Here is a 255,809-nt window from a genome sequence, read left to right as displayed (position 1 = left end):
AACACGGGTTCTACTAAAAATACAAAAAACTAGCCAGGCGAGGTGGCGGGCGCCTGTAGTCCCAGCTACTCGGGAGGCTGCGGCGGGAGAATGGCGTAAACCTGGGAGGCGGAGCTTGCAGTGAGCTGAGATCCGGCCACTGCACTCCAGCCTGGGTGGCAGAGCGAGACTCCGTCTCAAAAAAAAAAAAAGTAGGTTTTCTGAATAGGAAAGAGTGATTTCAGGTACACAGATCACTGGGGTCCCCCGGGTTTTAAGGAAGTCACAGTGCCACTTCAGAATCTGCTTAAAGTCACACAGCCTTTTCCCAGAAAAACACGCATGCCATTTTCTGTGCCTCTTGTGAGTTCACCACACTCCCAAATCTGAGGCCAAACTATGGACCTTCTAGGGGTTAGAGCCACTTCCCCTGTAGGGGTTTTCCTGATGAGTTTATTTATTTATTTATTTATTTAGAGTCTCGCTCTGTCACCCAGGCTGGAGTGCAGTGGTGCGATCTCAGCTTACTGCAACCTCTGCCTCCTGGGTTCAAGCAATTCTCGTGCCTCAGCCTCCCTAGCAGCTGGGATTATAGGCACCCACCATCACACCCGGGTAATTTTTTTTTTTTTTTTTAGTAGAGACAGGGTTTCACCATGTTGGCCAGACCGGTCTCGAACTCCTGGCCTCAAGTGATCCGTGTGCCTCAGCCTCCCAAACTGCGGGGATTACAGGTGTGAGCCACTGTGCCCGGCCTCGTGAGTTAAGTATTTATGACCAACTTCAGGGCACAAAGATTCTCTTGTAGACTCCGCAAAGGGAGCTGAATTCACGGATTCTGGTGGTTGCTCACGGACTTGCGGGGGTGCAGCCTCCAGGTGATCCTCTGCTGAAGCCCGGGCCAATGAGGATGCTGTTGGATGAGGTCACTCTCCTCCGAGTCATCACTGAAGGCCTCCCTGGCCACCTTCCCAGTTTAGGGAATAACCGTCTTTGCTGCCTTGAGGGTCTTGTAAGAATAGAGGTTTTGTTTGGTTGGTTTTTTTGGAGACAGGGTCTCATTTTATCACCCAGGCCGGAGTGCAGTGACCATCAGGGCTCAGTGCAGCCTTGACCTCCCCGAGCTCAAGTGATCCTCCCACCTCAGCCTCCTGAGTAGCTGGGACTATAGGTGCGCAACACCATGCCCAGCTAATTTTTGTGTTTTTTGCAGAGACGGGGTCTTGCCATGTTGGCCAGGCTGGTCTCAAACTCCTGGATTCAAGTGATCCGTCCTCCTCAGCCTCCCAAAGTGCTGGGATTACAGGCGTGAGCCACCGTGCCCGGCCAAAACGTGGGTCTTTCTACTGGAAGGGGCACCCAGGAACTTAGAGGATTTCTCAAACAACCAAGAAAGGCAGCCTCTAATTTTTGCAAGCAGCCCCAGAACTGATCATTTGCGGTTTCTCTTTCGTCTGAAATCTTGTTCACATGTTGCCTTTCCCCGCTGTGGGAATCTATTGCCGTGGCCACCTGGAATAGATCCCACGTACTCGGAAAGTGAAACTAACTGGAGAAGGCCAAGAGGAAGCAATCAAGAAAAAGTACACACTTGCACGCGATGGACGTGTACATTTAAAATCTTCCCAAGTGTCTATTTTTATACAAAGTTCCTTTGTACAAGTTGTTTTTTAAATAACATGACTCTAAAGAGTCGTTTAGAATATTAGAGTAATTTAAGCTTGGGGAATTCTCTTATCCCTGCTGGGCCTGAAAGTCTGAAGGAGATGTGAATTAAGTAATCCACGTGCCTGTTAGAATCTCATTCAACAGCAGGGATTCTTAATTGTTTTTTTGTTTTTTTTTTTTTTTCAGTGAGAGAGGTTTGGCTCACAAAGGCTTTGATAATTTGATGAAGGTTATGCTTCCTTTGTCCAGAAAAAATACACGTAAAAACAACTCTTGATTTTTTTTCTTTCTTTGTTTTGTTTTGTTTTGTGTTTGAGACAGAGTCTGGCTCTCTCGCCCAGGCTGGAGTGCAGTGGTGCGATCTCGGCTCACTGCAACCTCCGCCTCCCAGGTTCAAGTGATTCTCCTGCCTCAGTTTCCCTAGTAGCTGGGACTATACACTTGTGCCACCACTCCCGGCTAACTTTTATATTTTTAGTAGAGACGGGGTTTCACCATGTTAGCCAGGCTGGTCTCGAACCCCAGACCTCAGGGGATCCGCCTGCCTCAGCTTCCCAAAGTGCTGGGATTACAGGCATGAGCCACCATGCCCGGCCAAATCTTTTGGTTTTATATATAATTTCAGGAGTCCACGAATGCAAATAAAGTGCCCCTAATCCACAGCAACCAGAGAAAGGATGACTTTTCATTTCAACTCTCTGCAGATGAGGTTTCCTAGCATTCTGGACTCCCCGTTGGAAACCTGATTCGGCATGTTAATACTACTCATTGATACATGCATTTTTATTTTATTTATTTATTTTTTTGAGACAAAGCCTCACTCTGTTGCCTAGGCTGGAGTGCAGTGGCACGATCTCAGCTCACCGCAACCTGCACCTCCTGGGTTCAAACAATTCTCCTGCCTCAGCCTCCTGAGTAGCTGGGATTACAGGCATGTGCCACCACACCCAGATAAATTTTGTTTTTTTAATAGAGATGGGGTTTCACCATGTTGGCCAGGCTGGTCTCGAACTCCTGACTTCAGGTGATCCACCCGTCTCAGCCTCCCAGAGTGCTAGGATTACAGCCATGAGCCACTGTGCCCAGCCTTGATACATGCATTTTTAATCAAAATTATATTTTAGAATTTAATGTGTGAGTTATCTAAATATATTTGAAGAGCTGCTTAAAAAACATTTCAGTACACACAATGTTAGTTGAATTATTTCCAACAGATAAGTAACATCCAGCCAGTATTCGTTAAGTGCCTATTATGTGCCAAATAATGCCCTAAACTCCCTTTACTTAGGTTTTTTAATTTACCTAGGTTGTTAAATTTGCTGCAATACATGAGAGCATTTGAGAAACAGCTGTGATTAGAAGCTGTGCTTTTCCCGGTGGCGTTACCACTATGAATTCCACTAGTAAACTGAAGGGACTTTCCAGATACGAGGAATCGAGAGACGTTTTTTTTTTTTTTTTTTTTTTAAGATTAGAGTCTCTGTCATCCAAGCTGGAATGCAGTGGCTCAATCACAGCTCACGGAAGCCTCAACCTCCCCGGGCTCAAGCGATCCTCCTATCTCTGCATCCCAGGTAGCTGGGACTACAAGTGCACGCCACTATGCCCTGCTAGTTTTTGTATTTTTTGTGGAGATGGGTCACCATGTTGCTCAGGCTGGTCTCAAACTCCTGGGCTCAAGTGATCCACCCACCTCAGCCTCCCAAAGTGCTGGGACTACAGGCGTGAGCCACCATGCCTGGCCGACATTTGTAAATAGGGCTCTCAGTGTCAACCCTAATGCATGCGAGATGATTTTCTTGTCCATGGCTTTATGGAGAATTCAAACTCTGAATAAAAAGCAACCAAGGCCGGGCACGGTGGCTCCCGTCTGTAGTCCCAGCACTTTGGGAGGCCGAGGTGGGAGGATCACCTGAGGTCAGGAGCTCAAGACCAACCTGGCCAACATGGTGAAACCCTGTCTCTACTAAAAGTACAAAAATCAAATCAGCCAGGCGTGGTGATGCGCGCCTGTGGTCCCAGCTACTTGGGAGGCTAAGGCACGAGAATCACTTGAACCCAGGAGGCAGAGGTTGCAGTGAGCCAGGATTGCACCACTGCACTCTGGGCGACAGAGGGAGACTCTCAAAAAAAAAAAAAAAAAAGTAACCGACGAGAAAGATTCAGAGAAAACAACTGCACCACTTCTGTGTTTGTTCCTCCATGAAGGAGCTCATTCCAGCTGCTGCCCATAAGATGATCTTTTTTTTTTTTTTTTTTTTGAGACAGAGTCTCACTCTTGTTGCCCAGGCCAGAGTGCAATGGCGCAATCTCGGCTCACTGCATCCTCTGCCTCCCAGGTTCAAGCGATTCTCCGCCTCAGCCTCCCAAGTAACTGGGATTACAGGTGTGCACCACCACACCTGGCTAATTTTTTGTATTTTTAGTAGAGACGGGGTTTCACCATGGCCAGGCTGGTCTTGAACTGCTGATCTCAGGTGATCCGCCTGCCTCAGCCTACCAGAGTGCTGAGATTACAGGTGTGAGCCATTGTGCCCGGCCCATCCATTTTATTTTTATTTTTTTATTTTTTTTGAGACGGATTCTTGCTCTGTCACCCAGGCTGGAGTGCAGTGGCACGATCTCAGCTCACTGCAAGCTCTGCCTCCCGGGTTCACGTCGTTCTCCTGCCTCAGCCTCCCGAGTAGCTGGGACTACAGGTGCCCACCACCACGTTGGCTTTTTGTATTTTTAATAGAGATGGGGTTTAACCGTGTTAGCCAGGATGGTCTCGATCTCCTGACCTCGTGATCCACCCGGTCTCGGCCTCCCAAAGTGCTGGGATTACAGGCGTGAGCCACCACGGCCCATCCATTTTATTTTTAAAACTCCTCCCCCAGCAGTGTTTGGGGTCCCGGCAGGCAGAGCCAGGCAGAACAAACACTGGCTTGGGTTGGCTGGTGAGAGCCTTTCAGGGTACTGTACCCTCCCGCAGGGCCCCCGCTGCTCTTTGAGGGAAGAGCTGATGGTTGGGGACCCACTCATCTCTGCCAATCACCCCCAGCCCAGGCACAGTGGAGGCAGCGCTGGCTCGGCCTCCAGCAGCCTTCCCGAGAGCTGCTCTTTCTGTGTCCAGTCTCCCTCTGACCTTCTTTATTTTCTCATCAAACAAAATCCGTGCCCTCTAGGATGGGAGGGAGATGAACGGGACCAGAAAGTCTGGATTTGTGCATGTGATTCTGGGAGAACGCAAACAGGATCAAGAAGGATGTGAAAGGGTTCAGGGAGAGAGGAGCGAAATGCACCCCCGCCCCGCCCTGACACCCCGCTCTGCTCAGGACGCCCGGGGGCACAGACTTGCTTGTGCCAAGACACACCTGAACTGCTCCCCAGCCCTGCCCTCCCAGGCACTCCATCCCATAGTCTCCGTGGCTTTTTAGCCTTCTCTGTCTCCTCCAGAACTGGCCTGTGGGAACTCCCGGGTCTCAGCTCAGCCCAGCTCCAGCTTTGGTTCTGAGTCTCTAGGACACTTATTCCTCTCCAGGGACACACCTGCCTTCCTCAAGCCCCAGGATGCCAGGGTTCTCCACTCCACCTGTGGCCTCCACCCCCATTCGGCCATCGTCCTCCCTCCCTGACTCTAGGAATATAGATAAATGTTCAGCAACAAGATCATCAGGCACGGCTTTGACTTCAAGAGAATGACTTTTCCACCTGTAAATTCTGTTTTCACATTTGCAAATATGCCCCTGCCTAGAAGGTAGTCTCCTGTTATGCGATGCTTTTCTGCCAATGAGCTCAAAACCCCTGGAGCCTCGTCTGGCTTCACGATGCCCCACTGAAGTGCTGGCAGAAGCCTTTTCTGTTTAACAGGTTAGAAAGCTCAGGTTCTAACCTGAGCTTCATTGAGCGCAGTCTTTCTGCTGGTTGCAGAGCCAGAAACAGAGCACGCTGCTACATCCAAACAGTTTCTTTTCCTTCCTCCTTTTCTTTTTCTTTTTTCTTTTTCTTTTTTTTTTTTTTTTTTTTTTTTGAGACGGAGTCTCGCTCTGTCGCCCAGGCTGGAGTGCAGTGGCCGGATCTCAGCTCACTGCAAGCTCCGCCTCGCCATTCTCCTGCCTCAGCCTCCCGAGTAGCTGGGACTACAGGCGCCCGCCACCTCGCCCGGCTAGTTTTTTGTATTTTTAGTAGAGACAGGGTTTCACCATGTTAGCCAGGATGGTCTCGATCTCCTGACCTTGTGATCCACCCGTCTCGGCCTCCCAAAGTGCTGGGATTACAGGCTTGAGCCACCGCGCCCGGCCTACTTTTTTTTTTTTAATGAGAGACATCTGAGGCAATTTTCCAGATAATTTTGGATAAAAGCATGCCTTTTTCCTAAAATATTTCAAATGAGACAAAGTGATTTTATTGTATGAATCAGACAGTGACCCCAATTCTTCTGGGTCACTATTTACTTTTCTTACACAGCCAGCACCAGCGACCACTTTCTCTCCTTTTCAGCTCCTCATTTCCCAGTTTCCCGTCTCTTCATTCACCTGTCTGTTTTATTGGCAGAATGATGACAGCCTCAGACCTGCATGCTTTGAGAGAAAATCTAGCATGTTCTAATACGCTAACCTTGTGGCATGACATGTATGTGTGTCCCCTCGGCCTCTACCTTGGGATAGGTAACAAAACTCCAAAACTGTGTTCCCAACCAATGGCTCTGTCACTGCCTCACACACAGGACCTCCCCATCCGTGTCCACAGCAGTCGTCCCTGTGGATGGCTCCTGCCAAGAGCTCCCCTGTGTGGACGGCAGTGTTGCGTGTGTTCTGAGACGGCCTCTTCCTTTCCTTACTGCCACAGCCAGCAACCTCCCAGCATCAACCTGCGATGCTGGCCCTCAGCCTGCCCCCCAGCCTGCCCCCTTGGCTTCTTGGTGAACCTCGGGTTCCGTTTCTGACGCTTTTCCTGGTCTGGACCTTACACACTGGCCCAGAGGGAGACACTCCTAGCCATTCCCCGTAAGCTGCCACTAAGTCCCAGAGGTCCCTTCTGGTTTCAGCACCAGGCAGCTGCCCAAGCTGCGAGCTGGGAGTTCTGGGCCTGATCCCAGCTCAGAAAGAGGAACTTCATCCATTCACTCCTGGGCTGGCCCAGCAGCAGCATGCCAGGCTCCCAGGCCAGTGTGGGGCCCACAGAGCCCCACCCAATCCCACCAATGGGAATTAGGGGAGGGGAGGGGAGGGACAGAGCAGTGAACCAGACTGGGAATGCCCAGAAGAGTGGATGTGGAAGCATCGTTGTTCACCAGCACCCAGTGTCTGCAGAGCTCAGCTCCCAGCCTGCCCCGGCCAGCTCGGCAACCCCCATCCTGCAGCTCTGCATGTCAGAAGCCATTGGACGGGGTGTAGCAGTGGGGCTTCTGGGCACATCCTCCTCACCCTGCAGCATTAAACCAAAGTGCTGATAATAACACCCAGATGAGCGCCAAGTGGAAAAATCAGAACCTTAACATCCTCTGTGAAATCCTGAGTCAGTTTCACGCTTTATAGGCTTTTTAGGATTTAGCCATCCCTGAGATGATCCAGTTATTACAATCAAATTCCATTTTCTCAACCCATGCAGCAATCCTCACACCAAAAGCAATTCTGGGAGGCGTAAGAGCTGTGACACGGCTCTGACAGCAACCTCCCCATGTTGATGGTCACTTTGTCCCGATGGGTTGCCAGGACCTGAGGTTTTTGCTGTTCGTGGTGTTGGATGGCTGCAAAGGGGTGACAGCGGTTCAAGCAGGCTTCTGACTTGTCCGTCATATCCCAAAACTGGCACTTTTTCCACACACACTGGCTGAAGCTTCCTACCTGTGGGCATGGCACCTTGCTAGTCAAAAAATAAGGAAATCACAGATTTTAAAGTATCTGTCCATTCCAAAAGCATGGATAGTTTTTTCTTAATCGTCATGTATTCTAGAAATTGCTCGTTTTTTCTTTCTTTCCTCCCCTCCAACCTTCTTCTTACCCGCATTTTCCCATCTTTTATCCAGAAGACAAAAACCCTGTGGAGAGGGGAGACGTCAACTTTCCCTTCAGTTCACGGCAAGAGAGTTGCTGTTCAGGAGCTTAATTGTAAATTTGAAAAAATTAAAACTTGCTTATGCTCCGTCAGTAACCAAAACCAGGAAGGACTGTATCTGTGAAATACACATATATTTTTTGAGACGGAGTCTCTCTGTGTCGCCCAGGCTGGAATGCGGTGATGTGATCTTGGCTCACTGCACCTCTGCCTCCCAGGTTCAAGTGATTCTCCTGCCTCAGCCTCCCAAGTAGCTGGGACTATAGGCATGTGCCACCACGCCCAGCTAATTTTTGTATTTTTAGTAGAGATGGGGTTTCACCATGTTGGCCAGGCTGGCCTTGAACTCCTGACCTTGTGATCCGCCCGCCTCAGCCTCCCAAAGTGCTGGGATTACAGGCATGAGCTGCTGTGCCCCGCCTGGTTATTGCATTTTTTTTTTTTTTTTTTTTTTTTTTTTTTTATGAGGCAGAGTCTCGCTCTGTCGCCCAGGCTGGAGTGCAGTGGCGCGATCTCGACTCACTGCAAGCTCCGCTTCCCAGGTTCATGCCATTCTCCTGCCTCAGCCTCCTGAGTAGCTGAGACTACAGGCGCCCGCCACCTCGCCCGGCTAATTTTTTGTATTTTTTAGTAGAGATGGGGTTTCACCACATTAGCCAGGATGGTCTCGATCTCCTGGCCTCGTGGTTCACCCGTCTCGGCCTCCCAAAGTGCTGGGATTACAGACGTGAGCCATCGCACCCAGCCGAAGCATCCTTTTTAAGGAGACCCCTTTTTAAGAACCTGGGGCAGGTGCGGTGGTTCACGTCTATAATCCCAGTGCTTTAGGAGGCCAAAGTGGGAGGATCACTTCAGCCCAGGAGTTTGGGACCAACATTGGCAACAGGAGTTGGAGGCTGCAGTGAGCTATGATGGTGCCACTGCACTCCACCCTGGGCAACATAGTGAGACCCCATTTCTACAAATAATATAAAAGCAGCTGGGGGTGGTGGTGCTGGAATATATACCAGCTATTCAGAAGACTGAGGCAGGAGAATCGCTTGAGCCCAGGAGTTCAAGACTGCGGTGAACTGTGACTGTGCCGCTGCGCTCCGGCATGGGCAATAGAGTGAGACGCTATCTCTTAAAAAAAAAAAGAAGAAGAAACGTGTGAGATACAGCGCTGCAAATCTGGTTCCAACTTTCTCTGTGATTTTGCTGGAGTTTGTTCAACACTGAGCTCACAGGCAGGAGTGAACCAACACTTGTTTTCTTTGGACTACTTTGAGCAAAAATAGAAGAAAGGGGCTCATTTTTCTCCAGTGATTTTTTATTTTTCATCAATAGTGCAGATCCAATGTAAGTATTTATTCACTGGCCTGATTTCCCAATCTTTTAACTTAGAAGTGTGATTGCCAATTTCCTAGGTTTTTAAGAATACGCTGAAAACAAGCCGCCAAGCTTAGGCACCAGGAATCATAGAAAGTTTGTCCACGTGCTTGGATCAGATTTCCAGCACAAAGTGTGATGTGTACAACTCTTGACTCTGAGTTTGACTTTTGTTGGCTGTTGTTGGGTGAACAGGTGTGTGAAGCAGATTAGTAACAGAATACAAAGAGAAGTTGTACTTCCGCTGGGAGGAGAATGGGCATTTGGGTTTTTGTTGTTGCTGCTTTTTTAATTTCAGCTCAACTGTTTAGAAAGAAAATTCTTGCTCTCTTTACCACTTTGTGCTGCACAGGAAGGTGGGAAGAATGATTTTAGACGTGCATATTAACAAATGCTCTTATGGGCCGGGCGCAGTGGCTCACGCCTGTAATCCCAGCACTTTGGGAGGCTGAGGCTGGCGGATCACAAGGTCAGGAAATCGAGACCATCCTGGCTAACACAGTGAAACCCCGTCTCTTACTAAAAAAAAAAAAAATACAAAAATTAACCGGGCGTGTTGGCGGGTGCCTGTAGTCCCAGCTACTTGGGAGGCTGAGGCAGGAGAATGGCATGAACCTGGGAGGCGGAGCTTGCAGTGAGCCAAGATCAGGCCACTGCACTGCAACCTGGGCAACACAGTGACATTCCGTCTCAAAAAAAAAAAAAAATGTTCTTCTGGCTACATTTTTTGATCCATGCCAAAAAAAAAAAAAAAAAAAAAAAAAAAAAGCTGGTCTTTTCTTTTATCCAGTTATCAAGTTTGTGTAAAAATAAGAAAGTATATCCTTAAATAGAATTGTGCCCTGGAAGGGACCCAGATGGCTCTCCTGAGATTAAAATAGTCATCCCAGCCGGGCACAGTGGATTATGCCTGTAATCCCAGCACTTTGGGAGGCCAAGGCAGGAAGACTGCTTGAGGCCAGGAGTTTGAGACCAGTCTGGCCGTCTTTACTAAAAATAACAAAAATTAGCTGGGAGTGGTGGTGGGCGCCTATAATTCCAGTGACTCGGGAGACTGAGGCAGGACAATCACCTGAACCCAGGAGGTGGAGGTTGCAGTGACCCAAGATCGCACCACTGCACTCTAGCCTGGGCAACAAGAGTAAAACTGTCTCAAAAAAAAAAAAAAAAAAAAATAGTTAGGGACATCATTCTCAATTTTTTTGAAGGATACTAGTTTTACCAATTTTGATTTACCAATTTATGATTCTGAGACGTTTCTTCAATTAAATGAGTCACTTTTAGGCACTCATTCTAATTTCATGGCTCTCAGTTTACAGGAACGTAACATTTGATGCCAATGAAATTCATTAGAATTCTGCACGATCCTGTGAACTGCATGCCCATCTGTCTTGTATGTGTTTCCAGGGGTGGTTTACAACAGTCTTCGCCATGTACTGGATGGACGTGTACTTATGAACACTCACACCGTGAGACCCAAGACGGTCTGTCTTAAAACAAGGCCATATCTGATTTGGATTAAAATCCCCATGGAGAGCCTGATGTCACCCAGGAAAGTGCACGTCTACTTGCATGCTCTTGAGAAATGGTTGAGAAAACAGTCCTTCCAGCTCGGCAAATACCATTTTGTTTCTGTCTGCTCACCACCCTTGCATTTGCAATAAACCTGACAAAAACTTCGAGAGCGAAAATGAGAATGTTCATATTTGAAGGAGATGTTGGCAGACGGCCACAGTCTTCAAGTACGCAAGCTCATTCCGCTCTTGCTTTTCTGCCAGTAACTCCTTGGCCTCCGCACACGCTGCACAGGCAGGGCCTGAGGACGGATCATGAACGTGTCCGATGATCATGGACCCGCCGAAGACTCCCGATGGAGATGCGATGAGTCACAGCCAAGTGAACTTTCTCTGCTCCTGAACAAATTGCTTCTCCTCCTCGTCCCACTCCAGAGCTAGAGGTGGGGCAACCGCAGCATCCCGGGCGTGAACGCACCCAGCTTGATTATCTGGAGACCTCACGCCTGCCTGGCATAGGCCAACCCAGTAATGTTCATTTAAAGCTGGCTTTACTGGTCCTTCCTCCACAATGAGAGGTGACCCTTCACTTCACCGAGAAAGGAAGGAAGAAAGGTGGGTGCAGGAAGGAAGGAGAGAGGGGGGAAGGGAGATGGACTGAGCGGGGTGAGAAAGAACGAGAAAGAGGAAAGAGTCAAATGCGTTTACTGCTTTTAAAGTGGATTTGATGGCCGGTAGGATTACAGGCCGGGCGCGGTGGCGCACATCTGTAATCCCAGCACGTTGGGAAGCCAAGGGGGGTGGATTTGAGGTCAGGAGTTCAAGACCAGCCTGGCCAACATAGTGAAATCCCACCTCTACTGAAAAATACAAAAACTGGCGGGGCGTGGTGGCACACACCTGTAGTCCTAGATACTCAGGAGGCTGAGGCACGGGAATCGCTTGAACCCAGGAGGCAGAGGTTGCAGTGAGCTGAGATCATGCCACTGTACTCCAGCCTGGGCGACAGAGCAAGACTCTGTCTCCAAAAAAAGACAGTTGAGGTCACCTCAGGAGACCCAGGGATCAGCTCAGCAGGGGCAGGCCCCTCCCCACAACAACAGGTCCTAGAATGTTCCAGAAACATTTTAAAAATTGTGTTCTATGGTATTTGTCAACGAATTCAGCCTCCACTATCCCCACTCTTCTCCTGGTTGGCTGGACACAGCCAGACTCTCAGAAAGTGGGTGGGGGTGGGGAGAGTGGTCCCAGGAGTGGGGCCCAGGGTAGGAGGAAGGGACTGATGACCGAGGCTATAAATAGCCAGGCAGCTGCTCAGCAGCTGGTGCAGGGAATTGTCTGGACCAGGGGACGCATCGAGGAAGGGAACAATGAAACCGCACTGGTCACCAGTCAGAGAGCAGAGAAGGAGGGGGTGGGGCGAGGGGTGGAGTCGTTCTGGTCCTTCCTCCCCCTCAGGTGTGACTCTGCACTTTTGGAGGCGCAGAGGGGAACCCTGGACAGCTCTAGAGGCAGTGGAGGGAGCCTCGTGCTTCACCTCTTTGTGCCCAGAACCCACCCCTGGCTTAGGACTGGACGAAAGAAAGACAGCCTGTCACCTAAACTTTTGCATCGGAGGAGTCTGCCCGCTGGGGCGGCCATGTTGTTTGCACGTCAGTGTAGGCAATTTTTTAAAACCCTTTAACTTTTTGTTGGGGTGCAACTTCCATCAGTAAAGCGCACATAACTCAGTGAGTTTTCACACATTGATGCACCCATACAACTATCACTGCGAACAAGATATATGATATGTTTAGAAGCTCAGCAGACTCCCTCTGCCACCCAAGGATCACCTCTGTTTCCATCACTGTCATCCTAGATTGCATCTTCCTTTTGACTTCGGGGTTGAGTCATATCACAGAAATCATGCAGTAAGGACTGTTCTGTGTCTGGCTTCTTTCAATCATCAATCTGCCTAGGAGATTCCTCCCTGCCATGTGCAGCAGAATTTTGTTTCTTTTCATTGCAGCGTAATATTTCGTTGTGTGAAGAGGCCATGATTTCTCCGTTCCGCTGAGGATCACTTGAGCTGTTTCCATTTTGGGGCGTTATGAACAATGCCGCAGTGAGCATTCTTGTCAGTGCTGGCGTATCTCATGGTAGGTTTGGAAATAAATTCTGATGGGAATTAAAACTGGTGTAACCTCTATAAAGGGCAACTTAGCAAGAGCTGTCAAAATTTAAAAAACACGTGCCCTTCTGGGAATTAATTCTACAGATCTGCCCAAACATGCAAAATGTCTCATGCACCAGGTTCTTCTTTGCAGCATTTATTTGCAAAAGGTGAGGGTAGAGACAACCTAAATATCCATCAATAAATATTTATCCATCCATAGACTAGAATACCAGGCAGCCACCAGAAGGAACGAGAAAGCTCAGTACCAGCAGGACCTCCAAGTTAAGTAAAAAAGCAAGATGCTGAGCAGTACATATAGTTCTCTACCATGTAGATTAAAAAGGGATGGAATATATTTGCTTGTATTTGCATAAAATATCTATGAGTATACTCAAAAAATAGATAATATGATCTATGTATGCGGGACGGGGGGAAGGAAGATGTTTCCATGTATATTCCTTTGTAATCACTGAATTTTAAGCCATATGAATGCATTGTCTACTCAAAAACTCAATTTATTGTGAAAAGACTAAAAACCACTGAACAGTACACATTAAAATTCTATGGTATATGATTTAGATCTCAATGAAAAATGTATATTGAGGCTGGACGCGGTGGCTCATGCCTATAATCCCAGCACTTTGGGAGTCCGAGGCAGGTGGATCACTTGAAGTCAGGAGTTTGAGACAAGCCTGGCCAACATGGTGAAACCCTGTCTCTACTAAAATACATAAATGAGCTAGGCATGGTGGGGGGTGCGCTTGTATTCCCAGCTACTCAGGATGCCAAGGCAGGAGAATCACTTGACCCTGGGAGGAGGCAGAGGTTGCAGTGAACCCAGATCACACCACTGCACTCCAGCCTGGGCGACAGAGCAAGACTCTGTCTCAAAAAAAAAAAAATTACATTTAAAAAAGCTCAGGCTATAGGGTCCGGCATGGAGGGTCACACATGTAATTCCAACATTTTGGGAGGCTGATGCAGGAGAATCACTTAAGCCCAAGAGTTCAGGACCAGCTTGAGCAACAGTGAGATTCCGTCTGTACTAAAAAAAAAAAAAATTAGCCAGGCACGGTGTCACACATTTGTAGTCCCAACTGCTCAGGAGGCTGAGGCAGGAGGATCACTTGAGCCTGGGAGTTTGAGGCTGAAGTGAGCTATGATGGCGCCACGACGTTCCAGCCTGGGCGACAGAGTGAGAGCCTGTCTCTAAACAATATATTATAATAATAATAGTAATAAATAATTAAATACATAATAAGGCTTAGACTAAGAGGGAAGGCAGAGCACACTCAGGTGCATTCGGCCTTCTGGATGCTACCAGGGAATGCCAGACTTCAGGGAGAAACAAGAACCCACCTGTTGTCAGGGTGCCCAGCCCAACCTGTGGCCCTCCAGAAACTGTCATGGTCGTCATCCATTCATCCGTCTATTCATTCATCAGTTCACCCTTCAGAGAGCTGCAGAGGGCCTACGATCGCCAGGAATCTCTCCATGAGCAAACTGTGGGGCATTGGGAAGACAGTGGCCACAGTTAGAGGTGGGAGCTGCACAGACAGATGGAACCGCAGCGGCCGCAGGCCCTGGCGGATCTTTGGCCATCCGTGCTGGCTTGGAGGCCCTCCTGGGTTTCTTCACACGGACTTAGGGCTTTGGGGACCCTGACTGGGACAGCCTCAACCTGTGCTGAGCCTCTGAAGATTCCTGTAGGCGCTGCACCCCGAGTGGAGACTGCAGCTTGGCCTCCCTACGTCTGCACTGCCTCCCCTGCTGCAGGCGTGTCCCCGAGGGCCCGGGCCGTGCTCCTCCTACCGCAGCTCCTGGTCCTGGTGCCTCCTCCATCCAGAGACACAAGCGGCCTCCCGCGTCAGACCTCATCTCAAGCACCAGGCAATACTCATTAAATCAAAATGTGCTAGAAATGCAAGGAATAAATCTCTCACTATGATGCATTCCTGGGGTTCCAACAACCCCTCAGCAACGAGTGTATTAATTCTAATAAAATGTTTGAAAATTCAGTAAAATGCAAGGAATCTCATTTTACAAGAAGGCAAACAAAGGCTCAGGCATATGTAAGGCACACAGGGAGTGACCGCCAACCTGGGAATTAGACTAAGGTTTCTTTCCTCTCTGTGCCTTGGTAGAGAATCCACCTCAGCTCCAGAACTTGCAGCAGAAACAGGGTCCTCTTCCCACACCCCACTTCTCGGGAAGGGCTCAAGCCGCGTCTGCCTCTGGAAGCAGATATCCGTGACTATAATGGCTCCTTGGAAGGCAGCCAGGCATGAGCTTGTGGCTTACATTCCTTAATGCTCAAGCACATTCCTTCATGTTCAAGTATACGTGGTTGGCTCGAGCACAGAAGTACAGAGCTGAGCAAAATATTCAGCGCCTTTTTCAGAGAACGCTGGCTGGTGCTGGTGGATGTTCCTGCACCTTCCTCCACCATGAATATATATATATATATATATATATATATATATATATATATATATTTTTTTTTTTTTTTTTTTTTTTTGAGACGGAGTCTTGCTCTGTCGCCCAGGCTGGAGTGCAGTGGCACGATCTCGGCTCACTGCAAGCTCCGCCCCCCGGATTCACGCCATTCTCCTGCCTCAGCCTCCCGAGTAGCTGGGACTACAGGCGCCCGCCACCTTGCCTGGACTAATTTTTTTTGTATTTTTAGTAGAGACGGGGTTTCACCGTGTTACCCAGGATGGTCTCTATCTCTTGACCTCGTGATCCGCCTGTCTCGGCCTCCCAAAGTGCTGAGATTACAGGCATGAGCCACCATACCTGGCCCACTATGAATATTTTTTAAAATTAAGGGGAGGCCGGGTACAGTGGCTCATGCCTGTAATCCCAGCACTTTGGGAGGCTGAGATGGGAAGATTGCTTGAGTCCAGGAGTTTGAGACCAGCCTGGGCAACACAGTGAGACCCCATCTCTACAAAAACTAAAAAATTAGCCAGGCAGGGTGTCATGTGCCTATAGTCCTCGCTACTCAGGAGTCTGAGGTAGGAGGATCACTTGAGCCCAGGAAGTTGAGGCTTCCATGAACCATGTTTGTGATGCTGCACTCCAGCCTGGGTGACAAAGTGAAACCCTATCTCAAAAAGAAAAAAGAAGAAAAGAGGCCAGGCACAGTAGCCCACACCTGTAATCCCAGCACTTTTGGGAGGCTGAGTTGGGTGGATCACCTGAGGTCAGGAGTTCGAGACCAGCCTGGGCAACATGGTGAAACCCCATTTCTACTAAAAACACAAAAATTAGTTGGGCGTGGTGGCAGGTACCTGTAGTCTCAGCTACTCGGGAGGCTGAGGCAGGAGAATCGCTTGAACCCAGGATGGGGAGGTTGCAGTGAGCCAACATGGTGCCACTACACTCCAGCTTGGGGGACAGAGTAAGACTCTGTCTCAAAAAAAAAAAAAAAAAAAAAGTCCAGAAAAGGCAAATCTATAGAGACAGAAAGATCAATGGTTGCTGGGGCAAGGGAGGAGAACTGTCACAAGTTGAGAGTAAAATTTTTAGGATGTATAGGGATGTTCTAAAAATTGGATCATGTTGGTTACATGACTCTATTAAAAAGCATTGCTTATACATTGAGAGTGGGTGAATTTTACTATATGTAACTATATCTAAATAACACTGTAAAAATAAAAGAAAGTAACCTGCAAGGTAGTAAGGCCTAGATGAAACAGTTGGCAATAGGATAATCATTTTGTAAGTTGGGTAATGGGTAACAGGATTCATTATACTATTATTTTTGTTTACGCTTGAAAATTTTCATGGACGGGCGCGGTGGCTCACGCCTGTAATCCCAGCACTTTGGGAGGCCGAGGCGGGCGGATCACAAGGTCAGGAGATCGAGACCATGGTGAAACCCCGTCTCTACTAAAAATAGAAAAAAATTAGCCGGGCGCAGTGGCGGGCGCCTGTAGTCCCAGCTACTCAGGAGGCTGAGGCAGGAGAATGGCGTGAACCCGGGAGGCGGAGCTTGCAGTGAGCCGAGATTGCGCCACTGCACTCCAGCCTGGGCGACAGAGCAAGACTCCGTCTCAAAAAAAAAAAAAAAAAAGAAAATTTTCATTATACTAAGTTTAAAAAATTAATACTTGCTCCTCTGTGCTTCCAAACACCAAAATACATGCGATCCCATGAAATCACAAGCACACTGTATTGGCATCATTTACAAGCCTTACTTTCTACCGAGTTAGTTAGTGAGTTTCCTACAGGCCGGGATGCTTTCCCATTATTTGCTCCTTTTTTGTATTTCCAGGATCTGACTTTGAAGGCTGGCAAATAGATGTTAATTGAATAAGTTATTTAAGTAAAATGAGGAGAGAAAAAACGAGAAATATCTAGTAACATAGAAAAGATCATTTTCCAAAAGCCAACTTGAGTTTCTTGAAAGGAAATCTTTGCAATTCTCAGAGCTTCGAGAGACCATCTTATTTCCATGTATGTTTGGCTATTGCCTTTTTGTTTGTTTTTGGATTGTCCTGCTTTAGGGAGAGCTGCTGTCAGTAGAAGCATGAGAAATGGATTCCTTGTTCTATTTTTTAAAAAATTATTAAAGCACTCTAAATGAAGATAATGCTGAACAAAATTGGATTCTTCTTCTTTTTTTTTTTTTTGAGGTGGAGTTTTGCTCTTGTCCCCCAGACTGTGGGTGCAATGGTGTGATCTCAACTCACTGCAACCTCCGCCTCCCAGGTTCAAGCGATTCTCCTGCCTCAGCCTGCTGCATAGATAGGGTTACAGGTAGGCACCACCACGCCTAACTAATTTTTTTTTTTAGTAGAGATGGTGTTTCACCATGTTGGCCAGGCTGATCTCAAACTCCTGACATCAGGTGATCCATCCGCCTCAGCCTCCCAAAGTGTTGGGATTACAGGCATGAGCCACCGCACCCAGCCTGGATTCTTCTTGATTAATTTTTTTTTTTTTTTCTGAGACAGAGTTTCGCTCTGTTGCCCAGGCTGGAGTGCAGTGGCGCGATCTCGGCTCACTGCAACCTCCGCCTCCCGGGTTCAAGTGATTCTCCTGCCTCAGCCTCCTGAGTAGCTGGGACTTGAGGCACGTGCCACCACGCCTGGCTAATTTTTTTTTTTTTTTTTTTTTGAGGCGGAGTCTCGCTCTGTCGCCCAGGCTGGAGTTCAGTGGCGCGATCTCGGCTCACTGCAAGCTCCGCCTCCCGGGTTCCCGCCATTCTCCTGCCTCAGCCTCCCGAGTAGCTGGGACTACAGGCGCCGCCACCACGCCCGGCTAATTTTTTTGTATTTTTTAGTGGAGACGGGGTTTCATTGTGTTAGCCAGGATGGTCTCGATCTCCTGACCTCGTGATCCGCCCGTCTCGGCCTCCCAAAGTGCTGGGATTACAGGCTTGAGCCACAGCGCCCAGCCACGCCTGGCTAATTTTTGTATTTTTAGTAGAAATGGGGTTTCACTATGTTGCCCAGGCTGGTCTCGAACTGCCGACCTCAAGTGATCCACCTGCCGTGGCCTCCCAAAGTGCTGGGATTACAGATGTGAGCCATCACTCCTGGCCAACATTTTGTAATGTCTCAAAGTCCTTATTGGGAGTCTCCTTTCCCATCACATTGAGATAGGAAGCGGAACTTGATTCCTGGTGGAGACCAAATTGAGGACTAGCTAAAACAGGGCCTGGGCATAAGCAAATGTTCACAAGACCTGCCCACCAGTGCACTGGGTTGGTTTACCGTTGCCATGGCAACACCTGGGCGTTACCACCCCTTTCCATGGCAACAACCCAGCACCCAGAAGTTACCACCCTTTTCCTAGATTCTGCATAATCTGCCCCTTAATTTGCATGTAATTAAAAGCGGGTATAAATATGACAGCAGCACTGCCTCTGAGCTGCTACTCTGGGCACACCGCCTGTGGGGTAGCCCTGTGTGGCAGGGAGCAGTCCCTCTGCTGCTGCTGGACACTGCCGCTCCAATGTAAGTTGCTGTGTAACACCACTGGCTTGCCCTTGAATTCTTTCCTGGGTGAGGCCAAGAACCCTCCGGGGCTAAGCCCCAATTTGGGGGCTCACCTGCCCCGCATCAACATTAGCATAGAAAATACACTTATTTGAGTCTGTTCTGATAAATTTCCTGTTTTTTAAAATATGTGATTTTTTCTTGCCAATTGACAGGGAGGCACAGGAAAACTTTGAAGAATCTTCCAGATGTGACTAACAGATGCGCATGACCTGACAAGATAGATGTGCCACTTGGACCCTTTCAAGAGCAGACCAGAGGGAAGGGGGTGACGTGGATCAATTACAGATGTGGGTGGCTTTATTTTTTATTTTTTATTTTATTTTGAGGTGGAATCTCCCTCTGCCACCTAAGCTGGAGTGCAGTGGTACAATCTCAGCTCACTGGAACCTCCGCCTCCCGGGTGCAAGTGATTCTCCTGCCTCAGCCTCCCAAGTAGCTGGGACTATAGGCACATGCCACCACGCCTGGCTAATTTTGTATTTTTAGTAGGGACAGGGTTTCACTATGTTGGCCAGGCTGGTCTTGAACTCCTGACCTCAGGTGATCCGCCCACCTTGGACTCCCAAAGTGCTGGGATTACAGGTGTGAGCCACTGTGCCCAACCTGTGTGTTGCTTATTGACGGACACACCTGAGAAAGTCGACATAAGGCAATTCCGTCATTGTGTGAACATCACAGGTGCACCTACACAGACCTAGATGTCACAGCCTACCACACACCTAGGCCACATGGTGTAGCCTATTGCTCCTACACTACCAACCTGTACAGCTTGTTACCCAACTGAAGACTGTAGGCAACTGCAACAAAAGGGTAAGTGATTGTGTATCTAAACACTTCTTTTTTATTGTTATTATTGTACCTTAAGTTCTAGGGTACATGTGCACAACATGCAGGTTTGTTACATAGGTATACATGTGCCATGTTGGTTTGCTGCACCCATTAACTTGTCATTTACATTAGGTATTTCTCCTAATACTATCCCTCCCCCTGCTCCCCACCCCATGATAGGTCCCAGTGTGTGATGTTGCCCACCCTGTATCCAAGTGTTCTTATTGTTCAATTCCCACCTATGGGTGAGAACATGCGGTGTTTGGTTTTCTGTCCTTGTGATAGTTTGCTGAGAATGATGGTTTCCAGCTTCATCCATGTCCCTGCAAAGGACATGAACTCCTCCTTTTTCATGGCTGCATAGTATTCCATGGTGTATATGTGCCACATGTTCTTTTTCCAGTCTATCATTGATGGACATTTGGGTTCCAAGTTTTTGCTATTGTGAATAGTGCCGCAATAAACATACATGTGCATGTGTCTGTATAGTAGCATGATTTATAATATTTTGGGTATATACCCAGTAATAGGATCGCTGGGTCAAATGGTATTTCTCGTTCTAGATCCTTGAGGAATCGCCACACTGTCTTCCTCAATGGTTGAACTAGTTTACACTCCCACCAACAGTGTAAAAGCATTCCTGTTTCTCCACATCCTCTCCAGCATCTGTTGTTTCCTGACTTTTTAATGATCGCCATTCTAACTGGTGTGAGATGGTATCTCATTATGGTTTTGATTTGCATTTCTCTGATGACCAAACACTTCTAAACACAAAAAATGCACAGCACAAATACAGTATAAAAGATTAAAAATGGGCCACACGGTGGCTCATGCCTGTAATCCCAGCAACTTGGGAGGCCAAGGCAGGTGGATCACCTGAGGTCAGGAGTTCGAGACCAGCCTGGCCAACATAGTGAAACCCTGTCTCTACTGAAAATACAAAAATTAGCTGGGCATGGTGGTGGGCACCTGTAATCCCAGCTACTTCGGAGGCTGAGGCAGGAGAATCGCTTGAACCTGGGAGGCGGAGGTTGCCGTGAGCCGAGATTGCGCCACTGCACTCCAGCCTGGGCAACAGAGTGAGACTCCATCTCAGAAAAAAATAGATTAAAAATGACACACCTGTATAGGGCACTTACCATAAATGGAGCTTGCAGGACTGGAAGTTGCTCTGGGTGGTGAGTGGATGTGAAGGCCTGGGACATGACTTTGCACCACTGTGGACTCTCTAGATACTGCACACTGAGACCACATGCAATTTATTTAACATTTGGTTTTTTCTTCTTCAATAATAAATTAACCTTAGCTTACTAGAACTTTTTTACTTTATAAACTTTTTAATTTTTTTAACTTTTTTACTTTTTTGTAATAACACTTAGCTTAAAACACAAACACATCAAACATATTATACAAAAATTTATTTTATGTCTTTATTCTACTAGCTTTTTTTTTTTTTTTTTTTTTTAGATAGGGTCTCACTCTGTCACCCAGGCTGGTGTGCAGTGGCACAATCTTGGCTCTCTGCAGCCTTGACCTCCCAGGTTCAAGCGATCTTCCCATCTCAGGCTCTCAAATAGCTGGGACTACAGATGCACATCACCACCACCGGCTAATTTTTGTATTTTTTGTAGAGACAGGGTTTCGCCACCTTACCCAGGCTGGTCTCAAACTCCTGAGTTCAAGTAGTCCACCCAATTCTGCCCCCCAAAGTGCTGTGATTACAGGTATGAGCCACTGCGCCTGGCCCTATTAACTTTTTTCTTCTTCTGGACAGAGCCTCATTCTGTTGCCCAGGCTGGAGTGCAGTGGCATGATCTCGGCTTACTGCAACCTCCATCTCCTGAGTTCAAGCAATTAATTCTTCCTGCCTCAGCCTCCCATGTAGCTGGGATTACAGGTGCCCACTACCATGCCTGGCTAATTTTTGTATTTTTTTAATGGAGATGGGGTTTCACTGTGTTGGCCAGGCTGGTCTCTAACTCCTGACCTCAGGTGATCTGCCTGCCTCCCAAAGTGTTGGGATTACAGACGTGAGCTACTGTGCCCGGACAGCCTTTTCTATCAAATTTTTTTTAACTTTTTAAACTTTTTTATTAAAAACTAAGACACACATACACATTAGCCTAGGCCTACCCAGATTCAGGATCATGAATGTCACTGTCTTCCACCTCCACATCTTACCCACTGGAAGGTCTTCAGAGGCAATGTGTATGGAGACTGTCATCACCTATGATAATAATGTTTTCTTCTAGAATACCTCCTGAAAGGCCTGCCCGAGGCTGTTTTACAGGTAACTTTTAAAAAATATGAGTGCCCTCTAAGTAACAATAAGGGCCAGGCCCTGTGGCTCAGGCCTGTAATCCCAGCACTTTGGGAGGCCAAGGTCGGAGGATCGTTTGAGCTCAGGAGTTCAAGGCCAACCTGGGCAACTTAGTGAAACCTTGTCTCTACTAAAAATTTTTTTTAAATAGCCAGGAGTGGTGGTGCACACCTGTAGTCTCAGGTACTCGGGAGACTGAGACAGAAGGATTGTTTGAGCTCCAAAGGCCACGGCTACAGAGAGCTATGGTCGCACCACTGCACTCCAGCCTAGGCAACGGAGCGAGACTCTGTCTCTATAAAAACAAAACAAAATGAAATGAAAAAAGTATAGTGTAGTAAATACCTAAGCCAGTAACACAGTTATTATCATTACCGAGTATTATGTATGGTGCATAATTACATGTGCTAGACTTTTATATGACTGGCAGCACGGTAGGTTGGTTTACACCAGCATCACCACAAACTCGTGAGGAATGCGTTCCCCTATGAAGTCTCTAGGCCATAAGAATTTTAAGAATTTTTCAGCTCCATGAAAATCTTATGGGACCCAGGTGCTATACGCAGGCTGTTGACCCACACCTCTATGGGATGCACGACTATCCATCCCTCCCATGGGCTGGGCCAAGTGCTGGGCCTTGAAAAGGCATTGCATGGCACCGCCCAAGGATCCTATAACTGGGCCACGCAGGGGGTTGATGATCTGCCTGCGCCAGAGCAGGGAGACCCCGGCCGGCTTCAGGTCTCCCCAGGGAGAGCCTGGAGCGCTCTCGGGCGCCACCTAGCGCCAGCCGGAGCCGGAGCGCTCAGGCTTGAGACCCCAAACCCCAAAAGAGGCCCCGCGGCTTCAGGAGCCCCAGGCTCCGGGACCGAGCGAGCGTGGCCTGGGCATCCTGGGATTCAGAGCCAGCCTCTGGGCGCCCTCGGGACAGGCGTCCGCAGCCAGCGTCCCCCACGCGGCGTCCTGCCTGGGGTCCAGGCGCTCTCCCTGTTGGGTTTCTGGAGGCGCCGTGCCAGGGGTGGGACGGGCGCTGGCTCAGGAACGGGGATGGGGTCCTAGTCCCTCCTCAGTCCTCCTGGCACCCCTTTCTTCATGCAGGCGGAAGTGGCCCCAATGCCACTCAGGGGCTCTTCCAGCTCTGCAAACACGAGACCAATTGCACAGACCACCTCCAGCCCCTGACCCATCCTTGGAAGCCGCCCAGACTCCTGCAGTTTCTTAACTGTGCAGGTCACATTGGAGTCACTGTGAAACTTTTTAAAAAAGACAAGTATCTGGGTCCCACTTTAGACCAGTCGAATTGGCGGTGGGGGCGCTGGATGTCAGTATTCTTCCCGTTCACCAGGCGATCCCAATCCTCTGCTAAGCGTTGAAAACGCCGCCTTACGCTTAGCGCGCGTCCCCTTTGCACGCCCATGCACTCCTTTCCTGCAAAATCTCACCTTGCCCTGGAAAGCATCCGCTTGGGGTCTAGCTCTGGTGTGTCTGACCGAACCTCTCTCTCAGCCTGGATGGTGGAGGCAGTGGGGGAGTTGGAGAGGGGCTTCTTTTAACCAGAGGCCTGAGAAGCAGTACCCTCTTTGCTCTAACTCCTGGTTAGCGCAAAGCCAGGACTAGAATCTGGATCTTTGAACTTTTTGTACCGTGAATGTTTCCAGATTTAGCAAATAAAAATACAGGGTATACACGTAACTATGAGGGTCAGATCAACAATGAATAATTTTTTGGTATAAGTGTATCCCAAATATGCATGAGTTGGGATATATTACATTAAAAAAATAATTTGACATTTGAAATTATTTGAAATTCAAATTTAGGCCGGGCGCAGTGGCCCACGCCTGTAATCCCAGCACTTTGGGAGGCTGAGGCAGGAGGATCACCTGAGGTCAGGAGTTTGAGACCAGCCTGACCAACATAGTGAAACCCCGTCTCTACTGAAAATACATAAATTAACCAGTCATGGTGGCACATGCCTGTGATCCCAGCTGCTTGGGAGGCTGTGGCAGGAGAATCGCTTGAATCCGGGAGGTGGAGGTTGCTGTGAGCGGAGATCGTACCACTGCCCTCCAGTCTGGATGACAGAGTGAGAGTCTGCCTCAAAGAAAAAAAATAAAAATAAAATAGATAAATGTAATAGGGTATACTGTTTTTTCAGGCAAAATTACATCTATGTCTATCCATTTATACATATGTAAATAATATAGCTGGTTAAAAATTGCCCAGTGCCTTTTATCCAGGGCCAGCAGCTACCCTTCTCCCCAGGCTGGTGTCCACCCATGCCAAATACTGAGCACCCCTGGCTGGCCCTTCGAGAGTGCTTCCCTGCTAGCCTGAGACACCTCCACCCCAGCTCTGCCTGGAGAGCCTGGCTTGCTGCCCACTGACCGTAAGGAAGGTGGCTGGAGCCTGTGGTGTCTTATTGGACATGCCCTCGTAGCTGGGGAGCCCAGGGAAGCTGAGATGTCTACAGTAGTGTCCTTAACTAAAATGCTCAGCAAAATGGGCCAGCTACTGGCAACATAAAGACACAAGTTTAGAGTTTTATCCAATCCATATTCCTCTAGTTTCTTTCTTCTTTCTTTTTTCTTTCTTTGAAACAGAGTCTGGCTTTGTCACCCAGGTTAGAGCTCAATGACGTGATCTCAGCTCACTGCCACCTCTGCCTCCTGGGTTCAAGCCATCCACCCTGCTTCAGCCTCTCAAGCAGCTGGGACTAAGACTACAGATGTACACCACCACACCCAGCTGATTTTTGTATTTTTTGCCTCACCACATTGGCCAGGCTGGTCTCGAACTCCTGAACTCTAGAGGTCTGTCCACCTCGGCCAGTGAAAGTGCTGGGATTACAGGCGTGAGCCACCATGCCCGGACGTATTCCTGAACAGTTTCTTGAACTTCCCTGACAATAAGAATCCCTGAGATTGGAGCCAGTTGCATAAATTTTAGGGCCCAGTTCTAAACGAAAATGAAGGACCCCTTATTCAAAAAGTTGGATCAGGGCCGGGCGCGGTGGCTCAAGCCTGTAATCCCAGCACTTTGGGAGGCCGAGACGGGCGGATCACGAGGTCAGGAGATCGAGACCATCCTGGCTAATATGGTGAAACCCCATCTCTACTAAAAATACAAAAAACTAGCCGGGCGAGGTGGTGGGCGCCTGTAGTCCCAGCTACTCGGGAGGCTGAGGCAGGAGAATGGCGTAAACCCGGGAGGCGGAGCTTGCAGTGAGCTGAGATCCGGCCACTGCACTCCAGCCTGGGTGACAAAGCGAGACTCCGTCTCAAAAAAAAAAAAAAAAAAAAAAAAAAAAAAGTTGGATCAGGCTAGGTGCAATGGCTCAAACCTATAATCCCAGCACTTTGGGAGGATGAGGCAGGAGGATTGCTTGAGCCCAGGAGTTCGAGACCAGCCTGGGCAACATAGGGAGACCCCTGTCTCTACAAAAAAGAATTTAAATTAGCCAGGCATAGTGATGTGTGCCTGTAGTCCCAGCTACTTAGAAGGCTGAGGTGGGAGGATCACTTGAGCCCGGGCAGTTGAGGCTGCAGTGAGCTGTGATCATGCCACCTCACTCTAGCCTGGGCAACAGAGGGAGATGCCATCTTAAAAAAAAATTGTTTTTTTTAAGTTAGAACAAAGTGCTATGAAAGATGTTAACGTGTAAACTTTCTTCCTTTCTTCCATGGTCTCTCTCCCTTGACTCGTCACAGTGTTATTTTTTTATTTCTGTTTAATGTCATCCTACGTAAAGAAAAATAAAATTGTAAATTATCAGCATGAACTTTACTGTTCATCCATATATTGTGCAATGCCAGTTTTAAGTGCAAATATGAGAGCATTTAACTTGCGTGCACAATCACAGAAATTACACCATTTGTATTGTGCTTTTGTCCTTGGGCGCGCTGAAAGAGACCAATGCAGGCCTGACTCTGAGAGGATGGAAGGAGGAAAAGGGGGTCCCCAGGCATGGAGCTCAGGCAGGGCGCGTGGGGACCCTCTGCGGAGGTCGAGCCAGGCATCTCTTCTCCCATATGCTCACTGCCCCACTGCATTGCAGACAGGGACCCCCAGGGATTTTGAACATCTGTGCCAAGAGGCGCGGGGCTCACCAACCCCACCAAGACAGATATGCCCGGCGCTGTCAGCCCGGGGCAGGAATGGCCACAACCCCACAATGTTGCAGGCAGCACACCCGACTCCAGTCCTTCCCACACTTGTGCCCAGGCCCTCTGGGGACAAAGGATAAACGGCAGAGCATGGCAGTGCACGAGGCAGGGGCAGGTAGGGGAACCAAGCCTGGGGCATCCAGGTGTGGGGGGACTCCAGGGAGAGCCTTCCCAGGGAGGCAGAGGGTGGGTTGGGGGTGAGATCACAGGTGCGTAGAGCCCGAGCCCCTGGCGCACATCACACTGTCCATCACTTACAAAACACACATTCGAAGATTATCTTATTAAGAATTTCAGCCCAGCGTGGTGGCTTACACCTGTAATCCAGCACTTTGGGAGGCCAAGCGGGGCGGATCGCTTGAGGTCAGGAGTTTGAGGCCAGCCTGGCCAACATGGTGAAACCCCATCTCTACTAAAAATACAAAAATTAGCTCGCCATGGTGGCACGTGCCTGTAGTCCCAGCTACTCGGGAGGCTGAGGCACGAGACTCACCTGAACCTGGGAAGCACAAGTTACAGTGAACCAAGATTGCGCCACTGTACTTCAGCCTGGGCAACAGAGTGAGACTGTCTCAAAAAAAAAAAAAAAATGAATTTCAGGCTGTTGACTGCTGAGGTTTGAAGCAAGCATGGCCCCTCGAGGGTGAGCTGTCAGTGGCTGCTCAGGTCTGGGAAGCTGGGCCCGCCTGGGACCCTTGCTGGTTCCTGGGTCCTGCCTCAGACCCAGGAAATAGAATCTCCGAGACGCCCTGGAATCCTAGAGTTAAAGAATGCACCAGGCGGTTATTATCAGGGAGTTGGGAGCCAATGCCCCAGGTTTCCAGATCTGGGGATCATTAGATTCCTGTGCCCCCTCCCCTGCTGACTCACATTGAAAATCCCTAAATTCTGCTCTCCTCTTCCCTCCCCACCACTGCATGGAATTCTGCTAGATTTTTAGAGCCGCTCTGCCTGGATCCCGTAAGTGCCACCCCTACTATCCACTAGCTGCGTGATTATAAACAAGCTGTGTAAACTCTCTGTGCCTCACTTTTCTTATCTGTGAATGGGGGGAGGATAATTGAACCTTCCTCCTGGAGTTGTAAGGATTCAGTGAGTCGCTGTAGACAAAGTGTTCAGAATGATGTCGGCTACATTGTAAGTCCAAAGTAATAGCTGTAGCTGTTTTTATGACCACGGGTTCTCAGCGCAGGGCTGCGTATGACAATAACTGTTGTTTGCTTTCTTTGTTTGTTTTTAGTTTGTTTTTAAATACCAGTGCCAGGCCGGGCGCGGTGGCTCACGCCTGTAATCCCAGCACTTCGGGAGGCCGAGGCAGGCGGATCACAAGGTCAGGAGATCGAGACCACGGTGAAACCCCGTCTCTACTAAAAATACAAAAAATGAGCCGGGCGCGGTGGCGGGCGCCTGTAGTCCCAGCTACTCAGGAGGCTGAGGCAGGAGAATGGCATGAACCCGGGAGGCGGAGCTTGCAGTGAGCCGAGATCGCGCCACTGCACTCCAGCCTGGGCAACAGAGCGAGACTCCGTCTCAAAAATAAATAAATAAATAAATAAATAAATAAATAAATAAATAAATACCAGTGCCTGGGTCTCACTGGAGAACAATGACATGCGAATCGCACAGTGATTCTGATGCATGAGGACTGAGGCACGCTGATACTGAATTGGGATTCGCTTTGTTCATTCCCGTGTGTGTCATGGAGTTCCTTCCTTATATGAGGATATACAGATCCACACTATCATTTTTAAAAACTTTTTATTTTTGAGGCCTGACCTGGTGTCTTATGCCTGTAATCCCAGCTGTTTGGGAGGCCGAGGTGGGCGGATCACCTGAGCTCAAGAGTTCAAGACCAGCCTGGCCAACATAGTAAAACCCCGTCTCTACTAAAAATACAAAAATTAGCTGTGTGTGGTGGTGGGTGCCTGTAATCCCAGCTACTAAGGAGGCTGAGGCAGGAGAATCGCTTGAACCAAGGAGACGGAGGTTGCGGTGAGCCAAGATGGTATCACTGCATTCCAGCCTGGGTGACAGAGTGAGACTCTGTCTCAAAAAAAAAGAAAAAATAATAACTTTTTATTTTTGAGGTAGTTACCCTATCATTTTAACTGCTTTATGTATTCCATGGCACAGACACATCACAATCTAGTTAATCCCATGTATTTTTGGTGTTTTGTTTTTGCTTTTTGAGATAGGATCTGGCTTCGTCGCCCAGGCTGGAGTGCAGTGGCACAATCACGGCTCACTGTAGCCTCAACATCCTGGGCTCAAGCAATCTTCCCACCTCAGCCTCCCAAGTAGCTGAAGTGTATGCCACTATGCCCAGATGATTTTTTAATTTTTGTAGAGACAGGTGTTTCATTGTGTTGCCCAGGCTGCTCTCAAACTGGCAGACTCAAGCAATCTGCCTGCCTTGGCCTCCCAAAGTGCTGGGATTATAGGTGTGAGCCACCATGGCAGGCCTAATCCCATGTTATTGCTATTGGCCTAATCCCATGTTATTGCTATTGTTCCACTGTGCTCATCCCAAAACTCTGTGAGATAAAACTATATCCCCCTTTATGCCCGGGGATCGCCCCAGTCAAGTTCAGAGATGTTAAACACCTTATCCAAGGTCACACAGTTAGAAAATAGCAAAACAGATAATGGATCCAGTCTTTTTTTTTTTTTTTTTTTTGAGGCAAGGTGTCACTCTGTCACCCAGGCTGGAGTGCAGTAGCGCGGTCATGGCTCACTGTAGACTCAAACCTCCCAGGCTCATGGCATCCTCCCACCTCAGCTTCCTGAGTAACTGGTACCACAGCTGTGTGCCACCAAGCCCAGCTAATTTTTACATGTTTTGTAGAGACGAGGTCTCCCTAAATTACCCAGGCTGGTCTCAAACTCCTGGACTCAAGCAATCCTCCTGCCTTGGCCTCCCAAAATGCTGGGATTACAGACGTGAGCCACAGCACCCAGCCTGAACTTTTTGATTGCTTATGTTTTTGGGGATTAGTTTGCCAAGTTGTATTTTTTCAAAAGAACTGTTGGGATGTTCACTGGGGTTACACTGGATCCGTAGATCAGTGTGAAAATTGATGTACTTTCATTATTGAATCTTCTTATCAATGAATGTTTTATTGTATCTCTCCATGTTTTGAGGACTTTTAAAAATTTCTTGTAATAACTTAATTTTTTGTTTCCTATTTACAGGTCTTTGCATATCTTTTGCTCGTTTTAGTCCTAGGCAATGACATATTTTAAAGGTATTGGAAATCAAATCTCTTTTAAATGTATTTTTCTGTTTACTTTCTAAATGCTCTTGATTTCTGTATATTGACTCTATATCCATTAACCTTGCTAACATCTTTTAACTTTAATGTTTATCAGTAGATTCTTTTGGATTTTCTTCAAATAGAATTGTTATATAAGAATAATGGCTCTTGGCCGGGCTCAGTGGCTCACGCCTATAATCCCAGCACTTTGGGAGACCAAGGGAGGTGGATCACCTGAGGTCAGGAGTTCAAGACCATCCAGCCTGATCAACATGGTGAAATCCCTTCTCTACTAAAAATACAAAAACGGGCATGGTGGCGCATGCCTGTAACCCCAGCTACTTTGGAGGCTGAGGCAGGAGAAAGGCTTGAACCTAGGAGGTGGAGGTTGCAGTGAGCCGAGATTGCGCCATTGCACTCCAGCCTGGGTAACAAAAGCAAAACTCCGTCTTAAAAAATGAATAATAAAATAAAATAAATAATGATTGTTTTAGGTGGGTTTTTCCCCACTTCCTAACCCTTTATACTTTTTTTTTTTTTTTAAAGAGACAGGGTCTTCTTTTGTCACCCAGGCTGGAGAGCAGTGGTACAATCATAGCTTACTGTAACCTTGAATTCCTGGGCTCAAACGATCCTCCTGCCTCACCCTCCTGAGTAGCTGGGACTACAGGCATGCATCACCATGCCCAGCTAATTTTTTGTAGACACAGGGTCTCACTATATTGCCCAGGCTGTTTTCAAACTCCTGGCCTCAAGCTGTCCTCACGCTGTGGCCCTCTCAAAACACTTCGCTTCAGTTTGGCTTCTCGAAGTACAGGCAGGAGCCACCACACCGGCTGAATTTCCTCCTTCAGTCTATTACCATGGTGGGGTCTATCCACTGATTTCCTAATGTTACACCAAAGCTGCATTCCTGGAATAAATCCAATATGGTCGTTATGTATAATCCTTTTATATGTTGCTTGATCTGACTTGCGAATATTTTGTCTAGGATATTTGCAGTTATATTACGAGTGAAATCATCTGTATCTTTCTTTCTTTTCTTTCTTCTTTCTTTCTTCTTTCTTCTTTCTTCCTTCTTCTTTCTCTCTCTCTCTCTCTCTCTCTTTCAACTGTTCTTGTTGGGTGTTAGTATAAAGGTTATGCTAGTCTCCCAAAATTAGTTCGTGTCTGCTCTCTGGAAAAATATGTTATAACTTAGCTTTATTTCTTTCTTCAATGTTTAGTCTTATTCCCTAATGAAGGAATTTTGTCCCCGAGTTTTTACCATAGCATGTTTTTAAATTGCAGTGTAGTTTATTTGATAGTTACAGGACTAAGATTTTCTTTTTTTTTTTTTTCTTTTGAGACGAAGTCTCAGTCTTGTCCCCCAGGCTGGAATGCAATGGTGCGATCTCAGCTCACTGCACCCTCCTCTTCCCAGGTTCAAGCAATTCTCCTGCCTCAGCCTCCTGAGTAGCTGGGATTCCAGGCGCCCGCCACCATGCCCGGCTAATTTTTGTATTTTTAGTAGAGATGGGGTTTCACCATGTTGACCAGGCTGGTCTCGAACTCCTGACCTCAGGTGATCCTCCCGCCTCAGCTCCCAAAGTGCTGGGATTACAGGCGTGAGCCACCATGCCCAGCCTTTTCTTTTTCTATTTTCTTTTTCTTTTCACAGATGCCTTTGGTGAAAACTGTCAATTCATTTCCTTTTAATCATTCTCATAAGGTGTTAGTCAATTTTATTAGTGGTTTCAATTTTGGCTTTGTTGATTCTCTCTGTTGTGTGTTTGTTTTTATACTTATTATAGATTTAAATCATTTCCTCCTGTCTACTTTTGTTGGGTTTCTTGGGTTGTCCTTTTCCTGACATCTTAAAATTAATAGACTTAGCTCATTCTATTTTAAGCCTTTCTTCTTCCCTAAAATACGCAATTAAGGCTATAAATTTCCCTCCAAGCACTGCATTAGCTTTACTCCATAAGGTTTGTTGTATTTTGTCTTTCATTACATATAGTATAGTTCAAAGTAATTTCAAATTTCCATTTTTATTTCTTCTGAAACCCATGCGTTATTTGGAAGTATATTTTAGAAGCATGCTACTCGAAAGTATCGTTTTCAAAGATACAGGGACTTTTTATTATTTTTGTTATCGATTCTTAAACTATTTGCAATATGTTAAGATAACATTATCTGCTTTATTTTAATCCTTTGAAATGTGTTGAAACTTGCATTTTGGCCCAGCAGATCATCATATTTTAAAATGGATGATATCTTCTTGAAAATAACATATTGTTCACTTGTTGGATGCACAGTTCTCCATATGTTCATACAACAAGATTGTTCATTATGTTGTTTCAAATCTTCTACAGTGTTATTGATTTCTTGTCTGCCTGTTCCATTGATTACTGAAAAAGCTGTGTCAGACATCCCACTATGAATATGGACTTGTCTATTTCTCCATATAATTCTGTTCACATTTGCTCTATGTATCATGTAACTAGGTACATACAAATTTAGAATAATCATTTATTATTATAGAGTGACCCTCCTTACCCTCCTTAATTCTAGAGACTTTTTTTTTCTTTATCAAGCAAACATATGTTTGCTTGATATTGGGATTTACTACACTGGCTGACCTAATAGTATTTCAATTGTATATAATTTTTTATTATTTTCCTTTCAGTCTTGCTTTATCTCTCAGTATTACATGTGTCTCTTGTATTTAATATGTGTTGGATTTGGTGTCTATCCAGTATGATAATCTTTGTCTTTTAGCTGGAGCATTTAACCCACTTACCATTAATGTAATTATTGATATGCAGTTTGCCATGAATGGGCTTTCTATTCATCACTGATTCTCAATAAGTCCTTTTTTTTTTTTTTTGAGACGGAGTCTCACTCTGTCGCTCAGGCTGGAGTGCAGTGGTGCGATCTCAGCTCACTGCAACCTCTGCCTCCAGGTTCAAGCAGTTCTCCTGCCTCAGCCTCCTGAGTAGCTGAGATCACAGGCACCTGTCACCATGCCTGGCTAATTTTTGTATTTTTAGTAGAGACGGGGTTTCACCACATTGGCCAGGCTGGTCTCGAACTCCTGACCTCAAGTGATCTGCCTGCTTCAGCCTCCCAAAGTGCTGGGATTACAGGCATGAGCCACTGCTCCTGGCCTTCTCTGTTCTTTTATCTAATTTTGCCTTTGTTTAGTTTGGTTGAATTTTTACATTTTCATTTTGTTCCTGTGTTAGTTTGAGAGTTATTCAGTTTTTTTTTTTTTTTTTTTTTTTTTTTTACCATTTTTAGTAATTATTCTAAAAATTACAATAAGCGTTTGGGCATGGTGGTTCACACCTGTGATTCTAGCACTTTAGGAGGACAGATCACTTGAGGTCAGGAATTCAAGGCCAGCCTGGCCAACATGGTGAAACCCTGCCTCTACTAAAAATATGAAAATTACTCAGGCATGGTAGCACATGCTTATAATCCCAGCTACTTGGGAGGCTGAGGCGGGAGGATCATTTGAACCCAGGAGGCAGAGTTTGAAGTGAGCTGAGATCGTGCCACTGCACTCCAGCCTGAGCACCAGAGTGAGACATTTTTATCCCTTTTCATTCCTTCCTCTATCCCCAACCTCCCCTCTGGGACAATTTTTGCTTCTGCCTGAAGAACACCCTAGACTTCTCTTTACTGAAGAACTTTTCCACTGAGTAAAATTCTAGTTTGGCAAGTTTGCTTGTGTTCTTTAGTTTTCTTTCCAACAGATTGAAGATATTATTCTGCTACTTCTAGCTTCCATTGTTGCTGCTCAAAAGTCAGCAAAAGTTGTACTTTCTTTTTTTTTTTTTTTAGACAGAGTCTTGCTCTGTCCCCCAGGCTGGAGTGTGATGGCACAATCTCGGCTCATACCACCTCCCAGGTTCCTGTGATTCTCCTGCCTCAGCCTCCTGAGCGCTAGAATTACAGGCACGCGCCACCATGCCTGGCTAATTTTTTTTTTTTTTTTTTTTTTTGAGACGGAGTCTCACTTTGTGGCCCAGGCTGGAATGCAGTGGTGCGACCTCGGCTTACTGCAACCTCCGCCTCTCGGGTTCAACCAATTCTCCTACCTCAGCCTCCCAAATAGCTGGAATTACAGGTGCCCACCACACGCCTGGCTAATTTCTTTGTATTTTTAGTAGAGACAGGGTTTCACCATGTTGGCCAGGCTGGTCTCGAACTCCTGACCTCAGGTGATCCACCCTCCTCAGCCTCCCAAAGTGCTGGGATTACAAGAATGAGCCACCATGCCCGGCCTGCCCCTCCCTTCCTCCCTTCCTTTCTTCTTTCCTTCCTTCTTGTTGTTGTTTCAGGTTCACAGCAAACTGAGCAGAAAGCAGAGAGAATTCTCATACACCCATTTCCCCACATACGTACAACCTCCCAACGATCAATATCCCGCCCTGGAGTGGTATGTTTGTTACAGTCAATAAATCTACACTGGACAGCACTTTGGAAGGCCAAGGCAAGAGGATTGCTTGAACCCAGGAGTTCAAGACCAACCTGGGCAACAGAGCAAGACCTTGTCGGTAGGTAGGTAGGTAGACAGACAGATAGCATCAGTCTACACTGACACGCCATCATTACCTGAAGTCCACAGTTGACATCAGGGTTCGCTCTTGGTGTTGTACATCCTATGGGTTTGGACAAATACATAATGATGTGAATCCACCACTATAGTATCATACAGAATAGTTTCACTGCCCTAAAAAATCCTCTGTGCATCACCTATTCATCCCTCCCTCTTCCTTAACCCCTAAAAACTAGTGATCCTTTTACTGTCTCCATAGTTGTATAGCTTTGCCTTTTCCAGAATGTCACATAGTTGGAATCATATACTATGTGACCTTTTCAGGTTGGTGTCTTTCACTTAGTAACACGTATTTATAGTTCGTCAATGGCTGGGCACAGTAGCTCACCCCTGTAATCCCTGCACTTTGGGAGGCCGAGGCGGGCGGATCCTCTGAGGTCAGGAGTTCGAGACCAGCCCGATCAACATGGTGAAACCCCATCTCTACTAAAATACAAACATTAGCCAGGCATGGTGGCGCATACCTGTAATCCCAGCTACTCGGGAGGCTGAGGCAGGAGAATCACTTGAACTGGGGAAGCAGAGGTTGCAGTGAGCAGAGATTGTGCCACTGCACTCCAGCCTGAACAACAGAGCAAGACTCCGTCTCCATAAATTAATAAATAAATAAATAAAAAATAATGGCTGGGTGTAGTGGCTCACATCTGTAATCTTAGCACTTTAGGAGGCTGAGGCTGGAAGGTTGCCTAAACCCAGGTTCAAGACCAGCCTGGGCAACATGGTAAGACCCCATCTCTGTTTTAATAAAGTTAAAATTTTTATTAAAAAAAGTTCCTCCATGTCTTTTCATGACTTGATAACTTTTTAGCACTGAATAATATTCCATTGAATTTCTTTTTAGCACTGAATAATATTCCATTGAATTTCTTTTTAGTACTGAATAATATTCCGTTGTCTGGATGTGCCAAGGTTTAGTTATCCCTTCACCTACTGAAGGACATCTTGGGTGTGTCCAAGTTTTAACAATTATGAATAACGCCGCTGTAAACATCTATGTGCAGATACTTGTGTTGAACTAAGTTTTCAACTCATCTGGGTAAATGCCAAGGCATGTGATTGCTGGATCATATGGTATGTTCAGCTTTGTAAGAACCTGTGACACTGTCTACCAAAGAGACTGTACCATGTTGCATTTCCACTGGCAATGAATGAACATTCCTGTTGCTCTGCATCCTCACCAGCATTTGGTGTTGTCAGTGTTCTAGATTTGGGCCATTCTAATAGGTGTGTAGTGGTATCTCATTGTTGTTTTATATTTTATTTTATTTTTGAGACATAGTCTCATTCTGTTGCCCAGGCTGGAGTGCAGTGGCACGATCTCTGCTCACTGCAACCTCTGCCTTCTGGGTTCAAGCGATTCTCCTGCCTCAGCCTCGGGAGTAGCTGGGACTACAGGCGCCCGCCACCATGCCTGGCTAATTTTTTGTATTTTTAGTAGAGACGGGGTTTTCACCGTGTTAGCCAGGATGGTCTCGCTCTCCTGACCTCGTGATCCTCCCGCCTCGACCTCCCAAAGTGCTGGGATTACAGGTGTGAGCCACCGCGCCCAGCTTATTATTGTTTTAATTTGTATTTCCCTAATGACATATGATATGGAGCATCTTTTCATATGCTTATTTGCCATCTGTATCTCTTCTTTGGTGAGGCGTCTGTTTAGATCTTTTGCCCATTTTTTCAATCCATCTGTTCATGTTCTTATTGTTGAGTTTTAAGAATTCTTTGTATATCTTAGATAACTGTCCTTTATCAGATATGTCTTTTGCAAATATTTTCTCCAAGTCTGTAGCTTGTCTTTTCATTCTCTTGAAAGCATCTTTCACAGAGCAGACGTTTTTAATTTTAATGAAATCCAGCTTATCAGTTATTTCTTTCATGGATTGTATCTTCTTTGTTGTTTGCTAAAAGTCACTTCCATGCCCAAGGTCATCTGGATTTTCTCCTATGTCATATTCTAGGAGTTTTATAGTGTTGCATTAACTCAAAATGGTCTGTGATCCATTTTGCGTTCATTTTTGTGAAGGGTGTAACAGCGTCTGTTGATATGGTCGTGTGATTTTTCTTCCTTAGCCTGTCGATGTGATGGATTACATGAATTGATTTCCAAATGTTGAACCAGGCTTGCATACGTAGGATAAATCCCACTTAGTAGTGGTGTAGACTTCTATTTATACATCGTTGGATTCTACTTGCTAATATTTTGTTAGGAATTTTTGCATCTATGTTCATAAGATATATTGGTCTGTAGTTTTTGTTTTCTTTTCTTTCTTTCTTAAATTAAGACAGGGTCTCACTCTGTTGCCTAGGCTGGAGTGCAGTGTCACAATCAGGGCTCACCGCAGGCTCAACCTCCCAGGCTCAAACAATCCTCCTGCCTCAACCCCCCGAATAGCTGCGACTTTGGGTGTGCCCCACCACACTTGGCTAATTTTTTTTTTTTTTTTTTAACTGAGTCTCACTCTGTCACCCAGGAGGCTGGAGTGCAGTGGTGCGATCTTGGCTCAATGCAACTTCCACCTCCCGGGTTCAAGGGATTCTTGCGCCTCAGGCTCCTGAGTAGCTGGGATTACAGGCCTGGGCCACCATGACCAGCTAATTTTTGTATTTTTTGTACAGACGGAATTTCACCATGTTGGCCAGGCTGGTTTTGAACTCCTGACCTCAGGTGATCTGCCCGCCTCAGCCTCCCAAAATGCTGGGATTGCAGGCGTGAGCCACCACGCCCAACCTTTTTTTTTTTTAAATTTTAGTAGAGACAAGCTCTCACTATGTTGCCCAGGCTGGTTTTAAACTCCCTGAGCTCAAGCAGTCCTCTGCCTCAGCCTCCCAAACTGCTGGGATTATAGGCAAGAGCCATTGCACCCCGCCTTGTAGTTTTTCTTTCTGGAAATGTCTGGTTAAGGTGATGCTAGTCTCATAGAATGAGTTAGGAAAGGTGATGCTAGCCTTTATAGAATGAGTTAGGAAGTATACCCTCAGTTTCTCTCTCTGGAAAGAGATTGTAGAGAATTTGGTATAATCTCTCCCTCAAGTATTTGGTAGAAGTCACCAGTGAGCCCATCTGGGCCTGGTACTTTCTGTTTTGGAAGGTTATTAATTACTGATTCAATTTCTTCTCTATTGCGGTTTCTTTTTAAGCTGTCTCTTATATTACTGCAGATTGTTGAACCATCAATTATGTATTGATTGTTTTTAGTCTGAATATTCAGGGTGATATTTTCTTTCCTAGTCCTCACTTTTCATGGGTGCCTCAGAGTAGAATTTGTACCCTTATCTTATGCACTTATTATAACAAGATATTCTTTTATTGTTAGCCCTATCCAGTCCAGGTCAATCATTTCACAGATGGCTGGAGGGATTATAGGAAATCCTACCATACAGACTAAAAAGAGACCCCTTGACCCAAAATTCTTTTTCTTTAAACAGCTTATAATTCTTTAAATAGTTTTATAATTCTTTAAACAGATATAATTCACATACCACATGATTCACTAGTTTTTGGGGTTTTTTTTAGTTTTTATTTTTATAGAGACGGGGTCTCACCATGTTGCCCAGGCTGATCTCAAATTCCTGGGCTCAAATGATCCTCCCACCTTGACCTCCCAAAGTGCTAGAATTACAGGCATGAGCCACCATGCTTGGCCTGACTCACCCTTTTAAGTATACAATCCAATAACTTTTCATATATTCACAGAGTTGTACAACCATCACCATGATCCACTTGAGGACATTTTCATTATCCCAGAAAGAAACACCATTATCTCTTAACTATCACTTCCCTAATCCTACTAGGGAAGCCATTGCCGAATCCTAACTCCAGACAACCACTCGTCTACTTCCTGTCTTTTTTTTTTTTTCACAGACAGAGCCTCGCTCTGTCACCCAGACTGGTATGCAGTGGTACAATCTCAGCTCACTGCAATCTCTGCCTCCCGGGTTCAAGTGATTCTCCAGCCTCAGCCTCCCAAGTAGCTGGGATTACAGATGCCCACCACCACACCCAGCTAATTTTTGTATTTTTAGTAGAGGCTGGGTTTCACCATGTTGGCCAGGCTGGTCTTGAATTCCTGACCTCAGGTGATCCACCCGCCTCAGCCTCCCGAAGTGCTAAGATTACAGGCGTGAGCCACTGTTCTGGCTTCAGTCCTATTTATGGTTGAGTAGTATTCCACTGTATGAATAGACCACAATTCGTTTATCCGTTCGTCAGTTTGTGGATATCCGGGTTGTTTTCACTCGGGGCCGTTAAAGGCGATGCTGCTGTGAGCATGCCTGCACACGTTTTTGTGTGGATGGTGGCTTTCATTTCTCCTGGGTATATATACCTAGGAGTGGAATTGCTGGTAACCCTGTGTTTAAACTTTTGGGGAACGGCCATGCTATTTTGCACAATGGCTGCACTTTTTTACATTCCCATCAAAGGTGTGTAAAGGTTCCCATATCTTCATGTCCCTGCCATCACTTCTCATTCTCCATGGTTTTGACTGTGGCATCCTCGTGGACATAAGGTGGTGTCCCATTGTGGCTTTGTTTTTTGTTTGTTTGTTTGTTTGTTTGTTTTCAGACAGAGTCTTGCTCTTTCGCCCAGGCTGGAGTGCAGTGGTGTGATCTTGGCTCACTGCAACCTCTGCCTCCCAGGTTCAAGCAATTCTCCTACCTCAGCCTCCCTGGTAGCTGGGATTATAGGCGGGCACCACCATGCCTGGGTAAATTTTGTAATTTTAGTAGAGATGGGTTTTCACTATGTTGGCCAGGCTGGTCTCGACCTTCTGACTTTAGGGGTGATCCACCTGCCCTGGCTTCCCAAAGTGTTGGGATTACAGGCGTGAGCCCCTGAGCCCGGCCTCATTGTGGGTTTGACTTGCAGTTCCCTGCTGAGGAGTGGATCTTGACTGGGCTGGAACCACAGCTGCCTTTGTGTGGCCTTCTGCTGCTGTTACTTTCAGCTTCCCTGCCTCACCCTCAACCACAGACCGAGGGTGAACCCCTGAGTGCATTCTGCAGAGAGAAAGGCGCTTCTCAGCCTACAGCAGCAAGACTGGCACCTGCTTCCTCCCAGTTTTGCAGGAATTTCTCCCCATATCAGGTTTTCTTTAAGGGGCAGGTTTCCCAGATTGTTCTCTAACACTTAAAATCACTCACCTTATCTTTCGCCATTAAACAAGTACATCTTACCCAATTTCTATCCAGTTTTTTAAAAATCCCCCTTCCAGACAGGCAAGGGTCAGGATGAGCCAGGACCACCTAACCCCTCCACAGAGTTTCCCTGCCCAGCACAGCACCTCCCACCTCCCACCTCCCACCTCGGAACAGGTTTTCCTCGTTCTGCCAGCGGCTTCCTCCCTGCCCTTTCCAAGTTCTGGGCTCTGGTGGCTGCTCTGGGGCATTTATGCAGGAGGTCTGGCCAGCGAGTTGATTTCCTGCATGATGATTGGCAGCTCATGGACCCGGCAAGCCAAAGCTGCCTCTCTGCCCGGGACAGTGCGTGGCAGGGGCCCCACTGCAGCCAGGTAAGTGTTGGCCATTTGCCTGAAGTCAAAGGAGGTTAACACCAAGAAGGTGTGTGTGTTACTCCAAGCAGCTGCCTAGGCTGGGAGAATTGCTTTCAGCGGCGGGAGAGTTCTTTCTGGAAACTATCTGGCCAATACCTTCCCAGTTTAGGTGATTGAAGAATTGAATAAGAAAAGACCACTTCTCCTCTTCCTCCCCTACACCTCCTCCCGTGTCTCTAAGAAAAGGACGAAATAGCACAACCTTATTATTTAGTGTATTCTCTTTCATTAAACACCTTTTTTTCTTTTTTTTTTTTTTTTTTTTTTTTTTGCTCTTGTTGCCCAGGCTGGAGTGCAATGGTGCAGTCTCGGCTCACTGCAACCTCTGCCCCCTGGGTTCAAGCAATTCTCCTGCCTCAGCCTCCTGAGTTGCTGGGATTACAGGAGCCGGCCACCACGCCCAGCTAATTTTTGTTATTTTTAGTACAGACGGGGTTTCGCCTTGTTGGCCAGGCTGGTCGTGAACTCCTGACCTCAGGTGAGCCACCCGCCTTGGTTTCCCAAAGTGCTGGGATTACATACGTGAGCCACCATGCCCGGCCCATTGAATGCCTTTTAACACTTTGTTTGTTTTACCATCTTTCCAGCCACTCAGGAAAGATGAAATCTTTCTATAGGGGAAAAAATCCTGGTGGTACAATCAAACAGGATGGAGAGACAAAGTTTGGGTAAAGGCAACGCCAACCATGTTTCACAGATGTAGCTCTCACGTCTGTGCTGCAAGACAGGTGCTGGAAGGTGAGCCGTCGGAGGTCTTATCGGTGGGAGAAAAGGTCTCATCAGCTCACCAGGCGTGTCTTGGGCAACTTTCCCCTGCAACAGCCGGGACCTCCACACTGGGGCTTTGTGGCTTGGCCCCTCGTGTTCTCTGGCAGAATCTCCTGCCCGGCACAGCCAGCCCACCAACAGTGGGCTGTCTATGGGCAGGACCGACTATGGGTCTGGGACCCATACTATGGGAAGGGCCCCTGAGGTCCCAGCATCCACACAGAACCCGTTTTTCTAGACCACAAGAGTGGTAAACTCCCTACCGGGAGGCGTAGCCACAGAAGGATTCATGAGATGCACAAGAGGCCAGGAATTTGGGGTCCGTCCATTCGTGGGAACGTTCATTCGGCAACTGTTTAACGAGAAGGTGGTGAGAGAATAGTGAGAAAAATAGTTGTGGGGTCGGTTGCGTGGAAACCTCCTCACTGTGGGATTAGGAAATGGGACACACTCAGCACTTGGGGAGGCAGAGGCCGAGGCAGGCAGAGGCGGGCAGATCGCTTGAGCTCATGAGTTTGAGACCAAACTGGGCAACTTGGCGAAACCCCATCTCTACTAAAAATACAAAAATGAGCCGGGCGTGGTGGTGCACATCTGTAATCCCAGCTACTCGGGAGGCTGAGGCAGGAGAATCACTTGAACCCGGGAGGCAGAGGTTACAGTGAGCTGAGATCGCGTCACTGCACTCCAGCCTGGCAACAGAGCGTGACCCTCTCTCAGACAAAACAAAACAATACAATGAACTGGGCATGTGCTAGGAAGGCCAGACCCCAGAGTGGGGAGCAGGGTCCCTGGACCTGTCTAGGGCTCAGGGAAAGCTGCCTTGAGAAAGGGAACGAGGAAATGTCTTCAGAAGGAAGAGGGGGATGCTTTCAGGTCAGGCAGCTCCTGGGAAAACAGCCACTGTCGAAGCCCCGAGGGAGCACAGCGTCTTCGAGGAGTGGATCAGAGGCCAGCACGACTGGACATGGAGCAGGCAGGCAGAGGACGGCAGGGTCTTTGGCCAGTGGGGAGGTCAAGGCAGGGTCTGGGTGACTCCCAAGAGCCAGGCTGCCGTTCAGCCGGCGAGCCCCGGTTCAGCTAGTTTGGGTGTTGAAATCTGTGAATACTCCAATGTGGCTAGGCCTCATAGGCCTCCCTGCCATTCCAGCCCCCGCCCCAGGGACCCCTGGACTTCCCTGCAGCCAGACAGTAATAGGGCAGCCTTTGGGACCCAGCTCCACTGTGACGGTGGGGTCCCTGCTGGGTAGCTCTGCCCGTGCCTTCCCCTGCTCAGAGTCCCACTTGGCGTTCAGGTCCCACTAGCTCCCTTGGGTCAAAGGCTCCTCCAGGGTGTCCCCCTACAGGTATTTCTGGCTGTGCCTGTCCTATATGCCTTGGACTGACCCCAAATCCACAGCAGTCCTGGGGAAGAGGTTTGCATCCTACAGCCATGCAGCCACTGGATCCTTGCTCCACACAGAGGGAAGACTGGCCTGGCAGACCCCACATGAAAACCCACCCAAGGGAAAAAATCATGGTGTTCCAGTCCATGTGTGTTACCTGGAACTAAATCAAGGAAAGACGTAGCTCCCCTCAGAACACCAGCATTTGCAAACCCCTAAGAACTTTCCTGGACTAAAATGATCATGATGCAAGTAAGAAAGGTTGTAAGAACTGCACGCTGGAAGAAAGGCTGAAAGTGATTAACTTCCTTCATGGAAGGATTTTCCAGATGGTGCCTCTGGAACCTGGCGCACCTCCAAAGCTTTCAAAAGGGAATGTGATTGCTATTGAAAAGCTCTCCAGCCCACAAACATGTGTCAAGTGTCTGTGGTGTGTCTCACACATTTATTATCTCACAAGTCTCTGCTGTGTGTCCCTCCTAGCCCCTGGAGCAAGCACAGCAGAGGTCTGCTCTGAAGGAGTTTCCGTGCAAGGGCTGGCTTCAGACAATAATCATGCAGACAGGATATTTTAGCTGGTGCTAAAAATGATGAGATGATGTGGTCAAGAGGAGCTGGGGTGGGGCATGCTCTGAGAAGGTGACACTAAGTAAAGATGAGAACAACAGGAAAGAAGGCAGCCTTGTGAAGATCAGGTGGAAGAATAGTCTGCGTCAGAGAAACAAAGTGTGGTGATCTGGTGAGTTTGCAGGGCATGGAGAAGAACATCATGAATGGTCACATTATGGGGTCTGGGGTATATTATAGGAGTCTTGTAGCCATGGTCACGGGTTGGGATTTTTACTGTAATGATAAAGGGAAGCCATGGAAGGGGTTTAAGCAAGAAGTGATATGATCTAGGCAAAAAAAATTTTTTTTTAATGTTTAACAGCATGCAGACCGATTTCTTTGATCCTTTGTTTAGAAGCGAGCACGGGCCTCCCCCAATGTGACAGGGTCTCTGGTGGGCAAGGCCAGGGGAAAGGCAAGCCTTGGGAAAAGGAGGAGGAAGCCAGGAACCTGGCCGGAGGGCTGGCCCCTGTGTGGGCATAACCACAGTCCAAACCTTGCCACCATGAGGAAGGGGCTGCTGAGACCTCAGTGTGGAAAGGAGCTGATCAGACTGAGGGTCCATTGGGTATCTGGCCCCTTGTGTATGTTGGCCCAGTAAATCCTGACGCATACCTTGAGATAAGTCTATCAGTTATCTATTACTGTGTAACAATCTACCCCCCAAAACATATTAGCTTAAAACAACAAAAATTCATTATCTCACAGTTTCTGTAGTCAGGAATTCAGAAACATCATGGTCATTTTAATCAGGGTGGCTCTGGCTCAGGGTCTCTTGTGAGGTTGCAGTTGGGATGTCTGCTGGGGCTGCCGTCATCTGAAGGCTCAAATGGGGCTGGAGGAGCCACCTCCAAGATGGCGCCTTCATGTGGCTGCTGGCTGGAGGGTTCGGTCTTCACCAGTGGCCAACACAGTGCTGTTTTAATGACATAGCAGCTGGTTTTCCCCAGAGGAGGGATCTGAGTGCAAGGGAGGGAACAAGTAGGAACCCGCAGGCCTTTTATGACCAGTCCCCAAGGTCACACAGTGTCACCCCTGCCTTATTATTTAGAAGTGAGCCACTAATTCCATCCCACATTCAAGGGCAGGGGATGAGGCTCCACCTCTTAAAGGGAGGAATATCAAAGAGTTTGTTGTGGATATATTTTAAACCACAGCGGGCAGCAGCATTCGCATCCCAGTTTAAGAGTCTTTAATTAACTTGCCCCAGATCACACACAAGGAAGTGGTGAGAATGAGATTAGAATCCAGCTCCCAGCCAGGCATAGTGGTGCATGCCTGTCATCTCAGCACTTTGGGAGGCTGAGGCAGGAGGATCACTTGAGCCCAAGAGTTTGAAACCAGCCTGGGTAACATAGTTAGGCCTTGTCTCTACCAAAAATCAAAAAATGAGACAGGAAGATTGCTTGATACCAGGAGGTCAAGGCTGCGATGAGCCATGATTGTGCTATTGCACTCCTGCCTGACTGATGGGAGTAAGACTCTGTCTCAAAAAAAAAAAAAAAGAACCCAGCTCCCCAGAGCCCATGTCCTTCCTCTGGTACGTGCTGCCCTCATGGGAAGAAGCAGTCATAACCCAGCCAGCTCTCACCTTGACCTTGCTACAGCCCCTGAGAAGATGCCACTGAAGGCTGTGTCTATGTGTACACTCAGACAAATTGGCCGCTACGGCTTCACCAGGCTGCATCTTCTCTCTCTGGACTACTGGTGGCTACTATCATCACCAAAGCAGTGTCTGTGCCCTGTTTTGTAGGGTAAATCGCTCATCTTTACTTATGGCATGTATACATCCCCAGGTTCCTCCTGCTCTCTGGCTATGTACGCCACAGGGTTAGAAGAACCAGAGGGGCCTGCGGTGTTGGTATGTGATAGGCCGTATAACTATTCCAGGTCAGCTCACTGGGCCTGGCTCCTCCCTTCCATGGGTGAGTGATTTGCTGGAAGCTCCTCGTCCTCTGCACAAGCTTCTGGTGAGGCCCGACCCACTGGCCCAACATGCATTTCCAAAGCATCTGAGTCCATCCCAGGTCCCAGCCTGGGCCCGAAACTAGGGTTTCCCCCATCAGGAAACAGGGAGAGGGAGCCCAGGACGTTTGAGCCAGGGCCACCTGTCATGCTTAAGGCACAAACACGGATCCAGATGCCACCGAACGGTACATTGCCTGTGCCAGGCTGGCTCAAGGCCCAGAGGGGCCAACCGCCAGGTGGATCTCCATGTGCCCAGCAGAGAGGGGCTAGGGAAGGCAGAAGCCGAGGTCTCCTCTCTCCTCCTCTCCCTGCCCTGCATCCATCACCGGGAGGTGCTTCATGATGGAAGAGCCAGAGGGGCCTGCAGTGTTGGTATGTGATAGAACTTGTTTGATCACTCCCTGCTATGCAATTAAGGGCAGATTCCCCACGCTGTGGGGAGTGCGCCAGACCCGCCCTCTGTGCAGTGTGGGACTCGATGCTGTCACTGTGAGCTCAGATGAGCGTTGGTGTCCTGCTGTCCTTGAATGTTCCTGAGCTTAGGGTGATCCATTTGTAAAAGGGGAATAGGGGCATCTACTTCCCAGAGCAGTTGTGAGGAGTCAACAAGATCGTGCATAGAGAGCGCTTGACTCAGCCCTCCTGGCAGGGTAATCGCTCAGTGGGTGTCTGCTGTTGGAGGATGGTCCGACTATTGTCACCATTGTCATCATTAGAGGGGTGGCCACCGTTGTCACCATTCAGAGGGGTGGCTGCATTTTGCACATTCGTTGCCACGGTGTGGCCCTAGGACTGCTTCTACAGGGCTGGTCTTCTCGCCATCAGTCCAGGAGTGCTGTGACGCCATCAAGAACCACTGTTACTCTACATGGGCCTTCAATTTGCATCATACAAGTCAGACTCCCGAGAGGGGCTGGACTCCCAGGGAAGGGCTCTCAAGAGCGCAGGACAGGAAGCTTTGTGGGTTAGGAGCGAGCTGGGCCCATTCACATCAAATGCGTTTGTCCCAGAACTGTTTCTACCCTCCAAGGAGCATCTTGCAATTGAAGTAGGTAAAGTCCGCTGTTGCTGTTGCCCATGGGAGGTCATATATGTCCTGGTTTGCATAGGGGCTATTTTGGAGGGTTCAGAGTGGTTAAGAGGAACAGAAGCACCCATCGAAGGTCATGGCCAGACACCTGCAAGAACAGGTGGAGGAGGCAGAGAGAAGTGAAAGAGGGACAGAGGACTTAAAGGGAAGAAGAGGCCACCAGGTAGCAGGAGAGCACCAAGGAGGCGCGAGTCCTGGATCCTGCATCTGTCTCTGTGTCCTGGGGGAGTGCAACTCCCACTGCAGCTCACCCCAGCAAGACAGCTTGACAAAGCTCTGCTGTCTCCTGATCCTGGTGACAAACAACCCATCTACTTGTTTTAGGGGTGCCTAGGCCTGTTGTACAATGCAATGGGGTAAACCCTGCAGACATCAGCCTTCCTTATTCATCTGCTGTTTGGCACTAAGCATTCAGTATTTTTTTTGGCCAGGCACAGTGGGTCACGCTTGTCATCCCAGCACTTGGGAAAGAAGAGGTGGGAGGATTGCTTGAGGCTGGAAGTTCGAGACCAGCCTGGGCAACTTAGTGCCCAATCTCTACAAGAAAAAAATTAGAACCACCCCGGCATGGTGGTCCACATGTATAGTCACAGCTACTCAGGAATGAGGTGGGAGGATTGCTTGAGCCCAGGGGTTCAAGGCTGTAGTGAGCCATGGTCATGCCACTGCACCCCAGGCTGGATGGCCAAGAGAAACTCTGTCTCTAAAAAAAATCAAATAAATAAAAATCTTGGTCGGGCGTGGTGGCTCATGCCTGTAATCCCAGGAATTTGGGAGGCTAAGGTGGGTGGATCACCTGAGGTCAGGAGTTCGAGATCAGCCTGGCCAACATAGCAAAAGCCCGTCTCTACTAAAAATACAAAAATTAGCTCAGCATGGTGGCACGCACCTGTAAACCCAGCTACTCGGGAGGCTGAGGCAGGAGAATCGCTTGAACCCGGGAGGCAGAGTTTGCAGTGACCCGAGATCATGGCACTGCACTCCAGCCTGGGCGACAGAGTGAGACTCCATCTCAAAAAAAAAAAAAAAAATCTTACTGCTGCAATTGACTAGTCTTACTTTTTTTTTTTTTTTTTTAAATATTATCCCAGGCCAGGCACAGTGGCTCATGCCTATAATCCAAGCACTTCGGGAGAGGCTGAGGCAGGTGAATCACTTGAGGCCAGATGTTCAAGACCAGCCTGGCCAACATGGCAAAAAAAAAAAAAAAAAAAAAAAATATATATATATATATATAAATTATCTGGGTGTGGTGGTGCATGTCTGTAGTCCCAGCTACTCAGGAGGCTGAGGCACAAGAATCACCTAAGCCTGAAAGGTAGAGATTGCAGTGAGCCGAGATTGCGCCATTACACTCCAGCCTGAGTGACAGAACGAGACTCTGTCTCGAAAAAAAAAAAATTACCCCAAAAAGAGAACTGTTAGACAGTCCACGCATCTATGCATGGATCATGGATGCACAGAACCATGCATGCTGCAGTTTAAGGGATTGTAAGGATCATGAGTCACGTGGAGCAAACATGATTTCATCATCATTTAGAGCCCACAGTAGACAGGACGCTGCAGTTTCAGCTGGGGCTGGGCTTGGGCAAGTCACTAAACATCCATGTGCCTCAAAGTTAGTAGAAGCCGTACATTCACAGCAAATTGGTGACCAAGACACAGTTCGTGGATACCGGACGCCGATCCCCACCTGGGCCCTGCAGTCTACCCTATGGCCACCCAGCCCAGGACACTCAAAGGCAGCCTCATCCCTGCTCTCATGGCTTCTTCATGTACCACTGAGTGGCCCTAAGGGAGGGAAAGGATCCACACGCAGGGCTCCCACTATGCACTAGGCACTGAGCTCATTGCTTTCCACGATCTGGTAACCACCATTTGCTGGGCAGCGCCTATGCTCCTCAGATGCTCACAACATCTTAGCAAGAGGAAATCCAGGTTCTGAGAACCCAGCTTGCCCAGAGTTGCCTGCTAGTGGTGGCAAAGCCTGTAGATGAGCCACCCAGCCCCTCCTGAGTCGAAAGCCCAGTTTGCTGTGCTGCATCTTCTCTCCCCATCACCTCATCTGAGCCTCATGACAACTGGCAGTAGGTGACGAGATCAGCCTCGTTCTACAGGCAATGAGATGCAGGCTCCAGACTGGAACTCGGCCTCATTCCCCAGTTCTTCCAACGCCCTTCATGCCCGTGGACATCACAGAGGAGAGAGGGGGGCCTGGGGCAAAGAGAGAAAGTGCCACACAAATGGCATCACAGCCTCATCACTTCTAAGAACAAAGGTCTTCTGGGGAAGCACCATGAGGAGGCCCACATGGCCACGTGCTGAAACACGCCTGTCTCTCAGCAGCCACCCGCGTCCTCCTTGAAGGTGAATGTCTTTCTCAGTTGCTGCCTTTTGATTTGATTTGACTTCTTTTTTTTTTTTTTTTTTTTTTTTGAGACGGAGTCTTGCTCTGTCACCAGTGCGATCTTGGCTTACTGCAACCCCCGCCTCCCAGGCTCAAGCGATTCTCCTGCCTCAGCCTCCCAAGTAGCTGGAATTACAGGCACTCGCCACCATGCCCAGCTAAGTTTTGTATTTTTGGAGAGATGGGGTTTCACCATGTTGGCCAGGCTGGTCTTGAACTCCTGACCTCAGGTGATCTGCCCACCTCCGCCTCCCAAAGTGCTGGGATGATAGGCATGAGCCGCTGCACCCAGCCTGATTTGACTTTAGAGACAGGGTCTTGCTCTGTTGCCAAGGCTGGAGTGCAGTGATGCAATCACAGCTCACTGCAGCCTCGACCTCCTGAGCTCAAGTGATCCTCCAACTTCAGCCTCCCAAGTAGCTGAGACTACAAGTATGAGCCATCACACCCAGCTAATTTTTTTTTTTTTTCGAGACAGGGTCTTGCTCTGTCACCCAGGCTGGAGTGCAGTGGCACAATCTCAGCTCACTGCAACCTCTGCCTCCAGGCTCAAGTGATTCTTGTGCCTCAGCCTCCTGGATAGTTGGGACTACAGGCACATACCACCAGGCCCAGCTAATTTTTATATTTTTAGTAGAAATGGAGTTTCACCATGTCGGCTGCACTGGACTCAAACTCCTGGCCTCAAGTGATCCACCCACCTGGGCCTCCCAAAGTGCTGGAATTACAGGCTTAAGCCACTACATCCATCCAGTTAAATTTTTTTTTAATTAAAAAAACATTTTAAGAGATGGGTCTTGCTATGTTGCCCAGGCTAGTCTCAAACTCCTGGGCTCAAGCAATCCTCCTGCCTTGGCGTCTGAAACATTGGGATTACAGGCATGAACCACCATGCCTGGCCAGTCACTGCGTTTTGAGATTTCATGTCCAGTGGCCATTGTCCCTTGGTTGCCCTGGGAAACATCCTTTGGCTTCCTGGAAGGTACAGAGTCAAGAGGACACTGAGGGCACCTCCAGTCATGGCTGAGTTTTCCCTCTGATTCTGAGTACCCTGTGATCCCTAGAGCAGAGCGGAATGGACAGACTCCAAGTACAGGCCCAAATGGGGCCCCATTGTACAATATCAAAATATGGATGATAAGAACACCATGAGGCTCGTACAGTTCCCCACTTCATGGTTGAGTTTACCAGCAGAGGAGCCTGGTGTCACCAGGTGCAGTGTGACTATTATTTTTATGTGGCAACTTGCCTAGGCTGCAGGATGCCCAGAGAGCTAGTGAAGCTATTTCTGGGTGTGTCTGTGAAGGTGTTTCTGGAAGAGATTAGCATTTGTTTTTTTAAAATTTTGTTTTGTTTTCCATTTTTGAGAGAGAGTCTTTCTCTGTCACGCAGGCTGGAGTACAGTGGTGGGATCTCGGCTCAGTGCAGCCTCCACCTCCTGAGTTCAAGCAATTCTCATGCCTCACCTTCCCCCAGTAACTTGGATTACAGGCGTGCACCACCACACCCCGCTAGTTTTTGTATTTTTAGTAGAGATGGAGTTTCACCATGTTGGCCAGGCTGGTCTCGAACTCCTAGCCTCAAGTGATGTGCCCAACTCGGCCTCCGAAAGTGCTGGGATTACAGGTGTGACCCACTGAGTCCGGCAGAGCTTAGCATTTGAACTGGGGTAGAGTCAATATAGAAGATCACCCTCACCAATGCAGGTGGGCATGTACAATCCTGAATTGCACAAAAGGGTTGAGGAGGGGTGAATTCTCTCGGCTCGAACTGGGACGTCCTTCTTTTCCCGCTCTCTAACATTGGTGCTTCTGGTTCTCAGGCCTTTGGACTCAGACAAGGACTTAACTCATGGGACCCCCAATTCCCAGTCATTTGAGTTTGGGTTGGAACCACACCTCCAGCCTGCAGATGGAAGATCTTGGGACTTCTCTGCCTCCGTAACCACGTGAGCCAATTCCTCATACTCAACCTCTTTCTGTGTATCTATATACATCCCAATGGCTCTGTTTCTCTGGAGAACACTGACTCATACATGCCGTCTGCCAGTTGATATCTCGGGGCCCTAAATTCCTGGGAAGGTACCGTTGACTGGCTTGGCCCACACAGAAGCACTTAAAACTTCAACCTTGACCGCTTCCCTTTATCCTCGGTGGAAAGTTTCAAAAGACAGCCAGATATGGTAGCTCACAACTGTAATCCCAGTGCTTTGGGAGGTCAAGGCTGAAGGATCACTTGAACCCAGGAGTTTGAGACTAGCCTGGGCGACACAGTGAGATCCCATCTCTACACGTTTCTTGTTTGTTTGTTTGTTTGTTTTTAATTAGCCAGATGTGGTGGCGTATGCCTGTAGTCCCAGCCACTCAGGAGGCTAATGTGGGAGGATTGCTTGAGCCTAGGAGGTTGAAGCTTCAGTGAGTGGTGATTGAGCCACTGCAACCCAGCCTGAGCAAGAGAGTAAGATTCTGTCTTTAAAAAAGAAAAGTTTCAAAAGACATCCAACCAAGCCATCAGGCCTCCTTTCTCTCCTAACTTGGCCTGCTCACGTGCTCACCCTAGAGGGGCAGGGAGGAGGGGGAAACTCTCTTGGCTGCAGCACTGGGGGTGCTGACGTCGGGGTGGGGTCTGTGTCTCCCCTGCACACCACATGTTGCTCTCAGCACCATCAAGAGAGGACAGTTCACGGCGGTGGCAGGTAGGGCTATTCATGTTGCCACCCTTTCTGAGGAGCTCCTAGAGGCGCAGAGACAAATGCAACCAAGACCCTGCCCTTCCTGGAGCTCACTGGTTGCTCTTAGTGTTGCCATAGAAACAGAAGCCTGGATGGCGGCCGAGGACTCAGTTGTGGCCTCCCCTAAAAAATACGTCCACCTGGAACCTCCAGGGTGCGATCCTATTGGAGTAAGGATCTTGGCAGATGTGATTAAGCTGAGGCTCTCGAGATGAGATCATCCTGGATTACAGTGGGCCCTGTGACAAGTCCTTAGAAGAGAAGGGGAAACAGATACAGAGACTCCGAGGAGAAGGCCATGTGAAGATGGAGGCAGAGAATGGAGAGATGCAACCACAAGCCCAGGAAGGTCTGGAGCTGGGAGAGGCAGGACGGGTCCTCCCCTAGAGCCTCTGCAGGCAGTGTGGCCTGCTCACGCCTTGATTTTGGACTTCAGGCCTCCAGAACTGTGTAAGAATAAATTTCTGTGGTTTAAGGCACCCAGTTTGTGGTCATTTGTTTTGGCAGCCTCCAAAAAGAATATAAGGCGGCCAGGCTCAGTGGCTCATACCTGTAATCCCAGCAATTTGGGAGGCTGGGGTGGGTGGATCACCTGAGGTCAAGAGTTTGAGACCAGCCTGGCCAACATGGTGAAACCCTGTCTCTACTAAAAATACAAAAACTAGCCAGGTGGGCCGGGCGCGGTGGCTCAAGCCTGTAATCCCAGCACTTTGGGAGGCCGAGACGGGCGGATCACGAGGTCAGGAGATCGAGACCATCCTGGCTAACACGGTGAAACCCCATCTCTACTAAAAAATACAAAAAACTAGCCGGGCAAGGTGGCGGGCGCCTGTAGTCCCAGCTACTCGGGAGGCTGAGGCAGGAGAATGGTCTAAACCCGGGAGGCGGAGCTTGCAGTGAGCTGAGATCTGGCCACTGCACCCCAGCCTGGGCGACAGAGCAAGACTCTGTCTCAAAAAAAAAAAAAAAAAAAACTAGCCAGGTGTAGTGGCACACGCCTGTAATCTCGGCTACTCAGGAGGCTGAGGCAGGAGAATCACCTGAACCCGGGAGGCAGAGGTTACTGTGAACTGAGATTGTACCCCTGCACTGCAGCCTGGGCAACAGAGCGAGATTGTCTCAAAAATAAATAAATAAATAAATAAATAAAAGAAAAGAAACAAAGAATACAAGGGAGGCTACTGTCGAAGACGGGGCTCCCCAGGACGCATGCTCTGAGATGGAGAGGAGCGTGCAGAGATTTCTCAGGGGTGCTCTTGAGGTCAGCTCACATGGGGAAGTGTGGAAGCTGGGCGGGCCCGGGAGACGCTGGGCTGCATCACAGGCTGGAGCATGGCCTCAGCAACCTAACCTCTGCTTCAGACCAAGCTTCAGGGAATGGACTGAGATTCTCCCCCTGCCTCAGCCACCTCGAAGCAGACCCCAGAAAGGGGATGTGACCTTCAATAAGGCAACTCTCCTCAGTCACGGGCAATTCACAGGGCATTCCAGCAGTCAGAGGGAGCCCAAGTCATTCAGTCCAGAAGGGAGGGCGGAGGGTCATCATGCTGTCCCTACAGCCCCAATTACTTTTATGCCAACAGCAGGCAGAGGGATCCCCTGCTTCGGGGGAACAGGGCTGCCTGGCCCTGATCCAAGTGTCACCTGGAACTCAGCATCCACCATGTAGCTTGTTCCAGCCCAGCAGCCTGTGTGAAGCACCCCACCATTTGTGGGTATCCCTGTGAGGGGCTGGGGGAGGCCAGGCCTGAGTCACACTGGGTTATTACTGCAGGGACTTAAGTGGGGCCTCCACAGGCACGGTGGCATGTGCCTGTAGTCCCCACTACTCAGGAGGCTGGCATGGGAGGATTGCTTGAGCCCAGGAGGCAGAGGTTGCAGTGAGCCGTGATCATACCACTGCACTCCAGCCTGGGCAACAGAACCAGACCCAGTCTTAAAAAAAATAAAATAAAAAAAAAAGCCAGATGCAGTGGCTGACACCTGTAATCCCAGAACTTTGGGAGGCTGAAGAAGGAGGATCACCTGAGGTCAGGAGTTCCAGACCAGCCCGGTCAACATGGTGAAACACCATCTCTACTAAAAATGCAAAAATTGGCCGGGCGCGGTGGCTCAAGGCTGTAATCCCAGCACTTTGGGAGGCCGAGACGGGTGGATCACGAGGTCAGGAGATCGAGACCATCCTGGCTAACACGGTGAAACCCCGTCTCTACTAAAAAATACAAAAAAAAAAAAAACTAGCCGGGTGCGGTGGCGGGCACCTGTAGTCCCAGCTACTCGGGAGGCTGAGGCAGGAGAATGGCGTGAACCCGGGAGGCGGAGCTTGCAGTGAGCCGAGATCCGGCCACTGCACTCCAGCCTGGGCGGCAGAGCGAGACTCCATCTCAAAAAAAAAAAAAAAAAAAAAAAAAAGCAAAAATTAGCCAGGTATGGTGGTGCGCACCTGTAGTCCCAGCTCCTCAGGAGGCTGAGTCAGGATAATCACTTGAACCTAGGAGGCGGAGGTTGCAGTGAGCTGAGATCATGCAATTGCACTCCAGCTTGGGCTACAGAGTGAGACTCCATCTCAAAAAAAAAAAAAAAAAACCGGATGCAGTAGCTCATGCCTGTAATCCCAGCACTTTGGGAGGCCGAGGCGGGGAGATCATGAGGTCAGGAGATCGAGACCATCCTGGTAACACGGTGAAACTCCATTTCTATTAAAAAAAAAAAAATACAAAAACTTAGCTGGGAATGGTGGCTGGTGCCTGTAGTCCTAGCTACTCAGGAGGCAGGAGAATGGCATGAATCTAGGAGGCAGAGCTTGCAGTGAGCCGAGATTGCACCGCTGTACTCCAGCCTGGGCGACAGTGCGAGACTCTGTCTCAAAAAAAAAGGGGGGGGTCCTTTGCACAAGCTTGCCCCAGATGCCTGATTGCTGTGTTCCATGATGTTGCCCAGGACAGGTAGGGCAGACCTTGTTGCAGTCGTGTTTGCCAATATCTCAGTTCTTACCACTCAGTCTCCCTCCCGTGCTGTGGTTATCCACTCTCATCCTCCATAAGAGAAAGCACTCTGTGCCCTGGGCTTCTGTTGATGGCTCTGAGGGACCTGGGGACTCACGCAGTGGCCAAACAGAGTTCAGCTCCACCCCAGCCTCTTTACTCAGCCCTCTGCAGGCCCTGCCCACACCCCAGTCCCCTGTAGGTATCCAGGCAACTCCCTTGGCTCCTCCTTAAAACTGGTGACGCCTTTTAATCCTTAATTGAAAATGGTTCGTCTAGTCCCTGGATTGTTCTCACAATTTTTTTTTTTTTTTTTTATATGGAGTCTCGCCCTGTCCCCAGGTTGGAGTGCAGTGGCGCGATCTCAGCTCGCTGCAACATCCACCTCCCAGGTTCAAGCGATTCTCCTGCCACAGCCTCCCAAGTAGCTGGGACTACAGGTGTGCATCACCACGCCAGGCAAATTTTTGTGTTTTTAGTAGAGACAGGGTTTCACCATGTTGGCCAGTCTGGTCTCGAACTCCTGACCTCATGATTTTGCCTGCCTTGGCCTCCCAAAGTGCTGGGATGATAGGCGTGAGCCACTGCGCCCGGACTCTCATGATTTTTTTTAATGACTTTACTACTTTTTTTTATTGTGGTAAAATACGTATAACATAAAATTGATCATCTTAGTCATTTATATTATTTTTCCCTCCTTAAGCATTGTGGTTTTTTTTTTTTTTTTTTGAAATGGGGTCTTGCTCTGCTGCCCAGGCTGGAGTGTAAGTCACAATCACAGCTCACTGCAGTCTGAAACTCCTGGGCGCAAGCAGTCCTCTCGCCTCGGCCTCCTAACGTGCTGGGATTACAGGCAGGCACCCGGCTGAGTTTTTTTGTTTGTTTGTTTGTTTGTTTGTTTTTTGTTTTAAAAAGAGGGTCTCACTCGGTTGCCCAGGCTGGAGTGCAGTGGCACAATTATAGCTAACTGCAGCCTTGATCTCCTGAGCTCAAGCGATCCTCTCAACTCAGCCTCCCACATAGCTGGGACTCCAGGCACATAGAGAGACAGGGGTCTCTCTTTATTGCCCAAGCTGATCTTGACCTCCTGGACTCACGTGATCCTCCTGCCTTGGCCTCCCAAAGCACTGAGATTACAGGTGTGAGCTACTATGCTCAGCCTGCCATTCTACTTTCTGTGTCTATGGATTTTACTCCTCTAGGTACCTCATGTAAATGGAATAATAGATTAATAGTATCTGTCTTTTTATGCCTGGCTTATTTCACTTAGCCTAAGATTTATCCATATTGTAGCATGTGTCAGAATTTCCATCCTTTTCAAGGCTGAATAGTATTCCATTGCAGGCATGGCCTGTATTTAGTTTAGCTGTTTATCTGTCATTGGACAGTTGGGTTGTTTCTACATTTTGGCTACTGTGAAAAATGCTGCTATGGACATAAGTGTACAAATATTTCTTCAAGACTCTGCTTTTGGTTCTTCTGGGTATGAAGCCGGAAATGGAATTGCTGAATCATAGGGTAATTCTATTTTTTAATTTTTTAAGGAATTGCCCTACCGTTTTCCATAGTGGTTGCACCAGCTTACCTTCCTACCAGCAGTGCGCAAGGATTCCGATTTCTCACATCCTCACCTACACTCGTTATTTTCTGGGTTTTGGATAGTAGCCATCCTGAGGGGTGTCAGATGGTATCTCATGGTGGTTTCAACTTGCATTTCCCTAATGATCAGGGATGTTGAACATCTTTTCATGTGCTTTTGGTTCTTTGTATGCCTTCTTTGGATAAGTGTCTATTCAAGTCCTTTGCCCATCTTTGAATCAGGTTGTTTGTTTTTTGTTGTCGAGTTTTAGGAGGTGTCTATATATTCTGGATGTCAATCTCTCATCAGATATATGATTTGCAAATATTTCTCCCATTCTGTGGGTCGTTTTTTTACTGTATTCATAGTGTCTTTTTATGCACAAACTTTAAATTTTTTCGTGAACAGCTAGCTGGGCATGGTGGCTCACTCCTGTAATCCCAGCACTTTGGGAGCTGAGGCAGAAGGATCACTTGAGGCCAGGAAGTTGCGACCATCCTGGGCAACATAGCAAGACCCTGTCTCAATAAAAAAATTAAAAAATTGCCACATGTGGTGGCATGCACCTGTAGTCCCAGCTACTCGGGGGGCTGAGGCAGTAGGACCAGTTGAGCCCGGTAGATCAAGGCTGCAGTGAGCCATGATTGTGCCACCTCATTCTAGCCTGGATGACAGAGAGGGACCCTGTCTCAAAAAAAAAAAAATTTTTTTTTCATGAAGTTTAATTTGTCTATTTTTTTTTCTTTGGTTCTTGAGTTTTTCTCATAATTTTTTAAAAACTTAATTTTGGAGGTGGCAGGAGAAGGAAGAGCATCAGGATAAATAGCTAATGCATGTGGGGCTTAATATCTAGGTGATGGGTTTATACCTGCAGGAAACCACCATGGCACATGTTTACCTGTGTAACAAACCTGCACGTCCTACACGTGTACCCCAGAACATAAATTAATATAATATATATACGATTTGAAAACTTTAAATTTTGAAAACTGTTGCAAGTGATACATGGGTAAATTTGTTTGCTTTTAGTTTTTTTTTTTTTTTTCTCTCTGTTTTTTGACCCCAGGCACCAAGCATTGAGTGATTCACCTCTTGGTTCATGATTCATCTCAGCGCTGTGCAAAGCCTCTCTTTTCTTTTGTAAAGTGTAGCTGGCACGCAGCCTGAGGACAGAAACCCCAGGGGCGTGGTGGCCAAGATGGCAGCATAGACTCAGAGGGTAGCCGTGGTGTGGTGCTGGCAGCAGAGGCAAGCTGGAGGCCTGTTGCTAAGAACAGGAATTCCCATGGCAGAGTTTCTATCCATCCAGAGACCCTGACTTGACCGGTGTTTGGCTTCAGTTATTCTCACCTGTGGAACTGTCCAGAAGGGCACTTTGGGAGGCCGAGGTGGGAGAATCGCTTTAGGCCAGGAGTTTGAGATCAGGCTGGGCAACATAGTGAGACCCTGTCTCTATTTTAAATTTTTAATTACTTTCTTTTTTTTTTTTTTTTGAGACAGAGTTTCACTTTTGTTGCCCAGGCTGGAGTGCAATGGCACAATCTCAGCTCTCTGCAACCTCTGCGTCCTGGGTTCAAGCCATTCTTCTGCCTCAGGCTCCCGAGTAGCTGGGATTACAGGCGCCCGCCACCATGCCTGGCTAATTTTGTATTTTTAGTAGAGACGGGGTTTCTCCACCTTGATCAGGCTGGTCTCAAACTCCCAACCTCAGGTGATCCACCTGCCTCAGCCTCCCAAAGTGCTGGGAGTATAGGTGTGAGCCACTGCGCCTGGCCTAATTAATTTTTTGAAAAAAAAAAAGAAATCACTGGGCTATGCATGGTGGCTCACGCCAGTAATCCAGCACTTTGGGAGGCTGAAGCAGGAGGATCGCTTGAGCCTAGGAGTTGGAGGCTACAGTGAGCTATGATTGTGCCACTGTGCTCCAGCCTGGACAACAGAATGAGATCCTATCTCTTCTTGATAAATAAATAAATAAGTTAGAAGGCTGAGGAAGGCTTTCAGGGGGTGTGTGAAGCCAGAAAATCTGGCAAACCGAAAGTGGTGATCATTCATTTCCTGGGTTCTCTTTCATGCCATCAGGCAGTGGGCTACCAAAGATACTGCAGACCCTCCAGAAGGGACATTCTCCCCAATGTCCAGTGCAGGTGTTTCCACTGTGACCTCATAACAGGGTTAGAGGGGACAAAGGACGTGGCAGATCCTGGGGGAGAGCTGGATGGTGGGCGGTGGAGGTGAGGCCAGATCTACTGACCAAATAACTCGCTCCACCATCAGGGCAAGGACCTCTTACCACCCCGGACATCAGAATGTACATGCCATGGGCAGGTGACCGCCCTCCTAGTCTCCCTTCTCCACAGAAGCGGGGGGTTTTGGATGTTTTCTGTTGCGTTTTTTTGGGTTTTTTTTGTTTTGTTTTGTTTTGGTTTTCCAAGATGGAGTCTTGCTCTGTTGCTCAGGCTGGAATGCAGTGGCACAATCTCAGCTCACAGAAATCTCCACCTCCCAGGTTCAAGCAATTCTCCTGCCTCAGCCTCTCGAGTAGCTGGGATTACAGGCGCCCACCACCGCGCCTGGCTACTTTTTGTATTTTTAGTAGAGACAGGCTTTTACCACATTGGCCAGGCTGGTCTTGAACTCCTGACCCCAAGTGATCCACCCACCTCGGCCTCCCAAAGTGCTGGGATTACAGGCATGAGCCACCACACCTGGCCTGGGTTTTGGATGGTTTTACAGGTCTCTTTCTAGAATACCCCCTTCATGGGCTGGGTTGGTCAAATTCTTCAGTCAGCCATAGGTGGTTAGACTATAAGGACCCACATCGCAGACTTAGCAGAAAGGCCAAGTCACCAAAGATTCCAGTCCTAGATTTAGGAGGCTAAGACAGGAGGATCACCTGAGGCCAGGAGTTCGAGACCAGTCTGGCCAGCATGGTGAAACTCCATCTCTATTAAAAATACAAAAAAAAAAAAAAAAAAAAAAAAAAAAAAAAAAGGTGTGTTGGCACCATGCCTGTGATCCCGGCTACTTGGGATGCTGAGGTAGGAGAATCACTTGAACCTGGGAGACTAAGGTTGCTGTGAGCTGAGATTGTGCCACTGCACTCCAGCCTGGGTGACAGAGTGAGACTCTGTCACAAAAAAAAAAAAAAAAAAAAAAGATTCCAGTCCTAGAGTGGGAAACTGTGGCTGGATAAAACTGGGTTGGGACTGGGTACACTGGCTCATGCCTGTGATCCCAGCACTTTGGGAGGCCCAGGCAGGTGGATCATTTGAGGTTAGGAGTTCAAGACTAGTCTGGTTCAAGACCAACCCCATCTCTACTAAAAATGCAAAAATTAGCCAGGCAATAGTAATGCATGCCTGTGGTCCCAGCTACTCAGGAGGCTGAGGCAGGAGAATTGGTTGAACCCTGCGGGCGGAGGTTGCAGTGAGCCGCCAAGATCGTGCCATTGCACTCCAGCCTGGGTGACAGAGTGAGACTCTGTCTCAAAAAAAAAAAGAAGAAGGAAATAAAAGAAAGAAAAACTGAGTTTGCTCCTCCAAAGAGGAAGTAAATGCATGGTCAGTGTGAGCAGATGTGTCTCTGTGGCCGTGAGTAAGGAAGGAGGGTATTTGTGGCTATTGGGCATCCAGGAAGGCATAGGCATTGCTGCGATTGCCCAGGTACCCCTTTGCTCATCTCTGGCTACTGTCCCCTGCTGTTCACTTGGAGGTCCACATCTCCTCCAGTCTCAGCTCAGATGAGGCTGAGTAAGTGAATCAGAACGAAACCTATTCCGGCATCACATCCCCAGTAGGAGCAATAGATCCAGGAAGGACACGAGGCTCCTTGAAACTCAAGGAGGAGGCCTTGCTGGGGTTTGCAGGAAAGACTTTAGCTGCTGCTGCTGCTGCTGCTGGTTCTGGAGCTATCGTCTCTATTCTGCCTCTGCAGGAGGCCTGAGATTGAAGCCAACAGAAGGAGGCCAAGGCTGAGGTGTGGAGAGAAGCCAAGTGTGGATTTTGTCATTTGAAACCCTGAAGCCTGGGTGTCTGAAGCAGGACCTACTCATGGCCTCAGGCCTGGCGATATCATTTGCAGGGGCCAGTGCAAAATGAAAATGCAGGGCCTCTTGTTCAAAAAGCAGGTTAATCCCAGCACTTTGGGATGCCAAGGCAGATGGATCACTTGAGCCCAGGAGTTCAAGACCAGCTTGGCCAAGATGGCGAAAACTGTCTCTACTAAAAATATAAAAATTAGCTGGGCTAGCTGGGTGTGGTGGCTCACGTCTGTAATCCTAGCATTTTGGGAGGCTGAGGTGGGAGGATCACTTGAGCCCAAGGATTTGAGACTAGCCTGGGCAACATGGCAAGACCCCGTATCTACAAAAAATACAAAAATTAGCTGGGTGTGGTGGCAAGTGCCTGTAGTCCCAGCTACTTTAGAAGCTGAAGTGAGAAGATCGCCTGAGCCTGAAAAGTTGAGGCTGCAGTGAGCCATGATCATGCCACTGCACTCCAGCCTGGGTGACAGAGTGAGACTGTCTCAAAAAAAAAAAAAAAAAAAAAAAAAATATATATATATATATATATACACACACACACACACACACACACACACACACATACACACACACACATATCACATATATATATAATTATCTGGGCATTGTGGCACATGCCTGTAATCCCAGCTACTCAGGAGTCTGAGGCGTGAGAATCACTTGAACCTAGGAGGCAGAGGTTGCAGTGAGCCGAGATTGCACCACTGCACTCCAGCCTGGGCAACAGAGTAAGACTCTGTCTCAAAAAAAAAAAAAAAAACACTGTAGCTAGGCAAATAAGCTAGGCGTAGTGATGCACACCTTTGCTCCCAACTATTTGGGAAGCTGAGGCAAGAGGATTGCTTGAGCCTGGGAGGTGGAGACTGCAGTGAGCCAAGACTGCGCCATTGCACTGCAGCCTGGGCAACAGAACTTAAACAACCAAAAAAAGAATAATGAAACTGGCCAGGCGTGGTGGCTCAAGCCTGTAATCCCAGCACTTTGGGAGGCTGAGATGGGCGGATCACGAGGTCAGGAGATCGAGACCATCTGGCTAACACGGTGAAACTCTGTCTCTACTAAAAAATACAAAAAAACTAGCCGGGCGAGGTGGTGGGCGCCTGTAGTCCCAGCTACTCGGGAGGCTGAGGCAGGAGAATGGCGTAAACTCAGGAGGTGGAGCTTGCAGTGAGCCGAGATCCGGCCACTGCACTCCAGCCTGGGCGACAGAGGCAAGACTCCGTCTCAAAAAAAAAAAAAAAAAGAATAATGAAACTGGCCAGGCACAGTGGCCTGCATCTGTAATCCCAGCACTTTGGGAGGCTGACACAGGAGGATTCCTTGAGGCCAGGAGTTTCAGACCGGCCTGGGTAAAATAATGAGACATTGTCTCTACTAAAATTAAAAAAAAAAAAAATTAGCCAAGTGTGGTGGCACATGCCTGTAGTTCCAGCTACTCAAGAGGCTGAGGCAGGAGAATGGTTTGAGCCTGGGAGATGGAGGCTGCACCTTTGGTCCCAACTACTTGGGAGGCTGAGGCAAGAGGACTGCTCGAGCCCAGGAGGGAGCAGTGAGCTGTGATCATGCCAGTGCGCTCCAGGCTGGGTGACAGAGTGAGATCCTGTCTCAGAAAAAAGAAGAATGATGCTAAGAACTTTGTGTGCAAGTCTGTGTGCAGATACATGCTTCATTTTTCTTGTGTAGATACCTAATTTTTGTGGAATTTCTGCATCATATGGTAAATTTAACTTTTTTTTTTTTTACAATTGAATGGTTTTGATATACTCACAGAGTTTTGCACCATTGCTGCAATCAGTTTTTGAACGTTTTCATTATGGCAAAAAGAAGTCCTATACCCTTTATCACTTCCCTTCCCCGTACCCTTATCCTCACCCTCCACCCTGAGCAACACTAATCTACTTCCTGTTTCTATGGATTTGCCTATTATGGACATTTTATATCAATGGAATCATGTGACATGTGGCTTTTGTGTTTCTCCTAACAGAATGTTTTCAAAGTTCCTCCATGTTGTAGTATGTATCAATACTCAATTCCTTTCTATAGTTGGATAATATTCCATTGCATGGATAGATCACATTTTTTTCATCCATTCATTAGTTAATGGACATATGGCATGTTTCTACCTTTTGACGATCATGAGTGATACTGGTAAGAATGTTTGTGTACACGTTTTTCGTAGACATAGGTTTTTATTTCTCTTCAGTATATATCTAGGAGTAGAATTTGCGGATCAAATGTTTAACATTTTGAGGAACTGCCAGACTGTTTTCCACAGAGGCTACAGTATTTTACATTTCCATCAGCAGTCCACAACGGTTGTAATTTCTCTACATCCTTGCCAACACCTCTTACTTTTTCTCTGTTTTTTTTATTATAGCGACCCTAGTGGGTGTGAAGTGGTATCTCACTGTGGTTTTGATTTGCCTTTCCCTGGTGACTAATGATGTTTATATGTTTTTGTGGGCTTTTTGACCATTTGTATACTTTCTTCAGAGAAATGTCCATTTAGATATTTTGTCCTGTTTTTGTTTCTGTTTCTGTTTTTTGTTTTTCAGACGGAGTCTTGCTCTGTCGCCCAGGCTGGAGTGCAGTGGCGTGATCTCGGTTCACTGCAACCTCTGCCTCCTGGGCTCAAGCGATTCTCCTGCCTCAGGCTCTCGAGTAGCTGGGATTAAAGGCACGCAACCACGCCCGGCTAACTTTTGTATTTTTAGTAGAGATGAGGTTTCTTCTCACCTCTTTGGCCATGCTGGTTTCGAACTCCAGACCCCAGGTGATGTACCTGCCTTGGCCTCCCAAAGTGCTGGGATTATAGGCGTAAACCACCACGCCCAGCCCTTTTGTTCATTTTTAACTGGGTTATTTGTCTTTTAATTATTAGTAGTAGTAGTAGTATTATAGAAACGGAGTGTTGCTCTTGTCACCCAGCTGGAGTGCAATGGCGCAATCTTGGCTCACTGCAACCTCCACTTCCCAGGTTCAAGAAATTCTTCTGCCTCAGCCTCCCGAGTAGCTGGGATTACAGGCGCCCACCACCACGCCCGGCTAATTTTTAGTATTTTTAGCAGAGATGGGGCTTTGCCATGTTGGCCAGGCTGGTCTTGAACTGTTGACCTCAGGTGATCTACCTGCCTTGGTTTCCCAAAGTGTTGGTATTACAGGCATGAGCCACCACGCCCAGCCGTCTTTTTATTATTGACTTGTAAGAGTTATTTATATCTTCTAAATACAGTTCTCTGATAGACATATGATTTACAAATTTTTCCCCATTATTTTCACTTTCTTGACAGTGCCTTTGAAATATAAGTTTTAAATGTTGATGAAGTCAAATTGTTTTATTTATTTATTTATTTATTGCTACTTGTGTTTTTGGTGTCATGTCTGAAAATTTGGGTTTTTGTTTTTGTTTGAGACGGAGTCTCACACTGTCACCCAGGCTGGAGTACAATGCCGCAATCTCGGTTCACTGCAAGCTCCGCCTCCCGGGTTCAAGCGATTCTCCTGCCTCAGGCTCCCGAGTAGCTGGGCTACAGGTACGTGCCACCACGTCCAGCTAATTTTTGAATTTTTTGGTAGAGAGGGGATTTCACCATGTTGGCCAGGCTGGTTTCAAACTCCTGACCTCAAGTGATCCACCCACCTCAGCCTCCCAAAGTCTGGCACTAAAGGTATGAGCCACAGTGCCCAGCCAATCTTAACCATTCTTTAAGCATTCAGTTCAGTGGCATTAGCCATATTCACATTGTTGTGTGACCATCACTGCTATTTTTCTCCAGAACTTTTTCATCTTCCTAAACTGAAACTCCATCCCCATTAAACATGAACTTGCCATATTCCCCTCCTCCCACCTACTGTAACCGCTATTCTAGTTTTTGTCTCTGAATTCAACTTTTTTTTTTTCTTTTTTTGAGATAGAGTCTTGTTCTGTCATCCAGGCTAGAGTGCAGTGGTGTGATCTTGGCTCTCGCAAGCTCCACCTCCCGGGTTCAAGTGATTCTCCTGCTTTAGCCTCCCCAGTAGCTGGGGCCACAAGCACGCGCCACCATGCCTGGCTAATTTTTTAGTTTTTTGGTAGAGATGGGGTTTCACCATGTTGGATAGGCTGGTCTCAAACTCCTGACCTCAAGTGATCCACCTGCCTTAGCCTCCCAAAGTGCTGAGCTTACAGGCGTGAGCCACCGCACCTGGCCTCTGAATTCACCTATTCCCTTTGACTCTTCTACTTGTACGAGGTACATCATATAAGTGGAATCATGCAATACTGGCCCTTTTGCATGTGGCTTATTAGCAAGTCTTCAAGGTCCGGCCATGTTGTCCATGTTGTAGCAAGTGTCAGAGCGCACTTCCTGTTGAAGGCTGACTCACAGCCCATTGTATGGATGGACCATAGTTTGTTTCTCCATTTATCCATGGAAGAACACTTGGGTCGCTTCCACATTTTGGCAATTGTAAATAATGCTGCTGTGAACACGGCTGTAAAAATATATCTCCAAGTCTCTGCTTTGACTTCTTTAAGGCATTCACCTTGATATGGGGTTGCTGGATCATATGGTAATTTTATGTAAATGTTTGAGGAACCACCATATTGTTTCCACAGCAACTGCACTGTTTTATGTTCCCACTTGCAATGTACATAGTTGTTATTTTCTGTTTTTTATTTTTTGGTAATAGCCATCCTGGTGGGTGTGAAGTGGTATCTCATTGTAGGTTTTGTGTCTGTGTGTGTGTATTTTTGAGACAGAGGCTCACTGTGTCACCTAGGCTGGAGTACACTGGTGCGATCTTGGCTCACTGCAACCTCCGCCTCCTGGGTTCAAGTGATTCTCCTGCCTTGGCCTCCTGAGTAGCTGGGATTACAGCTGCGCGTCACTAGGCCCAGCTAATTTTTGTATTTTTAGTAGAGACGGGGTTTCACCATGTTGGCCAGGCTGGTCTCGAACTCCTGATGTCAAGTGATCCACCAGCCTCGGACTCCCAAAGTGCTGGGATTACAGGTGTGAGCCACCGTGGCCAGCACAATTTATCTTTTTTTTTTTCTTTTGTTGCCTTGTACTTCTGGTGTCATACCTAAGAATATATTAAACATGTATATATTTATTTATTTATGGAGATAAAGTCTCACTGTGTTGGCTAGGCTGGTCTTGATCTCCCGGGCTCAAGGGATCCTCCTGACTTAGCCTCCCAAGTAACTGAGGCTTCAGGCATGCACTTGGCTACATTAAACTTCTTAAAGAATTGCTGAACTATTTGTTCCAAAGAGTGCCATTTTACACACCCACCAGCAATGTATGAGTGATTTTGTTTCTGCTCGCCAACGCTTGTTATTTAATTAATTAATTAATTAATTATATTGTAGCCATTCCTGGTGGTTGTTAAGTATTATCTCGGCTGGGCGAGGTGGCTTATGCCCGTAATCCCAGCACTTTGGGAGGCCAATATGGGCAGGTCACCTGAGGTCAGGAGTTTGAGACCAGCCTGGCCAACATGGTGAAACCCCGTCTCTACTAAAAATACAAAAATTAGCCATGCGTGGTAGCAGCCACCTGTAATCCCGGCTACTCGGGAGGCTGAGGCAGGAGAATTGCTTGAACCCAGGAGGCGGAGGTTGCCGTTAGCTGAGATCACACCATTGTCCTCCAGCCTGGGCGACAAGAATAAAACTGTCTCAAAAAAAAAAAAAAAAAGAATTACCTCATTGTGGTTTCAAATTGCACTTTCCAAATGATCAATAATTTTGAGGATCTTTTCTTCTCTCTTTTTTTTTTTTTTTTTTTGAGACAGTCTCACTCTGTTACCCAGGCTGGAATGCAGTGGCATAATCTTGGCTCATTGTAACCTCCGCCTCCTGGGTGTAAGAGATTCTTGTGCCTCAACCTCCCCAGTAGCTGCAATTACAGATGCCCGCCACTGCGCCGGCTAATTTTTGTACCTTTAGTGGAGATGAGGTTTTGCCATATTGGCCAGGCTTGTTTCAAACTCCTGGCCTCAAGTGGTCCGCCTGCCTCAGCCTCCCAGAGTGCTGGGAATAAAGATGTGAGCCACTGCACCCGGCCTTGAGGATCTTTTCATATACCTATTTGCTATGTGTATTTTTTTTTTTTTTTTGGTAAAATGTCTAATCAAACCTTTTTCGATTGATTTGTTGGGTTGTTTTCTTATTTCTTTGTAAGAGTTCTTTGTGGCCGGGCACGGTGGCTCAAGCCTGTAATCCCAGCACTTTGGGAGGCCGAGACGGGCGGATCACGAGGTCAGGAGATCGACACCATCCTGGTTAACACGGTGAAACCCTGTCTCTACTAAAAATACAAAAAACTAGCCAGGCGAGGTGGCGGGCGCCTGTAGTCCCAGCTACTCGGGAGGCTGAGGCAGGAGAATGGTGTGAACCCGGGAGGCGGAGCTTGCAGTGAGCTGAGATCCGGCCACCGCACTCCAGTCAGGGTGACAGAGCGAAACTCCGTCTCAAAAAAAAAAAAAAAAGAGTTCTTTGTGTATTCTGGATACATGTGCTTTAATGAGTAAGTGTTTTGGAAATATTTTCTCCCCATGGGTTGCTTACTTTGCCATTTTTTTAATGGTATCTTTTGAAGAATAGAAGATTTGCATGTTGATGAGGTCCAATTGATCAATTTTTTTTTTTTTTTTTTTGAGGTGGAGTTTTACTCTTGTCACCCAGGCTGGAGTGCAATAGCGTGATGTCGGCTCACTGCAACTTCTGCCTCCTAGGTTCAAGCGATTCTCCTGCCTCAGCCTCCGGAGTAGCTGGGATTGCAGGCATGCACCACCATGCCTGGCTAATTTTTGTATTTATGGTAGAGACGGGGTTTCACCATGTTGGTAAGGCTGGTCTCAAACTCCTGACCTCACATGATCCGCCTGCCTCGGCCTCCCAAGGTGCTGGGATTATAGGCATGAGCCACCGCACCTGGCCCCAACTGATCAATTTTTAAAAATGTATTGCACTTCTGTTGTAGGTTTTCCTTTTTTTTTTTTTTTTTTTTTTTTTTTTGAGACGGAGTCTCGCTCTGTCACCCAGGCTGGAGTGCAGTGGCCGGATCTCAGCTCACTGCAAGCTCCGCCTCCCAGGTTTACGCCATTCTCCTGCCTCAGCCTCCCGAGTAGCTGGGACTACAGGCACCCGCCACCTCGCCTGGCTAGTTTTTTTTTTGTATTTTTTAGTAGAGACCGGGTTTCACCGGGTTAGCCAGGATGGTCTCGATCTCCTGACCTCGTGATCCGCCCATCTCGGCCTCCCAAAGTGCTGGGCTGTTGTAGGTTTTCTACGGATGCCTGTTATCAGGTCAAAGAAGATCTCTTCTATTTTAGTTTGCTGAGAGTTTTTTTTTTTTTCTTCTTCTTTTTCTTTTTTAAAAAAAAATTATGAATAGGTATTGAATTTTGTCAGATGGTTTTTTTTTTTCATCAAAAGAGACAATTATAAGATTTTTCTATTTTAATCATGTATTTGCTAGCTGAAGCTGCTGTAAGAAATTGCCACAAACTTGGTGGCTTCAAACAACGAAACTCAGGCCAGATGTGGTAGTTCATGCTTGTGATCCCAGCATTTTGGGATGCCGAGGCAGGCGGATCACTAGAGGTCAGGAGTTTGAGACCAGCCTGGCCAACATGGTGAAACCCTGTCTCTACTAAAAATATAAAAATTAGCCAGGTGTGGGGGCACACGCCTATAATTCCACCTACTCAGGAGGCTGAGGCACAAGAATCCCTTGAACCCAGGAGGCAGAGATTGCAGTGAGCTGAGATTGTGTGCCACTGCACTACAGCCTGAACAGCAGAGCGAGAGAGACTCTGTCTCAAACAACAACAACAACAACAAACAAACCAAACAACAAAAGTCTATTATCTAACAGTTCTGGAGGCTGGAAGTCTGAAATTAAGGTGTCATCAGGGCCACACTCAACCTGAAGGCTTTGGGGGAGGAATCTGTCACTTGCCTCTGGTTTTTGGTGGCTGCTGGCATTCCTTGGCTTGTGACTGCATCACTGAAATCTCTGCCTCTGTCTTCATATTTTCTTCTCTGTGTGTCTGTCTCCTCTTTCTGTGTCAAGTGTCCTTCTACCTTCTTTTTATACGGACACTTGTCACTGCACTTAGCAATGGAGCCAAGTGTCACTTAGCAACAGAGATATGTTCTGAGAAATGCATCATTAGGCAATTTTGTCATTGTGCGAACATCGCAGGGTGCCCTTACACAATCCTAGATGGTACAGCCTACCACACACCCGGGATACATGGTACAGCCCATTGTTCCTGGGCTACAAACCTATGCAGCTTGTTACTGCACTGAGTACTGTGGCAATTGTAACCTTGTTGTATTTATGTATCTAAACATGTCTAAACATAGAAAAGGTACAATACACATACAAAACTACAGTTTTGTTTTGTTTTGTATTTGAGATGGAGTCTCGCTTTGTCTCCCAGGCTAGAGTGCCATGTCATGATCTTGGCTCACTGCAACCTCCACCCCCTGGGTTCAAGAAACTCTTGTGCCTCAGCCTCCTGAGTAGCTGGGATTATGGGCACCCAACACCACACCTGGCTAATTTTCCTATTTTTAGTAGAGACAGGTTTCATCATGTTGGCCAGGCTGGACTCAAACTCCTGACCTCAAGTGATCCTCCCACTTCAGCCTCCCAAAGTGCTGGGATTATAGGCGTGAGCCACCTCACCCGGCCTTTATTTTATTTTTTAACATATGATTCAAAGGCCTACACAAAAAATACAAGACATCCTGGAGAAAAAAAAATATTAATATGATTGGAACTAATAGAGTAGTCTGGCAAATTTGTTGGATCAGCCAAAAGATGGGCAGGCCCTTATGGAGTAAATTATAAAACTTTATTGCAAGACAGAAGAAAATGTAAATAAATGAATAGCTATATCATGTCTGTGGATGGAAAGACTCAATATTTCAATGTTTTTATTGTTATACTATAATGCTAATATGTTATTATACTTTTATACTATAATAATATACTGTATAATAATGCACCATTTAATAATAATCACTCTGTTGCCCAGGCTGGAGTAAAGTGGCACAATCACAGCTCACTGCAGCCTCAAACTCCTTAGCTCAAGTGATCCTCCTTCCTCAGCCTCCCAAGTAGCTAAGACTACAGGTGTACATCACCATGCCTGGCTAATTTTTTAATTTTTTGTAGAGATGGGGTCTTGCTGTGTTGCCCAGGCTGGTCTTGACTTCCTAGCCTCAAGCAGTCCTCCTACCCCAGCCTCCCAAAGTGCTGAGATTATAGGCAGGAGCCACCACACCTGGCCCTCATATTTTAAAATCTTTTATTATGGGAATTTTTGAAATACACAAAAGTATGCAGAATAATGTAATGAATTCTCAGGTACCCATCACTCAGTTTCAATAACTATCAATTCCTGACCAATCTTGTTTCATCTATTATTCCTACTCTCAGGCATCCTATTATCATACTATATTTTATATACATTTATATCTGTTGTATTGTTTTTAGATTATAAATATTTCAGCCTATGCCTCTAAAGAGAAGAACTATTTAAAAATACATAATCATGGCCGGGCGCGGTGGCTCAAGCCTGTAATCCCAGCACTTTGGGAGGCCGAGGCGGGTGGATCACGAGGTCAGGAGATCGAGACTATCCTGGCTAACATGGTGAAACCCCGTCTCTACTAAAAAAATACAAAAAACTAGCCGGGCGTGGTGGTGGGCGCCTGTAGTCTCAGCTACTTGGGAGGCTGAGGCGGGAGAATGGCGTGAACCCGGGAGGCGGAGCTTGCAGTGAGCCGAGATCACGCCACTGCACTCCAGCCTGGGAGACACAGCGAGACTCCGTCTCAAAAAATAAAATAAAATAAAATAAAATAAAAATAAAAATACATAATCACAATGTTACCATCACACTTTAAATAATTGGCTGGGGGCAGTGGCCCACACCTGTAATCCCAGCAATTTCAGAAGCCAAGGCAGGTGGATTGCTTGAGTCCAGGCAATACAGCAAGACCCCACCTCTACAAAAATGAAAATATAACAAAAAATTAATGGTAACTTATTAGTGTCATTCCATATCAGTCATTGTTTCAATTTCTTTCTTTTTTTTTTTTCAGATGGAGTCTTGCTCTGTCACCAGGCTGCAGTTCAGTGGCATGATCTCGGCACACTACACCCTCTGCCTCCCAGGTTCAAGCGATTCTCCTGCCTCAGCCTCCTAAGTAGCTGGGATTACAGGCACCCACCACCATGCCTGGCTAATTTTAGTATTTTTAGTAGAGACAGTGTTTTACCATGTTGGCCAGGCTGGTCTTGAACTCCTGACCTCAAGTGATCCACCTACCTTGGCCTCCCAAAGTGCTGGGATTACAGGCATGAAACACCGCCCCTGGCCAAGACACACTATTTTTAAAATGGCAGTTTTCCTCAAATTAATTTACAAATTCAAAGCAATTCCAATGAAAATCCCAACTTTTTCTTCACACTCCTTGAAAAATTGAAATTCACATGGAAGACCAAAATAGTCAAGAATAATAGTCAAGACAATTTTGAAAGGGAAGAGGGGTGGGGGAAACTCTCCTCTCCAGAGACCAGGAGTTACCCTTACCTGGAAAGATTTTATACATTGTAATATCGGCACAGGGGAATACAAATAGGCCAATTGACAGAAGAAAGAGGATCTTGGGGCCAGGCTCTGTGTCTGACGCCTGTAATTCTAGCACTTATAGTGGCCGAGGCAGGCAGATCACTTGAGGTCAGGAATGAGTTTGAGACCAGTTTGGCTGGCCAACATGATGAAACCCCATATCTACTACAAATACAAAAATTAGCTGGGTGTGGTGGCACGTGCTTATAATCCCAGCAACTCGGGAAGCTCAGGCAGGAGAATCACTTGAACACGGGAAACGGAGGTTGCAGTGAGTCAAGATTGTGCCATTGTACTTTAGCCTGGGCAACAGCGCAAGACCCTGCCTCAAAAGAAAGAAAAAGGAAAGGAAAGGGAAAGGGAAAGGAAGAGCATGAGGGAGGGAGGGAGAGATGAGGGAGAAAGAGAAGAAAGAAAAGGAAGGAAGGAAGGAGGGAAGGGAGGGAAAGAAAAAAGAAAAGGAAAGAAGAAAAAAGAGAAAGAAAGAGGATCTTGGCCAGGCATGGTGGCTCAAGCCTGTAATCCCAGCACTTTGGGAGGCCGAGACGGGTGGATCACGAGGTCAGGAGATCGAGACCATCCTGGCTAACATGGTGAAACCCCGTCTCTACTAAAAAAATACAAAAAACTAGCCGGGTGAGGTGGCGGGCACCTGTAGTCCCAGTTACTTGGGAGGCTGAGGCAGGAGAATGGCGTGAACCTGGGAGGCGGAGCTTGCAGTGAGCTGAGATCCGGCCACTGCACTCCAGCCTGGGCGAGAGAGCCAGACTCCGTCTCAAAAAAAAAAAAAAAAAGAAAGAGGATCTTGTATAAGAAAAGAGTTGACATTGGCCGGGCGCGGTGGGTCACGCCTGTAATCCCAGCACTTTGGGAGGCCAAGGCAGGCGGATCACGAGGTCAGGAGATCGAGACCATCCTGGCTAACATGGCGAAACCCCGTCTCTACTAAAAATACAGATTAGCTGGGTGTGGTGGCAGGTGCCTGTAGTCCCAGCTACTTGGGAGGCTGAGGCAGGAGAATGGCGTGAACCCGGGAGGCGGAGCTTGCAGTGAGCCGAGATCGCGCCACTGCACTCCAGCCTGGGCGACAGAGGGAGACTCCGTCTCAAAAAAAAAAAAAAAAAGAAAAGAAAAGAGGTGACATTAGAAATCAAAGACACGGCCGGGCGCGGTGGCTCAAGCCTGTAATCCCAGCACTTTGGGAGGCCGAGACGGGCGGATCACAAGGTCAGGAGATCGAGACCATTCTGGCTAACATGGTGAAACCCCGTCTCTACTAAAAATACAAAAAACTAGCCGGGTGAGGTGGCGGGCGCCTGTAGTCCCAGCTACTCGGGAGGCTGAGGCAGGAGAATGGCGTGAACCCGGGAGGCGGAGCTTGCAGTGAGCTGAGACCCGGCCACTGCACTCCAGCCTGGGCGACAGAGCGAGACTCCGTCTCAAAAAAAAAAAAAAAGAAAAAGAAAAAAAGAAATCAAAGACACAAAGATGGAGTATTTCATAAAGGGAACCAGCTCTCTGTAAGGAAAAAGAAGTAAATCCCTACCTCAAACAATGAACATGTGCATGCCCACATGCACAGTCCCAGAATGCACTGAACACCCAAATGTGAAAAAGCATAACTAAGATTTCTAGAAGAAAACATGGGAGACCATCTTTATAACATCAGAGTAGGGAAGGAGATCTAAGCCACAGATACATACCATGAAGGGCAAGAGTAATCAATTTGAAGAGATGAAAATGTAAACATCCAGCCAGGTGCGGTGACTCAAGCCTGTAATCCCAGCACTTTGGGAGGCCAAGGCAGGTGGATCACCTGAGGTCGGGAGTTCAAGACCAGCCTGGCCAATGTGGTGAAACCCCATCTCTACTAAATATACAAAAATTAGCTGGGCATGGTGGCAAGCACCTATAATCCCAGCTACTTGGGAGGCTGAGGAACGAAAATCACTTGAACCCGAGATGGGGATTGCAGTGAGCCAAGATCATGCCACTGCTCTCCAGCCTGGGCAACAAAGCAAGACCTTGTCTCAAAAAAAAAAAAAAAAGAAAAGAAAATGTAAAAGTTCTGTATAACAAAAAATACTGCAAGGGAAAAGATAAGTCACAGACAGAAGAGAATAGCTACAAGTTTTTTGTTTGTTTGTTTGTTTTTGAGATGGGGTCTCACTGTGTTGCTCAGACTGGAGTGCAGTGGTGCCATTATAGTTCACTTCAGCCTCCAGGTTCTGTGCTCAAGAGATCCTCCCACCTCGGCCTCCTGAGTAGCTGGGGCTACAGGTGCTTGCCATTACGCCCAGCCAATTTTTATTTATTCATTTATTTTTTGTAGAGATGGGGTCTCACTGTATTGCCCAAGTACATCTCAAACTCCTGGGCTCAAACGATCCTCCTGCCTCAGCCTCCCAAAATGCTGGAATTACAGGTGTGGGCCACTGCACCTGACCAAACAGTTACAATTTATTTATGAAGGATTAGCATCCAAAATTTAAAAAGAAACTAATTAATGAATCAGAGAAAGATAAACAATCCAACAGCAAAAGAGCAAAGGATAAGGCAATCCACAGTACATAAAACCTCCCCTAAGCAAATAAGTACGTGAAAATACTCAGCCTCATTAGTAATTAGGGAAGAGCATATTAAAATTAGGAGGCACCGGCCGGGCACGATGGCTCAAGCCTGTAATCCCAGCACTTTGGGAGGCCGAGATGGGCAGATCACGAGGTCAGGAGATCGAGACCATCCTGGCTAACACGGTGAAACCCTGTCTCTACTAAAAAATACAAAAAACTAGCCAGGCGTGGTGGCGGGCGCCTGTAGTCCCAGCTACTCAGGAGACTGAGGCAGGAGAATGGCGTGAACCCGGGAGGCGGAGCTTGCAGTGAGCTGAGATCCAGCCACTGCACTCCAGCCTGGGCGACAGAGCGAGACTCCATCTCAAAAAAAAAAAAAAAAAATTAGGAGGCACCATTTCATCCCCGAAGGCTGGGAAACAACTCAAATTAATGAAAATTAAGTCTGGTAAATAACAGCAAATGTCGGGAAAGATGTGGGTATATGGATAGCATAAGTTGCTGGTGGGAATGTAAATGGATAAAATCATTTTGGAAAGCAAATTGGGCCCAGTGCGGTGGCTCACGCCTGTAATCCCAGCACTTTGAGAGGCTGAGGCAGGCAGATCACCTGAGGTCAGTAGTTCAAGACCAGCCTGGCCAGAATGGTGAAACTCCATCTCTACTAAAAATACAAAACAACTGAGCTGGGCATGGGGGTGCACGCCTGTAATCCCAGCTGTTCGGGAGGCTGAGGCAGGAGAATGGCGCGAACCCAGGAGGCGGGGCTTGCAGTGAGTCAAGATCGCACCACTGCCCTCCAGCCTGGGCGACAGAGCAAGACTCCATCTAAATAAATAAATAAATAAAAGCAAATTGGAAATTCCCCTACAGTTGAGGATGGCTATACTCTATGCCAGACATCTTCTGGATAGCCTTCCAATCGATCCCTTCACCCCTTTCCCCGCTGTCCTGGCCTCAGGAGGCTGACTTGGACAGGTTGCCATGTCTCGGGCATGGGTTCCTAGTGGGCAGCCTGGTGGGAGATCAGAAGGAAGGAAAGGCTGGGCGCAGTGGCTCACACCTGTCAAGTCTGCACTTTGGGCAGCTGAGGTGGGAGGATTGCTTGAGCCCTGAAGTTTGAGACCAGCCTGGGCAACATAGTGAGACCCTGTCCCTACAGAAAGTAAAAAAAAAAAAAAAAAGCCAGGTGTGGTGGCACATGCCTGTAGTCCCAGCAACTCGGTGGGCTGAGGTGGGAGAACTGCTTGAGCCTGGGTGGTCAAGGCTGCAGTGAGCTATGATCGTGCCACTGCACTCCAACCTGAGACCCTGTTAGAAAGAAAGAAAGAGAGAGAGAGAGAGAAAGAGACAGAAAGGCAGACAGGAAAGAAGGAAGAAAGAAAGCTAGGCATGGTGGCTCACGCCTGTAATCCCTGCACTTTGGGAGGCGAGGTGGGCAGATCACCTGAGGCCGGGAGTTCGAGACCAGTCTGGCCAACATGGTGAAACCCTGTCTCTACTAAAAATACAAAAATTAGCCAGGCATGGTGGCATGTGCTTGTAATCTCAGCTACTTGGGAGGCTGAGACAGGAGAATCGCTTGAACCCAAGAGGTGGGGTGACAGTGAGCCAAGATCGCGCTATTGCACTCAAGCCTGGGCAACAGAATGAGAATAGAAAGGAAGGAAGGAAGGAGAAGGGGAAGGGTAAGGGGAAGGAATGGGGGAAAGGGGGAGGGGAAGGGAAGGGAGGGGAGGGGAGGAGAGGGGGAGAGAAGAAGAAAGAAGGAGAGAAAGAAGGATGGAAGGAAGGAATGAAGGAAGAAGGAAAGGAAAGGAAGGAAAAAAAAGAAAGAGAGAAAGAGTGATCACGGTATTTGGTCACCTCAAGTCAGCTGAGTCCCTCTGCAAAAGATCACCCCTCTCAAGATGACCATCTCTACACAATTATTTTCTTTCCAGGTCTGGGAGGCTTTCCCTTCTGTGTCTCTTTGGGCCTTGTGGCAGTAACAGCTCAGCTGCTACAAGCCCTAGGTTGCTGCTCTATCCCTTATGGTTTCCTTGCAACCTGCCCTAACTGTGTAGGCAGTTCCTCTATGAAACCTTCCATAAGTTGGCTGATTTTAAGTGTGCCATCTCCTTCTACTGGGGCTCTGCCTGATACAACCTTAAACCCAGGAAATCCACTTCTCAGTGTTCATCCGGTGATACTCTTAGGTGCACAAGGAAACCCGTACAAGAACATTAATTGCGGCCCTGTTTGTAACAGGAAAAAAGTGGGAAAAACCAGTCCCTTAGGAGAATAGATAAAATGTGCTTTGTTCCTGCAATAGAATACAAGACAGTGGCTAAAAGGAATGAACTGAAAGATAGCACCTCACACCCATCGGAATGACTATAATCAGAAAAGAAAAGAACAAAATGGCATAAGTGTTGGTGAGCATGTGGAGAAGCTGGAACCCTTGTGCACTGCTGGTGGGAATGTAAAATGATGCAGCTGCTATGGAAAACAGTATGGGAGTTCCTCATAGAATCAGAAGTAGAATGACCATATGAGACAGCAATTATCCCACTTCTGGGTATATACCCAAAAGAACTGAAAGCAGGCCGGGTGTGGTGGCTCATGCCTGTAATCCTAGCACTTTGGGAGGCTGAGGTGGGAGGATCACTTGAGCCCGGGAGTTTGAGACCAGCCTGGGTAACATGGCAAAACCCCATCTCTACTAAAATACAAAAATTAGTCGGGCGTGGTGGTGGGCACCTGTAGTCCCAGCTACTCCGGAGGCTGAAACACGGGAATCGCTTGAACCCCAGAGGCAGAGGTTGCAGTGAGCCGAGATCATGTCACTGTACTCCATCCTGGTGACAGAGCAAGATTCCATCTAAAAAAGAAAAAAAAAAATTGAAAGCGCGGTCTGGAAGAAAAGAAATACATCCACGTTCACCACAGCATTAATCATGATAGCTACATGGTGGAAGCAGTTCTGTGTCCATCAACAGATGAGTGGTTAAGCAAACTGTGGTCCATCCATACGACCTAATATTCACCGTTCATAAGGAAGGGAATTCTCTATGGGCACGGTGGCTTACACCTGTAAACCCAACACTTGGGAAGTTGAGGCAGGAGGATCACTTGAAGCCAGGAGCTCAAGATCAGCCTGGGCAACACAGCAAGACTCCATAAAAAAAATTAGCTGGGCACAGTGGTGCACACCTGTGGTCTTAGTTACTCGGGAGGCTGAGGCAGGAGGATCACTTGAGCAGGAGATGTCAAGGCTGCATTGAGCCATGACTGTACTACTGCACTCCAGCCTGGGTGACAGAGCAAGACTCTGTCTCAGAAATAAAAATAGGCCAAGCACGATGGCTCACGCCTATAATCCCAGCACTTTGGGAGGCCGAGGCGGGCAGATCACCTGAGTTCAGGAGTTCAAGACCAGCCTGGCCAACATGGTGAAACCCCCATCTCTACTAAAAATACAAAAAATTAGCCGGACATGGTGGCGGGTGCCTGTAGTCCCAGCTACTTGAGGCAGAAGAATTGCTTGAACTGGGGAGGCAGAGGTGGTGAACCGAGATCGTGCCACTGCACTCCAGCCAGGGGGACAAAGCGAGACTCCATCTCAAAATAATAACAATAATAATAAAACAAAAATAAAAATAAAAAATAAACACAGGGCATGGGAGAAGAGGAGATGAGCCCAGCCTTTGTAGACAACTTGTTCAAGTTTCCTTGGCTGGGGATGGAAGAGACAGGGTGGAATCAGGGCTAAAGCTGGAGCTGACTGCCAATGTGTTTGAGGAGAAGGAGGCACTGGGGTAGGTGAGGGAGAAAAGATTCAGGGGAGGTGATGGTAAAAAGCAACAGCAAGAGAGGCAGGTGCGGCCTCCCATGTGGAAGGCAGAGAGAGGGGAGGGGCCTCTCCCCTTTGAGCACTTGCTTCCCACTGCCCCAAATAGCAGCTGCCTTGTATGGTGCCTTGGTGTGCCACGGACTCCATGCACCCTCCATCTCATCTCCACCGCACCTCAACTCTCTCAGCAGGTGAGGAGGTATTTGTTTTTTTTCTTTTTTCTTTCTTTCTTTTTTTTTTTTTTTTTTCTTTTATTGAGACGGAGTTTTGCTCCTGTTACCCAGGCTGGAGTGCAATGATGCTATTTCGGCTCACCACAACTTCTGCCTCCCGGGTTCAAGCAATTCTCCTGTCTCAGCCTCCCAAGTAGCTGGGGTTACAGGCATGCACCTCCAAGCCCCGCCGATTTTGTATTTTTAGTAGAGACGGGGTTTCTCCATGTTGGTCAGGCTGGTCTCGAACTCCTGACCTCGGATGATCCGCCTGCCTCGGCCTCCTAAAGTGCTGGGATTACAGGCGTGAGCTACCGCACCCGGCTAGGGTATTTGTTTTCAGCACAGCTAAGAAAAAGCAGTAGGTTTGGGACTTGAACCCAGCTCTGTCTGGATCCCTCCACACCACCAGACCACAATCTGCCTTCCGTCCACAAGGAACTGGCTGGAATCCTTCTCTCTTGGGACTACTTCCCCAGGCCTCTGCCCCGCAACCCCCGGACTTCCACCCCTGGGGGATCAGTTACGGTTTTGTGCTCTTCTGACTTGGATTCTCTGCTTATCTTTTCAATGTGTGTTGTGTTTGTGTTTTTCTCCCCAATGCTGTTCTGCATCGCTTGAAGGCAAAGTCCAAACCTGATGTTATCTTTTAATCTATTTAAGCCTAGAAAGGGACAATCAATATCAAATTGCAACAATTCCATTTCTTTTTCTTTTTTTCTTTTTTTGAGATGAAGTTTCACTCTTGTTGCCTAGGCTAGAGCGCGATTTTGGCTCGCTGCAACCTCCGCCTACCGGGTTCGAGCAATTCTCCTGCCTCAGCCTCCCAAGTAGCTGGGATGACAGTTGCCCGCCACCATGCCCAGCCATTTATTTGTATTTTTAGTAGAGATAGGGTTTCACCATATTGGCCAGGCTGATCTTGAACTCCTGACCTCAGGTGATCCACCAACCTCAGCCTCCCAAAGTGCTAGGATTACATGCATGAGCCACCGGTCCTGGCCAACAATTCCATTTCTTTCTCTTTATTTTTATTTTTTAGACAGTATCTCACTGTTGCCCAGACTGGAGTGCAGTGGTTTGATCATAACTCACTGCAGCCTCGACTTTCTGAGCTCCGGTGATCCTATTGCCTTGGCCTCCCAGGCAGCTGGGACTACAGGTGCACGCCACCACGCCCAGTTAATTTTTTTAACATTTTGTTGTAGAGATGAAGTTCTCACTATTGCCCAGGCTGGTCTCAAACTCCTGGGCTCTAGAGATCCTTCCACCTCGGCCTCCTAAAGTGTTGGGATTACAGGCGTGAACCATCGTGCCCAGTCCCTTCGTTGTTTTTTAATGTGGTCTCTGAGACTGGAGAGAGTGAGGTTTGTGGAAACAGCAGGAAGCCTTAGGTGTGCACCAGAGTGAAGCCCCTTAGTGGCTGGATGACTTGTCCTCCTTTGGGCCTTATTTCCTCATCTGTGAAATGAGGACAAGTTTTCCTTCCAGGATTGTAGGAAGTGCTATCCATGGGAGGCATGGCAGAGCGGTCTGGTATCCCCAAGGCACTCACTTGTCAGTGGTGATCCCCAGCTAAGTGAGTGCAGGCAAGAGCCATGCTTCCCTCCTTGCTATTCTCCCATCAGTGTCTGAGCTCAGGGTTCTTGGAGTCAGACTGAAGGGAGAAGAAATCGAAACAGGAGAGAACAATGAGACAGGAAAACGAACTGCAGAGCAGGTATATTTTGAGGGTGGAGCATGGAGAGACAGGAAGACTAGGGGCTTTGGAGAGTGAGGACCTGGGTTCCAGGCCCAGCCTTGCCATGTCCAGGTCATTTACTTCTGAGTCCTTGCAACTGGGTTCCCTTGCTTTCCTCTGTAAAATGGAAACCTGTCAGGCAATGGCTGAAGCTCCTGTGCACACTTCTGTGTAAGCCACTTACCAAGGGAACCCTGGGGGGCTGCATGCCCCACTGCCCCAAAGCAGGCCCTAAGGCCTCTAGGTGGCTGGACACCTTGTCCCCTTTGAGGAGTGGCCTGGAGCCACCTCAGGCTGGGGCCCACCCTTTTCAGTGACCTGAAGGCCTCTAGGACTCAGGGCACCTGACACAGCTCATCACTCATTTATTCAATTTTACAAACCTACTTCTTCTTGCAGAGCACTGTTCCTGTGACTAAGACACCACCTTTGCCTCCAAGCAGCTCACAGACCCTTGGTGAGATGGACATTCAGATATATGGTGTGGCCTGCCCTGTGCCACTGATAAACTTCTTGCCTTTCCTGTGCCAATTGACTTCTTGAATGCATCCATTTATGGTTTCCAGGGTATGCTATTTTAACTCCTTGAATATACGGGGATCTCTTTATGTTTGGCCAAGGGGATTAGCACAGTCTCAATGCCCTTGGGATTTTCAAGAGCTATTTGATGCATAAGTAAAAACATGAACTAATTCAGGGGCAGTGGAGGGCAGGAAGATGGGGCAAGATGTGTTATGTGTTCTCTCACAGAGCCCAGAAGTGATATGGGAGCCGAGAAGTGGGTTAGGAGGGCTTCCTGGAGTAGGTGACATTTGAACTGGGTCCTGGAGGATGAGTTAGAATTCGCTAGGCATGTGCTCTTAGCACAGGGAACAGCATTTGAAAAAAAAAAAAAAAAAAAGCCTGAATGATGAGAATTGCCTACTGGCCAAGTGGGTATAGGATGATGATGGTGAAGTGAGCCATGTAAAGTGGAAGAGACAGATTCAAGAGGGGTGTCGCGGTGCAAGGTTTTGAGCAGTACAGATAAACAGAGAAAAGCAGAAAGTTCGCTCAATCTTGACACTCAAGGACAGTCACCATATGTACATATACCTATGTTTTTAAGAGAATTCATACATGTTCTTTTTATTTTATTTATTTATTTATTTTTTTGAGACGGAGTCTCACTCTGTCACCCAGGCTGGAGTGCAGTGGCCGGATCTCAACTCACTGCAAGCTCCGCCTCCCTGGGTTCAGGCCATTCTCCTGCCTCAGCCTCCCAAGTAGCTGGGACTACAGGCGCCCGCCACCTCGCCCGGCGAGTTTTTTTGTATTTTTTAGTAGAGACGGGGTTTCACCGTGTTAGCCAGGATGGTCTCGATCTCCTGACCTCGTGATCCGCCCGTCTTGGCCTCCCAAAGTGCTGGGATTACAGGCTTGAGCCATCGCGCCCGGCCACATGTTCTTTTTAAAAGAAAGACTACATATGCAGTGTTTTCTTTTTCGGTGTCAGGGAGTTCTGTTTCGTTTTGTTTTTGAGATGGAGTTTCACTCGTCGCCCAGGATGGAGTGCAATGGCGAGATCCCGGCTTACTGGCCTCCCGGGTTCAAGGGATTCTCCGATCTCAGCCTCCTGAGTAGCTGGGATTACAAGCCCACGCCACCACGCCCAGCTAATTTTTGTATTTTTAGTAGAGACGGGGTTTCACCAAGTTGGCCAGGCTGGTCTTGAACTCCTGACCTCAGGTGATCTGCCACGACGCCTAGCTGGTCTTGAACTCCTGACCTCAGGTGATCTGCCACGACGCCTAGCCAGGGAGTTGTTTTAAACAGATTTTTTTCCCTCTCTTCTCCGGACGTTAACTTTGGTGCTGGGTGGGGAGAAACGTGGTAAGCAAAGAACAGTTAAGTGAGCAGCTGCCACCATAGCCACCGGGACAGTGCAGGAAGAGCCGTCTCCCAGGTAAAGACTGTGGGTAGAGGGGCGCGTGGTGGGTGAGAGGGAGGAGTCTGCGCTGACTCAGGGTTTCTGGCTTAGGAAACAGTGGAGCTGCTGATACCTTTATGAGGAAGCCGGGCTAGTTTGGAGGGGCAGATAACTAACTTGGATGGGAACACCTCGGGTGTTCGTGGAAGTGTCCCGCGGGCTGTGGTCTCGCGTGGGGGACTCCCCAGGCCCGCAACCCTGTCTGGGGCACCTGCGAGGCACCAAGCGAGTTGCCTGGGGCGGGGAGTGCGGCCTGGGCGTCCAGGCTTAAGCCCCGATGCGCGGGCCCTTCTCCACCCAGGCCGGCGCTCGCCACCCCACTCTCCAAGGTGAGGGTGTCGGCCCCACCGCCTCGGGCTGGGAACAGGCGTGAGGCCCCCTTACTCCCTAGTGTCACCAGGTGGGGCGGGACCCGAATCCCGGCCCTGCCACTTGCTGCCTCAACGACTTTGGAGAAGTTGTTCTCCCCCCTCCTGCCTCAGTTTCCCCATCCGCCCACCTCGTCGGCAGACCTGAAGGCGGTTTGTAACCTGCAGGGCCATTCCACTTCCCTGGCCGGCGGCGAAGGCTAGTGGTGCGGCTTGGGCTGGGGTCGCCCCGATCGTCCCCGCCCGACGCCACCGAGGAGGGTATCGGGCAGGGACGCGAGGAGCTGGGAACACGCAGCGCCGCCCCAGCCGGACGGGCGGGCCCGGGCTGGCGTCGAATCCGCGCCGGAGAGCCCAGCCCGTGGCCAGGCCGCTGCTCCCGGAGCCCGCTGGGGCCCGGAGCCCCGGCCCTCGCCGCCTCGTCGCCATCAGAACAAAAGCCGCGGCTCAGCCCGGAGCCCGGGCGCCCCGCAGGCCTGGCCCGCGCCCGGCAGCCCGCCGCCCTGCGCTTCGCGGCCGCGCCTTCGGGCCTTCGGCCCTTCGGCCCGAGCACGCTCGGCTCTTTCCGCCACGGCCGGCGCAGGTGGAGGGGGCGGGGCGGGGGCCGTGCGTGGTGACGCCGCGGGGGGGGTGACGCACCGGCGTGCCCCGCCCCCACCCCCTCCCCGTTCAGGCTCTGGAAAGAGAAGAAAAAAAACTTTCTTTTTTTTTTAATTGAGGAATCAACAGCCGCCATCTTGTCGCGGACCCGACCGGGGCTTCGAGCGCGATCTACTCGGCCCCGCCGGTCCCGTGCCCCACAACCGCCCGCGCACCCCGCTCCGCCCGGCCGGCCCGCTCCGCCCGGCCCTCGGCGCCCGCCCCGGCGGCCCCGCTCGCCTCTCGGCTCGGCCTCCCGGAGCCCGGCGGCGGCGGCGGCGGCAGCGGCGGCGGCGGCGGCGGCGGCGGAACGGGGGGTGGGGGGGCCGCGGCGGCGGCGGCGACCCCGCTCGGCGCATTGTTTTTCCTCACGGCGGCGGCGGCGGCGGGCCGCGGGCGGGGAGCGGAGCCCGGAGCCCCCTCGTTGTCGGGCCGCGAGCGAATTCATTAAGTGGGGCGCGGGGGGGGAGCGAGGCGGCGGCGGCGGCGGCACCATGTTCCCGGGGACTGCCTGAGCCGCCCGGCCGGGCGCCGTCGCTGCCAGCCGGGCCCGGGGGGGCGGCCGGGCCGCCGGGGCGCCCCCGCCGCGGAGTGTCGCGCTCGGGAGGCGGGCAGGGGATGAGGGGGCCGCGGCCGGCGGCGGCGGCGGCGGCGGCGGCCGGGGGCGGGCGGTGAGCGCTGCGGGGCGCTGTTGCTGTGGCTGAGATTTGGCCGCCGCCTCCCCCACCCGGCCTGCGCCCTCCCTCTCCTTCGGCGCCCGCCCGCCCGCTCGCGGCCGCGCTCGCTGCTCTCCCTCGCAGCCGGCAGGGCCCCCGACCCCCGTCCGGGCCTTCGCCGGCCCGGCCGTCCGCTCCCGGGGCTGTTTTCGCGAGCAGGTGAAAATGGCCGAGAACTTGCTGGACGGACCGCCCAACCCCAAACGAGCCAAACTCAGCTCGCCCGGCTTCTCGGCGAATGACAGCACAGGTGAGGAGGGGTCCGGGGCGGCGGGGGCCCGGGGCGCGCTGTCACCCCCACCTGAAAGAGAGTGTCCGGGGGTGGTGGTCGCGGATACCTACCGAGCCGGGAGCCCGGAGCAGGCCCCGCAGCCCGTTCCCTTCGCCCCGCGCCGGAGGGTGGAAGTTCGTCGCAGGACTGTCACTGGGCCCGAGTTGGGCAGCACACGCCCGGTGCACTCGGCCTCCCCGCACCCGATCAGCCCTCCTCGCGGGGACCCGAGTGGCACTCCAGGAGGGAAGAAGTAAAGTGCAGTGTGTGGGTTTGTTTGGTAATGTCCTACGCATCCATCCGCGGCCGTGTCCACACGCGTGGCCGTCCAGAGGAATGACAGCGGAGGGTACCTTTGATGCTTAGAGAAAGCAAGATCGCGGCCAAAGGTAGCGCAGTGTATTTTCTGGATTGGCGACACATTGATCAGGCTGCAGTCAGAGGATACTCACAGCAGCCGCCAGCTTGCGAGTTAGAACCGAAGTTTCTTGGAATGAGTGAGTTCCTTGGAAAGATGCTTAGTGCTTATTTTCAAAACTCTTTGTTATTTTTTTTTGTTGTTGTTGTTGTTGTTTTTAGTGAACTAGTCATTCCATTTTTCAAAATCCAAACTTCGTTAGCAAGATGTCATTAAAGTTGCTGTGGTGTGTTTCATTTCCATGTGTAACTTCAAAAGAAAGTTAAACAGCAGATTTAAGTTCATTTGGGCTGCCATCTCCATTTGAGTTTGTGTTGCTTTCACAGTGTAGATGTACAAAAAATTATGTTAAGGCATGTAGGAATTCCAATTTTTCAAAAAAATGTAGCAGGATACTGAATAAATCATCTTTTGTTTGTTTCCTCTCATTTAATAGCTTCCCTGGAAACTTTCTTAAGTAATCATTGCTGCTTAAGAGAAGTATTTAGTTTTCTATTCATTCAGTAATTCTGGGTCCTGCTGCGCTGGTTCATGGTAACATGAACTAGTTGTATTTCCTCTTTTAGAGCTCTCTCCTTTGCAGCAGAAACTTCTGTGCCGCTGCGAACAATTCCGTCTCCAGCGCAGCTTGCATTTCTCCAGTAGTCTTGCAGTGGCAGCATCTGAAAATCAGTTTCTAATGAATAAGTCCAAATTGAATTACATTGCTGCCTTCAGATTTGCGCTAGACACAGCTGTTCAACTTGTGGAAATAGTTCTGTGACCGACCACTAGCATATTCAAAAAACTGCTATTGCTGTTGAAACAAAACTTGAATTTTGTGGCTTAAGTTTGAATACAATTCCTGGAATCAAGTTATGATAAGAGACATTTAATATTAATGTGGAAGTGAAAAACGATTTTTAAAAATCAATCATAAGGAGATTCTTATCTAGTTAAAATTTCTTAAACAGTGGGGAGGAGTAAATGATGCTCATGGTATGTAAAAATCACTAATAATGTTTTTCTTTTTAGCTGATAAAAGTTGAGTTTGACATTAATCTTATGAAATGAACTTACTGAAGTGAGAAATTTGGAAACAATAGTTTAAATGCCGTTGTACTGCAAAACAGATCTCAGTTGCTTCATTAATCTTGCTGTGTTTGAGTAGTCTTCAGTTCTGTGAGACGTAGGTCATACGAGGTGAGTTCAGCTTTGAAGCTTGTCTTCTGAAACTGGTAACCTGGACGGCTTTGTAGCTTTGCTATTGTTGAATGAATTTGTTGTAGATTTTGTCTTAAAAAGGGGGACAATTAGTAACACAAGACTTAACAAAAAGGCTTATCCTACTGTTTACATCCAGCTGTTTCCAAGATGGAGCCCGAAGGATAGCTTTTTCCATAGTAGTTTCCATTATTGGATGATCAGATGCTTAATAACAAGTTGATCAGAAAGGATTTTCCACACTTAACCAGCTTTTCCCTCTTCCTTTCCAGTTTTGATCCTTGTAAGGCACAGGGGCTCTTTTGTGGGACCAAAAGTCAGCTTTAAATGACTCTGATTTAATCCAAAGTAGAAAGTCGACATCATACTTAAGTTGGGTCCTGAGTTACACATTCATCACCATCACACTATTGTGAAAGGGTCTGTTAGTGTGGAGGACCAAGGAAGGGATCATTGTCAAGCACATTAAACAAGGGGCTGGATGCCATGGCTCATGCCTGTAATCCCAGCACTTTGGGAGGGGGAGGCTGGTGGATCAACTTGAAGTCAGGAGTTCGAGAGCAGCCTGGCCAACATGGTAAAACCCCATCTGTACTAAAAATACAAAAAAATAGCCAGGCATGGTGACATGCACCTGTAATTCCAGCTACTTGGGAGGCTGAGGCATGAGAATCGCTTGAACTTGGGAGGCAGAGGTTGTAGTGAGCCGAGATCGCACTGCTGCACTCCAGTCTGGGTGACTGAGTGAGACGCTGTCTCTAAAAAAAACAAGGGACACCTTGTCTGGTGTAACTGCTAGTCTAAGAAATTGAGTAATGAGATGGACAGAGATCTTAGGGATGTATATTAAACAAATAAATGGCTTGAGTTTTTACATTAAATACATTCAAAGGACTGAAGGCATTTGGTTAGGTGGGACAGACCCGAGAATAACATTCTTGAGAGACTCAATCTTATTTTAGTGAGGGGATGTGTCTCTGAGGCTCCCAGGGGAAAATTGGGCCTAGGGGAGCAGGGTCTGTGCTCTGTGCATGAGATCAAATTTGATCAAATTTGAGGGAGGGGGACCTCTGTCTGGGAGCTGAGGGATTGAAAGGAGGAGGAGGCCTTGGCAGCCTGAGAAACAGGAGCTACTTAGACTGCAGTGCATGTCTGTAGAGACTGGCCTGTGGGGCCACCAGTGTCACTTAGATGTTTCTGTGCAGGGTAGCAGTGAGCTGAGAGAAAAGTGCCGCCAACACTGGGGAGCTGCTCAGCCAGGGTGCTGCTCATCGGGGGCATGGATGTTGCAAACAGCACTCCCTAAGGTCAGGCAGCACCTCGGAGTGAATTAAATGTCACTGCCACTGATGACAAACAGAAGTCGCTGAAGGCTGGGAAGCTTACGCAGATGTGATGCAGAAATAGGGAATGTGCTGCGAAGGAGGGTAGCAAGAGGAAGAAGGAAAAACAGTACCTTTCACCCTGCTGAAGCAGCAGCCCCGGAGAGGCACAGAATTGGATGGCCTCAGATTTAAAAGTAGCATTTTCTTGTATTGTGTTGAAGCCTTAACACTTTCTCATAGATGAGGTCTTCCTTTACTTGGCACCCTTACAAAAAGTGGGGACTTCATGTTTCCAGTATATAGTTAGTTGGGTGTTTTGGAAACTTCTTTATTTAATATATCCAAGTTAAAATAGTGTATTGTGTCTTTCAACAGCAGAGATTCATGATTTAACAGTATAAGACAAATATCCAGGCAAGCAGTAGACTTTATTTTTGTTTTGCTTTTTGTTTTCTAGGGTTTTTTTGGTCAGCTTTATTGCAAAATTTGCACACAACAGACTGTTTCTAAAGTTTTTGAAATTGCAGACCAGGGTGGTAGCTCATGTCTATAATCCCAATGCGTAGGGAGACTGAGACAGGAGGATTGCTTAAGGCCAGGAGTTGGAGACCAGCCTGAGCAACATAGTGAGACACTATCTCTACAAAAGAAATTTAAATTAGTTGGGTGTAATAGTACAATCCTGTAATCCCAGCTATTCAGGAGGCTGTGGCAGGAGGATCGCTTGAGCCCAGGAAGTTGAGGCTGCAGTGAGCTGTGATCATGCCACTGCACTCTGACCTGGGTGACAGAGACCCTGTCTCTGGGGGAAAAAGGAAAAGAAAAACTACATCCTGAAGATTGAACATAGCTATATTTCATCCTGTGCTGTATAAGTGGCTCTAAGCAGTTTTGATTACATTTTATGACGTGAATCCTTTTAAATGCAATAGGGAAGCTTATTTAAAGAAAGCGATGGCGAATACAGTTGTCAACCAAATGATCTGTTATGTATGTGTGGTATGTATGTATTATGTATCAGAGTGCTTTTCTCCATATCACCTCAGTTTGTTCCTTACAGCGTCCTGTGAGGAAGGGAAGATGCTGTTACTGCTATTTTCTAGGTGAGGAACTGGACTTGAGAGGTGATACAGGGTCAAAACCAGATCCAACCTAGATTGTTAAAGTCAATGGTTCTGTGTATTTGTTTTCTAAGTCTCTATCTGTAACAATGCACTTACTTGAACTGAGGACCCAGGAACCTCCCATGCTTGGTAAGTTTCAGTAGGGGCCCTCTCCCACCGAAATGAGGTCACTAGGGGGTAGGTTTGTAACCACCTGTGGTGGGGGCAGCCAGGAGTGTATTCTTCCTCTGGGTTAGGGGCTCCCCCTTTTCCCTCTGGTTCTGGTGTTATCCTCAGCGTGAAGTGTGTGGGCTCATGTTCCTGTTTACCTCAGGGAGAATGAGAAACAGTTATGTTACCCCATCAGTGAGTTCTGTCTAAATAGGAATAAAAGTTGTCATAGAGACCTTTAGGGCTAGGACGTTTCATGACCGTGCTTCACTTTTGAATAACAGAGGGGTGACAGCGGTGACCCCATTCAGAGGTCCTCAGGGATGAAGGTAGGCAAGGACAAGTCATGTGCAGGGCACCTTAGAGGGCCTTCAGAAGATGGAAAGTGGCTCCTGGCTGAACATTCAGATTTGATTCTGTAAACGGAATTGAACATAACTTACAAAGAGACGGAGTCCTGCAGTTGGAAGTTGATGCTTAGATTAGTAGCCTGTGTTTTCACAGCTTCTAAGTTGTGCATTGTAATTGTGTGACAAAGTATGTGATTACTTGGGGGGTCCATAATTGCTTGTGTTTTTACTTGATGTATTTGAAAACAGGAAAATGATTTTGCCAAAGTGTGTCTTACTTTAGTTAAGATGAAATGTACCTTATTGTGAGTTTCTGAAGATTGCAAAAGCTTGTCAGTTTAGTTTTTGGGGTCCCATTGGTGAGGGCACCCCTCTTTACCTCACTCAAATCAGCTCTTCACATGTATTCCAAGAAACTAGAGGGCATGCTAAGAGGTGTTTCTCAACAAAGGGTTTGTGCTCAGATGCGGTTGGTTGTAGCTGAGGAATCTGACTGCGGACTTTCCCAGAGCCTTGGTGTGCTGATGGGGCACTGTGAGCGAGGGGCTGCAGTTGGACCACTTTCAATCCTGTTTGACCCTAGAACTCTTTTTAGCCTATTTATGGGTCCGCAGACTTTCTCTGTAAAGGGCCAGAGAGCACGTGTGTGGCTTTGTGAGCCATAAGGTCTCTTGTTACAACTACTTAAGGCTGTCTTTTCAGCAAGAAGGTAGCCATATTCGAGTGGCCATGGCTGTGTTCCAGTAAAACTTTAGTTGTAAAGACTGGTGTCTGAGGACTTGACCCATGGGCTGCAATTTGGTGACTCTGATATAACGTGGGACTTAATTCTCTGAGCACCCCTTGGGGAGCACTGGCCTGCCACGGCTGCAGAGACAGCTTTAAGGACAACAGCAGCAGGGCAAGTTTCCCCAGCTGCATGAAGTGGAGCCAAGAGAGCCCAGGTGAGCAGCAGGCTTGCATGGGTCTCCTGTCTTGGAGCACTTCAGAGCTTAGCAGGGTCCTCTCCCTCTGTCTTTTTTGTTCTATGGATGACTTGATTTAAAATCAGACGAGTTTATCAGAAAGTCAGGTGACCCTCTGCATTTTTCTTTGTTCTTTTGCTTTGTGTTGACCCCGGTGGCCCACATGGTATTTCTCATCCCTCTTTGTCGTCTCAGGCTCTAGGCTTCCTCCCCTTCCTGTGACACCAGAAGGTGAGAGTCAGCAAGAACTCTAGAGCCTTTCTACAGCCCTTTTCCCAGTGCTTCCCTCCCCAGGGACAGCGCCTGACAGCTAGTAGGCCCTCAGGAAGTATTTGAGGGAATTGGTGAAAGAGTTATATGGTATTTGTCCCTTAAAGTTCTCATCATTTTCTTGTTAAGATTTCACTTTTAAGCAAATTGCCACCTATCTTCAAGTTGGGTCTGTTATTTGCTTCCGTAATCCAAGTTCCATACCCATGGTATCCCACCCGGTCACCAAACCAACTGGCCTTAGGAGTGCTGGGGCCAGAGCATGTTTGGGGCAAGTTATATCAGCTCTCTGAGCTCAAAGTCTCCTCATCTGTAACATGGAGATAATAACAATTCCCATCTCAGGGTGGTTATGAGGGTGGCCTGAGATGATGTATGTCTGGCATCTGCGCTCAATGAGAACTGACACTGGCGTTAACCAGGGACGTTGTTATACCGTATAGTCCTAGGACTTACTGGGAGTGCTAGTCTGATTGGACCAAGACCTGTTTCTCAGCAGTTCTGGAAAGGACAGAAGCCATGTGCTCATATCCCCAGAAACCAGTGTGCAGGCACGCGTGTGGTAGTGTAACACATACATAGCCGGGAATTCTGTCATCTATACCATTGACTCTGTCTCCATTTTTTATTGTATTTTTAAAATAGGAATATGATGGCCATGAAATTTTAAAATTAGGAGAACTTAAATGGTGTCGTGTGTTCCGAAATTTTTCTTTTAAATCAGATCAGGATGTACACTGAAAATTAATAATTTTGAAGCATATTTCATGGACTGATTAAGCAGCAGACAAGTATGTGATTCTGTTTCTTTACTGTGTGTAATTTATCTTGAGGTACCTGTTAAGCAGTAGCAGTGTACACAGGATTCTGATAGATAGATGCCTGTGAGTAACTTAGAACCATCTTGACAAGATGAAACCTCGAGGCAAAACTTAAGGAAAGAATACAGAAATGCAGTTAAGTGCCAAAACTCTGGAACCAGAAAGGGTGATCTGAATAAGTCTTCATTTGCTCCCTCCCCTGTTTCCTGAGTGTCCCCGTGTGCGGAAGTCCAGGGCTGCATGCCCCAGTGGGAGGCAGGCCCTGGCATGGTTGAGGAGCCCTGGGCTCCTGTGACAGCCCTCCTGCTGAGTCAGCACAGAGCCAGGAGTTGGGGAAGCCTGCCTGTTTTCCATGCATTCCTGGCTGTTGGGGAAAGCACCCTGACCATGACAGTTTGTTTCCTGGGGTATCATTGTAGGCCCATGGCTTGCTTGCATCTGAGTCGTCTTCTGGTTGTCCCCAGACAGTCTCTCCTAAGCTCTGAAACTCCTGGCCATGCCATCTGCTTTTTAGCACATGTGCCCAGCGTTCCCTTTAGTCCTCTCTGAGGCCTTTTCCTTGCAGTGCATCCCTCCAGATACACTCCTTGCTTTAACTGGAAAAGGATGCTACTCTTCCCAGTCAGTCTCAAACTTGGCTTTCAGGAAAATTCTCCCATTGCATGAGTCTTTGATGCAGAAATGTAAGCCTTGGGAGCAGTGCCTGTGGGGGCTTTTGCCTGTTCTCCTTTGCCTGGGGCTGTGCTCTGCTGACAGGGGTGCCACAATAGGCCACGAGCAGAGTCCCTGGGGCGTCCTGGAGTGGTCAGGACTTGAAGAGATTTGAGCATGGGCACACAAATCAAATTGGGGAAGGCTGTGTGAAAGGCATGGAAGTAAACAAAAGTGGCCCCTCTCTTTTTAAAGTTTTTTTTTAATTAATTTCCTAGACAGTATAGGCAGTGACTGTGGCTGTATTTAAAATACTGCCTTTAGGGTGTTTTCTGGTTCTAAATTTAGGAAGCAAGGCTATTTTTGAGCTCTGTCTCCAAAAGTTGAATTCCTTTTAAAACTTACCCTTAAGAAAGATCTGGATATTATCCCGTGTGACATTTTCCCCCGTGTTTCATTTCCATTAATCAAAAGACTGTTTAGTTGAACCATCGCTAAGAATAGTAAAATCTAATGGGGAAAATAATTCTACATGATTAAATCTGACTTTACTTTCCCATTTCTAGGTGTCCTGTCTGCTGTTGTTTGAAAATGTCTTAATTTGCCTTTCTAATATGCCTGTACTATGCTGTATACAGTAGGTGTATCTTCCAGTTGCACCTAATTCAGCCTTTCAAATTTGAATAATCTGTGATAAGGAGAGAAAACTAGCTGTGTAGTGGAGTTGTACAATTCTGTTGTAAAGCAAATCTTTTTATAATTCAGAAGCTGCTTCTCCTCCCCCTAGGTTGGATTTTTCTTATTAAAACTGTGCCACCTAAACATGTTTTAACTTTATGGTTAAAATAACCAGTGAAATAGAAAAATAAGTCACTATTCTCTATGATAACCTGTAGAGAAGGCTTGTACAACATTTAAATAAGGAGATTTGGGTATTTGATTACAAACTGAATGAGGACATTCAGGAGCTATAGAAATTTATCAGGTAATTAGGGTTTGCTTAGACAATTATGGACTCTACGAGTTTGACCCATTTGCTTTGGATTAAAATATTTTGAGTATTTGTCACCTGATTAAAAGTAGAACCTTCTAACCGTGACTCACAGTTGAAGGAAATGTCAGAGCTTTTTATACTGGGAGGTGGTCAGTGTAGTGCTGAGGAGGGAGCTCTGGCTCCTGCTCAGAGTGGACTCTTGAGTCCCAGCTCCCAGCTCATCAATGTGACTTGGACTGGTGACATCACATTTGAGTTTTGCAGGGTGGGGTGTATGTGTGTGTGAGAGAGAGACACACAGAGAGGGAGATCTCTAAAAGGGACTTTTTACCCTGCAATATTCCATTTCTCTTCTCTTCTCCCCTTCCTTCCTTCCTTCCTTCCTTCCTTCCTTCCTTCCTTCCTTCCTTCCTTCCTTCCTTCCTTCCTTCCATCCTTTCCGTCTTTCTTTTCTTTTCCTCCCTCCCTTCTTTCCTTCTTTCTTTTCTTTTCTCTTTTTTCTTTTCTTTCTTTTCTCTTCTCTACTGTACTCTACTCTTCTTCTTTCCATTGGGGTCTTGCTTGCCCAAGCTGGTCTTGAACTCCCAGCCTCCAGCAGTCCCCCTGCCTCAGCCTCCTGAGTAGCTGGGATTACTGGTGTGGGATGGAGTCACTGTGCCTGGCTCTGTTTCTGCTTACTGTGATTAGCTTGGTACATTGGGCTACTAGGGTGCCTGGCATATGGCAGGTTGAGGCAGCTGTTATTATTGTTTAATTGTATGGGAAAACATGAGCCATCAGCTACCTCTTGGGCCAGTGAGGATGGAGATGATGTAGCCTGACCCAGAATCAGGAGGCTTCTTACTGAGTACATGGGAAGCTTCTGCCCCTACCTATTTGGCTTCCAGTACCAACTCTAGTGCAGTTTGGGAACCAGTTTGTAAGAAAATGAATTAAGAGCTAAGATTCGAGAATCTTACAAAATGGGTAATCGTTTGACTCATTTTACTGCGTCTGTGTTTGCAGTTCAACTGTTCTTTATTGGAAAATTGAACTCTTAATTAAATGGAACTGTGTTTCTAGTTATTGCTTCAGAACAAGGGCTTGATTTAGATTAGGACTTAGAGAAAAGGGAAAAGTGAATGCAGAGAAATTATAAACATAGTATTTTATTGAAAACAGAGTTGGAGAGAAAATGGCCTTGGGATCACTGTCCAGTTTGGTCAGGTTGGTTGAAAGGAATACCAGTGAAACTCAATTTCCTCCCGGGCTCAGCTACACAGACCTTGAAAGGAACAGATTCAGCTCTGTGCTGTACTGTAAGACTTTTCTCTTCCTGCAGATTCATAATAGGAAATTCTTTAAATGGAGGTTACTGTTTTACTGTTCTCCTAGATTCGGTGTGATTATTTTTTTTTATAAGTAAAAGTTACCCCGTGGTGGACAAAGAATTTTTCCCCTAATTTGTGGATATCTTTACTTAAATCTGATTTACATATTCAGTAAGTCACATTTATTGAAAATAACAGAAAGACATAAAATATTGATAGATTTTCTGTGTCATTGTGGTTGTTCCTCTACTACCGTGGGAATCGGTTTTTGTTTGAAGAGCACACCTGCCCATAGTTGAACTTCTGTTGAAAAGTCTCTGAGGGAATCATTTGAATGATGGCGAGAGAATCAAGTGTTTTGCTTTCACTGATGGCTTTCTCAGTCACTGAAACTTAGGGGAGAATGGATTCTTTCCCAGCAGGAAGAGGGTGGATTGAGATGTTTCCTTTTTCTGGGATGCCTTTGTTCTCAGGATGCCCTCCAAGCCAGCGCTGTCCAGTGGTCCTTTTTGGGAGGGTGGCTCTATGTTGTATCTGTATGACATGGTACTGGAACCGCGAGCCATGTGTGGCTGTTGAGTACTTGAATTGTGATTAGTGTGACTTAGGAACTGAATTTTAAATGTTATTTGATTTAAGTAAATGAAGATGGCCACATATGGTTAGTCGCTACGGTATTGGACCGCACAACTGTAAGTACATTTACTTATCCTGTTTGTCTAGAGTTTTCTTTAAGATATGTATCACCTAGATATTTATGACAAAGTTCCTTTAAAACGATCATTTTTTAAAGATGCAAGACTCCAAAAAAACAAATGATGAAAGACTCCTTCAAAAATATTCATGGCTTAGGTCACGCTGTTCAGGATTATTCACTAATTTAGAAAATATTTGTTATGCTGTGGTGTAGGCCCTGGCGATCCAGTGGGGACGTGACAGGCCCTGTCTCTGCCCTCATGGGTGGTGATGGATACTGGACAGGTAACCGCAGTCAGGTGTGACCTTGGAGGGGACATACTGTGCACTGACTGGGGCACCAGACAGGATCTGAGCCTGTTTTGAAGGGTATTGGAAGTCCCCGGGGGCTGTGACGTTAGCACTGACACCTGAGGGTGAATAGGAGACAGCAGATAGTACTGTTCCAGGCGGGAGGGAACAGCACACATAGCAGGCATGGAGGACTGACTCTTGTGACAGTTTTTGGGTTATATTCACTGGGCTACCAGAATTTAGGAGGCCTCATGGTTTTGCTTCTGAGAGGGTGGAGACTAAAGGTGTGGTTCTGCCCTGCAGGGGTTGGTTGGGCCTGGGATCCAGTCTTGACTCCTACCACTTCATTCTTTTATTCAGCAAATATTTAAGCACATTTTATGTGTATCACCTGTGGTGATAACAGTGGTGGCAGAAGCTGCTTCTGTCCTCAGGGAACTCTGAGTTGTGTGGTGTGGGTGAGCAGTTCCGTGGTGCCCACCATTGCCTATAGCATTTCACACCGAGCTCGATGTCTGACTGGAAGGAAGTGGATGCCTCAGGCTGGGTGGTCAGGGAGGCTTGTTGGAGGAAGGACACCGGAGCTCATTGAGGGTGAGTAGAGCTTCAGCTTCGGCATCTGAAGGTGAGGTAACGTCACCAAGGGCCTTGAATGTCAGACCAATGAATCCAGTTTATTTTTTTTTAGGGCTTATAAAACACAATTAAGTTTTTAAAAAACCCATGTCTGGAGTAATTGGGGGAACTCTTGTGATTTATTTTCCAGAAGTTTAGATTAGCTTTTTCCAAGATGTATTTTTTCATCCAAGCTCAGGTCTGTAGGGAGAGTAGACAATGCTTTCCCCTCCTGAGCCCCATTTTTGGGAGGAAAAGGGCCCCATGGAAAGCAGCTTAAGAACTGGAGCTAGTGTTTTTATTTAAGATGTTAGGAAATTTTTGTACAATTTTCTTTTAAAAGTTTTTTTAAGTTCTTTTCAGTAGATAATATATTCATATGGTTCACAATTCCAAAAAAGCAGAGTAATTGGTGAAAACCCTTCCTCCTCTCTGATTCTGGTGTCACTGGTCATAGGCAACCAGTGTTAGCTGTTTCTTACATAATCTAGAGATGTACTGTGCGTAGCCAGGCAAATATGGTCTCTTCTTACTCTTTTTGCCCTAAGTAGCCCATTATATGTTATTCTACTATCAGTGCCTTTCAGACTGATAACGCATCTCAGAGCTGTTGGAAATGTTAGTATTAGAAATGCAGGCTTTGTTCTATTTTTTTTTTTTTTTTTGAGACGGAGTCTCGCTGTGCCGCCCAGGCTGGAGTGCAGTGGCCAGATCTCAGCTCACTGCAAGCTCCGCCTCCCAGGTTCCCGCCATTCTCCTGCCTCAGCCTCCCGAGTAGCTGGGACCACAGGCGCCGCCACCTCGCCCGGCTAATTTTTTGTGTTTTTTTTTTTTTAGTAGAGACGGGGTTTCGCCGTGTTAGCCAGGATGGTCTCGATCTCCTGACCTTGTGATCCGCCCGTCTCGGCCTCCCAAAGTGCTGGGATTACAGGCTTGAGCCACCGCGCCTGGCCTGTTCTATTTTTTTTTAAATTTATTTTTATTTATTTTGAGACAGGGTCTCACTCTGTCCACCAGGCTGGTGTGCAGTTATGTGATCACAGCTCACTGCAGTGTCCACCTTCTGGACTCAAGCAATCCCACCTCAGCCTCCCAAGTAGCTAGGATGACAGGTGCATGCCACTATGCCTGGCTAATTTTTTTTTTTTTTTTTTAGTAGAGATATGGGGTCTTCCTATGTTGCCTAGGCTGGTCTTGAGCTCCTGGGCTCAAGCAGTCCTTCCACCTCAGCCTCCCAAAGTTTAAGGATTACAGATGTGAGCCACTGTGCTTGGCCCAGGCTTTCTTTTAATTAAGTCTTCTTTTTTAATGGTAAAATGTTTTGGTGCTGCACTTAGATAGATAACACAAAACAATTTTAATGTTTTCACTATATTATATAAATAGGAATAATTGAAGTTTTCTTGTTTTTTGTTTGAGACAGAGTCTTGCTCTGTCTGTCACTTAGGCTGGAGTGCAGTGGTGAGATTATATATAGTTCACTGTAGCCTCAAACTCCTAGGCTCAAGCCATCCTCCTACTTGAGCCTCCATAGTAGCTTGGACTACAGGCATGCACCACCAAGCCCAGATAATTTTTTATTTTTATTTTTGTAGAGACAGGGTCTTGCTATATTGCCTGGGCTTAAAGTTTTTTTTTTTTTTAAATCCATGTCATCTCAAAGAATATTAGAGGTTTTGTTATTGTCATCAAAATGCATGTCATGCAGCCAGCTCACACAGCAGTTGTGTTTATTGTCTCTCAATTCCTGGAATCGATTCTTAAAATTTCTGGTTTTTATTACCTACCTTACTTAGTATTTGAAATAGAAGTATCTGTGGGTTAGCAACCTATTTCAACGCCAAGCAGATACAGTTTCTTGATTGGTAGGACTTCTAAGAACATTCTCATTAACTCCAGACCTTTTCATTAATTTAGTTAATTAATGTAGAGATTGTAAAACACTGAGTATGACTCAGAAATCCTTTAGAAAAGAAAGGGTAAAATCAGTGAAGCTCCATCAGAAGAGTAGCTGAGTTCCCTGGCATTGCAGATCCAGTTGAGGGAGAGTGATGGGTACTTAGGAGCGAAGACAAGATTGAGAATCAGTAAACAAAGGATTGAGAGCAAAAATGATAATTAGATCTCTTTTAGGGGTAGAAAGAGATATGCTAATGGTGTATATAGGAAATTTCTAGAAATTGTTTTTCGGGGTTGAGCTAGGGATGTTTTGGGGGCTGTTTTTCATTTTCTTCTGAGTTTTTTTTTTTTAAAGCAAAAAGCCATAAATGTATTACTTTCATACTGAAAAAAGAAAAACTAGTTAAAAACAAATTCAAAACAAAACATATTTTGGGGTTATATATGTTTTTGTATTGTTTTATTTTTATATTTGTGATTAGGATAATCTGTTAAATGGTGACAAGCAAAGTTTTGGTTAATTCGTGTTGCAAAACCTTTAGACCTGTAATGAGAATTATTTGAACAAAGTACAAATTACCCCTAAGAGGTGCCATCCAGAGATAGGAAAATGTGACTGTTTTAGTGTGGCATCTGATCATCACGTCCTTTGTCACAAGCTCCATTTTTAGCATCATTTTTATATTAGAGGTTTCTTCATTGATTTGCTAGAAGCCACAAGACCTGACAGCCAACTAAGTTTTGAGTATTTTGAAATAATGTCAGATTTCCCTATGTGAACATTGGGTACAAAATGTTACATGTCGATTGTCACATCCCTTTAGAAAAAAATACTTACTTTTGAAAAGTTCTTCTTTAAAGTGCCCTTCTTTTCTAGCCTTTTAAGCTTATTTGTACACTAAATACACTTTAAACTAATAGTAAGCCCATTTCAGATTTTATCCTCAAATCATAAACACTCTAACTGGAAACTGGAGCACCGGGAACCATTCCAGGTGTTATCACCTGGTGCTGAAGTTAATCACCTGGACCAGTACACCTCCAGTGGGGGTGCCTTAAAAAAAATCAGTTTCTTGGCCGGGTGCTGTGGCTCATGCCTGTAATCCCTGCACTTTGGCAGGCTGAGGTGGGTGGATCATGAGGTCAGGATATTGAGATCATCCTGGCCAACGTGGTGAAACCCCGTCTCTACTAAAATATAAAAATTAGCTGGGCATGGTGGCGTGCACCTGAGTCCCAGCCACTTAGGAGGCTGAGGCAGGAGAATTGCTTGAACCCAGGAGGTGGAGGTTGCAGTGAGCTGAGGTTGCGCCACTGCACTTCAGCCTGAGGAGCAGATCGACTCCCATCTCAAAAAAAAAAGTAGTTTCTTTAATTACTTAAACTAGTAGTTCATTCACATGGCTCAGAAAACTCAGAGGACAAAACTTTTAGAGAGAGCCACCTTCCACCTAGTTCCTGCCAGGTAACCACTGGAAGTAGTGCTGTCTTCCAGGGTTTATCTGCATTCAGGCAGACACTGTTGTCTCATAGTTCTCTCTTCCCCTTTCCTGCCTTTTTCTTCTTAACTGAGGTAGCATAGTGTGCACATGGCTGCATACCTTTATTGTCGTCTTATAGTTGCCTACCATTCCATTATGTGAGCTGTGCCATAATTGCTTTAATCCTGTCCCCACTGATCGACATTTAGGTTATTTCCAGTCTTGTCTTCTCACAAACAGAGCTTTAATGAATAGCCTTGTAAAGTTATGCAGGCAAGCAAATCTATGGAACAGATTCATAGAGATGGAATTAGTGGTTAAAAGGCATATGCATTTATAGTTTTGATCATAGCAGATTTTCCTTCAAGAGCCTGTGTGTTGGTAGAGTCTTAAAATGTGAAAAGCAGGCCGGGCGCAGTGGCTCATGCCTCTAATCCCAGCACCTTGGGAGGCTGAGGCAGACGGATCACGAGGTCAGGAGATCGAGACCATCCTGGCTAACACGGTGAAACCCTGTCTCTACTGAAAATACAAAAAAAATTAGCTGGGCATGGTGGCGTGTGCCTGTAGTCCCAGCTACTTGGGAAGCTGAAGCAGGAGGATGGCCTGAACCCGGTAGGTGGAGGTTGCAGTGAGCCGAGATCTTGCCACTGCACTCCAGCCTGGGCAACAAAACAAGAGTCCATCTCAGAAAAAAAAAAAATGTGAAAAGCAGCACATATATATTCTCAGTATATACATTGTTAGATATGTTGCAGATATTCTTTTTTTGAGATGGAGTCTTGCTCTGTTGCCTAGGCTGGAGTGCGTTGGCATGATCTTGGCTCACTGCAGCCTCTGCCTGTTGGGTTCAGGTGATTCTGGTGCCTCAGCCTCCTGGGATTACAGGCATGTGCTACCATGCCCCGCTAATTTTTGCATTTTTAGTAGAGGAGGGGTTTTGCCATGTTGGCCAGGCTGGTCTCGAACGCCTGACCTCAGGTGACCTGCCTGCCTTGGCCTCCCACAGTGCTGGGATTACAGGTTTGAACCACCGTGCCCAGCCACAGATACTCTTTATCAGCATAATCTGTGATGAGTAACACTAAGGTTCTTCAGCTTGTGATTCTCCATGTTGTGCTTCTTAGTTGTTTCTGAATTCTCTCATTTTATGGTGTACCTTATTATTATTATTTTGAGTCAGGGTCTCACTGTCACCCAAGCTGGAGTGCGGTGAGGTGATCTCGGCTCACTGCAGCCTCCATCTCCCAGGCTCAAGCAATTCTCTCATCTCAGCCTCGTGAGCAGCTAGGACTACAGGCACGTACCACCATGCCTGGCTAATTTTTGTACTTTTTTTTTTTTTTATAGAGACCAGGTTTTGCTATGTTGTCCAGACTGGTCTTGAACTCCTGGACATAAGCAGTTCACCCGCATCGGCTTCCCAAAGTGTCGGGATTACAGGCGTGAGCCACTATATCTGGTCCTGGCATACTTTTTGGACTTAAGACATTCATTTTCTGTTTGTGGCTCTCAAATAGCCCGCACGCCTCCACGTGTTCGTTGTACATGGAATTGGCACTTCCAAGTCTGCTTTCACGTCTGCAATATGCTCTTTCCCCCTTTCTTGACTTCTTGTTGCCGCCTGCCAGCTACATCTCACAGCATTTGGGGCAGAGGACCTGGTCTCTGGATGTCCGTTTGCTTAATCTTATGGTATGGCTGGGGAGTCTGAGGTGGTTGGGAATCTGGGGTCTGGGGCTGCTTCTGCAAAGGCTAGATCCTAGCTCGGCCCCAACATTCTTCCTCCTCCAGAACTATTCTTGGCTGGAGAACCCTCCCCCTGTAAGCAGGGTGGACAGGCGGCTGACTATAGCACCTCTCCGGGGTCTGGTGCCCCTCTCAGCTCTGGTGGTGGTCAGCAGTCAACCCTTTTTTGCTCTCCTGTCCCAGATAATTGGGCTAATGTGCAGGGGCTGCTAGGTCATTACTGTGTTCTGGTGGGAGCTGGCTGCTATGACAGCCACCTTCTGTTCCACCCTTGTACCCACCCTTCAGGGCTGAGAGAGGCAGCACGCAAACCATGTTGAGGAAACTAACATTGTCTTGGCTGTCTGGGGATGGCACTTTCCTGTGACTTATAAGTGCACCAAATGAAAATAGACTGGCTGCATTTCCAGGACAGTTTAGGGTCCCAGGTGACAAAGAACTTTGAATAAGGACTGTCTTGGGTTTTTTTTTTTTTTTTTTTTTTGAGACGGAGTCTCGCTCTGGCGCCCAGGCTGGAGTGCAGTGGCGCTATCTCGGCTCACTGCAAGCTCCGCCTCCCGGGTTTACGCCATTCTCCTGCCTCAGCCTTCCGAGTAGCTGGGACTACAGGCGCCCGCCACCTCGCCCGGCTAATTTTTTTGTATTTTTAGTAGAGACGGGGTTTCATTGTGTTAGCCAGGATGGTCTCGATCTCCTGACCTCGTGATCCGCCCGTCTCGGCCTCCCAAAGTGCTGGGATTACAGGCTTGAGCCACCGCGCCCGGCCTTTTTTTTTTTTTTTTTTGAGACAGAATCTTGCTCTGTCACCCAGGCTGGAGTGCAGTGGCATGAGCTCGGCTCACGGTAGCCTCTGCCTCCCGAGTTCAGCAATTCTCCGGTGTCACTCTCCCAGGTAACTAGGATTACAGGCACCCACCATCACGCCTGGCTGATTTTTGTATTTTTAGTAGAGATGAGGTTTCACCATGTTGGCCAGGCTGGTCTTGATCTCCTGACCTCAGGTGATCTGCCCACCTGGGCTTCCTAAAATACTGGAATTACAGGCATGAGCTACTGTGCCTGGCCCTGTCTTGCTTGGGTTCTTTAAATGGAAGGTAAATAGCAATCATTCAGCGAAGCAGGATGTTTTTGATACCTGATACCCCATGAAGTACATTTGAGAATGAATAAAAAAGCTAAAATTTTATAATCAATTACACAAAGTAGATTTTACCTTTTCCAGGTAGCATTCTTGAAAATTGTATTAAGTGCTTTTGATAAATCAGATATTTCCCTTCTGATTTACATCACAGTTTCTAAGGTTCTGTAATTTTTATTTCAGTTAGTTTAACCTAATGCCGTAGCTTGATTTCTTTCCCCTACCTTCAAATTTTGAAGTTCATGATGTTTCCCTATTAAATGTACTTACTAGGCAGGTTTCCATCTAAAAGAGTCCCCCTGGATGGACCCTTCTGTGACATGAAGAATATCCTGTAATTTAACTTTCAAATAAGAGGCAAACATTGAACAGAGCTTTAGAGGGAAAGGACACTAAGAAAAGACAATTCCAAAGAGGCAGGAACAGAAGACAGCAAGGCAGGCAGGCAGGCAAAGCTGGCTGCTCTGCCGTGGAGAGCTTCAAGGGAAAAACTTCAAGATGGCAGGAGCCCCTCAATAGCTACGAATTCGATACAGTGGGAAGGGCCTCACTTTGGTAGATATGTGGATCTGATACAGTAGGAAGAACCTCACTAGAATGTACTATATGATGAATGGACTCCTTGGGGAAGATCATTGTTAATGTCCACTTAAATATTCTTCATCATACAAAACACAGCATATGACAGGAAAACAAGAAAACCCGAATTCTAGACTCTAGTATAAATGTTAAGTGCTGTCTTGAGGGCTTTAAGACAATTCAGTTTATTAAACCTAAATTTATTTATTTATTTATTTTATTTTATTTTTTTTTTTTTGAGACGGAGTCTCGCTGTGTCTCCCAGGCTGGAGTGCAGTGGCGTGATCTTGGCTCACTGCAAGCTCCGCCTCCCGGGTTCACGCCATTCTCCTGCCTCAGCCTCCCAAGTAGCTGAGACTACAGGCGCCCGCCACCACGCCCGGCTAGTTTTTTGTATTTTTAGTAGAGACGGGGTTTCACCATGTTAGCCAGGATAGTCTCGATCTCCTGACCTCGTGATCCACCCGCCTCGGCCTCCCAAAGTGCTGGGATTACAGGCTTGAGCCACCGCACCCGGCCTAAACCTAAATTTAATAACGCAAGATTGTGTCACTGCACTCCAGCCTGGGCGACAGAGCAGGACTGCCTACCGTAGTGAGGCCCTTCCCACTGTATGGAACTCGTACCTACCCTGGGGTTCCTGCCATCTTGGAGTTTTTCCCTTGAAGCTCACCACACCAGAGCAGCCAGCTCTGCCTGCCTGCCTTGCTGTCTTCTGTCTCTGTCTCTTTGGAATTGTCTTTTCTTAGTGTCCTTTCCCTCTAAAGTTCTGCTCAGAATTTGCCTCTTATTTGAAGCCTTTCCTACTTTTGTTCACTACCTTATTCCACTTGGCTGTAAAATATGACATACGTGTTAATCAGTTTAAGTTTGTGACTTGGTGTCCATGGGCTGTCTTCCTGAATTAGAGTACGGTCCTCTGGGGAGGCCGACTTCTATTCTAGTCTCAAACCAGCCAATCCTGCACTGAGTGAGGGCCGCTGAGCAGTGACTTGCAGTGACTTGCTTCCTTCTGGAGGGTGGGGGCTGCCAGCCAAGCTCCCTGGCTCTTCAGCAGATCACTGATTCTGAGGAGGGGCAAGACTTAGTCAAGATAAGATCACTGTTGAGAGTGAAGTACAACCTCATTATTCTGTTCTAATTAGGGGTTGGTGTGTCTGCATAAAAGAAGCCTGAATTACAGAAGATTTTAGAAGGAGGTTGCTTTAATTATTTCCTAATAGTCATTGTAAAAAAAGAAAAAAAGTTAGATGTCTTTTGGGAACTTGTTTAAATGCCTAGATAAAAATTACTTACGATGGCATAAATATTAATAAAACAGCTTTTTTCTTTCCTTTTTTTTCTTTTTTGGTATGGAGAGTTATTCCGTTATATATTTTTTTGTATAATCCCCAAGAACTTTCAAAGCAAAGTAACCTTTAATTCTACTAGAATTGCCAGAGATCACCAGGGTTGAGTTTATTAGCAAGTCACTACCATTGATAAGTAGTGACTGTTGAGCGCCTGCTCTGTACCAGCCCTGTGGGGCCAGGTTCTTACAGGCTTTGGCTGGTTCAGCCCTCGTAGGTGCCTTGGGAGGTGGGCTTGGGACAGTGATAATAATGACTAATATTTTTTGAGTCATTACTGCATGCCAGGCTCAGTGCTAAATGCTGTATGGTTTAATTCTTTGATCAACGATCCTGTGAAGCAGATGCTACTGTCCTTCCATTTTATTTTATTTTATTTTGTTATGTTATGTTATGTTATGTTATGTTATGTTATGTTATGTTATTTGAGACAGAGTTTTGCCCTTGTTGTCCAGGCTGGAGTGCAGTGGCGCAATCTTGGCTCACTGCAACCTCCACCTCCCGGTGATTCTCCTGCCTCAGCTTCCTGAGTAGCTGGGATTATAGGCACCTGCCACCATGCCCAGCTAATTTTTTGTATTTTTTAGTATTTTTAGTAGAGATGGGGTTTCACCATGTTGGCTAGGCTGGTTTCGAACTCCTGACCATAGGTGATGCACCCGTCTTGGCCTCCCAAAGTGCTGGGATTATAGGCGTGAGCCACTGCACCCAACTGTCCTTCCATTTTAGAGCTAAGGAGCAGTATACAGCGAGGCAGTAGCCGTGATGACAGCTGTGATCTGAACCAGGGCTTGGTTGAGTACTCTTCTCACTACACCAGACTGCACTTCTTGTGTCCGTAGTGTCTAATTAGTAAGAGATCAGTGAACACACCGAGAGCCTAGTGTGGCCTCCAGGTCATTGAACAATAATAATAATGCTGTGAATCCTTCCACCACTCTCTAGATTCCTTATCTTTAGATGTGAACTTTTTCAGGATGCTTTGCCCTTGCTGGATCAAGTTTTTTGTATGTAGATTTTTTCCTTCAAATTTTAATTAACAAATAAAAATTGCATGTATTTATAATATAGAACGTGATGTTTTGAAATATCTATACATTGTGGATTGGCTAAATTGAGCTAAGTAACATATGCATTACCTCTTCCTGTGTCTAGTGTTAATTTAGAAATTAAAAATTTTTTTTGGAGCCACAGTGGCACATGCCAGCAGTCTTGGCTACTTGGGAGGCTGAGGCAGGAGGATTGTCTGAGTCCAGGAGTTTAGGAGTTTGAAGCTGCATTGAATCGTGATCACACTTGTGAATGACCACTGCACTCCAGTCTGGGCAGCACAGACCCCATCTCTTAAGAAAAAATTCCTTTTGGAAGTTTTTCGAGGGTAGGTAAATAGGTGAATAAAAATGTGTAACTTTTGAAAGATTTAATAGAAGCATTTGAGTAGTCAGGGTTGTAGTACAAGTCTGAGGATGTAGGGAAAAATCAGGTTTCTCCTGTACTCATTTATTTCTATATTCAGTGTCAACAGTCAATACAGAACACTTCTGGGACCAGATTTGTGGAGGTTCCCCCAGCCACACACATACACTGAGTAAGCACTTGGTACTGCAGCAGGCACCAGCTGACATGTAGATGGTGTCAGATCCCCCGGTTGAGGGCTCAGTCCCCAAGACTGCTCCCGCCCCCTGCCGTTTACAAGCCCCAAGTTGTTTTACCTGTGCTTCTGACTGGCTATAAATAGGGTTCCCACAGGCCCCTCCTTGGGTTCAATTAATTTGCTAGAGCAGTTGACAGAGCTCAAGGAAACATGTTTACGGGTTTTTTTTTTTTTTTATCATAAAAGATATTAAGAAGGATACCACTGAATATCAGGTGATAGGGCAAGGCATGTGAGAGGGCCATGTAGCTTTTTTGCCCCCCTCCAGGTATGCCACTCTTCAGGAACCTCCATGTGTTCAGCTATCTGGAAGCTCTCTGAACCCTCTACTTTTGGGTTTTTATGGAGGCTTCATTACATAGGCATGATTGATAAACCAATGGCCGTTGGTTATCAGCTTAATTTAACATTTCTCCCTTCCTGGGAAATTAAGGATGGGCTGAAAGTCCCAGTCCTCTAATCAGTCATGCCTTGGTCTTCCTGGTGACCAGCTCCCATCCGAAGCTATCTAGGGGCTGCCAGCCATCAGTCAATTCGTGAGCATACAGAAAGACATTACTGGCTGGGTGTCGTGGCTCACACCTGTAATCCTAGCACTTTGTGAGGCTGAGGCGGGTGGATCACCTGAGATTGGGAGTTCTAGACCAGCCTGACCAACGTGGTGAAACCCTGTCTCTACTAAAAATTAGCCGGGCGTGATGGTATGCGCCTGTAATCCTAGCTACTTGGGAGGCTGAGGCGGGAGAATCATTTGAATCCGGGAAGTAGAGGCTACAGTGAGCCAAGATCTTGCCACTGCACTCCAGCCTAGGCGACAGAGCCAAAAAAAAAAAAAAAAAACACGAAACCAAAAAAAACCTGCTTTGGAGAGTCCCAGGATTTTAGGAGTGGTATGCCAGAGACAGGGTGGAAGACCAAATACATATTCACGGTATTACAAAAGTAATGCAAAAGACAATCTAAAGAAACCATGAAAAAAAAATCTAAAGAAAGGAGACCTTTTTCACAGGAAATAGGGATGTGAGAGAGAAATTAGGAGTGGGTGAGGAAGATAAAATATGTGTGGGAGGGAAAGCAGAGAAATATGAACACATCACAAAACAGCATCTGAACTCTTACTTGCTTATTTCTCACACTACTGTTGCTCATTCCACATTATGCCATTTACTCTGTGTATCAGTTCTAGGGTTGGGGTTCATTGATGCTGAGTTTGTAGTCAAAGACTGAAATATACTTGGGTGGTCCCCTAAAAGGTAAAGAGGGCAATAGGAAAAAGTCTTAAAGAGAAAGATGAGTTAGTGTAATATTTCTAGAGACTTCTTTATTGTTTCTGTTTTCAGAAAGTAGTAGTAAACGTTAAGATTACTTAAGATTACTGCTTTATATCTTTGACTTGACAGGCAGCTTGTTGATACTGTGTATCCTCTATAATTCGTGCACTCAGACGTGGGTTTATTGAGTGCCTAGTACATACGAAACATTTTATGCTAGGCACTGAGTAGATAAGCAAGACAGGATCCCTGCTTTCAGGGAGCTTACAGCCTCACGCGTTATAACGTGAAGTTGTTAGCATAATTTTAATGCATTATGTCTGTAGGAGCATAAAATAGTTCTTATTTCCAGGAGAAGGTGTGATAAACCAGTCCTGTCCGTACAAATAATTTGGAACTCCAAGTGGAATTCGAAGAAAAAAATAAGGTATTAGGAAAGAAGAGACTATAGAAAACCTGAAGAAAGGTGTGTTTTGTGGATACTTTGGCTGATGCCTTTGACATTTTTTTCAGATGAGACTGTTTTCAAATGTTATTGGCTGCACAGATTGATTTAGCTACCCGCCTGGGGTTTGATTCTAATAGTTCATTCCTTACTTAAGGTGAAATGCTGATTTCTGATCATGATGATTACGAATGGATCGTGGAACAGATGTGGGTCCCGTTTGTCTTTCAGTGTTTAGGAGTGATCCCCATCTGACAGTCTCTGTGTGCGGACTGCCGACTGGGGTTTCCGAGTGTAGAAGTGAATGTCTCTCTGCCTTGCTTGGTAAACAGCTTGTCTTTCCTGAGGCTGCCTGAGTTTGGCTGTAACTTTCTCCTTCCTAAGTCCCTATTATTTTCCTCATTCCTCACTGGGTCTTCCCAGCCTTGTATGAGTGTGATAGAAATGGGAAGTGTGTAGCCTCTCTTTACTCTCATTTCAGCTTAATGAAAGGGGTAGCCTCCTGGTTGGCAGCCAGGAAGCTCCAAAAGAGAAAATTCCTGTCCCTAGCTATGAAAGTATGACAGGCAGCGTTTGCTATTTGACATTGGCTGGGGAAGTCTCCCTTGAGGTGCAAACGCCCTGGGTGCAGGGTGCCCACAGTCTCCTTTGCTTTGCGTTCTCCTGGGCCCCTGGTGATGGTCAGAGAGAAGAGAGCTTACCTGGGACTGGATCGCTGTCAATCCTGAACCTTAGGAACTTCCGATGATACAGATTGCTCTTGCTCAAGCCATGTGTTGGGACACTTTGGTGTGTAGAAAGCAAAGCTGTGCTGTGTTGCAATATCCTGGCCTGCCTCCTTCACTCCCCTTTGTCAGTTTTTTTGAACTAGGGAATATGAAAATGTGGTGACAGTGATGAATAGAAGGGTGATGGTACGACTATGTGTGCCCCTATCTTGTCTTTTAAAAAGCCACACCTATATATTTGGCTTTACACATATTCATATGGTGAATTACAGAAGAAAAATCAGTCAACTCTCCCTTCACCCAAACAGCTGGTATGTGTATTTGGACTGAAATAGGATGAAAAAGTGGTCAGGGTGGTCAGAATATAGCAGACCAGTGAAAAACAAAAACACTACCCAGGACAGAAGCCCTGCTTACAATTTGGAAACTTGCCTGTGAATTTGAATTTGGTAAGAACTAGAATGAATCACAAATGAAAACTGATACTCTGAGAGTGGCAGGATGATAGGTGAATTTTTTAACTCTGGGGTGTTGGTACCCTTGTTTTATAGGTGGGGTATGAAGATGCAGAGATGAAGCAGTTTGCCCAAGGATGCAGGATTTGAACTCCTGTGCTCAGCTTCCAGGTGTTCTGTTCCCATTGGCCTACACTGAGGCCAGCCCTGCTGGGTTTCACTAACTACTCTCTGAGTTTGTCTGCTCTTCTGTGGCCTGGCCTCCCTCTCCTAGGAAGAGTGCTTAGGGATGTTTGAAATAGCCAGTTAGGTCGCCTTTTGCAGATTTTTCCAAACTTAAACATAAAATATTTGGCACTTGTTTGCTTCTGGGTTACAGTGCTTGACATGGTCTCTTCATCCTTGCCCTGGACAGAAAGGAAGGAAAGCTGATCTCTCATGTAATGGCTCCACTTCCTGGTTTAGATGAAGTTTCATTTTCATGCTCATCAGTTAAGGAACACTGCATTTTTAAAAGTTATTTTGGACTGCAGTGGCTCATGCCTGTAATTCCAATGCTTTGGGAGACTGAGGTGGGAGTATTTCTTGAGGCCAGGAGTTTGAGACCAGCCTGGGCAACATAGCAAGACCCTGTCTCTACAAAAAAATGATTTTTTAAAATTAGCTGGCAAGCCTGGGAAACATGGTAAAACCCTGTCTCTACAAAACAGTACAAAAATTAGGTGAGTGTGTTGGTGCGAGGCAGAAGCTGCAGTGAGCCTACAACTTGACTGCACTCCAGCCTGGGTGACAGAGCAAGACCCTGTCAAAATAATTAATTCATTAATTAAAAATAAAATAAAAAATGAGCTGTGTGTGGTGGGGTACACCTGTGGTCCCAGCTGTAGGGGGGCTGAAGCGGGAGAATTGGTGGAGTCCAGGAGTTCGAGGATACAGTGAGCTGTGATCGCGCCATTGCACTCCAGCGTAGGTGACAGAGCAAGACCCCATCTCTAAAACATAAAATAAAAAATAAAAAGTTGTTATTTTTGGAGAGTACGTATTTTATTTTTTCCTTTTATTTGTAGTTGACGTGTAACAGTTGTATGTATTAATGGGGTACAGAATATTTTGTAACATGCATGCAGTGCTCAATGAGCAAATCATAGTAATTAGGATATCTACTACCTCAAACATTTATCATTTGGGTTGGACAAAAGTATTTATTAGGGAGTACTGAGTAAAAGTGTGTGTGCGGGTGGACAAAGCCTGGAGGGGCAACAAAGAAAACAGTAGTTATGTTAGGACTTTTTTTTTTTTTTTTTGAGATGGAATCTCTCTCTGTCACCCAGGCTGGAGTGCAGTGGCATGATCTCGGCTCACTGCAAGCTCCGCCTCCCAGGTTCACGCCATTCTCCTGCCTCAGCCTCCCAAGTAGCTGGGACTAGAGGCACCTGCCACCGCGCCCGGCTAGTTTTTTTTTTTTTTTTTGTATTTTTGGTAGAGACAGGGTTTCACCGTGTTAGCCAGGGTGGTCTCTATCTCCTGACCTCATGATCTGCCCACCTCGGCCTCCCAAAGTGCTGGGATTACAGGCATGAGCCACCGCGCCTGGCCTGAGAGGACTTTTTAATAAAATGTTATATTGTGCAGTCTTTGTATCTGGACACCTCAGTCAATCTCCAAATTTAGGATAGCATAATAGCATAAAAACTATGGATTGGGACCCTCAGAAGCATGTTGAGTCCTAGTTCACCAGGTACGGGCCCTGTGTACTCATGGAGCTGTCTGCTGTATCCGGGATCAGATTCCTGTTTCTTCAGAATGACATGTCCTGTAACCATGAGGAGGTATCCCAAATTGAAGGACCTTCTACAATAACAACTGGCCTCTATTCTTCAAAAATGTGAGTTATGGCTGGGTGCAGTGGCTCACGCCTGTTAACAGCACTTTGGGAGGCCTAGGCAGGCAGATCTCCTGAGGTCAGGAGTTCGAGACCAGCCTGGCCAACATGGCGAAACCCCGTCTCTACTAAAAATACAAACGTTAGGCGGGTGCAGTGGCGCACACTTGTAATCCCAGCTACTCCGGCTGAGGTTGGAGAATTGCTTGAACCCGGGAGGCAAAGGTTGCAGCGAGCCTAGATTGTGCCACTGCACTCCATCTAGCCTGGGTGACAGAGCAAGACTCTGTCTAAAAATAATAATAATAAATTAATTAATAATAAAATGTCAGTTACGAAAGACAAAGGCCAGGGAACGTTTGAACCTTGTTCGATTAAACAAGGCGACAAAGACATGACAATAAAATGCACCATGATCCTGAATTAGATCTCGGATCTTGTAATCTCACGGCTATAGGACGTGTCATTTTGAAGAGACAGATGTGAAAAGAGCATTATTGGGACAACCAGCAACATTTGAGTAAGGGCAGTATATTCAGTATTGTATCAGTGTTACATTTCCTGAGTTGCACATGCATGCTGTGATTATGTAAGAGGATGTTCTTAGGAGATAGGTACTGAAGTACTTAGGAGAATAGTGTCATTTTGTCTGCAGCTTACTCTCAGTCTGTTTTTCTGCAAAAACTGTTGCATGCATGTACACACTCCTAAATCACACCTCATTCCTTATAGACAGGTGGGAAGATACAAGTGTGTGTTAGACATGATTTTCTGGGCTGACAAGAGGGACTGTTCAGTTGGGCAGGGGCAGCCCAAAGTCTTCATAGTTGCTGTGTCTAATCTGAGTGAGAACTGAGGTGAGTTTTAGAACGAGAGAGAGATTCAAGAAGAAAGATTCCCAATGCATATGCCAGCTCTTAGTGTTGTGGCTGGAAAGTAGGAGGCATCTGGTGGTGTCCTGTAAAGGCAGGCCGAGAAGATAGCCTCACGTGCCATGAGAAGGTGTTTGAACTTCTTCCATAGACATGATGGGTCTGTTAGGGTTAGGGTGAGGGTTAAACTCTGGCTAAAATGGCTTAAATGATAGTAAGTGTATTTTCTCACATAAAATGAAGTTCGAAGGTGGGAAAGTACCATGGTTGCATCACTTAGCTGTTCAGAGATGATCTACCCACCCCAGGTGTTTGTGTTTTTGGCTACCGTCATTCTCAGCATGCAAGTGGTGTCTGCTCTCCTGGCTACAGGGTGGTTGTCACCCGCCCATGACGAGATCTAGTGAAGAAGAGGAGAGAGATTTCTTTCTGAGCATCCCTTACTGTTAGGAAGGAACACCTTTTCCACAATGGTCCTGGTTCAGTGTACCTTCAGATTCCCTTAGCTGAGATTGTGTCACCTGCAGAGGGGAATGTGATCATGGTGGTGGGCTTATCTGGTCACTCCCCCTCCTGTGGCCAGGAAAGATGTTGCCCTTCCTCAGAGGAACCTCCCAGGGAGCCACCTCAGATCATGTGGGTGTTGCCAGCAGCATGGGGCCAGGGGTATTGGGTAAGCAGACATTAGGGTCTGCCACCATGCAGAAAAAATGTTTTAATTTTTTCTTTTTCTTTTTTTTTTTTTTTTTTTTTTGAGATGGAGTTTCACTCTTGTTGCCTAGGCTGGAGTGCAATGGCGATATCTCAGTTCACTGCAACTTCCACCTCCCAGGTTCAAGCGACTCTCCTGCCTCAGCCTCCCCAATAGCCGCAATTACAGGCGCCTGCCACGACGCCCAGCTCCTTTTTGTATTTTTAGAGGAGACAGGGCTTTGCCATGTTAGCCAAACTGGTCTCGAACTCCTGACCTCAGATGGTCTGCCTACCTCAGCCTCCCAAAGTGCTGGGATGATAGGCATGAGCCACAGTGCCTGGCTGATGTATGGTGTTTTTTGTTTGTTTTTTTGAGATGGAGTCTCACTCTGTTGCCCAGGCTGGAGTGCAGTGGCATGATCTTGGCTCACTGCAAGCTCCACCTCCCGGATTCACACCCTTTTCCTGCCTCAGCCTCCCGAGTAGCTGGGACTACAGGCATCCGCCACCACGCCCAGCTAATTTTTTGTAGTTTTAGTAGAGACAGGGTTTCACCGTCTTAGCCAGGATGGTCTCAATCTCCTGACCTCATGATCTGCCCACCTTGGCCTCCCAAAGTGCTGGGATTACAGGCATGAGCCACTGCGCCTGGCCTGATGTTTTAAAGTATTATACAGCAGCTTATTACACCTCCTGTTATGGATAGCAGTAATAATAATACACAGTACTTAGCATTTACCACCCACAGGCACTCTTTGTTCCCAGTCGTGTTTTACACTTATTTATTCATTTGGTCCTCACAACAGCCTTATGAGGTGTAGAGGCCATTGTTACCCCTAGTTTCCAGATGAGGAAACTGAGGCAAAGAAGGGCTGAGTAACCTACCAAGGTCACATCACTAATGAATGGGGAGCTGGAGTCCAGTGTGGGCAGCCCCAGTCTAGATTCTGTAACCACTAGGAAAAACTGCCTCTGGGTACTTTTTGTGCTTTTTTTTTTTTTTTTTTTTTTGGATGCTACAGATAATACTAAGATGAACATATTTCTACATACCTCTTCCTTTGCACATACATGAATAGCCTGGCCATCGTGGATTAGAGTACGTGGGAGATGAGAAGGTAGAGATGACATGTGTAGACCACACTTCAGAGAAAAGTTACTTTGAAAGGGACCAGGAAAAAAGGGTTGTTTTAGTTCCCATTTGTTTCCTTATCAGGAAGGATGGATTATTTTGTTTAGTGTTTTATCTCCCCTTGGGATGATGACCTGCTTATGTCCTTTTATAGTCAGGACTCAGTGTGCTTCTCATCTTCCTGTGTGATTGACATTTACCCTTTTCATATACTACAAATACTTTTAGTCTCTTTATTTTCTTTTATTTTCAACTCTTTGTATTTTCTGTGTATGTCTTTATTATCATTTCCTGCAGCTTCAACACTTTAAGAAATCACTGATTTCATTTTGTGTTAAAGCTAGTTTATTTTTTGTTTTTTAACTTTTAAATAATGTAATTGGCGGGGCACGGTGGCTCACGCCTGTAATCCCAGCACTTTGAGAGGCTGAGGCGGGTGGATCACGACGTCAGGAGATTGAGACTATCCTGGCTAACACCATGAAACACCGTCTTTACTAAAAATACAAAAAGTAGCCAGGCGTGGTGGCGGGCGCCTGTAATCCCAGCTACTCTGGACATGGAGGCAGGAGAATGGCATGAACTCGGGAGGCGGAGCTTGCAGTGAGCCGAGATCGCGCCACTGCACTCCAGCCCGGGCGACAGAGGGAGACTCCGTCTTTAAAAAAAAAAAAAAAAAAAAGTAAGATTGACTTTACTGTCCTTAAATTGCTGTTCATGCAAGTCAGTGCCCAATTACTTTTCTACACACATACATTGTTTTTTGTTGTTGTTGTTGTTGTTTTGAGATGGAGTCTCTGTGTCGCCCAGGCTGGAGTGCAGTGGCGCGATCTCAGCTCACTGCAAGCTCCGCATCCCGGGTTCACGCCATTCTCCTGCCTCAGCCTCCCGAGTAGCTGGGATTACAGGCGCCCACCACCTCGCCCAGCTGATTTTTTGTGTTTTTAGTAGAGACTAGGTTTTACCGTGTTAGCCAGGATGGTCTCGATCTCCTGACCTCGTGATCCGCCCACCTTGGCCTCCCAAAGTGCTGGGATTATAGGGTGAGCCACTGTGTCCGGCCACACATGCATTCTTAAAAGCATTTTAAAATTATAATTCAGTGAATTTGGGGTCTTCCCATTGTTTTCTTTTAATTTGTATATCTGAGTTTGTCCTCACACCACACTATTATGATAAATCTAGTAGGGCTGTCCTCATCTGTTTAACTTTTCTGTCTTCAGAATTGGAAGGATTTTTTTTTTTTTTCCCCAATAAACTTGTAAATCATTTTGACATTACTCTTTTTGTTTTGTTTTGTTTTTTTTTTTGAGACGGAGTGTTGCTCTTGTTGCCCGGGTTGGAGTGCAACGGTGCCATCTTGGCTCACTGCAACCTCCGCCTCCCGGGGTCAAGCTATTCTCCTGCCTTAGCCTCCGGAGTAGCTGGGATTACAGGCATTCGCTACCACGCCTGGCTAATGACATGACTCTTAAGACATGCTAGTGTTCGTGCTGAATGCCCCATTAGGTTAAGATCGTAGAAACATGGCAGTTGGAGAGCTGTTAAGGTTGCTTAGTTTCTCATTTCCATTTCTGTTTAATTTCTAGATTTTGGATCATTGTTTGACTTGGAAAATGATCTTCCTGATGAGCTGATACCCAATGGAGGAGAATTAGGCCTTTTAAACAGTGGGAACCTTGTTCCAGATGCTGCTTCCAAACATAAACAACTGTCGGAGCTTCTACGAGGAGGCAGCGGCTCTAGTATCAACCCAGGAATAGGAAATGTGAGCGCCAGCAGCCCCGTGCAGCAGGGCCTGGGTGGCCAGGCTCAAGGGCAGCCGAACAGTGCAAACATGGCCAGCCTCGGTGCCATGGGCAAGAGCCCTCTGAGCCAGGGAGATTCTTCAGCCCCCAGCCTGCCCAAACAGGCAGCCAGCACCTCTGGGCCCACCCCTGCTGTCTCCCAAGCACTGAATCCGCAAGCACAAAAGCAAGTGGGGCTGGCGACTAGCAGCCCTGCCACGTCACAGACTGGACCTGGTATCTGCATGAATGCTAACTTTAACCAGACCCACCCAGGCCTCCTCAATAGTAACTCTGGCCATAGCTTAATGAATCAGGCTTCACAAGGGCAGGCGCAAGTCATGAATGGATCTCTCGGGGCTGCTGGCAGAGGAAGGGGAGCTGGAATGCCATACCCTACTCCAGCCATGCAGGGCGCCACGAGCAGCGTGCTGGCTGAGACCCTAACGCAGGTTTCCCCGCAAATGACTGGTCACGCGGGACTGAACACCGCACAGGCAGGAGGCATGGCCAAGGTAAGTGAGCTGACGTGCTTTCAATACTTCCTACCTAACCGCGGGCTTTCCCTCTGAGTAATACGTAGAATTGGACCTTGTGGCCCACTCCTGTTTCTCCTCTTGGACTCTGCATGTGCCACTCATACTTGGAAGATACAGATTTCTTTCTAGGTTAAAGATCTCTGCACCATTTCTGTCTTTAAAATGAGAATTCTTAAAGAAGTAGGATAGCTTGCAGGTCAGGCAGTTGGAAAATACAGGGCCTGATGTGTCCATGAACCTGTTAAAGGTTGTTTCCTGCCTCTGTACCGCCCACTGAGGAGGTGATTGTTAGTCTGTGTGCTCCTCTATGGGTACCCAGTGAAGTGTCTGTTGTCACAGTGTCCATTTCACTGAATGAGAAAGCTGTGTTCCAGAGTTGTCAGCTCACTCTCTGCCATGTTAACAAGCAAGAGGTGGCAGAGCCGGGGAGAGGCATGGGCATTCGGGTCCCAGAGGAAACACTAGTGCAGTGGTGCTTGAAGTGGGGTCCCCCAGACCAGCAGCAGCAGCAGCAGCAGCATGCCGTAGAAGCTTGTTAGAAATGCACACTTCTGTATTGACTCAGAAACTCGGGGTGGGGCCTGGGCTTTAAGAAGCCTCCAGATGGATGCTGGACGCAGTGACTCATGCCTGTGATCCCAGTACTTTGGGAGGCTGAGGTGGGTGGATAGCTCAAGTCTAGGAGTTCAAGACCAGCCTGGGCACTGTAGCGAAACCCTCTTAAAAAAAAAAAAAAAGGCAGCAACAGCAGCCTCCAGGTGGTTCCAGGCTCACCCACATCCCCCCAACACACACACACACACACACACACACACACACACACACACTCTCTCTCTCTCTCTCTCTCTCTCTCTCTCTCTGTCTCTCTCACACGGCCAAGAGCTCTGCTAGGGTAGGGAAAGGCCTGGACTGGGATTTGCAGCCACCAGCCTTACAGCTGCCTTCTACAGTAGGAACTGAACTTGGATAAGAGGGAAGGCATATGCCTAGATAGATGTGAGACAGCTGGAAAAGCCCAGGGCTGACAGGGAGGAGTGCAGAGAAGGAAGCGCCGCCTATTCCCACTGAAGCGACAAACACTGTGGATGCTCTGCAGCCAGAGGCTTCTCAGCGGCAGCCACCAGGCACGCTTTCAGGCAGTAAATTCCGCACATCCCAGAACAGAAAATCAGTTTGGGTTGTTCTTTGGATTTGTTTAGTCCCAAGTAGGAGTGAGGGAGAAATAAGAGTAGTACACAGTTTCCCCACAAGGTTGGTGAGAGCGTTGGGTGATGGGTCCGAAGCCCTGTGACTGTCGGAAACAAGGAGAGGATTTTTTTTTTAACTTAAGAAATGAAGGTGGAGTAATTCTCAGTGTTTAAATTGCATTTGTCTCTTTTGAAATGTTAGTAGAGGGGAACGTGAACTTAAATTTTACTTGTACCTGGCATTTGAAGAAGAGTCTGTATGAGTGTGTCATTTAGAGTCGATTGAGAAGGAATTTCTCATGGGTTTATGGTTCCTGGAGAGATGATCTGATCCGTGTTCCTCGTCCTAATTCAGTCATCACTCTATTCCTTACTACCCATTTTTAAAACTCCGTCTATTCTGGAGAGTTTAAATCATACGAAGTCGACATAATAGTATAAAACAATGATTCCCAAACTTTTTTTTAATCTCAAGACTCCTGAATAATCTTAACAATTACTGAGGACCCCAAAGAGATTTCTTTAATATGTGCAGTATACCTCTCAATGTTTACTGTGTTAAATAGTAAAACAGAATTTTGAAACACATTTCATTATCCGTCCAGCTCAGTGGTATCACATATCACAAAGTAACTAGAAAACTAGATCTACTGTGTTCTTGTGAGAGAATGAGAGGGAAAAGGCAAATCATGTCTTAGTATTTTATGGAAATAGTTTTGACATCATGGTCCCCCTGAAAGGGCTGGGACCCTGGACTGTACTTCAAGAGCTTTTGATAACATGTATGTAGAAGTTAGACTTTGTAGACCTAAACACAAAGCCATTGTCACATGTTAACAAATTTAACAGTAACTTCATGTCATACAGTATCCACAGAATAGCCACGTTTCCAGTGGTCTCATATGTTGTAATTTGTTTTTTTTTTTTCCGAGATGGAGTTTCACTATTGTTGCCCAGGCTCTGGAGTGCATTGGCACCATCTGGGCTCACTGCAACCTCTGCCTCCTGGGTTCAAGTGATCCTCCTGCCTCAGCCTCCCGAGTAACTGGGATTACAGGCGCCTGCCACCACACCCGGCTTTTTATATTTTTAGTAGAGTCGAGACCAAGCTGGTCTCGAACTCCTGACCTCAGGCAAACCGCCTGCCTCGGCCTCTCAAAGTGCTGGGATTACAGGCGTGAGCCACTGCACCCGGCCTGTAATTAGTTTTTATAGATTTTAACTGAAAATGTACATTTCAGTCAGTTGATATGCCTCTTAAGAATCTGTTATCTGTTGGTCTGTGGGATCCTTACAGTTTATTTATTGAAGAAACATGTTTTGGTTGTTGTCTGCTATTTATCCTGGGAAGTGTGTTCCAGAGGTTGGACTTTGCTGATTACATCTGTAACACTTCATGCTCCTCTGTCCACCCAGGCTTTTCATTCCATCCTGGGGTTCCTTTACACAGAGTGGTCTTTCTTTCAAACAGGAACTCGTGGATGTCACTATTTGGAAAGTGAGCCTCGTTAGCATGCTGGGGACAGTTGTCTCTAGTTTCCTATAGGTATCTCAAAGCAGCCCACTAGAGGCGGGTAGAGTGCATTTTTTAAAGATGTGTCATGGCCTTTGGGTGGAATGAAGGACCAAGTCGTGGTGGGCAGAAAGTGAGAACAAGAGACAAGTCCATTTTAACCCATTCCCTCTCTAGAACCTTATGACAGCAGAGCCAACTAGATTTTAAAATGCACAGGGAAAAGGCAATTTTTTTAAAAGATAATTTTGTTTTAAGAACTGTTACACAGGAAGTACATCCTATGAAATAATTAAAATAATAGGAAAAAAGCAGCATCCTCCTTACAGATAAAGTTTTAAAATACATAATGAAACCAGACTGCATAAGCACCTTGCTGTTTTACTTGACAGTGTACCTTGATGGCTTTCCGTGACACTGCACAGAGATTTTTTTTTTCTTACTGATAGCAAAGTATTCCATTATATGATGCATCATAATTTATTGATCTAATCCTCTGAGGATGAACGTTTGGATTGTTTCTGACTTTTCACTAGTACAACAATGCCTGTCCACATATGTCATGGATTAGATTCTGAAAAGGAAAATTAATGGGTCACAGACTTGTTAAAAGTTTTGTTTTTAGAAAGTAAACATGCATGTGATTTAACAACAAACAACCGTAAAAATACTCTAAGGGTAAGAACCAAAGAATCCTTAATTCTTGAATTTTGGTTCTCCCAAATTCTCACCAAAGGCAACTATTATTTCTTATCTGTCCCACTAGAGATGGTGTATGCATATAGAGGCGTAGAGAGAGGCGTGTGGGCATGTGTGTGCTATCTCCCCAGACATAAAGAGTAGCATTACAGAACATTTTGCTGTGAGTGTAGATGTTCACCTCCCCACCCACGGCTTACCAATACAAGTTGGAAATTCTTCCATGCTCCGTGTAGCTGTCAGTCATTCTTCATAGGTACAATAGGAATTCCTGATTTGGGTGTATCATAATTTAAGGACTTGTGCTATGTAGGCTGAGCACATGTAGGTTATTCCCAGTGTCTTGCTGTTTTCACAGTTTTACTTTGAACACATTGTACATACATCTTTGTACAGCTGAGTGACCATATCTGCTAGATAATTTATTGGACGTGGAATTTCTTTTTTTTTTTTTTTTTTTTTTTTTGAGACGGAGTCTTGCTCTGTGCCCCAGGCTGGAGTGCAGTGGCGCGATCTCGGCTCACTGCAAGCTCCGCTCCCCCGGGTTCACGCCATTCTCCTGCCTCAGCCTTCCGAGTAGCTGGGACTACAGGCGCCCACCACCTCGCCCGGCTAATTTTCTTGTATTTTTAGTAGAGACGGGGTTTCACCGTGTTAGCCAGGATGGTCTCGATCTCCTGACCTCGTGATCCGCCCATCTCGGCCTCCCAAAGTGCTGGGATTACAGGCTTGAGCCACCGCGCCCGGCCTGGACGTGGAATTTCTGAATTAAAAGATACTGAGATTTTAAATAAGCGTAATCTCAGATACTCTTCAGAAATATTGTGCAAATTACACCTTCACCAAGAGTGGATGAGTCTCCATCCAGATCTTGACCAACACTGAATATTACCATCCTTTTACTTACTTGACATTCTGTTAAGCAAATTGTCTTCTTTGTTAAGTGTGGCTTTTCATAAGGTCACTGGCAGTTGTATTTTACTGATTGTTCGTAATCTTTGTCCATTTTTCTCTTGAATTGTTTGTCATTTTTTCTCATTAATTTATATTCTTAAGTCTCTTAAAACATGTTTTTCCCCTTTGTTATTTGCCATAGTCTGTTTCACCAGGAATATGGTCACATAGGTTTACAATGTTTTTACCAAGTGTATGTTTTCAGTTTGTATAGAAACACATTTATCCATTTATTTCCTTCATGACTTTTAGGTTTTATGTCACATTTTAGAAGTACTTTTTCAGGCCGGGCGCAGTGGCTCAAGCCTGTAATCCCAGCACTTTGGGAGGCCGAGACGGGCGGATCACGAGGTCAGGAGATCGAGACAATCCTGGCTAACACGGTGAAACCCCGTCTCTACTAAAAAACACAAAAAACTAGCCAGGCGAGGTGGCGGGCGCCTATAGTCCCAGCTACTCGGGAGGCTGAGGCAGGAGAATGGCGTGAACCCAGGAGGCGGAGCTTGCAGTGAGCTGAGATCCTGCCACTGCACTCCATCCTGGGCGACAGAGCGAGACTCCGTCTCAAAAAAAAAAAAAAAAAAGAAGTACTTTTTCTATTAAAAAATTATGAAATATTTTCCTGTATTTTTCTCTTTATTACTTGACTCTTTTTTTTTGGAGATAGGGTCTCAATTTGTTGCCCAGGCTGGAGTGCAGTGGCATGATCTCGGCTCACTGCAACGTCCGCCTCCTGGGCTCAGGTGATCCACCTGCCTCAGCCTCGCCAGTATCTGGGACTACAGGCACGCAACACCACACCTGACTAATTTTTGTATTTTTTTGTGGAGACAGGGTTTCGCCATGTTGCCCAGGCTGGTCCTGAACTCCTGAGCTCAAGCAATCCACCCACCTTGGCCTCCCAAAGTGCTGGGATTACTGGCCTGAGCCACCGTGGCTGGCCTCCTTGAATCTTTAACTCAATTTATTTTGGCATAAGGAGTGAGACACAGAGATCCAGCAGTATATATTTTTTCATGTTATAATCATCTTAGTACCATTTATTTAGATTTCGGTAATCCATCTTTTCTCCCGCTGATAACGATATGCTATTTTTGGTATATACCTTATTCTCTTTTCAGATATATAGGATTTGGGTCTTATTTCTGAGCTCTTTTCTTTAGTTCCATTGATCTTTGCTTGTTCCTGTGCCAGAAATGTATTAACTTAGCTGTGTGATGAATTTTAGTATATGACCACACTAGTTATTTCTCACACAAGTGGTTCTCAACTCTGTCTATACTTTATCAGATTTATCTGGAGAGTTTTTAAAAATATGATGCCTGAACCCCACTACAGAGCAATTAGTTAGAATCTGGGGGATATGATAGAAGCATTCATATAGTGTGTAGTTCCTCAGATGATTTTCATGGCAGCCAGGGTTGAGAACCCCATTGTGTTAGATAAATTTAGGACTTTTTGTTTTCAAATTTTAAAAACAAAAAATCTTTGGAATTTTGGATTTATAAGAATCAGTGCAACTTTATAAGTCATTTTAGGAGGGATTTGACATTTTAACAGTTTTGTGACTTCCTGAGTCTTCTTATGTGTGCAAATTATCTTTTCTGGGGGTCTTATGTTTCTTGGAAGCATAGTATGGTTTTATCTGTGTAATCTTTCTCACTAAGTTTATTTCTGGAGGTATGGGGTTTTTGTTGCTGTTGGTGATGAGTTATATTTCATTATCTAACCGGCTCTTTTAATACAGGAAAGATGTTATGTATATGCTACTCTGATAATCTGGCTGCTTTGTGGGATTATCTTAATTATTCTAATATGTTTTCAGGAGATTCTCTTGGGTTTTCCAGGGACATAGTCATCTTTTGCATTATTGATACTCTTATTTTCTCCTTGCCAATATTTTTACCAGTGTTTATGCTCTTAGGCATCACTGTCACGTATCCTACTTAAATGGAGGTGTATCTAGTGTTTTATTATTAAGAATAATGTGAGTTTTGGTTTGCAGTCAGTAGTATATTTCTTTTAAAGTCGGGGCATAATCTGTTCCTCATAAAATAAATGATAAAATCTAAATGTTAGGTTTTATCAGATTTCTTTTTGATACCTACCTATGTTGATTACCCTGTGATTTTTCACTTTCCGTTTATTTATGTGACAGATTATCTGTGTAGGTTTTATAATATCAAATTGAACCATCTCTGTAATTGTAAAATCAAAAGTTAATGTATTGCTGAGTTTTAATTGCTAGTGTTTCATTTAGAATTTTGTTTCTCATTTATCAGTGATGAAATTGATCCATAGTTCTTTTTGTGCTTTGTCAATTTTTATATCAGTGTTATATTAACTTGGTGAAAAAGAGTTTGAAAGTCTTTCATATTTATTTTCTGAAGCAGTTTAAATTAATTTGGAATTATCTATTCCATGAAGAATTGAGACTTCACCCTTACAGTAATGTGGGTCTGAAGCCTTTTTTTTCCCTAGGAAGTGACTGAAGATCTTTGACAACAGTGCCGGTCGTGGTGGCTCACACCTGCAATTCCAACACTTTGGGAGGCTGAGGTGGGAGGATTGCTTGAGCCCAGGAGTTCAAGACCATCCTGGTAACATAGGGAGACCCTGTCTTTAAAAAAAAATTTTAAAATTTGCTGGTTATGGTGGCACATGTCTCTGATCTCAGCTACTCAGGAGGCTGAAGCAGGTGGATCGCTTGAGCCCAATAGTGCAAAGTTGCAGTGGACCAGAATTGCACCACTACACTCAAGCATACCAGCAGAGTGCGACTCTGACTCAAAAAAAAAAAAAAAAAAATCTTTGACAACAACTTTATTGCTATTTTCTATAAATATTGGCTCTTTTAGGCTTTTAGTAGTCTCTTAGGTCAATATAGTTTTTATGTAGTAAAGTCTAAATTTGCTTTGATTTTGAGAAAAACTAAAAGATATTTAACTTTTAATCTTTGTTTAAAAAAAAATAGGAGGTAGGCAAGTCCCATGTTACAGATTAAGAAGTGGAGGCCGCCAGTGAGTGGCAGAACCAGGTTTTTTTTTTTTGCATCCACACGGTCTGGCCGGGGGACTGCTAACACTAACGCAGTGCAGTCCGTTCTTTTGTAAGGTTTGCAGTTTCTGTTTTAGTAGAAAATTCTTTTCATCTAGTCTTTAAAATTTATTAACTTAAAGCTGTGCAAAAATGTGTGCAGTTCTTTGTCATTGTTGATGTTTGTGATTATTTCTCCTTTTCTCATTCCTAATTTTTTTTTTTTTTTTTTTTGAGATGGAGTTTTGCTCTTTTTGCCCAGGCTGGAATGCAGTGGCGTGATCTCGGCTCACTGCAGTCCCCGCCTCCCAGGTTCAAGCGAATCTTCTGCCTCGGCCTCCTGAGTAGCTGGGATTACAGGCACCTGCCACCACGCCTGGCTAATTTTTTGTATTTTTAATAGAGGCGGGGTTTCACCACGTTGGCCAGGCTGGTTTTGAACTCCTGACCTCAGGTGATCTGCCCACCTCAGCCTCCCAAAGTTCTGGGATTACAAGCCTGAGCCACCATGCCCAGCCATCTCATTTCTAATTTTATGTGACTCTTAAAATATTTACAGTAGGAAAAACACGACCCGTGTTGACAACATGGCAATATTAACAATACATGATATTACTGTTTTTTTCTTTTGCTTACTCTTGTGATAGAAGGCATGATAAGACTTTTTTAAATAAAAAAACAAAATAATACAGTTGCTTTATTTCGACAGTAGCAAAACTTAACATGTAGTCTTACGAAGGGAGCGTGTGCTCATTTTCTACTGAAAATGACTCCTATACTTGTCCTCTAGAAAGAAAGGAAAAAAGATCAATTTAGGTGGGATTTAGAAGCCGTACAGACACTCTCTCTCGGCTACAGGTGTTGAGAGATGTTGCTTGGCACAGAGATGACCGAAGGAAGTCAGAAGCTGGTAGAAAGAGGAAGGTGTAATTTCGCGTCAAGGGGTCCGGAGGCATTCTCATTTTAAGGTTGATAAGAATTTGCTTTTGTGATCTTAGAAATCTTTTAAGTACTTTCTTTTAACTAACAAATCTGAAATGTGTCCAAAATAGTTTGTATGGTAATCCATCTTCACAGGGGGTCAGATTAGGGCTTATTTTTTGAATAAAGTTTTTGGAATATTCGTCTTTTTTAGAAAGTGGTCAGAAAACACAGGGCTTGATTTTTGACTAGAGGTGTTCCTGGAGTAAAGGTTTTAAATTAGATCAGCTCCCAGGACTCAGTCAGTCCATCATTTTGGTCAGATACTGTAAAGCAGTGGTTCCCAAACTTTGAACATTCAGCAGAGTCACTGCAGGCTTGTGAAGACAGATTTCTGCCTCCAACTTTCTAAGTTTCTGATTTAGCAGATTTTGGCCGGGACCTGAGAATTTACAGTTCTAACCAGCTCACAGGTGACCCTAATTGTGGCGATCAGGGACCACACTGAGAATCTGTGCTCTAAAGGAATGGAGTGGCGGAATATAGTCAGGAAAGAATTAGTAGAACCAAGTTGACTAAGAAATGACTAATCTACCTTGTCTATTTTGGGTAGATTATTGGAAATCTCTAATTTTATTTATTTATTTTGAGACAGGGCCTCACTGTCACCCAGGTTAGAGTACAGTGGCATTATCGTGGCTCCCTGCAGCCTCGAACTCCTGGGCTCAAGCAGTGCTCCAGCCTCAGCCTCCTAAATAGCTGATACTACAGGTGTGTACCATCATGCCTGGCTAATTTTTTTGATTTTTTAAAAATAATAGATTCTCAGCTGGGCGCAGTGGCTCAAGCTTGTAATCCCAGCACTTTGGGAGGCCGAGGCGGGTGGATCACGAGGTCAGGAGATCGAGACCATCCTGGCTAACATGGTGAAACCCTATCTCTACTAAAAATACAAAAAACTAGCCGGATGTCGTGGCGGGCGCCTGTAGTCTGAGCTACTCGGGAGGCTGAGGCAGGAGAATGGCGTAAGCCCAGGAGGCAGAGCTTGCAGTGAGCCTCTCCAGCCTGGGCGGAAGACGAGACTCTGTCTCAAAAAAAAAAAAAATGATTCTCTTATATACACCTTTATTTGTACTGAAAATTGTAAGAAGAGCACAAAGTTTCCTCTTATTGCAACCCAAATTTTTCTTATTACACTCTAGCCAAACTACCCAATGCTTTCTTTACCCACAAGTGACTTTGCTTCAAATTCTCGATGTTGGGTTTCATCTCACTGACTTTGGGCTTCTAAAACACATGGGGATACTTACGTCCTCTTGGCTTCTTTGAGTCAAACAGTAGAGCTGAAGTATACTGAAGTTATTCAGATACGTTCAAACTACACAGACCCATTATACGTCACTAGTATCGTGGTAGAAAGGAAAAGATACAAGAAAAATACATCCTAGAACTCATCAAAATTTTTGGTATATAGTGTGTTGTAGCATAGAGTAGCTTTCTCAACCTGCTACATAAAATTACCAGCAAGAACAAAAAGTACAAGAATAAGGTTTATGGCTGAAGTGGCTCAGTGTTGTAATTCCCTATTCTAGCACTCTCAAAAGTACCCCATCTGTTACACATGCAGAAACTGCAGCAACATCTGAAATGTCCACTTCTTGATTCATTCTGAACTCCCTTAAGCCCAGTGTTTGTTGGTTCTCTTTCAAGCCTAGGACATCTGCCAAGTAACAGGTATCTCAATTTTGCCATCCTTTCTTTTTGCATAGACAGCAGTATTCTTCATCTTCTCCTGTCAAGCAAGTTGTCTCTGATTTCCCTGAGGATCATTGCTCCAGTATACTGTTGTTGGGGTGAGCCTTCTGGTAGAGGGGAAGAGAATTTGGTACTAGGGTTGATAGTCAAATTACAAAGGTTCTTCATCAACATTTCAGAGCCTGGCTAATTTTTGTATTTTTAGTAGAGACGGGGTTTCATCATGTTGGCCAGGCTGGTCTTGAACTCCTGACCTCAGGTGATCCTCCTGCCTCGGCCTCCCAAAGTGCTGGGATTACAGACGTGAGCCACCTCACCTGGCCTTACGAATTTCTTTTTTAAACTTTTTCATTAAATGAGATTGCATATGAATATTAAATGGATTGACACACACATAGTACTTAGTATACTTACTGCAGCAGCAGTAGTAATAGCAGCAGCTCAGACTGCCTTCTGCAGATGTAGTGGCTAATTGCTTTCAAGCCTGGCATGGGCTCTGGAATAAGCTGCCTCAGTTCACATCCAGGCTTCACTAATTATTAGCTATGGGAAACTTATTTAATTTCTCTGGGTTTTAGGTTTTTTTGGCTTTTTTTTTTTTTTTTTTTTTTTTTGAGGCGGAGTTTCGCTCTGTCGCCCTGGCTGGAGTGCAGTGGCGCGATCTCGGCTCACTGGAAGCTCCGCCTCCCAGGTTCACGCCATTTTCCTGCCTCAACCTCCCGAATAGCTGGGACTACAGGCGCCTGCCACCATGCCCGGCTAATTTTTTGTGTTTTTAGTAGAGATGGGCTTTCACCGTGTTAGCTAAGATGGTCTCGATCTCCTGACCTCATGATCCGCCCACCTCGGCCTCCCAAAGTGCTGGGATTACAGGCGTGAGCCACCGCGCCTGGCTTTTTGGCTTTTAAATGAGGATAAGAGTAGCTGCCATTGAGAATTGTTCTATCCATTAAAAATAGATAATAATCTCTATCTTACAGAATTGCGTGCCGATTAAATGAGATAATGTATGTAACATTCTTAGTATATGCATAGGTTTACTGAAAACCTTTCAGAGAATATCGAGTAGTGAACTGGTGAGGTGCTTTGCCACATAAAATATTTGAGATAGCCACAAAACATTTGAAGTGATAATGAGACTGCTTTTCAAATGTTTTCTGACAACTTTTTTTGGTAGTAAAAATAGCTGTTGAGCTTGGTGGCTCATTCCTGTGATCCAGCTACTTGGGAGGCAGAGGTGGAATTATTGCTTTAGGCCAGGAATTTGACACCAGCCCGGGCAACAGATCAAAATCCTATATCAAGTTTTAAAAAGTTGATGTTTGTTACACAAAATTAGCACAGAAATGTCTAGAAAAGAAAATCTTGCTTATAAGCCTATCACCCAGTCATACTTGGCACTAAAGAAAACATACTCCTGATGTTTTCTCTACCAGTCTTTTATCTATAATTATGTATCTTTTTTAAAGTCAAAGTTGGAGTAGTATTTCCAGTTAACTTTGTGGCTGATTATTTTCTGTAACACAAACTGAATGAATGTTTGGCATGATAACAACAGTGAAGATTTTTATTTCACGTATCTCCCAGGTGACCATCTTGAAGAGTAACTTAGACATGTGTCGCTTAATGATGGGGGTGAAATGCATCCTTAAGTGATTATGTTATTGTAGGAACATTATAGAGTAGTTATACAAACCTAGATGGCATAGCGTATTACACACCTAGGCTATGTAGTATACCCTGTTGCTCCTAGACTCTAAATCTGTACATCATGTTACTGTAATGAATACTGTGAGCAGTTGTAACACAGTGCCACAATGCTAAGTATTTATAAACCTAAACATTTCTTTACATAGAAATGGTATAGTAAAAAATACTGTGTAAAAGATTTAAACTGGTACACCTGACCAGGCACTCAGTTCCATGCCTGCAATTCCAGCACTTCAGGAGGTTGAGGCAGGAGGATCACTTGAGCCTATGAGTTGGAGACCAGCCTGGGCAGCATAGATCCTGGTGTGTGTGGCAGGGGTGGGCGGGTGTGTGTGTAAAACACACCTGTATAAGGCATTTACTATGAAAGGTGTTTGCAGGACTGGAAGTTGCTGTGGATGAGTGAATGAGTGGTGAGTGGATGTGACAGCCAAGAATATTGCTGAGCACTGCTATAGACTTTATAAACACTAGACACTTAGGCCACACTCTTTTTATTTATTTTTTTAATTTCAGTAATAAATTAACCTTGGCTTACTATAACTTTTCACTTTATAAACTTCAGCTTTTTAAAAACTTTTTTATTCTTTTGTATTAACACTTAGCTTAAAACACAGACACACTGTACAGCTGTCCAAAAGTATTTGTGCTTATTCTATAAGCTTTTTTCTATTTTAAAATTTTTTATTTTTATTTTTATTTTTTTTGAGACAGAGTCTCGCTTTGTTTCCTAGGCTGGAGTGCAGTGATGCAATCTCCACTCATTGCAACCTTCGCCTCCCGGGTTCAAGCAATTCTTCTGCCTCAGCCTCCCGAGTAGCTGGGATTACAGGCACATGCTGCCACGCCCACCTGATTTTTTGTGTTTTAGTAGAAACAAAGGTTTTACCTTGTTGCCCAGGCTGGTTGCAAATTCCTGAGCTCAGGCAATGCGCCCGCCTCGGCCTCCCGAAGTGTTGGGATTACAGGCGTGAGCCACTGTGCCCAGCCAGTTCTTTAATTTTTTAAACTTTTTTGTTAATAACTAAAACATAAATGTACACACACACACACTAGCCTAGGCCTGTACAAGGTCAGGATCATGACCTCCACATCTTGTCCCACTGGAAGGTCTTCAGAAGCAATAACATGTATGGAGACTGTCATCTCCTATAATGACAATGCTGCCTTCTGGAATACCTCCTGAAGGACCTGCCTTGAGGCCATTTTACAGTTATGAAAAAGTAGAAGGATTATACTCTAATAAGTGTAGTAAATACATAAACCAGTAACATACTCATTTATTATCATTATCAAGTATTATGTACTATACATAATTGAGCCATGCTTTTATACAGCTGGTAGTGCATAGATTTGTTTACACCAGCATCTTCACAGACACCTGAGTAGTGCCTTATGCTATGACAGTTTCAACAGCTACTACATCACTAAGCCATTGGAATATTTCAGTTCCGTGATAATCTTATGGGACCACTGTATATGAGGTCTGTAGTTGTCTGAAATGTTGTTATGCAGTACATGACTGTACTTGTATGAAAAACCATTATCTTCGTTACTTTATCAACTAAATGTAGCTATTAAGATCTGGAGTTAAAGACCTACGTATATTAATTTTTAAAATATTTTTATTCTTTTATTATTTTTGGAGTTGTAATTTACATAGCATGAAATGCACAGATCTTATGTTTGTCAAAACCCTTTACCCATGTAGCCCATACCCCTATCAAGATTCAGGACATTTCTCTTAGCCCAGAAATTTCCTTTGTATGCCTCCGTTTTTCTGTCCCCACTCATCCCCGCACAATTACTGCTAATTTCTTTTTTTTTTTTCTTTTGAGACTGAGTCTCACTCTGTCACCCAGGCTGGAGTGCAGTGGCACGATATTGGCTCACTGCAACCTCCACCTCCCGGGTTCAAGCAATTCTCCTACCTCAGCCTCCAGAGTAGCTGGGACTACAGGTTTGCACCACCATGCTCAGCTAGATTTTGTCTTTTTGGTAGAGACAGGGTTTCACCATGTTGCCCAGGCTGGTCTTGAACTCCTGACCTAGTGATCTGCCACGTCAGCCTCCCAAAGTGTTGGGATTACAGGCATGAGCCACTGCGCCCGGCTGCTAATTTCTTTGACCATGGATTGCTTTGCCTGTTCTCAGACTTCATATAATGGAATCTTGTAGTACGATGACTTACAATATGTGCTTTTTTTATAAGGCGTCTTTTGCTCACAACTTGTTTTCTGAGATTCATCCGTGTTGTTGGCATGAACTAGTTATTTTTTATTGCTAAATGGTATTCTATTTTGTGACTATAGCATAATTTGCTTGTCTATTCTCCCATTAGTGGACATTGGGGTGGTTTCTAGTTTGAAGCTATTAAGAATAAATCTGCTGGGCGCGGTGGCTCATGCTTGTAATCCCAGCACTTTGGGAGACCGAGGTGGGCGGATCACGCAGTCAAAAGATCAAGACCGTTCTGGCTAACACGGTGAAACCCCCATCTCTACTAAAAATACAAAAAATTAGCCGGGCATGGTGGCAGGTGCCTGTGGTCCCGGCCACTCAGGAGGCTGAGGCAGGAGAATGGCGTGAACCCGGGAGGTGGAGCTTGCAGCGAGCCGAGATCGCGCCACTGCACTCCAGCCTGGGTGACAGAGCAAGACTCCATCTCAAAATCAATCAATCAATTAATCAGTCAATCAATCAATCAATTTTCTGTGGACATTTTTGTACAACTTTGTTTGTGGGTATAGAAGTTTTCATTTCTTTTAGATAAATAACTAGGAATGAAATTGACTGTACAAGGAGGTGTCTGTTTCTGGACTTTGTAGTCTAAGAGCAAACTATAGCCCACAGGCCACATCCAGCCCTATGACCTGTTTTTATATGGCCTGCTATGTAAGAGTGGGTTTTATAGTTTTTAAGGATTGTTTAAAAAGAAAACAATCTGGAATGGAAACCATAGGTCATCTGCAAAGACTAAATTATTTATTATCTGGTGGCACTTCATAGAAAAAAAAATCCCTGTACCTCTGTTCTAGTCTATTCAATTGATCTATTTTTCTATTCATTTAGTTTGTTTTTAAGAAAAGCTTTTAAAGATTTAATTTTTTTAGAGTAGTTTGGGCTTCACAATGAAATGAAGGTACAGAGATTTTCCATCTATCCCCTGTTCTCCTAGTTCATAGTCTCCTCCATTATCAACATCTTCCCCAACTCCCCTGTCTAGAACGGTACAGTTGTCACAGTCAATAAACTGGTATTGATACATCATAATCAACCCGAAGTCTGTAATTTACATTAGGGTTCACTCTTGGTGTTGTACATTCTGTGGACTTGGACAAATGTATAATGATGTGTATCATTATAGTGTCATGCAGAGTATTTTCACTGCCCTAAAAGTCCTCTGTATTTCACCTCTTCATCCCTCTCTCCTCCCGCGAAACCCTGGCAACCACTGATTCTCTCCATAGTTTTGCCTTTTTGTAAAGTTACCGTCATACAATGTATAGCCTTTTCTGATTGACTTCATTCATTTAATAATAGTATTTAAAGTTCTTCTGGGTCTTTTCATGGCAATTATCCCTTTACCTACTGAAAGACTTCATGGTTGCTCCCAAGTTTTCGCAATTATGAATAAAGCTGCCATAAACATCCATGTGCAGTTTTTTGTCTGGATGTAAGTTTTTACCTGTTTTGGGTAGATGCCAGTGAGCACAATTGCTGGATCATATTGTAAGAGTATGCTTAGTTTTGTGAGAAACTGCAAAAATGTCTTCCAAAGTGTCTGTATCATTTTGCATTCCCGCCAGTGAAGAATGAGAGTTCCTGTTGCACTACATCCTCGCCGGCATTTGGTGTTGACAGTGTTCTGGATTTGGCTTTTCTAATAGGCAAATAGTGGTATCTCATTGTTTTAATTTGCATTTCTCTGATAAGCTATGGATCATCTTTTCATACGCTTATTTGCCATCTGTGTATCTTTTTTGATGAGGTGTGCGTTGAGGTCTTTGGCCCATTTTTAAACCTGGTTGTTATTGTTGAGTTTTGAGAGTTCTTTATATATTTTTGCAAATAGATCTTTATCAGATGTACCTGTTGCACATATTTTCTCCCAGTCTGTGGCTTGTCTTCTCATTCTCTTGACATTATCTTTGAAGGGGCAGTTTTAATTTTAATGAAGTCCATTTTATCAATCATTTCTTTCATAGATGAAGCTTTCATAGATGTACTTTAGTTTTACAGTAAGTATTAAAGTCAGGTTGCTTAGTTTCTCATTTTCATTTCTGTTTGATTCCTAGATTTTAGATAATTATTTGTTGCTAGTGTGGAGAAGTATAATAAACTTTTCTGTATTAATGTTGTATCTTGTAACCCTTCTGAACTCACTCATTAATTCTATAAGATGTCTTAGAATTTTCTGGGACATATCTGAGAATAAAAATAACTTGTTGCTTCCTTTTTCATCTGTATGCATTTTATTCATTTTTCTGGCTTTAATGTTCTGCCTAGGACCTCTAGTGCAATGTTTTGTTTGTTTGTTTTGGGTTTCTTTTGAGATGGAGTCTTACTCTGTAGCCCAAGCTGAAGTGCAGTGATGCTGTCTCGACTTGCTGCAACCTCCACCTCTGGAGCTCAAGCGATTCTTGTACCTCAGCCTCCTGAGTAACTGGGACTACAGGCATGCACCACCACACCCAGCTAATTTTGTATTTTTAGTAGAGACGGGTTTCACCATGTTGGTCAGGCTGGTCTCGAACTCCTGACCTCAGGTGATCCGCCCACCTTGGCCTCCCAAAGTGCTGGGATTATAGATGCGAGCCACCATGCCCAGCCAGTACGATGTTTAGTAAAAGCAGTGACAGTGTTCTTCCCTTGTCTTATTCATGACCTGTGGAAAAAAGCATTCGGCCTTTCGTTAAGTATAATGTTATTGTAGGCTTTAGGTATCATTCATTAGGATGAGGAATTCTGTTAGTAGTTTGCTGAGTCTTTTGATCATAAGCGATTACTGAATTTTGTCATGTCTTTTCTTCATTTATTGAGATGAATCATAGGGTGTTTTTTTTAAAATTTGAATGTGAATTACATCTTTCTGAATGTTGAACCAACCTTACATTCCTATGAGATAACTCCACTTGATTGTGGAGTGTTAATCTTTTTCATTTATCACTGGATCTGATTTATTAGAATATTGTTCAGGATTTATGCTTCCACAGTAATGTGCTACATAACGAATTTTGGTCAACAGCAGTACTACATATACAACAGTGGTCCCACAAGACTATAATATATTTTTACTGTGCCTTTTCTATGTTTAGATACACAAATACTTACAATTGTGTTAACAGTTGCCTCCAGTATTCAGCACAGTAACAAGCTGTACAGGTTTGTAGCCTGGGAGCAGTGGGCTGTACCGTACAGCCTAGGTGTGTAGTAGGCTGCACCATCTAGGTTTGTGTAAGTACACCCACAGTGTGAGTTCCCACAGTGACCAGAATCACCTGATGACACTTTTCTCTGAAGATATCCTTGTCTTTGGGTGAAACATGATGGGTATATTCATGAGTGATATGGGTCTATAACTTTCTGGTTTTTTGGAGTATTCTTATTTGGTTTTGGTAACAATAATATACTGGCTTCATGAAGTTACCTGGGAATTGTTCCCTGTCTTCTGAAAGTTCATGTAAGATTAGTATTATTTATTCCTTAAATGTTTGATAAAATTCACCAGTGAAGCAATCCAGGTCTGGAGTTTTCCTTGTGGGAAGCTTTTAAAATTATGATTCAGTTACTTTAATAGGTATTAGTTATTCAGATTTTCTGCTGCTTGTTCCTCATTTTGGTAATTTGTATTTTTAAGTAATATATCCATTTTATTTAAGTTCTTGAATTGATTTGGCATAAAGTTGTTCATAACATTTCTCCACTGTTCTCTTTTTTTCTTTTTTCTTTTTTTTTAGCTGAGTTGGAGTCTCCCTCTGTTTCCCAGGCTGGAGTGCAGTGGCACAATCTCAGCTCACTGCAACCTCCACCTCCTGGGTTCAAACACTTCTCCCACTTCAGCCTCTCAAGTAGCTGTGATTACAGACGTGTGCCACCACACCTGGCTAAGTTTTGTATTTTTAGTAGAGGAAGGGTTTCGCCATGTTGGCGAGGCTGGTGTCGAACTCCTGACCTCAAGTGATCCGCCTGCCTCAGCCTCCCAAAGTGCTGGGATTAGAGGCATGAGCCACCATGCCCAGCCTCTCTACTCTTTTCTTAATGTGGATAGAATTTACAGTAATGTCTGGTGTGCTCTCTTGTTTTTCCTGCCTTGATCTAGGTTGGGGTTTGTCCATTTTATTGGTATTTTCAGAGAGCCAGCTTTTGATTTTGTCAGCCTTTTCTTGTTTGTTTTCTATGTCATTTATTTCTGTCTTTATTTTCTTCTGCTTATTTTGGGGTAGAAGTTTGTATCACTGATTGTAGACTTTTCCAATATTAACATTAGGGCAATAAATTTCTACTCAAACCCTGTGCATCTTTTTCATTTACCATTTCTTTGAATCCTTTAAATCCATAAACCTAAAAAAGTACCCCAAATACTGTTGTTAATTGCATCTCAAATTTTAATACATTTTAAAAATTAGTTTAAAATGTTTATATTTTGCATGTGACTTATTCTTTGACCCATGAATTATGCTTAAGTGTGTTTAGTGTAGGAATTTTGCAGATACTTTGTTACAGGTTTCTCACTCCACTGTGTTGAGAGAATGTGCTTTGTATGATTGTTGTCCTTTGAAACTGGAGACTTGTCTTACAGCCCAGCAAATGGTTTTTCTTGACAAATATTCTGTCTATACTTGAAAAGAATGACCAGGCGCAGTGGCTCATGCCTGTAATCCCAGCACTTTGGGAGGCCAAGGCGGACAGATCACTTGAGTTTGAGACCAGCCTGGCCGACGTGGTGAAACCTGTCTCTACTAAAGATAGAAAAAAAATTAGTAGCCAGGCATGGCGGTGCGCATCTGTAGTCCCAGCTGCTTGGGGAGGGGGCTGAGATACAAAAATCACTTCACCCCAGGAAGCAGAGGTTGCAGTGAGCTGAGATCGTGCCATTGCACTCCAGCCTGGGCAGAGGAGCAGAAACTGTCTCAAAAAAAAAAAAAGAATGTGTATCCTACAGTTGTGGGATGTGATGTTTCATAATTGTCAATTAGAATAAATTGGTTGATGGTGTTCAAATCCTTATTGATTTTTTTTGTTCTGTTGGTTACTAAGAGAGGATTGTTAAAACCTACAATTATAATTGTAGGTTTGTCTAGTTTTTCATTTAGTCAGAACAAAATGTAACTACTTGTTTCGTGTAGTTTGAAACTCTTATTAGGTTAATATGTATTTTGGATTGTTATGCCTCTGGTAAATTTAGCCTTTTATCATTACGAAATATTTGTTTTTGCTGATATTCTTTGTCTCCTTTTTATTATGTTTAATGTGGCCTCCTTATGATTAGCATTCACAATTTTTTTTTTCCACTCTTTTTGTTTTGTTTTGATACAGGATTTCACTTTCACCTAGGCTGGAGTGCAGTGGCGCAATCTAGGCTCACTGCAACCTCTGCCCCCACCCCGGGTCAAGTGAACCTCCCACCTCAGCCTCCTGAGTAGCTGGGACCACAGGCACACACCACCACGTCTGACTATTCTTTTATGTTTTTAGTAGAGACAGGGTCTTGCCATGTTGCCCAGGCTGGTCTCAAACTCGATCTAGCAATCTCCCCACCTCGGCCTCCCAAAGTGCCGAGATTACAGGCGTGAGTCACCACATCCAGCCCACTCTTAACTTTGTCTTTACATTTAAAGTATGTCTCTTGTAAACAGCATAGCATTAGATATTGTTTTAATTTATTCTGATAACCTTAGTCTTTTAATTGTAGTGTTTGGTTTATTTATATTTAATGCTGATAATTGTTGAGTTTAAGTTTCTGATCTTTTTTGTTTTCTGTTTGCCCCTTCCATGTTTTGTTCTTTTTTTTTCTCCCTTCCTGTTCTTTTATAGGCAAATTCCAACATCTCTGTCATCTCCATCTGTTTCATTTGCAGTCTTTTGTTTGTTTAAATATAGAATTCCTGGTTATGTGTCACATCTTCCTGCTCCTTGGCATGTTCAGTACTTTTAGACTGTGCAGTGGACATGGTGGATAACATTGCTGAATATGGGTTTTATTGTCCTTTAATAGTGTGTTTTGTTCTGGCAGGCACTTAATTACTCAGATCAGTTTGATTCTCTCAAAGCTTGTTTTTATACTTACTTAGGACAGGTCTTGAAGCCCTGTTCCTTAGACATGGTCTTTTTTGGGGTCTCAGTTTAATTCCTGGGATGTTCAGCAAGATCTTGAAACTCTGGCTGATCAGAACTTCTTTGTCTCTAGCGCTGTGCGACCTCTGGAATCTGTTCAATTCAGAATTCCTTTGTAGTCCTGCACGCTTAGTCACACCTTCAGTAAGCCCTAGGAGGTGTTGGTGATGTGATTGTTGTGTGTGGTTGCACTGGGAGATACTCTCCATTTTAATGGTGTGAACATAACATTATGGTATATAACGGTTGTCCCGTAGTGACTGTGTATTTCACACTTTAAACGTTATCTCTCATCTTCTGAATCGTCTGAGGATTAAGTTCAGTGTAGAAACTTGGGAAGTGCCACATCTAACATTCTTAATGTAAATGGGTCCAAATCATAACTTCAAGGATCAACTTTTCCAAAATATTTTTGCTGTATTTTAAAAAGAGTTACATTTATACAAATTACCAGAGACAGTAATTTGCTGTCCATCTGTCACCAAGTTAAAATATCTAAGGGTTTTTATTTTGATTACCATGTATTTTTTTTTTTTCATTTTTCAAAATTATATATATGACTATAGCATAAAATTTCAGTGTGATCCCGGTATGAGCAAGGATAACAATTACTATATTTATTCTTCCTGAATTACAGTAAGAGGAAGAGCGGAAAAGGACATGCCTTTTGTATTGGGCACTGTGCTGGGTGCTTTGCAAACATGATCTTGCTTCATCTCATTTTTAATAATCCTGTGAGGTGGGTGCCATATGTCTTTTATAACAAGGAGTAAAATATTCTGAACCACTTTCCTGCCTATCCAGAAAATTATTCAAGATGACACATGTTTGAAAGTGGTAGACTTTTACTTAAAATCCACCTGTGATTGACTCCAAGTCTGTATTTTTTTTTTTTTTTTTTTTTTTTTTGAGACGGAGTCTCACTCTGTCCCCCTTGCTGGAGTGCAGTGGCCGGATCTCAGCTCACTGCAAGCTCCGCCTCCCGGGTTCAGGCCATTCTCCTGCCTCAGCCTCCCGAGTAGCTGGGACTACAGGCGCCCGCCACCTCGCCCGGCTAGTTTTTTTTGTATTTTTTTAGTAGAGACGGGGTTTCACTGTGTTAGCCAGGATGGTCTCGATCTTCTGACCTCGTGATCCACCCGTCTCGGCCTCCCAAAGTGCTGGGATTACAGGCTTGAGCCACCGCGCCCGGCCTGTATTTTTTTTCTACTACATAATTTTGTTTGTAATATAGCTGTATTCAAACTATGGTGGGGAGATACATAAGACCTTATTTTCTGTATGTGGATCAGGTTTTCCCCCATACTCAAAATTTATAGAAAGATAACCTGGAGAGTGAGTCTAATTTCCCAGGACTATTTTTGTCAAATGAAAGAATGTACGCTTATTCGTTTCTAGAAACATACTCTTGTATGCTGTAAACTTTGCCTGTGGTCTTATGGGGCTATGGCTCTTAATCCGAAATACTAATTCAGCCAAGCAATTTTTGTAAGACCCATAAAGAAGTCAGCTTCGGCCAGGTGCGGTGGCTCACGCCTGTACTCCCAGCACTTTGAGAGGCTGAGGCAGTGGATCACCTGAGGTCACAAGTTCGAGACCAGCCTGACCAACATGGAGAAACCTCATCTCTACTAAAAATAAAAAATTAGCCGGGTGTGGTGGCACATGCCTGTAATCTGAGCTACTCAGGAGGCTGAGGCAGGAGAATAGCTTGAACCCAGGAGGCAGAGGTTGCGGTGAGCTGAGGTTGTGCCATTGCACTCCAGCCTGGGTGACAGAGCGAGAGACTCTGTCTCAAAAACAAAACAAACCAAAAAAAGAAGTTAGCTTTTCTGGCTAAAAAAATGTACTTTGGCCTATGTGCAAGAGGCCAGCATAATTAATTTTCTTAAACATTATTTTTTAAAGTGATCTTGGCAAGGTGCAGTGCCTCATACCTGCAATTCCAACACTTTGGGAGGTTGAGATAGGAGGATTGCTTGAGCCAAGGAAGTTGAGACCAGTGTGGGCAGCACAGTGAGACTCCATCTCTACAAAACATTTTAAAAATTAGCTGGGTGTGATGGCACGTGCCTGTAGTCCCAGCTACTCGGGAGGCTGAGGTACGAAGATCACTTGAGCTCAGGAGGCCAGGGCTGTAGTGAGCCGTGATTGCACCACTGTACTCCAGCTTGGGCGACAGTGTAAGACCCTGTCTCTAAAAAAATAAAAAGTAACCGGGCATGGTGGCTCACACCTGTAATCCTAGCATTTTGGGAAGCCGAGGTGGGTGGATCATGAGGTCAGGAGTTCAAGACCATCCTGGCTAACACGGTGAAACCCCATCTCTACTAAAAATACAAAAAATTAGCCGGGCATGGTGATAGGCGCCTGTAGTCCCAGCTACTCGGGAGGCTGAGGCAGGAGAATCTCGTGAACCTGGCAGGGGGAGGTTGCAGTGAGCTGAGATTGTGTCACTGCACTCCAGCCCGGGCAACAGAGCGAGACTCCGTCTCAATCAATCAATCAATAAAATAAAAAGTAAGCAAGATCACTTTTTGAAAAATATTTTTCTTCAATTACAGTAGCAGAGAAAGGTTTGATTTTTATGTTCTGAGTGTTTAAAATTTTCAACACAAGAAAAAGGATAGTATAACCAACACCTGTGTTTTTGTTAGAGTTAATGCCTGTTGATATTTATCACATTTCCTTCATAGTCTTTTTTTTTTCTTTTCATTTTTTAAGTAGACTTAAATTTTTTTTAGAGAGATGGGTCTTCCTATTATGTTGCCCAAGCAGTGACCGTTCACAGGCGTGATTATAGTGTACTATAGCCTTGAATTCCTGGGTTCAAGCGATCCTCAAACCTCAGCTTTCTGAGTAGATGAAACTACAGGTAGTGCAACTGACTGAGTAGACTCTATGTTGAGAACAGTTTTAGATTTACAGAAAAATTGAAAGAGAGTACAACAGGGTTCTATATCTCCTCCCCACTGCCCACGCACTTTCCTATTGTTAGCGTCTCACCTTTCCTGTGTTTGTCAGAAGTAATGAACCAATATTGATGCCTGTGATTAACTGAAGTCCACACTTTAATCAGATTTCCTTAAATTTTCCCTAATGTCCTTCTGTTTTAGGATCCCATCCATGATACCCCATTACTTTTAATCATGCTGTCTCCTTAGGCGCCTCTTGGTTGTGACGTTTTCTCAGACTTTCCTTGGTTTTTAATGACCTTGACAGTTTTGAGGAGAACCAGTCAGGTGTGTTATAGGATGCGGCTCTGTACAGATTTGTCTGATGTTTTTCTCATGGTGAGACTGGGCTTATGGGCTTTTGAAAGGAAGATCATAGCAGCCAAGGGCCATTTTCACGTCACTTTAAGGGCACATCCTGTCTTGGTGACTTACTACTATGGTTGATGCTGCCCATAGCCACCTGGCTGAGATCGTGCCTCTCAGTTTTCTCCACCATAATGCTCCTTTTCCTTCCTCCCTGCCATCCTCTTTGGAAGGAGTCACTACGTTTAAGGGTAGGGGGTTTATACTCTACCTTCTTTAAGGCAAAGTGTCTACATATTTTATTTGGACTTCTTCCATGTGGGAGATCTGTCTCTTCATAGTTTTTTACTAAATGAAATCAACTTTAACAGTAAAAATGAAAGTGTCTTTTACGTGATATGTTTTCATCTTGCTTCCCCCCCCCCCCCGCCCCCCGCCACCGTCCTGAGACTGGGTCTGGCTCTGTCACCCAGGCTGGAGTGCAGTGATGTTATCTTGGCTCACTGCAACCTCTGCCTCCGGGGCACAAGCAATCCTCCCACCCCAGCCTCCCAAGGGACTACAGGTGCATGCTACTGCATCCAGCTTTCTTTTTTTTTGTAGAGATGGGGTTTTGCCATGTGGCCTAGGCCGTTCTCAAACTCCTGAGCTCAAGCAGTTCACCTGCCTCAGACTCCCAAAGTGCTAGGATTACAGGCGTAAGCCACCACACCTAGCCTCATCTTGCTTTTTTAAGAACAATATTAAAATTCATACATATAGATTTGATTCATTTATTCTAACCTGTTCATATGATTATGAATTCTTCCTTGTAGTTTTTTCTATTACAGTTTTCTCTATGCTTTTGAAGATACACAATGACATTTTAATGAAAACTGTGTCTCTTATAAGAGGTTCAAATGGTGTGGCTGAATCTCAGAAACAAGAGATTTTGTCTTCGTAATTTTTAAAATAAAGGCAAAGTTACTCATAAGTTAGGCTTCCCCCAAGCATCTTTAATCATCTTTGATTATTTGATAAAAAATGCCTTCTAACTGTGTGTAGATCTCATTTTCTTTTTTGTTGTCCGAAGAGGACTGAATCCCTTTTCTGAGTGCTCTACTGAGGCAAGTGTCCAGAGCCCTCCACTTAGAGCTAGGAACTGAATGTCAGTGACATTTTCTTGTCAGGAAGTGTAAATACTTATCAACTAATAGCAATTCCAAGGCCATACTTCCATAGATATACATCTTTATAATTATTACATATTTTTGGATAAGAATGTGACACTGTGGTTTGTGGCTTTCAGAAAATGGCACATGGTCTGAAGTAGTGTGATTGCAGGGATTGCATTTTTATTTACTAAATAAAAATTCAATGCCCTTAGCAGTGAGTCATATTATTCATTTCATGTTTTTCTACGAAGTAATGAAGAATGAAATGGAAAACAAGCCATCTGAAATCCTTCCTAGAACAAAGCAAGAGATAGATAATACTGAGAAATGCCAACTTTAGACATTGTCTTGCAATTATTGATTTTAAATTATTGTAGTAAGGATGCATACCTGTTTTCAGTACTGTACAAAATCTGTTCATTTTATAGAGTCCTATCTCATGTTAGAGATTTTCTGTGCTCTATTTTTGGAAAGAGATCTTAAAGCCACCTCAAGATTGCACAGTGCTTTTTGGTTTTCAGAGCATTTTCCCGTGTGCTGTCCCATTTAAACAAGAAACCGGAACTTAGAGTGGCCCTGTGTAAATGGCAAACAGGAGTGTATATATTAGTGATGAGTGGGCACACTGTTGAGGCACAGGGAGTGATTGGGCATAGAGACTGGGGACAGTCCAAGGAGGGGACGGAGTGTGTTTTCTCCCCTAAAAACCTGGCACATTTTGCTTAGAGAGTTACTCTACAACAGGAGTCACTGGCCTGCTTGGCAGTTGTAGTCTCCAAGTTGTCCAGGTGTGATTCAGCCTAGGTGTGCTGCCGCCGCGTGTGGGCTCAGTGAGGCAAAGGCTTGTGGGGATGGGAGTGGCCAGAGGTGGGAGTCACTCTTGACTTGAGTCTGTCAGGATTTGAGTGGAGAGATCAGAGCAGTGTTTGTTCCTGTCTGTCGATGTTATGAGTGATGCTCTTCTGAGACAGTGCTTGCCTTTTGTGACTAACCCTCAGCATGAATAACCAGCTCTCTCCTGAGCTTTCCAGTTTCCGTGTTCATTTTAATTAACACGTTAGCTCTGTCAGTTAACCCCCAGCCAGATGGCTGCACAACTTACCATTTTTTTGTGGACATTTAGATTATTTGATTAGAGATAAACTTTGAAACTGCAAGATTTGTAGCTATCCAGGCCCCTCCCGGAGGTGTTTCACCCCATTCTTGTTCGTGGCGAGGTTGCAGGGGCATAGCCGCCATCGACTGTGGCCGTTACCATTTAGCTCGCCTTTGTAGGCCCAGCTCTTGACCCCCTTGCTGGCCTCCCAGTCAGGACCCCTCTCCCTCTTCAAACTCCATTTAGCAGTCAGTGTTGGTGGCACCTGTTAACAGCGCATGTCTGATTTCCTTGTGGCTTGTGTCTCTTACCTTTGGCTTGGGAGAACATGGCCCTGTGTGCGTCACCACTGCACAGTATCTCCCTTCTGGAAGACCTTAACACACTTTGCATTCCTAGATAAGTGTGTGTGTGTGTGTGTGTGTGTGTGTGTGTGTGTGTGTGTGTGTGTTGCCATAGCCTTTTCAACTTCCAGTGTCCTAAAGATAAGAGCATCACTGCTGAAGAGAGCTAGGGGCGGTTTGTGACGTGATAGCTGCCTAGTGGTCTCCTTGCTGGAAAGGTCTGCTGCTCAAATAGGCACTGTCTGACTAGAAGTGTGTCTCGCCCTGGAAACTTGGGAACTAAATGCATTCAAGTCCATCCCTCATGCTCCAGTCTCTTGCTTTGAAGATCACCTACTGATGATCTAAATGCTTACTGCTTTATAGATAAGGAAAGCTAAGGGACCAAGAGGTTTGTCCCAGTTACATGGCTGATTGGGGCAGAAACAGGATTAGAAATAGTTTCTCCAGTGACTTTGACCCATTGTTTTTACTTATGCATTAATGTGGACTGCACCCTGGGGAGCCAGCATCTCTAACTGTAAAGACCTGCCAAGGTGTACCAATAGTATTAGGGTGCCAGTTTGACTGCTGGCAGGTCTGGAGCAGTTGGGTGACTAACAGTGAAGATACAGGCGTGCATTTCCACCCTTCTTCTAAGTCACATTCTGGTCATGGCTGTGTGTTTGTGTACACAGTGGCTCAATTATGGATCACTATATCCTCGACCTCCTGGGTTCAAGCAGTCCTCCCACCTCAGCCTCCCAAATAGCTGGGACTACAAGCACACGCCGTCATACCTGGCTAATTATTTTTTGTAGAGAAGAGGGTTTTGCTTTGTTGCCCAGGTTGGTCTCAGACTCCTGGCCTCAAGCGATCCTCATGCCTGGGAGGATCTTAACCCAAGAAGAGGAGGAATGCTTCTGGAAAGACATTATTCGAATGAAATACACTGAGTATTGCTAAATACTTTGTTACTAGTCTTCCAATTAGGAGTTATCCTTCCAGGGCAAATGTTCAGACCTGGGGGCTGCACATTTTCTTGAATGCATTCAAAGTTGGCAACACGTAAGAGTTCCATTGAGGGGGAGGGTGGGCTGCTTACCTGCCCAGGTGCTTTAGCTGAGCTCTCCTGTCCCAGGCGCACCCTGGACAGCCAAGTGCTGTCTATGGCACTGTAATCAGTGGTGTATTTCTCCCTACTCTGTATTTGCCAAGTTGATATACTGGAAGGATTCCAGGAGCAAGCGGGTGATAGCAGACAACTGAATGCAGTCATGTCTTTCCATGAAAACTGCTTTTCTTGGCTTTCTTCCAACAATGGTAGGTTGCCAAGAGAAAATGCTTTTGGCTTTACAAATGATCTGGCCATAGTCTGGGTTAGTTCTGGTTCTTTATGTCATTGAAAACAATAAATATTTCTGGCTATTAAATTATTTAGCAAACTTTTGCTCTTGGTGTACTGAACTGAGTTGTGTTTTTACACCTTATATGAATTTGTGGTTTTACGTGTGTACCAGCTTGTGGAGAAAGATGCTAAAAACTCCAGCTTGAAAAATATGTCAGGTTAGGCTGAAGCCGCATCAAATGGAAGTTTGCTGCTGTGTCGTGGCTGGCTTATGATTGGTAGTTGCATCAGTTTCTTTTTTCATGGGAGTGTTCTTTCATGTTCAGTTCTTCTGTATTTTGGTTTAAATTTCAACCCAAGAATGTTAGGCTAGGGTATTTTGATCATATGTCATTATTGCTTATGATTTACTTTAAGTTTGAAATAAACACCCTGAGTTTATTGTTTTTAAAGTTGTAAAACAATGTAGAGTGAAAACTGGAAATGCCTGTGATTTATCAGGACAATTGGAAAATAATAGCCTCTTCAGAGTATTTCTGCAAATAGCAAATGCATAAGATTGTTGTTGTCACAAGTGTTTCTCTGAAAATGTCTCATAATCAAATGCCAATAATCCCAGCTGGCCTGTCCCTGTCGCCTTATATGTTGGAACCACTCTCCACCATCACACGTTCTCTGAAAAGCATTCCTTTATTTCATTACTGCTTAAGCGTGGTCAGGAAAGAAATCATATGTAGTGTAGAATGATTCCTCCCAAAGCTGTCTCTCATCTCCTCACCCCTGGTACTCACTGTGGCAGCTGCTCATCTTAGTGCTTCGCATATAGGAACTTACTTAGTTCTCACACAACCCTTAGAGGAGGTGCTGTGATCTCCATTTTATAGATGATAAAACTAGGGTGCAGAGAGGTATAAGTAAATCCCTAGCAAGTGGCGGAGCCACCATTCAGATACCCCAGAGCCCACTAGTTGACCACAATGGCATACTGTCTCTATGAATGAAATTGTATTTGTGGCTGTGTTCCAATAAGAAAAATTTTGTTTTTTCGTAAAGAGGCATTGGGCTGCCCGCGGGCCGCACTTTGCCACCCTGTTTTCATAGACAGTTCCTGTCTCTGTCCCAGGTACTGGCATGAGGCTGGTGAGCTTGAAGGAGACAGAGTTCCATTAAGCAGGGAGGTGATGAGTCCCCGTGCAAGGGCGAAGTCTCCGTGGGGGCTGTGGGGAGCGCCTGCTGAGTTCTCAGGCTGATTTAGTGTGTCCCTGTGCTTTTCTGGGGACCCTTTCATCACCTATGAAGCGGTAAATTTTAACTAGTCTTACTTCTCCACTTGTCTTTGCAAAGCATATTTCTGAACATCATATTTTGGTTCCTTTCTGTGTGTTTCTGACCAGCATCAGTGACCTCCGTGGCCAAAGCCCACTTCCTGTGAGTGCTCTGCTGTGTAGTGTGGCTTAAGGCGTGTGTTTTTTTTTTTTTTTTTTTTGAGACGGAGTCTTGCTCTGTCGCCCAGGCTGGAGTGCAGTGGCCGGATCTCAGCTCACTGCAAGCTCCGCCTCCCGGGTTTACGCCATTCTCCTGCCTCAGCCTCCCGAGTAGCTGGGACTACAGGCGCCCGCCACCTCGCCCGGCTAGTTTTTTGTATTTTTAGTAGAGACGGGGTTTCACCGTGTTAGCCAGGATGGTCTCGATCTCCTGACCTCGTGATCCGCCCGTCTCGGCCTCCCAAAGTGCTGGGATTACAGGCTTGAGCCACCGCGCCCGGCCATTAAGGCGTGTCTTGAGGCATGAGGAAAACTGCTGAAGTAGTCAGCTGCTGCAAAAACGGACTTATTGGGCTCCTCAGAACCACCTCAAGTCCAGGCACGGTGGCTCACGCCTGTAATCCCAGCCCTTTGGGAGTCCAAGGCGGGTGGATAACTTGAGGTCAGGAGTTCGAGACCAGCCTGGCCAACATGGTGAAACCCCATCACTACTAAAAATACAAAAATTAGCCGGGCGTGGTGGCATGCGCCTGTAGTCCCAGCTACTCAGGACGTTGAGACGGGAGAATCACTTGAACCAGGGAGGCAGAGGTTACAGTGAGCTGGGATGGTGCCACTACACTCCAGCCTGGGCGACAGAGTGAGACTCTATCAAAAGAAAAAAAAAAAGAAAACCCAAACATCAAACTCGGCACTTGCTGCACTGAGAGTTTCTGATGGCCTGGCCAACTCTAGGTCAAGTTCTGCGTTGCAGTGCATTTCTGGCCATCCTCCTCCCCGACCACCCATTGGTCACACGGTGGCCCCCTCAGGGGCGTACTCATAAGTGGTTATGGTCAATCCCTTCTTGTGAGTGTGCACTTCAAAAGGACATTAGGAGATGAAAACTGGGGGAGTTTGTCAGAGTGGTGGTTTTTGTGAGTGGTTGATGTCTCTGGAAGTGGGCTATTTGCAAAGGCTCCCATACGTGGCACGGGGTTGTGTGAGATCAGGAACCAGCTTGCCCTTCCCTGAAAATGAAGGACATGAAGGAAGTTTCCTTCCCCCAAGGACAGGTATTCTTAATCTTTAGGAGATCTTAGAGTGTCCCTCAAAAATGAACATCACACAAAATTGTGGACTGGTGCCCACCCAAGTGCTCCCTCCCCTACCCCCATGGACTGCCTGGCCTATTGCCTCCTCTCAGTGGAGTTTGGTCTGTGGATGGCAGGAGAGGAGCTATAACCTGTGTTGGCCCTAACTGCAAAGAACGTGTTTCTCTGACCTTGTTCAACAGAAGAGCAAGAAAATGGATGCCTGACTTGCTACTATTGTAGAGACCTGTTCTGTGGAGATACTTCTATTTTGATGATTTCTTCTGTAACCTTTCAGTCTAAACCCCTTTTCAGTATCAGGAGTTTTTCTGCTGATATTGAAGGACCTGAGTTTTCTCTCTCCTTAAACCCCTTAATTACTTCTTGGATTTCCATTTACTAACTTTTTTACGAGACTAGATCTCACTTGAGAGACGGGGAGTTAGGTGAGTAGTAGAGATAATTCTCCTGGCTAGTGAGTGGAGAGAATCTTTCTGGTCTTTCTGAGCCTGGAACTTGTTTTCTTATGAATGTTTTGATAGCTGTCATATCATTACAAGTAGAAAATGATAGTATTTGTCCCACATTCTGAGGTAAACAGAGGAGGCTGTTGGCAGCCAGAAGTGACCATGGAGGCTGATGGGTCAGTAATTCTGTGTGCAAGTGGAAAGCTCTGGGTAAGAGCATGAGTGGGGCCTTGTACCAAAGCCAGGGTTTTCTTGGCCCAAAGATGTAGCACAGAGGGCCCATTTTATAGCCAGACTAGACTTGTGTATCTCCTGTGATCACACACACACGTTTCACCGTTCCGAAAACCAACTCCGAGGGCCTGCTCTCGTTCTGCCTGACTTTTCAGCATGGGAAGGTAGCTGTCCACTCCAACTAGTAGCTGAGATCCTTGTTTGGCAGTTTTGAAGATAGAAAGGGGACTGTTCCTGCTGCCTCTTCTGACGCCCCCTCCAGCCAGTGCTGACTCTCTTTGTGCCTTGACTTTGGTCACTTGCTCGTGGTTCTTTGACCACCTCCTTCCTGGCTCTACTCCTAGGGGCTGCGTGGCATGGTGGTGCTTTGGCGTGTTCATTCATTTGGGTCCTTCCGCTGCATCCCTGGTATGTTGCAGGGGATACAGAGAATGTTCCAGGAAGGTGAGAAGTTTTATCCTAGTTTTGTGACCAAAACAGGTTCAGGATAGATTATTATAAGCATTTATGTGACAGATAATCCTCTAGAGCTGTGTGGTACTTTGTACTTTCCATGGTACCCGTGTCTGCTGGAGTAGATGGAAAGTCATTCTGCCTTTTCCCTCCTCTTTGTTGATGATGGTCACTCACCTACTTGCCACACAGCTCAGGCCCACAGCAGCAGGATTTGATGGATGGGCTGGGCTCAGCACCAGAATTTGCTGTGGGTGCCCCTTTGTATTGTTCTTGGGTTTTGAGCTGAGCTTAAAGAGGAATTTCCTCATCAGAGCTCATGCTGCAGTCATGTTAAGGCTAATCCAGTTTCACCCCCATTCTTTCTTGGGGGCAGTGGTTGGAGTTGGGGACATCTCAGGATCTGGCTTCAATATTTTTCTTATACACAAGGACTGTGGGTTACATATTTTTACTCTCTGAGTGCAGTAATAGAAAACAGAAGTAGGTTCTCAAACAGTTAAATGATTGATACGCTTGGTCACAATGCTTTTTCATGGGAAACCTGGCAAAGTGCTGGAATTACAGGAATGAGCACCTGACCTACCAAATTATTATCAAGTACATGTTGGGACATTTAAAGAAATGTAGATTTTCATTAATTAGAGTTAGACATCGTGATGTTAGTATTTCATTTTGGGCATTGGTCCTAAAAAGTATATGTTAGCCTAGGCTTGGGGACCACAGTGCTCAGTTTGATTAATGGAGAATAGATATAGACTAGGAATTCAGAAATCTAGAATCTCTAGAAGCAAATGGTTTTTATTCATAACTGCAGCCTAGGACCAGTTCATGGCTCTTGAGTTCTGCCAGGAGATGGTTTGGCACCAGGAGGTAGCCTTGCCTGGGCAATGAGCAGTCATACCCTGTGGGAGAACTGACCTCTTTATCCTGGTTAGTAACTTGCTCTGATAAGGAGAGGCTGGGGTTGGCCCTGGTGCCAGAGATTTGAATCCTAACCTCCTGCATATAACCTGGGTTTTGTTTGTTTTTATCATAGGCTAAGGACGGGATTTTTTCCCCTATTTTTGAGAATTATGTAGATCCCTTTGGGCTGGACGTTCCTTACATACCGTTCATGATCTTTGACTTGCCATGTTCTTTACCTTGTGAGAATCAAGGTAAAAACTTGGTGAGACTATTTCCTTGGCTGTCTTATCTGATGGCCAAGAAGAAAAGGTACAGACACGTTTCCTGATGAAATCTGTCAGAGAGCTTCCAAATACTGGGTTGCCCTTTGAAATTGACCAGTTATGGCCAGGGGTGGTGGCTTATGCCTGTAATCCCAACACTTGGGGAGGCTTGAGGTGCATGGATCACTTGAGGCCAGGAGTTCGAGGCCAGTGTGACCAACATGGCAAAACCCTGTCTCTACTAAAACATACAAAAATTTGCTGGATGTGGTGGCGCCTGCCTGTAAACCCAACTACTTAGGAGGCTGAGACACGAGAATTGCTTGAATCTGGGAGGTGGAGGTTGCGGTGGGCTGAAATCATGCCATTGCGCTCCAGCCTAGGCAACAGAATGAGACTTGTGTCTCAAAAACAAAAAAAAACACACACACAAAATAAACAACAATGACCAGTTAGAAAAGGGCCCCAGGCCAGGCAAGTATTACCCACCTGATCACACACATACACCTCAAACTCACCCTGGCAGGGCTATCTTAGGAAAATTGTCAAAATATCTGGGAAGTTTTGAAAATAAACTTTGTGAAGCAAGTCAGGTGAACTTTGAGGTCCATGGAACACCTTTCAGAGTGCGCTGGCCTCTTGGTACTGTCCCCTCTTCTCTGGAGCCAGGGTACCTAGGCATTTGGTGTGGAAAGAAGATGGTTACCTGTCCCCTTCCCCACCCCATCAGCTGTCACCCACTTTGGTTTGTCAATGCTGGGCCTAATTAATTAGAAACTTCCAAAAGACGTTGATTTTTTTTGTTGTTGTTTGTCAAATTGGTGGACACAAGGTGCGAGCTCTATGACAAGTAGGAAATGCATCTACACAACCTCAGAACTGGGCTTGGCTCATAGCAGGCAGTTGGTGAATAGCAGTTGACTTTGAGGATGAATTGATTGAGGGAAGATGAGTATATGTGTTCTGTCATATTTTGTCCAAAGTGAGAAATTTAGGAACTGGAAAAAAAAGAAACACTGTATTTTTGGTTGTTGTTCGTGTTCTTGTATTCAGATTCTAGGCTTCCGAGAACAATGTTTCAGCAGTTTTATTATACATAATAAGACAAATTCTGAGAGTAGTAATTGTCCCATGGAATTAATTTAGTGTAGTAGTTTCTGAAAATATAAATTCCTGCTTCAATTAAGTTTCAGATGACAGTTGAAGGAAGCTTCTTACAAATCAAAAATGTGCTTAATATTTATTGAGCTACCATCTTGCCTTGATTAAGTCACTTGAACTCGAAAGTGAGTCTGGTTTGTGGATTTGGTGAAGAATTAGCATCTCAGTTCACTTAAGTAGAGCACCTAGAATGTGATTGCTTTCAAAAAGGTGAGAAATGTCACCTAGGAGGACTACATGTGGAAGGAAATCACCTGTGTATGAAATGCATAGAGCTAGAACTTTCTGGTTTTACTCCTTTAGTTTTTATTTGTGTTTTTGTACGAGCATTTCAGCAGAAAGGGCCAGTTGTGTTGAGTGTTGATTTGTTTATAGCCTAGACTTTTAGAGCTGAAAGAAATAACGCGATCCATCTTGTTGAAGGCACTCATCTTACAGGCGAGGAGATTGAAGTCCATAGAAGGAATGTAAGTTACCCAGAGTGGACATGCTGGCGTGGCAGTCACCAGGTGAGGCTGATGGAGAGAACTGAGCAATGATTTCTTGACTGGAAACTCACCCCTGGGAGGTTTTCTGTATGTGGGGACCTTTCCCAGTCCATCAAACTGACCACTACACCAGAAATGCAGAACACACAATAGACAGAAGGTGGAATATTAGAGCTTTGCGAAAAAATAAAGACAGGCAGCCCAAGCATCTGGTTTCTTAATTAGCCTTTGTTCCTGCACAGGGAGAAAGGTAGGTACTGGGGTATTGCCATGGCAATTCCTGAATTGACCTGTGGAGGCTGGAACTGGGGGTCATCAGGGAACTTGGCCCACATCTGTTGATAGAAGGAATCCCAGTTGGTTGCAGGCCCTCACGGAAGCATAGCTGAGGGTTCCTCTTTCCCTATCCTGCCTTTATCTACTATATATTTGATTTCAGTTCACTTTAATTTTATAAAATACTTTATTATGGAAAATTTTAGGCCAGGTGCAGTGGCTTACACCTGTAATCCCAGTATGTTGGGAGGCCGAGGTGGGCACATCACCTGAGGTCAGGAGTTCGAGACCAACCTGGCCAACATGATGAAACCTTGTCTCTACTAAAAAGACAAAAATTAGCTAGGTGTGGTGGCACGAGCCCATAATCCCAGCTACTCAGGAGGCTGAGGCAGGAGAATTGCTTGAACCTGGGAGGTGGAGGTTTCAGTGAGCCAAGATCATGCCGCTGCACTCCAGCCTGGGTGACAGAGTGAGACACTCTCAAAAAATAAATAAATACATAAATTTTACACACGTACAGTGGTAGGATACTATAACCTCTGTGTACCCATCGCCTACTGCTTGGTTAGTGATGATCAGTACCTTACCAGACTCTCTCCATCTGTGCCCTTTTCCTACCATCTCCTCCTGCCCAGTGGATTAGCGATGACCCTTGAGCAACTCAGGGGTTAAGGGTGCTGACCCTGCCAGTCGAAAATCTGCTTATAACCTTTTGACTGCATAAAAGCTTGACTACTACTAATCCCCTGCTGTTGATCGGAAGCCTTACCAATAGCATACACAGTTGCTTAACACAAATTTCATGTTTTAAGTCTTATATACTGTATTTTTACAGTGAAGTAAGCTAGAGAAAAGAAAATGTTATTAGGAAAACTGTAAGGGGCTGGGCGCGGTGGCTCATGCCTGTAATCCGAGCACTTTGGGAGGCCAAGGTGGGCAGATCACCCGAGGTCAGGAGTTTGAGAACAGCCTGGCCAACATGACAAAACCGCGTCTCTACTAAAAATACAAAAAAATTAGCCAGACGTGGTGGCGTGTTGTTCCTGTAGTCCCAGCTATTCAGGAGGCTGAGGCAAGAGACTCGCTTGAACCCAGGCGGCAGAGGTTGGCAGTGAACCGAGACCGCTCCACTGCACTCCAGCCTAGGCGACAGAGCGAGACGCCGTCTCGATTAAAAAAAGAAAGAAAAAGCCATTAAGGAAAAGAAAATATGTACCATTCACCAAGTGAAAGTGGGTCATCGCCACGGTCTTCATCCTCGTGGTCTTCACATTGCTGAAGAGGATGAGGAGGGGCTGTTCTTGATCTCTTGGGTGGCAGAGGCTGAGGAGGTTGAAGGGGAGCAGGAGAGATTGAAAACTATGTCCATATATGTAGACCCACATAGTTCAGACCCATGTTGCTCATGGGTCAAGTGTATTTTAAAGCAGATCCCAGGTGTTGTATCATTTCATTGCAATATTTCCACTCCCTGTTTTGAACTAATGGAAACTTAGTTCCAATCTGATGGGGAACCTAACAGAAACTAGATACTTATAGAGTAATTAAGGATTAAACTGAAAGAATTCCCCTTGGGTATCAACTTTGGAAAGTTTTGTTTTATCAACTTTAGAAAGTTTTGTTTTCCAAATGACTTTCTTCAGGTGTTGGTGCCGTTGTTGGGGCCGGAGGGGTTAAGTGAGGAGAGTGGCTGAGAGTTGGGGGAAACAGCTAGGCTTCTTCTGGGATGGGGTTTAAGGTGAGGAGAGAGTGGCTGCTAGGAGCAGCTTCATGAGCCTTCTGCTTGGAGCGTGTGAACCTGAAAATGAACCTTGAATTTATCATTGCAATGAGTATTTCATAGAAAACCATGTGAGCATTTCCCAGGCCCTTCCTTTTATATGTGACCGCATCACCACAGCTGATGTTACCTCTTTTTGTTTCAGATGGGAATAACTGGGAACACAAGTCCATTTGGACAGCCCTTTAGTCAAGCTGGAGGGCAGCCAATGGGAGCCACTGGAGTGAACCCCCAGTTAGCCAGCAAACAGAGCATGGTCAACAGTTTACCCACCTTCCCTACAGACATCAAGAATACTTCAGTCACCAACGTGCCAAATATGGTAAGTTACCCTTGGCTCTCAGTGCTGTGGCTCTCCGGTGGGTGCTGTGGTCCATGGATTTTTATCATGCTCACAGTGAAAATCTGTAACTAAAAGTGTGTCAGTAGGTGATAGGAAGAGAACCCAGATTTCTCATGAGTAGCTCTCTAAATGAGTTTTAACATTTTCTGTGATGAGCTAGCAACAGGAGAGATAGGTGAGGATGATTCAGCCGCTCCTCCCAGGCTCCTTTTGTTGATGGAGAAAATCCATGTACACGAATTGCCTTACCTTTCTCTCCAGAATCATGAGAACCAGAGAGACTGGCTTTTTTTTTACACTTCCTGTTTGTTAATGGCTTGATGGTATCAGTAGAAGCCCATTGATTTGTATTACCGTCAGATGAAGGACATTTATCTTCCAAGGACAATACTCTGTTGATGACTTGTGTATTATGTCCAACACGATAGATGATTCCACGTGTCTTCATCCTCCCTGAGGTTTGAAGGGATTTTATAGGTGGGAAATCTGTGAAATAGGAACTATCCTTATGACTTCTCAACCTGATGAATCAAGATATTAATGGGAAACTATCTGCTTTTGTGCCACAAAATAATAGAATCTCTTTTATTTCAAAACACTGAGGGGTAGTGCATTATTTTGTTCAGCCTCTCTTGCTCACCCCAGCTGCTGCATGTCTAGTGTGCCCTTGGTGGTGGGTGAAGACCACAAGCAGCCGTCTCTCCCCCGTGTGCTTGTTGCTGGGAGCCTGGCCTTCCCAGCTGCCGTAGTGATTTGGAAAGATCACAAGAAAGTGAGAGGATTATGTTCAGAAAAAGTTGCTTTTTGTCTTTCAGGTTTTTATACTTTTTATTTTGAAGTATTTGTTGTTGTAAAGATAGTACAGAGAATTCCTATATATCCTTCACCTCATCCAGCTTCCTCTGATGTATCTTATATAACCTTGGTCGTTCCTCAAAACTAAGTAATTAAGGCCGGGCGCGGTGGCTCACGCCTGTAATCCCAGCACTTTGGGAGGCCGAGGCGGGCGGATCACAAGGTCAGGAGATCGAGACCACGGTGAAACCCCGTCTCTACTAAAAATACAAAAAATTAGCCGGGCGCGGTTGTGGGCGCCTGTAGTCCCAGCTACTCGGGAGGCTGAGGCAGGAGAATGGCGTGAACCCGGGAGGCGGAGCTTGCAGTGAGCTGAGATCCGGCCACTGCACTCCAGCCTTGGCGACAGAGCGAGACTCCGTCTCAAAAAAAAAAAAAAAAAAACTAAGTAATTAACATTGCTTACAGTGCTTAGAAGTTTTGAGGCTATTGGGAAGCAGAGAGAGCCAGATCTCTTTCTCTTCTTGTTTGATAAAATCAGGAAATGGGAATAATGGGGTGTCCTGTCAGGTGCTGTATGGTACAGGTGCTCCCTGCTGTGTGGTACCTCCATTTAAAAAGGTGGTTGAGGCTGGGCATGGTGGCTCACACCTGTAATCCCAGCACTTTGGGAAGCTGAGGTGGGTGGATCACGAGGTCAGGAGTTCGAGACCAGGCTGGCCAAGATGATGAAACCTCGTCTCTACTAAAAATACAAAAATTAGCCGGGTGTGGTGGCGGACACCTGTAATCCCAGTTACTCAGGAGGCTGAGGTGGGAGAATTGCTTGAACCCGGGAGGCGGAGGTTGTAGTGAGCCGAGATCGTACCTCTGCACTCTAGCCTGGGTGACAGAGCAAGAAAATAAGTAACAAAACTTGCTCTCAAAACTATGAAAACAACCTGAAGTTCTTAGGACTTCTTTATTTCTTCTGACAATCCCCTTGTAACTTTCCTTGATATGCTTCTTTCTTTCTAATAACTTTTTTTACCAGGATTGCCCTGTTCCTGATAGTACAGGTCCAGAACCCGAAGCAGAGCCCAGAGGACCCTAGGTCAGCCCCTCAAGTTCAGGGAACAGTACTGACCTGCATAATGCTGGGCTCTGTCTCCACACAAATCCTGTTCTCTCCTGCGCTTACTTTTCCAGTCTTCACTGAAAGGACAGCAGTGTGGACTGTGGGGTTGGCTGTCATCGATTGTGCCTGCTCAGTAACCAGGAGCACATTTGGCTTCATAGTGAAAGCATTTGCTTTTCGCAAGACTTCCTGTGTTTTACAGTCAGGGAAACCCTGACCTAACATTTTCGTCGCTTTTCTCTTTTAAAATATTCTCCAGCCTCACTTCCCCATGCCCTCTCCTTTATCCACAACTTAGTGACAGAATCTGTGCTCTGGGCCCCTCTGCTGCCTCCACTACTGCTCCAGAGGGCTGAACTTGGCAGATGTGATATGCTTGTCAAGGGCAGGTTCGGCCGGGAATGCGAAGAGGCTACTCATTCCCTTCACCTGCAGGAGGGCTGGAGCCCTTTGGCCCGGGGCAGGCCCCCCTCTGCCTCTGCACTGATGGCAGTTCTCTGCTGTGAACCGGTTGTGCCCCAGAGGATGTTGGGCAGCATCCCTGTCCCTACCCATTGGGTGCTTATGACCTTCTCCCCTAAGTCATGACAATCAAAAATGGCTCTAGGCACCGACATATGTTCCCCAGGGCATAGTCTCCCCCAGTTAAAAACTGCTCTGGAGAGTGGTTAGGAGAAGCAGTAGCAACAGCATCTCATCCTTTTGCCTGTCTTCGAGACATCTGACAGAAGTAGAACCACTTCTCTTCATCTCTGCCTGTCTTTCTCCCCTCTGCCCCGCCTTTCCCTTCTTTCATCCCTCCCTTTCCCCTTCTCTCCCCACCCCCTGTCTTTCTCTCTCCCTCTCTTCTGTTTCTGCCTCTCTCTCTGGTCTTCTCAAGGTAAACTGAGAAAGCATTTTCATCCATGGAAACTGCATTGCTTGCCTGGTGGCCACTGTCTCACAAGAACCCCTGTGGACTTTGAGACAGATCCATAGATGCCTCTTGGGGGTAAACTGACACCACTGACCCTGGAGGGCACAGATCAGATGGGGCTGTGCCCACATGTGCCTTTGTGAGGCAGCCTGACCCAGGAACAGCCTTCAGTGCTCCACATAGTGGTAGGAACTAGAGGGGACTGGTGGGAAAGTGGGGTACCAGCACACATGGTCTCCCCGACATCTTTCTAGGTAATTTTTACCCTATTCCTGCAATAGTCTCTTGAGAGACATCATCCCATTTTACAACTGAGCAAGTTGAGACTCTGAGGGGTTTGGGTTATTCAAAGCTATGTAGCTTCCTGTTTGCAAAGCGTAAAACTCCTCACTTATGTTCTGAGGTCATGTTTTTGTAGCCCTGAGCCTGTCAGGAATGCTTCACCAGCCCGTGCTTACAGTTTGTCTGCAGTTCCTCAGATGCATGTTGTAGTCTTTTTGAATTTTCAAAATTATATCTGGCCTCAAAACCCACAGACTTTTGCACACTGAGGGTAAACACTTACAGAGAAATCTAGATCTATTTAGTGAAAAAATAAAAATATGAGGTGTCGAACATATTTGCATTTATTGTCATGCTTTGAGGGGTACCCAACTAAATTTGGTGTCCCAAACAATCCCAGTCAGGACTCCGGTGCCCAGTCACCTGGTGCCCTCTGCAGCTCTTTCCTGGGGTGATTCAGCCACGTGGTCTTGGGCCAGGGAGCTCTTATTCCTCTCCCCTCCTAATTTCTATAGGAGTTCAACATCACTGGGTAGCATTGAGGAAGGGAAGGATATGATCATTCAATTAATTTGTCACATGTGTTGAAAGCCTTTTGTGGGCTCAGGTGCTGGAGTTGGCTCCCCAGAAGGCAACTGGGAGTGCCCAGAGCTCACTCCACTTTCATGAAATGGAGGGTGTAGTGGCCATGGAAAACATATCATTACAAACTGCTCCAAGAGGTCTGAGTAGCAGTCAGCGGTTCAGATTGACACAGGGACCTCTTTAGATGGAGCCATCAGAGAAGGCCACATTGAAGAAGGAGATTTAAAGGCAAGAATGGAAAGTTGAGAAGCCATAGAGACCCCATGGTACTGGGAGAGCCCTGGCTTGCGTAGGAACTGGTAGAAGTCCAGAAAGGCCACCATGAGGGAAGGGAACACGGCGTGAGTGGAAGTTGGGAGCTGAGCAGGAACCAGTTCAGGAGGCCTTGGAGGGAAGGTGGGCCATCGGCTTACAGGGTAGGTTGTGATGCAGGAAGTAGAAGCCACTTTAGTTGAGTGAGGAGAAGTTCAAGGGCGGCCCTTCTGGAAGCGGAACCCACCTGATTCTTGGTGACGTCTTGCTTAAGCTTTGGATTGGGCTTTCTGACATTTTTCACAAAACGCCGTGTAGAAGTGGGACACGTCTTGGACTGAGAACATTCAGTGACCAGAGGGGCCTCATCTTCAGGTTCTCCCACGTGGTCTCCTGCAAGAGTTATTTTTAATGTGATTTTTTTTTTTTTTTTTTTAAGAACTGCATTATGGAAACTTCATCGTCCTTTTTTTAAATTTTGTTTTAACTTCACCATTCTTAAAGTTGAGATGCAGGAGATTCATCAGGAGTGCTGCTTATTTAAAATTGCTCATGAGAGTGATATTACTATTTGTTGTGATGGAGTGTCAGAATTTTGGAGTTGAGGTTGTGGACAGGGCCCACAGCAGCTGCTGATCTACATCTCTGAACGGAAGGGTGGTGTGACTGGAAGACTGTGTCGACAGGAGGATGGGAGAGGGGTCTTCTGTGTCCTGCCAGAATATCACAGCTGCGGCAGTGACACTGGTAGCTCCTGAGTGGCAAGCCATGTGCTGGGATGCCCTCCAGGCCCCCCTGTGTCCAGGGGTTCATTCCATTGCTGTGTCTCAGCACCTGTCCATGGCCCCACCTGCATCTGAGTGACTTGCAGTTCCTGGGCCTCACCCAGTCCTCCCGATTCACAATCTCTTAGGACAAAGGTGCAGAATCTGTGTTTGGTAGTCACTCTTGTGAAACTTCAGCTTTATTCTTTCTCAGTTTCCCAATTAATACCACCTAATTCCCTGTGATATAACTCAGATAATTCCTGAACACATGGGCTTGTGGTTCTTGGTGTTTTGCTGGAACTCGTGGTTTTACATGAGCTGCTCCACTGATTCTGATCTGGAATAAAGACCATGAAAGCCACTGTCCACTGACACCGTGAGCCATTGGCGTCGTGACCAGCTGTCCCACTGTAGAGTGGACTTACTTTGTTGGTCTTCATGTCCACGTTAGTACTTCAGAAGACTTCACTAATCTTCCTTCACCCCCCAACCTTGTTTGTCAAATTTTCATAGTTTTCTGTCCCGTGTCTAGATTGTGATCATTGAGGGAGCAAGACTTAAACTGACTGCACAGGATTAAGCTTCATGAACGCCGGAGTCTCTGTCTTTGTTGTCATCTTTGATGAGCTCCTCTCAGTTTTGGTTTCCTTGCACGGATGCCTGTGTTCCCTAACATTATACACAAGCTCCTTTCACTGCACAAGTAGAAATTGTAAAATCACTGCTTGTCTAATACCTCCCTCTAGCCTAGGACTAAAGAGAGTCCATATAGAGTTCTGTGGAGACGGCAGGTGAATACTCTTGTCATCTCTTCACCATAACAGTGTCTAGAAAAATTACACCATGATTACGAATTGTGTTTCACTAACTGAATTGGAAAACGTGGGGAAGGTTTGGAAGTAAGCCGTTGTCCATAATTATTAGTGATTTAAGTGTTTGTGTATTCTTAAGAGTTTCCATGTATTGCCTCCATCTGTGTCTTGAAGATCGCTGAGAAAACATGTATGCAGGGCCTTCAAATGCCACTAAGTATAAATGTTCCGTTCAAACTTATCCCCATTGGTTTTGGCAGTAAGAATCAGCTGGGAAACATAATTTAAGCACAAAATAATGATATGTGATGTGTTGCAAATAACAAGAAACTAGAAATTGAGAAAAAGTAGCGAGTCCTTTGGTATCGGGGCAGCCCCACATATTACAGGTGCTCAGTCAAGGTCGTTTAACTTTCTTTCCAGTATAGGTTTCCCATTAACCAGCAGTATCTTTTCTAGAGTCTGATTAGCATAACCCTTTCTTTTTTTTTTTTTTTTTGAGACGGAGTCTCGCTCTGTCGCCCAGGCTGGAGTGCAGTGGCTGGATCTCGGCTCACTGCAAGCTCCGCCTCCCGGGTTCCCGCCATTCTCCTGCCTCAGCCTCCCGAGTAGCTGGGACTACAGGCGCCCGCCACCTCGCCCGGCTAGTTTTTTTGTATTTTTAGTAGAGACGGCATTTCACCGTGTTAGCCAGGATGGGCTCGATCTCCTGACCTCGTGATCCGCCTGTCTCGGCCTCCCAAAGTGCTGGGATTACAGGCTTGAGCCACCGCGCCCGGCCTAGCATAACCCTTTCTTCAGCAAAACCTCCTAGGTGTAAGCATAAATCATCTCAGAGATACTCATGTAAAGTGGAGGCTCACCCAGAAGGTTTTTTTGTTTTGTTTTTTGTCTACACAAGATGTACTGCATACTTACTAACAACCAGCATTGCAGCCTCTGCCTGCCTGCTGGAAGTATAATAAGGATAGCAGGGATTTCTGAGAAATTAAGTGACTTCTAGAAGAATCAAGTAAATACACTGCAATAGTCCTGCAAGAAGCAACAACTCAGTAAACAGCACAGGTCATGGGTCTGGGTGAGGTGAGTCGTAGCTGGCAGTAATGCGAATATAATACTTCACTTCCTCTGGAGTGGTGTGAACTACATCAGTCTCTACACAGCCCAAATCACCCTAACTTCCTTTTACCTTTTCCACAACCTTTGGAGATGGCCCTGAGGTTCAAGTCACCAAAAAGACAGTCTGTCCAGTAACTAATTTGCCAAGTTACCAAAAAATTATTGTGTAAATTTTTGTTTGTGTTCCTTTTTTCCTCTAATCCTTAGAACCTATCAATGTCATAAGTATTCTTGAAGAATATATATATATCAACAGTATTGAAGAAGAGTATTCTAAAAACTTTATGTTTTTAGTAAATTGGTAATTCTGTTGAACTTGGTCGTTCGGCTCCTAGTCTGGTCCACCTGTCCCTTTGACCATAGGAATAGATCCAGTGCCCTCTACCTTGCAGGTTGTCTTTTTTGTTGTTTCTTTGGTTGGTCGGGTATTTTTTTTGAGATGGGGTCTCACTGTCACCCCAGTTGGAGTGCAGTGGTGTAGTCTCAGCTCACTGCAACCTCTTCCTCCCAGGCTCAAGCGATCTTCCCACCTCAGCCTCCCGAGTAGCTTGGACCACAGGCATGTGCCACCATACACAGCAAATATTTTGTATTTTTTGGTAGAGACAGGTTTTGCCGTGTTGCTGAGGCTGGTCTCAAACTCCTGAGCTCAGGAGATCCACCCACCTGGACCTCCCAAAGTGCTAGCATCACAGGTGTGAGCCACCTCTCCCGGCCACTTTATAGGGTTTCTTTGTGCTGTAACAACTAACTCCCACCCCTTCTAGGTAGACTGCTGGGTTCCGAAGTCTGTAGCTGTGGGTCCAGAAAGAAAGTGGGGAGGGAGTGGCAGGTCCGCCACGCTTGGCCACATTTCTTACGCCGAGCCTTGGCCTTGGGCTCGGGCTCTCCTGCTTCCGTTGGCCATTTGCTTTCTACTTTAAATCACAGCTTTAAGATTACTTATAAATCCTTCTGGATTATTCCCCTATTGAATTTAGATGTTTTGTTTCGTTTCGTTTCGTGTTGTTGTTGTTGAGACAGAGTCTCTATCTGTCACCCAGGCTAGACTGCAGTGGCGCTGTCTTTGCTCACTGCAACCTCCGCCTCCCAGGTTCAAGCTATTCTTCTGCCTCAGCCTTCTGAGTAGTTGGGATTACAGGCACCCGCCACTGCACCTGGCTAATTTTTGTATTTTTAGTGGAGACAAGGTTTCACCATGTTGGCTAGGCTGGTCTTGAACTCCTGACCTCGTGATCCACCCACCTCAGCCTCCCAAAGTGCTGGAATTATAAGCGTGAGCCACCGTGCCCGGCCTGTATTTAGATCTTAAATCAATAAACACAAAGCAAAAAGAAGAAAACACAAGAAACGTTTCGTCTATGAAAATAGCTACGTTGTGTTTCTTACCAGTTTATCACCTGAGAGGTGATTATCACTTCTTCCCAGGTTGGCAGCTGTGTACAGTTAATGAACATTTTCTTTGTTTTATGGCGCCACAGCTTTGCATACCCAACTGTTGTAGGTCCTTATGAGGGAACCTGAGCAAGCGGTTATTGCAGAGCCAGCCTTCGTTCTGCCTGATGTTCGCTTTGGTGTCGTTTTCTGATTCTCGGTGGAGGTTGTGGAGGAGACGGGTTTCCAGGTGGGTGGGGGAGCATCTAAGGAGCATGGGTTTGGACCCTGTTGGGATGTGGAAGGTTAGGCATGAGCAGCGGGAATCCCAGCCCGGTGTGGATCGGGGCACTGGTGGCACAGAGGGGCGACACTGTCCTTCCTTGTTCTTTCTTGGTCAGTCTCTCACTGTTTGGAACACAGGGTCCTTTGAAGACATGATAACCTACTCTTGGACACACAGTAAAAAATGACTTATTTTTCTGTGAGGAATGTGAGGATAAATGTTATTATTCACATTCTGTATGCACATCTCTGTTATGTTCTTAGCATAGAATATAGGCACTATAGGAAAAATGGCATTGGGGCTAAATTACCCAAAACCTATGTAGCAATAACAATCATAGTAAAAATGCATGTTAGACTCTTTTGAAAATTAAGGAATGGGCTGGGCGTTGTGGCTCACTCCTGTAATCCCAGCACTTTGGGAGGCCGAGGCGGGCAGATCACTTGAAGTCAGGAGTTCGAGACCAGTCTGGTTAACACAGTGAAGTCCCATCTCTACTAAAAATAAAAAAAGTAGTCAGGTGTGGTGGCACACGTCTGTAAGCCCAGCTACTTGGGAGGGTGAGACAGGAGAATTGCTTGAATCACAGAGGCAGAGGTTGCAGTGAGCCGAGATCATGCCATTGCACTCCAGCCTGGGCGACAGAGCGAGACTCCATCACAAAAAAAAAATAAAAATAATAAAAAAAATTTAAGTAATACCAGAGTAAATGTAAAGAGTTTGTTTTTAAAGGTAGTTTGACGGCTGGGCACTGTGGCTCACACCTGTAATCCTAGCACTTTGGGAGGCGGAGGCGGGTGGATCACGAGGTCAGGAGATCGAGACCGTCCTGGCTAACATGGTGAAACCCCGTCTGTACTAAAAATACAAAAAATTAGCTGGGTGAGGTGGTGGGCGCCTATAGTCCCAGCTACTCGGGAGTCTGAGGCAGGAGAATGGTGTGAACCGGGGAGGCGGAGCCTGCACTGAGCCGAGATTGCGCCACTGCACTCCAGCCTGGGGGACAGAGCGAGACTCCATCTCGGGGGAGGAAAAAACAGGTAGTTTGACAGTGGAGTATACACAGTGGTTGAGGCTGCCAATTACGTAATAAGCAACACATGCAAAGAGCCTGTGGCTAAACCTAGTGCAGATGATAAGTGGGGTGAGTGGGCTCAGTGAGCTTTGTGTTTACCTGCCGTTACTCAGTGGCTCAAAATAATAACACGAAGGGGAGACTAAGGTTTAAACTAGTATGGCTCTCACACCATACCCACCTCCTCCTTCCACATTACAAATTGCATGTGAAATGATCCTTGCTCCAGAAACATACATTGCATATATTTTAAGGCTTTTGACAGATAGCATTATAGTGCCTTCCAACAAAAGCCATGTACCCAGTTACCAGCATCACACCATCTTCCCAAGGCTAGGGACTGTCACCCCGTCCTTTTGTTTTTTTTTTTAGAGAGAGTGTTGCACTTGTTGCGCAAGCTGGAGTGCAATGGCGCAATCTCTGCTCACTGACACCTCTGCTTCCTGGGTTCTAGCTATTCTTTTGCCTCAGCCTCCCGAGTAGCTGGGATTACAGGTGCGTGCCACCGCACCCGGCTAATTTTTTGTATTTTTGGTAGAAATGAGGTTTCACCATGTTAGTTAGGCTGGTCTCAAACTGCTGACCTCAGGTGATCTGCCCACCTCAGTCTCCTAAAGTGCTGAGATTCCAGGCGTGAGCCACTGTACCCAGCCCACCTTACCCTTTAATAGGAGAAAATGATGTCATCTTATTTTGATGAGCATTTCTCTCACGAGTAAGATTTGAAGTGCTTATGTTTAGAGACATAGGCATTTATTTGAGTTGCTTCGGTCCTGTTCTTCACCAGTTTTCCTGTCACATTATCTTAGAACACTTTATAAAGCAAGGTGGTCAGCCCTCTGTGGAGGAGGAACACAGAGAGCTGCAGGATTGCGGCTCTGCTGCTAAGTGGCTGGCTCATCACCCAGGAAAGGCCCTTTCCTTGGGGCCTCAGTTACATCACCTGTCATGTGTGGCTAGTTCCCAGAGCACTCCTCCCTCGGGGAGTTGTGTGTCTTCAGTGAGCTGCTGTACCTCGGACCCTGAACACAGAGCCTGGCACAGAGTGAGGAATAAAGGTGGACTGGGAGAAGAAGAAATAATAGCTCCATCATGATTTGTTTTGTCTTGTGTCTTTCAGATTTAATTTTTCCTGGTTCATCAATGGCCTTTACACTTGTTCCTAGTGGTTTTAGTTGTAGAAACAATGCCAGTCTTTATGTAATCTAGCCTCTCACACCTATTTAGTGTTATATACAGTCTTCTCCTGCGTTGGAATCGCCCCTGGAGCTTTTGTTCTTTTTTCTCTCTTTTCTCAATGGTTTTGGTTTTGGTTTTGTCTTTTTTTAGCAACAGGGTCTTGCTTTGTTGCCCAGGCTGGGGTACAGTGGCAATTCACAGGCACAATCATGGGACACTATAGCCTTGATCTCCTGGTCTCCAGCAGTTCTCCCACCTTCGCCTCCTGAGTAGCTGGGACTACAGGTGTACCACCACTCCTGGCTTCTTAAATGTCTTTATTCTCATTGTAAAGGTACATATATGTTAGTTTTAGAAAAATTGGGAAAAGTCTAAATTAAAAAAAAAAAAAAAGCAGCCTTGTCTCTTAGGGGAAAATGGGAGGATCTGTATTTTGAGAATTTTTACTGGAAGGCTGGGCACAATGGCTCATAGCTATAATCCCAGCACTTTGGGAGGCCAAGGCGAGAGAATTGCTTCTGCCCAGGAGTTCAAGACCAGCTCAAACAACATGGCAAGACTCTGTCTCTACAAAAACTTTTAAAACTTAGCTGGGCGTTGTGATACACACTTCTGGGATCTCAGCTACTCAGGAGGCTGAGGTGAGAGGATCGCTTGAGCCCAGGAGGGTGAGGCTGTGTGAGCCGTGATTGCACTACTTTACTTCAGCCTGGGTAACGGTGAGACCCTGTCTCCAAAAATAAAAAGAATTGTTACTGGTAATAGTGAGGAACACTGCTTTATGTTCTGTGACGAAAGCCTTTCCTGTCTTTGCATAACAAAGCACTCCCCTTAATTACATTCCAATACTTTTACAGTTTAATTTTTTATATTTAATTCCTCATCATTTTCTTACTGATTCTTCTGATTTTGTTTTCTCAGGAATTTTCCCCCAGAATGGAATGCTTTTTGATATACAAATAGTAGTCACTTAAAAAGCTTTTTGTTGAAGCATAAAGGTCTACCTTATTGTTGTTACTAACTTGTTGCCTTAAATAACAGTCATTGGATGTTCTCTCCCACGAATTCAGGCAGGGCTTGGTTGGCCCATTCCCCTGCTCCACATGGCTTTGACAGGGGTTATTTGAGGTCTGCCTTATTTTTCATGGCTGCCTCTTACTTCATTGTAGGTCTGTAGCCATAGGATGTTTAATTAGTCCACCTTTAATAGGCATTTATAATTTTTTCCAGTTTTTAATATTGAATCAAAATGTGATGCATTATCTTTGCACATATATTTTAACATACTTGTCCAATTACTTCCTTAATAATAAATAATGAGAAGTGGAATTACTGTCTAAAGAAATGCATATTTTTCTCTTTGATACATGTTGCTTTCCAAAATTATACTGGATTTCCAGAGTACTTGAGAATTGCCATTTCTTTATATCTTCATCAATACCAATTAGCAGTTTTAAAATCTTGGCCATATTGATAGATTAAAAATGCCTCATTCTTTTATTTCTATTTCTTTAATGATTAGTAAGAACTTTTTAAAAACAGCTTTTTAAGATATAATTCATGTACCATATAGTCCTTGCTTTAAAGTGTGCAGTTCAGTGGTAGTGTATTGTGTAACCATCACCACAGTCAATTCTGAAACATTTTCTCCACTCCAAAAAGAAACCCAGTACCATTAGCAGTTATTCCCCATTTCCCCTGAACCCCCATCTCCAGCCAACCTTTAAGAGGCTGTCTACCCCCATGGCTGTATCTCTTCTGGGCATTTCCTAGAAATTGAATCACACAATATGTGGTCTTTTGTGACTGGCTTCTTTGACGAAGCATGTTTTCAAAGTTTGCATTGTAGTATGTGTGGTTACTTCCCTTTTTATGGTTGAATAATATTCCATTTCGGATATATACTATGTTTGTTTTTCCCTTCATCACTTGATGGGCATTTGAATTGTATCCATTTTTTGGCTATTTGTAAAAGGCTGTTGTGAACATTTTTTACAGTTTTTGTGTGAACATGCATTTTCAGTTCTTTTGGTTATATACCTAAAATAGGAATTGCAGGGGTCATATGGTAATTTTATGTTTGACCTTTTGAGGAATTGCCAGACTTCTACATCCCACACCACTGTATGAGGATTCCAAGTTCTCCACGTCCTGGCCACCCTGTTGCTATTGGTTAGCATTTGGCTTTTTATTATAGCCATGTGGTGGGTGTGAAGTGGTATCTCACTGTGGTCTTAACTTGCATTTCCCTAATGGCTAATAAGGTTCACCATCTTTTCATGTGCTTATTGGCCATTCATGTATCTTCTTTGGATAAATATATATTCAGAGCTTTCACTTATTTTTTAATTGGGCTATTTGTCTTTTTATTAACTGAGTCGTAAGAGTTTTTAAAATATGTTCTAGAAGCAAGTGCTTTATCAGACCTGTGATTTGCAAATATTTTCTCTTTCACTTTCCATTTTCACAGTTCATTATTTTGTAATGGTATCCTTTGAAGCATAAAACTTTCTAATTTTTTATGAAATAGGTTTATTTTTCTTTTATCACTTGTGCTTTTGGTGACATATTAAGAAACTGCCTAATCCAAGGTCGTGAAGATTTATTCCTGGTTTTCTTCTATGAATGGTATGATTGTCACTCTTACATTGAAGTCTTTGCTCCACCTTGAGTTCATTTTTGAGTAGGAGGTACAGAGGAGTCTGCCTGCATCCTTCTGCCTGGGCTGTCCAGTGCTTGTACTCCTCTTCATTGAGAAACGATCCTCTCTCCCTTGTGTTGCCTCGGCACCAAGGTGTAGAACATTTTTGTATTTGTTGTTTCTTTGTATTTTGTGAGGTATCTTGCATTTTCTTTGCCCAGCTTTTTAGTGGGATAGTGTCCTTTCTTTATTGAGAGCATTTGCACAAAAGAAAACCAACAAATTTGCTCTCAGTTTTTCACTTTTTAAACTTTATTATGTGTTTACGTTAAGAAGGCTTTCTCATCCTCGCGTCCTAAAAGTATTTTAAATTTTTCTCTCCATTTTAATCCATTTTTATTCAGTTTAGTCCATATGAAGTGTTTTTTTGTTTTGTTTTGTTTTGTTTTAATAGAAGATAAGGATCCAAAGATGCCTCACCACTCTTGAATATAAAGCACCACCTTTAGGAGACAGTCGTCCTCTCTTATCAGGGGTTTCACATTCTGGGGTTTCTCTTACCAGCAATCCCAAAATAAGTGAGTGTAGTACAGTAAGGTGTTCAGAGAGAGAGAGAGACCACATTCATGTAGCTTTTATTATAGTGTATTGTTATAATGGTTCTATTTCATTATTAGTTACTGTTAATCTTACTATACCTAATTTATAAATTAAACTTTAGCCTAGGTGTGTGTGTATAGGACGTAATACAGTATATATAGGATTCAGTACTATCTGAAGTTTCATGCACCCTTTGGGGTTCTTGGAACCTGTCCCCTGAGGATAAGCGGGGACTTCTGTATGCTAATGTGATGTATACATATGTCTGTTTCTGGACTTATGTAAAGAAATTAGCTTTGTAGTATGTTTCAGTATCTGGCAACATAGAGTGCCCCTTTATTTTTACTGTTTTTCAAAATTTTCTTGGCTCTTAGAAAAACAAAATCACACAAAATGTAGATTACTTTTGGGGCAGCTTCCACAACGATGGCTTTGTTCTGTGCTTTAAAGGGGGGTTCTGAAGTACTCTCCCTCCATCCTTAGTGCCTGCTTGCCAGTGGGAACTGGGCAGGGAGGTTGGGGAAGTCTGAAGGATGCTTCTGACAGATTTGGGGGCCACCTACAGTTCACATCTAACTCTCATGGCTCATTGAACACCAGTCTGCAAGAGGAGGAAAGGAAGTGTGCCCCTGTATTTGTAACTACTTTGCAAAACTAAGCTAGTCCCAGACAAATATACAGAATTCCATGGGGAGGGCCAGACACAGGGTCATAAGACATTTTCCATTCCACCGTTGACTCAGCTTCACCCTCAGAATGGCTTTTGAGATGCATGTTGTAAACAATATGTAGAGCTCATTAAACTGTACATTTGTCCTCCATCCAGAGGTAGACAAATAACAGACCAAGTTTTAAATTTGCCATATAGTTTCCAACCATATTGTTTTGACATATGGTCAGGTGTAGTGCAAAAGACACTATTAAAAATACATGCCAGGCCTCGCATGGTGGCTCACGCCTGTAATCCCAGGCCTTTGGGAGGCTGAGGCGTGCCGGTCACTTGAAGTCAGGAGTTCGACACCAGCTTGGCCAACATGGTGAAACCCCATCTCTACTAAAAATACAAAAAGTAGGCAGGTGAGGTGGGCACCTGTAATCCCAGCTACTTGGGAAGCTGAGGCGGGAGAATCGCTTGAATCCGGGAGGCAGAGGTTGCAGTGAGCTGAGATGGTGCCACTGCACTCCAGCCTACGCAGCAGAGTGAGACTCCTGTCTCAAAAAATAAATAAATAAATAAATACAAGCCAGCTGGGTGCCACCACACATCTGTGATCCCAGCTACATGGGAGGCTGAAGTGGGAAGATCACTTGAGCCCTGGAAGCCAGCCTGGGCAACATAGCAATACCTTGTCTCTGAAATGTAAAAAAAAAGAATCTTTAAATACCAAATGAAAAGCAGCGTGTTAATTTTTGGTGAATTAAGAACAGCCTGCTTATAATTTATTGGTAGAGTTAAAATTTTTGCCTAATTTTTATGTTTTTTTTTTTTTTTTTTTTTTTTTTTTTTTTTTTTTTTTTTTTTTTTTTTGAGACGGAGTCTCACGCTGTTGCCCAGGCTGGAGTGCAGTGGCGCGATCTCGGCTCACTGCAAGCTCCGCCTCCTGGGTTCACGCCATTCTCCTGCCTCAGCCTCCTGAGTAGCTAGGACTACAGGCGCCCGCCACCGCGCCCGGCTAATTTTTTGTATTTTTAGTAGAGACGGGGTTTCACTGTGGTCTCGATCTCCTGACCTTGTGATCCGCCCGTCTCGGCCTCCCAAAGTGCTGGGATTACAGGCTTGAGCCACCGCGCCCGGCCATTTTTATGTAATTTTTTTGGTGATATTTCCGTACTTTAAGAAACAGTGCGAGGACAACTATGTAGTCTCTTCAACAAAGATAGTGTCAGGAGTAAAAGAATGGAAGACATAATAGATTAAGAACCTTAAGAACAACCAAATACAGGATGTAGGCCTTCATGGAGTCCTGATTTGTGCAAACCAGCTATAAAAGATGTGTTTTGGACAACTAGAGAAATTGGGATATGACTCAGTATTAGCTGATACCCAAGAAGGATTGTTCTTTTTCTTAGGTTTAATGATGATATCCTTCCTTTCCATTTTTCTGTATGTTTGAAATTTTCATAAATGTAAAAGAAAGAGACCTAAATGAGGCTCATTTTGTGTTTCTCCCATTCTTCTGTGTCTCCATTCCTGTTGATTTCTGGATGGACCTTCCAATCCACAGGAATAAGCCAGTTGAGCAGTGGACTTAACGCCAGTATTGCATGCTTGCAGGGGCAGTTTAAGGGCTGTTTGCTTACTGAAGCTTTATTTACAATTATAAAAAATAAAGGAGGGGGCCAGGGATTCCAGTTTATGCCCCATAACAAGAACTAGTTCAATGAGTGTAAAGTTGTAGAGTAACATGCTGTTCGTTCCAAGTCGTCCCAGCCACTGTCTGAGACAGTTTAGTGGTATGGGGCAGAACATGGAAAAACACTAAGCAAAACGTGTGTGTTGCAGGGGAGATACGAGGCTCTATTGATTATGGTTCATACATAAGCATTTATATAGAAAAAGGAAGGGGGAAAAAACCTGTCAACACTTTAATAGTGGACTCCAGGATAATGGGATTTTAATTGTTGTTAATTATTTCTGTAGTAGTTCTCTAGCTTTCCAAAATTCCTGCAGTGTATATATATACTTTCATAATCAAGAAAAAATAAATGTAAGGGAAAGAGGCTATTTTCTTTTAGGAGTTGAGCCCTGCATTCATGGTGTTCTGCTTCTCAGCTAGGATGCTGATTTTGCTTTGGGTCCTTCTCAGAATTGCTTTGCGTCCTTCTGAAACTTCCAAGAATTTTACTACCAAGCCCAGCCACCCAGCTTTTCTACACACTTATTTTCTAGTTCTCATAACAGTAAAACCGAAACAGAACACTCTATAACCTTTTAAAAATGAGCTTTGATTCATTAAAAATTATTTTTATAGTTTCCTCTCTTCGTGAATGTACAGTTTTGATGCATATATTTTTTAAAAAATCAGAGTGGCATACTTTAGGGGAGGTAATGAGGGTTGTGGAAGCAAGCTGGAAATATCAGAGTACTAGAGAAAATTGGAAATCTTGGAACTGTGGTTGATACTGTTGCACATTAGGAACACTTCTCTTATTGCCTAAGTCTTTTTTATTAAGTTTATCTGAAGAATGCTTATAGTTTATGAAGAATAAGACTCTACGGGTCCCCTTTTCCATTTTCCTTGCTGTTAAACGGTTTGTTTGGTTTGGCTTGTTATTTCAGGCAACTGAAAGCAAACTCTTTCTGTATTTTTAGCAGATCACCAAATCTTTAAAAATTATCAGCTGTCTGAGTGGAAATTTTAATGAGAAACAAAGCATAGGACAGGAATGCATTTCCCATTGTACTGGGTGGTTGTATTAAGGCTAAGTGTCATTAGTCTTTAGGAGAGGTAGTGTTCGCTGTGAAATCAAGCTGCAGGCATTGCCCTTCTAGTCATGTGATAATGAAATCCAAAAGGTAGCTCTGATTCTTTCTGCTACATCAGATGTTTGCAGTACATTGCAATTGGTCAGGCCTTGGCAATCTTTTTTTTTTTTTGAAACGGAGTCTCTCTCGCCCAGGCTGGAGTGCAGTGGCGGAGCGATCGCAGCTCACTGGAAGCTCCGCCTCCCAGGTTCACACCATTCTTCTGCCTCAGCCTCTGGAGTAGCTGAGACTACAGGCGCCTGCCACCACACCCGGCTAATTTTTTCTATTTTTTAGTAGAGACGGGGTTTCACTGTGTTAGCCAGGATGGTCTCGATCTCCTGACCTCATGATCCACTCGCCTCGGCCTCCCAAAGTGCTGGGCTTACAGGCGTGAGCCAACGCACTGGCCGGGCCTTGGCAATCTTTTTAATTATGTTGAACCCTATGAAATTGCTGGTGTTTGGCCATTTGGGACATACAGAAGCAGCAGTTTCATATGGTCCAGCTGATATAATACACAACTTTTCCTGTAGTTGTGTACATCATAGAGTGAGTTGGGTTTTGGTTGCTACAGTGAAGAGCCAGCCATTGTCTTGCTTGGATGATAATTGTATACAAGTGAACTTGAATCAGCCTTGCTGCTGAGTTGGGTTTGATTTCTGTGGTTCTGAATCTTCTTAAAGTCATCAGTGGATTAGAGAACTACACCAGCCTTCTTCTCTCTGTGGTCAGTATTATCCATCAACTTTTGCTTTTGTTTGAGAAATAATTAATGAATATGAGTTGGAACTCTGAGAGGTTAAAGTATTTTTATTATTTTGCTTTATTTTAGTCTCAGATGCAAACATCAGTGGGAATTGTACCCACACAAGGAATTGCAACGGGCCCCACTGCAGATCCTGAAAAACGCAAACTGATACAGCAGCAGCTGGTTCTACTGCTTCATGCTCATAAGTGTCAGAGACGAGAGCAAGCAAACGGAGAGGTTCGGGCCTGCTCGCTCCCACATTGTCGAACCATGAAAAACGTTTTGAATCACATGACGCATTGTCAGGCTGGGAAAGCCTGCCAAGGTAAGTGCTGTTTTTGGAACTCCTAGTGGCAGAGTTCAGGAAGAATTTGTCTTTATTGTTCTTACAGCAGCTCTCTGGTTCATAAGGCTCCGGCAGCCTGAGTACTACCTTCCATTTGGTGTGGCAAAACATATTGCGCTCACGTTCCCCACACAGTGACAGTCAGGTGCTCCAGGAAGTCTTATCTACTGAAGAGAAAGGCGATTTGGTTTTCTGATACTCTGTGAACTTCTGCTGTTTGAAGCTGTGCCCCGTATTTTGTTCTTCCTTCCTCTGTCATGGAAGATGTTGGTCACTTCTTGAGCACTGTCTTTGTTGTGAATGTCTAGATCGTGGTTTTCTTTTGGGCAATGAACATAGCACACGCACGTGCAGGCACATGCCCTTTCTGCACCCTAGCATCTGTCTTGGTGGCCTGCGGCCTTGCTCCTCTGTCCTGTGTCTTGAGGCAAGTCCAGATGGCAGTGAAGTTGTCCTGGGTGACTGGCAATGACATGGGGAACTATGCACTGTATCATCCCAGGGGAGGTGGTGAACTAGGCACTTCACGTGCCCTCTGTCTCCCCTTTTACTGCAGACACCTCATTTCTACCAAAGGAAGTGTTTCCTATTAACAGCTGTACTTTCCTTTAATCTTTATTCTCTTTCCTTCTCTTCTTATGCTCATAAACCTTGGGGGAATCTCCCCCTGGTCTCCCTGTCTCCCGTTGTGACATTTGTGAGTCCCCAGAGTAATCCTGTCGTAACAGAAGCAGAGAAGGGTAAGGTTAGACCTTTAGAAGATGAAGCCGGAATAACCAGGGTCAGTTACCCTCTCGAGTACTTGTTCACCAGGTGCCCAGAGTCCCTTTCAGAATCTCTGCAGGCTTCTCATGTGCTTCTCTATCTGTATTTCTTCACTGTAGTGTTTAGGTGGTTTCATCTTGAAACATAATTGAACGTTTTTATTTTAAATAGTTACATCACAGAACTATTACTTGTTCTACCTTTCGTTGCAGTTGTTTGGTATTCCAGGTTGAATAGTTTTTGTTTTGTTTTGTGAGCTGCCCTTAATCACCCATCCTTCATAACATTGCTTCTAGGGGAAGTTTTGTTTGGATTTCTCAACAGTCAACTTACAAACTTTTTGGAAAACAGCCTGTTTGTAAGTTGAGGACTGCCTATACTGTGTTATGGTTACACTTGTTACCATTTTCTTATGGAATCTGGCATTATAATTTAGGTATAATTGAAAGTGTGACGATTTGGATAGAAAAATAACATCTCGTTGTTTTTCTGGTCATAGTTGCCCATTGTGCATCTTCACGACAAATCATCTCTCATTGGAAGAACTGCACACGACATGACTGTCCTGTTTGCCTCCCTTTGAAAAATGCCAGTGACAAGCGAAACCAACAAAGTAAGTGAGCACGGGGGCAGAGAAGCTTGGAGATGAGAATAGAAGTTGTTTCTAAAGAAAATTCAGAGAGTAGGTAGGGAGTGGGCAGGGGTTATGAGCCACGGAGTGCAGGGTGAGGTAGGGCGGACAGTGGCCCAAGGTACAGCCAAGCTCAGAGGGCAGGCAGGCTCTCTGTGTCAGGAACTGCTGTGATGATGTTGGACCCAGACTCACTCACTGCCTCTCCCTCTCCCTGCCCCCTGCATACACGCACTTGAAGCAGCATGGAACAGCAGAGTCACTTTGTTCACTGAGCCAACATGAAGACATGGTATTTCCTGACAGTTACTCCATATGTGAGAATTTAAATTCCATGTCGCTATAATGGCGGTGACGTCTTGGGGAGGGGGAGAGAGGGGTCACTTCTTTTGGAACTGGAAAGCCCTTATCCTGAAGTAAATTTTGAAGGCTCCATCAGTCAGGCTGGGTCAGAATAAAATCCCACACGAACATTTTTGAAGGTTTCCCTCTGCGTGGATCTATGGTCTCCAGACCTCTTTGTATAACTGACCATTCACTCTGCTTGGCAGTGAGAGCCTCTGCCTAGGGCTGCTGCATCCTGGTCATCCCCGTTGTTTTGCCATTGTCTAGGTTGTCTGTAGCCCTTGGCAAGACTGGTTATGCAGCAGTCCCTGCTGGTTGGGAGGCCTGCCTGGGGCTCTGAGGCTCCCTGCTATTTGTAGGCTTCAGGCAGTAAGAAGGATGAACCTCCCTCCCGTTTTTCAACCCTCTTCCTGTCATTTTAGAGGTAAAACCGTGGTCTTTGGGTGTGTCCTTCAGTTTTGGACAGCTAGGAAGTGCCCTTCAATCTCCTGTCCCCTCTGGCTGGAGGTGCTCCCTTAACGACCCTTCCAGCACAGCACAGTCTTCCTCATCTTCCTCCATCTCGTCTGTGCCATCTTGCCACCCTCCCCTGTCTTGTGTTTTCTGTGTTCATTCCTCTCATTCCTCTTGATCATCCTTCCTCAAGACCCCGCAGCTGCCTAGAGAATATGTGCTACTTTTCTTTCTGGTTGTTTCCGAGTGGCCCACGTAAAGACAGAAAAAGTGCTTTGTTCCTAAGAGTACTGTGGAGTGGCGTGCCAGTGACAGCCCCCGTGGTTTTCCTTTTACTGAGTCCAGCCCACCTCCCTCTGGCGACAAGGGAGTAGGCAGCAAGCTGACGCTGACCCTGCTTCATGTAAAGCAGGGTGTCCCTGTCACAGAGAAGAGAAATGCCAGGGTAATGGGGCCTGTTATCTGCCTCCCTACAGAAGAACCACAACGAGTTTCCTTTAAAAACCAGTTTCCTGACCAGGTGCGAGGCGGGCAGATCACCTGAGGTCGGGAGTTCGAGACCAGTCTCTACTAAAAACACAAAATTAGCCAGGCATGGTGGCGCATGCCTGTAATTCCAGCTACTGGGGAGGCTGAGGCAGGAGAATCGCTTGAACCTGGGAGGCGGAGGTTGTGGTGAGTCGAGATCTCGCCAGTGCACTCCGGCCTGGGCAACAAGGGCAAAACTCCGTCTCCAAAAAAAAAAAAAAAAAAAAAACCACTTACCTAAAAGTCAATTAAATTATTCTTTGATTGACTAAAATTTGAATTAATAAACAATTTTCTTGGACATCTCTTATATAAAGTGACATTCTGGAATCCTGGGTCTTCTAGAACCAGATATTTGGGACAGTTGTTCTAATGGAATAGAGTCTGTTTTTCCTCCCACGTTACTGTAAAACTTTTTTCTTTAGTATATTGTGATGGCTAAATTTCTTGTGTTTTAGGGCACATTTCAGTAATAGGCTCTTTAAGTGCCAAAATATTTGTTGTCAAGTTTGTAGTTATACAATATTCCATGAATAATGAGCTAGAATTTTATTCTTAACTTTTAATTTGAGGGTGTGGCTTTTTGGGGATCTTTTGTTTTTAGTACATACTACCATGACAGTTGTAAACTTTTGTGATTTCTCTTTTTAAGAAACGCTTATGTGGTTTTTGTTTTAAAAGAAAAAAGAAGTGCATGTGGTTTTTTTTTTTTTAACCATCCTTATAACTGCCGGAGTGTTGTGAAAATTGATTGTGCGCCTGCTCTCTCAAGTGGTAAACCACAGGTTTTCTACTAGTCATAATGTAAGATATTACCAGGATGATTTTATAAAGTCACAAGGAAGATTTAGATTAACTTGCTGCAGGGTTTTGGTAGTTTTTTACAAAAGTATGATTGACAGGGTTTCAGCAGTATCCTTTCTGTACATTTTGTTGTTTTTTTCTCTTCTCCCAAAGCAAATTATGCTTATGGTGTGTGAACTCTTGAGTTAAGAACCCAGAGAGGAAAATGTGAATCTGACCCTACTTTGGCTTAAGGTTGGGTTTTGAAGACGATATATATGTTAAAAATAATGTAAGGGTGACCTCCCTCAAAGGACTGAGGTAGAGACAAGTCAGTGCAATCAACATTCTTTTTGAGGAGAATTGGAGTGCACCTGACTACTTTATAGAGGAACGTGAGACTTCGTGGAGCCCAGTGCAAACAAAATAACGAAGGAAGAACATTTCAGACAGTGGGGACAGTGTCTGCACAGTGCACAGCTTGTGAGGACATGCATTTGACTGGACTGGAGTTCCTGTGCAAACAAGGTGAACCGAAAGGTGGACTGTGGTGAGCTCCTGGAAGCCTCAGGGACTCTGCCAAGACCCACCTGTGCTTGCTCTATGGAGACCGCCTTAGGGGCCCCAGGACTCTGCTTTTTAGGCAGTGTTCCCCACAGACCAGCGCTGGTCTTACATGCTGCATTCTCTAACTTCTGTGATTAATGTCTCTACTGAGAGAACCTTCCAGAATCACCTGTGGAGCTAATCTGAGGTTCTTTGAAATGAAGCCCAGACCATTGATTACCTTTTTGGCCTATGTTGAGTTTTGTTTGGTTGATTGGTTTGTTTTGAGACAGAGTCTTGCTCTGTCACCCAGACTGGCTTGTAGTGGCGTAGCCACGTCTCATGGCAGCCTCAACCTCTTGGGCTCAAGCAGTCATTCCACTTCAGCCTCCTGAATACCTGGGACTGCAGGCATCTGCCACCACACCTGGCTAATTTTTGTATTTTTTGTAGAGATGGTGACACCATGTTGCCCAGGCTTGTCTCGAACTCCTGAGCTCAAGTGATCTTCCCACCTCGGCCTCCCAAAAGTCCTGGGATTACAGGCGTGAGCCATTGTGCCTAGCCTCATTTAATTTTTCCTTGAATAAAGATTCTATAATCACTGATCTCGAATTAACCATCCCTTATAACATTTTTCAATTTTTGTTGAATAATTAGGACTTTCCAAGTTATGTACCTATGTCAGTCCTGGCATCTGACCTCCAGTAAATTCAGTGCACAGAGTGGCATAGAGGACTGTGGCATAGAGGACTCGTGACCAACGGATTCCCTTCTTGGGGCTCATGTTGCCTCACTTGTGAAGTTCTGGCTGCTCAAAGTGTAGGCCTCAGGCAAGCCATAGAGGCTCTCCCAGGTTGCTTGTAAGCAGTAAAGAAATTGCCCTGTTTCAGACCTCTTATATTAAAACCTGCATTTTTACAAAATTCCCAGGTGATTGGTGTGCACATTAAAATCCGAGATGCACTGCTCTGGATGCCTTGAAAGACCAGGTGTCTGGGCCAGTGCTGGTCAGAGGTTTTGAGTCATTCTCTGAGAGAGACCATGGGTTTTCCAACCCAGAGTGCCCCAGGGACTGTTGAAGCAAGTGCACAGGGTCGGCCCCAGAGCCAGCCTAATGCATGCACTGCCCCAGCTGTGTCAGCCATGGCCCCAGCTGCTGCCAGACATCTCCATGAGTGTAGCACCCACTGCTTCACCTGGCAACATGTTCCATCTGTAGGTGCCTCAGATTGTTTAAAACACCTCCTTTCGGCCGGGCTCAGTGGCTCACGCCTGTAATCCTTGCACTTTGGGAGGCTGAGGCAGGCGGATTGCCTGAGCTCAGGTTCAAGACCAGCCTGAGCAACACAGTGAAACCCCGTCTCTACTAAAATACAAATAATCAGCTGGATGTGGCGGCATGTACCTGTAGTCCCAGCTACTCAGTATCCTGAGGCGGGAGGCTGAGGCAGGAGAATCATTTGATGAACCCGGGAGGCACAGGTTGTAGTGAGCCAAGATCGCACCGGTGCACTGCAGCCTGGGCAACAGAGCAAGACTCTGTCTCAAAAAAACAAACCCAAAAAAACCTCCTTTCATTATATGGCGTCAAGATCTCCCTCCTTTGAACTGCCACTCATCGAATAGCCCATCAGGTGCCCAGTGAGTGTGTGTGGAGCAGGCCCTTTGTTCACTTGAGGGCCCTTTGGAGATTTTCACCTCTTTTGACAGACTGTGGTGGGATGGGGAACAGCAAGGAGCAGAATCTGAAGGTTGTAGAGAGAATAGTGGCCTTGATTGACCCTGACTTAAGTATCAGAGGGTCGTGGGTGATGTGTTACATGTGAACAACTTTGCTCCTTGATAGCAAGGAGAATGTCGCTGCGCCAGTGTCACTTGGCTTCTGAAGAAAGCCTTTTGCTTGAGGGCTTGTGGCCGTGCCTCATGGGAGGCTGAGTCTCCAGCCCCCACACAATGCCCGCAAGGTACAGTGGTGCCACCAGCAACTTTGTAGAGATGTCTGCAGGTCTGGATAAATTCTCTCTCTTTTTTTTTTTTTTTTTTTTGAGACAAAGTCTCACTCTGTCACCCAGGCTGGAGCGCAGTGGCGCGATCTCAGCTCACTGCAACCTCCGTCTCCCTAGTTCAAGGGATTCCTGCCTCAGTCTCCCGAGTAGCTGGGATTATAGGCACATGCCACCAGGCCTGGCTACTTTATGTATTTTTAGTAGAGATGGAGTTTCACCGTGTTGTCCAAGCTGGTCTTGAACTCCTGACCTCAGGTGATTCCCCCACCTCAGCCTCTCAAAGTGATGGGATTACAGGCGTGAGCTACCTGAATAAATTCTAGCATTGCTTGTTTAGTAGAAATCTAAGTGTGTTGGTATCCTCGGGAAACTGGTTCCAGGACCCCGCAGGTATACTGAAACCAGGTGGACTCAAGCCCCGCAGCTGGCCCTCCCCATACACAAGTTTCGCCTTCCACAAGCACTGTGTTTCTGGCCTGCGTTGGGTGGCCCCTCGGCTCACTGTTGTGCTGCTGACGGATCAGCTGTAGCAGCTACTGCTCTGCTTCATGGTGTATCTCCCCCTACCCTGACAAAGTTTGGACATTTAATTCGTGTCTGTTTTAACTGAATTTCCAAATGGAGTTCAGTTTTATAAAGAATGATTAGGGGCTTAAGTTGTCTGAGTAACTTGAGTGCTTTGCATCAGCGACATAGACTGTACAGGGAACCTCTTAGTGGAACATTCTTTTTTTCTTTTTTTTTTTTTTTTTTTTTTTTTTGAGACAGAGTCTCTCTTGCCTAGGCTGGAATGTAGTGGTGCGATCTCAGCTCACTGCAACTTCCACCTCCCAGGTTCAAGCAATTCTCCTGCCTCAGCCTCCCAAGTAGCTGAGATTACAGATGCGCACCACCACATCCAGCTAATTTTTGTATTTTTAATAGAGACAGGGTTTCACCATGTTATTAGCCAGGCTGGTCTCGAACTCCTGACCTCAAGTGATCCAAAGTGTTGGGATTTCATGCGTGAACCACTGCACCTGGCCGCACCCGGCCTCTTAGTGGAACATTCTTTGTGCGTGAAGAATGGCAGGTAAGTCCAGGAAAGCCTGCTACAAAACTTGGCCTTTTTTTCATAGGCCATAGGCTCCTTCTTGGCTACATCAGAAGGTGGTGAGGCTGAGGGCACTGGGGATCTTTAAAGAGGGAAACATCCTGGGCAGGAGTATTACCTGATAGCCCCAGAAGAATCCAGCCGGTGTGTTAGTGCACTGCAGGTGTGTTGTGGCTTCCTGAAAGTTAGAGCTTTATGCTCTAGCAAGGAAAAAAGATGTAAAAATGGCCAAATGAGCATACAGCCTTGACATTGGAAGAGGTAAGTGGCAATAATGTGGAAAGGATAAGTAGAGAAACTTCATTCTTAGGGATGCCAGGTAGATGGAGCAGTGCTATCTGTAGCTCTTCCTGCGTTTGTGTTCAGTTCCAAGGCGCTCCATGGGCTGCACTGGGAGGGCCCACGGTGTGCTGGCCACTGCACTATACCTCACACATCCCCTGGACACTGCACAGCAGGTTACGTGGCCCATGTGGCAGGTGGTGAAGAGTAAAACCAAGTTTCACATTAATCCCACCTTTCAGGGATGCACAGGGAACGTGAGGTGAGCCTAATTTCCCCTGTCCCAGGGTTCCAAGGTGCAGTTTGGGTGCGTTAGGTGATTATTAGATAATCTTTTGTCCCTCTTAACAGATTCTAGGCTCAGGGAATGCAGAGATTGTGCCCACACCATATCTGGGAGCCTGGCAGAGTGTACTCACTGAGTCTGTCGTGTGAGTGAGTGAATACACGAAGGGTCAGTGTCTAAAGACCAGCAGCGGTACAGGAGGCACTGAATGTGGGATTTCAGAGAGGGATCGGGAATACCACCATGGAGCACGTGGAGCATCTTGAGGTGGCAGTACGGTTGATGGTGGCTTGTACATAATGACTCCCCTTTCAGTCAGCCATCACCCCACAGTGAATGCCTGAGCACCCTTACCCTTCAGTATTTGTGTCATTTCATCTAATAGCATTATTTGGACTTCAAATTCAGCCGTGCTTAAATGGCAGAGACCTTCTCTATTTGTTTGTAATTAATTTCCTTTGCTTCTGAATTTTAGAAATGGTGTGTTGCAAGTGCTTCTCATAGGTATATTTTCTTTTAAAATAAAAATATAATAATGTTTACTTTTAGAAAATGAATGATTTTAACACAAAATGCAGTGACCATGTCAGCAGCTTGCATGGGAGGCCTGTGTGAGTATGAGGCATTGGCTGCCCTGTAAGTGGCTGTGGGCTTAGGAGTAGCATTCACCGTAAGGTGGTGCATTTTAGTTAAGTAGATGGCACTTGGGGAGGTGTCGATAAAAGGGAAATATTGTAGGAAGAAGTCAATAAAACATTCACTGGGAAATGGAAGGCTACATACTTTGTTTCTTTTAAGTTCCTCTCCACAGTGCATCACCATGTGTGTGAAATACAGTGTAGCCCTGTTCTTACATCGCAAGGTTGTAGAAAAATAAACTATCCTATCACTGGTAACTTTGATTTCTATACCATAGTGCTTCTTAAAAATGTAAGATGTCAGTTTCAGAAGTATGGTGGACACATGTTTAAAGTTTTGGGGAGTAGTAAGTATTAGAATACTTTTAAAGGTATTGTGCATGACTTACTTCAGCTACACACTTGTCATAAAGTGCACCTTGGGAGTTGCTTTTCATTTATGATAATGAGTGCTTGGTGTGTGTAATTGTGTCTGATGAGTGTTAATGAGTTGATCTGAGTATCCTTATTAGAAAAGTTAATAGTATGGAATGTATAATTACCAGGAATTTTCTTTTCACATATTTTAGTTTAATTAGGTCGCTCTGGGTAAGTATTGGGGTTACTATAGGTGCACTGATGGTTGAATGTGAGAATATTACTGTTACACATAGTGGTTGGAATTTGAAAGAAAGGCTTTGTGATCGTGTTTTATGTATCAAAAAATGATGTGTTATAGTAACAACACTGTAGGATGCTATTTTTAACATGACTCTAAAATTTGTGGAAGTTAGAAAGGAACTCAAAAATAAGAATAAATAGTATGATGTAGAACTTCTGCCATATGATAAATTTTCACACAACATTTGGGTTGTTGGGACGGATGAGTGGGCAGGCAAACAGGTGGGTAGGTAGGTGGGTAGATGAATTGACTTTGAAATGCCCAAGTTGATGCAAGTTGATGCAAGTTTGGAGTAGTCTCTCCATTACCTTGGAAGCCCTTTGGGATGGAGCTTCTTATGTTGACACCAGTTTTTCCTTTAGTCTCCTGGGGTTAGCTAGCTGAATGGGGCAGCTTCCCTGCCAGCCAGCAGTGGGCCTGCGTAGCAGAATCTGATGTTGGCCATGTGAGGCAGAGCCACCTCCTGAATATCAGAGGTGCTGAGGTGGCCCCGGATAACAAGACCCATGCGGAATTGCGAAGCCTCACTCCAACCTTAATTTCAAACAAATCAGTCAATCAGTCAAGTTCAGTATTTCTTAAACAGCTTCATATAACCAGAGAGCTCAGCATGGTGCTCTGATGCATAGGAATCCCGTCAGAAGGATGTGTTCATGCTGTCATTGCTTGTGTAAGTTTCAAGGACTTGCAATTATGTGATTTAGAAGAGCACATCATAGATTTATTAATCGAAACTGACCAACGAGGTATCATCTCTGCTCCTTCTCTTAAGCCCTCTGTACCTGTGCAGGTGAGCAGTGAAGGACAGGGTTGGGGTTAACAGCAGGAGGGTGCTCCTCTGTTCATCTCAAGGTGTCTGCTGCCCACCAGAGAATCAGACGTTTCCCTTGTCATACATTTGCCACTCCCTGGAACTGACCTCTTGAGGAGTCTCTAGGTTTTAAAACATACTAATTTTTTTCAGGTGTTATCTGTGAAATTTTATGATCTGTTGCCTGCTAAGATAGAAACTTCACTTTTCTTTCACTTTTTGTTCCTCACTTACTGCTAGGCAGAATACATGAGTCCTTCAGCACAGTTCCTTTCTCCCTAGCCTTGTTTTACTGCTTTATGATATTCATGTGTAGTATTTTGATGAAATGTATTTGCTTCTCAGTAGTTTTTTAAATCATTTGTGGGCTTCTCCCTTTTACTTACCTTTCTCGTTTGTCTGTCTGTTTGTCGTTATAGCCATCCTGGGGTCTCCAGCTAGTGGAATTCAAAACACAATTGGTTCTGTTGGCACAGGGCAACAGAATGCCACTTCTTTAAGTAACCCAAATCCCATAGACCCCAGCTCCATGCAGCGAGCCTATGCTGCTCTCGGACTCCCCTACATGAACCAGCCCCAGACGCAGCTGCAGCCTCAGGTTCCTGGCCAGCAACCAGCACAGCCTCAAACCCACCAGCAGATGAGGACTCTCAACCCCCTCGGTAGGTGAAGAAACTCTCAACTTCATTCTTACTTGTCCAAATATAGCAAAGGGAATGGAGTGATGGAACCCAAGGCAGTTTTCAGTTTGTTTTGTGTTTTTTACTACAGTGGTTGAAATAAAAATCTCCCAGTAAAAAGCTGAAGTGTCTAATGCAAGGAAAATGTTATATGCTTATAAAAAGAGCAGCATTTGCAAATGAAGCAATGTTTTTGTTGCTTGCTGTGCCACTTCTCTCTGGACAGTTTTCATAAAGAATGTGCCATGTGGCTCAGAATGCAGATCTCACAAGTCAGGATGCTGACTGGACCCCTCGTGCTGACTGTTGTCATTTATTTGATGGAGAACTTGCGTTTGCCACTTCCTCACACATCTTGGTTAGGGTCTACCCCACAGTTGGAAGTGACCAGCCTGGACTTCGGCAGGTTAATGACAGGAGCCCTGGAAACTCTTTTCCCAGGCTGCTGGACATGTCAGCATTTCTTTTGTCACCCCAGCCCATTATTTGCCCACCTTTGGTCATTTGCTCACACATACCCATGATTTTTGCCATTTCTGCATATGGTTTCCTTAATATTTTTCTTTAAGTGGACACAGTCCCTTTACATCTAGGCTTAAGCTAAGCAGTGATGTCTGTGAAGTCCAGACTGGCTGGCTGGCTGTGCTAGTTTTGTTCTATTCCTAATAAAGTATTTTACGGTTAACAATTATTCCTTAAAATATGCCCAGCTAAAGTCATCTTATTTGTTGCTTTTTGGAAAACAACTGCCCCAGTGAATGTCTAACTAATAGTGGCCAGGAGACTGGGTTAGAGTCCTGAGACCCAAGTCTTAATCTAACTCCTCTCCTGTTGATGGTATAATTTAGGACAAACTTAACCTTTATTAATCTCGGCCTTCCTTTACTTTAATATGAAGATTGTAGACAAATTGACCTCTGTATTTTTTTCCTGAGCTTAATTTCTATGATTTTATTTTCTGATATTGGGGGTGGAGACACAGAGGTATATGTCAGTGCAGCTGAGTCACTCAGGAGTGATACTAATGAAGCAGAATGAAAGTCAGAGGCTGCATATGGATCATTTATAACTTTTTCACTTAGATACCAGCTAATCTCCATAAACACACCTTACTTTGGTTACAAAGTAGAGTGGGGAGGTGTCTACTGATTATTTGTGCACGTTGATTACCATTATTGAAAATATGACACTCGGTTCCTGCCTCAGTGCTTATTATAACTGACCAGAATCACTTATTTAAATAATCACCAATTGTTTATGTGATGACATGTTGGTTATCTGTCATCAAAACTTTGAAGTATATATTAAAATTTAAGAGTTGATTGATTTCTTTCTGTCTTTAAAGGAAATAATCCAATGAACATTCCAGCAGGAGGAATAACAACAGATCAGCAGCCCCCAAACTTGATTTCAGAATCAGCTCTTCCGACTTCCTTGGGGGCCACAAAGTAAGACCCTTTTTCAGTTCTGAGTGACAGTCCAGCAAGAACGTGGACTGAGAACCACACAAAACTGATTCTTTCTAAATGTGTGGCAGAGAAAATAGTTTAAATGGGGTGGTGAGGGGTGAATGCTGTTTTCCTTTTTTTCTTTAATTGTAAGTGTAGAGCAGATAATAGATTAAACATAGTTTAAGTTTTATTTATATACATTACTTGGCTCTCCTGACTTAAACTTTTAGAAGTCACATGTGGTGGTAGAAGAACCTTATTAGACAAAGTATGTTTGAGTCGCTTCAGTAGATGGATGAAGTGTCCTTATTTCCTCCATAGCCCACTGATGAACGATGGCTCCAACTCTGGTAACATTGGAACCCTCAGCACTATACCAACAGCAGCTCCTCCTTCCAGCACTGGTGTAAGGAAAGGCTGGCACGAACATGTCACTCAGGACCTGCGGAGCCATCTAGTGCATAAACTGTACGTAACAGTTTTACAGTTTCATAGATGTTTGATTTTGTTCCTGTGTTGCCCATTGACTACCGGATGACAGTACCCTAGGATCCTATACAAGTCACGTGCTTATTTAGGGAGCCACTCTCACTGCTGGTAGAACTCTGGCAGCCCTAGGCAGGCCAGAGATTCCCGCACTTCATGTCCTCGGTGAGCGGGGGTGACAAAGAGAGCATTGGTGGCTCTATACTGCCGAGGGGCACTGACTTACAGCCCCTGTCACGGAGGCAAAGACCCTCAGTGCAGCCTGGCCTTAATGCTGCATGAGGCGGCTGGGGTTAGCTCAAGAACCTCACCTTATTTTGTAGTTCCAGATTCTAGTTGTGGAGACTCCTCAGAATTGGATGAGTTTATAGATGGCATGTCATTATCACCTTACAGTTAGTTAACATAACAAAGTTAAGTTAACTTTTTGGTTTTTTTGAAGACGGAGTCTCGCTCTGTACCCTAGACTGGAGTGCAGGGCGCAATCTTAGCTCACTGCAACCTCTGCCTCCCAGGTTCAAGCGATTCTCCTGCCTCAGCCTCCCGAATAGCTGGGATTACAAGTGGGTGCTACCACCCCTAGCTAGTTTTTGTATTTTTAGTAGAGACAGGGTTTCACCATGTTGGCCAGGCTGGGCTCAAACTCCTGACCTCAAGTGATCTGCCCACCTTAGCCTCCCAAAGTGCTGGGATTATGAGCCACTGCGCCCGGCCTTTTTTTTTTTTTTCTTTCTTTCTTTCTTAGAGACAGAGTCTTGCCATGTTGTCCAGGCTGGTCTCAAACTCCTGGCCTCAAGTAATCCTCTTGCCTCGGCCTCCCAAAGTGCTGGGTGGCATGAGCCACCACACGAAGCCTAACTTTGTTGAGCTAGTTATTTTAAATGAACTAGACTTATATTCCCTGAGTTTTTTCCATTCCTTATTTTGATCAAATTTTTTTACTAGTAAGTAGTTTAAAAATCAGGGATTTAAAAATCGTGTTATTCTGGAAATGACCCAGCACATACTTGTTAATAGCAAAATATTGATGTGTTTGATGTGTAGATAAGTTGATAAGTCAGGATTGTCTCCAGGGAGTTACTTCATTCATATATTGATATGCTGGGCAAGAGAGGCTTGGCATTTCTCTCCACAGCGTATTGCCACCAGAGATACATGATCCTGATTTTGTAGTGCTCATTTGACAGCATTGGGAGTAGCTTCAGGCCAGGTGCAGCAGCCCCCACCTGTAATCCCAGTGCTTTGGGAGGCTGAGGCGGGAGGATTGCTTGAGCCCAGGAGTTCAGGCCAGCTGGGGCAACATAACAAAACTCCATCTGTACAGAAAATTTAAAAATTAACCAGGCATGGTAGTGTGCACCTGTACCTCCCTTCTTAATTGAGAGGCTGAGGTGGGAAGATCACTTGAGCCCAGGAGTTCAAGGTTGCAGTGAGCTATGATCATGCCACTGTACTCCAGGTTGGGCGACAGAGCGAGACCCCGTGTTTGTTTGTTTGTTTGTTTGTTTGTTTTTTGAGACGGAGTCTCGCTCTTATCTATTGCCCAGGCTGGAGTGCAATGGCACTCAGCTTACTGCAACATCTGCCTCCCGGGTTCAAGCAATTCTCTTGCCTCAGCCTCCCGAATAGCTGAGATTACAGGCACCCACCACCAGGCCCAGCTAATTTTTGTATTTTTAGTAGAGACAAGATTTCACCATGTTAGCCAGGCTGATCTCAAACTCCTGACCTCAGGTGATTCTCCTCCCTCAGCCTCCCAAAGGGCTGGGATTACAAGCATGAGCCAGCGTGCCTGGCCAAAACCCCATGTCTTTAAAAAAAGAAGAAAGGAAAAAAAAGTAGTTTGATAGCCGGGCGCGGTGGCTCACGCCTGTAATCCCAGCACTTTGGGAGGCCGAGGCGGGCGGATCACAAGGTCAGGAGATCGAGACCACGGTGAAACCCCGTCTCTACTAAAAATACAAAAAATGAGCCGGGCGACGTGGCAGGCGCCTGTAGTCCCAGCTACTCGGGAGGCTGGGGCAGGAGAATGGCGTGAACCCAGGAGGCGGAGCTTGCAGTGAGCCAGGATCGCGCCACTGCACTCCAGCTTGGGCGACAGAGCAAGACTCCGTCTCAAAAAAAAAAAAAAAAAAAAAAAAAAAGTAGTTTGATAGATGTGTTATCCTTTCAGCGTCCAAGCCATCTTCCCAACACCTGATCCCGCAGCTCTAAAGGATCGCCGCATGGAAAACCTGGTAGCCTATGCTAAGAAAGTGGAAGGGGACATGTACGAGTCTGCCAACAGCAGGGTAGGTTGCTGCTTATCGTGCTCTGGCCTCTACAGCATCTGTAGTAGACAGCACTGCATTTGTCTGCTTTGTTATCTAGAAATTGTGGAATCTGTGTAGTTGGGAGAAACTCCTCACCTTGAGGCCACTGGCCAAAGAGACTTCCCAGATAAGACACAAATTTCCTGCAGAACTCTCTTGGTTAGTTACATTGGTACATGGAATATATAAATTTACATTATGTCCATGGGATATATTTTTCACAGTAGGTGGTGGGTGTAATATTGCTAGCATCAGTGAATATTCAAAAGTTCATTGGAATGAAGTGGGCCGTGTATTTAGTACCTATTATTTGATATGTCCTATAAAGCTCCGGGTGCATCAAGTATTTATTTGCATACTTACTTTTGCCAGTGTACTCAATGAAGAAGTTCATTAGTTAGAACCTACAACACAGATCATTCAGTTGCTTTTTACAGTTTTAACTGTTTCATATTGAATATTGTTGCTTTTTAGGATGAATATTATCACTTATTAGCAGAGAAAATCTACAAGATACAAAAAGAACTAGAAGAAAAACGGAGGTCGCGTTTACATAAACAAGGCATCTTGGGGAACCAGCCAGCCTTACCAGCCCCGGGGACTCAGCCCCCTGTGATTCCACAGGCACAACCTGTGAGACCTCCAAGTAAGCATTTTATTTCCTTCTGCCATCCCTTAGCCTGTTTCCTTGGTTTTCCTTCGTGTATGGGGTGTATTTCTAAGAACAGAGAATTAGAATCTCTGATGCATGCACTGCGGAAACTGTTGATGTGGCAGTGGCCCTGACCACCTGCCTCAGGCCGTGTTGGGACACTGAGTTTCTCTCTTGGGAAGGCCCTTTACAGGGTCCGCTGGCATTGGAACACACGTGCCTTTGGACCTATTGGCTGTTTTCCCTTTTAAGTTTGAAGTCCTAATAAGAAATTTCCTATTCCTGAATCAAGGATTATATTAAATAACTAGGGTGGTTTTGTTTTTGTTTTTGTTTTGCCACCATAGATGGACCTCTGTCCCTGCCAGTGAATCGCATGCAAGTTTCTCAAGGTATTGAACTATTTGCTGTGAATCATATTTTAGTTTAACATTCAACAGCCATAACTTTCACTGTTTTTTTTTTCTCTCCCCCTGTGTATTTCTTTCTAGTCCTTTCTTCTTTCCATTCCTTTTTGCTGATGAGCAGAATTGTTCTACAGGTAGTATGGATCTGTTTATAGTATGAAATTTGGAGATTATAGGAAAGATCTTTCAAGAGATAAGAAGCAGTTTTTAGCTATTTATTTTATTTTATTTTTATTTTTATTTTTTTGAGGTGGAGTCTCGCTCTGTGGCCTAGGCTGGAGTGCAGTGACGTGATCTTGGATCACTGCAAGCCCTGCCTCCTGGGTTCACACCATTCTCCTGCCTTAGCCTCCCCAGCAGCTGGGACTACAGGCACCGGCCACCATGCCCGGCTAATTTTTTGTATTTTTAATAGAGATGGGGTTTCACTGTGTTAGACAGGATGGTCTTGATCTCCTGACCTTGTGATCCACCTGCCTCAGCCTCCCAAAGTGCTGGGATTACAGGCATGAGAGCCCCTGCACCCAGCCTTAGCTTTTTTTAAATTTTATTTTATTTTATTTTACTTATTTATTTTGAGACGGAGTCTCACTCTGTTGCCCAGGCTGGAGTGCAGTGGTGCAATCTCGGCTCACTGCATGCTCTGCCTCCTGGGTTCACGCTATTCTCCTGCCTCAGCCTCAGCCTCCCAAGTAGCTATAACTATAGGTGCCCACTACAACGTCCAGCTAATTTTTTGTATTTTTAGTAGAGACGGGGTTTCACTGTGTTAGCCAGGATGGTCTCGATCTCCTGACCTTGTGATCTGCCTGCCTCAGCCTCCCAAAGTGCTGGGATTGCAGTTGTGAGCCACTGCGTCCAGCCCAGCTTTTTATTTTTTTAATGGATGGTGAAGGGGCATGGTACATTAGTCTTAGGAAGAGTCTGAGAAAGAAGCACTCTAGATGTGGGGAGGGAGTGCTTCTCAGTGCTGAGAAGGAGAGGCATGCAAGACACTCCTAGACTGCTGAGCACTTGCACAGTCTGACATGGGGACGGCACGGGCTGCTCCTGGCCCTAGGGGTTAAGCCCAGCTGGCTGGATGTCACCTTCTGGAGAGTGTGTACACACAGGTCCTGTGCCAGGTTGGGGTGGCAGCAGCTGTCTCAACAACCTTGAAAGTTTCTTAAGTAGAGAGCCTATGGTTTTTGGTTGATTGAAGCAGTGATTTTTATTTCGGGGCAGGGAGCATTTGAAAACCCTGTAGCTCTTGACTATTGAGACTCAAGCAGGAGGACATTTTTCCAGATTGTGAAACAAGGTGGTGACATTATCCAGAAGACTCTGAGGAAAGAGGCTTTATTGTGGTTTGCAGAGTAGTTTGGGAGGGAAGGTAGAAGAGATCATTTTAAAAGTTGTATTCGGGCCAGGCGCGGTGGCTCACGCCTGTAATCCCAGCACTTTAGGAGGCCGAAACAGGCAGATCACGAGGTCAGGAGATCGAGACCACCCTGGCTAACACAGTGAAACCCCGTCTGTACTAAAAATACAAAAAAAAATTAGCCAGGTGTGGTGGCGGGCGCCTGTAGTCCCAGCTACTTGGGAGGCTGAGGCAGGAGAATGGCGTGAACCTGGGGGGCGGAGCTTGCAGTGAGCCGAGATCGCGCCACTGCACTTCAGCCTGGGCAACAGAGCGAGACTCCGTCTCAAAAAAAAAAAAAAAAGTTGTATTCATATTGCATCCTGGAAAAGACATGATAAGCTGATATTATGGAAAAAAACTTATCAGGGACTTGTTTTGATGGACTAGATTTGAGGGGTGAAAGAAATCAAGGAGTCAGGCTAGGCACAGTGGCTCACACCTGTAATCCCAGCACTTTGGGAGGTCGAAGCAGGAGGATCACTTGAGGTCAGGAGTTCGAGACCAGCCTGGCCAACATGGTGAAACCCCATCTCTATTAAAAATACAAAAATTAGCCGATCATGGTGGTGCACATCTGTAATCCCAGCTACTCAGAAGGCTGAGGCAGGACAGTCACTTGAACCCAGAAGGCAGAGGCTGCAGTGAGTTGAGATTGCACCACTGCACTCTAGCCAGAGCAACAAGAGCGAAACCCCATCTCAAAAATAAAAAAAGAGAAAGAAATCAAGGAGTCAGAGAAATTGAGCCTTAGGAAAGTGGCTGGATGCTGTGTTGGGGATTGGTCCAGGACTTGGGCCTAAATAGGAGGATGCTGCTGGTGTGGGGTATGATGAGCATGCTGTTTACCAGCAGAGTATTGGAATAGATGTTTTCTGGTTATGCACTTAGCATCCTCCCTACCAGCACATCTGGGTAAATACAGATTTGTTTAAATGCTGTTCCTTAGTAATTGTTTTTCATTTTGTTTAAAAAAATTCTCAAGGAGAGGGGAAGGTTACATTACAGACTCCCTGGAAAGTCTTCCTGGTCTGCACTGGCACTCAGTTATTTGAAGGTACCATTTCTGGGTAGTCGTTGAAGGTAATGCTCCGTGAGAGAGTCATCCTTCGAGCCTTCTCATGACTACAGCACCGCTAAGGCAACACCTTCCAGAAATTCTCTCAGATTTTAGTGTTGGTCCTAAGACTTATTTGAACTGGTGCTTCTTTAGACTCAGAGTTTATAGAGTATTGTTATAAATTGGAAGGAACTAGACACCACAGTCTGGAGACACTTACTGGCTGTGAAGTGTCTTTCAGTGATGCGTTGCTCCTGTAAACTACAGGAGGCTGGGGTTGAGGATGGCTGACCCTTGGGCACTTCTTAATGCTTAAAGTGCTTGCAAAATTAAAAGAATGTTTGGAGTCTTAGCACAGATTCTAACAATGAATGTAAACCCAGCAGAGAGCTGGGAAGCCTCAGTTATGGGCGCCAGCTGCTCCAGAGGCATTAGGTATGGGTGTGCACAGAAGCTTGCCCTGGTCTCTGGAAACATCTCTTCTGTAGATTGTGGGGGTGCTGTCCTTTCAGGGCACCTCCTCACCCTCTTTGTTACTATGATACTTTGTTCGGTATTCTGTCCTCTGGCTCAGCTCTACCTCAGCCTCATTTAATGTCTCACTTACTTGTTCCTGTCTTACCCAACCTTATGCCTTCATGTCCTTGTCCTTCCCTCGAACCCCTCACCGTGCCACCCTCACCACCCCCACATTGATGCCATTTTCTCTGGATGTGGAGAAGTCTGTTCCTTCATCATCTTCATTGATTAATTGAGTGATTGCTTTTCAGTCTTCTGTTGCCTGTGTGTTCCATCTTATTTTACTTAGAGTTTATTTAGCAAGTTGTAATTCTGTTTTCCTGTGGGTGCTTTTCCTAATGAACCATTGTGGGTACATTTACAGGGATGAATTCGTTTAACCCCATGTCCTTGGGGAACGTCCAGTTGCCACAAGCACCCATGGGACCTCGTGCAGCCTCCCCCATGAACCACTCTGTCCAGATGAACAGCATGGGCTCAGTGCCAGGGGTAAGTGTTCTCTTTAGCTGTGCTGCAGATAGCCCTCCCTCTCACATGGAACATTAAGCAGCAGAATTCATGTCACTTGAGAATCCTGTGGTTCTTTCTTTGAATTTGGGTTTTGCTTTATTTCTTTCATCTCTCCTTTAAAAATTATCTTCATTACTACACAGAATTATTTGACTGTTAGTTATTTTATTGGAATAACAAATTCATAGGAATGTGTGACTTTGTGAGAATGTGGCAGTTCCAGGGCTGGAGAAGGCAGCCTCAGATATGTGGCCAGCAGGGAATTGTCAGCATCTATTGACTGAGAGCTCGCTCTTCCGAGGCTGCTTTCTAAACACTTTGGAGAACTCATAGGCGGGCATGTCTTAAATTTTAAATTATAGTCTGCTATTGATTTCTATTCAGAGGACATTTTGAAGCTGGCTCATTTGAGAGATTGCCTGAGAAAGTGTGTAAAGTGCCCAGGAGCCTGGGAGTTCTTAGCAAGTGGGGATCTCTTCCCATGAGGAAGGGCAGGATGTGAGCCCTGTGCTTGGCATCCTCTGGGGTTGTGAGGCCTTGGATCATTCTGGCTCACCTTGAAAACTCTGGCTGTCAGCTTTGGATCTACAGCTCTGGTGGTGCTTGTTGTCTTGTAGATGGCCATTTCTCCTTCCCGAATGCCTCAGCCTCCAAACATGATGGGTGCACACAGCAACAACATGATGGCCCAGGCGCCTGCTCAGAGCCAGTTTCTGCCACAGAACCAGTTCCCGCCATCCAGCGGGGCGATGAGTGTGGGCATGGGGCAGCCGCCAGCCCAAACAGGCGTGTCACAGGTACTGTGCCCCACTGGGAACCGTGCTCCCTAAAAGATAAAATTCTCGTTTTAAGGTGCTTTGTTTTGTTTTGTTTTTTCCTGTCTTCCTTTGTGGAAATTAAAATTCCACAATGCACATTTCATTTCTGTGTATCAGCATCTCTTTTATTTTCCCCACCTTTGTCTTGTAGTCCTTACCTTGTTTGGACTTTTTCTTATCCTCTCTGAGTTAACTATATGCAAAAGTAGTAATGGATTTACATTTTTTGGTTTGTATGCTTTTGTGTTTTGATCTTGGGGTTTTTGTTTTCCTATTTTTTGTTTGTGTATTTTAAATTCTAAGTTTAATGTGACTCTGAGAGACATAAGGATTTTGTTGTTGTTGTTGTTGAGACAGAGTCTCGCTCTGTTGCCCAGGCTAGACTGCAGTGGCCGGATCTCAGCTCACTGCAAGCTCCACCTCCCGGGTTTACGCCATTCTCCTGCCTCAGCCTCCCGAGTAGCTGGGACTACAGGCCCCCCCCACCTAGCCCGGCTAGTTTTTTGTATTTTTTAGTAGAGACGGGGTTTCACCGGGTTAGCCAGGATGGTCTCGATGTCCTGACCTCATGATCCACCCGTCTTGGCCTCCCAAAGTGCTGGGATTACAGGCTTGAGCCACCGCGCCCGGCTGACATGAGGATTTTAAAAAGGGAGTGAGAAGGATCCGTGAATTCACTTTTGGTGATTCGGCTTTCGTATCTTTTGGCCTGTCCCCACTGCCAGGTGAAGTCAAGCTAATAGAATCATTTCAGTATTTCTCTTCTTGTTGAATGTTTTTAATTTCTCAATCTAGAGCTGAAGAAAATGATTTTCCATTTATTCCTTTTTTTTCCTCTTTTGTTGTAGTGCATATGATTGCTACTGTATACAAAATATACATGTATTTAAAACAGACCAAATCCTCCCTAAAAGATAAAATTCTTGTTTTAAGTTTTGTTTTGTTTTGTTTGAGACAGGGTCTCGCTCTGTTGTCCAGGCTGGTGCGATCTCAGCTCTGCAATCTCCACAGATTCAGAGCCGCAGGTTCAAGCGATTCTCCTGCCTAAGGCTGCCAAGTACCTGGGATTACAGACATGCGCCACCACACCCAGCGTGTGTGTGTGTGTGTGTTTAGTAGAGATGGGTGTGTGTGTGTGTGTGTGTGTGTGTGTGTTTAGTAGAGATGGGGGTGTGTGTGTGTGTGTGTGTGTGTGTGTGTGTGTGTGTGTGTGTTTAGCAGAGATGGGGTTTCACCATGTTGGCCAGACTGATCTCAATCTGACATCAGGTAATCCACCCACCTCGGCCTCCCAAAGTGCTGGGATTACAGGCGTAAGCTGCTGCACCTAGCCTTGTTTTGAGTTTTTAATGTGAAATAATGCAGCATAACTCATTATTATATATTAGATTTCCTCACTAAATAATTATTCTTAATTTTCCGTAACATTTCATTGCTCTAGAACAGGGATCAGCAAACTTCATGTAAAGGGCCAGATACTAAATATTTTCAGCTTTGCAGGCCATTCAGTCTTGGTTTTCATTTACTTCTGTTCTTGTAGTGCAGAAGCTGCCATGCTACATAAATGAGGTGGCTGTGTGCCAATAAAGCTTTATTTACAGAAACAAGCAGCTCAGTGTGTTTGGCCCTGGGATTTTGCCAACCCTTGCTCTAGAACAGTGATTCAGAATCATTTTTAAAATGTTCACAAATAATTCTGAAGTGCCTGCCCAGTATAGAACCACTGCACTGGAACAGTTCTCTTTCAGTAACTAATTTTGTGTGTGTGTGTGTGTGTGTGTGTGTGTGTGTCTGTGTGTGTTTCCGAATGTTTTTTAATTTTTAATTGTTAAGGAAGGGTACTTATGGATGTATATATTTATGGTCAATAACTTTTTTTCTTATTTTTATTTATTTTATAGTTCCCAGGTAAGAAGCAACTTAAAAAAAAATACCTTTTTCTAAGCTAAGCTTAGAAAATGTTAAAGAACACTGAGTACATGTTATAGAACATGAAGCTTATAGGCCGAGTCAATGTACGGTAGCCCCCTGATCTGCCTTTTCACTTTCTGAGGTTTCAGTTACCTGGGGTCAACTGTGGTCCAAAAATATTAAATGGAAAATTCTGGGAATAAACAATTCATAAGTTTTAAATTAATTAGCCAGGCATGGTGGTGCATGCCTATAATCCCAGCTGCTGAAGAGGCTGAGGCAGGAGAATCGTTTGAACCCGGGAGGTGGAGGTTGCAGTGAGCCAAGATCATGCCATTGCACTCCAGCCTGGCTGACAGAGAGAGACTCTGTCTTAAAAAAAAAAAAAAAAGATTTTAAATTGAGTGCCATTCCAACTTGCATGATGAACTCCCTCACCATCCACTCTGTGCCACCAGAGATACGAATCATTTATTTGTCCAGCATTTCCACACTGTAGACACTATCCGCCTGTTAGTCACTGAGTGTCCACCTTGGTTGTCAGATCCAAAAAATCTGGGTAAATACCAGGTTCCGTACTATCTGCAGTTTCAGGCATTCCAAGAATGGGGGTCTTGGAATGTATCCGAGTGGATATGAGGGGACTGCTGTAGATGTGTTTGTTTAAGCCATAAGTTTCAATGGTTATTTTAATTATATAAATCAGACTATAAGAAATGTGTATAGTTTTATCATTATTGAGGAGTGCACATTACAAGTGTATAGCTCAATGAATTTTCACAAACAGAATACTCCCAAGAAAATATGATTAAATTTCTATACATTTGGCTGGGCGCAGTGGCTCACCCCTGTAATCCCAGCACTTTGGGAGGCCGAGGTGGGAGGAACACTTGAGGTCAGGACTTCAAGACCAGCCTGGCCAACATAGTGAAACCCCATCTGTACTAAAAATACAAAAATTGTGCTGGGCGCTGTGGCTTACGCCTGTAATCCCAGCACTTTGGGAGGCCGAGGCGGGCAGATCACGAGGTCAGGAGATCGAGATCATCCTGGCTAACATGGTGAAACCGCGTCTCTAGTAAAAATACAAAAAATTAGCCGGGCGTGGTGGCGGGTGCCTGTAGTCCCAGCTACTCGGGAGGCTGAGGCAGGAGAATGGCGTGAACCCGGGAGGCGGAGCTTGCAGTGAGCTGAGATTGCACCACTGCACTCCAGCCTGGATGACAGAACGGAGTCTCAAAAAATAAATAAATAAATAAATAAATAAAAATTTAAAAATACACATACAAAAATTAGCCGGGCATGGTGGTGGGCACCTGTAATCCCTGCTACTCAAAAAGCTGAGAAAGGAGAATTGCTTGAACCCGGGAGACGGAGGCTGCAGTGAGCCAAGATAGCACCATTGTATTCCAGCCTGGGCGACAAGAGTGAAACTCTGTCTCAAAAAAAACAAGAAAAAAAATGTCATACATTTAATTTTTCAAATGTTTTGTCACATTTTCAAACGTGGGAAATAAGTTTAACATACTCTGTCCAATTCTTATAGGGACAGGTGCCTGGTGCTGCTCTTCCTAACCCTCTCAACATGCTAGGGCCTCAGGCCAGCCAGCTGCCTTGCCCTCCAGTGACACAGTCACCATTGCACCCAACACCGCCTCCTGCTTCCACGGCTGCTGGCATGCCATCTCTCCAGCACACGACACCACCTGGGATGACTCCTCCCCAGCCAGCAGCTGCCACTCAGCCATCAACTCCTGTGTCATCTTCTGGGCAGACTCCCACCCCGACTCCTGGCTCAGTGCCCAGTGCTACGCAAACGCAGAGCACCCCTACAGTCCAAGCAGCAGCCCAGGCCCAGGTGACCCCACAACCTCAAACCCCAGTTCAGCCCCCGTCTGTGGCTACCCCTCAGTCGTCGCAGCAACAGCCGACGCCTGTGCACGCCCAGCCTCCTGGCACACCGGTAAGCCTCTCTCTGTCTGCTGTTTTTGGGTCAAGACTCTTAGAAAATTATTTTCCCATAAAAATTGTCTGTCGGGCCAGGTGCAGTGGTTCACACCTGTAATTTCAGCACCTTGGGAGGACAAGGTCGGAGAATCACTTGAGCCCATGAGTTCAAGACCAACCTGGGCAACATAGTGAGACCTCGTCTCTACAAAAAAAAAAAAATTTTAACTAGACAAGTATGGTGGTGTGTGCCTGTAGTCCCAGCCACTCAGAAGGCTTAGGTGGGAAGATCACTTGAGCCTAGCAGGTGCAGGTTACAGTGAGCCAAGATCGCACCACTGTACTCCAGCCTGGGCTACAGAGCGAGGCATTGTCATCTTTTGTTTGTTTACTTAAAACTCCATTGAGGCTGGGCACGGTGGTTCACGCCTGTAATCCCACCACTTTGGGAGGCTTAGGTGGGTGGATCACCGGAGGTCAGGAGTTCGAGACCAGCCTGGCCAAAATTGTGAAACCTTGTCTCCACAAAAATTAGCCAGGCATGATGGCGGGTGCCTGTATTCCCAGCTACTCGGAAAGCTGAGGCGGGAGAATCGCCTCAGCCTAGGAGGCAGAAATTGTATTGAGCTGAGATCACGCCATTGCACTCCAGCCTAGGTGACAGAGCGAGACTCCGTCTCAAAAAAAAAAAAAAAAAAACTCCATTGAGTAAGAATTTCCAAGCTAGGAATTCTTTTAGTGGTTCCTTCTTGTGATGTTCATTTACTCCCCCAGCCCCCGTGTTCCTACCGTTCACACAGGCTGGATAACACTCTGTCTTTGGGTAAGCGCTTGATTTCCCTCCCTTCAGATGTGCTTAGACATTCATAATTCAGCCTTTTACCATACACGTTAACCACCGTATTGAAGGGAATTAATTTCAAAATATGAAGTTTCATGATTTAGCTAGAAAACTTCGAGAAAATAATTTTATATCAAAGTTTGAAAAGCTCTGCTGTTTCCTCTACCTTTGTGGCAAGACCTGAGTTGTGCCTCTGGCTGCTGTTACCTCCCTCTAGAACTTATTCCTACTTTAACCTCTGTTCTTTGGTTTCACAGAAGGGCACCTGCTGGATCAGTATTGAGAAGTCTTAACGGGAAATTGTAGGTTGCATGAGCAGCATAGTTGAAGATCATTTATGTTACCTTGCTTACTGAAGTCAGTGCTTTTGGTTTTTTCACAGCTTTCCCAGGCAGCAGCCAGCATTGATAACAGGGTCCCTACCCCCTCCTCGGTGGCCAGTGCAGAAACCAATTCCCAGCAGCCAGGACCTGACGTACCTGTGCTGGAAATGAAGGTGGAGACCCAGACGGAGGACACTGAGCCCGATCCTGGTGAATCCAAAGGGGAGCCCAGGTCTGAGGTGGGTGCTGCTCCCTAGGAATGTGTTGATGGCTGTGTGTCACAACTTCCCCCAGGTGTCCTTGGGCGAGGCTTGGAGCCTGCCATGGGTATCCCTGACTTTAGTTAAAATATTCTGGTTGAATGTGGGTTCAGAGTTCAGTATGTAGGAAACTGATTTAAAACAGCTTGGTTTTTTCATTTTTAAATATGAGGGGTGGGTTTATTTTGCCAGAAATGAAGAATACTGGCCTATATTTGAAATATTTGAATCATCCAACAGCCTTTTATTTGATGTTCTCCATTCATTTCTAGTTCTACAGAGGTAGACTACAGAAGGGGTGGTGGATTCATTTACTAATTAACCTATGACAGAAGCTGAAAACTGGCAGACCGTGGGCTGGATCCAGCCTGTAAATGTGTTTGGCCCACACAATACCTTAAAAATCAGGAAATTGCAAATAAAACTCTAGATTTCTGGCTTTTCTTGAAAAATGAGATGCTTTCAGCATTGTGCCTGCATCCCTGTGTGACAACAGTCTGGTTGTAAACACCAGCTGTGGCGGGTTCTCCAGTTAGCCACAGTCCCCAGTGCTCCTTCCTGTCTCATACCACACCTCCTGCCTCTGAAAAGGACTTTTGGTCCCTGCCCCGGCTTTCAAGGAGATTCTTATTCCAAATTAAGAAATATCTGTACGTGAAAAATCTGAGTATGTGCAATTTTTAAAGCACTTTTACATTTAAAAACTTTTAAATTAGGCTGGGCATTGTGGCTCATGCCTGTAATCCCAGCACTTTGGGAGGCCGAGGCGGGTGGATCACTTGAGGTCAGGAGTTTGAGACCAGCCTGGCCAACATGATGAAACCCCATCTCTACCAGAAATACAAAAAATTAGCCAAGCGTGGTGGCACGCACCTGTAATCCCAGCTACTCAGGAGGCTGAGGCAGGAGAATTGCTTGAACCCAGGAGGTGGAGGTTGCAGTGAGCCAAGATCATGCCACTGCACTCCAGCCTGGGTGTCAGACTCCATCTCAAAAAAAAAAAAAAAAAAAAAATCACTTTTAAATTTAGGACCATAATTGCACTGACTCTGTATTGAAGTGACTTAATGAACACCAAGTACTTTATTTCTTCTTCTGAAAGAGAAGAGGAATCATAAATGCAACTCTGACTAGAGGAAGGTTTTAACAAACCCATCTTAGGCTTGTAAGAGCCTTCCAGTGAGGCTGAGGTAACATAAAGGTGTTTAATATTTGTGTGTTATCTGTAATGTTTTTCTCAAGATGATGGAGGAGGATTTGCAAGGAGCTTCCCAAGTTAAAGAAGAAACAGACACAGCAGAGCAGAAATCAGAACCAATGGAAGTGGATGAAAAGAAACCTGAAGTGAAAGTAGAAGTTAAAGAGGAAGAAGAGAGTAGCACTAACGGCACAGCCTCTCAGTCAACATCTCCTTCGCAGCCACGCAAAAAAAGTAGGCTGTTTATTCATTACCTTATTAAACCATGCTGCTTTTCCACGGTGTTGGGATTCCACGTGGAGGATTAGAAGCTAAAGTAGAAACGTAATTCTATCTGCCCTTTTACCTTTCTTGCCTGCCATTCCACAGACTTTCCCTTGCAGAAACACTGAGGCTGAGCAGGACCCCAGCCCTGTGCCTGTGGGGCTCATGGTAGGAGTGAGAGATGAGCTATGACTCTGAGGCCACCCTGGCTGCAGAGCTGTCTTGTGAGATGATGCTGGCAGGGGCCAGGGTTGAAATGTGTCTGGGTCCTTGAGCAGGCTAAGGAGCTTGGCTTTACTCATAAAAGTGTAAAGAACCAGTGATGTATGTGAGTGGGAAAATAACCAAAAAAGCCATAATTTAAGGAAAATGATCATTATGACAGCACAGGGGTGAGCTGGAGGCAGTTTTCTGCTGGTGCAGTGAGGAAGCTGAGCGTGCAGAGTGAGGGGCAGGGTGGTGCCTAGGAACCCCATGTAGGGAGACATGGGGAGGGGTAGGTTAGGCAGCTTTGGGGTCTGAGATGTGTGGGATAAGCCCGCCTCACAGTGGAAGTTGGATGGAATCCATTTGAGATGTATCCAAAGTAAAGAAAATTGTCAGGGTATCAGAAAATTGTCAAGTGAACCTTAGAAATGGGAGTTGGGACTCAGAAAGTCCAAGGCTGCAGATGACACTTTTGGGAAAGATTGCAGAGAAATGTTAGAGACTGAGACCATGTTACTCTGCAGCTGGAAGGGGACCCTCGAGAGTGTGGAGTACAGTGAATCTTAGGGCTTTTTATGCTCTTAGAAATTGAGGGCCCCAGAGAGTTGTTGTTTGTGTGGATTACCTATCATTGCTTACTCTATTGGAAATTAAAATTGAGAAATTTGAGTACAGGGCTCACACCTGTAATCCCAGCACTTTGGGAGGCCTTGATGAGAGGTTTGCTTATGCCGGGATTTCAAAACCAGCCTGAGCAACATAGCAAGACTCCATCTCTCCAAAACTAAAATAAAATTAGCTAAGTGTGGTGGTGCACGCTACAGCGGAAGCAGCAGGATCGTCTGATTCTATAAGTTTGAGGCTACAGTGAGCCCAGATCACATCACTGCACTCTAGCCTAGGAGACAAAGTAAGATTATTGTCTCAAAAAAAAGAGAAAAATTTTTAAATATTTAGTTCATTTAAAATAGTCTGTTACATGGCACCCATAGAAAACATTTATATGAAAAATAATTTTTCCAAAACAAAAATAAGAATAATGATGTTATTAAGGGCATCTGCCTCTGCATTTACTGTGTTGTGATTGGTTATTTTGGTTGAAGTGTGTGAAGAAAATCCTGTAGTTGGTAAAGGGAGAAGTATTTTCATAGCCTTTTCAGCTGATTGTGGATAGTCTTTGATACTATACCAAAATTAAACCAGTGAAAGTTTCTTAAAGGTTAGTTACGACATTGAACCAGAATCTGTAGCACTGGATATTTCATACTCTATGACATTAGAATCCATTGATCCATCTTGTACTTGGAATGGATGGTTTGTGCTTGCATTATTTTTTTTTCAATTGACAGAGTTCTGCAGATTTTCCATATGTTAACATATTTCACTATACAGTGTCAAAAAAAAATCACATTTGTTAATACCACCATCAGTCTCTTCAAACAAGTCTTACCAACTTTGAAAAGCAGGGCGTGCGTGGTGGCTCACGCCTGTAATCTCAGCATTTTGGGAGGCTGAGGGGGAAAGTTTGCTTGAGCCCAGGCATTCAGGGTCTATGATTGTACCACTGCACTCTAGCCTGGAGCTCAGGAGTTCAAGACCAGCCTAGGCAACCTGGCGAAACCTAATCTCTATTTAAAAAAAAAAAAAAAAAAAAAAAGCTGGGCATGGGTAGTGCATGCCTGTAGCTACAGCTACTCAAGATGTTGAAGTGGGAGAATCACCTGAGCCTGGGAGGTCAAAGATGCAGTGAGCCATGATCATGCCACTGTACTCCAGCCTGGGTGACAGAGTGAGGCCCTGTCTCAAAAAGTAATAGTAATAATAAATTTTGAGACGATTTCAAGCCCGTGTACAAGTTTTCCAAAACATTTGATTTTTTAATGAAAGTCCAGATTTTATCATTGGCAACAAATATTGTCAGTTGTCCTTGAAGTAACTGTCCCTCTTTGTTCATTTCTGAGAAAATGTCTGACATATAACTAGAGTTAGTAACTATAGCTTATCTCTCAGTCATTCTTGAAAGTTTTAAGGGGTCCATGAGGGCAAGCAGCTACTTCAGCTGTAAATTCTGACACTTGCACAAGTACTGCCTCCTAATGTGGCCACTGTGCATATGCAGCACACATCTTTTATTCTGTGTGATGAGATACACTGAATATTTCATCACACAGACTAAAAGACATGTACCAGGAGGCCAGGCGCGGTGGCTCACGCCTGTAATCCCAGCATTTTGGGAGGCCGAGGCGGGCGGATCACGAGGTCAGGAGATCAAGACCATCCTGGCTAACACGGTGAAACCCCGTCTCTACTAAACAAAATACAAAAAATTAGCCAGGCATGGTGGCGGGCACTTGTAGTCCCAGCTACTCGGGAGACTGAAGCAGGAGAATGGCATGAACCCGGGAGGCAGAGCTTGCGGTGAGCCGAGATCGCGCCACTGCAGTCCAGCCTGGGCGACAGAGTGAGACTCCGTCTCAAAAAAAAAAAAAAAAGATGTACCAAAGGCTGAGCTTTAATACAAGGAATACTTCTTACCACCTCGTCAAGAATATTTTTTCGGCCAGGTGTGGTAGCTCACGTCTGTATTCTCAGCACTTTGAAAGGCCAAAGTGGGAGGATCACTTGAAGCCAGGAGTTCAAGACCAGCCTGAGCAACATAGTAAGACCCTGTCTCTACAAAAAATTAAAAATTAGCCAAGTGTGGTGGTGCATGCCTGTAGTCCTGGCTACTCAGGAGGCTGGGGCAGCAGGATCACTTGAGCTCAGGGGTCCAAGGCTGCAGCAAGCTGTGATGGCACTGTTGGACTCCAACCTGGACAACAGAGCAAGGCCCTATCTCAAAAATAACTAAGAAATGAGTGGGCACAGTGGCTCCCACCTATAATCCCAGCTCTTTGGGAGGCCAAGACAGGAGGATCACTTACAGCCAGGAGTTCAAGACCAGCCTGGGCAATGTAGTAAGACCCTGTCTCTATAAAACAATTTAAAAACTAGCCAGGTGTGGTAGTGCACCTGTGGTCCCAGTGGCTCAGAAGGCTGAGGTGGGAGGATTGCTTGAGCCGAAGAGGTTGAGGCTGCAGTGAACCATGATTGTGCCAGTGCATTCTAGCCTGGATGAGAGAGTGAGACCCTGTCTGAAAAATAAAGAATATTTTTTCTTGGCCGGAAGCAGTGGCTCATGCCTGTAATCCAAGGACTTTGGGAGGCTAAGGCAGGAGGGATACTTGAGGCCAGGAGTTCAAAGCAGCCTGGGCAACATAGCAAGAACCCATCTCTACCAAAAAAAAAAAATTTTTTTTTAAACAAATTTTCTTAAGCATGGCTGGTATTTTTTTCTTGGGACTGTACAGCAGCAGCAGCGTATGATAACAATAGAGTTTGATGATGTTGGCTTTCTTTTCCTTTGCTTTTGCTTTTTAGCCGGGTGTGGCAGCATTCACCTGTAGTCCCAGCTACTCAGGAGGCTGAGGCAGGAGAATCACTTGAACCCAGGAGGCGGAGGTTGCAGTGAGCCGAGATCACGCCACTGCACTGCAGCCTGGGCAGTGGAGTGAGACTCCATCTCAAAAAAAGAAAGATTGCTTTTTCCCATCTGTGCAGATGTCTGACGTAGCGCAAAAGGCAAATGATGATCTAGTGTTGTAGAAGTTGTTTCAGGCCGGGCATGGGGCTCACACCTGTAACCCCAGCACTTTGGGAGGCCGAGGCGGGCGGACCACCAGAGCTCAGGCGTTCCAGACCAGCCTGGCCAGCATGGTGAAACCCTGTCTCTACTAAAAATACAGAAATTAGTTGGGCATGGTGGCGCATGCCTGTAATCCCAGCTACTTGGGAGGCTGAGGCAGAAGAATCACTTGAACCCAGGAGGCGGAGGTTGCAGGGAGCTGAGACCGTGCCATTGCACTCCAGACTGGGCAACAAGAGAGAAACTTCATCTCAAAACAAAACAAAATTGTTTCAAGCTGGGCATTGGGGGGGTCACACCTGCAATTCCAGCACTTTTGGAGGATCACTTGAGGGCCAAGTTCAAGACCAGCCTGGGCAACATGGTAAGACCCTGTGTCTACAGAAAAAATAAAAATATAGCTGGTTGTGGCACGCTTATAGTCCTTGCTACTCATGAGGCAAAGTTAGGAGAGTTGCTTGAGCCTAGAAGGTCAAGGTTGCATGCAGTGAGCTGTGATTATACTGCTGTACTCCAGAAGACCTCATCTCAAAAAAAAAAAAAAAGTTTCAGTTTTGATGAAATAATTTTCATCTTACAGTACATAGATAACTTGAGCACCTAAAATGTGACCAGGGTGGCTGGGCGCGGGGGCTCACGCCCATAATCCCAGCACTTTGGGAGGACGAGGCAGGTGGATCACGAGGTCAGGAGATTGAGACCATCCTGGCTAACACGGTGAAACCCCGTCTCTACTAAAAATACAAAAAATTAGCCGGGCGCGGTGGCAGGCGCCTGTAGTCCCAGCTACTCGGGAGGCTGAGGCAGGAGAATGGCGTGAACTCGGGAGGCGGAGCTTGCAGTGAGCAGAGATCGCACCACTGCACTCCAGCCTGGGCGACAGAGCAAGACTCTGTCTCAAAAAAAAAAAAAAAAAAAAGTGACCAGGGTGACCGAGGAACTGAGTTTTTATTTTTTGTAATATTATTCATTTGGTGAAATTTCTCATTTGGTGAAATTTCAGTAGTCACAGGGGCTGGGGACTGAGATATGAGACAGCAGCCTCCAAGGGCCTGAGAGACGCATTTTTGGGAGCTGCTGGTGCGCTGCAGCAACCCTGCCGCGTGTGCAGTTCACACACACTCCTGACTTCACTTCTGCACATATGGGATCTTCTTACAGAAAGGTGCTGGTAAAGACAAGAGTTTGAAAATGCTCTCCTCGGCCGGGTGCAGTGGCTCACGCCTGTACGAGATCGCACCACTGCGCTCCAGCCTGGGCAAGGGCGAAACTCCGTCTCAAAAAAAAAAGAGAGAGAGAAAATGCTCTCCTCAGCAGGGAATTTGAATAGTTATTTAATGAATGAATAAATGGTCAACCAAAGTGACCCTTGTTTCAGGCCCTGTCACTCCCAATTACCACTGGGGCGGTGACAGGGTCTAGAACAGGGTCTGCAGGCCTTCTCCGTGCAGAGGCCTAGTGTTCCATGCTGTGGGCTTTGTGCATCCTGAGGCCTCTGTTACCACTCCTCAGTGCTGCCACTGTGGTGCGGAGGCAGCTACAGATCCTATATGAACGAATGAGCATAGCTATGCACCAATAAAGCTGTATTTTTGGAGACTAACACTTGAATTTTGTGTGATTTTCACATGTCATGAAATAATATTCTTTTCTTTTTTTTCTGCCAAACGTTAAAGAATGTGAAATCCATTGTTAGCTCTTGGGTCATACAGAAAAGCAAGCAGCTGGCGACATTTGGCCTGTTGGTCATAATTTGCCAGCCCCTCATTTAGAGAAATCAAAAGGCTATTCGTTACATAATTGTTTTCTTATAATGAGTTATTCAAAGACTACCAAATGCTACTTCATCTCTGCATAAAACAGAAGAAAGGAGTTAGTGTGAAGCAAGGATGTGTGTTTCTGATGCTTCTGAAGGGCACATCTGCACCCTAGACCAGGCCTTTGCACTTTCAAGTGCTGGGGACCGTGTGCTTGAGTGCTGCATCTCGGGGTTTTTACCTGGTTGCCCAGACCTCAAGCCGCTATCGGAGGTCTGAAGCAGCCAGGTGCCCTAGAGAGGAGGTGGTGTCTGCGGAGGTTGGTCAAGAGTCTGGATCCTGGACTCTGATGGGAATGAGCCCTGAGGCATGTTCTTGGTGCGCCTGTTTTCATCTCTAAAGTGAGCCTGTTAAACAAATGGGGTTTCCCTTCGAATTTTAACTTTTGCTTTCACCAGTTAGGAATCAGATGGCGCTTTCTAGAATTTGTCAAGTTAGACCATCTCCACCCCACACAAAATTGATGGCAGACCCATGTACCTCATACTTGCCCCTTCCCAACTGGAACTTTAAATGTTTACCATATTTTAATCTGATTTTTAAATTACAGTTTCCCACTTATCTGTTGTAAGAAATCTTTTCAGCTGGGGGCAGTGGCTCACACCTGTAATCCCAGCACTTTGGGAGGCTGAGGAGAGCAGATCACCTGAGGTCGGGAGTTCGACACCAGCCTGACCAATATGGAGAAACCCAGTCTCTACTAAAAATACAAAATTAGCTGGGTGTGGTGGCACACGCCTGTAATGCCAACTACTCGGAAGGCTGAGGCAGGAGAATCGCTTGAACCCGGGAGGCGGAGGTTGCACTGAACTGAGTTCGTGCCATTGCACTCTAGCCTAGGCAACAAGAGCAAAACTCCATTTCAAAAAAAAAAATATTTTCAAGATACAAAAAACAGACCAGGCCCCAGTGGCTCACACCTATAATCTTAATTGCTTTGAGAGGCTGGAATCACTTGAGGCCGAGAGTTCAATACCACCAGCCTGGGCAACATACTAATACCACAAGATCACTTGAGCCCAGGAGTTAGTGGATGCCGTGGCTATGATGGCGCCACATTGCACTCCAGCCTGGGTGACAGAGCAGGACTCTGTCTCTGAAAATATAAAATGAGCTGGCCATGATGGCTAGGCGCAGTGGCTCGTGCCTGTAATCCCAGCACTTTAGAAGGCCAGGGCAGGTGGATCATTTGAGGTCAGGAGTTTGAGACCAGCCTGGCCAACATGGTGAAACCCCATCTCTACTAAAAATACAAAAATCAGCTGGGCGTGGTGGTGGGCACCTGTAATTCCAGCTACTCGGGAGGCTGATGCAGGAGAATCGCTTGAACCCAGGAGGCAGAGGTTGCTGTGAGCCAAGATCGTATCACTGCACTCCAGCCTGGGTGAGAGAGCAAGACTCTGTCTCAAAAAAACCTGGGCACGATAGCTCAATGCCCATAACCTCAGCACTTTGGAAGGCTGAGGCAGGGGGGAACGCTTGAGCTCAGGAGTTCAAGACCAGCCTGGACAACATAGTGAGACCTCATCTCCACAAAAAAATTTAAAAATGAGTCAGGCATGGTAGCACACACCTGTAGTCCCAGTTACTCCCGAGACTGAGGCAGGAGGATGACTTGAACCTGGGAGGTTGAAGCTGCAGTGAGCTGAGATGATGCCAGTGTCCCCCAACCTGGGCAACAGAGTGAGACTTTGTCTCAAAAATAATAAATTAAAAATTACAAGAACACAAAGAAAAAAATACGTGTCACTTGTAAGCCAAGGCATCAGAACGCCTGAGACATCTTTGCCTCCAGTTTCTTCTCTGTGTGAGTGAACATGAGCCAGGTGGGGTCATGACACGCTGCCTGCTGACTGGCCGGCCTCCGACACCGAGCAGCTTCCCCGGCACCTGTTCCCATACTCATTGAGGGTTTGTATGAATGTACCATCTTGAATGTATTTGGCAGCCAGTATTTATGTTTGTATTAGTGACAATAGAAAATGTAGTAGGCAGTGAGGTGGCTGAGGGGTTGGAGAAATTCGCATTAGTAAATGTGGGAGTAGCAATATGGAACTTTTTATTACAATGCTTTATTTTGTATCTCTATTACTGTTTACGTTTATGAGATTCAAAACCATTTGTCTCTAGTGGCCTGAATTTAATTTAGCCAAGAATAAAAAGACTTTCCTCAGAGGATCTTTTAAGGTCCCTTCCAATGAAATGACTTTTTTTTTTTCTTTTTTCTTTTTTTTTTTTTTTTGAGACAGAGTTTTGCTCTCGTTGCCCAAGCAGTGGCGCCATCTCGGCTCACTGCAGCCTCCATCTCCTGGGTTCAAGCGATTCTCCTGTCTCAGCCTCTCGAGTAGCTGGGCTTGTAGGCCCCTCCCACACACACGGCTAATTTTGTGTTTTTAGTAGAGACAAGGTTTCACTACATTGGTCAGGCTGATCTTGAACTCCTGACCTCAGGTGATCTGCCCGCCTCAGTCTCTCAAAGTGCTGGGATTACAGATGTGAGCCACCACGCCCAGCCTGAAATGGCTTTATTTGCCACCCAGTTTGATGAATGAGACAGATTTGGGAGTTAGCTTTACTTTCTTTTTCAGCAAGTTTTTAAATGTTGGAAACCTTTCATAGAAGATGCAAACTTCTCGTTGTATTTTGCCTCTCGACCTGAACGCAGTTCTGACACTAGTGTGTTTTCAGAAGCTTTAGTCCTTATGGTGATGGACGAGAGCCCCTCGAGTGCCTTAGGAGCATCATGGTTGGGACGTCACAGCAGCCAGGATTCCGTTTTAAATGTGAGGTAGGAGGGATCTGAGCACCTTTTACAGAGTGTCTTTTCTTGATGTTTTCTCTGCAGTCTTTAAACCAGAGGAGTTACGCCAGGCCCTGATGCCGACCCTAGAAGCACTGTATCGACAGGACCCAGAGTCATTACCTTTCCGGCAGCCTGTAGATCCCCAGCTCCTTGGAATTCCAGTAAGTTAATTCGTAAAATTAGATTATAACTTTGCTGGTGTGACTTTTGAGTGTCCATTGTTTTATCCCTTGAAATTAGATTATAACTTTGCTGGTGTGACTTTTGAGTGTCCGTTGTTTTATCTCTTGAAATTAGATTAAATAATCCCCCTGCCTTGAAGATTGTTCTCCTAATATAAAAAACTGTTGTCTGTTAACAGTTATCAATGAAAGTGTTTATTTTGTTTGATTTCACTTGTTCATGAAGCCCCGGTCCTTGGAGGGGTGCACTGAAGCAAGGGAAGCACATGCCCCTGAGACTTCACTTTGTATTTGGATCCTTGTGTCACTTTTGTCTGAAAGAATTTATGAACATCAACTGTAAAAAAATATTTAGGCTTCTCTCTTTTATATTCCTGGATAGCCTTGCAAAGGCCATGGGGACCCAGCAGATTCTATGTAGCAGTAATTACTAGCTTTGTGTTTATATTTGTCTTGGAATTTCATTTTGCTTGCCAGGATCAAGAGTGAATATCTAGAAATACACACTGTTTGATAAACTGGTTCACTATTTTAAGTCAGTGGATTAAAGATCTATTTTTAAAATTTTCTGTTAGAAGTATCTTTTAACAATTTTTCTTTTTTTTTTTTTTTTTTTGAGACGGAGTCTCGCTCTGTCCCTGGGCTGGAGTGCAGTGGCCGGATCTCAGCTCACTGCAAGCTCCGCCTCCCGGGTTTACTCCATTCTCCTGCCTCAGCCTCCCGAGTAGCTGGGACTACAGGCGCCTGCCACGTCGCCCGGCTAGTTTTTTGTATTTTTTAGTAGAGACAGGGTTTCACCCTGTTAGCCAGGATGGTCTCGATCTCCTGACCTAGTGATCCGCCCGTCTCGGCCTCCCAAAGTGCTGGGATTACAGGCTTGAGCCACTGCGCCCGGCCAACAATTTTTCTTTATCTTTGCCTTTGAAGTATTATAATGTGATCATACCTGAAAATACTAATTATACTTTTAGTGAGTAAAGTCAGTTGCATCAGAGGTTATTTTCTTTTCATTTCCCATTTCTTACTGTTGGGAATGGAAGTTATTTTGGTACTTTCTGTTTCTATTATTTTAAAACAAAGCTGCCAGATATGACTGGCATTTGGATGTTGGGGAATTCCCTGAGACCATTTTTTTTTTTTAAAAGGATTATTTTGACATCGTAAAGAATCCCATGGACCTCTCCACCATCAAGCGGAAGCTGGACACAGGGCAGTACCAAGAGCCCTGGCAGTATGTGGACGACGTCTGGCTCATGTTCAACAATGCCTGGCTCTATAATCGCAAGACATCCCGAGTCTATAAGTTTTGCAGTAAGCTTGCAGAGGTCTTTGAGCAGGAAATTGACCCAGTCATGCAGTCCCTTGGATATTGCTGTGGACGCAAGGTACAGTTTTAAGTTTTTCCAGAAAGTGAATTTTCCTAGTTAATCCAGCCAGAGGGGTGTTGCACTAATATGAGACCACACCTGTGTACTGGAAGTACATATGTGCAGTCTGCTCTCTGGTGACACAGTTGATGCCTGAAGTGATGTGATGGGTGATCAGAGCTGGGTGTATAGGCACTTACTGAGGGAGGCCATGAGGAAGTATTTCTGGCTGCCCCGCTGCCCGTGGTACCTGTCTGTAATAAATGTTTCTTAGAGCCAGTTGTATCACATGCTATCTCAAAACGTCTTTAAAGCTACTAAAATTGTTAGAAAACTATCTAATATACTAACAGAGATAATTTACTAGTCTCTATAGTAGACTAGAACATTATAGGACAGTAAATGGAATGTGTTTTTATATAAAAGTATTTCTCCTTTATTTTTGCAGTATGAGTTTTCCCCACAGACTTTGTGCTGCTATGGGAAGCAGCTGTGTACCATTCCTCGCGATGCTGCCTACTACAGCTATCAGAATAGGTAAGTGTCAAGCAGCATCCTGTATTATGTCTTAGGGCAAGGCACGTTCATCTGGTTATAGTCTGTGTACATTATTTCTTTCCTGAAGTTCCAATAAAAAGTGGCCCAATTTCAGGCCGGGTGTGGTGGCTCACACCTGTAATCCCAGCACTTTGGGAGGCTGAGGTGGGAGGATCGCTTGAGCCCAGGAGTTACGTTATCAGCCTTGGCAACATAGTGAGACCCCCATCTCTATTTGAAAAAAAGAAAAGTAGCTCGATTTCAGTGTCTTGTTAGTCACACGGATAGGCCCATGGCCTCTTAGTTATAAAGCATACTTTTATACTGTAAAAACTGTAACCTCTGAGTCAAGTCTTGCCATACTACTTAATTAGGTACGTTCTTTCTTCAGCCATGCCTGTTCTAAAACGCAACCCTAGAAGCAAGCGTCTGAAGTTGAGAGTAACTCTGATAAAGGTTGGCATGCCTTTTTAAAGATGTTCATAGAGTAGAAAATGTGGATTTTACTATTCTGCCTACAAATATTTGCCTGGGTAATTTGGCCAGGTCAGTCTCATGGAAAGACTTGCACAAGTGCTACTTCCTTTGAGGCAGAGGAAAAGGGTCCATGATCTTTATTTTTAAATTTGACACTAGCAGCATGATACAAAATGAGATCTGGTGTTTTAATTGAGTTCAAGAATCACCCTCCTATTATAAGATGGCCATTTCAGGATTTTGTGAGTGGTGGATCTGCTTAAGAAATACTTGCCATTCTTTTGGAATATGAAGATGGCTAAAGAATAGATCTCCTGTCTTAAAATAGATGGAGAATGAAAATAGTATTTTTTGTTGTGGTTTCCAACACAAATACAACTTGCGTAGTTTTGGGGTTGTTTGAGAAGTCAGCTTATCTGTACTGCAGCGTGTAAGTGTCCATGTGCGGCTGCAGTGTAAGCACACCATGCGTGGAGGCACAGGTCAGGAATCTTGCTCAAACTGTGACGTTGCCTCCATTTTATGAGCCAGCAGCTGGATTCTCTGTGGCCAAGATAGAGCTTTGTGCCTATTCTTTGTCTTTAGGTTCAAGTATTAACCGTCAACACTGGAGTTTGGCGTTTTGTATTATTTCACTCTCGTTTGGATGCAGTAATTATGTCCTATACTTCAAAGAAGACAGAAGCCTGTTTGTTATTTGTTCACAGGCCTGAAAATGTTGGAATTTTGTGGTTGTTTTAATTCTTCTATGTTTTTTAAAAAACCATATTCAAGATAAGTAATAACTCCCATCAAAATCCTGTATTTTAAAAAATCCTTTTGACACAAAAATGTCTCTAAAAAAAGGTTCCTAAGCCTTTTCTATTAGGAATAAGCCTGGCCTGCTTATTCCTATTACTGTTCAGTGTAGTGAAACACCAGTGCAAGGGAGAAGGGCAGACCCTAAACTGCATCTCTGCTGGAAGTGCAGCTTGTGCAATTGTCCTGCTGAAAATAGTTTAACATTCGGAGTCTGATTTCCATCTCAACTTCCCCTTTATCAATAGAAACATTTTATGATCAAGTTTAAAATGATACCATAGCCCCTTCCTAATGGAATCTTTCCCATAGTGACTTGCTGCTCTTCTGGAAGTTCTGGCCACTCCTTTTACAGTTTTAGTCCCATGACTTCAGCACACCCCATGATGTATTAATGTATTAAGCTTAGCTTTGTCCATGATACAAACAATAGCGTCTTCCCTCGCAGCCTCATTTTGTCAAGTCCCCAATGATGAAATAATGAATAGGAATGCACTTTAAAAACCATTTGTGCCAAGCAAAATAAAGTTAATGATATCTTAAGAGAAAGGTTGATATTAACTATACCCAGAAAAATGCCACCTCTGCTACGTTGCCCAACACAGTTTTGGTCTATAAGAAAGGTAGATTGTTTACCACTCTCTCTAAAGTGTTGTGGGGCCTGTTCCTGGGTCTGTTGGGACCCTGCCTTTGCTGATTTGCACAGGTTTTGGTCTTTTACATTGAGAGCAATTAAAGTTAAATGGAATTGGTAGGATCAAAGAGTCATTGATGGCGTATAAACACAGGACCATCTTGAAAGTTCTGAAACGTCTTATTTCTGTATAGAACTTCATTTTTACTGGGCACTTAGAACAATAAAAAATCCTGCAGACCATTTAAACAAGTGAAACCCTAATATATAAGTGAGCGTATGGTTACGTTTTCACACTTTGCAAATTTGAAAGTAACTTATGTTGGAAAAACTGTTCTTTAGCTTTCCCAGTTAGTATCTATAGATAATATAAATATTATCTATAGATATTCCCAGTTATTCATATGTACTGATATGGTACTTAAAACAATCTGCATTTGAAAACTTACTCCATATATTAAATTACCCTTACAGATAAACTATGCAGTTACATTGTACTAACTTTAGCAACCCTGAAATGCATCATTACTGGATTATGTGAAGTATTTCTCCTTTGCAATTCCATATTCATCAAGCTGCTTCCTTCACACCAGGCAAAATGTCATCTGGGTGCTTAAGTTGAAAAGCAAATTTCTAAATCTTTATGTGTTTCCGGGGAGAATAAAGTGTGGACTAGGTAAGAAGGTAGGGGCAGTCTGACAATAACATCTAGCATTCACTGACTGCCAGGGTTGCTCTAGCTGATTTTACTAGTTGGGGGTGACTGCTGTCTGTTCTGTGTGCTTTCTTCATCTCTCAGAACAGTAATAAAGTGAAGCCACGGGCCCCTCTTCCTCCCCTTCTTAAACATGAACAGGCTAAATTGTCCATTTCTCCAGCAGTTTTGGGGCAGACAAGGAGTCTGTTGACATGCTTTGCCTCCCCGGTTCTGATCCTTGGATTTTCCAGGATGAGAGTCAGTCATACAGGAAGAGCCTCAGTTTCCCAGCCACCGCAAGCGTTGCCATTCCACCACCAGTGTCTCCCTCTGTGTCACTTTCCTCGGTGGGAAAAGATAGGTTTATGGTCCTTTTTTCCTGGATGTTACTGGGCTTGCTGTCCTTGAATAGAAGCAAAGAATTTCTCCAGGATTTTAAAACCATTTAGACTCACCTGTGATTACGATGGGAGTTTCATTTCAGAATGTCTTGAACCGTCCCTTCTAGCTGGCCATAGTGCTGTGTGTTTGATTGTTAACATGAATGGAGCACTCAATTTGGAGTTTTACTTATAAAAGGGAAGTATTGGGGATTGAGGGAATGTCTTTTTTGCATATCGTTTTGGTTGCCACTGAATTGGTTTATAGTTTCTGTACTTTAATTCCTTCTTGCCAGTGATGACCATGCCCTCCTGCACATGGAAGTTCTTCTCCATACAGGATTTTAGGATATTTACAAAATAGTGAATGGCCAGAATATTGCTGTAGTTCATTCAGGAAAAAAAAAAATACATATTTAAAGAAAAACATTAATCTGCCTGTTCCCTGTCAAGAGTTTTAAATCCTGACATAATTTATTAGTTGAGTTAGTCCCAAATAAATTAGTCCCAGCAAGAAACCTTCATTAATCCAGTGAATCTGTCATGTTCCTCATCAACCAAAGGCAAAAAAAATGGCTCATCTTGAGATGTTGTGCATGCTCTGAAGTTGTATGCTTTAAAATGTGCTGTGTGTGTGGGGTTAGTGAAATACAGCAGACAAAATGCTCAGTATATTGAATTAAGATTAGATTTGGGACTTGTGGGGGACCTGTCCTAGTGGTGGTGAACTGGCCACACGGTGGCCCACACCTCAGTCTCCTGTAGCCGTGTGAATGCGCAAGTGAGTGAGACTGCAGCTGCCGTGTCCCGTTCTGCACTTGGTGGTTCAGCCTGGCGCTCGAGTCCTGTCGCACTGTTTTTAATACTAATCCTTCCTGGCATCTCGTAGACATAGTTTTGAGCACTAAACCGCATTCGTGCTGCCGTTGCTACCTGACACTCATTCTTCTCGCTTGTGTGATCCACCTCCGCCCGCTTGTTTATTTTTACGGTATTCTTGTGTACTCGTGTCGTTTTATGCAGCATCAGCCTGCATTTCTGTTGATTTCTCATTTATGTTCTTTCCAAACATTTAGTAGTTTTTATTTTAATTGTTCGTATTTGATAGCTTGAGCCCAGGCTCTATATTGTCTTACAAGAAATTGGGGTGATGGATAATTTCTCAAATGCAGATTGTTCTTTAAAGATTAACTCTAAATTCACTTAACTTGGATTGCCCCCAAGTCAGAACAGTCATTGGCTAAGTCTCTCCGATTGATGGATGATTGGTCCCAGTACCAAAAATGTCACATCAAAGCTTAGAATTGAATTTTCAAAGATTGTTCATGGATTTACATATATTGTATTTCTTATACAATATATCACATTTCTTACTCTGTATATTCATATTGATAAATGGGTGGAAAGTCTTTGACCCTGACTGCATTTATGTTAAATGTTTGTCTAGAATATGGATTTGGTTTCATTTGTATTGTAACACAATTAACTGAATGATTAACATGAAAAAAAAAAAAAACAGGAAAAAATTAAAATCAGTTCTGTAGGCCGGGCACGGTGGCTCAAGCCTGTAATCCCAGCACTTTGGGAGGCCGAGACGGGCGGATCACGAGGTCAGGAGATCGAGACCATCCTGGCTAATATGGTGAAACCCCGTCTCTACTAAAAATACAAAAAACTAGCCGGGCGAGGTGGTGGGCGCCTGTAGTCCCAGCTACTCGGGAGGCTGAGGCAGGAGAATGGCGTAAACCCGGGAGGCGGAGCCTGCAGTGAGCTGAGATCCGGCCACTGCACTCCAGCCTGGGCGACAAAGCGAGACTCCGTCTCAAAAAAAATAAAATAAAATAAAATAAAATCAGTTCTGGGTGCTCAGCATTTTCATGCATTTAAAGATCTGGCTTAATACCGGAAATAAAATCTCTGAATTGCTGTCAAGCATAAATTTTCCATTTTGAAAAATAAAGCTATTTCAGTTTAAATTGCTTTTTTAAGGCCTTTTGTCAGACTGTTTTGTTCAAGTAAATTTTTCCATCTCAAACCCTAGAGTTATATTTTACTTTCTCTGAGTAAGAACAAAATTCAGATTCCTAAATTTGGGCTCCATGCAATTCTAGTATTAACAACTCCTTGAAAACATTTGCCTCTTGGAGCCGGACCGAGCCTGTCGTTGTTAGTGATGATGGCCTGTGATGTGTGCAATGAGACCGAATGCTAATCAATGCTTTGCCTTGGCTTTCTGCTCTGTGTTGTCTTGGTGTCTGCGTCTTACCTCTGTGTCTGTGCTATTTGTTCCCTTCCTTGTTCTCTAATCCTGCCTTTCCCCACCTGCCCCCTGTTCCTTTCATTGTCCTCACTGACCCATCAATCAACCAACAACGCCCCCCCTTCGTCGTGGTGCTCTGCCCTGCTCTGATTGGTGGCTTCGTTGCTTGGGTGGCTGTGTGTTATGATGGACCAGTTCACCCAAGTATGGCCTTCTTGCTGACAGGTATCATTTCTGTGAGAAGTGTTTCACAGAGATCCAGGGCGAGAATGTGACCCTGGGTGACGACCCTTCACAGCCCCAGACGTAAGTACCGTCCTGTCATTTTTTCTGGGGTGAGGGAGGGTGACCTTAAATTGTTTTTTCCTCTTACCAATGACTGTAAGGAAAGTACCACTGCCATTTTGACTTTCATGCAATGTTTTTTGGTTTTTTGTTTTTGAGACAGGTTTTCATTCTGTCACCTGAGTGGTGTGCAGTGGCACTATCTCAACTCGTTCAAGCAATCCTCCTTTCTCAGCCTCTCAAGTAGCTGGGATTACAGGGGCACGCCACCATACCCAGCTAATTTTTTGTATTTTTTGTAGAGACGAGGTCTCGCCATGTTGCCCAAGCTGGTCTTAAACTCCTACACTGAAGCACAATCCACCTGCCTGGGCCTTCCAAAGGCTGAGATTACAGTGTGTAGTGTTGTGGGGTTTGTTTCATATTAATTATGCTCGCATTTAATTTGAATATGTGTATACATACACATTTACACTGAAAAATGTGTTTTGGCTGAACCACAGTGCCACTTCTGCCTTTATCATTCAAGGCAGTGGTACTATGGCTTACCACTGTAGACCACTGCTCTCTCTTGACCTTGGTTTGTCTTTTCTTGTAAAATAATTGGTTTTTCCTAGTTGTTGTCAACTTCCATTTTGGGGAATTATAAATTTTCTTTATTTTAATTTTTATTTTTTTAAATGGGGTCTCACTGTGTTATCCAGGCTGGTCTCGAGCTCTTGGCCTCAAGCAGTCCTCCTGCCTTGGCCTTCCAAAGTGCTGGGACCACCATGCCCGACCGTGTAAATTTTCAGTTATACCTGAGAAACCAGGTAGCCCCATTAACAGAACTGGCAGTAGCAAAAAATGAGTTTGGTGTACATGCCCTGCCCTTTACATGTAGTTTATCTCTACTTAAACCTGCATCCTTTCAGTTGCTGAGCTCTAATGCAGATTAATGGATTCCAGTACCCCCCCTTTTTTTTTTTTTTTTTTTTTTTTTTTTTTTTTTTTTTTGAGACGGAGTCTCGCTGTGTCGCCCAGGCTGGAGTGCAGTGGCCGGATCTCAGCTCACTGCAAGCTCTGCCTCCCGGGTTTTTACGCCATTCTCCTGCCTCAGCCTCCCGAGTAGCCGGGACTACAGGCGCCCGCCACCTTGCCCGGCTAGTTTTTTGTATTTTTTAGTAGAGACGGGGTTTCACCGTGTTAGCCAGGATGGTCTCGAACTCCTGACCTCGTGATCCGCCCGTCTCGGCCTCCCAAAGTGCTGGGATTACAGGCTTGAGCCACCGCGCCCGGCCCAGTACCCCATTTTTTGGCCTAAAGTATAAATGTGTCTCCTTCCCTCACTAGTGCGTTCTTTACCTATTGTTTATCGGCTCCAAAGTGGACAGGTATGACTTTGTTAGTTCATTCCTGCACAGGATTAAACTTTTATTTCCAGTATTTATTATCCAGCAGTTACCTTCGAGTGATAGAATGGCGTGTGTGTGGCAAGAAAAAGCAAATGCACAAATTGTGTTATCAACTCATTTCTATGCTTGAAATATCTAAAAACCTGCGAGCCACCCACCGCATCTGCCCAGGTCTACCATTCCCTCTTTTCGTCAGACTGAGTTCCCTAGTCTTCCATGATTCCTAGCACCCTACCCACAGTGTGACTTCCCCCAACAGAAAGGAAGGCTTTGCCACAAGAGCGGTTTCCAAGCAGTGTAGGCACTTACGCTTTACCATTTTCTTTGTTCAAATGCAGGAAAAAACCTAACTTGTAAGACATACAAACCAAAGTGACTGAAATTCTACATTTTTAATTTATTTCCCTTGTCATCTTAATTCTCTTTAGTAGTGTGATTAATAATTGGATTGTTGCTTGAGCAACATAGTGAGACCCCCATCTCTACAAAAAATGAAAAAAACTTAACAGGTCGTGGTGGTTTGTATCTGTAGTCCCAGCTACTTAGAACCGGGGTGAGTTTGAATTCAGCCTGGGCAACATAATGAGACGCCCATCTCCACAAAAAATCAAAAAATTAGCCAGTCGTGGTGGTGCATTCCTATAGTCCCAGCTACCCAGGAGGATCACTTGAGCCTTGGAGGTTAAGGCTGCAGTGAGCCATGATCGCGGCACTGCACTCCAGCCTGAGCAGCAGAGCAAGACCCTGTCTCTGAAAAAAAAGAAAGAAAAGAAAAGAAATGGTAATGGAATATGTGGAAAAAGAAATTGTAGTGTTCTGAGAAATTAAATTTTCTGTTCATTCCGTTATTATATGTACTTGAGATTTTAAAGGACCATCATGTCTTTTTGTTTGAAGAACTAGTTACAAAATCACATTCCAGAGACCCTATAGTTTATACTCAACAGATAAATTTTAGTTAATACAACATGTTTTCTTTTTTTAAAAACAAGGACAATTTCAAAGGATCAGTTTGAAAAGAAGAAAAATGATACCTTAGACCCCGAACCGTAAGTATATAGCTATTTCTTTTTTACTTTTAATTTTGGTATGAAATTGGTAAAGTTACTCCTTATGGAGTGGGTTGTGGGTAAAAACATTGGAAAGATGTTGCAATAAGTGGAATTTCTGGTGTGAGGTTATCTTTTAGATACAGATTCTTTTTAAACTTAAAATATGTATGTCTCTGTAACATGTTCTCTTAATTACTGGATTTTAGCAATGATAAAATTAAATAGATGTTTCAGTTCTATGAAAACCTCTCTAATAATTTGGTCATGGGTGTCTTTAAGAAGCCATTTAGTATGAATCTTTAGAGACCAAAGGTAGGAATATTTGGTGGGATAGTACTAGTAGTATCATTTAAAGGGAAATACCAGAAAGAAAATCTCTTGGAAACTGCTTTCTCAAATAATGTAAAGCTTGGTGCATGTTCTTGCCATTGTTAAGCACTTTCTACAGTGATGAATGAGAGTGTTGCATTTGCTAACCTTGCTTCATAACAGCCCCTAAAGAGATGCAGAATTTCTTCAGTGTGGTAGCCTCTTCCCAGGTCTCCAGTGTAAAGTTCTGAGGGCACTCCAAATTGGCATGGCGATACTGGCTATTTTTTTCCCCACGGTGAGCACAGGCTCCAGGAGCATTGGCTGCTTGGGAAATGTGGGCTGTGACTCAGCCAAAGCAAGAAACAGATCCTGCTCTCCCTATCCTGACCCTCTCACTCCAGGGAAGCCAGTGGCTAGAGTGGCAGGCACAGATTTTTACCCAGGCCACCTCTGGAAACCTAGCTTGACTTTCAGCAGGTTATTTCATCTCTCCCAGCACCTGGTACACAGACAGGATGATGATGTGAAATCCTAGAGCTGTAGTCTTGGTGAGACGGCAGGGCAGAGCGCCCACCCCTCTCGTGACCAGCAGATCGTTTTTCCTGACTTTCTACCTTTCTTTTCACATTGTGTCTTTCTCTCCGTGGCTTTATAGTTTCATTATGATTTATATCTACTTCTCTTTTCCACCCCACCCCCCGAGATGAGTGTTGCTCTGTCCCCCAGGCTGTAGAGCAGTAGCACGATCTCGGCTCACTGCAACCTCCGCCTCCCGGGTTCAAGCAGTTCTCTGCCTTGGCCTCCCGAGTGGCTGGGATTACCAGCCCAGCTAATTTTTTTGTGTTTTTAGTAGAGATGGGGTTTCACCATCTTGACCAGGCTGGTCTTGAACTCCTGACCTCGTGATCCACCCATCTCGGCCTCCCAGAGTGCTGGGATTACAGGCGCGAGCTACTGTGCCTGGCCGACTTATATCTACTTTTTAATTTCAAAATATATTACATTCAAGTAGTAGGTGCCAGGCAGAGGGAATACATGGATGGGTAAAGGGGTCTCCTTCTTCATGCTGGTTGTAGTCTAGAGAGACAGCTGGGTAATGGCACAGCCTGCAGCAGGAGACAGTGCAAGTGAGTCCCAGACAGAAGGGACCCCGCCTGGGCAGAGCGGCATCATCACAGTTGGGCCTGGTTTCCTGGACAAGGTGATACTTGTGTTGAAGCTGCAGAGCATTCTAGAAACAAAGACATGAAAGAACACAGGTTGCTCAATAAAACTACAAGTCCCCTAGAGTGGGTGGTTGGTAGGCAGAGATTAACTTCGTGAAGGGCCATTTCACTGTCTCTTGACAATAGACTTTATCCTATAATGTGCTGAGGAGGTTTTGAAGAATAGCATTGGTTCTAATGTAGGAAGGTCACCCTTGGTCTATGAGGTGAATTGATCAGAAGAGGAAAGACATTGTTCTCTAGTAGAGAAATTAGTTAAGAGACACAAAGCAGCAGGAGGCAAGAAACTGAAACCCTAATTAAAGCAAGAGTTTTCGGAGCCAGGCAGGGGGGCTTGCTGGCGGGCTGAGGGAAGGGGAGCCACCTAGTTGGCCAATAATAATTGGGAGTGAGAGAAAGGGGGAAATTCAAAATGGATGTCATGGGGTCTAGAATACAGTGTTTTGTTTGGATTTTGTTTGTTTGTTGTTTTTGAAACAGGGTCTTGCTGTGTCACCCAGGCTGGAGTGCAGTGGTGCAATCATAGCTCACTGCAGCCACAACCTCCCAGACTCAAACATCCTCCCAGCTCAGCCTCCTAAGTAACTGGGACTACAGGCACACACCACCATGCCCAGCTAATTTTTTAATTTTTTGTAGAGATGGGATCTCCATATTTTACCCAGGCTGGTCTTAAACTCCCGGTAAAACAATCCTTCCACCTCAGCCTCTCCACATGCTAGAATTACACGTGTGAGCCACTGTACCTGGCCCAAGTGTAGTTTTGGGGGGCACTCCTTTTCCCTGACATGGGAGGGAATAGTTGAGAGCAGGGGACCTTTGGAGACGGCACAGGAGTTGAGGAAGTTCTTAGCCCCAACCTTGGAAATTCTTAGCATAAGGGAAGAGCTCAGTGACTGGGTTTTCAAAGACAGGGCTTGTGGAGGACAGCACTGGAGGAAATGAGTGCAGATTCAGAGCAGCTGCCACGTGGAAGGCAGAGGGAGCCAGATGGAGCTGGGTTGTCAGAGAGTGCCACGGGACCGTGAACGGGTGCCGCCATGGTTTCACAGTTTTGTGTGTGTGTCTTTTCTTTCCCTCCAGCAGACTGGGCAGAGAAGCCTGATGAGGGTAGACCCATGGCTAAGGGCTTGCATAGCACGTGCAGTGGACAGATTAAGGGAACAAGGGCAGGGGCAGACTGTAAAGGAGCCATAGCTCAGAACTCAGGAGCACACAGGGAGTCACATTACTCACCAGTCCCTTCAGCCCCTCCTCGGAGGTATGCATTGTGGAGGCAGCAAGGGAGGGAGCTGACAAAAACCAAAGGTCTGACCTCAAGGCATCTTGGCACTTAAGATTCCTGGGTAAGCCAGTTCCTGGAGGTGACGGAGCTCTGGTGAGCCGTGGTTGTGGGCTGCCATAGAACAGTGTGGAGGATTTGTGGGGAATGGGTGGTCCATCCTCTCGCTTCACCAGTATTTACTTGAACAAACCCCTGTCAACTTACCAGTAGGCCTGACACGTTCCACCCTTTTGTAACTGACTCCGAACTGGTGTTTTTGTGCCTCCGGCCTAGCGTGGCTGCTCTGAACTGGCCATGTTTCCCATTAGTATCCTAAACAATTTTAGACTTAAGAGCACATGTTTAGAATGCTAAAAGTATTGTTCTCTATTTTTTAAGTCAGTTTAGGCATGTGAAATCACCTAGAGAAGGCATTGTTCTTGAAAATGTGTAGTAGTGTCAGAAATACCGGCCTGTGAGATATGTATTTGTCACAGCAGTTTTTAAAAATAAAGTTTCCTTTCTGGTTGCAAAGGGAGATTGGGAGAAAAGAGGCATGAAGCACTTGTACAAAGAAAAGAAGAAAGCTTTTTCCTATAGAAGATATCATATGGATGCATTGTAAAATATAGCTGAATCAGCCAACTCATGCATTAATGTCAGCACTACTCAAAGTAACCCAGAGAACAAGGTGTGGATGCACACACAGACATCTACAAGTGACTCCGGTCGTGTGGTTCCGTGTGCTTTAACAGTGCGCCTTCTTTGTCTCCTAGTTTCGTTGATTGCAAGGAGTGTGGCCGGAAGATGCATCAGATTTGTGTTCTGCACTATGATATCATTTGGCCTTCAGGGTAAGTAGTTTCCCCTGGCCTGGAGGGCATTTCTACACAGAGCCAATGGTGGGGCAGTTGCAGTGGCTACTGCATCTCATTCATTGTTGTCAGCAAGAATTCAGCAATTAAGAGAGATGGCAGTTGGTTCTAAATTTAAGTTCTAAGTGTTTGTCTGCTTTAGGAATTGTGGCATCAAAGCAATCTGCCTCTTCACTCTTTAATTTTATAATAATAATGTGATTTAAACTGCCAGCAAAATATCTGAATGCTGCATTTTGTTGGTTTGACAATTTACATCATTATATACAGTCTCATCATACCACTATTATTTTTGCAGTTTTGTGTGCGACAACTGCTTGAAGAAAACTGGCAGACCTCGAAAAGAAAACAAATTCAGTGCTAAGAGTAAGTTTGGGGAAGCTTTCTGTTTCCTGGACTGCACATTTTAGAAACTTGTAGAAATTGTCCCCATTGTCCTTTGGTTCCTCTTAACACATGGTTTTGAGGTTTGGCTGTCAAAGATTTTTGTGAGTTTTTTCCCCAGTACTTTGTATTTTTCTTGTCTCATCCTTAAGGAGAGCCAGGCCAGTCATGAGGGTGAGAACGCAAGAATGTTCTTCAGGGGCTTCACTGAGAATAGGCAGCACAGCTGTGAGTCCCTGAAGTCTGTGTTTCTCAGAATGGTCATCTCAGCCACGGGACTACTGAGCACGGGGCTTGGAGCAGGACTGGCAGCCTTGGGCTGTGGATCTTCACCGAGTGTAAAACCTCTCAGTCCACCCTTAAAGGGAATATTTAGCTTGATTGTTATTCAGCTTTTATGATCCAGTGCATGTTTTAGATGAAAGGTTAGGTGTACAGTAAACTTTGTAAGTTCTCAGAGAAAATTTGTCAACAAATTATTCTCAAGTGGCTTAGACCTAAGACCCCTCACCCCTCGTGCGTGCATGTGTACACACTGGGGTAGTGTTGGCCAGCCCTGTCTAACCCTGGGCCCTTTGTGGGCTGTCATGGGTCCGTCCCGTGGGTGCTGGGTTCTGCTACAGTGGAGCATGAGCCATGACCCCTCGGAACCAGCTGCCACCCTGGGAGTAGGAGCCTGGCCTGCATGTGGACTGGCTGGACATGTTACTGCAGCTGGTGGTGCCTGTGCAGAAATAGAACAACCTGTTACTGCTAGAAGTAACTTTGCATGAGTAGACTTTCTTTTTTTTAATTTGAGACAGTCTTGCTCTGTCGCCAGGCTGGAGTGCAGTGCTGCAATCTCAGCTCACTGCAACTTCCGCCTCCCGGGTTCAAGTGATTCTCCTGCCTCAGCCTCCCGAGTAGCTGGGACTACAGGCGCCCGCCACCGTGCCCAGCTAATTTTTGTATTTTTACTAGAGACGGGGTTTCACCATGTTGGGTTGGCCAGGATGTTCTCAATCTCTTGACCTTGTGATCTGCCCGCCTCAGCCTCCCCAAGTGCTGGGATTACAGCCGTTAGCTACCGCACCCGGCTCACTTTTTTATTTTTTTAAAGACCGCATTGTTTTCAAAAGTTTATGATTATTTAATCTTTATAATAGAGTCAATTCTCAAGTCTTGGGATGGCCTTCTGCAGCTTGACATGCCAGGCTGTCCTTTTGCTGAGTTAACCAGCAAAACCACACAAGAAGGACAACTGCAGCAGCATTCTAACGTTCACTTGCCTGCTGCTCCCTATAGCTGTCACCTTTCTGTGGCAGGACAGGTGACTGGCATGTTGCTCAGGAGATCCCCAACAGAACCAGGGTCATTTGGGGAGCTCAGAGTAGAAGAGAGATGGAAATGCTGGGATGTACCATGCACTGGGGGAAGGGGAGGAGGAAGCTACCTGTAGACTTGAGACTGAGTCCTAAAGTTCAAACTCTGTTGTTAACCAACATCCAAAGTTATCCTATAGCTTACACTGCCTTTGTTAAATTTTTTGAAATACCACTCATTGATAAACTATCGTAATACTTAGCTCAGTTTCTCATCTAAGCCACTATTGACATTTCAGGCCAGGTAATCCTCTGTTTTGGGGGCTGTCCTGTGCATTATAGGATTTTAGCAGCATCCCTGGCCTCTACTCACTCAGTGCCAGTAACACCTTCCTCACATAATGAAATGACCAACAAATTCATTATGTCTGTCAAAAATGTCTCCAGACATTGCCAGATGTCCCCTGGAGGAGGGGCACAGTTGCTTCCATTTGAGAGGCCCTGCTTCAGAGGATTCATTCTGAATGAGTTCACTAATGCATTTGAGCAAATTGGAAGTTCTTCCCTGGGCCAGAGGCTCAGTAGCCAAAACAGAATTACCCAGAGAGCTAGACCTCCATAGAACAGTCATTGCCTGGAAGAGGCAGGAGGTGACTAGGGGGAATGACACAAGTGGCCCCAGAGCGGGTCCGGTCCCACTCCCACTGCAGCATCCAGAAAGACCCATGGGCATTCGGTGGATGAGCCCAAGATCTAGAAATGGAACATTACAGGAGAAAAGGGCCTAGGAGACTAGAGGTAGCTCTACTCTGTCGGTGTGAGCTTGTGTCAGCACAGGGGTTGTGGTGTGTGTGATCACAGAGTGAAGATATGCTTCCTTAATCTTGCATTGAAAACCACCTCCTTCGCACACACCATACGCAAAATCAAATTCAGGTAGATTAAAAGCGAGAAAAGTAAACAAAACTACAAATGCATTCAGGATAAAAGTAAGATAATAATTTTACTGTGTTGAGTTATGAAAAGCCTTCCTTGAAAAGATACAACCCAGCAATGAGAAAGGAAAAGGCACAAAAGGCCCGTCATGTGCCGTGGATGAAAATGTAAGTTGAATGCCAGAAAGCGAGGGGCACAATTTAAAGTGTTCATTTTTAGATTTAGCAAGTCTACTTTCACACATGTATCCTATAAAAATATTTGCACATATGCATAAAGGCACATACAAGGACATAACTGCAGCAGTGGCAAGGAGTAATGAAAAAGTAGCAACAGCGGCCAAATCAAGTGATAACAGAAAAGGAGGCAGCACCATGAGGAAGGTGGCACTGTGTGCACTGCAGGTAGCATGGCCTGCCCCTAGACCCCTGTGCTGTCTGAGGCCACCTCTGGAGTATGCAGCCATATATGGATCACAGGTGTCAAATAGCGAAGTTACTATGGAAGAGTGTTTGTTTGTTTGTTTTTTGAGACAGAGTCTTGCTCTGTCACACAGACTGGAGTGCAGTGGCGCGATCTCAGTTCACTGCAAGCTCTACCTTCCAGGTTCACGCCATTCTCCTGCCTCAGCCTCCCGAGTAGCTGGGACTACCGGCGCTTGCCAACACACCTGGCTAATTTTTTTTTTTTTTTTTTTTTTTGTATTTTTAGTGGAGGCGGGGTTCCACCGTATTAGCCGGGATGGTCTCCATCTCCTGACCTCATAATCCGCCCACCTCGGCCTCCCAAAGTACTGGGATTTACAGGTGTGAGCCACCATTCCAGGCAGAGTGTGTTTTGTTTTAATATATATACATATGAAAATATGTATTTTCGCCGGGCGCAGTGGCTCACGCCTGTAATCCCAGCACTTCGGGAGGCTGAGGCAGGTGGATCACGAGGTCAGGAGATCGAGACCATCCTGGCTAACACGGTGAAACCCCGTCTCTACTAAAAATGCAAAAAATTAGCCGGGCGCGGTGGTGGGCACCTGTAATCACAGCTACTCGGGAGGCTGAGGCAGGAGAATGGTGTGAACCCTGGAGGCGGAGCTTGCAGTGAGCCGAGATTGCGCCACTGCACTCCAGCATGGGCGACAGAGCGAAACTCCGTCTCAAAAAAAAAAAAAAAAATATGTATTTTCCCCATGAGAAGGTGTATCGCTAAAATTTTTATTTCTGAGTGTGCTGGCTCCTCTACCCCCTACATGTGCCTTCCTGCACACAACACGTTGTTGGTTCTTGGCAGCTGTTTAAATGTCTCTTTACATAGTACAGTTAATTTAGGTGATTTGAAGAAAAAAGTAAAGACCTAATGTAAAAGGTTGATTCTGGCCACTCATGGTGGCTTACGCCTATAATCCCAGCACTTTGGGAGGCTGAGGCGAGAGGATCACTGGAGCCCAGGATGTCGAGGCTACAGTGAACTAAGATCGTGTCATTGCACTCCAGCCTGGGTGACAGAACAAGACCCTGTCTCAAAAAAAAAAAAAAGGTCAATTCCTTCTGTTTGCTGTTTGAAAATGGTAGTGTGTGGGGCCACCCTTTCACATGGGGAAAGAGACAAGATATTGGTGTTTGCTGCAATGTGGCCCTTCTTAGCCGTGTCTAACTTTCTCAGCTGGAAGCCACTTCGTTTGGGAGCAAAACTGGTCAGCAGTAGCACGAGGGTAAGAATGCAATAATGTTCTTCAGGGGCTTTAGTGAGAATAGGTACCATAGCTGTGAGTTCCTGAAGTCTGTGTTTCTCAGAATGGTCATCTCAGCCACGGAACTGCTGAGCACAGAGCTCGGAGCAGGACTCGCAGCCTTCGTGGAGTGTAAAACGTCTCAGTCCACCCTCCCCTACCTTTTTTTTTTCTGAAACGAAGTCTCATTCTGTCACCCAGGCTGGAGTGCAGTGGCGCCATCTCGGCTCACTGCAAGCTCCACCTCCCGGGTTCACGCCATTCTCCTGCCTCAGCCTCCTGGGTAGCTGGGACTACAGGCGCCCGCCGCCACACCTAACTTCTTTTTTCCTTTGTATTTTTTTTTTTTTTTTTTTTTTTTTTTTTGAGACGGAGTCTTGCTCTGTCGCCTGGGCTGGAGTGCAGTGGCCGGATCTCAGCTCACTGCAAGGTCCGCCTCCCGGGTTCACGCCATTCTCCTGCCTCAGCCTCCCGAGTAGCTGGGACTACAGGCGCCCGCCACTGCGCCCGGCTAATTTTTTTCTATTTTTAGTAGAGACGGGGTTTCACCGTGTTAGCCAGGATGGTCTCGAACTCCTGACCTCGTGATCCGCCCGTCTCGGCCTCCCAAAGTGCTGGGATTACAGGCTTGAGCCACCGCGCCCGGCCTTCCTTTGTATTTTTAATAGAGACGGGATTTCACCATGTTGGCCAGGATGGTCTCGATCTCCTTACCTCATGATCCACCCACCTCAGCCTCCCAAAGTGTTGGGATTACAGGCGCGAGCCACCACGCCCAGCCCACCCTCCCCTTATTTTTATAGTTTTGCCAACTTTTACATTTCCGTGGAGTTTTTATTTCTTTGCCATTGTACTTTTTTTTTTTTTTTTTTTTAGAGACAGAATTTTGCCCTTGTTGCGCAGGCTGGAGTGCGATGGCGCGATCTCTGCTCACCGCAACCTCCACCTCCCCGGTTCAAGCGATTCTTCTCCCTCAGCCTGCCAAGTAGCTGGGATTACAGGCATGCGCCACCACGCCTGGCTAATTTTGTATTTTTAGTAGAGACAGGGTTTCTCCATGTTGGTCAGGCTGGTCTTAAACTCCCGACCTCAGGTGATCCGCCTGTCTCAGCCTCCCAAAATTCTGGAATTAAAGGTGTGAGCCATCGTGCCTGGCCTAATTTTACATGTTTAGTGAAGATGGGGTTTCACCATGTTGGCCAGGCTGGTCTGGAACTCCTGACCTCAGGTGATCCATTCACCTCAGCCTCCCAAAGTGCTGGGATTACTGCGCCCAGCTTAATTTTGTATTTTTAGTAGAGATGGGGCTTCTCCGTGTTGGTCAGGCTGGTCTCGAACTCCTGACCTCAGGTGATCCGCCTTCCTTGGCCTCCCAAAGTGCTAGTATTATAGGCGTGAGCCATCACATCCAGTCTAATTTAGCATTGTTAGCAGTGATGGGGTTTCACCATGTTGGCCAGGCTGGTCTGGAACTCCTGACCTCAAGTGATCCATTCGCCTCAGCCTCCCAAAATGCTAGGGTTACAGGCGTGAGCCACCATGCCTGGCTTAATTTTGTATTTTTAGTAGAAACGGGGTTTCTCCATGTTGGTCAGACTGGTCTCGAACTCCCAACCTCAGGTGATCTGCCTGCCTCGGCCTCCCAAAGTGCTGGGATTACAGGCGTGAGCCACTGTGCCCAGCCACATATTTCTTTTCAAATCATTTTTATTCAGGTACAACGTACCCAAAAAGCAGCACCACTGATTTGTTTATTGCAGCAAAATGAAATTTAGAAGTTTGGTCTAAATTTTCCAGCTCACTAAGGAATCTTCTAAAATTCCCAATTTTCCTATTTCTCACTAACATAGGAAATATTTGAAAGCCAGTACAGAAAGAAACGTCTTTTAAAATCTCATTGTCTATAAGTAATCACTAAGAACCTTTTGCAACTTTCCCTTATAGTTTTTTAACCTGTGTATGAGGAGTTCTCTGTACTGATATAATGTCCTGCCACTGGGCAGCTCCTGTGACAGTAGCCACCTGGGGTTGGCCCTGGGTGAGGAGGGGTGCAACAGGGAGGGGAGCCCAGGAAAGGCTGCCCTCATCAAGGATCGGAAACTTCATTCATGCACCACACGAGGCGGTGGCTCAGGGCAGGCTTGGAGGCCAATACTTTGCCGGCTCCTGAGGCACCAGGCAGGCTGTGGCCACAGCTTGATTTGTCAGCCCTAGAACATTCCACGCTCATGTCAGACTCTGTAGTAGGGACTTTCTCCTCAGAGCTGGGCAGGAGGAACCCACTGAGGGTGTGCCATCTCTGCCCTCCAGGGAAAGCAGGAGGCATCTCGTTCTAATAGCAATAGGGAAACATCCCTCTGCACCACCCTAGAGCCCCTGTCAATTTTGGGCCCACCTCTGTAGCTCTTCTGCCCCATACTATTAGCAAAAGATGCAGGTTACCTGGGCACGTAAACAGTTTTCAGGAGTGAAGTGCCTGAGATCCCAGAGTCCACCTTTCCCTTATGTAACACTCCTGTCACAGGACAGATCAGATTTCTTCCATGTTTGGAGAACATTAGTCCTTTAAAATATCAGCCTGTGCTGCAAAGTGGGGTGGATTCTGTAGTCTCAGTCACTGTCTCAGCAGTGCTGCTGAAGCCTTCTCACCTGCTCCTTCTGAAGCCTTCTCACCTGCTCCTTCTGGACTTCCTAGGGCTACAGACCACGAGACTGGGAAACCACTTGGAAGACCGAGTGAACAAATTTTTGCGGCGCCAGAATCACCCTGAAGCCGGGGAGGTTTTTGTCCGAGTGGTGGCCAGCTCAGACAAGACGGTGGAGGTCAAGCCCGGGATGAAGTCACGGTCAGTGTGCCTGCTCTCTACAGTGCTCTGCGAGCAGTCTCCAGTCCCGCTTGCCAGAGCCTGCTCTCTGCAAAGCTCTTGGGTTTGATGTCATCCTTCAAAGACTTTGCAGCAGCAAACGTGTGCAGTAGCTCCCTCAGTCTCGGTTGTCCTGTTTGGGTTTCAGTTACCCGATAACAGTGCAGTAAGCTATTTCAAGAGAGAGAGACCACATAGCATATTACAGTATACTGTTTTTATAATTGTCGTTTTGTTATTACTTATTAATCTCTTGCGGTGCCTAATTTATAAATTAAAATTTTGTCACCAGTACAGATGCATAAGAAAAAACACAGAGGTTGATAACTGTCCACGGTTTCCAGCATCCACTGGTGGTCTTGGAACATACACCCCATGGATAAGGGGGACTGCTGTATATAGCCAGTCCTACTAAGAATTCCGTATTTCATTCACAGTGGTGCAGTTCTCTAGTGAGGGAAACTGGTCAGAAAGCAGGCACTCCCCGCTCCAGGGCTGATTGGCCCATAGGGAGGACTCCAGGCCACGGTCTGAGGAGGTGGACATGCCTCCGCTCATCTGCAGCGGCCAGAGTTAGAGGAGCAGGCCTGGTGTGCAGAAGCACTTTGTTAGCAACAGCCTTTGTAAATGTCGGACTCTGACTTTTGTTTCAGGTTTGTGGATTCTGGGGAGATGTCTGAATCTTTCCCATATCGAACCAAAGCGCTGTTTGCTTTTGAGGAAATTGACGGCGTGGATGTCTGCTTTTTTGGAATGCACGTTCAAGAATACGGCTCTGATTGCCCCCCTCCAAACACGAGGTAGTTTTCCAGCTCCTTCTGGGGCGTGTCATTCAGTGAGCTGTGTTAGGGTAGACCAGGGCTCTTAAGTGTCCCAGAGGAGCCTGTGAGCCTTCATAGGGGATTAAAGTAAATCAAACCACAATTAACCAAAGTAGTTAGTTTTGTTTGCCATTAAACTAGCGGGAAATGAACTGTTGAGCTGACTGCAGTAAGCGTGTTTTGTGTGGTGAGTCTGTGTGAGTCCCGGTCTTATCTAAGGCAGGTAAACCTGGGGAGTTGGGATGGGGCAGCCTGGTACCTGCACAGAGGAAGTAGCTCTGCCACGAGGGACTTCATGTGCCATCAGGAATCTGGGCAAGAGAGAACTAAAAGTGGCTTTTCTCATTTCGCCCCAACTGTGGCTCTCTGTGCCGAGGGGTGCCATTCATCCTTTTATTCAATGACGAAAACTGAATTCCATTTAACTGGTTGGCAGCAGAGTTGGTGACCAGTTTTTTTTGTTTTTTTGTGCGTTTTTTTGGTTGTTTTGTTTGTTTATCACATCCTTTTTGTGGCCAGTGTAAATACCATCAAAACAAAAACTGGCCATGGGCAGTGGCTCACACCTATAATCACAGCACTGTGGGAGGCCTAGGTGGGAGAATCACTGGAGCACAGGAGTTTGGGACAAGTCTGGGCAACAAAGTGAGACCCTGTCGCTACAAAAAATAAATTATCTGGGCATGGTGGTTCATGCTTTGTCATCCTAACTACGTGGGAGTCTGAGGCAGGAGGATTGCTTGAGCCCATGAGGTTGAGACTGCAGTGGGCTGTGACTGCACCACCGCATTGCAGCCTGAATGGCAGAGTGAGACCCTGTCTAAAAATTAAACTTCCAGGGTGTTTTTTGTTGCTTGTATTTGATTTCAAATTTGAGGGGATACCCTGAGTTAAACATGTGCCTCCTTCCCACAGGCGTGTGTACATTTCTTATCTGGATAGTATTCATTTCTTCCGGCCACGTTGCCTCCGCACAGCTGTTTACCATGAGATCCTTATTGGATATCTAGAGTATGTGAAGAAATTGGGGTGAGTTTGGATTAAATTATTTGGAACTAGTAAAAACCATTTTTTACTGTTTGTTTATTCTGTGACATAATGGGTGTTTTAAGTTTTATATGTTTTTATTTTTACATCCTAAGATCAATTCAGAATCTCTAAAGCACCCCTTTCCAGGTGCTCCCGGAGCCTCACAGATCTGGCTCGTGGGCACGTAGCAAGCTCTTTCCCTACCTTTACCTTCTTTTCATTCCTTTTTTTTTTTTTTTTTTTTTTTTACCTTTATTGAGGCAAAATTTATATATCATAGAATTCCCCTTTTTCGGATGTATGACTCAGTGGTTTTTAGTAACTTTACCCATTAGTGCGAGTATCACAAGTCAGTTTCAGAACATTGTTACTGGCCTGTAAGATCCCTCCTGCTGCGGTGGATCACCTGAAGTCAGGAGTTTACAACCAACATGACCAACATGGTGAAACCCCACCTCTACTAAAAATTTTTTAAAAGGCTAGGCTCAGTGGCTCACGCCTGTAATCCCAGCACTTTGGGAGGCCGAGGCGGGCGGATCACAAGGTCAGGAGATCGAGACCACGGTGAAACCCCGTCTCTACTAAAAATACAAAAAATTAGCCGGGCGCGGTGGCGGGCGCCTGTAGTCCCAGCTACTCGGGAGGCTGAGGCAGGAGAATGGCGTGAACCCGGGAGGCGGAGCTTGCAGTGAGCCGAGATCGCGCCACTGCACTCCAGCCTGGGCGACAGAGCGAGACTCCGTCTCAAAAAAAAAAAAAAAAAAAAAAAAAAATTGGCTGGGTGTGGTGGCTCACCCAGTCTGTAATCCCAGCACTTTGGGAGGCCAAGGCAGGTAGATCACCTGAGATCAGGAGTTCAAGACCAGCCTGACCAACATGGTGAAACCCTGTATCTACTAAAAATACAAAAAATTAGCCGGGTGTGGTGGCAGGCGCCTCTAATCCCAGCTACTTGGGAGGCGGGGGCAGGAGAATCGCTTGAACCGGGGAGATGAGGTTGCTGTGAGTCGAGATCATGCCATTGCACGCCACCCTGGGCAACAAGAACGAAATTCCGTCTCAAAAAGAAAAAAAGAAAGAAAATTTCCTCCTGCTCCTTGCTGTTAATCCATCTCTGCCCCAGGCGACCACTAATCTACTTTGTCTCTCTGAATTTGTCTTTTGTGAATCCTTTGTGCAAATGGAACCCTGCAGTGTGTGCTGTCTCGGGTCTGGCTTCCTTCTCTAGCACTTGGTTTCTGTACTCTAGACCTGCCCCATTCCCTTCTGAAACTTGAAAAGGTTAGGGGCATTTGATCAAAGTGTCTTGAACAGAAGGAATGAGATTTATGTTGATACTGACCCTTGGAGAGAAATAGATAACTAAACTGCCTTTACAGTGCACAGGAGGAAGGGGATGGCATTGCCTTCATGAGCCATCATATTCCCTGGTTCTTTAATGAGGCCTCAGGTTTCCTTTGCAGCCTTGGCCGGGCCCTCTGTGTGCACCCCGAGGGAGAAGTGTTTCAGGGCCAATTTGCAGGCTTGCATTTGCTTGGGATAAAGTTCCAGCCTTGCCCCCACCACACCCAGCCTTGTGGGCATTCGTTCTCTCTTGTCTCTCTGGTTACTTCTGTCCTGGTTTTAGTCCTTGCTCCTCTGCTGTAACTCCTTCAAGGCAGGGCCGATTTCACTGGCACTTTCATCTGACATGTATGTGTGGGTCCTGCAGGTATGTGACAGGGCACATCTGGGCCTGTCCTCCAAGTGAAGGAGACGATTACATCTTCCATTGCCACCCACCTGATCAAAAAATACCCAAGCCAAAACGACTGCAGGAGTGGTACAAAAAGATGCTGGACAAGGCATTTGCAGAGCGGATCATTCATGACTACAAGGTACTTGGTGCTGAAGGAAGGTGTGGTGGCTTTTGTCACAACTGAGTGAAGGATGTTTGTGTGCCTTTTTCTTGCATTTACATACTTGTTAATTACCTTCACTTATGAGGATTAGAAAGCAGAAAAATAAAAGCCTAAAGTAAGAATTTTCTTCAGCTGATTGAGGCTTTGCCCTGGCCGTCTGAGAGCAGCACAGTTGAAGCTGTTTCCGTCAGCGGGCATTGGGGCCTGTGCATCACTGTTGCACACACGGGCTCCAGCACCGTGGTGGGGGGTGCACATGTGTAGGGGGGGTTCCGCCATACCGTGGTGAGGGGTGTGCTTGCGTGGGGGTCTGCCGCACCATGGTGGGGGGCGCGCGTACATGGCCCTGATCTCACTGTTGTGCTTTGCCCACTCAGGATATTTTCAAACAAGCAACTGAAGATAGGCTCACCAGTGCCAAGGAACTGCCCTATTTTGAAGGTGATTTCTGGCCCAATGTGTTAGAAGAGAGCATTAAGGAACTAGAACAAGAAGAAGAGGAGAGGAAAAAGGAAGAGAGCACTGCAGCCAGTGAAACCACTGAGGTAACAGACGCTTGTCTGAACCCCACTGCCCATGTGTCCCGCCAGAGCTGCAGGGTGGCAGGCTGGGAGGCGCTTGTCGACTGTTAGGTCCTTTCTGTGGTGGTGTCTCTGTTCACACACGCATATTGACACCATCTGCAGCACAGGGCGTTGGTGGGCAACAGCGTGGGCTCTGCGCTCTGTGCATGGTGGATGCTCTGGGGAGCTGGGGGTCCACTTAGACTCGGAGAGGAGAGAGAGGAAGACAGAAAATGGGACATGGTGGCAGTCAGGACACAGCCCGCTGATGTAAAAAGTGAGTCAGGAGGCACAGGGTTGCCAGGCCTTGTCCTCGTGTTTGGTGGCCACTTCGCAAATGGTGCTCATGCCCTACTGCCCTCTCCTTGGCGCTGCCCCTGAGTGCCAGGCAGTGCAGAGTGAGCCAGACAAAACCGCATCCCTGGCCGGGCATGTTGGCTCACGCCTGTAATCCCAGCGCTTTGGGAGGCCGAGGTGGACAGATCTCAAGTTCAGGAAATCGAGACTAGCCTGCCTAACACGGTGAAACCCCATCTGTACTAAAAATACAAAAAATTAGCCAGGTGTGGTGGCAGACACCTGTAATCCCAGCTGCTAGGGAGGCTGAGGCAGGAGAAACGCTTGGACCCGGGAGGCAGAGGTTGCAGTGAGCTGAGATCACGCCATTGCACTCCAGGCCAGGAGACAGTGCAAGACTCTGTTTCAAAACAAACAAACAAAACCCTATCCCTGCCCCCAAGGGAGTGGCTGTGTCCTGGTAGGATGTGAAACAAAAAGAACTCAGACCCGAGCATGGTGTGCTCTGAGTGTGGTGGAGCTCTGAAGGGGAAGGAGCCTTGGGGAGGTGATGTGTGGGCCAGACCCGCCCACCACAGGAAGGTGCTGGAAGAGGACCCTCCAGGCAGTGGGAGGAGGCTCGCCATGTGCGGGTTTCTGCAGCTGTCTGGGAAAGAGATGATGGTGGTGTGGGTGTGGGCTGTAGCTGTAGGTGTAGGGAGAGCGATGACGAATGTTGAAGGCTGCAGCCCCAGAAGTCAGGACAGGCCATTGTGACCAGTGAGGAAAAACCATGAATGGAGGTGCCTCCTGCATGGGACTGAGCCGCTGCCAAGGGAGAGGCAGCCGGGTGCCGGCTGGGGACGTGTTGCCACTCTGGTGCTTGTCGCATATGAGAGCAGGTCTGTGAGGTGGGTGCCGGTTGGGCTGCGGACTCAGTGTGGGGCCTGGGCCGCTTCCGCCACGCACACTCGTGCTCACTGCACAGGTGGTTGAGAGGCAGCCGCCTGCTGGACTGCACCCCAGAGTGTCATTCACAGGACAGAGGAGGCACGGGCAGGGGACGGCGTGGGTTTACGTCCCAGGTGGTTCCTAAGCAGAGCTCCTGGCCTGTTGTTTTCTGACTTGCTCCCGCTGGAGTGTAGTAGGCCTCACTGGTGTCTGATGAGGTAATGCTTGAGTTCCATCTCCTGAGGGTGACACAGGAGGATACCACGTCCAAGACAGGCTTTGAAGGGGGCAGTGTTTGTGCTTAGCACAACAGTGACAGCTGGTTTTGCGAACCCAGGCTCTGCATCCCAGATGCTGCAGCAGGAGGCGGCCTGATAAGAGCTGCCGCAGTCCTGTATGGGGTGGCAGGGGTCACTGCAGAAGAAGGAACCTGGGCCACCAGGCATGGAAGCCTCTAGTGTCCATCAGAGCCAGTGCCCTGACCACTGAGCTCCCAGAAGCACTCGACAGAGCACAGGGACGCACCCCCCTGCTGCTGCAGGGAGAGGGCTCTGAGGGAGAACACTGCTGAGTCCCACCCCAGGAGGGGGCACCTGCCTGTGGCATGGCAGCAGCAGGGCTGTCCAGAAGACAGGCCCGATAGCGGCTCCTGCTGGGGCAGCCTTCCCTGTGCACCGGGGACATGCATGTACTAGGGAGGGCGGGATGCTGAGGTGTCGGTATGTAGACCTGCTGTCCCGTGTGTGTTTGGTTCATGGACAACAATGGGCAGGGACATGCCTTCATCAGCAGCACCCCAGGAGCTCGGTCTGGGGGTCCCCTTTAGTGAGGGCCCGTGCGTGGGGTGGAGCACTGCTTTGCCATTAAAAATCATGCTGTCGAGTCTGGGAAATGGGGAAAGGCTCGCGACAGTGTCAGGTGGGGTGAGAAATGGAACCAGCTCCCTGTATGTACTCCCAGCTTCATGAGGAATGTCGCAAACACAGAGACAAACGTACCCAGGGAAAGCTCCAGAACACAGAACACTGCTGCTCAGGAAGACCAGAAAAACAAAACTTTTTAAAATTACTTGTCTATATTTTCTTAATTTCATGAACATATTTATTTTACAATTTTGTAAAAATAGACTTCCAGGCTGGGCATGGTGGCTCACGCCTGTAATCCCAGCGCTTTGGGAGGCCAAGGCGGGTGGATCACTTGAAGTCAGGAGTTTGAGACCAGCTTGGCCAACATGGTGAAACCCCGTCTCTACTAAAAACACAAAAATTAGCCGGGTGTGGTGGCGCGTGCCTGTAGTCCCAGCTACTCGGGAGGCTGAGGCAGGAGACTCGCTTGAACCTGGGAGGCGGAGATTGCAGTGAACCGGGATCGCGCCACTGCACTCTGGCCTGGTAACAGAGCAAGACTCCAACTCAAAAAAAAAAAAGAAAAAATAGATACCGGCCGATGCAGTGGCTCGTGCCTGGAATCCTAGCACTTTGGGAGGCCAAGGCAGGCAGATTGCTTGAGATCAGGAGTCTGAAACCAGCCTGGCCAACATGGTGAAACCCTGTCTCTACTAAAAATACAAAAATTAGGCCGGGCGCGGTGGCTCAAGCCTGTAATCCCAGCACTTTGGGAGGCCGAGACGGGCGGATCACGAGGTCAGGAGATTGAGACCATCCTGGCTAACACGGTGAAACCCCGTCTCTACTAAAAAATACAAAAAAAAAACTAGCCGGGCGAGGTGGCGGGTGCCTGTAGTCCCAGCTACTCGGGAGGCTGAGGCAGGAGAATGGCGTAAACCCGGGAGGCGGAGCTTGCAGTGAGCTGAGATCCGGCCACTGCACTCCAGCCTGGACCACAAAGCGAGACTCCGTCTCAAAAAAAAAAAAAAAAATTAGCTGGGTGTGGTGGTGCACGCCTGTAGTCCCAGCTACTGAAGAGGCTGAGGCAGGAGAATCGCTTGAACCCAGGTTGCAGTGAGCCAAGATTGCACCACTGCACTTCAGCCTAGTGACAGAGCGAGACTCCGTCTCAAAAAAAAAAAAAAGGCTTCCTTTGTTTTAAGGCTGACACACAAATTGAGCAGAGAGTTCCAGTATATTCCAGCACCCAGTTTCTTCTGTTACTAATGTCTTAGCGTGGCACGTCTGCTGCCACGGTGAGCCATTTGTTGATGTTGATGCATTATTATTAACTAAAGTTCACACTTTGTTCCAATTTCCTCAGTTTTCCCCTCATGTGCCTTTTCTGTCCCGAATCCCATGGAGGACCCACGTGACATTTGGGCTCCTTGGGCTCCTTGTCAGTGAGGCGGGATTGTTGAATTCTCTTTGGACTGACCCCTCTCTTTGAACACCAAGTCTCTCTCTCTCATCTTGTTAAAAATTAAGCTCTCTGGCTGGGCACGGTGGCTCCCGCCTGTAATCCCAGCACTGTGGGAGGCCCAGGCGGGTGTATCACCCGAGGTCCGGAGTTTGAGACCAGCCTGGCCAACATGGTGAAACCCCGTCTCTACTAAAAATACAAAAATTAGCTGGGTATAGTGGGCCGCGCCTATAATCCCAGGTACTAGGGAGGCTGAGGCAGGAGAATCGCTTGAACCTTGGAGGCAGAGGTTGCAGTGAGCCGAGATCGCGCCACTGCACTTCAGCCTGGGTGACAAGGACAAGACTCTGTCTCAAAAAATTAATAAGTAGCCGGGTATGGTGGGGGGTGCCTGTAATCCCAGCTACTCAGGAGGCTGAGGGAGGAGAATCACTTGAACCCGAGATCACACCACTGCACTCCAGCTTGGTAACAAGAGGGAAACTCCATCTCTCAAAAAAAAATAAAGCTATCTGTGGAAGTGTAAATGAGTAACAAGCCTGCGTTCTTTCCAGAGGAGGAGCCTGTGGGCTGAGAGCAAGCCCAACTTCAGCCAGTCAGGTGCAGCACTGATGGCCCCGGCAGGGAGCCAGCCTGCTCTCAGCAGGCCTTGAGTGGACCCTGCAGGGGCCTTGGAGTCCCTGCTCTTGATGGGGCAGCTGCTTTTCCCATCAGCGGCTCTCCTGTCTCCTGAGAGCTCTCGCTTTCTCGGGTGTGTAGAGCCTTCCTCAAGGCAGGCAGCCGCTGACCACAGCTGTGACATGGAATCTTCCGCCTCTGGTTGTGGTGCAGTGGAAACGGCGCCCACTGCCCTAATTTGTTAATTTCTGAACTTGCACTCTGCGTCTGTTTTCCACTCTAGAGGCACCGTGGCATAAAGCTGATAATGGCACCAGCCTAGCCGAGGACAGGCCCTGCTCTGTCCCGAAGGCAGCAGCACCTGCAGCCACCTGTAGCTGTGCACGTGTGGGGTCTGCCTGGCAGTGACCTGCTTTGGCCTGAGCTTCCTGATGCCCATGGCCTGGGAGCTGGGAATCCATGCCAAGTGTGGAGGGGCACTTACCTGGTCTCACAACCTTGCGTGTTGTTGCAGGGCAGTCAGGGTGACAGCAAGAATGCCAAGAAGAAGAATAACAAGAAAACTAACAAGAACAAAAGCAGCATCAGCCGCGCCAATAAGAAGAAGCCCAGCATGCCCAACGTGTCCAATGACCTGTCCCAGAAGCTGTATGCCACCATGGAGAAGCACAAGGAGGTAGGCGTGGGCTGCAGTGCTGCAGCCAAAAGGAGGGAAAGACTTGCAGCTGGCGGTCGAGGGCCCCTGTGCAGGTCTGTGGCGGGAGGAAAGTGGTCCCTAGGAAGCCAAGTGGACCAGTAGGGTGACACCATGCAACGTGTCACCAATTCCGTTCCATCCCAAGTCATCAGGGCTTTCAGGCTCAGCCACCTGCCTTTTGTGCAGGCTGGCTCAGAGCGACTGCCCTGAGCTCACCACTGGAGATGCCACATCCCTTGTGTGAGACTAAAGCCCCTCCTCTCCTGCAGGTCTTCTTTGTGATCCACCTGCACGCCGGGCCTGTCATCAACACCCTGCCCCCCATCGTCGACCCCGACCCCCTGCTCAGCTGTGACCTCATGGATGGGCGCGATGCCTTCCTCACCCTTGCCAGAGACAAGCACTGGGAGTTCTCCTCCTTGCGCCGCTCCAAGTGGTCCACGCTCTGCATGCTGGTGGAGCTGCACACCCAGGGCCAGGACCGCTTTGTCTACACCTGCAACGAGTGCAAGCACCACGTGGAGACACGCTGGCACTGCACTGTGTGCGAGGTAGGCCCTGTGCCGCCCCCACCCCCACCCCCGAAGCTGGCTTGGGGTCTGACGAAGCATCCTGTCCCTTTGCATGGGTGCCAGGGTTGGTGTCTGTACCAGACGGCGGCTGCACTGACTCCTCCAGAAGTAGGACAGTGTCACAAGGCAGAAGGCGTTGCCGTGTGTGTTTCCTAAACCTACTCTGTGTAGCCACAGCCACAGGCCTGACCCTGGGGATAGCCAGAGGGAGGCTATGCTGGGAAGTCTGGCCTGGCTGTGCCCAGTTATAGTCTTGCTAAACGGCTGGAAACACCCACTGTCCTGTTGGCGGCTTGGGCCCCTCTGGTCGCTTGTTCCCGACAGACCCCACAGTCATGCTCCCTCACTCCCCTCTAGGAATTTTAACCCCACTGCAAAATGGCGCAGGTGTCCCTTGCATGGGTTGAATCAGGCTGTGCAAGGCAGGCAGGTGACAGATCCCACCATCCCCTCCCAGGACAGTCACCATCACCTGCCAACCCGGAGCCCACTTACTTGCTGTGGTGTCTGTAGGGAGGTAGAACGGGTTCTCAGCAGAGTGAGGGCCTTTCTTCTCTCCCCACCCTCACACACCTCTCCTGCTTTCCCTCTTTCTCCAGTCTCCTTTGTCCTCTTTCTAGTTTCTGAATACGGCAGTTTTCATATCTTTCTGTGAACACAGTCATCGTACCTGGTCCTAGGACTCCATCAGGTTGCCACGTGCAAGCAGTTTTCAGTAACTTGGGCTTGCGCATTGGGGAAGGCCCACTGATGCGCTGTGGATAGCCCAGGCCTTCCCAGAGGCACTTCCTGGCAGCTATTGGCGCTTTGGGAGGGACCGGCCTCTCTCAACCTTTCACTGTCAGGCTTCATAGTTTGAGTACAGGAGTTGAACAGGCTGTGGCAGGGGCCGATGTGACTCCTAGGGCAGAGGAAGTCAGAAGGAACAGGGGCTGGTGTCTACTGTCCCTGAGCTCACAGGCCAGGGCTTCTCAGGGCATAGGTCAGGTTATCTTTGAGCCTTCAGGGCTGTTCCCAGGAGTGAAGGTCCTTGGGAGCAACACATAGATGGTCCATGTCCCCGTCCTGTCCGTGTTCCCATCCTGACTGTGCCCCCGTCCTGTCCGTGCTCCCATCCTGTCCATGCTCCCATCCTGACTGTGCCCCCGTCCTGTCCGTGCTCCCATCCTGTCCGTGCTCCCATCCTGACTGTGCCCCCGTCCTGTCCGTGCTCCCATCCTGTCCATGCTCCCATCCTGACTGTGCCCCCATCCTGTCCGTGCTCCCGTCCTGTCTGTGCTCCCGTCCTGTCTGTGCTCCCGTCCTGACTGTGCCCCCGTCCTGTCCGTGCTCCCATCCTGTCCGTGCTCCCGTCCCGACCGTGCCCCCGTCCTGTCCATGCTCCCGTCCCGACTGTGCCCCCGTCCTGTCCGTGCCCCCGTCCCGACTGTGCCCCCGTCCTGTCCGTGCCCCCGTCCCGACTGTGCCCCCGTCCTGTCCGTGCCCCCGTCCCGACTGTGCCCCCGTCCTGTCCGTGCCCCCGTCCCGACTGTGCCCCCGTCCTGTCCGTGCCCCCGTCCCGACTGTGCCCCCGTCCTGTCCGTGCTCCCGTCCCGACTGTGCCCCCGTCCTGTCCGTGCCCCCGTCCTGACTGTGCCCCCGTCCTGTCCGTGCCCCCGTCCTGACTGTGCCCCCGTCCTGGCCGTGCTCCCATCCTGTCTATATTCCCGTCCTGTCTGTGCGCGCTTCCTGTGTGGGTCTCCCACCTGTCCGTGCTCCTGTTCTGTCCGTGCTCCCTTCCTGTCCAAGTTGCTCACCTGTCCACGCTCCCATCCTGTCTGGGTCTCCCACCTGTCAGTGCTCCCGTCCTGTCCAGGTCTCCCGTCCTGTCTGTGCTCCCATCTTGTCTGCGTCTCCCATCCTGTCCTGTTCATGCTCCCGTCCTGTCCATGCTCCCATCCTGTCTGGGTCTCCTATCCTGCCTGGGTCTCCTGGCACAGACCCAGACTTAGAGGTGTAGGGAAGCAGCCAGGGTGCCTGGTGGTACTGGGCCCCATGCTGACACCGGGCCTGTGCCCTTTCCTTGCTTGCAGGACTACGACCTCTGCATCAACTGCTATAACACGAAGAGCCATGCCCATAAGATGGTGAAGTGGGGGCTGGGCCTGGACGACGAGGGCAGCAGCCAGGGCGAGCCACAGTCAAAGAGCCCCCAGGAGTCGCGCCGGCTGAGCATCCAGCGCTGCATCCAGTCACTGGTGCACGCGTGCCAGTGCCGCAACGCCAACTGCTCGCTGCCATCCTGCCAGAAGATGAAGCGGGTGGTGCAGCACACCAAGGGCTGCAAGCGCAAGACCAATGGGGGCTGCCCGGTGTGCAAGCAGCTCATCGCCCTCTGCTGCTACCACGCCAAGCACTGCCAAGAAAACAAATGCCCTGTGCCCTTCTGCCTCAACATTAAACACAAGCTCCGCCAGCAGCAGATCCAGCACCGCCTGCAGCAGGCCCAGCTCATGCGCCGGCGGATGGCCACCATGAACACCCGCAACGTGCCTCAGCAGAGTCTGCCTTCTCCTACCTCAGCACCGCCCGGGACCCCCACGCAGCAGCCCAGCACGCCCCAGACGCCGCAGCCCCCCGCCCAGCCCCAACCCTCACCCGTGAGCATGTCACCAGCTGGCTTCCCCAGCGTGGCCCGGACTCAGCCCCCCACCACGGTGTCCACAGGGAAGCCTACCAGCCAGGTGCCGGCCCCCCCCGCCCCCGGCCCAGCCCCCTCCTGCAGCGGTGGAAGCGGCTCGGCAGATTGAGCGTGAGGCCCAGCAGCAGCAGCATCTGTACCGGGTGAACATCAACAACGGCATGCCCCCAGGACGCACGGGCATGGGGACCCCGGGGAGCCAGATGGCCCCCGTGAGTCTGAATGTGCCCCGACCCAACCAGGTGAGCGGGCCCGTCATGCCCAGCATGCCTCCCGGGCAGTGGCAGCAGGCACCCCTTCCCCAGCAGCAGCCCATGCCAGGCTTGCCCAGGCCTGTGATATCCATGCAGGCCCAGGCGGCCGTGGCTGGGCCCCGGATGCCCAGCGTGCAGCCGCCCAGGAGCATCTCACCCAGCGCTCTCCAAGACCTGCTGCGGACCCTGAAGTCGCCCAGCTCCCCTCAGCAGCAACAGCAGGTGCTGAACATTCTCAAATCAAACCCGCAGCTAATGGCAGCTTTTATTAAACAGCGCACAGCCAAGTACGTGGCCAATCAGCCTGGCATGCAGCCCCAGCCTGGCCTCCAGTCCCAGCCCGGCATGCAACCCCAGCCTGGCATGCACCAGCAGCCCAGCCTGCAGAACCTGAATGCCATGCAGGCTGGTGTGCCGCGGCCTGGTGTGCCTCCACAGCAGCAGGCGATGGGAGGCCTGAACCCCCAGGGCCAGGCCTTGAACATCATGAACCCAGGACACAACCCCAACATGGCGAGTATGAATCCACAGTACCGAGAAATGCTACGGAGGCAGTTGCTGCAGCAGCAGCAGCAGCAGCAGCAGCAACAGCAGCAACAGCAGCAGCAGCAGCAAGGGAGTGCCGGCATGGCTGGGGGCATGGCGGGGCACGGCCAGTTCCAGCAGCCTCAAGGACCCGGAGGCTACCCACCAGCCATGCAGCAGCAGCAGCGCATGCAGCAGCATCTGCCCCTCCAGGGCAGCTCCATGGGCCAGATGGCGGCTCAGATTGGACAGCTTGGCCAGATGGGGCAGCCGGGGCTGGGGGCAGACAGCACCCCCAACATCCAGCAAGCCCTGCAGCAGCGGATTCTGCAGCAACAGCAGATGAAGCAGCAGATTGGGTCCCCAGGCCAGCCAAACCCCATGAGCCCCCAGCAACACATGCTCTCAGGACAGCCACAGGCCTCGCATCTTCCTGGCCAGCAGATCGCCACATCCCTTAGTAACCAGGTGCGGTCTCCAGCCCCTGTCCAGTCTCCACGGCCCCAGTCCCAGCCTCCACATTCCAGCCCATCACCACGGATACAGCCCCAGCCTTCGCCACACCACGTCTCACCCCAGACTGGTTCCCCCCACCCCGGACTTGCAGTCACCATGGCCAGCTCCATAGATCAGGGACACTTGGGGAACCCCGAACAGAGTGCAATGCTCCCCCAGCTGAACACCCCCAGCAGGAGCGCGCTGTCCAGCGAACTGTCCCTGGTCGGGGACACCACGGGGGACACGCTAGAGAAGTTTGTGGAGGGCTTGTAGCATTGTGAGAGCATCACTTTTTTTCCCTTTCATGTTCTTGGACCTTTTGTACTGAAAATCCAGGCATCTAGGTTCTTTTTATTCCTAGATGGAACTGCGACTGCCAAGCCATGGAAGGGTGGATTGATGTTTAAAGAGACAATACAAAGAATATATTTTTTTGTTAAAAACCAGTTGATTTAAATATCTGGTCTCTTTCTTTTTGGTTTTTTTTTTTTTTTCTTTTTTGAGGGGGGTTCTTTTTTTTCCGTTTTGTTTTTGTTTGGGGGGAGGGGGGTTTTGTTTGGATTCTTTTTGTCGTCATTGCTGGTGACTCATGCCTTTTTTTAACGGGAAAAACAAGTTCATTATATTCATATTTTTTATTTGTATTTTCAAGACTTTAAACATTTATGTTTAAAAGTAAGAAGAAAAATAATATTCAGAACTGATTCCTGAAATAATGCAAGCTTATAATGTATCCCGATAACTTTCTGATGTTTCGGGAAGATTTTTTTCTATAGTGAACTCTGTGGGCGTCTCCCAGTATTACCCCTGGACGATAGGAATTGACTCCGGCGTGCACACACACGTACACACACCCACACACATCTATCTATACATAATGGCTGAAGCCAAACTTGTCTTGCAGATGTAGAAATTGTTGCTTTGTTTCTCTGATAAAACTGGTTTTAGACAAAAAATAGGGATGATCACTCTTAGACCATGCTAATGTTACTAGAGAAGAAGCCTTCTTTTCTTTCTTCTATGTGAAACTTGAAATGAGGAAAAGCAATTCTAGTGTAAATCATGCAAGCGCTCTAATTACTATAAATACGAAACTCGAGAAGATTCAATCACTGTATAGAATGGTAAAATACCAACTCATTTCTTATATCATATTGTTAAATAAACTGTGTGCAACAGACAAAAAGGGTGGTCCTTCTTGAATTCATGTACATGGTATTAACACTTCGTGTTCGGGGTTTTTTGTTATGAAAATGCTGTTTTCAACATTGTATTTGGACTATGCATGTGTTTTTCTCCCCATTGTATATAAAGTACTGCTTAAAATTGATATAAATTACTGAGGTTTTTAACATGTATTCTGTTCTTTAAGATCCCTGTAAGAATGTTTAAGGTTTTTATTTATTTATATATATTTTTTGAGTCTGTTCTTTGTAAGATATGGTTCTGGTTGTTCACTCATAGCGGAGAGGCTGGGGCTGCGGTTGTGGTTGTGGCGGCGTGGGTGGTGGCTGGGAACTGTGGCCCAGACTTAGTGGCTGCCTGGAGGCTTTTCTTCCCAGAGACTGAGGTGGGCGGCTCAGCGTTGGCCCCACACATTCGAGGCTCACAGGTGGATGTTGCTCACACAGTTAGGGTCGTCAGTTGGTCTGGAACTGCACGTGGCCAACTCCTCCATCCTCCCTGTCCATCACAGCTGCCACCCCCAGAGGCAGGGCTGCTTCCCGTGTTCAGGTGGCTCCCCATATACACAGCTCCCACAATCTGAGGCAAAGGGTGCTCCAGGCTCGCGAGGTGCTTCCTGACTTCCCCCCACATCCTGCGGCTGCCATGCAGCATGTCCCGTGTGGCCTTTGAGGAAATGCTGAGGGACAGACACCTTGGAGCACCAGCTCCAGTCCCTGTTGCAGTGAGAAAGGCACCCACTTCGGAGGATACTTGCATTTAGGCACATGGTCTGCCTCCCTTGGAGTCCAGTTCCAGGCTCCCTTACTGAGTGAGTGAGACAAGTTCACAAAAACCATAAAACAGAGGAGGACCATCGGCGGGGGAGCTGAAGTTCATCCCCTAGCCTACCCCCCCCGATACCCAGAGAACCCACTTTATCCCTAGTCCTCCAGCAAAGGCTGGTCTTGGTAGGGGGTGATGGTAAATTTAGAAATCATGGCCCAAATAGCTTCCATTTGGGCCCTTTACATTCTCAGGTATTTATTTTAAATACTTGAATACTTGGTTTGGGAATCTAAATTGGAGGAACGTGTCTGAGAAATTGGAAACATCCAATCTAGTTTTAGCACAGAGTTTTGAACCTTGAGTTATAAAATGTAGAATAATTAAACCAAGTAAAAATAAGACCATCATCTAGCACCCCCAACCAGCCCCCGGTTCACCCCATCCCAGGAGGGGAAGCACAGGCCGGGCCTCCGGAGATTGCTGCCCCTGCTCGGCCTGCTGGGTTCTTATACCTCCACCGTCCTCTTCACCTTTTCCAGCCATAGGGAAGCCTTGAGCCATGTGTTCAAACAAGAGGTGGGGCTAGAGCCTGGGAGCAGTAGCTCTAAGCTCACACCCAGAAAGTGGCACCCTCCTGGTTGTGCAGCCTTTTAATGTGGGCAGTGGAGGGGCCTCTGTTTCAGGTTATCCTGGCATTCAAAACTTTATGTACCAACCTCATCCTCTTTGGAGTCTGCATCCTGTGCAACCGTCTTGGGCAATCCAGATGTCGAAGGATGTGACCGAGAGCATGGTCTGTGGATGCTAACCCTAAGCTTGTCGTAAGGAAATTTCTGTAAGAAAGCTGGAAAGCCCCAACGCTGTGTCTCATGCTGTATACTTAAGAGGAGAAGAAAAAGTCCTATATTTGTGATCAAAAAGAGGAAACTTGGAATGTGATGGTGTTTATAATAAAAGATGGTAAAACTACTTGGATTCAAAGATGGTTCAGATTGGCTAATGACTTAGAGTTAGCTCAACAGCTCGTCATTATAGGATTGCAGATGCGGGCCGGGCTCGGTGGCTCACGCCTGTAATCCCAGCATTTTGGGAGGCCAAGGCGGGTGGATCATGACGTCAGGAGTTCGAGACCAGCCTGGGCAAGGTGGTGAAACCCGGTCTCTATTAAAATACAAAAAAATTAGCTGGGCGTGGTGGTGGGCCCCTAGAATTGCAGCTACTCAGGAGGCTGAGGCAGAGAATCGCTTGAACCCAGGAGGCGGAGGTTACAGTGACAGTGAGCCGAGATCGCACCCCTGCACTACGGCCTGGGTGGCAGCGAGACTTCGTCTCAAAAAAAAAAAAAAGATTGTAGGTGCTGGTTGGGCTTGGTGGCTCATGCCTATAATCCCAGCACTTTGGGAGGCTGAGGCGGGCGGATCACATGGTCAGGAGTTTGAGATGAGCCTGGCCAATATGGTGAAACCCTGTCTCTACTAAAAAAATACAAAAAATTGACCGGGGTGCAGTGGCTCCTGCCTGTAATCCCAGCATTTTGGGAGGCCAAGGCAGGCGGATCACGAGGTCAGAGTTTGAGACCAGTCTGACCAGCTTGGTGAAACCCTGTCTCTTCTAAAAATACAAAAAATTAACGTGGTAGCGCACCCCTGTAATCCCAGCTACTCAGGAGGCTGAGGCAGGAGAACCACTTAAACCCAGGAGGCAGAGGTTGCAGTGAGCCAAATTGCACCACTGCACTCCAGCCTGGGCAACAGAGGGAGACACTGTCTCAAACAAAAAGAAAAGAAAAACATAGCTGGGCGTGGTGGTACCCACCTGTAGTCCTAGCTACTAAGGAGGCTGAGGCAGGAAAATCAGTTAAACCCAGGAGGTGGAGGTTACAGTGAGCCAAGATCATGCCATTGCACTCCATCCTGGGCAACAGAGTGAGACTTCGTCTCAAAAAAAAAAAAAGAAAAGAAAAAGAAAATTGCAGATGCTTAGTGGAGTTTTTCTCCACAGAGCATGTGTTTGATGCTATCTTTGAAATTCTAGCATGTTAAAAACACAGAATGAGCTGTCCCTGGATAATGTGCTATGGACAGGCTTCTGCTTCTAAGATGTCAAGTTGGGCCGGGCACAGTGGCTCATGCCTGTAATCCCAGCACTCTGGGAGGCCAAGGTGGGCAGACTACCTGAGCTCAGGAGTTCACAGCCAGCCTGGGCAACATGGTGAAACCCCGTCTACTAAAATACAATAACTTAGCCGGGCGTGGCAGCATGCGCCTGTAGTCCCAGCTACTCGGGAGGCTGAGGCAGGAGAATTGCTTGAACCTGGGAGGCGGAGTTTGCAGTGACTGAGATCACGCCGCTGCACTCCAGCCTGGGTGACAGAGCAAGACTCCAACTTTAAAAAAAAAAAGATCTCACGTTGAAGACATGTAACTGTCTTCCTTTTTTCTTTTTGAGACAGTGTCTGTCTCCCTCTGTCACCCTGGCTGGAGTGCGGTGGCATGATCTCGGCTCACTGCAACCTCTGCCTTCCGGATTCAAGTGACTCTCCTATCTCAGCCTCCCAAATAACTGGGACTAGAGGCATGTGCCACCATGCCCAGCTAATTTTCGTATTTTTAGTAGAGTCAGGGTTTCGCCATGTTGGCCAGGCTGGGTCTTGAACTCCCGACCTCAAGTGAGCCACCCACCTTGGCCTCCCAAAGTGCTGGGATTACAGGCGTGAGCAACCATGCCCGGTCCTTTTGATTACTATAAAATGGAACCAAAAATTGTATTCGAACCAAAACATGCTTTGAGCATTGCATGGCAAAATAAACTGTTTTAAAAAAAGAAAAACACCTTCTCATTAAGGAGATGATTGCACGTTGGTGGCCATTTTGATACCAGGAAGTTCTTAGCACAGGACAGTGTGTTCCAGGAAGCAGAGGCTGTACCCACAGTGCTGTAACAGATGGGCAGGGGCATGCAGGCGTGAGAATAACTTCATCTCAGACCATGAAGGCATCACAGCCTCATGGACATATGGATTTTATGTGTTAAGTTCACATTAGTTACTTGTATACATTTCATAATAAATAGTCAGAGGTGGGAAACACAGGTCCCTTATAAGATACTGAAGGAATTTAAGTGAATGTAATGTCCAGACTAGCAAAGTAGACGCTGAGGAACTTTGATGAGTAGATGACAATGTTTTGCAGTTGATCTAAATTGTGCATAAAACGGTGCTTTTGACATGCTCGCATCTTTTTATAGAGGATTTACAGGAATTTTTTGGCTATGAGACCACTGTTAAATCAACTCATCAGACAGAAAAGTTCAGTGGGAGCTAATATCTATAAAACACCTCAACTAAGAAAGTATTGCATGAAGAAAAAAAAAAAGGGCCAGGCGCAGTGGCTCACACCTATAACCCCAACACTTTGGGAGGCTGATGCGGGCGGATCACCTGGAGGCCAGGAGTTTGAGACCAGCCTGGCCAACATGGTGAAACCCTGTCTCTACAAAAAATACAAAAATTAGCCAAGTGTGGCAGCACATGCTTGTAATCCCAGCTACTCGGGAGGCTGAGACACAATCGCTTGAAACAGGGAGGCAGAGGTTGCAGTGAGCCAAGATTGCACCACTGCACTCCAGCCTGGACGACAGAGCAAGACTGTCTCAAAAAATAATAATAATGAAATAGATACAGCTGGGTGCGGTGGCTCACACCTGTAATCCCAACACTTTGGGAGGCTGAGGCAGGCGGATCACAAGGTCAGGAGATAAAGACCATCCTGGCTAACACAGTGAAACCCCATCTCTACTAAAAAAATACAAAAAATTAGCCGGGTGTGGTGGCGGGCCCCTGTAGTCCCAGCTACACAGGAGGCTGAGGCAGGAGAATGGCGGGAACCCGGGAGGCGGAGCTTACAGTGAACAGAGATGTGCCACTGCATTCCAGCCTGGGCGACAGAGCGAGACTCCGTGTCCAAAAAAAAAAGAAATAGATACAAGAAAGTATTGCATGGGCCAGGCACAGAGGCTCATGCCTATAATCCCAGCACTTTGGAAGACCAAGCTGGGAGGATTGCCAGAGGCCAGAAGTTGGAGACCAGCCTGGGAACATAGCAAGACCCCTGCCTCTATACACACACACACACATAAAATTTTGAGACACAGTTTCACTCTGTTGCCCAGGCTGGAGTGGAGTGGCATGATCTCGGCTCACTGAAGCATCCACCTCCCAGGTTTTTGCGTGTGTTTGTTTGTTTGTTTTTGAGACGGAGTCTCACTCTATCGCCTAGGCTGGAGTGCAGTGGCGCAATCTCGGCTCACTGCAACCTCTGCCTCCCGGGTTCAAGTGGTTCTCCTGCCTCAGCCTCCCAAGTAGCTGGGATTACAGGCGCCCGCCACCACGCCTAACTAATTTTTTTGTATTTTTAGTGGAGATGGGGTTTCACCGTGTTGTCCAGGCTGGTCTTGAACTCCTGACCTTAGGTGATCCACCCACATCGGCCTCCCAAAGTGCTAGGATTATAGGCGTGAGCCACTGCACCCAGCCGACCTCCGGGGTTTAAGCAATTCTCCTGCCTCAGCCTCCTGAGTAACTGGGATTAGAGGCCCCTGCCACCAGGCCCGGCTAATTTTTGTATGTTTAGTAGATACAAGGTTTCACCATGTTGGCCAGACTGGTCTTGAACTCCCGACCTCAAGTGATCCTCCTGCGTTGGCTTCCCAAAGTGCTGAGATTACACGCTTGAGCCACCACACCCAGCCTATAAAATTTTTTAAAAGAATTAGCCAGTCATGATGCCACACACCTGTAGTCCCAGCTAAGGAAGAGGCTGAGGTGTGAGGATTGCTTGAGCCCAGTAGGTTGAGGCTGCAATGAGCTACCATCGCACCACTGCACTCCAGCATGGGCAACAGAGCAAGACCCTGTCTCTTAAAAAAAGATCCCAGCACTTTGGGAGGCCAAGGCGGGCAGATCACGAGATCAGGAGGTCAAGACCAGCCTGGCCAATATAGTGAAACCCTGTCTCTACTAACAATACAAAAATCAGTGGCACATGCCTGTAGTCCCAGCTACTTGGGAGGCTGAGGCAGGAGAATCACTTGAACCCAGGAGGTGGAGGTTGCAGTGAGCCGAGATCGCACCACTGCACTCCAGCCTGGGCAACAGAGTGAGACTTCATTTAAAAAAAAAAAACATAAAAAGAAAATGAGAGAGAGGAAAAGGCTGGGCACGGTAGCTTATACCTGTAATCCCAGCACTTTGGGAGGCCAACGCAGGCAGATTACCTGACATCAGGACTTTGAGACAAGCCTGGCCAACATGGCAAAACCCTGTCTCTACTAAAAATACGAAAATTAGCCAGGCATGGTGGCGTGCACCTGTGGTCCCAGCTACTTGGGATGCTGAGGTAGGAGAACTGCTTGAACCCAGGAGGCAGAGGTTGCAGTGAGCTGAGATCACACCACTGCTCTCCAGCCTGGGTGACAGAGCGAGATTCTGTCTCAAAAAAACAGAAGACAGGCTGGGCATGGTGGCTCACGCCTGTAATCCCAGCACATTGGGAGGCTGAGGCAGGTAGATCACGAGGTCAGGAGATTGAGACCATCCTGGCTAACATGGTGAAACCCCATCTCAACCAAAAATACAAAAAAATTAGCCAGGTGTGGTGGCGAGCACCTGTAGTCCCAGCTACTTAGGAGGCTGAGGGAAGAGAATGGCGTGAACCCCAGAGGCAGAGCTTGCAGTGAGCCAAGATCGCGCCACTGCACTCCAGCCTGGGCGACAGAACCAGATTCCATCTCAAAAAAAAAAAAAAAAAAAAAAAAAAGTTGTAAGTATTACAGATATTTTTAAGGAGATTAGGAAGAGACTCGGACAGAGAAGATTATAAAGGTTGAGCTGTGGCTCTGTGAGGCTGAGGGGATTGACAAAGGAACACCACCCAGCCAGGAGTCCTGGGCCTGGAGTAAGGGCCTCGGCATCAACTTTAATTGAGTTCCCAAATTCTGCCTTCCTCCTGTGGGTAAGAAAGTGAAGAGATGGGCTGGGCGCGGTGGCTCAAGCCTGTAATCCCAGCACTTTGGGAGGCCAAGGCAGGTGGATCACGACGTCAGGAGATCGAGACTATCCTGGCTAACATGGTGAAACCCTGTCTCTACTAAAAATACAAAAAACTAGCCGGGCGTGGTGGCGGGCGCCTGTAGTCTCAGCTACTTGGGAGGCTGAGGCGGGAGAATGGCGTGAACCCGGGAAGCGGAGCTTGCAGTGAGCCGAGATCACGCCACTGCACTCCAGCCTGGGAGACACAGCGAGACTCCGTCTCAAAAAAAAAAAAAAAAAAAAAAGAAAGTGAAGAGATGGGAAAATACGGCATGTGACGAATGCTGTTTACATGTATTCTTGTAGGAAAACAGAGGTGGTTAAGAAACCATCAAGTTCACAGAGCAGCGAGGGACAGAGAGGGTGCCAGTCCTTAACCCTCTACTGGAAAACTGTCCTACACCTCCGCTTCTCCTCTCTCCACACGTTCACCTCGGACTCACTTTGGGGTGCCTTGGGAAAGCGAGGAATTTATAACGCACCTACGTAGCCCGCGAGCATCGTGGCGGCAGTAAGCGGTAACCAAGGCCTTACATAGGCCTGGTGGGGATCGGCTTGCCTGTGTTGGACTGCCCACTGGTTAACTTTGGCATTGGAGAAAAAGAAACGTTGACAGTCCTCATGCTGGGCACCCCTAGTGTCCACAGCGCCAAGCTCCTGGTGTGGGTGACGCTGATCCATCCCCACCCAGTGCATGGAAGGGAACCGAGTGACGAGCAGGCTTTCTCATCTCTGATCTGGAGTCCCCATGGCTCCAGACTAGCAGCAAGGAAGAGTTTTCTTGGTCAGGCACGGTGGCTCACGCCTATAATCCCAGCAGTTTGGGAGGCTGAGGTAGGCGGATAACTAGAGGTCAGGAGTTCCAGACCAGCCTGGCCAATGTGATAAAACCTTATCTCGGCCGGGCGCGGTGGCTCACGCCTGTAATCCCAGCACTTTGGGAGGCCGAGATGGGCGGATCACGAGGTCAGGAGATCGAGACCATCCTGGCTAACACGGTGAAACCCCGTCTCTACTAAAAATACAATAATTAGCCGGGCGCGGTGGCGGGCGCCTGTAGTCCCATCCACACGGGAGGCTGAGGCAGGAGAATGGCGTGAACCCAGGAGGCGGAGCTTGCAGTGAGTCAAGATCGCACCACTGTACTCCAGCCTGGGTGACAGAGCAAGACTCCATCTCAAAAAAAAAAAAGATGAGGCCGGGCGCGGTGGCTCAAGCCTCTAATCCCAGCACTTTGGGAGGCCGAGACGGGCGGATCACGAGGTCGGGAGATCGAGACCATCCTGGCTAACATGGTGAAACCCTGTCTCTACTAAAAAAAAAAATACAAAAAACTAGCCGGGCGAGGTGGCGGGCGCCTGTAGTCCCAGCTACTGGGGAGGCTGAGGCAGGAGAATGGCGGGAACCCGGGAGGCGGAGCTTGCAGTGAGCTGAGATCCGGCCACTGCACTCCAGCCTGGGCGGCAGAGCGAGACTCCGTCTCAAAAAAAAAAAAAAAAAAAAAAAAAGATGATTTCCTGAATGAAGATGATTTCCTGAATGTGGCGAAAAAGGGATGAAATGTGAAGCCAAGACGCCCCCCAACCTTGCCCCCATTCCCTGGGCATATGCTGGAAAGGGCTCTGCCTGGAGCGTGGTGATGGGGAACACAGGCAGGCCCATGCAGGCCTAGAGGAGGAGGCAGGAGTCTGGAAATGATTCTAAGGACATGCATGTGTGTTGGCAGGGGCATCATTGGAGGATCTGAGAGACGGAGTATGATCTGGCTGCCGTGGAGGATGGGAGGCTGTGAGAGTGGAAGCAGGGGCCTGTCGTGGCTGCTGGAGTGGTCCAGGTGAGAGGACACTGCTCTTCCACCCAAATCTGCCCACCCTCTTTCTGTTCCCCTTCTCAATTGCTTAAGCTGGGAACTTGCCACTTTCCACCTGGAAGCATTTCCTGACACATCCTCTTCCAACACCCAACTCTGTCCCGGCCCCTCTGGAGGACACGCTCCTGGCTCCCGCGCTTCTCTGCAGCACCTGCCACAAGCTGGAGTCGCTATTTTTGTACAGTTATTGGAGTATGGCAGTGAATCTTCAGTGTGCCTCCGAATTACCTGGGAACCTCAGTGGAGCTGCCTGGGCCCTACTTGGGACTGAGGAGGTGCTGGGAAATCAGCATGATGAGGTTGCAGCTGGGTCTGGACCAAATGTTAGACCAGGGTTTATGGTCTGAATCTCCAACTAGACTCTAACCTCCAGCAGGGTGTAAGGCAAAAATAAATTCTTTTTGTTGTTATTTGAGATGGAGTCTTGCTCTGTTACCCAGGCTGGAGTGCAGTGGCACGATCTTGGCTCACTGCAACCTCCGACTCCCAGGTTCAAGCAATTCTCTGCCTCAGCCTCCCAAGTAGCTGTGATTACAGGCACCCACCACCACACCTAGCTAATGTTTTGTTTGTTTGAGATGGTTGCTCCTGTTGCCCAGATTGGAGTGCAGTGGCGTGATCTCGGCTCACTGCAACCTCTGCCTCCCAGATTCAAGTGATTCTCCTGCCTCAGCCTCCCGAGTAGCTGGGATTATAGGCATGTGACACCACGCCCGGCTAATTTTGTATTTTTAGTGGAGATGGGGCTTCTCTATGTTGGTCAGGCTGGTCTCAAACTCCCGACCTCAGATGATCCGCCTGCCTCGGCCTCCTAAAGTACTGGGATTACAGGCGTGAGCCACCGTGCCCGGCTGGCAAAAATACATTGTAAGTCCCCAACCCACGGAATGGACCATTCCTCTCAGCCAAGGGGATTTCAAAGACACCTAAAAAACTAGTTCAGGCCATAATTGGAAGGAGGGGGTCGGTCATGCTTCGTTATACGCTCCTCCCCTTGGAAATGAGGCATAACTGACCAGCGTTAACATTATAAAGGAGTTTTTTTGTTTGTTTGTTTTTTGTTTTTTGAGACGGAATCTTGCTCTGTCACCCTGGCTGGAGTGGGAGTGCAGTGGTGCGATCTTGGCTCACTGCAATTTCTGCCTCCTGGGTTCAAGCGATTCTCCTGCCTCAGCCTCCCGAGTAGTCCCAGCTGTACCACAGGTGCACACCACCACACCCAGGTAATTTTGTGTTTTTTTGAGACAGACCTTTACTCTTGTTGCCCAGGCTGGAGTGCAATGGCACGATATCAGCTCACCGCAACCTTCACCTCCTGGGTTCAAGCGATTCTCCTGCCTTAGCCTCCTGAGTAGCTGGGATTACAGGCATGCACCACCACGCTTGGCTAATTTTTTGTATTTTTAGTAGAGACGAAGTTTCTCCATGTTGGTCAGGCTGGTCTCGAACTCCCGACCTCAGGTGATCTGCCCGCTTCAGCCTCCCAAAGTGCTGGGATTACAGGTGTAAGCCTAATTTTTGTATCTCAGCCTAATTTTTGTATGTCGGCCTAATTTTTGTATTTTTAGAAGAGATAGGGTTTTGCCATGTTGGCCAGGCTGGTTTCAACCTCCTGACCTCAAGTGATAAGACCACCTTGGCCTCCTAAAGTGCTGGGATTATATGCGTAAGCCACCACATCAGGCCACCTTTCCAAGTCTTTTTCTGATTCTGAAGAGATTGGCTGAGGGTCTAGGAACTTTTAACGGTCTGAATAGAAAACATCTGCAAAAACGTTTGTCATCTATTACCTGTAAGGGTGGGCATCTATGAGACTTCCTCTACATAATAAGAACCTTGGTCTCCACAACCTCTTGCTTTTATTTTTATATTTTGAGACAGGGTGTGGCTCTGTTGCCCAAGCTGGAGTTCAGTGGCATGAACTTGGCTCACTGCAACCTCTCCCTCCTGGGCTTAAGCAATCCACCCACCTTAGGCTCCCTTATAGCTGGGATTACAGGCCTCTGCCATCCACATCCAGTACAGGTATGTTTAGTACAGACAGGGTCTCACCATGTTGCCCACGCGGTCTCCAACTCCTGACCTCAAGCAATTCGACCACCTCGGCCTCCCAGTGTTGGGATTACAGGCGTGAGCCACCGTGCTCATGCCCACAACTTCTTATCTTCACTCAGACACTCTTTTCATTAATTCCAGGTCTGTAGAACTCTATTTTTTTTTTTTTTTTTTTGAGATGGGGTCTCAGCTTTGTAGAACTCAACTTTGTATTTATTTATTTATTTACTTTGAGACGGAGTCTCAGCTCTGTGGCCCAGGCTGCAGTGCAAGTGGCACGATCTCGGCTCACTGCAATCTCAGCCTCCCGGGTTCAAGCTATTCTTCCGCCTCCGCCTCCGCCTCCGCCTCCCCAGGAGCTGGGACGACAGGTGCCACCTTGCCCGGCTAATTTTTTGTATTTTAGTAGAGATGGGGTTTCACCATGTTGGCCAGGCTGGTCTCCTGACCTCAGACAATCCGTCCACATCAGCCTCCCAAAGTGCTAGGATTACAGGCGTGAGCCACCCCGCCGAGCGGGAACTCAACTCTTTGAACCAATTGCCAATCAGAAAATTTTTGAATCCACCTATGACCTCTAAGTATTTCACCCTTTGAGTTGTCCTGCCTTTCCATACAGAACCAACCTATGTCTTACATGTATTGACTGATGTCTTATGTCTCCGTAAAATGTATAAAACCAAGCAAGCTGTAACCCAAACCACCTTGGGCACAAGTTCTCAGGACCTTTTGAGACTCTGCCTCCCTCCATGCACACTAATATTTGGCTCAGAATAAACTTCTAAATATTTTAGTTTGACTCTTCTCGACAAGGGCAAAAGAAGTGGAATACACGAATAACCGCAGTTTTCCTGGTGGCGTTGGTTACTGGGTTCACGTTTTGGTGTAGCCAGTCAAGCCTGGAATTCCCTTCCTCATTCGTTTTAGCTTTTTGGCCAGTCTTGGTTTGCAAGAGACTTGCAGAGGCCTATACGGATGGCCGGGATTCACAAAGGTGGCAGAGACGGGAACTGCTTCTTCCCCGACGCCACCTCCACACTCTCGCGTGGATACTGACATCCGCCCCGTTCCAGGAATGCGCACAGCTAGGCGCAGCCGACCAGCGTGGGCCGGGCGCGGCGGGGCCACCTCCCCCAGCTCCGCGCGCACGCCCCGTCGCCCTTGACAACGCGACCCAAGGTCACAGAGGCCCCGTCCCCAGGCTTACTGTCCACGCGAGGGGTCGTACCCCGCCACGCGCCAGAGCAGGCAGCTGCCCGGACAGCCCGGGGCCCGCCGTGACGTCACCGCCCCGCGCCCGAGGAAAGCCCCGCCCCGCGCGGCCTCGTCCAGCCCCGTCCCATCCTGTTTGGTCCCGCGTGGCTGTGCGCGGCGCTCTGGGAGGACGACATGGCGCGCGAGTTGCGGGCGCTGTTGCTGTGGGGCCGCCGCCTGCGGCCTCTGCTGCGGGCGCCGGCGCTGGCGGCCGTCCCGGGAGGTGAGGGCGGCCTGGCTGGACGGGCAGCGGGCGGGCCGGGCCACGGAGACTGCAGGGTCGTCCCTCCCAGGTGCTCCGGGGCGCGAGGCGCCGGCACCGGCACCTGCTTCACGGGCGTGGGAGGTCCGGCGAGGCCCATCTCTGCAGGCGCGTTTCCTTTCGCTCCACTTCTCGCCAGCTCCGGCCGGGCTGCCTTTTTCTCGGCTGGACGCGTCTCGACACCGGCTCCTCCGAGCCTTGAAGGAGGTCGGGGCTTGGGGCGTCGCGGGGTCGGGCGGAGCGGTCGCGGGGTCGTCCCTCCTGGAGCTTCCGGTCCAATCAGGTAGCGCACGAGCTGGTGGAGCCGCTGCGGAGCGCGGAGTCTTTGCGGGTGCGTGTGGCGGGGAACGGACTCACTCGGGGTGATCGTGCGAGTTCCCTGGATGGTGCTTTACCCCTCCCCGCCCCTCAGTAGCGCACTGACTGTTCATTTGTTAAATCGTTCATTGGACGCACATGTGAGCGCCCGCTCAGTGCCCGGTGCAGTACGGGTTCTGGGGACGCCGTAGTGAACAAAACCAACAGCAGTCACCCGGGTTTCCAGAGCAGGTGGACTCGATGTCGTTGATGCAGTTGTGTCCTCGGGGCCTGGAATAATGGATGCGCCAATAAAAGAGAGAATGACCCTAACCTCTGCTTTCCCATTCCCCACTCGGAGGTAACAGCAGTGAACAGTTCTGTTCCTTTGGGGCTGTACACACTGTTACACGTGTAAACATAAATGTCTACGTATAACTGTTTTCACTCTAAAAAGCCTAAACTATGTTTGCATTGTGGTACGTTGTGCTCCAGAAAATTTTAACTCTCCCAGCATTATTTCCACATCTTTTCAATTCAGTGTACACAGGTCCACGTGCTTTCCATTGACCACACAGTATTCTGTATGATGGACTTGTCATTTGCTTAAACATTGTCCTATTAATGGACTCAATAAAGATTATTTCAGGTTTTAATTTTTATTACAATACTGCATAGAATGGATAAGTACTTAAATATTTGTCCACGTGCAGTATTTCTTTTTTTTTTTTTTTTTGAGACGGAGTCTCGCTCTGTCCCCCAGGCTGGAGTGCAGCGGCGCGATCTCAGCTCACTGCAAGCTCCGCCTCCCGAGTTCCTGCCATTCTCCTGCCTCAGCCTCCCGAGTAGCTGGGACTGCAGGCGCCCGCCACCTCGCCCGGCTAGGTTTTTTTTTTGTATTTTTTAGTAGAGACTGGGTTTCACCGGGTTAGCCAGGATGGTCTCGATCTCCTGACCTCGTGATCCGCCCGTCTCGGCCTCCCAAAGTGCTGGGATTACAGGCTTGAGCCACTGCGCCCGGCTAATATTTCTTTAGCTTTATATAATTAGAGTTTTAGAATTGATGTTTCAGAGCCTATGCATTTTTGAAATGTTAGCGGATACTGCCAAATTGTCCAAGAAGGCATTATCAATTTATATGCCCATTAGCAGGCATCAAGACTGCCTATTACAAAGCAACGCTGAATATTATGTCTTTTCAAAACCAGTCGCGTATAAAAGCATACCTTGTGACAGGGCGCGGTGGCTCACGCCTGTATCCCAGCACTTTGGGAGGCTGAGGCGGGCAGATCAGGAGTTCACGACCAGCCTGGCCAACATGGTGAAACCCCATCTCTAATAAAAATACAAAAATTAACTGAGTGTGGTGGCACATGCCTGTAATCGCAGCCTCTGGGGAGGCTGAGGCCGGAGAATCACTTGAAACTGGGAGGCAGAGGTTGCAGTGAGCTGAGATTGCACCACTGCACTCCTGCCTGGGCGACGGAGTGAGACTCATCTCAACAACAAAAATAATAATAATTTTTCCTCAGAATGTGATGCTGTTGCTTTCTTCTAGCACCGCTGTCTGATCATTTATTTATTTATTTATTTGTTTTTCTTGTCTTTATGAGGTGGGGTTTCACTACGTTGGCCAGGCTGGTCTCAAACACCTGACCTCAAGTGATCTGACGGCCTCGCCCCTCAAAGTGCTGGGATTGCAAGCGTGTGCCACTGTGCCCGGCCAACTGTCCTATTAATTTGGTTCTTGTTTCTTTTGTAGCTGACTCGGGTTTTTTCCTCCTTGGATATTGAGGTTTTTTCTCTTTGTCGTTTGTGGTCTCGCGTCCACAGGTGTTTGTGATTTGTGGTCTGTATCATGCACTGTTGCTTCCATTTGGAAAATATGTCAGTTTTCAGCTCAGGGACATTTTAATTCTATTTTTTTTTTTTTTTTTTTTTTTTGAGACGGAGTCTCGCTCAGTCGCCCAGGCTGGAGTGCAGTGGCCGGATCTCAGCTCACTGCAAGCTCCGCCTCCCGGGTTCACGCCATTCTCCTGCCTCAGCCTCCCGAGTAGCTGGGACTACAGGCGTCCGCCACCTCGCCCGGCTAGTTTTTTGTGTTTTTTAGTAGAGACGGGGTTTCACCGTGTCAGCCAGGATGGTCTCGATCTCCTGACCTCGTGATCCGCCCGTCTTGGCCTCCCAAAGTGCTGGGATTACAGGCTTGAGCCACCGCGCCCGGCCTTTTTTATTTTTTATTTTTTATTTTATTTTATTTTATTTTATTTTTTTTTTGAGACGGAGTCTCGCTCTGTCGCCCAGGCTGGAGTGCAATGGCCGGATCTCAGCTCACTGCAAGCTCCGCCTCCCGGGTTCACGCCATTCTCCTGCCTCAGCCTCCCGAGTAGCTGGGACTACAGGCGCCCGCCACCTCGCCCGGCTAATTTTTTTTGTATTTTAGTAGAGACGGGGTTTCACCGTGTTAGCCAGGATGGTCTCGATCTCCTGACCTCGTGATCCGCCCGTCTCGGCCTCCCAGAGTGCTGGGATTACAGGCTTGAGCTACCGCGCCCGGCCTTTTTTTTTTTTTTTTAGATGGAGTCTTGCTCTGTCTCTCAGGCTGGAGTGCAGTGGCGCAATCTCGGCTCACTGCAAGCTCTGCCTCCTGGGTTCACGCTATTCTCCTGCCTCAGTCTTTGGAGTAGCTGGGACTACAGGCGCCCACCACCATGCCCGGCTAATTTTTTGTATTTTTAGTAGAGACAGGGTTTCACCGTGTTAGCCAGGATGGTCTCTATCTCCTGACCTCGTGATCCGCCTGTCTCGGCCTCCCAAAGTGCTGGGATTACTGGCGTGAGCCACCGTGCCCGGCCCTTTATCTCTTTCTTAATCATCTCTGTCCTCTCCTCCTCCTGGTGCAGTGGTTCAAGCATTCCTCTGCCTGAGTCTAAGAAATGGAACGTGTTCTTGGCAGCCTTCTGTGTTGCAGATGCCCTTGCCATTGTCACCTGTGTGGATGAATGGGCAGGTAAATTGTTTGGATTGATTGAATGATGAGTGAATTTAGCTAAGACAATACTTGTCTTGTGCAACAGGGGAGAAATAATGGTTTAGGCAGATCTACCTATATAGAAAATCCAGACTTCTTGAATTTTTTTTCTCTTGGGAAAGTGTTTCCAGGTTCTAGCGTGTGCCTGGCCTCACATGTGTACGTCTTGTATCTGTGGAATCCTCTCGCCCATACTGCACTACCTCAGTCACCCGTGAGCTCAGCCCTCTTACCCTTTCAGGCCTCACTGACCCCTGACACTGCCAGGCCCAGTCACCTGTCCTCAGAATATCTTATTTGTCTTTTTTTTTTTTTTTTTTCCAAGACAGAGTGTCGCTCTGTTGCCCAGGCTGGAGTGCAGTGGTGCAGCTTCTACTCACCGCAACCTCCGCCTCCTGGGTTCAAGCAATTCTCCTGCCTCAGCCTCCTGAGTAGCTGGAACTACAGGCAGGTGCCACCACACCCAGCTAAGTTTTGTATTTTTAGTAGAGAGAGGGTTTCACTGTGCTGCTTAGGGTGGTCTCGAACTCATGACCCTGTGATCCACTCGCCTCAGCCTCCCAAAATGCTGGGATTACAGGCGTGAGCCACTGTGCATGGCCTACCCTCAGAATATTTCTGTGAGGGGTGGGCTAGGGTCTTTGCTTGTGCACTTTATATTTGTCATTTTTGCCTATAACAGTTTATTCAACAAATACATTTCAAAGGCCCCCTGAGTCTTCAAAGAAAATGTGGCCCTGCTGTCTGGGTCATAGGTGACTGCTGGGCAATGTACCAGGGCCATCTTGGTGGCCTGGACAGCACATTAGGGAATGCAGAAACGATAGCTGCTTGCCTCAGGGTAAGTTTCACAGATGAGGAGCGATTTGGGCCAAGTCTCCAAGGCTGTTTGCACTGGAGCGAAGGGAGCAGCATCCGTGTCTGGAAAGCTGCAGGCGCAGGGGTAAGGAGATGGCTCTGAATAATTGGTTTGACGAAAGACTTGGGGGGGTATGCAGAAATGATGGTGAATGAGGCTAGCAGTTGTGTCTTTTCTGTCAGGTACAAGCTTGTGGATAGAAACCTCATCCTACAATCCTCAGGACAGTCACAGAGCCAGCTCTGGGCCTGGTGTTTGGGGATTCCAGCCACGTGGCCCTTCGAGGTCCACACACTATAAACCCCCATGAGACCTTTTCGTCGGAGCTGCAACTGTCAGAAGTGTCAGATGTGCCAGCAGAAGGATGAGGCTGCCTCCTAAAGGAAAGGGAAGGCCTGGAAAGATCAGCAGCAGACGCCGTCTCCCAAAACAAACATGATTTTGTGGTCAGGCAGGTAGGGTGACTGGTTAGTCATTTTGCATGACCAGCTGACTGCCACGATCACCAAGGGCGCCGAGCCCAGTCTCTTGGTCGTGTCAGATGCTCTTGTTTTCGTGAAATTGCCAGAACATGACTGTGAGGCAACCATGATAGGACTGGTTGGTGCAGGCGTTAAGGTCTTGGGCCTTTCGTTCTCTGTAAGCTGGAGCCTTTGCTGGAATTCCTGTTTTGGAAATCGGAGTTGTAAGAGTAGGTCA

General features: G+C 46.5%; 3 protein-coding genes and 2 long non-coding RNA genes across 5 annotated transcripts in view; 4 read left to right on the top strand and 1 right to left on the bottom strand.

The window, feature by feature from the left end:
- Window positions 1–10,332: 10,332 nt before the first annotated feature.
- Window positions 10,333–17,469, top strand: LOC105467852 (uncharacterized). Its single transcript, XR_979185.3, has 3 exons — window positions 10,333–11,183; window positions 12,577–12,706; window positions 17,364–17,469. It is a non-coding gene; the product is annotated as an uncharacterized lncRNA (long non-coding RNA).
- A 62,229-nt stretch (window positions 17,470–79,698) lies between these two features.
- Window positions 79,699–81,732, bottom strand: LOC139359811 (collagen, type I, alpha 1a-like). The gene is made up of 2 exons (XM_071084027.1): window positions 80,491–81,732; window positions 79,699–79,875 (listed from the first exon to the last, which is right to left on the bottom strand). The coding sequence occupies exons 1-2, from the start codon at window positions 81,492–81,494 to the stop codon at window positions 79,830–79,832; spliced, it is 1,050 nt and encodes a 349-aa protein (XP_070940128.1). The 5' UTR covers window positions 81,495–81,732; the 3' UTR covers window positions 79,699–79,829.
- On the top strand, window positions 81,732–240,363 carry CREBB (CREB binding protein). The gene is given in 32 exon segments (XM_011717621.2): window positions 81,732–81,964; window positions 112,088–112,800; window positions 148,854–149,030; window positions 167,153–167,393; window positions 168,679–168,792; window positions 177,665–177,907; window positions 179,271–179,373; window positions 179,698–179,844; window positions 182,036–182,153; window positions 182,649–182,820; window positions 183,174–183,218; window positions 186,576–186,700; window positions 187,339–187,518; window positions 190,997–191,413; window positions 192,621–192,800; window positions 194,064–194,253; window positions 202,838–202,956; window positions 204,123–204,362; window positions 204,793–204,881; window positions 210,353–210,433; window positions 212,799–212,855; window positions 216,437–216,514; window positions 216,834–216,901; window positions 223,578–223,728; window positions 224,400–224,546; window positions 225,483–225,596; window positions 227,308–227,473; window positions 227,875–228,042; window positions 232,730–232,891; window positions 233,182–233,463; window positions 235,557–236,216; window positions 236,218–240,363. Coding segments are annotated over 32 exon segments (7,329 nt in total). The 5' UTR covers window positions 81,732–81,879; the 3' UTR covers window positions 237,715–240,363.
- Window positions 82,288–103,205, top strand: LOC139359812 (uncharacterized). The gene is made up of 2 exons (XR_011616265.1): window positions 82,288–83,585; window positions 85,992–103,205. It is a non-coding gene; the product is annotated as an uncharacterized lncRNA (long non-coding RNA).
- A 10,368-nt stretch (window positions 240,364–250,731) lies between the features above and the next one.
- The window catches only part of LOC105467857 (TNF receptor associated protein 1), a 70,116-nt gene continuing 65,038 nt past the window's right edge, over window positions 250,732–255,809 (top strand). The window contains exon 1 of the mRNA XM_011717632.2: window positions 250,732–250,884. Within this exon, the coding sequence (XP_011715934.1) occupies window positions 250,797–250,884 (88 nt within the window). The 5' untranslated portion in view covers window positions 250,732–250,796. The remainder of the gene's footprint in view (window positions 250,885–255,809) is intronic.

Source organism: Macaca nemestrina, chromosome 18 (assembly GCF_043159975.1).
Source record: "Macaca nemestrina isolate mMacNem1 chromosome 18, mMacNem.hap1, whole genome shotgun sequence".
NCBI lineage: Eukaryota > Metazoa > Chordata > Mammalia > Primates > Cercopithecidae > Macaca > Macaca nemestrina.
Note: the sequence above shows the minus strand (reverse complement) of the source record. Positions and strands in the feature narration are given on the sequence as shown.

Coding starts and splice junctions, on each gene's coding strand:
- LOC139359811 (XM_071084027.1), bottom strand. CDS start 81,494: ATGGTGCCGCCGCCGCCGCCGCCTCGCTCCCCCCCCGCGCCCCACTTA. Junction 79,876..80,490: donor CCTTCAGGTCTGCCGACGAG/GTGGGCGGATGG, acceptor CTCCCCACCCAG/CACCAAAGTTAACGTCCGGA.